Source organism: Idiotropiscis lumnitzeri, chromosome 7 (genome assembly GCF_059441095.1).
Source record: "Idiotropiscis lumnitzeri isolate Australia: NSW breed Sydney's pygmy pipehorse chromosome 7, RoL_Ilum_1.0, whole genome shotgun sequence".
Classification (NCBI taxonomy): domain Eukaryota; kingdom Metazoa; phylum Chordata; class Actinopteri; order Syngnathiformes; family Syngnathidae; genus Idiotropiscis; species Idiotropiscis lumnitzeri.
The window spans coordinates 8,662,977-8,879,336 of record NC_142397.1 but is presented as its reverse complement, the minus strand read 5'-3'; the positions used below and the strand labels follow the sequence as shown (position 1 = coordinate 8,879,336).

At 40.6% G+C, this 216,360-nt stretch overlaps 20 protein-coding genes and 1 non-coding gene across 38 annotated transcripts; 12 read left to right on the top strand and 9 right to left on the bottom strand.

Moving 5' to 3' along the window:
• Window positions 1-208: 208 nt before the first annotated feature.
• On the top strand, window positions 209-16,598 carry gdpd4a (glycerophosphodiester phosphodiesterase domain containing 4a). Its single transcript, XM_088301057.1, has 17 exons — window positions 209-302; window positions 5,612-5,675; window positions 5,749-5,854; window positions 6,695-6,798; window positions 6,914-7,007; window positions 7,912-7,971; window positions 8,230-8,328; window positions 8,422-8,515; window positions 8,814-8,959; window positions 9,058-9,140; window positions 10,515-10,665; window positions 10,904-11,122; window positions 11,356-11,513; window positions 11,601-11,748; window positions 12,761-12,843; window positions 13,417-13,496; window positions 14,511-16,598. Exons 1-17 carry the CDS (start codon window positions 209-211, stop codon window positions 14,615-14,617), a joined length of 1,890 nt encoding a protein of 629 aa, XP_088157183.1. The 3' UTR covers window positions 14,618-16,598.
• On the bottom strand, window positions 16,457-42,492 carry myo7aa (myosin VIIAa). Of its 5 annotated transcripts, none has more exons than XM_088299909.1 (51): window positions 42,464-42,492; window positions 37,548-37,661; window positions 37,228-37,380; window positions 37,046-37,063; window positions 36,120-36,304; window positions 35,931-36,052; window positions 35,591-35,733; window positions 35,398-35,511; window positions 35,238-35,306; window positions 34,736-34,820; window positions 34,537-34,613; window positions 34,196-34,315; window positions 33,979-34,121; window positions 33,697-33,907; window positions 33,494-33,629; window positions 33,011-33,117; window positions 32,813-32,866; window positions 31,836-31,973; window positions 30,654-30,812; window positions 30,269-30,361; window positions 29,552-29,646; window positions 29,315-29,399; window positions 29,014-29,232; window positions 28,665-28,772; window positions 28,195-28,404; window positions 27,676-27,882; window positions 27,420-27,596; window positions 26,869-26,958; window positions 26,666-26,793; window positions 26,240-26,366; window positions 26,032-26,151; window positions 25,424-25,597; window positions 25,108-25,335; window positions 24,674-24,841; window positions 24,485-24,602; window positions 24,282-24,408; window positions 23,658-23,827; window positions 23,393-23,583; window positions 23,171-23,295; window positions 22,894-23,051; window positions 22,205-22,358; window positions 21,836-21,991; window positions 21,034-21,139; window positions 20,767-20,880; window positions 20,590-20,677; window positions 20,284-20,390; window positions 20,026-20,211; window positions 19,817-19,933; window positions 19,643-19,726; window positions 19,342-19,461; window positions 16,457-18,809 (listed from the first exon to the last, which is right to left on the bottom strand). In XM_088299909.1, the coding sequence occupies exons 1-51, from the start codon at window positions 42,479-42,481 to the stop codon at window positions 18,717-18,719; spliced, it is 6,609 nt and encodes a 2,202-aa protein (XP_088156035.1). In that variant the 5' UTR covers window positions 42,482-42,492; the 3' UTR covers window positions 16,457-18,716. The 5 variants fall into 5 exon arrangements, with proteins under 5 accessions (XP_088156035.1, XP_088156033.1, XP_088156036.1 ...); XM_088299907.1 differs by lacking the exon at window positions 42,464-42,492 and adding an exon at window positions 41,570-41,776; XM_088299910.1 differs by lacking the exon at window positions 37,046-37,063.
• Window positions 42,493-45,830: 3,338 nt separating this feature from the next.
• On the bottom strand, window positions 45,831-49,502 carry LOC148333419 (uncharacterized). Its single transcript, XM_088300953.1, has 4 exons — window positions 49,454-49,502; window positions 48,601-48,780; window positions 47,572-47,932; window positions 45,831-47,304 (listed from the first exon to the last, which is right to left on the bottom strand). Exons 2-4 carry the CDS (start codon window positions 48,758-48,760, stop codon window positions 46,572-46,574), a joined length of 1,254 nt encoding a protein of 417 aa, XP_088157079.1. The 5' UTR covers window positions 48,761-48,780; window positions 49,454-49,502; the 3' UTR covers window positions 45,831-46,571.
• A 976-nt stretch (window positions 49,503-50,478) lies between these two features.
• On the top strand, window positions 50,479-63,298 carry capn5a (calpain 5a). The gene is made up of 14 exons (XM_088300933.1): window positions 50,479-50,714; window positions 52,573-52,735; window positions 53,293-53,424; window positions 57,487-57,695; window positions 57,852-58,044; window positions 58,421-58,614; window positions 58,707-58,784; window positions 58,874-59,069; window positions 59,349-59,471; window positions 59,898-59,971; window positions 60,757-60,879; window positions 61,417-61,520; window positions 61,915-62,051; window positions 62,125-63,298. The coding sequence occupies exons 2-14, from the start codon at window positions 52,580-52,582 to the stop codon at window positions 62,296-62,298; spliced, it is 1,893 nt and encodes a 630-aa protein (XP_088157059.1). The 5' UTR covers window positions 50,479-50,714; window positions 52,573-52,579; the 3' UTR covers window positions 62,299-63,298.
• On the bottom strand, window positions 54,266-56,363 carry ompa (olfactory marker protein a). The gene is made up of 2 exons (XM_088300935.1): window positions 56,191-56,363; window positions 54,266-54,794 (listed from the first exon to the last, which is right to left on the bottom strand). The coding sequence occupies exons 1-2, from the start codon at window positions 56,257-56,259 to the stop codon at window positions 54,363-54,365; spliced, it is 501 nt and encodes a 166-aa protein (XP_088157061.1). The 5' UTR covers window positions 56,260-56,363; the 3' UTR covers window positions 54,266-54,362.
• A 1,289-nt stretch (window positions 63,299-64,587) lies between the features above and the next one.
• LOC148333416 (queuine/queuosine transporter SLC35F2-like) lies at window positions 64,588-69,456 on the top strand. The gene is made up of 8 exons (XM_088300565.1): window positions 64,588-64,706; window positions 64,768-64,943; window positions 65,070-65,197; window positions 65,331-65,490; window positions 66,032-66,188; window positions 66,374-66,426; window positions 66,513-66,667; window positions 67,741-69,456. The coding sequence occupies exons 1-8, from the start codon at window positions 64,618-64,620 to the stop codon at window positions 67,939-67,941; spliced, it is 1,119 nt and encodes a 372-aa protein (XP_088156691.1). The 5' UTR covers window positions 64,588-64,617; the 3' UTR covers window positions 67,942-69,456.
• On the bottom strand, window positions 69,056-75,708 carry spint2 (serine peptidase inhibitor, Kunitz type, 2). The gene is made up of 11 exons (XM_088300564.1): window positions 75,137-75,708; window positions 73,566-73,736; window positions 73,052-73,135; window positions 72,151-72,213; window positions 71,999-72,022; window positions 71,720-71,881; window positions 71,384-71,434; window positions 71,100-71,282; window positions 70,713-70,757; window positions 70,320-70,428; window positions 69,056-69,808 (listed from the first exon to the last, which is right to left on the bottom strand). The coding sequence occupies exons 1-11, from the start codon at window positions 75,576-75,578 to the stop codon at window positions 69,724-69,726; spliced, it is 1,419 nt and encodes a 472-aa protein (XP_088156690.1). The 5' UTR covers window positions 75,579-75,708; the 3' UTR covers window positions 69,056-69,723.
• trnar-ucu (transfer RNA arginine (anticodon UCU)) lies at window positions 73,363-73,452 on the top strand. Its single transcript is given in 2 exon segments — window positions 73,363-73,399; window positions 73,417-73,452. It is a non-coding gene; the product is annotated as a tRNA-Arg (tRNA).
• Window positions 75,709-76,853: 1,145 nt separating the features above from the next.
• On the top strand, window positions 76,854-83,293 carry LOC148333413 (protein phosphatase 1 regulatory subunit 14A-like). Its single transcript, XM_088301566.1, has 4 exons — window positions 76,854-77,304; window positions 81,468-81,548; window positions 81,870-81,902; window positions 82,329-83,293. Exons 1-4 carry the CDS (start codon window positions 77,071-77,073, stop codon window positions 82,464-82,466), a joined length of 486 nt encoding a protein of 161 aa, XP_088157692.1. The 5' UTR covers window positions 76,854-77,070; the 3' UTR covers window positions 82,467-83,293.
• LOC148333412 (transmembrane 4 L6 family member 1) lies at window positions 83,258-85,895 on the bottom strand. Its single transcript, XM_088301565.1, has 5 exons — window positions 85,716-85,895; window positions 85,157-85,225; window positions 84,567-84,721; window positions 84,259-84,451; window positions 83,258-84,039 (listed from the first exon to the last, which is right to left on the bottom strand). Exons 1-5 carry the CDS (start codon window positions 85,890-85,892, stop codon window positions 84,019-84,021), a joined length of 615 nt encoding a protein of 204 aa, XP_088157691.1. The 5' UTR covers window positions 85,893-85,895; the 3' UTR covers window positions 83,258-84,018.
• A 3,241-nt stretch (window positions 85,896-89,136) lies between these two features.
• On the top strand, window positions 89,137-93,054 carry rhbdd1 (rhomboid domain containing 1). Of its 2 annotated transcripts, none has more exons than XM_088300893.1 (8): window positions 89,137-89,236; window positions 90,286-90,460; window positions 90,954-91,233; window positions 91,759-91,891; window positions 91,965-92,053; window positions 92,162-92,212; window positions 92,310-92,435; window positions 92,728-93,054. In XM_088300893.1, exons 2-8 carry the CDS (start codon window positions 90,308-90,310, stop codon window positions 92,838-92,840), a joined length of 945 nt encoding a protein of 314 aa, XP_088157019.1. In that variant the 5' UTR covers window positions 89,137-89,236; window positions 90,286-90,307; the 3' UTR covers window positions 92,841-93,054. The 2 variants fall into 2 exon arrangements, with proteins under 2 accessions (XP_088157019.1, XP_088157020.1); XM_088300894.1 differs by having other exon boundaries at window positions 89,151-89,236; window positions 90,289-90,460.
• A 3,430-nt stretch (window positions 93,055-96,484) lies between these two features.
• Window positions 96,485-107,322, top strand: LOC148333410 (polypeptide N-acetylgalactosaminyltransferase 17-like). Its single transcript, XM_088300469.1, has 11 exons — window positions 96,485-96,785; window positions 97,894-98,077; window positions 99,760-99,926; window positions 101,323-101,497; window positions 102,050-102,247; window positions 102,507-102,624; window positions 103,212-103,400; window positions 104,357-104,494; window positions 105,127-105,222; window positions 106,035-106,196; window positions 106,290-107,322. Exons 1-11 carry the CDS (start codon window positions 96,485-96,487, stop codon window positions 106,425-106,427), a joined length of 1,866 nt encoding a protein of 621 aa, XP_088156595.1. The 3' UTR covers window positions 106,428-107,322.
• A 1,584-nt stretch (window positions 107,323-108,906) lies between these two features.
• Window positions 108,907-119,538, top strand: galnt17 (polypeptide N-acetylgalactosaminyltransferase 17). Its single transcript, XM_088301271.1, has 11 exons — window positions 108,907-109,528; window positions 111,325-111,508; window positions 112,136-112,302; window positions 113,757-113,931; window positions 114,026-114,223; window positions 114,528-114,645; window positions 114,793-114,978; window positions 115,059-115,196; window positions 116,140-116,235; window positions 116,633-116,794; window positions 117,522-119,538. Exons 1-11 carry the CDS (start codon window positions 109,276-109,278, stop codon window positions 117,669-117,671), a joined length of 1,827 nt encoding a protein of 608 aa, XP_088157397.1. The 5' UTR covers window positions 108,907-109,275; the 3' UTR covers window positions 117,672-119,538.
• Window positions 119,539-119,854: 316 nt separating this feature from the next.
• Window positions 119,855-137,316, bottom strand: caln1 (calneuron 1). Of its 2 annotated transcripts, none has more exons than XM_088300937.1 (6): window positions 137,011-137,316; window positions 132,340-132,461; window positions 130,162-130,305; window positions 129,117-129,229; window positions 125,075-125,231; window positions 119,855-124,210 (listed from the first exon to the last, which is right to left on the bottom strand). In XM_088300937.1, exons 2-6 carry the CDS (start codon window positions 132,452-132,454, stop codon window positions 124,083-124,085), a joined length of 657 nt encoding a protein of 218 aa, XP_088157063.1. In that variant the 5' UTR covers window positions 132,455-132,461; window positions 137,011-137,316; the 3' UTR covers window positions 119,855-124,082. The 2 variants fall into 2 exon arrangements, with proteins under 2 accessions (XP_088157063.1, XP_088157062.1); XM_088300936.1 differs by lacking the exon at window positions 137,011-137,316 and adding an exon at window positions 134,360-134,613.
• Window positions 137,317-140,913: 3,597 nt separating this feature from the next.
• tyw1 (tRNA-yW synthesizing protein 1 homolog (S. cerevisiae)) lies at window positions 140,914-171,294 on the bottom strand. The gene is made up of 16 exons (XM_088301525.1): window positions 171,156-171,294; window positions 170,270-170,397; window positions 170,039-170,170; window positions 169,556-169,657; window positions 167,657-167,851; window positions 166,669-166,944; window positions 164,177-164,278; window positions 163,158-163,281; window positions 161,759-161,811; window positions 161,564-161,682; window positions 159,791-159,900; window positions 158,875-159,052; window positions 158,473-158,608; window positions 153,764-153,874; window positions 146,630-146,797; window positions 140,914-142,495 (listed from the first exon to the last, which is right to left on the bottom strand). Exons 1-16 carry the CDS (start codon window positions 171,256-171,258, stop codon window positions 142,274-142,276), a joined length of 2,259 nt encoding a protein of 752 aa, XP_088157651.1. The 5' UTR covers window positions 171,259-171,294; the 3' UTR covers window positions 140,914-142,273.
• A 483-nt stretch (window positions 171,295-171,777) lies between these two features.
• Window positions 171,778-176,667, top strand: ilkap (integrin-linked kinase-associated serine/threonine phosphatase). Of its 7 annotated transcripts, none has more exons than XM_088300678.1 (10): window positions 171,796-172,069; window positions 172,679-172,825; window positions 172,919-173,036; window positions 173,144-173,250; window positions 173,844-173,937; window positions 174,353-174,440; window positions 175,123-175,256; window positions 175,452-175,549; window positions 175,638-175,719; window positions 176,479-176,667. In XM_088300678.1, exons 1-10 carry the CDS (start codon window positions 172,030-172,032, stop codon window positions 176,489-176,491), a joined length of 921 nt encoding a protein of 306 aa, XP_088156804.1. In that variant the 5' UTR covers window positions 171,796-172,029; the 3' UTR covers window positions 176,492-176,667. The 7 variants fall into 7 exon arrangements, with proteins under 7 accessions (XP_088156806.1, XP_088156805.1, XP_088156804.1 ...); XM_088300676.1 differs by having other exon boundaries at window positions 175,452-175,571; XM_088300680.1 differs by having other exon boundaries at window positions 171,778-171,893; window positions 172,679-172,812; window positions 175,452-175,719.
• Window positions 176,668-178,266: 1,599 nt separating this feature from the next.
• Window positions 178,267-187,154, top strand: LOC148333405 (arf-GAP with coiled-coil, ANK repeat and PH domain-containing protein 2). Its single transcript, XM_088300101.1, has 22 exons — window positions 178,267-178,587; window positions 178,672-178,729; window positions 179,234-179,350; window positions 179,782-179,835; window positions 179,907-179,965; window positions 180,127-180,310; window positions 180,614-180,658; window positions 180,819-180,914; window positions 181,025-181,099; window positions 181,801-181,901; window positions 181,972-182,023; window positions 182,108-182,208; window positions 182,429-182,540; window positions 182,623-182,807; window positions 182,929-182,998; window positions 183,290-183,378; window positions 183,449-183,528; window positions 183,637-183,800; window positions 184,356-184,465; window positions 184,540-184,650; window positions 185,064-185,125; window positions 185,194-187,154. Exons 1-22 carry the CDS (start codon window positions 178,535-178,537, stop codon window positions 185,307-185,309), a joined length of 2,094 nt encoding a protein of 697 aa, XP_088156227.1. The 5' UTR covers window positions 178,267-178,534; the 3' UTR covers window positions 185,310-187,154.
• A 231-nt stretch (window positions 187,155-187,385) lies between these two features.
• Window positions 187,386-189,274, bottom strand: wdr74 (WD repeat domain 74). Its single transcript, XM_088300102.1, has 2 exons — window positions 188,494-189,274; window positions 187,386-188,249 (listed from the first exon to the last, which is right to left on the bottom strand). Exons 1-2 carry the CDS (start codon window positions 189,103-189,105, stop codon window positions 187,539-187,541), a joined length of 1,323 nt encoding a protein of 440 aa, XP_088156228.1. The 5' UTR covers window positions 189,106-189,274; the 3' UTR covers window positions 187,386-187,538.
• Window positions 189,275-190,368: 1,094 nt separating this feature from the next.
• Window positions 190,369-200,005, top strand: iws1 (interacts with SUPT6H, CTD assembly factor 1). The gene is made up of 16 exons (XM_088300100.1): window positions 190,369-190,462; window positions 190,564-190,622; window positions 191,485-191,567; window positions 192,305-193,235; window positions 193,582-193,641; window positions 194,022-194,232; window positions 194,591-194,648; window positions 194,939-195,042; window positions 195,788-195,938; window positions 196,024-196,106; window positions 196,439-196,568; window positions 196,665-196,782; window positions 196,863-196,974; window positions 198,403-198,459; window positions 199,226-199,337; window positions 199,454-200,005. The coding sequence occupies exons 1-16, from the start codon at window positions 190,407-190,409 to the stop codon at window positions 199,577-199,579; spliced, it is 2,451 nt and encodes an 816-aa protein (XP_088156226.1). The 5' UTR covers window positions 190,369-190,406; the 3' UTR covers window positions 199,580-200,005.
• A 338-nt stretch (window positions 200,006-200,343) lies between these two features.
• Window positions 200,344-212,965, top strand: gmnc (geminin coiled-coil domain containing). Of its 4 annotated transcripts, XM_088300758.1 has the most exons (10): window positions 200,344-200,454; window positions 201,667-201,763; window positions 202,138-202,327; window positions 206,919-207,083; window positions 207,229-207,276; window positions 207,547-209,944; window positions 210,554-210,696; window positions 210,766-210,848; window positions 210,978-211,094; window positions 211,792-212,965. In XM_088300758.1, exons 7-10 carry the CDS (start codon window positions 210,588-210,590, stop codon window positions 212,446-212,448), a joined length of 966 nt encoding a protein of 321 aa, XP_088156884.1. In that variant the 5' UTR covers window positions 200,344-200,454; window positions 201,667-201,763; window positions 202,138-202,327; window positions 206,919-207,083; window positions 207,229-207,276; window positions 207,547-209,944; window positions 210,554-210,587; the 3' UTR covers window positions 212,449-212,965. The 4 variants fall into 4 exon arrangements, with proteins under 4 accessions (XP_088156884.1, XP_088156886.1, XP_088156887.1 ...); XM_088300760.1 differs by lacking the exons at window positions 200,344-200,454; window positions 201,667-201,763; window positions 202,138-202,327; ... (1 more) ...; window positions 207,229-207,276; window positions 207,547-209,944 and having other exon boundaries at window positions 210,573-210,669; window positions 210,744-210,848; XM_088300761.1 differs by lacking the exons at window positions 200,344-200,454; window positions 201,667-201,763; window positions 202,138-202,327; ... (1 more) ...; window positions 207,229-207,276; window positions 207,547-209,944 and having other exon boundaries at window positions 210,578-210,696; window positions 210,785-210,848.
• ostn (osteocrin) lies at window positions 201,382-204,299 on the bottom strand. 3 transcript variants are annotated; one of them, XM_088300763.1, is made up of 5 exons: window positions 204,195-204,299; window positions 203,064-203,153; window positions 202,101-202,309; window positions 201,621-201,730; window positions 201,382-201,552 (listed from the first exon to the last, which is right to left on the bottom strand). In XM_088300763.1, exons 2-4 carry the CDS (start codon window positions 203,151-203,153, stop codon window positions 201,646-201,648), a joined length of 384 nt encoding a protein of 127 aa, XP_088156889.1. In that variant the 5' UTR covers window positions 204,195-204,299; the 3' UTR covers window positions 201,382-201,552; window positions 201,621-201,645. The 3 variants fall into 3 exon arrangements, with proteins under 3 accessions (XP_088156889.1, XP_088156890.1, XP_088156888.1); XM_088300764.1 differs by lacking the exon at window positions 204,195-204,299 and adding an exon at window positions 203,279-203,337; XM_088300762.1 differs by lacking the exon at window positions 204,195-204,299 and having other exon boundaries at window positions 203,064-203,193.
• Window positions 212,966-216,360: the final 3,395 nt, after the last annotated feature.

Sequence of the window (216,360 nt, the reverse complement as noted above, 5' to 3'; positions counted from 1 at the left end):
AATGAGCACATTCCGACTTAATGTCAACATTCTTGCATTGTATTTGATGCACAAGTGTCAAACCGCGGTCCTCAAGGGCCACACTATCCCAACTTCATGTTTTAGATGTTTCCCTGCTCTAACACACCAGATTCAAATGATGAACTCACCAGAAAGCTCTGCGGGAGCCTGATAACAATCCTGGTCATTTGAATGTAAAATCTAAAACATGCAGGCGAGCGGCCCTCGAACACCGGAATTTGACACCTATGATTTGATGGGAACGTTGCCCCTCCCAACATGGCCGCCAAGTAGACACGTCGGTAAACCGGGCGCCTATCATTCTCTAGATGTGGAATAGACGGGGGACTGTTTGTATCGTATTCACTGGATGACTTATTCATTTTAAATGCAATTTACAAAGAAGAGTGTGCGATATCATCTGGGCTGCTGCTTACTAATGAGCGCTATCGCGCTAGCTAGCACACACATTCAGTATGTAACTATTTTATTATCCCGTCAAGAAGCACTCACAGAGTATATTTAAACACCGTATTACCATTATCACCTGCTCACATTTGTCACCGAGAACATAAACATAAAAAACTATTTTCAGGGGCTGACGTCACGTCTAAGCGATTAAAAAAATGATTATCGTGTATACGCGTATGCGTGTCCTGTGAAAAGGTTATCAACTTTTTTTGTATTTCACTAGTTAAATTATAAAGAAACACTGGGCTTGTGAAAAGGTTTGAAAAGCTTTGTGAATGTAGCAAACCTAATTTCCTCCAAATGATGTTTTATTAGTTTATTTCCTTCATTCCTTATTTTCTCCATACCTGTGCTTACCATGGAAACGCTGCTTGCGCTCACGTGACGCACTCAGAACGTGGCTTCCAGTGCTTGTGACGCAATGACGCACAGCTTTGTCACGATCTTTTTTTTTTTTTTTTTTTTGTCACCGTTACCTGTGACGCCTGGCACTGATTATATTCGGGGCAATACCAGAAATCAAAGGCTTCTCGAAGGTTCCTCATCTCTGCTGCGTATGTCCAAAATGTAAGTGATAAAGCTGCAAATCATTATGTCCGGAATTCTTTTCAAAATTATATTTAATGTTTTCAAACCTGCAGCATTTTTTCCCATGTAGTACCTTTTGCTCCAATTTCCCTTTTCACGTAGACTGTGGTTGTATATGTTATATCGTGCACGTGTGTTGTGTTCAGTAGTTGAGTAAGAAAAAAAGTCATCCCCACCTCGCGGTGGTTGCAAACGCGCGCGCGCGCGCGCCCGCGACTCGTACAGGCTCCAGACCTCCACTGCGGCGGCGGCGCGCTTGCAGCTCCTCGAAATATAACAGCAGCGGTCAAACTACGGTGCTTCTAAGGTTGGACGATATCTCAAGGTTTCTTTTGTCAAAAAGCTGATTTGTGCTCGCGTATTGTCGTTTATTAAGACTTAAACGTCGAACATGCCGGTCAGTTTTGTGCAGGGAGAACTGTTTGTGTCTTTTAAACGTTTTTTAGGCGCAATTGTGATCATACTTTACTGCTTACCAAACTTTGAGAATAATATCCTGTATTTTAGCACTTTTTTTATTAGACATTTTTTTAATCACCTCTGTTATCGCTGTTGAAACTAAAACTTAACTGGTGCGTGTACACTTCTAGAGATGACGCAAATATTCACGCTTCTGAAGTAGAAGTACAGACACTTGTGCAGAACAAAACAATTGTCCTTCGATTTAAGTAAAAGTACTGCCTCAATTAACTAAAAGACACATTCAGAAATGTATTCGAGAATAAAAGTACATCAAGAATAGTGCACTATATACAATATACAATACAGCATTTGCATTTGCCACTTAACGTCCAAATTGCACCTGTAATGTCTCTTTGGTCGTTTATGCTTGAAACCTTTTTGTCGCTCTACTCATGATATAAATGTCTAGCAAATTTCATGTTGTTGTGAAGATGACTGGGAGTTGATTTTTTTTCTTTTAACCTGAATTGGCACAACTGAATCAATTTCACTGCGAAATTGCATTTTTAAAACAAAATGTCAGACTTCCTGTGTCTTTTCAGACATGGCTTCTTGAGATTTTTTGCAAGTCTGCTCATCATATATATGTTTCCCAAATTTCATGTTGCTAAGTGAATCTCTTTGGAGGGGAAATTTTTATTCTCATCCACCTGCGCACAGCTGATTAAGTTGTGTCTATTCGAGCATGGCTTCTTCTGAATTTTTTTGTGTGGGTCTGCTCAGCTCATGTTAGACTTTTCTACCAATTTTCGTGTTGCTGCGTAAAGCGGGCTTCAGGAGCTGCATTTTCAAAGCAAAACTCCCAGGCGGCACTTCAAAGAGCCATCAAACTTGAAAGGAATAATTGTGGGTCTAGACATGCATACCAAATTTTATGTTGCTCGGTGAAACATTTGGTCAGGTTCGGACCTTGTGTTGATTTGCTAGTTTTCTGTTTTAAGGTGAGTCACAACATTTTGCCACAATGCTTTGTTGACAAAAACTCAAATGGTTTTATCCCATCCATTCATTATCTAAGCCGCTAGGCCTAGGAAAGATCAATTGAGTTATTAATTGAGTTAGTTTGCAGCAGTTACTGTTTTTTCTCATCAAAGCCTGTCTGCCTGTGAAGATGTTGGACTGAAATATACCAGGCACTACAATACGGACGGAGTGAGTCATTCAGATAAATTATATTACAGATGATTTGCAATTGGTCAACTGGGGAAATAACAAGCTCAATGCAAGGTCCACTACAATTGATAAAATAGTAGTACATACAAGTACAAATAAATTAGGCTACAGGTGAGAATAGGACTCTGCATAATACGCGTGAGTAGGAATGGGTATCGTAAAAAATGTAACAATACTACTACAACTCTTAACGCACTTTTATGCTATTTTTATTGGTGTTTTTGTTCAGAATGGGCAAAATAAAAAAAAATAGAATTAAGTGTTTAAAAAAAAAAAAAAAAGCTTAGAGCATATTATCTCAGTATTGTAATCGTGATTTACAGAGGTTAAATTGACATTTCACATCAAATTTTGTTCTGATGGATTGCTTTCATTTACTTGTTCAAGGTTCTGACAACATGATGGATGACGAATCTTTGAGTAGCACGTTGAGATTTACCTTAAGTATCCACAATCTTATTCTCACCCCCTTTGCTCTCTTTGTGGCTGTCCATGAATGCTATACCTTGACAAACGCAACATGTTTTTGTGGTTCAATTGAAAAAAAAAATAAAAATAGCATCCGGCATTTTGCTTACAGATGCTCAAAACATGATAAATTGCAGCGCAGTCCCTTGCTGTCATGTGCAAAAAAGTTTCCAAATTGAATTTTTACACAGAGCCCCACTTGGAGCAGATTATTTCTTTCACACTTTCATCTCCTCAGTGGGTTTATTACTTTTAACATGAGTGTTAGTTTTGTGTGCCTCTGATCATTGGCACGCCTTTTGGAACAAATAAATCCGGCCTCCGCATGTTCATTATTTGTTGGGGGATTACCAAAATCCAACTTTAAGTCTGTTAAGGGATTATTTTTTAATTACAGTGACTTAATGTTCGTCTCACACAGTATAGCTGCATGAAGTAACAGCAATGTGTGGACGCATGCACGCACACACACTCAAACAGAGGACCATTGTATCGTGGGTCCTGTCTCCTCCGGCTGGTGTTCACACAATCGAACAGATTTAGGTTTTGACCTCCTCCTGTTGAACCATATTCATTGCAAATTGACCTTTAAAAAAAAAAAAGATTTTCCCAATTGTATACAAAATGTTATATTTAAATAAATATAGAATATTTGGTACAGAAGAAACATGTACCATGTGAAGTTTACATAAATAAAGAAATCAGTTTTAATTCTCTGTAAGTCACTGTGACCCACCGCTGGTGAGCTCTTTTTAGGACAGACCCATGGGCTTCTCATGTGGCACTTGGGGCTAACTAGTACCTGCTGGCACCATTCTTTCAGGGCAATGCATAGAGCAAAAAGGCATCCGTGTTAGCAGTGTCTCTCCTGCTTTTAGTCCTTTACTGCTCGCCGAGGAGGAGGGAAAAATGGTGACAATTAACATCAGCTAGGTGACTTGTTTCCAAAACTTTGCAAGCAGCCAATGATATTGTGCCCTGCTTCGAAATCTCTTCAAAAAAGAGAAGCTCTCATTCCCAGTCATAGCCAGCATTGGGGGTTAACTCATTCACTACCAGCCGAGTAAAAAAAAAAAAAAACATGGATCTTTGACGTATTTAGCCGTCAATGGTAGTAAATGAGTTAATGAAACCGTGACTGAAGACCACAGCAAATCGTCAAACCTGTAATTGGCCCATACCTAAATGACACATCAGTTCCATGTGACATCTTGGAAGCCGTCTTGCCGCAATAACGAAAAACAAACTTGCCAATTAGGAATTTGAAGTAAATGGATTGCAGGCTTCAAGGAAGGGTTCGGTCATTTTAAGTTACTTTCTCTTCCAATACTTTTGCTTACTTGAAAAGTAGGTGGCTTCAAATAAAAGTTTTGTTTTTAACCCTTCTAAACGTACATAGCATGAAATATAAGATGTAATTCACAAATGTTGTGTGTGATTAATATTTTCATTGGTCTTTCGTTTACTGTACAACAAAAACAAAAGAATTGACCGTGTCGTTCCAATACTTTCAGTGGGGACTGTTCGCGTTTAAGTACGGAACGTGAAATTTGCTTTAGTTTAGTGATCTCACTAAGATAAGTCAACTTCATCTTGCCTCCCTGTTCTTTTTACCTTTTCTGACCTAAGTCATTTTCTCATGTCTTTTCTGTCCTCTTCCTCCTGAGGGGATATTCTTTGCAGACCTCATTGAGTTTTATCACATGTTCGTCACCATTTTTTATTTCTTTTAACGACTCCTGCTGCTTGGTCTCCTCTCCTCCCTCTCTCCCAGTAGCACCAATAATTGTGACAGCGCATGTGATGTCACAGTTGCCACAGCAACAATGACGCAACTTTGATCAGGACGCATAAAAAGTCTCAAGGACCCATACTGGAAATTGAACAGGAAGTCTGACAATTTGGTGTGACGCAACCATTCTAGTGTCAATTTGGTCTCATATGCAAATCCAGAAAATAAGTCCATAATACTCGTTTCATAGATCATCATGAAATTGGGTGCACATGTTTTGACAGGATGCACCAAAAAATCTTTTGGACCCGTGCCCCAATTTGAACAGGAAGTCAGCCATTTTGGTTTGTTCTAGAGTCAATTTGGACATTTTTGCGAATTTGAAAAATGAGTCACTGAAAATCTAAAACACATTTTTTAAATTGATAATAAATTTGGAACACGAGATTGAGGCGAACTATAGTAAACATGTTTATCAGAACGGGGTGCACAAAAAGTGACAAGTCAGCTATTTTGTTTTGCAGTGTTAAAGCAACATTTTCAAGTCTTGCTATTTTAGTTAGAAGCAGCCATTCTTAAATTCTTGGGAAATTCTCGTCAGGATTCTCCGTTAAGAAAATGATGCTTATTTTTTCCAAGTAGAGATCGTGAGGAGGACAAGATTCCGTTCCGTCGCGTCCCCTCATTGTCATCCTGCGATGCTGGCCTGCGGTTGAGGGTGGCCTGCGACCTGTCTGAAGCTGGGGAAGCTAAAGGTGGTGCGGCGGCAGCTGCTGCAAAGGTAGCCCGTTGTCAAACTCGTCTGCTTCGGTCTACTCGTTACCGAGCCTTGTTGACGTCAATTCCTCTTGCAGGTATGAACACCAGCCGTTTGTCTCCTGCATCGCTGGCTTGTTCGGTTGCCAATGGAGACGATACCAAAGATCGCGAGTACAGTCGGGAGAGTGCTGCTGCAGCAAGGTACACACAGACACACACACCCCCACACATCTCACACACACACACTCACTTTCACTTAGACTCACACATTCTCTAAATCAATTCTGCTCATGTTGTCTGTTTATAGTGGGAATTAAACACACCAGTCTCTTTAAAAAAATCACTTTGATATGGAAATTAAGCATGATTTTTTTTTTTATCAATTTCATAACTTTGTATTCAACCACCAAAACTCAACCTTTAATAAAAAGTAAAATAACATTGAGAATAATAGCAATGAGGATAAGAATAAGAAAGAATAAGAAACTCAATAATTGCTGCAGTGCACATGTAGGCCTCTTAGGGGCGGTGTGGTGCCATTCATGTAGGGAGTAGAAGAGTAGAAGGGGAACATTGCGATCAAGCGTTTCAACTTGAATTCATTTTTCACGTATTCTTTGCGTATTGTTATATTACCTGTCAATGTGTTGCTACAGCGAAGGAATGTCCCGTAATTTGTACAAATTTTCTAATAGCCTGTCAATGGGAGTTTATCTCGACTGCTCTCATTAACAAGATACCTTGATTTATATATCACAATTCATACAGGCAATTCAATGTGCTTCACACACGCAAAGCATCTTAGAAACAACAGCTTATGACTTGCAACACTTCTTGTGATAGGTTTTTGAATACTACAGTTGAAGCATTACAAAAATTATAATTCCTTGATGTTTAGGGGTGCACATTTAAGCTATGTTCAATTAGCGGTAGCATTGGAGGAATGTATCTGAAAGTTTTAGAAAGAATTCCGTATTCAAAGCAGTGATTGAGCTACTCTTTGTATCAAAACTTAAGTTATGTGCATCGCATGTGTTACAGGTGGAGTGCGGCAGTTTTGTCCTCCTTATTATCACTTTCTTTACAAGTTTAGTATTCCTCTATTTTTGGATCCAAGCTCAAAATGACTATGATGACTTTGACTGGTGGGTCCTCAGATCACCACACACACATGCACACGCGCAAACACACACCATGCATACACACGCACACTTGTCCTTCAGGAGAGATTGATTTTTCTTTCCTACCATACATTGTTAGGTTCAGCTTTGGCATTTTGGGTTTCTGGTTCCCTTGGTCGCTGGTTTTGCTGGTGGTGGCTGCTGCTCTCTTCACGTACATTGCACTCCTATTGGTATGCATGATGCATTACAGTGAACGAACATGATTCATGGGGTATTTAATTCCGTAGATATATCACAAAATTCTAGCAAAGGACTTAAACCGGTGCGGATCTTACAGCATCAATCCGATGCATCTAACATGTACGCAGTCATGAACGCATGCTACAGAAATATCTTTTCAGGGGTTGAATTATTCACGTGAGGCTCGGCAATAGTCTTAGCTAGCATACAAAGATAAATACGGTAGCACAAGTTGACAATGACATCAGAAACCAAACATGCTTACAAGTAGGGCTGCAGCTGTCGAATATTTTGGTATTTGGATATCTTCGTGAAAATTCTATCAACTAATCGGGTATTCGGACCAAAGAATATAAATAAAAATACATATATTTATTTGGTGTCGTTCAAGATACATAGTACCAAAAAAAACCCCCACATTTTATTGACACACAATAATGAAAAATGTTACGTGGGCCGAAAAAACATGAAAAAAAAAAATGAAACCGCGTACATGAGGGGGTACAACTAACTTAGTGTCTTGAGGCGTTAGCATAAAAATATCTTAACCTTTGTCTCATTTTTTAAAATACTTTTATTTAGAAATAAATAGTAATTGACAATGATGTAATAAAAAATATTTATATAAGCTTCTTTATTTCAACATGATTCAGTCAATCTAATTTTAGTGGAATTATCGTTTATCAGTTATATTGATTTGAAAAAACGTTAACTGCAGATGCAAAAGTTTATTAATTTTTTTAGTTTAATTCAAAAGTATTCTAATTTTTAAATTATTTATAAATAATTTTGTTTAAATTTTTAAAAAATTCAAATTTTTAAAGTGTTTATTTATTACTAATTTTGTGAGAATGGTTTAACCCATGTCTAATAATATTGACAAATGTCACTTAGGTGTTGGCTGTGTGTCTTCTGTCTGAGAGCCAACGCTTGTACCTTCATTGGAGCCACAAGGTAGATGATCAGCACTTTGTCCACTTGTCCCAAAAAAAAAAAAACTTTTTCTTCGGTATTTTTTTTAATTACTCAGCCGATTAATTGGTTATCAGAATTTTATTCTCTTAAATATCTGACTCAACATCAGCCTAAAAAAAATTCAATAACATTCAAGCCCTAATTAATGGCATTTCAATTGATTTATGGTGGAAACTTCAGGTTATAAGTCAAGGTAGCACTGTACCTAAGTGTAGTTTTGTGGCTTGCTTGTGTCAGACTGGCATCATGATGACTTTGGCCTTCTACCTGCTTGCGGGGGCCGTCCTGTCCAACTTGTGGAGCAGTGAATGGACCACACTTGTGCTTTCACTTCAGGTTGGCAAGAATAATAAAAAAAAAAAAAAAAACATGACATGACTTTCTTGTCCCTCATCTGTGGCTAATTTTGCTATCCTGATGTTTTGTCAGGTGACGGGGCCCGTGCTCCATGTGGCAGCCGTCCTAATCATGTCCATCATATCCTGGCCCGTTGCCTTACACTTCTTTTGCATGAAAAAGAGAGGTAGGCCACCTGACTGGACTGTGATATGATATTATTTATCACTGTCAATATTATCTAATTAAATACTTTGAAATACAGACAAAAGTCAGTTTAATGCTAACATACTATGCAGTGACACAACGTGGCACTTCACTGACATCGTGCTATTCTAAATTTGGACTTGAGGTTTCTACTTTTTTTTTTTTTTACCGGCTTGGAAATGTTCATACAGTATGTTTGAAATGTTCTTGCGGGTAAAAGTCACACTGAAAATTCTTGTTTACATTGTAAAATTGAAACAAAAAGACTTCTCCAGCAGTGCGTCAGGTGGCCGTTCTGGTCCTTTACCTGTCCGTGCTGTTCGCTCTTTACCTGGTCCCGCTGGGAATGTACTCGCCATGCATTAGAGACGCGGGGACGTTGGGAGCTGCTCCGACGCTCATCGGACACAGAGGGGCACCCATGGTGAGACACTTGAATCAAATCGCGAGTGAGGGCCTCACTGAGGCGTGTCCGCGTACGAAGAGCCTGGAGGCTGATTCTTGTGGTTCTTTGGGTGTCAGCTAGCTCCGGAGAACACGCTCATGTCCTTTGAGAAGGCGGTGGAAGCTGGAGGAGACGGACTGGAAACCGATGTCACCATCAGGTACTACTGTGTGTGTGTGTGTGTGTGTGTGTGCGGGCGTGAGATTGCGTGAGAGAGAGAGCGACTGGTCCTGTATAACAGCGCGTGGCATTCTTTGTGTGTATTTTTGTGTACGTGAGTGTGTGTTTTTCAGCATGTGTAATTGTGTAAAGAGAGCATAAGAGTGTCTGCGTGTGTGAAAGTGAATGTGTGAGAAGTGAGACCGAAACAGCATGTGAGTTCTTTTAGCATGTGAGTTTTGGAGTGAGAGTGTGTGAGGGTTAGCGTTAGAGCGTGTGTGTGTGTGTGTGATGAGTGTTTTTGGAGCGAGATTAGAAGTGTGTGTGAGAGTGAGTGTGTGTTGATGAGTGGTTGTGTGTGTAACGCGTGTAGGATTCAGGTCAAAATTGGGCGGTTTCTGTGGGACTGAGAGAGAGAGAGACTGGGTGTGTGAGAGAAAGCGAGTTCATGTTGATTTTCGTGTGTGTGTTTTTCCTCTTTGATGCTGAACGCGGCATAATTTGGGTCAAGCTGTGTTCTCTCTCACTGCTAAAATCAACGTGGAAGTTAGGCGATCGAGCGGATGAGGTGTGCCCTGATGCTCGTGTGCACTAATCATCTTAGCACCACGGCTAATCCGGTTAGCCCTCTGCACTCCCACACACCAACAACTCCTGGCAGGTTAGCGCGCAGCATCACGGCCGGAAAACAGAAACTGGATTAGTGGCACACCAGGAGCCTCAGGGTTCATTTTTCAGTGGCGAGTGCCTCATCTTAATTTTGTGAGTTCGTTAACTCATTCACGACCAGCCCAGTAAAAAAATGGCTCTTTGACGTATTTAGCCGTCAATGGTATTGAATGAGTTAAAGGCACGGATCCAACACACACATAACAATAAGATGATTTCCTTCCGCGGGCATCGTGGGTGTCGGCCCCGCGGTGCGCCAGCTGGCCCCTTTGGTGACCCTAGACGACCTCGAGCCTTTCATCTGCACCCCGTGTTTCATTCGAATGTCTGCCCTATCAACATTTTTTTGCGGGAGTTGGTTTGGATTAACAGCGTTTGAATTAATTGCGGGGTTCTGCTCAGTTTAGCGAAAACTTGTTGCGAATTGATGCCATTAAAGGATCGCAAATGTCTAAATTCCTCAATTCACTGCAACATAGTTGGTACCAAGACAACACAAGATGGTGGCCAATCACTACTTTTGTCTAAATGACAATCCTCATTTCAGATCATAATAGTTCCTTGGCACCAAAATAACAAAGCACTACTTTTGTCTGATTGAAGCGCCCCAATTACTTGGTACCAAAAATGCAGTCAAGCACTACTTTTGACACTGTGAATGTGAGAATGATGATGAAAGCATTATTGTGGCATCTGCTCTCTCTAGCTATGACGGCGTTCCCTTCCTGATGCACGACTCCACCCTGAAGAGAACCACCAACGTCGCGGATGTTTTCCCAAACAGAACACACCTGGAAGCCTCCATGTTCACCTGGGCTGAGCTGCAGCAGCTGAACGCTGGCGAATGGTTCTTATCTGTAAGAGAAACACACTTGTATGGCCTTAAATAAAAAAAAAATAAATAAAAAAATTCGCACCAAAATCTTTTGAAGAATTTTTAGTCCACGACCTTCGCTTAGAGAAAAAGCAAATGACAAGGACAAGATTCAAAATAAGTTTTCCACTTATCCCAAACAATTGTGTATGTGCCATGGCTTAAAAAAAAGTTTGGCAACACATTTCCGAACAATCCCATCTCTTTGTTGTTTGCTCCAGAGAGACCCGTTTGGCAGCGTGTCTTCTTTGAGCGAGGCAGACCGTGAGCAGGTGAAGAACCAATCAGTTCCCTCGCTGGCCAACTTCCTGGATATGTCGTCGCGCAGCGGCCAACGTGTTCTCTTTGACCTGTGGAGGCCGCCTTCTGGTCATCCTTACGAAAACTCATACACCAACGTCACCCTGCAAGTGGTGTTGGACCATATCAACTCTTCTCAGGTCAGCGTCCAGTCGGAAATAGCGTTAGCTAGATAGCATTAGCGTTAGCTAGATAGCATAGTTGCTTAAGTCACGATTTGGTGTTTTGGGGAAAAAATTTAAAAAATCATTCCGATTTTCCGTATTTTATATTTTATTTTCCACTGCCTGCATATTTTTCATCTAGTATTCAAAGCAAATATTTTCCTTTTGTTATGTTTTCCATGAGTGTATTTTTCATGTTTTATTTGTAGGTGCTATGGCTGCCATCTGAGGACAGGGATCTGGTACAGGCTGCTGCCCCTGAGCTGCAGCAGACTTCAGGAGAACTTTACTCCATTGAGACGCTGAAGAAAGACCACATCACCACTCTCAATCTGCACTACGGCAGGATGTCGCAACAACAAATCAGGTACACACTGGCAAAGCTGCATTGGTGGGGAAGCTTGCCGGGATCTCTCTGAATACGAGGTTTGTGTGTCTCTTTACGTGTCCGCAGCAAGTACAGCTCGATGAATATCAGCACCAACTTGTTTGTGATAAGCCAGCCGTGGCTCTACACGCTGGCGTGGTGTGCTGGTGCACAGTCGGTCACCACCAACTCCATACACATCCTGGCCAATGTCCACAAGCCCCTTATTCTCATGGTGTGTTAACACTTCACTTGCATTCACTTCATTCAGTTTAATTCACAATATGAGAAGAAATTAAGACCAGGCCGAGGAAAAGGCATTTGATTTAATCTGACAATGTTATCTATTTTGAAATTTGCAAATAAGATAATTTTTTTTTTAAATAAATTATTTTTTTCTGTTGTAAAGTTATTCAAATACCGAGGAACAAAGTAATGTAAAATGTTCTGTCATTAAGAGAACAAAAAAGAAGTTATTACACTAATCGGCCGAATATTCAGTTATTGGAATTTTATCCTGCCAAATTGGGTCCGCATCTGCCGAAAAAAAATGCAAATCGGTCAAGCCTGATTTTGTATTTATTTATTTATTTTTTTGTCGAAACATGCCAAGAAACATCGTCGGTGTCCTGTAAAAACATACACGTTAATTAGATGTCTAATGCAGAAACTCCATTCACATAAGAATAAAAAATCTGGAAAAAAATGGACATTAGTGTTTTTCACCGGAGAGCGGCAATATACAAATTAGAGGAAATACCAAAAAATAGGGAAACAATTGAAAAATAGATACCAAAAAAAAAACAGAAAGAAATGTTCCTGCTAAATTATATTACACCATATAGAAAGTGCTTTGTTACAGCTCCAGCTGTTGTGAAATGCGTTATATAAATAAAGTTCCCTTGTATTGTATTGCAAATGCACAATTGTAAGACAAAAAGTATGCAAACAAAATTACTAAGATTATTAGGGGATAGTAATTTTAAAATACTAGATAAAAATATGGTATGAAAGTCCTTTTGTAAACAGGTCGCGCTATATGTAAAAAAATGTCAATTTAAAAAACAAAAAGGTACGAAAATTTCACTAATATTAAATGAATCCCAAAATATTTTTAAAAAATGCCAACATATAAAAAATCATTTCCTGCTCAATTTAATCGAGTTAAGATGCTCTTAGTGTCAGTGTAAAGGTAAGATTCACTTGGATGTTTTATATTTATTTTTATATTTGTTGTCTTTTTCCAGACTCCTGAGGAGTATAACATGATATGGATTCTGACTGATGCTGTTTCTGCAGTTTTCATCATCTCCATTTTCATTTTCCATTGGTGCGTACATACACATGCAAAACGTTGCTCATTCTTAGATGTTGCGGCTGCGTGAGGTTGAGTCATCCAAGACTGAGGAAAATGGATTGTCATTGCCTGTGTATATGTTGATATCATAAAGTATATGCACGGAGCACATTTCTAGTGTTTGTAGCTTGTCCAGTTTAAAGAGGGAACCATTTCATCTAACGTCTGCTAAATATCTTACTACATGTAGCATTTTCGTTAAGTCACAAATTATAATACAGTGGTGCCTTGATAAGTGTGGATATAAGTCACCTGACTTTGGACGTTTTTGAAATACCAGTCGTCGTTCCGATTTAAAAAAAAAAAAAAAAATTAATTTGACTTGTGAGCGTAAATTATGCATCGTGGCAGTAAACGCTTTAAGCTGTTAATTGCCACTCATGTTGTCAAGTTTGCTGTCAAACTAAATCAAATAAATTTCAGTGTCATTTACTCATAAAAAAAAACAAAAAACATTGCAAAATATCTTTTGTGTTTTGGAGGCGGCTCGAACTGATTAATATCATGTCCTGAAATGATTTGAGCTACACGCTTTTGATAATACAGGTGGCGAGAGAGAGGTCTGCACTTCCTGTCTGGCAGTCGTCAGCCTCATGAGAACGGACCATACAGCAAATTTAGGACGGGTATGACAACGTTGATCATTCTGTCTTTGCGGCGAGGCAATTTTCTTTTTTTCTTTTTTGTAGTTGCATGTTCACCCCCCCCCCCCCCCACCCCCATGTACAACGCTTAAACTAACAACATGGCTTTTTTTTTTCCATATGGCAAGCAAGGAGCCAAGTGGAAGGCAATCAAGCTAAATATTTTTGTTTAGCAGCAATTTAGCCACAATTTTGAACATTTTTTGCAAATGTTGGAGAAAGTATACAATAATGTAATGAGTTTTTTGTTGTCATTTTACAATATGAGCTGAGCGCGTCAGTACTGTAAATATTGTGTTTCTAAGCAAAGGGGGGGGGGAATCAATTCGAATTGGAACGCACATTTCCATGAAAAAAATGGGAGAATCCAACTTTTTTTGTGATCATACGCTCATGTGTCTCAATGTGTTTGTATTTTTTTTTTTTTGTATACGTTGTGTGTTAGACCCCTTCGAGGTCATCTGCATGTGCTGGAGTCTTTTTGTCTCCGACTCCCTCGCTGGATCCCTCATCTCCCTCCCTTTGGTTTTCGACCCGCCGCACCATTCATGAGCCCTCGCATGTCCAAATCCTGTATGAACCTTTGTAACTCAAATTCTGCTGTACAAAAGCAGTCGTGAACATTTCACGTTCACTGTCAAACCGCCAATCACTTTACCGATCATTTCATGAGAATTCACTAATCATTTAAATAAATGAAAAATGATTTTGATCATGTAAATGCCAGACCAAGGAACGGTACCATACTTTGCCCACCCTTGCTCTAGACATTCACATGACAGAAAAAGCGCTTTGACTGTCGATTTGTAATTTGGCCCAAATAATGATTTTATTTTATTTTTTTTGGGCGCATGTTCAAATTTTTTTTTTGCACTGTATATAACCTGAACGTCTACATGAATAACTTCAATTCTTGATATTTAAATTTTCCCGATGGAATATATCTATCATTGACTTGGCTGTACTTCTGATGACGCCCTATTTCAACTTTTTCAGAACTGAGCGACGTCTGGTCCATCTCCAGTGTCAACGTTGTACCGGAGCATCATTGTGGACCCACGTCGCCGGCATACCCCCATCTGCCCACCATCACTGAGGAGTAAAAACATGCGAGCGCTCGGTTGCCAGTGGATCCACAAAGTATTCACACCGCCTTTCAGTTTACAACAGCCTTATTCCAATACAGAATCAATTCTGGAACAAAAAAAAATCACAAACAGTGAACCTCCCCGTTTATTAAGTGGAAAACATTCCGCCTCAGCATTTAGAACCGTAGACTTGAGACCAGGCCGCACAGATGAAAACAAAAACAACTTGCTGTTGATGTACGTCAAGATGCTAATCGTCTCAGTCGCATTACGCTCATGTTCCAAACTATCTTGCTATCAAAGTCAAAGATAATGGAGAGGCTAACGGTAATGTGAATAAATGTTACTATTACTTTTTATTACGTTAGCTGCTACTTTTACACACAAGGCGCAGCAACACATAAAAACAGCAAACAACAAGAAAATTCAACACTGTCAATTAGTTGCAATTTGGATTAAGGCTGTAATCTAAAATGAAAGGGGAAGCGCTGTCAATACTTTGGAATTCAAACCACAAGCACACTCATTTTTTAGATGTTTTCCAGTGAAGACAAAGAGAAAAAAAAAAAAACAAGATGGCGGGAAGAAAAGCAGATTTATGGACATTTTGAGAGCGACTTGCACTCCTGAACTCATTGATTGCACATTTTTGTCCAACGTTTGTATTCCCCATCGGATGACGAATCTCCATTTTCCAGAGAGTGGACGGGATGGACTCTGATAGACAAGATGGCACTCTGGACCTATTTGTTAATTTTTTTTTACGTGCATATACCAACTGCTTTAGACCAAAACTTAAACTGCTGTCTTAAATGTGTTCTTTTAGTGTGATATAATGGGACACTGCGCGATGGACTGACAAAGTGAATGTACCACAGGAGTCTCCACAAGGTAGCTCTTAGTTCCTACTGACCTACGTGAATGTACTCAATGTAGGCCATGTTTGTTACAGAAATGCTTTATTTTGTGCCAAATTAGTTAAACCGCTGTCATTTTCTGGTTTGTGTTGGCCCAACTGAAATTAACAGACTTCCATGAGGCGTTTAGGAAGCTGCTGTGAAACAAACGCCTCCTGGAAGCCCACAACATGGAAATAAACACGATAGGCCAAAGTTCAATTTCTAATACTGTTTCATACCTTCAGTTGTTTTTTTTCCTTCAAAATGGTGGTGTGAGCTTTTACCCTCAATAGAATTTCCCCAATGTCGCCACTCCTTCAGTAAACAAGAGCTAGCGGCAATGTTCAACCTTCAGTCTCAACATGAGGAAAAACGTGTTGCTTCAAAATCGTGTTTTTAACGAAATCCCCCAAAACCGTATGAGCCCCTCCAATCCAAAACAAGGGAAAACATTCCAAGGCATTCCTCGGACTAATCCAGTCATGTAACTATTTGTCACCAACCAATCGATTTCCCACAAGCTGCCACCATGCTTTACATTTGACAGATGGGCGATTCATAGTTGCTTGGGTTCAAAAGACGGAGTCACACTCATGAGGCATTTTAGGGGCCTCAAATTTTTCTCGGGCTGCTATGGGATTCACTTCCACATGACCTTTATTGACCTTTCATAGAAGTCGGCGTAATGCCTCAATAGTGTCAGACCCCGAAACGCTTTTGGCAGTTACTCCTGTTCCATGAAGCGTTTAGGGAAAGAGTCCTTAACTCATTCAATACCATTGACGGCTAAATACGTCATTTTTTTGTTTACTCAGCTGGTAGTGAATGAGTTAACATGGCGTTTTAGGTGCCTTTCATCGGTGACAGATGAGTTTTGTGGTTCTCGGCTTCACGTGACAGTGAAACCAAGTGTGAATAGAATTTTAAATGAGAGACAGTGACAATCTAATTCTGTTCTATTTTATTGTATCGTATGCCATTAGGATTGTCACATTTTCTATTAGATGACAGGAAGTATAGCAACAGCTCAAAAAAAGGTACTCTCAATGTGTTTGTAATCTTATTTTGAGCAAGACATTAAACGTGCTGTGCTCATCTTTTGTGGTGGTGAGTGGAATAGCGCATGAATGGATTCTCGAAATATTCTTACCATGTCAACTGTCAAACAAAAATAGAAAACATTGGGGGGTGTTGGGAGGACATTTTCCAATTATTTGTGGCTCGTATTTGCAAAAGTACAAATGTAATGAGATCTGAAGACGACTGCAAAGAAAAACGGTAAACTCAAGGTCATAATGAATAATATTACTGTACATGGCAAGATAAAATACCCGGATAACATAATTATCAACATCAAGTACATGGTCTGAACTTACTTTTGTGAGTGCAAGTAATATTTTACACAGGTCAATTTCTATTAAAATCTTTTGCACAGAAAAACAATTTAGCAAAAGAAATTTGGCACAGTGAAAGTTTGTTATAATTAAGGTCACAAGATATTAACAAACATCTGCGAGCTGACGCTTGAGCTTGCATGCTAAAATGCAAAAATGAGAATGTTAATGCAGCAAAAAAAATTATTGTGTAAGCACTAAACAGCTCTTTGTTTAAATTGTGCTAAAATGAATTTAGCACATGAAAAAATGTGCCAGCTACTACTTAAGATAACAAAGATGCTACGACCCTAAAATGTAAGCATGTTAATAACACCCCAAAAAGCATACATTACTTATTTTAATTTACTCAACTAAATGAATTAGTATTGCTAGACCCACACTTTTATTTTTTACCTAAAAAGAACCATGCTAACTAGTAAACTCATTTATTCTATTGATAAAGTATTTTCTGATCACATTTGCTGCTACTTACTAGGCAGAATTCTTGCCTAGAAGTCAATTAGAAAATATTGAATATACTATATTGACAAAAGTAAGTTAGCTCCTCGTTGCTATGGAGAATTTCCTGCCTTTAAATTGTTTTTGTTTTTTTTTAAAGTACAACTTAAAGTATTGCCAGGTGACATGCCATGTTTTTGTCTTGTAATTCGTGCAGAATTTATGCAAACAGCAAATTACCAAATGTACTTCCTGCTCACATTTGCTACTATTTGCTATGGAAAATGAGTGCCTACAGGCTCAGTAGGCATTATTATTATAGTTTAGTCTGTATTCAAAAGTATTTATGGTCATGACATGCTTGCTCGATTGCATGAAATGCCTCTTGTTAGTAGGCAGAATTTGTGTCTGTAAAATAGCAAAATATAAATGGACAAAAATGTATTTACAAAGTATATCATTGTGACATGTTTCCTCTTTGTCGTTAAGAAGAATTCACGTTCATCAGCCAAAAAAATATTTATTTGACCAGTTAACACGTCTCACAAAGTGCGGTTTCATAATCCCCACACTTAAAGGAATTAGCCAGCCGAGATGGCCCATTTTTCACTAACAAGCTTAGTTTATTTATTTTTTTGATCAGGAAACTAAAATTTGTTATTTTTGTTTTTATCTATTCGTTTTGGAGAGATTGTGCAATATGTGACGACTTGAAAAATGCCTCCTTTTAATGAGGAATGTGGCCACGCCCCCCTCTGCTCTCACCATGTCTCATTGGGAGTCAACATTGTCATAAGTGAACTTGTGCAGAACGCTTTACTTTGACAGGTGGAGGTGGACAAGAGTGCATTTGCAGTTTGGTGGCAATCGGTCGCCGTTTTAGACAACAGAACTGACAATGCGAGCAATATTACAACCCTCGCCTCCCTGGTGTGACCGGAAAAAAAAAACACAGGGAGTGCCAATTTGTCGCAAATCTCATTACCAAAAAAAATAAAAACCTAAATCACTAAGGAGTCTTTAGGGGGGTGGAATTTAGTACCGATGTAGTTTTTACATGTAAACCTATGATACGAGTGCCAATGTTAAGCTCATCTGAGTGTCTCTTTAAGTATTTTCTTTTCAGAGGTAATCGTCCTCGCTGGATGGCTCATCCTCATCACTGTAACGCTTGTCGTAGTTGCTGGGACCTTCGCCGGGGTCATTGTCGCTTTCGCTTCCGACCGAACTCTCCCCGGGGAGCTTCCAGGGTTCCGAGTTAACAGAAGGTCGGTGACTCATCCACCACAACTGGTGGCCAAAGGTCCGCCCCCAGCTGCAGTGCTGGCCAATGGGGCGCAGCAGGCGAGCGAGCTCGGCCGCCTCCTGCCAATAAGACGTTCACTTGGTGTGAGTGCGCTCAGAACGCTGCTTGTTCATGGCGGTCAACATCTGGCTGATGTATGACGTCAGCAGGTCATCCATCTTGTAGCCCTGTGAGCAAAGCGGATGACAAATGATTAATTAGGGCTTTAATTTTCTTAGTGAGTTGTTTGCAGACACATAGTATGGACAGAGTGAAAATAAAGTTGTTTTTTTCGAGTCAAGAATTGTTGCTAGGCAGAAAAAAATGCAAATGGGAAGGTATTTATTGTTGCTAGGCAGAATTTGTGCGTATAAGCTCGTACATATGACAACATTTTAAAAGTATTTCCTGTGTTTAATCGTTGTTGATAGGCTGAATTTCTGTCCAGAACCACAGTCAGAAACGAAATTGAAAATTCTCAAAATTGCCCATTGATCACATGACACATTTGCTCTTGTTGCTAGGCAGAATTTGTGCCAATAGGCTGTGTAAAAAAAAAAAGAAATGCTAAAAAAGTCATTCCTGGTCATGTGATTTTTTGCACTTTGTTTCTAGGCAGAATTGGAGCCTTTAAGCCTGCTTAAAAAATATTTGACACTATGTAGACCCCCTTTCATTAATTGATTTAATTTTCTCCGTATGAAATACTTTGTGGCCCACCAGAGAGGTCTCGCAGAGGAGTTTGCTTCCCCTCACGAGATTTCCGATGGTGATGTGGAAGTATGTGTTCCCGCTGCTCCAGTTGGAGATCTTGGTGAAGGGATGAGTGACCAGAACATCCTACCGGGACAGAATAATGACATCATCAGTCACATGGTGGCGTTAAGCTCCCTATTAAGAGCCAACCTCCTATTCTGTAAATTCCTGCTTTACTCCCCTAAATTCCTGTTAATTCCCATGGAAAATTCCCCAAATTTTACAACCCTGTTAATTTCACGTTTATTTGATCAAACAAACCAACCTTGTTCTTTGGATCTATGAGACTGACTCCATGTTTGTTGATGGCAATCAGGAGGATCTCCGGGTAGTTGGGTTCTGTGGTTTGCTGAAGACAAAATCATGATCAGTCTGTCCATAAAGCAGCGTTGGGTTCAAAAGAGAGAACGTGACCCAAGCAGGTGCTTCCCATTTTTACCTTGACTTCAAAGAAGGCGGAGCCAAATGTTGGCCATTTGTAGATGATTTTAAGAAACATCAACTTGGCTTCTTCTCTGGATTTACCGGCTTGCTTGTTAAAGAAGGCCACCACAGACTGTCTCACACACACACATACAAACACACACACTGTTTTCCAATAACCATAACTTGAATTGAATTAAAAAAAAAAATTGTTTCCTGGTTTACCCTTTTCCAGTCATCCGGGGACATTTGGCGGATGATATCCTGAGGGACCAGCTCACGCAGCATCTTGGGAATGGTCGGAAAGTGGGACTTGTCGTCCTCGAACTTGACGCGGTAGATGAGCGCCGCCAGCTGGAAGACTTCGTCTCGCGAACATTTGTGGTAGCCGCGTAGGTATTTGGGCAGCTCCTAGTTCAAGGTGTTATCGTAATATGGAACACGTTCTGTTTCTTAAATCGTCTTCTGCCAAGCAGGACTCACCTGGTAGTAGTGGAAGATGGAGTCGGCAAAAGGGTCCTTCCCTGGAACGGTGCTGGTCCACAATTTCTTCATGAAGAACACTTGATAGGTCAGAGAGGGAACAGCTCCTACAGGGTAAAGAAAACATTTGATTTTGTTGTGTTGTGGCGAGTGCTTAGACTTTGATGTTTCTGGCCGCACAAAACGCCTAAAGGTCTACCGTCTAATTACAGTTTGTGTCTTTATAAATGTCTAATGTCACTTCATCGTTGTCCGTCTGTAAATCATAAGTTTCAAATGTGTTTGCGAATGCCAGTAGATTCATACCGTCTTTTACTGGTCGTGATTTCTTGATCCAATCCGTCAAATGTCGGACAAAGTCAAAGAAGAAGTCTCCCTCTGGAACACTTATCACCTGAAACACCAACATTCAGCGAAATTAGTCTCTCAGAGACACAAAATGAAGCTTTGAAGATTCTGTTTTGATGAGAAATGATAAAGCACCTTGTCTGAGATCTTGACAAAGAGGCTGAAGCCTTCTGAGGATTTGAGTAGCAGTCTGGTGGAAATGTTTTGACAGAAGTCCTTGGCTTTGGTGCTGGACTCCACCTCAAAGGCCTCCACAATTCATTTATGAAGTTAGCGTCTGTTAGCACGATTTCTATTCCTAACATTGTTTTCTCGACATTTGTGTGTGTGTGTGTGTGTGGGGGTGTGTCTGTGTGTGTGTGTGTGTGTGCGTCTGTGTGTGTGTGTGCGTGCATGTCACACCTCGTCCGTGTCATCAGGGAAGTAAACTTTGTGGAAAATCTGCGTGGTCTTGTGCTGGATAGCTTCCACTTCCACCAGATGAGGAGGGTACTTCCTTGACCCATTTCTGTTACCATGGCAACCGCCAGCACACAAACAAGTTTTGGTCCGCGTTGAAGATATTTTTAGACTTTAAAGTCTCATTATGTCTACACATGGGTTGAGGCAGGCAAGTAATGCTCACTCTGTTTTTTAATTTTGGCGTTTACATTATAAAGAGATAAAAATGTGTTTTATTTTTAGTTATTGCATTATATAATTTACTACCTTGAATAATTTGTAATTGTATTTATTGTACGTGAGAAAAGGTGTTTCCTTCTTCTGCAATAAATATTTTAAATGTATTTTTTTTGTTTTATTACTTAATTGTATTTACTGTAAATAATACATTTGTAATAATACATTTTTAAATATTTGTTCAATAGTTAAAATATAATATATATAATAATAACATATATAATATATGTAAATAATGAACAAAAAATTTAAAATAAATAACTTTACATATGCATTAAATGTTTTTGTTTTCTTTTGTAATTTTAAGTAGTAAAATAAAACTATTTGTAAAATAGACTTTTTTTTAAAATATATACGTTTCACATATTTGATATTTGATTGTATTTTTTTACATACACATTTAAACTTTTTTTTTAACTTTATTTACAACTGCGACGGTTCAGCTTTTAATTTTTTCATAGATCTATTATGGCACTTTAGCCCAAAAATTTGCTTGACCCATGTCTTGATTTCTAATTGCGCTTACCGTAAAGCTTTGTGCAGCCTGTGCATGCAGTCGGCCGAGAGCGGGTGTTGCCTCTTGGACTGCAGGAAGCGCTGGATGTGCGGCAACAGCACATTGCTGGGAGGAAAAAGGCCAGTGCACAGCCACAGAAGCTCCCAGCCTTTCTCCTCGCTGTACCTGCCCGCACAAACATACGCAAATCAGTACCATTTCGCATTCTTAATGTCCCAAAGGCGAACATGGGCGATTTAATTTTTGTTGTGTTGATTGACAATCTCTGTCATTTTAAAAGTTATCTGTTAACCGAGTCAAGATGCGGCCCTGAAGGAAAGCCGGTGTAGGAGGTCCACTTCAACCTACACTACGTTTATGTATAAGGCGAGTACGCACTTGACGTGGTTGTCTGTTAGTTGCTTGATGATCTGGCAGAAAATCTCGTCCTTCAGGGGTTCAGCCTTCAGTGCGCCCTCGAAGATCTGGTCCGTCAACTCGTTGACTGAGCGAGTGCGCTTAGACGGGTAGTCGCCCATGTACTTCATCACAGGTAGGACACACGCTAAGGAACATGCTGCTTTTGATTGATACAGTTAAAAACATAAAAACATAGCAACAAGCTGGCAATGATGTTGTAATAACATAGTAAAACATTCTCATAACAGTACCATGTTAATAACTTGATAATAGCAATTTAATATTATAATTTAACATAATAATGTATCTTAATGTGAAATAACATTGTAACAAGCTACTAATATGGCAATAACTTGGTAACAACACGATTCTTACATGGAATAACAACATGTAATATATGTAATAACAGTAAAGATATTGTAACATAACATTATAACATTGTGACAACATAGTAATCCTATAGTTACAACATGGCAACATGCAACGAGACAATAATGTAACATAATGGGAACAACATATTTATATTACTAACAGTAATTAAATAAAAAAAAAACTTGGAAGTAACAGTAGTGCCATTGTAATAAGAATAATTTACTCACATATTAAGAAGATAAAAGTAACATTGGAAGTAGATGGTAGAAACATTGGCACAAGATGGGCAAGGATATCAACAAAGGTCATGCATGCTTCCTGAGCAAGCTCCTCGTGGTGGACCACCTTCTTGAGCAGTGGCTGTTTGAGAGGCTCCCTGGTGCAGCTCCACAATTTGTCTTTGCCACGATTCTTGGTGACCATCACTCTGCTCAGAGTGTGTTTGGGGGGAGGCCTGTACCAAGAACATTGATTGAATTACTTTTCTTAAGCGTTTGCGCTGTTGGGTTTTAAGACAGGGTTAGGGTTTCAAATTAGTGTTCAAGCCTTAGTTTGGGTTTGCGTGCGGTGTACCTAAAGTAGTCATAGGAGAACTCCTCCAGTGTGTAAGGTTTGACAGTGTCTTCACTGTCAGGCAAAACAAGTTGTGAGACTCTTATTGACTGCTGTCTCTGATCCGGCGTCATGGTAACCAGCGCCTGATAAGTTAGATGGCATAGCCATCATCAATAGCAACAACAGCAAGTCATCTTCTGCCTGATTTGTAACTTCCAGTTTTTTTTTTTTTTATCTCACCACAATCTCCTGTTGCGGCCGCGTCATGGTGGGCAGGACGTAGACCGAGTCTGCCGGAAAGTCTCCTCTCTGATTAATCCTCTCATTGACGCCGTGCGCCCAGCCTGAATTGAGAACCTGCTCACCGGTGTCCTGGTCTAGCAGGATCAGGTCTCCCTTTTGGAAACTCAGGAATGTGGATGGTTCATCATCTGACAAAGAGAGGACAAATTGTGACTTCCTTCAGGAGTTCTAGAAAACATCCCCAAGTCTGGTGAGAGCCTACTCTGGTTGGGACTGTCCTGTAGTGCCACCACGAACTTGGACCTGTTCCTCAGACCTTCCAGAAAGGTCACTACCAGGTCACGTATGTCCTCGGCATTGTTGGAGGTGAAGGTATACTCTTCTCCTTTGATGGTCGCCAACGTGAAGCTCTGACTCTGCAACTTTCCGCCCCTCAAAGAACAATAAATTTATCGCTAGTTACTTATCCACATGAGATTTTATGACCCTTGATGCTCAGGACCTCAGGAAGCACCTGGCACCTGGCTTCCAACCTGTCTTGGTGTCTATATCGATGGTCTTTTGGCATTCAATCCTCTGATTCCAGGTAAAGTCCTTAAAGACTTAAGGGACCGTCACCCCAACAAAAAGTCAAAATATGTAACCAGCACTCAGACCTCAAAAGGTACTACAGTTCCCGGCATGCCTCATTTGCTACTAGACAACAGACTGATTTCTTGGAAGGAGAGTTATTGAATTACCTTCTCAGCATTCAACCTTTTCATTTCCAAACAAAGTTCTTACACCGTTGAGGGACTGTTGGCCCAAAGGTTCCCAGTTCAAATGTTGTAAATTAATGCCCAATACTGAAACTGGAAGAGGGACTACATTTCCCCGCATGTCTCACCTGCTGCTGGAAACAGCAGTGATTTCAGGGAAGGAGAGTTCTAGCAGGACCTGCTCCTGCTCGTCCACAAAGTAAACGCCGGTCCAATTGACGGCGACAATGAGGTCATTTTTGGGTAGACTTGGACCTGTAAGGAGAGAAAAAAACAAATCATTAGGTAATGTCCAGCTCAAAACTGGGTGAGACTGCTGATTGAGTCTCACCGGACAATTTGAAAGCTTCATAGAATCGAGAAAAGAGCAGAGGCCACTTGTGGCGAGCAAAATCCACCACTTCCTCTTTCACTTTCTGGGGATCAAACCTCTTCTGGGTGTAGATGCCCTGAACAACAAAGATCAGAGAATTGAGTTCCTTGGCTCATGAAAATAACCACGTGCACTTATGAGGCACACCTTTTTGTGTGCCGCCATGATGAAGTGAGCCCACTTCTCCACTGTCTTGGATGTGCTGATATCTCTGTCGGGGATGTAGGACGGGATGAGGCTTAGCAGACGCTCCAGCAGGACCTCTGAGCCATAGTCCACATAGTACTGCTGGGACGCCAGTTCTGCTAGGTCGTCCTTTGTCAAGGGAAGAGGAGAATTCTTGACTCAAGGTGAGAGTTAAGAAGAGAAGGAACATGTCTTAAGAAGAAAGAATCATGCCACAGAAGGAGCGTGTCTACAGAAGAAAAAATGTAGTATGCCAACAAACAATGAGTAGAAGCATTTGTAGAGGAAATGGAGCAGCATGTCTACTGAAGAGAAGGGGCAGTTCCAAGGAAGGGAATAAAGATCACATCCGTTGAAGAAGAGAAGGAGTATTTCTACAAAATAGAAGCGCTCACCCGGTCACAGCGGTACTCTCCAAATTTTACGCCCCTGACGGTTTGCTGGTAGATGAGGTTGGTGGCAACTGTGTCGTCCGAAGCGCAGTGCCACGGTGTGAAGATCTCCTTCCTGAAGAACAGCCTCCAGGGAGCATTCCTCTCCTGGGCTCCCTGCTCCTTGGCGTACTGCTCGCACTGCGACACAGCGTCCATTACATGGTCATTCCCACTGCCCAAAGAGGACACCTGCGCAACACCATCAAATCAGATCAGAGTGATGAAAAGCTCTTCTACCAAGGAGAGATAATAAGATAGTGTGTTCATATCATGGAACCTTATCAAAGAGGGCGATGTAGAGCGAGAAGCCGAATCGGTCGTTCAGGCTGATCTTGTCTGACAGTGTGTTGCAGAGCTCCTTGGCGGTGGTTGCTGAGTCTGTCAGCAGTGTTTTGGTGGTTCCATCCATGAACGTCACCGGCAGCATGATGGGTTTCTTGGACTTGGTTGCCTGGATATTAATTTAGTAACTGTTATTTAAATTAAAAATGTTTAAAATCACCAATATTGATGATTATTGTTACATTTCAAGATAAAGCTAAAATAACCTCTTCAGGTGAACTCAATTTGACTTTCTGTAAACTTTTGACCGAACTTGCCCCACTGCTCAGTGTTTTTTTTGCACAAATTGCTGTTCTTTAACGAGGAGTTAGAAGAAATCACAACAGGTGCTTCCATGAAACCACCGATCCATGAATGAACCAATAAATTTCCTGGTTCAGTTAGAATTGGTGTTTGAAACCAAATTTTTGTACACATGCATTCAAAGGTTTACAAAAGCTAAAGTTAAGTTTGCTTATTATGATGGATTATAATCTTATCCTGCATTGCAAACCAAAACCAAATATCCCCAAATTTTTTGGTGAGTGGTGTTGGTGTGTATACCTGTAGCTCCAGCCAGGATGGCGGCTGTGTTCTGGTGCCATTAACGAAAGTCCTTCGAAGTCGTTCCTCGCAGTATGGAGCATAACCCGGCGGCCCGCTGCTGATGTAGTTCCTCAGGTACTGCAGGTGAATGCGCAACAACACCATACTGTCATGTGACTGCGGACAAGTATTATCAGTACATGGATCAAACAGTCATTGGCTTGACCTTGAGGAACTTGTCTGATGGCGCGAAGCAGCCAACACACAAACTGACGAGAATCCAGCCTCGAGCGTGCGAACTCTTGGATGGGTTCTGACTCAGCTGTTTGCAGATCTGACAGTAGATCTCATCCCTAAAACAGACACAATGGATTGTTGCCACACCTCCTGTGAAAACTATGTCCATTCATCAACTTCTGTAGCAGTTTTCCTCTTTAGGTTGATGAGGTAAGCCGGAGCCTATCCCAGTTGACTTTGGGCAAGAGGCAGGTACAGAAGGAGTTAAGGAATGTTTTTAGGTGGGTAAAGCAGGAATGGTTTTCGGTTTTAAAATGTTCGTGGCCTAATCCATCATGACCCCAAGGTTTAACCCAGAGAACCTAAGCACAATTCCATATGAGCTCAAAACTTTGATTTAGGTTATTTTTTTTACCTCAGGGCTGGTCTCAGGATGCCATTACCGATGATGAAGTGAAGTTTCTCTAGGTTTGACGTCGGCCGGTCCTCCAACATACTGTTGCCATGGAGACCGTGCTCACCATCATTGAGGCGCTTAGTCACCTGAAAGTGACCTGTCTCTTTTGAACTCTACAGGAAGTCGCACAAGAAGATCAAAATGTTTTTTTTTTCTCTTACCTCCTCTGTGATCTTGGATTTCTTCTTCAAGGTGAGAGACACCAGCTTGTGTCGGATGCTATTCTTGCGAGGACTGTCCGATTGGGGAGTCTGGAAACGGGAAAACAGAATCGGGAGAGAACAGAAATGATCAAATAAATACATTCAGTTCCTTAAACAACCAGAACAGAGAGAGAAAACACATGATCAGTTCCCTGACGAACCAGAGTACAGAAAATAAAACATGGAGGCTTTCACGGTGATGATCAATAATGGCGGTCTTTTGTGAATGAGAGTGATTACTTCGTCTTCATGCTCTTCTAATGTCCATAGAGGAGATGTGAAACTGTTCTTGTAGTTCTTGAGAAATCAATTCAATTTTCACAGTTTTTCCGCATGACCACATGTAGCGACTTTCCGACGACTGACATCAGATTGTTGTGTTGAGGCCTTAGGAGTCGCAATGGACTTAGGTGGATCCCAGACCAGATACTTTAATTCAAGACTCTGTGTTTGTGGGTTAATATTCATCAGAGGCTAGTTGTCCCCATCCGGATCCTCCCCCGCCTCACCTCTGCCTCGCCCTGAAGAGCCTGCAGCTCCCTTTTGTACGTCTTCTTCCCGAGGGTTTCGTAGATCTTGGTCATGACCGGAATCTTCTCACTCCCGTCACTGATAGCCGTGTGGTATTTGGGCTCGGGCAGGTCCCCCATGAACCTCAGCACCGTGATCCACACAGCCAGAGCCGCCTATACAGGAATGAGGTATACATGTTCATCGTAATCTCAAGAACTTATCAATTGATTAGACATAACGTCCTCAGCCTACCAGCTGGTCTCCTTCATCCTCGTGAAAAAGCAGCGGCTGCTTGAGTGGTCTGCGGACATACGTATGTGTGGTGGTTCCCTGGAAGTAGGTGGCGGCAAACTTGGCAAACTTGTACTCCGATAAATCCTCCTCGTCGTCATCCTCTGGCAGAGGTAGAGCCTCGTCCAGATCCTCCTCCTCCAGCTCCCGGTGAGTCCGCTCCAAGTCCTGTGGATGACGGGGAAAGACCGACTCAGCAGGAATTAATCCTCTGGACTTTATGCTGGCCGTTTGTGTCCACCCCACTTCCTCTTTTAATAATTTTAGCTGTGGTTAAGCACATGGGATGAAATTTACATGGGTTGGGGATTATTTTGTGGATTTTATGGATAATATTTTACTTTTGACAATAAATGATGGTAGCTAAAAATTATGCAGTAAAAGAAGTGAAAACTGTTTTAAAACTGGCCATGAACAGGCTAAAAGAGTGATCAAATCCAACAAGGCCTGACTGAGGGTTAAATATTCAACAAAACCTACCTCAAAGCCAGCAGGAGCCTGTCCCTCCTGACCTGGAAAGGAGCTGGTGGTTCCCAGGAAGCCGAACATTTTGTCTACCATGTCCGAGTCATTGACGGGCTCCAAACGGGCTCGCTCCGTCTGCTCTACCAATTCCTTCTTCCTCCTCGCCTCCTCCTTTTCCTTCTTCTCGCGCTCTGCGTCCTCTTTGGCCAGCTGGACCAGACGCTCCTGCAGAGGACATGATGATTTCACGTGGGAAAAAGATGGACTAAATGTGTCCTGACCAGGAATTGACTTTTGTGGCATTGTATCTGTGACATAACAGTTGGGCTAATGGACATAATCCGCTGCCCACACTGAGTTTCTCTGACCGTGACTCAGAAACTAGGCCGGGCAAGTTCCAGAACCACTTTCAAGCAGTGGTTGGGAAGTTGAAAGTGGGGAGAACTGTTTTAGATTCTGATGCAAACGGCAATGGGAAGGCTTACTTGATGTTTGCGTTCCGCTTCGGCCTTGGCTCTCTTGGCAGACATCTGGTTCCTCAGCTTGGTCTCCTCGGCCAGACGCATTTTCTCAGCCTCCAGCCTTCTTCGGTACTGACGCAAGATGAAGAAGAAGAGTCCAAGTCAGTCCATTGAGTGTAGTCAGACTTAGCGTGATATGGCCTCAAAATCAAATCACATCAATCTGATTTGTGGATTTATAGTTGATATATATGACCCTTTGTTTTGAGAAAAAGCAAACGACAATGACTTGTTTATAAACATACGGAACACAATTAAGTTGGGGCACCAGGAACTCAAGGTACCACTTCCCCCATTCCGAAATGTGCCCTACCTCGCCCCTGAGCCTGCGGTAGAGCCTGCGTGCTATCATCCCTCGGGTATACGCCTGGATGGTGATGACGGCCCACAGTCGGTGTCTGAAGGCCCGACGCACCAGGAAGCCTCGGCATCGACCCTGGAACCCGCTGATACGCTGGCGAGCCACGTGGTACGACGCGCACAATTTCCGAGAACGCACCAAAGCCTGGAGGCGAGCGAAGCCCGCCCGCATCTGAAAGGACAAGGATCAGGATTTAGGGTCGACATTGGGATGACATTACACACTTTTTGGGTGTGATGAGAATGATCCTCACGGCGCCGTAGTTCTTTCTGCACTGATATCCTCGCCACGTCTTCTGGATCAGCATAGCCGACTTTCTCATCCGCAGGAAGTTTGATCTGACGATACATAGAGAGAAGAACCACTGGAATGATAAACGGATCCCTGTAGATGGTGCTGTTTCATCGCTTTCTTATAGAAAATGGATACAGAGATTTTTTTCCCTGCGGTCACAGAAATCATCGCTGTCGAAACTAATGAGGGAGCCCACCTGTCCTTGAAACCTCGCACCACCTTCTGGATGAGGATGACCTTGTCGGTGATGGCCTTGTCCCTCTCGATCTCCAGTAGCATGTCGTGATGATCCTGCAGAACCAACAACACATTAGCTGTCGCTATGGAGACCATTCCATGCTTGGTTGGCCTGATTTGGGGGGAAAAAAAAAAAAAAAAAGAATAAAGCCATATGCGGAACACGGGCCATTCAGCTATTTACTGAGACAAACTCTTAAATCAGTGACTGTCTTCCTTATTATTCGACCCTTTACACTGCGGTTTGTCTTTCAGCTTCCTGTCAGGAAAGAGCTGCTCCTTCCTGCACTTTCTACTTCCTGTCAGGCTTCCTGGAGGACAGACTCAAAGCAAACACCAGTCCTGAGACTTGTGTGGAAACACACAAAGTAAACTTCATTTAGTGTGTCACTCGGTGTCACAGAGAACGGAAATTGACCAAAGTGACACAAAATGTTTTTTATATATTTATTTCATGTAACAACTAGTTTTGACCTTAGAAAGCGTTCCAAAACGGTGGAAAAAGTCCGATTATCATTCATGTTTCACTTTCTTCACGTGTCCCGATCAGTTTCTCTTCTTACAAACCTTTCGTAAAATAAATTGATGGGTGAAATGAAAAGGTGATTGCAGTATTGGAAATGACGTTGCTTAGTTGAGTGAAATCTTGTCGGAATGTGTGATTATTACGAGTCACCTTGAGGAAGATCTTGGTTTTTCCCATCTGCCAGTCATCGTCTCGCCCGAGCACGGCCTCTGCGATCCTCTGGCAGGTTCCCCTCAGATCCTCCTGGAAGACACACACGCAAATAATATCACATTCTATCTTGCCCACATTCCAGTACAGCACTAATAATGATCATTCTGTGCAGAGAGCAAAGAATATGAAGGTGAGTACTGCTATATTGTCAGTCTACATGTGTTGCTGCACTGTTTGTGTTCACTATCTTCAGAGATGCCATTTAGCATTCGCATTAAGTTAGGTGACTGAAAGGGCACCTGTGTCTAAAGTCTGCACACGCAAGTCAAAGTAAAACAATCGGTGAAACGACAGCTTGTATCTTGACATCTGAAAACTCTACCTGCTTGTAGGCGGGTTTGACTCCAGGCATGAGCACACGATAGCGGTCCACAAACTCCACAAAGGTGTAGCGGATGGGATAGCCTGCTCGACGGATGCGAATGGTCTCCATCATTCCAGAGTACCTCAGCTGGCGTACGCACAAATCCCGATCAAACAACTGTAACAGGCACACGCAAGCTATTGTTACACGCATATACATTGTGTTAAGTTATTACATGTAACAGCTAGTTAGTGCATGTCTACCAGTTTGTTTACATAACACAGTCATTTATTTATTACATGTTAAAATGATATTTTTATTACTTGTAAGAATTAGCTTTTACATGACATTAGTCATCTTCAACGTCACTTATTCTGTACAGGGTCGAGGTGAGCTGCTATAGAGCCGCTACCAGCTGACACTGACTGAAAGGCGGACAGCCAGCTCGTTAAGGGCACACATAGACATCCTGCAGGAACCGATCCCACGCTGCCCATGCACAAGTCAGATGAATGTATTACGACACTATCATTTTGTACCATTACATATAAAAACTATTTTTTACACATTGGTAAGTAGCTGTTACATGCAGTAAAGGCTGTTGATATAACGCAAGTATCAGACAAACAAGCAATCATATAAAATCACTCGCTGTGACAACTGCTTTTTCATGCTGTGAATTAGGTACAGGTAACGACTGCTTATTACATGTAAATGTTCCAGTCAACAAATAGCCAAAAGTTACAGCTAACAAATAAGTAAATGTTAAATGCACTAACTAAATAAATACTTAGCAGTACATGTAACAACTAATTAGTACGTGTAACCCCTATTCATGCGTAATGACAATATAATTAAGACATGTAACAACTAACATGAAGATGCAATTGTCACTACTTATTTCATGATACAGCTTGTGAATGTAACAGCCAGTTAGTACATTTAACAGCCTCTTACTGTTACTTTTTATCTATAACAACTAATACTAAAGGCACTAAAGAAAAGTACGAAAGGTGTGTCTCTTGTAACAATTTGTTCTTCTAGAAGCTAGTTGGTGCAAGGAAAATAAGTCATGTAGACTAATTGTTTGCAGTTCCTGCTCGTAGTTCGACATTGCAGCTCGCTGGTAAATGAAACAGACAACATGGTACGTTTCCATTTGAACCTGCATAACTGAGACAATCACACACAGGGACTCACCATGGGCTTCTTGAACTCGTTCGGTTTGATGCAGCGGACGAAAAATGGCTGACAGACGCTTAACGTTCTCATCAGTAGCTCCAGAGATTTTTTGAACTGACTGCTGAGAGTGGGAGAACGCTTCCTGGTTTCTGCCCCCTACAAACACACATACATGCACACACACACAAAGTTGGTCGTTTTTTGTCCTTCCTGACCTTCTTCCTCTTTGTGTCTAAAGGTTAAAAAAAAATGTTGATGTGTCCAGTGAGTGTAGAACAGAGCTGGACAAAATATGGTCAATGTTCCATTCTATAGTCTGACCCAACAAGCATTCATTTACATTTTAGTGTATAACATAATATATTTTTTATTTATTTATTTATTTTTACATATGTTGAGGGGAGTAACAAGATAGTCCAGGATTTTGCAATACCCGAGGACTGTGAAATGCAACCATACCAGTGTAGATATATGTAGAGACTCCTCATTCCTCAGTTCTTTGCCGAGGATAAAGAACATAGTCCTGTGAACATTGCTATATCATCTTTATAGTTTTATTGCTTTACTGTTTCTGTTCAAATATTACATTACATCAACGCATCAGATCCTATTCAAGTTTTTTTTCCCCACACAATTCACGATTTTATTCATTTGTTGACAAATCAATACTATTGGTCGGTTCCGATGTCTTGTTATTGTTGATAAGCATTGTCATCTAATTTCGAGGGTTGAATATATCTTGAGAAAAAAATTATTCACACGTAAAACTCTGCCTTTTCCTCGTACTGCGGTAGCCGTGCGGAATTATGTCACCTCAAGATTGAAAGTCTGATTTGATGAAAATAGTTAGGTTGGATTAGTTTTGTTATAAATTAATTTCTGTAAGGCTTCTGTGCTGAAGGAAGCAGTCAGCCATGAAGGTATGCTTGTGAGAAGATTCATTTCAAAAATTGAATGAGAGAAGGAAGGAGCTCATGTTTTTGATTTTTTTTTACCTTTGGGAGAGGGCTGGATGGAAGATGCAGACAAGGAGCAAAACCACACAGAAACTGTGAGGAAAGCAGCAAATCATGCAGACAACACACAGAAGGAGATATTGGAGAACATGCAAGAGAGGAAAAAGTTACACATATCTGCCATTTTTGTGTGTGTTTTCTGAAGCGTCATCACTTGAAAGGAAATGTATGTGTTACCATAGCAACATCAGCTTGGAAAATTTGCTTGATGAACTTGTTTTTGGATGAGTGAACCAACTGGATGATGTCACCGTATAACGTGTCCCTGTTCTTCTCCAGGAAACCTGGACACACACAATTCACAGATTGTATGTACTCACACACATGCACACACACGCACCCCCACACGCACACACACATCCATCCCACAACAGCGCAGAAAGGTGCAAATGGCCTGTTATGCTCAATTCGACATGCGCAAAGTGTAGCAAAACACCAAAAAGATAATTCTGCGACACATGCGCACAGTAAGACTGCCCTTTGTGCTATATGAAAATAGGGCCCTTTGTCTAAAAAAAAAAAAAAAAAAACGGATCAAAGTTCATCCGCATTTTCATTGACTTCATCCAAAAGAAATTCCAATTTTGGCTCGCAACACAAGCAAGAAATGTACTCAGTGACAATTCCTTAACTCGCATCATGTGCGTAGTGAGTTGGTACCTCTGGTTTCGTAGTAAACCACCCCAGCAAAGTGCTGAATGCCAAACTGAGTCTCGTGGTTGTTCTTGGGTGGAATGTAGTTGCTGTTCACTTTGTGCTGGAAGTTGAGTTTGTTCAACATGGTGCTGTCTGTACCCTACAACACACACACACTTAATTTCAGCACTATCGCATCATCAGTCATCACGTGTATTGGCGTGTACTTTGGGGAATCGGCTCTCCTCATCGATGAGCGAGATGATGTTCATGGGCTTGATGGCGATCATGTCCAGTGCGTCCTGGTTGTCGGTGAACTCAATGTGCTGCCAGTTGATGTTCTCCAAATTGTACTCCTCCTGCTCCAGTTTGAACACGTGACGCACGAAGAACTGCTGCAGGTTCTCGTTGGCGAAGTTGATGCAAAGCTGCTCGAAACTGGCGCCACAAACACGCGCGCTTAACACCATGCATGTGTGTGTGCATTTGTTCGTTGTGTGCTCATGTACCTGTTGACAGTGAAGTTCTCAAACCCAAAGATGTCCAGCAATCCGATGGAGCGTCTGACAACTTTGGTGTGTAAGGACGAAGGCTTGTAGATGGCGGCATTGATCTTCTCCACGATCCACACGAACAGACGACCGTAAATACCCTACACACAAACACAAACACAAAGTATTAGTCGTCACAATGAAAAAAAAATGAAGTCTGTTTTGAGTGTTTTACCTTGACGAAGGCGTCCCGCACGTCCAGAGCTTGTTCCATGCTGAGTGGCGTGGACACGGTTTCTCCCCTGGTGATCAACGTCCTGCTCGTTAGACAGTTCATCAGGTCCTTGCCGTCCACCTGCACACACATACACGCACGCACACATGTATTATAATAACATGAAAAGTAACATTTAAGGTTGACCTTTCATCAGTTTTGTAATACTTTTACACAAGTATGTATAATTAGGACCATGATTGTTCGTAGCGTGGATAATTTTTTAGTTAGTGGATTTTTATTTTTTTAATAGGTGTACTTTATCTACCACTGACTATTATTAAGTGACAACGCAAGCTGACCTCTAGCAGTGTTGACGTGGTGGAAAGATGCGGGCTGCGTACGACCTCACAAGCGTCCAGGTTGTCGTATGTACGTGCTATAGATCCATTCGTTAATTGTCGGCATGAAAATCAAAACCAGTTAAAAGGAGTTTAAAATGAAACACAGAGATCTGATTTGACATTTAAAGCGAGAAATTATTGAAGCGTTTGGAAAGACCTTCATAGCGTAGGTTGCCCATGTGTAAAATGGATGCCAACAGTTTGGAGATCTCCCAGTTCTCTTTGTCTGTGAACATCAGAACCTGCAAAAGACATTGTCACACATAATAGGAATGTTGCAGGTTATTGCAATTGCATGGTAAGGAAGGTGTAATACAGGAAAAAAAAGTGGTATATCGTAAGTCAGGTTCATCATGGGCGGTCAAGTGTTATACATTAAGTCAGATGTAACACAAATCAAGTGCAATACAGGAAGTTGAGATTCATCCCATAAGTCAGGTTGACTATAGGAATTCAGTAGGAAGTTGTCATACGGGAAATCTGGTGCAACACAGGAAGTCAGGTTTTATACAGAAAGATAGGTGTAACAGGAAGTCTGGTGTTGTACAGGAAGTTGTGTGGCATGCAGGAAAGATGGGGCAACACAAGAAGTCAGGTGGAATACTGGAAGTTGGATGTAACACAGGAAATCATTCGGAGTCAGGTGTGCCCTGTGTCACCTTCATTGCCGAGCGTATGTTGGAATATTCCTTCATGTCGTCTCGGCCGTCACATACGGTACACTTTCCCTGCACACAAACGCACTATTCATTATAACATCCAACACCGGGATTTGTTTTTGTGTATAAATCGTCTTGGGACTTGGTGGTGTTGACTAACCATAGTGAGGTAGGTATAGTCTGTGGCCTTGCTGAGGCCGAGCTTCTTCTTGTCATCCGCCGCCATGCCCTTCAACATGCAGTAGAAGATGTGGTAGTTCCTTTCATCTTGAGCCTACATACACACACACAGATTTATTCTACTCCCATGTCAGTGTTTGATTGAGAGCAGTCAAGGCTGGAGCGAGTCATACCTGCCGACAGACTCGCGATTTCTCCAGCAGGTACTGTTCGATCTTGGCTCCCTCAATGGCTCCTCTCTTGTTAAAGTGGATGTCAATGTATTTGCCGAAGCGGGACGAATTGTCGTTGCGAATGGTCTTTGCGTTTCCAAAGGCTGTGGGACAAGCAAACGAGCAGTGAGGCTGAAATCATCAACCGTTTAGATTTGGCCAATACAGGGGTACCTTGACATACTTAGGTCATTCCGAGACCAGGCTCATGACATACTTTATTCAAATTTGATTTACATCATTTAAGGTTTCTTGACGGCTCTTAACTTGAAAAACTTTGTCAGAGTAACACCAGACTTACCCTCCAGGATGGGATTGGCCTCCAGGACCTGCTGCTCGATCCACGAGTGTTGACCGCTGATGGCTGCCAAGAACTGTAGGATCAGCTTGGTGCTTTCCGTCTTTCCCGCTCCAGACTCTCCACTATTGGTTTGCAAACCAGAGGAAACGTGTAGGAACCTGAGTAAAGCAATTAAGACTTCAAGCATACCTGATGATGCAGCACTGGTCACGGTTGTTCCTCTGCATGTTGAAGTAACAGTTGTCTGCGATGGCAAAGATGTGAGGAGGCATCTCGCCGATCTTCTTGTTGGTGTAGAGGCGAATCTGGTCTGCCGTGTAGATGGGAAGCAGCTGATATGGGTTGATAGCCACCAGGATAGACCCCGTGTATGTCTAGAAGGAAATGAGAAAGCTAAAATAAGTCAAGATCGGTGATTCAGTTATCTGTCTGAGAAGGAAAGTCCAGACCCGTCCTTGTATCTTGACGTCACCTTATCTCCCAGGGTGAGTGTACTTAGGATTGAAACCCCATGTCTCCATTTTGATTAATACTTACTCCTACATTTCTGAATTCTAATGGTGGTCATGATGCCGATAGCCTCATTTGAGACCCACAGATTATTTTTAGGCCGTACATAGTATAAAACATTTGAGAACTACTGATTTTTAGAGGAGCCGTGCAACAAGAAGACTTAGATTCTAAGGGCCAGCTGGAGAATTCTGAAACCACCTGTCGAATATTCATGCAGCAAAAAAAGGACCCTAGTTTTTTATGACAATCGTACCAAGCTATCTCTCTATCAGCATTCTCGACAATATCAAGATTTGCATATGTGGTAAGACGGGTACATCAGGGCTGACGGAGGGGGAATGATGTAACATGCATCTGGCATCTCAGGTGGACGGTGAGCGTGTTGCCGTCGGCCACGAGAGAAGAGGTGGCCATGTTGGTAACGGTCAACATGCACGCATGCCCATCTCGCTTACCACCAGGCACCAGGGTTCATCTGTCAAGCTCAGCTATTTCGATGCATGCAACAGCATTTCTGGTTCGTTCCCAGCCAACATTTAAAACATGCCACAAGCAGGATTTTTGGCCTCAGCCAATGGCATCTCGTTTATGCGCAGACTTACCCTGCCACCACAGTTTGTCTTTGGAGGAAAGAGGAAGAGGAATGGCAAGAAAAGCAAAAGATTGAAGAAGAAGAAGAAACAATAGGACATGAGAAAGCTGCATCCTGAGCTACAAGTCTGTCTAGTGTGACTAGCTTGGTTGAACAACCAGGACAGGGACCAGAACTTGGTCCGGCACTCACGTAGATGAGCTTCTCGCTGTATCTGATGAGCAGGTTGCGCAGGATTCCAGCCTCGTTGAGGTCTCCCAAGCGGATCATGTCCTCCACTCCATGGATGGAGGTGGGATGCATCGGTTTGATGTTGGTGGCATTCTGGGGGGAGATCCAGTGCTCCTAGACGAACGGTTGATAAGGATCAGCAAGGAACACGGCTTATTGATCTTCAAATCTTCAGAATCAACTAAAGGGCTTTTACACTACAGGAACTTTTCACTAGATTTATACAACAGCTTTTTGTGTGAAAACATTTTTGGGGGAAAGCAAGATGAATCAGAACTCACATTTCCTTCATCATCCACCACCTGGATCTGTCCCGAATCGCAGAGTTTGACCACTGCGCCAATGGGAACCTCAAACTCCCGACCACTCCTCAGGTCCAACCACACGTAGTCCCCCTGGCAAAGACAGTTTGATGATGTCACCGTTAGCCAGTCTTACATAGTCTTTAATAACATACTTTAAATGGGAAACACAAATCCTGTCAAAATGAATCATTTAGACATTGCCCCACCTGGAAGTATCCCCCTGAATACGGTTTACAAACATCATGAAATTGTATTTACAGGACACACACACACACACACACACGCACACACAGTGTTGAGGGTCATACCGGTAACAGCGTGCTTTGTTTCACAACAGTGTTGACATTTCGGAGCAGAGCCCATTTGGCCTGATCCTTCTCGTAAAAATCCACATAGTCCCGACGTTTGTACATGGTTTCAACACACACTCACCGACACATGCGCACTCAGTCATAAAAAAATAAAAAAACAAGTCTTGTCTCAATCCAGAGTCAACTTATTCCATCAAAAAGTCAAAAGCTGATGACCATCCTGGTTTTTTCCCCTGTCTTGATCAAGATTAGAGGAAACCGGTGCAAAAGTTGAGCCTCGTTTGCACTTCCATCAATATTTTCTTGTGTGTGTATGTGTGTTGAGACTCCGCACACTCCCCTCGGTCGTCAATGGCAACAAGAGGCCGCTTCCTTCTTTTAGGTGTGTCAAGCAGGTGTTGGATTTCGGATAGAAGACACGAAGAGCTCATCCTGACGGGAAGTTGTGACTCGTGACTACTCAACTAAAGATCATTATTATGAAAAGCAAAAGCAATTATGTATGTTTGTTATTATGGATCAAAATTACACCATTTTTTCCCAGAAAGCCACCCCCCCCAAAAAAAACATTCAAGTTTAACAAATAGATTTCCCCGTTGTTTCCATTCCAAAACAAATTGTTCAGCTCATTTAGAAAACCAAGAGAACCATTTTCCACTTTGCAAGAATTACAACAAAGCCAAAATTTCACACTTCTCACCAATTTATTTTATTATTATTATTATTTTTTACAGCCAAATTCCCAAATTTATGTGGTAATGTTACATATTTATTGTACCTCTTCAAACATTCCCATTTTTAAATATTCAGCTCATTTATGACGTTGCCATATTTTCCACAATAAAATTATCAAGTCAATATTTGACATATTTATGGCCTCCTTCCAAATTTTAAACCATTCCAACTTCAAGTCTAACATTCCACATTTCAACAATTCGCTTAGTTCCACCGCCTTTCAGTGCATTACAATAATCCAGTGAGATGGGATGAAGGCATATATTACTGTTTTATTACTGTGTTTAAAAAAAAAAAAGAATTTACTGCTGCCGTTTAATTAGGTAAATTCTCCATCTGGCAAGTAAGCGGAGCTCTGTGAACATTACACCTGACTGAGTGACCACCTGTTGCTCTTTGTGAACATCTTCCAGACCATTTGTCATCTCAACATTAAACTCAGCTCAAAACATTCAACTTTAAATCCACCTCCAAACGAAGACTTTAAAATCAACTCAAAAGGTCTTCAAACCAACTCCAAACTTAACTTTAAACTAGCTCTAAACGTGTAACCTTGTTACCTATTTCTAATCAAAAGTTTCTATCCAAATGTAACCTTCAAACTGAAATCCAACTTCAACCCGCTAAATCTTTAAATGTATCTTTACACCCAAATCTGAAGTTTAAAACCAGCTCTAAACTTATCTTGAAACATTACTAAACTTTGAAGTTCACTCTTCAAACCCAAATGTAAAATAAAGTTAAAATCCACTTTCAAACTTGAAACCACATTTAAACTTTACTTCTCACCCATCTCTAATTAAAATTTTTGGTTCAACTCTTCCTTAAAGCCATCTTGAACCTGAATTTCAAACCCTGCTCTCAATGGCTGCCAGGATGGCCGAGTGGTCTAAGGCGCCGCGTTCCGGACCCAGTCTCCCCAGGAGGCCTGGGTTCGAATCTCGTGGCTGCCAGGATGGCCGAGTGGTCTAAGGCGCCGCGTTCAGGACCCAGTCTCCCCAGGAGGCCTGGGTTTGAATCTCGAATTTCCCCATTGTGGGACTAATAAAGGCATTATTATTAAATTTAATGTTAATCTAGGGTCTAATGGAAAGTTGAAATTCAACTCTAACCTCAAATTCAAACCTGGCTCACCTGAGCTCTAATTTGGCATTGAGTCAAATGCTGAGTCTTGAACCTACCTGAACTTTAAAGCAGCTCGAAACTTAACTTGACCCTCCTCTCATCTAAAGTTACATCTCAAATTTAAAAATTCAAACCCAGCTCCAACTTTAACTTGAAAACCACCTGTAATATGATTTAGATCCACATCTAAAGTTAACTTTAAACCACTTTAAGATGAAATAGATTTAAAAATTAAACCAGCTCCAACTTAACGTCACAAAACTCTAAATTAGACCCAGCTCCAAACCTGGAGCCATCTTAAAACTTAAATACTTGAACGTGAACCCAACCTAAACTTAACGCTACGTATAATTTTAAAGCTAGCGCTAACCTTAAACATACTACATGCTAATATTACTGGATAAAATGGCTCTGTGTGTGTGTGTGTGTGTGTGTTGTTGTCAAAGTTCAACGCGTGTTTGCAATGGCGATCGGTTGCTCTGCATTCATTATTAAAGTGAGTCGCCCAATAGTGTCCTCTCATCCCCATGACAACACACTCACTCATTCAAATAATTAATCAACTATTTTTATGTTAATACATTGATTTATGCATTGAGTAACATTGACGCATGTAACATTTACATCCACTGATCCCAGGACAGTGTTTGCAACCCACGCCTATCTATTTCTTGAACTAAATTATTGAGGCGGGTGTTGGCTTACCAGTAATTCGTCAGTGTATCAAATGCAAAGTATATTAAAAAACTGTAAAGAAAAAGTCCTGTAATATTTTTGTATTATTTTTTCCCTTAAAAGGGTTCATTCAAATTTATGTATTATTTGATTGTTAATAATAATGTTATTTAATTACTTTAACTCATTGATTAATCAGTGAACCGGATTAGTGAATATAATGTTTAAAAAAATGAAGACGTTATCTATTCATAAATGTTTCATTACAAAATAATTGGTCAATGAATTATAATTAGATTAATTATACTAATTAAATTATACTATTAAAATATGCCAATTCATTATTTTTATTTACGGATTTAATTTTACATTAAACACAAAAGTATCAGTACAATATTTTTTAATTTGCTTTTGTTTCATCAAACACTTTAATTGTGAGTAAACCAATCATCATTAGAACAATACAAAAATTCAAGTGACTTATTCAAATAAACTATATTCCACGAATATGAAAATATTTAGAAAATACACCTTTTAATATTTTTATAAGTCTTTATAAGTGAATAAATTGTAAATAATACACTTAAAAAAAGAATCACTTATTATTGAAATAAACTATATTACATAGAATACAAAATGGTCTCAAAATTACAAATTTCTCAAGTGATTATAATTACATTAACTAAAAATAACACTATTAAAATTTTAATTAATTATTTCATTATTTGCATTCGCTATTTAATTCAAATAAATATTAGTAAAATATTAATAAAAAAAATAATTTATTCAGTTCATTCTAACAATGTAGTACATAATTTAATGTTTATATTTCACCTCATCAAAAAAGCTGAGAGTTCTGAAAATGGAGGGATGATTAAATACGAGTCACAGTTCGTTATGAAATTTACACGCTCTTTCCAGTCATGAGGCTAAAGACACGCCCAGCATGCAGACGGCATGCTGGCGCCCCCTGCCGGTGAAATACAACAGCGCAAACATGTGTCAATCCGCTGCAGTTAAATGAGGCATCAGCATCATTGTATAATTGAGTTGGTCGTGTGACTCATTTGCATATAGATAGCCATGTCAGACACAGGTCACAGCGTGACAGATCGTGCTAACGCTAAAGGCTGCGCGCTGCAAAGCGTTTACCTTGATGACGGCTACGTACTTGTAGCTTAGACGGCGGACGTTGGGGTCCCAGCCCTCCAGGCGCCAACTGGAGACCCTTCTCTTGGATTTGGTTGCCATGATTAAGACATGTGTGGCAGTGGAATGCAAACACCCTAGTTTCACGTACTTTAAAGTAACGAAAGACTTGCTGTCTCGCTCAATGTGATCACACAAGTCAAATGGCCACAATGCAGGATATCTAATGATCTCTGTGTGTGCGTGTGTGTGTGTATGTGCGTTGCCTAATTTTATTGGCTCGCCCTACTAAAGCACCCCTCCAATCAAAGGGGGCCGCTGTCCCAGCAAATTAGTCTGTCAGAAAGACTGACGAGTACATCAGCGCATTCACTGACACTTGAAGAGGCCGACAACACACAATTCATAAACAACACACATACACACAACCACACGTGAACACACACACACACAGAAATGAAGAAACAAATACAAAGAGGCTACAGTGCAGCCTAATGACTGTCTGGTCCTGAATGAGTGCAACGAACACACACACACGTACAAATACACTCATATGCATACACTACACCACAAACACACGCACACACCCACGCACGCACGCACACACACACACACCCTCACGCATTCATGGGGCGTAGCCAGAAATTTTTCAGTACCTTGAGACGTCATTGTTTATCATACCATCAACAGTCAGTTTTCATGAACAAAAATGCACACCTATACAGTAGCAACCTTTCCAAACACACTCGTAATAGAAGCCGAAACAAATTTCTGTAAAAACAGAAATTTTATTTAGCGTAATTTACGAGTGATTCACAATTACTTTGCAGTTTCTTTCTTTTTTGCACTTTCTAAATTTTCTTTTGCGTGTTTGTGCGATTGTGCGTGCATGCGAACCTGCTGCAGGATAACCATGGTTCCTGTTCTGGTTCAAGTTCTGGCTCTTGAGCTTCTTGCTCCAGAACATCAGCAGCAGTCAGCGTGTTGCTTCTGACAAACACATAGCGGACATGTTAGCACATCCAGTAGAGCGCACTTTATCTCATAATTACCAACATTTGAGTCATTCTCTGCCCTCCACCGGACATTTGGTTAAACTGTTGTTGATGCAAAGCTCATAAAAAGTTCCAAAGGGTCGGGATTTTTTTTATCTGATTCAGTCATTTCCATCTGCACTCCAAAGAAGCAAGAATTGCATTTAACAGCAACATATAACGTTTGTTTTGCTGAGTCATATTTTTTTATCTGGTAAGACTGTAAAATGATCTTACGCATAATGAAGCTAATTACTGTACATCTATTTGCTCTTTGTATAGTGGTGCGCATTCGCCATGTATTATTCAGCTGGGACACGGTTACGGTTACACTTGTGTGTGTGTGTGTTTGTGTGCGTGTGTGTATATAATTGATGCTGCCATTATGAGCTGTCACTTTGATCCTTTGACTTTTTTGGCAACCCAGCTATTACTTTTTGTTTGAAGCTCTCTTTGTACTAAAAGGCAGTCTGGGCAACCACACTGTGCTTGGGAATGCTTGTCTTATTTGTCACCTAGCATGTTAGCATCTCATAAAAAGTGCCATTGTCACATTATAGCATCATTTTAGCGTCACGTTGAAAAGTCACATTTTAGCATGTTAGCTTTATGTTAGCATGGCGGTGAAAGTCACATTTTAGCAGGTTAGCTTTGTGTTAGGATCACAATGAACGTCATGTTTGCGTAAAGACAAAAAAATGATGGCTTTTCCATGCAATGTGAAATTAATTTGGATGTATTCTTTTATGTTGTCTTTGTGTGTGGGCAGCAAAGAGACTGATTGGCTGCCGTCTGAAATTCCATCACACCACAAAATGGCCAACACAGAGCGGGAAGGAGCCAACCTCAATACAACAAACATTTCATGAAGACAGCTGGACGACAAGTGGAATATAAATGGACCTTAAGTGGATTGAAAATACAATTGGACTACAATTGGATCTTAAGTGACCTAGAAATTGTTTAACTTTTAATTAAGGGTGACGGAAGAGAAATATACCGACTATAACCAGACGAGCAGTTGACTACAAGTGGATCTTCAGTGGACTCAGACTTGACCGCAATGGATCATTGTTAACTTTTAGCTCAGATGACCAAATGTGGACGACTAATGTTTTCCAAGTGGATTAAAAGTAAATCACAAATGGAACATGAGAACACGAAAAGTGGGTCAGAAAGTTTCCACAAGTGGAATACAAGTGGACCAAAAGTAGATAGATAACGAGTAGACATTTAGTCTTTTATTTTTTCCGATTATATTTATCAGAGAAATGGAAGTCAAGTGAAATACAAACTGATCACAAGTGGACCAAAAGTGGACATCAGTTTTAGCTTTCCGCCTTTAGCATCAGCTAGCTTGCACGCACGCTTACCTGTAGCATGTCACATATTTTTTTATACGATAACCAGAACAACCTGACCCACTTTGTTGTCTTGGCAACACGCTGACTTGGCCCGCTCGTTTCCTGTTTATGCCCTAGATCCTGATCCAGTCACCACGCAGCCTGAGGGCATCTCCATCATCAACCCCTACCCATCCAGCGCCCCCCCACGGAGACAGACACTGGCCTAGTCTGAGCTGCTAATGTTCAGCAGCGATGCATCATGGGAACTTTCTGGGGCGACATGAATGTTAGGTGAAGGACTTTTTCAATGTCAACGTATTGACCATTCCAAATCACGTGAGCCCCCGTGGCATGACATGGGCCCAACAAATGCTCAATAGACACTTCATTAGGTACACCATCGAATGACAGCCAGCTTGCTAAATGTTAGCACAATAACTGTTGGCATCTTAACATTTGAGCTATTCTGTTTCACAGTAATACATAACGACATTACACAAAGTTAAACCCTTCACTGCCTTTTTTTTTCTGTATCAAGCAACGTTTGCATTCAATACAAAATGATTCAGTTAGCGGTCTTGATGAACGTAAGCACAATAAATTTGTTGGTTTTAATGCTAAATGTATTTGAGATAATCTGCTTCAAAATAGTTCCTGAAAACAAGTTAAATCTTTGTCGATTTGCCTTTGAGTTTCTTGTATTGAGGATTCTGTATGTTAGCATACCAACTGTTAGCATTTTAGCAACAGTCATTCAGACAGTTATTAGACCTTGGAAAAAACTGTTTTTTGTTGAGGCCAAAGTTTAAATTACTTAACCTGTGAACACTCTGAATTTCAGACTTGCAACATAGAAAGGCTATTTGAAATTCTCCAGTAATTCTTTTGAATAATTATTGTGCTGCATATTACTGAGGCATGTGTCTAATATTATAATACGTACTTTCTGTCTTCTTGTGGAAGCGCATTTAATTGTTCTGCCTGTCAGTATCCGTCACTGTCACAGATAGATGAATAGTAATACATTGTAGTTGTGATTTTGGGACCAATTAAGTAAAATCGGATAATTGATGAGCTCACACGATACGCAATTTAAGTGAGGATAAGCATATAGATGATATAAACAGAAAGTCACCAAATGATTAGGCACAGGTCTTACTTAGCATGATGCAGTGCAGTTGTACATTAAATGTGTCTGAGAAGCTTCTTTTGAGTACTTCTCACCGTTCATGAGGTGCCAATCAGAGGACGATGGAAAAAACACGGGTAATGAAAAATAAGCTTTTTAGTCCAACAGTGGAAGGAGAAAAAACATGTTTCTATCTTTCATCTTCAGATATTTGTTACCAGATGTATTGTCCATTCCGTTCCTGTCCTTCACTTCTTCTTGGTTGCGACCTAATCTCCAGCCGATCCATGTCCTCCTGCTGTCTCCAAAGATTTCATATCAATTGTCTGTGTGTGTGGGTGTTTATGTATGTGTGTGCGTGTGTTTAAAGAGCGTATCGCTTCTTCCTCTTCTTCCTCCCTCTTCCTCATTGCTATTAAGGCGTCATGTGAGCAACTCATTCACTGTCACTGACCCATGTTACTGGCACACTACAACACTACAGGGGAGTGTAATCAGACACACATGCGCACACACACGCACACACGCACAATCGTACACAAACACACGTGCGGATTTGGAAGTTATTTTTTTTATTAAATTGATAGCAAGATCCAGTTTTAAATTTATTCTAGCTCAATCTAATCTGGTTGTATCAGAACTTGAATATTAAATAAAATATTTAATTACATTTTTGTTTAATAATTCAAAAGTCATCCTTGTTTGTCTTTTAATTTGATTTACTAGAATAGTGAAAGAGGTGGACCACAAGTGGATCATAATTGGACCAACATTGTAATACCATTTGACAAAGTGCACTAAAAATGGACCGCAAGTGCAATACATGAGGACATCAAGCAAAAACACGTTGACTGCAAGTGGAGTAAAAGTGGAATAAAACTGTATCACAAATAGTGTTCAGGTGCCATTAAAAACTACATGTGGGTCACAACATGAATGAATGTACCTTATACTCAACTGAGTAGACTTAAAATTAATCACCACAAATGTAATACAAGTGAATCTACTTTTTGTCCACTTGTATTACAAAGTGGAATACAAGTGGACCAAAAGTGGATCACAAATGCAATTAAAAACAGATCACAATTGGACTACAAGTGGTCTAAAAGTCGACCACAAAAGGAAAACAACTTAATCATAAATGGACTGCAAGTGGAATACAAGTGGACTACAAATAGATCATAAGTGGCCCAAGAGTGGAATACACATAGATTTTAAGTGATGAGATTGATCCTAAGTGAATCATAAGAGAACAAATAGATCATAAGTGTACCAAAGGTGGACTTCAAAGTGGACTACTGTCAGATCAGAAGTGAATCACAACTAGACTACAAATGGATCATAAGTGGACCAAAAGTTGAATATGTGTGGATCAGAAGTGAATAACAAGAGGACCACAAATGGATTAAAACTGGAGTACAAGTGGACCCAAAGTGTACAAGTGAATTATAAGTGGCTCAAAAGCGGACTGCTGTCACCTGACCAGAAAACCCGATTCAAAACGGTACGTCCATTGGCCCTGATGAGGCGGCAGCCATGATGGCATTGAGGCGGGTGAGGGAGACTGAGCGCTGCTTAAGTCTGGGGGCAGGGACAGGCTCGGGGTCGGGGAGGTGGTCATAACGGCGGCCATCTTGGTCATACTGATAGATGCGGATGACCCGACTCGTACGGGTAGGAGAAGATGATGAATTTATTTCTTGGTTTTGATCTTCATCGTGTGATTGTGAAGACTGACTGATGACATTGTTATCTTCTCCTTCATCATCCTGTCTATTTTTTCTTTCATCATCATCATCATTTCTGTTCTTTCTGTCATCTTCATCATTCCTCTTCTCTCTTTTATCATCATCATCCGCTTCTCTCTGATCCTTCTCTATCATCCCATCATAATCTCCATCTTCCTGCATTTCTTCCACCTCTCCCCCCTTGCTCCTACTCACCCTCCCCTCCTTATCCTCACATCCTCCCCCTGATGCTGTTCTTCCAAGCCCGTCATCCACGTGGTCACAGGCTTCCAGGTAGACGGCGGCGGTAATGTCATCCTCCTTCTCATCTTGGCTACGTTTGTCCCGGAAACTTCTTTGAGGTTTAGCAGGTGGACATGAGGAAGGTGACGATGATGAGGGCAAGGATGTCAGTGAAGGCCACAAAGTGAGTGTCGCCATGGTGATATCAGGTTGACGTTGCTGTGGTGACGGTAGCCGCTGAGTGACCGCCCTCAAACATCTGAAGGAACAAAAATGTCAGAGTTTGAATAGTAAGACTGCAAGACACGTTTTCACTTGGAAGGTGTCCTAATACTTTTATCCTAACCTTGTATGACAGGTCAAGTAACACACTGCCACCTGCTGGCTGGTTTAGGCAATCTCAGGTACATGGTATTCATGACATTTTGATAATGCAGTATACAGTATGTGGTGGAAGTACAAATGGACTTGCGAACTACAAAGTGTGACTGTAAGTTAACTCATTCACTGTCACAAAACATCCCACCTTAGAATTTTGTTCCTGCTCATAGCTCCCATGCTGAATCCAAACACAAAGGTGAGCAGAACGGCTGTCGTCACGGCTACGGCAAAGAGCACGTCAGAAATCATTTCCTGTTTCCCCAAGCTCCTCCTGAATCTCTGACCACGTCCGCCATCTTGTGTGTGTATGTGTAGCTGGTAGGGGAACAGCGTAGACCCCTCGTCATCATTTTGCAGTAGGCAGTAGTACAAACCCTGGTGGAAGTCGCTCAGATCATGGACCACCAGGCTGCCGTCCTGGCGCATGTGGACTGGGTCCAGTTTGGTGTGGACGCCAGGTGTGCGGAGAGGTCCAAAGGGTGTGTGCCAGTACGCCACCTCACCTGCTGGCAAAAGAAGTCACAAATATTAACCAAGCATGGGACGATTATTGGTCTGACGGTTTACCGTGGTTTTAAAATTCAAGGTTTCAATACCCACTAAAACTCTGTCACCGGTGATTAGCTCCTTTTTTCGTTTTTTGAGACTTCTAAGCAAGGCACCCAATGATTGGCCGTTTACAGAGCTGCCTATACGAGGGGCCTCTTTGACGTTAATGAGGCAAGCCGCTTTTTTTCCTCTTTCTCAGCTGAGCAGAGAGAGGAGGGTTGCGCAAATATGCAAAGGAGGGAGTGCTACAAAAGAGAGTTAGACATTGTATAAACTCCAGCACACTTCCACTGATTCCTTTTTGTTCTGTTGATTAATGTGCATTATCCTAAACAAAAATCAAAAACATACAAGTGCCTGTGGGTACTTGTTTGCCCCAAGGACATGAGTGGGCCACGGGTCTGGAAAAAAAAATAAATAAATACACACACAAATAACTCAGGTAACATAAAAATGCTTGATGGGTCAAATGAACCTAACTTTTTAGGGTTAAAGGAATGACCCAAAAACTTGGGTCGAATAGATCCAAATGTCGTTTGTTACGTTTTTGACCCATCGTTGTGTGATTTTTTTTTACACAACTGTTTTTACAGTGTAGAAAATGAAAATAGATTACATCACTAACCCGACTTCCCGGCATCGCCGCATTTGATAGTCGCCTCTGTGTGTGGGTGACCGCCCACTACGATGGTGGGCGCCACAGTCAGGACGTTGCTCCGGACTTCTTTTCCGGAATAGGTCGACACAGCCAGGAATGTTAGGACCATGAAGCAGCAGGCCAACATTCCAACGCTGGAAGTCAGCGCTGTTTATGATCAAGAACAACAAAAAAGACACAGACAGAAAGGTATTTTTTCGTGTCTATTCTTCATTGAACATCAGCTGATAAAGAAGAGTCACACACAAACCATGTGACACTCTGAGGAAGGCAAAGACTGCTACCGAAACATGACAGGTATACCTGTCTGAGGTCAAAGAACGAACAAGTTTAATTGATCATTTTTCTTTTTCAAGCTGTCAGTCGTTGAAAAAAAGCGCCCACTTTAACTTTTAACTGCAGCTTCTCGCATTTCTAAAGCCACACTACACTTAATACAGAAACAGATAAGGGTATTGTTTTGAAAAATATCAGATTAAGAATTAGATAAAAAAAAAACACACAAAAAAGTATGCCATTCCAGAAGGAAGAATACCAGTCAAATGAATTACATCAATAAACAAAAAAGATAAAATAAAAATATGCAAAACACTTTAAAAAAAACTACAAAATTTAGAGTAATTAAGATTATGCATTTCACAGCAAAAAAACAAACAAACAACCCAAAAACGTTTGCGTTGATTCAATCATGTGAATAAAATAATGGTACCTAGAAATCACCTAAAAATAGATTGATGAAAATAAACTACATAAAGTAGTTGGTATTATAGTTATGAAAAATATAATATAAAGTTCAATAAAAGGGTTGTTCTTTATTTACCTGGTGTGTGAGTCCGTCTCGTGCTTGAAGTATGCGAGGGTGAAGTGCAACTTTCTCACATGACACTGTGTTAGTGATGAAGATTTGTTAAAGATTAATATCTGCGCAGATCTTCTGTCTTCCAGCGTCTGCTGTCATCTAGTGGTCAAAACGATGAAACACAACTAACAGGAACAAAAACCTCCAAGTTAGTTATTATCAATACAAACAGTCGTTCGGTCCCAATTTTTCATTGAATGCACCACTAACCACTATTACACTGACCTTGGCATAGTCGTATTTTATCAATTATTCTTGAATGCACCACCAGCCACTGTAAAATCAGAAGATCTGAAGGTGGCTGGGTTAGGCTCAGGCATTCCTTCATCCATATAGGCATTGGGTCCAGTGCAACTGTGTAAGATAGCACTTGAATGCACCACTGACTTCATTACGTCCATTGACACCAGTGCTTCTTAAGTAGTGGGGCTGGCCCCCCTGGGGGGGACACAGTGCGATGCTGGGGGGGGCGTTTGTGACACTGGGGAACATGCTTTTTTCCGTCGTACAACAATAAAGCGCAACTGCACACCCACTCCAGTCACTGGCTGTGGCGCTCTCATTGTCCATTATGCGCAGCGAGTATTAACTCTATGGTGTAGGCTTTTTTGCAACAAAAATGCTATTATTTATAATTGCGGTGGCTTGGGGCGCAAATTTTTTTCTTCTAGCTACGGGGTACGAAACTGAAAATATTTGAGAAGCGCTAATGCAAGATGGTCCTTGAATGCACCACTAACGTCTTTCCACAAGGTTCAAGCAGTTGTTCAATACCAATAAAAAATGCCCTTGTACGCATCACTAAACTAACTGCATACTGTAGAATTCTATTGGCGGGCCCACGAACGCATTTCAATACAGTACAATCAAATAGTTGTTCGGCTCCGGTTTAATACAGTATATGGCCCTTGAACGCAGGCCCAACGTCATCACATCCATTGAAACAGTTGTCAGGTCCCAGTTTGTCATATAGCCCCTGAACGCAGCGCCAGCTCTTGTCTTGCCTCCAGATGCGCGAGGAAGCGTGCTTTTCGATGATGTGGTCGTCAGTGGGCTTGTAACCGTGTCGTGTGTCTGCGAGCTCACTGACGTTCTCTCTTGGATGAGAGCAACGCTCAAACCTCATCGTCTTCTTCACCACACGAAGAAGAAGAAGACGAAAAGTAGATCTGGTAGCGAAGACGAGAAGGAACGCTGCTGACGTCACAGCCACATTTTTTAGGTAAGTGCCTGGTTTTAGCTAACTTTATCAACTATCTTTTAGATCTGGACGGTTGATTTAAATATCTTTTGCCGTGTGTGAGTTTACTTATACTTTTGTCGCATTGGCAAAGTTCATGTCACTGCAAAGTGAATTAAATGGTCAATAGTCGTTTGGACGTGTTGACATCGGGAAAATGTATTGAAAGAATGTTACACATTGTTTAAAAATGTTTATCCGTTCGTTCGCGTAAACAAGAACACTTCCCTTACGAGTTTTCAAATTAAAAGCGAAAACTAGGCGCTAATGTGTTTTATTGTGGTAATGGTGGTTTGGTCAAGATTTTTAGCTGTGGGATACAGCCTAGTTGGACGCCACTTTTATTTCACGTTTTTCCCCTTTTTTTTTTGGTCGGGGGTGGTGGTTGCTAGTACAACTTCCGGGTGGTCGCCAGTTTACTGGGTGTGACTGCACTGAAAAAAAGTCGTTTAGAATGTACATCGGTTGGAAATGGGTGATTAGATGATTATTTTCGTGGAAATGGGGGCACATGACATTAATTTACTACATTTTAATCTTGTGCAACGGAAAGCAGTACTTTTTTTTCCAAATGTAGAGAGAAGACAAATGTACCTTTCCAGTATGTAGACACATTCATTCAGTCACGCGAAGAGATAATCCTTGAACTCACTAACAGTTGCGCAATCACCAAAACCTTAACATTTTTTTCAGTCCTATTTGACTAGAAGCTTTTGCACGCATCACCACCTACATTCACTTGTCTTCAACTAAACACAGTTATTCAGTCATATCTAATCAGATGGTCCTTGAATCCACCACCAGTTATAGCACAAGGGACGCTTGGATGAGCAAAACATTGGCACTCATATAATAGGTTTGCATGTAAAAATTACAGCAGTAGTAAAACGATGCCCCCACTCCCAAAAAAAAAAGCTCTTGTCTTTTAATGCTGCTTTCAAGGAAGGTGGGAAGTTGAACCTATCCAACACAAATTCTCCCAATCCCGACCAGAACGTGTTTTAGGTGAACATAACATAAAAGGTTGATTCCGGTTGTTGTTCTGGTTCATCACAATACATTTTGACCTCCAGCAAACCTCCATAATTTCCTTAATTAATATAAGTAAAGGAATATCTTATCTTCAAAGCATTTTATTCATATCGCAAAATAACACATAGTAATGCTGGGGGATAACAGCATATCTTCACGCAGTCAGATCAAATCACGTTGTGCTCTGTGAAGTTATTTAAAAATACAAATGAATGTTATGATAAATAAAGAAAGATAAATATACATTTATAATTTTGTGAATTATGTTTTGCCATTCACGGTTTGTGTCTCCATGGAGGTCACCATTGTTGAGTAATATCAGAATGAAGCCAGTTGGTTACGTCGGAGAGTCCTTTTTTATTTTCTAACCAAGACCTCCCAGTTAAAAAAGGTTTCTCGTGCACTTTTCTGGTCGGAGATTGAAAAAGTCAGACTTCCAGCCTTCCTTGAATGCAGCATAAATCCTGGTTATTTTGGAGATGGATTTGTTTTCGCAACTTCATTTTGGCTGCCAGCTTCCTGCGTGTGACTTGACATGGCTCCAAACCACTTGAAGGGGAAAAAAGTTCCCTTTTCAGTGGTCACGAGACAAGTTAGAGGGCTTGTAAACCTATTTTGGTGTCATATGATCCCCGCCCTAAAAAAAAAGTCACATATGATGTTCATTGGGCGGCGGCCACATTAAGTCATGCCCTCTATCTTCTTGCCCTTTTTTTTTTTTCTTCAGAAATTGTTTAACTTTACACGTAAAAAAAAAAAAACTAAACAGAATATTTTTTCTTGCTGTATGTGTGTACGTATCTCATAGAAGCAGGATGGTGGTGGCTTACGAGGGCCAGTCGTTCACTGCCCTGCGGAAGCAGTGTCGCCAAAATGGCCTCCTGTTTGAGGACCCCCTGTTCCCCGCCACAAATACGTCGCTCTTCTACCAGCGCAACCCCATCGGCAACGTCATCTGGAAGAGGCCAAAGGTACCGCTGCTGGTCCGCTGTGGCCGCTCGCAATTTATACACCTTCGTTCCAATGGGACAAAATAACAAACTAGAAGCAGTGTGTGGGGGTGCGTGTGTGTATGTATGTGCGCGCATGCCCGTGTGTGTTTTTTTTTCAAGCTGTGTCATTTGGCTGACAGCTTTAAGGCTCCCTGTGGTTCACGGGTCATAATCAGAGGGTGTTTCCTTGTTCTGGTTCTTTGTTCCTTTCCTCACTGTGTTTTCTTTTCCTGTCTCCTTGTTGGATCCCTTAGCGTGTTTCCTTGTTCATGTTTTCTCTATGTCCCTGCTTGTGTCCTTGCTATGTTTCCTTGTGTTGGTTACTTATTCTTCTCCTTCCGCGACTTTGATTGACAGCTCATTAAGTGTGTATGTCAAGCTTGTGCGTTTGTGTTTATTTAGTGTTGGTTGAGTGACAGCGCCGCCCTGCTGCCACCCTCTAAGATGACATCCTTGTACAAGCTAACTAAAAAGTAGCAGCAGGTGTTCGTTACCTTCTATTTGACTTTTCCTTCCCACTTGTCAACTTTGAGCAGGACTTAAGTCAAGATCCACGCCTCTTTGTGGACGGCCTGAGTGCTCACGACCTCCACCAAGGCAAGCTAGGAAACTGTTGGTTCGTGGCAGCCTGCTCCACCCTGGCGTCACAAGTTGGCCTTTGGCAGAAGGTCAGCCTTCTTGCTTGTTTTACATGCTGAACGACGAAAATTTTTAAATACATACAGCATGATTAAATTAGACATTATTAAATCATTATTAGAAATGTGGTATAGCATGACTAATTTAGACTTTTTAAAAATTTGTCAGACAATTTTGGATTGCATGATTAAATGATAAATATAAGTATGATTAATAACTAAATTAAAAAAATGCATGATTAAAATAAGACATCAAATCATTACACCAGGATTACATCAGACAATTAAATAGGATTAATTTAGGCATTATTTGAAAATAAAATGTAGCCTGATTAAATATGGCATGAACAAATGTAATAATAATGCATGAGTAATAAAACTCATTAACAACTTTCTAAATATGGAATAAATAAAACACTAAATAATGTAGCGTGATTCATTCAGGCAATAGTAAAGTAATTACAAATAAGAGCTTGATTAAATAAGATAATAAATACCTATGGCAAAATTCTGTGAGACATCAAATCATTATAGCATGATTATGTAATACATTATTTAAAAAAGAAATCGCATGAATGATTATGACATATTTTAATTGAATAAGACTTAGACAATATTCAAATAGAACATTAAAAGTGATTATAGCATGAATCAATCAGACTTGATTAAATTATTATTACATGATTAAGACGTTAAACATAAAATTTTGTGTGAATATCTACATTTATTTGGAATGAATATTTATTACATATTTTATTTTAAAAAATTAAATATATAATAGGAATAAATAAGATATTATTAATCAGAATTTCATCAAACTCGATAATATAACTATAGCATGACTCAATAATTAATAAAAATAATAAACAAGTGTGCTTCCATAAGATTTATTTCTAGATTTCCATACACAAATCATCAATTTTACGACACAAGTGTTTGTTTCTATTTGACTGGCCGGAACGCAAGCTTCATTGGTGGGAGGAAAAGTCCAGCGAGCACCGCAGCTCCGCCGACTCAGCACCGTCTTTGAAGGCGAACAGGAAGTACATGACCTTGCGGACCTTGGCGAGCTCTGCGATTCTCTCGCCGAACTCTTGCATATCGGCCTCGAGCCACTTGAGGCCGCAGCCGTCGGGGTCATCGGCGTTGCGCCAGAAGGTCCCGACGGGCTCCAGCAGCTGGCGTGTCATCAGGTGGGTGAGGTCGGGCGTCCAGTGCTGCGAGATGCCCGTGATGGTGACGCGCCCACGCCCGCCCAGGGACACGTTCCAGCGGCGGAAGCTCAGGTCCTGCCGGGAGAAGTCCAGCCGGTAGACGGCCTCGTGGGGCAGCAGCAGCCGTTCGCCGTCCTGACGCTTTTGGCCCGAGCTCTGAAGAGACGACACGCGCAGACGCATCTTCTGTGGGATCACAGCAACGTCTTTAGCCACCAGATTTATTTTCAACATTACTTAGTCATGTTTGTGGACTTTGTTGCAAATTATTTCCTAGCCGCTTCATTCTGTGCTCAGTGGTGGATCAGCCATTTTGTAGTGCTGTGCTTATCCGCCGTCTTGTGGCATGCTGATGTCAAGGGAATATGTTGAAGTGAATGGAGAGGATTCGTTTGGATAGTACTAGTGCTTTGCCGCCATCTTGTTGCGTCTTTGTATCATGGGACTATGTTGGAGTTTCAGTTAGACAGAAGTAGTGCTTTGGCACAATGTTGTGGCTTGTTGGTGGCAAGGAAGTTTAAAGTTGAGGAGATTTGCTGAGACAAAATTAGTGATTTGCTACCTTCTTGTGGCATATTGGTGCCAAGGATCTACTTGTAGGTTAGAGTGAGTTGAGAACCTTTATTGAGACGAAAACCGCTTTGCCACGATTGTGTGGCCTACATTTTCCTAGGAACGATGTTGAAATGAGTTGAGGGGTTTTATTTTGACAAAAGTAGAGCTTTGCCACCATTTTGTGGCGTTTTGATTGAAGTGAGTTGAGGAGCTTCAGCACGACAAATGTAGCATTTTGTTATTTTGTGGCATCTCTTGTTGAAGTTAGTTGATGAGCTTCATTTAGACTAAAATAGTTGTTCTCTGCAATCTTGTGTCATATTTTTACAAAGCAGCTATATTGAAGTGAGTTGAGGAAAGTTATTAAGACAAAAGTAGTGCTTTGCCACTATCTTGCAGCATAATTTGTCAGGAAACTAGCGTCATTTAGACTAAAGCCGTGGTTTGCTGCCAACTTGCGGCTTTTGGTGCCAAGGAATTAATACTGGAGTGTGTGGAGGTACTTCATTAAGACAAAAGTAGTGCCTTGAAGCCATCGTGTGACATGCTGGTGTGAAGGAACAATGTTGAAGTGAGTTAAGAAGCTTCATTGGGATAAAAGTAGGGTTTTTGCACCATCTTGTGGCATGTCGGTGCCAAGAAACTAGAAAAAAAAATTGAATTGAGTGAGAATCTTCAAAACAAAAGTAGAGCTTTGCCACCATCTTGTGGCAGCTATAGGCAATAATAAATCTTTTTAGGGGGAGGGTCAAACGATCACTTGTGGATTTTTGGAAAGTAAAATAATTATGGCATGATTACAACAAGACACTTATTAGTATAATAAGAATGATTAAATAAAAGTATTGAATATTTTATAATATGACCATATGGAAAGTGCTTTGTGAAATGCCCAATATAAAATAAAGTCGTATTGAATTTTATTGCATTATTCCGTACAACAAAACTAAATTGTTGCTCAATTCTTTAAAATGTGTCCAATTACATATTATTTCAATTTGCGGGGGAAAAAAAGCGAGGCTCTCACCTCTGTCAGCACCACATCCTCTTTAAATTCCAGCACCATGATGCCAGACGGCGCTCCCGTTTCCTCCATGTCCCGCAACCGTCCTCTCTGGATGGATGACTCAATAGTTATGAACGGCTGAATAGAGGATGTTACGACGGATGGACAGATGGATGTTATGAGGCATCTCTATCGGACTTTCTGCTTTTTGTCTCTCTTGCATCATCGCGTTGGCACCTCCCACCTTCCATTTCCACAGCTATTTCCATCACACACAGACACGCACACACACACACACAGTTTAATATAAATAAAGAAACGAGTGATCCAATGAGCAGAGGCGCAACCAGGAGGCGCCGGGTGACTCCCAGAGTTCCCAACTGTACGTCATCAGCGACACCTGTCGCCGGGCAACAACACACCCACACACTCTTCCACCTTGCTGTGTCCCAAAAAAATTATCTTTTTGGGAAGAAACTATTGTGCCATTACAAAGTTAAATAACTTGACAAAAACATTGATGTCATGTCCTGTCTGTCCATTTGAGGGTCAATCAATGCAATATCGCCTGCAGACTTTTTGTGTGCGTGTTGTGTGGGTGTGTGTGTGTGTGTGTGTGTGTGCGCACACGCTCCAGTGAACATGTTGGTATGCCAGCATGGGACAGGATGTTTATAGTGTTCATGGATCGTCATTTGCTGTTTGTGCTCCGGCCAAAGCCATGTCTAATTTAAAAATATTGCTTTGACACCATCTTGTGGGATCTGGAATTGAATGATGGAGCTTGATTTGGACAAAAGTAGTATTTCTCTACCCCATCCTGTGCCATGTTGATACTGAGGATTTATGTTGAAGTGAGTTTAGAAGCTTCATTAAGACAGAAGTAGTGTTATGACACCATTGTGTGGCATCTTGGTGCCAAGGAACCGTTTTAAAGCGAGTTAACTTTAAAGATGACAGCAACGGAAAGTCAAAAGAATATTTTTTCAAAATTTCTCTGAATATCAGACAAACGAATAGATTGCACCGCAAGACGTCGCTCACGTCGGTTTTAAAAAAAACAAGTAATTTACCTACAAAAAATCCAAACTTTTCAACTTTTCAAATCAGACTAAAATTGAAAAAAAAAAAAAAAACTAAAATTAAAAAAATAAATAAATAAATAAACTTCAAAAAGCAATTGACACATTTTCTCCCGCTAATGTAATAGATTGCAGTTAAATAAATATGTGTAATGTGTGTAATTAGTCACTCCCTAAAACTGCTTAAAATCCTCCCCAGACATTTGTGACGTGATTGTGATTTTTTTTGTGACAGGTAATTCCTGACTGGGAAGACCAGGAGTGGGACAAGAGCCGCCCCGCCTTGTACGCTGGCATCTTCCACTTCCGCTTCTGGAGGTTCGGCGAGTGGGCGGACGTAGTGATTGACGACCGGCTGCCCACCCTCAATGGCAACCTGGTCTACTGCCACTCCAATGACCCGAACGAGTTCTGGAGCGCGCTGGTGGAGAAGGCCTACGCCAAGTACGTAAGACCGCGCCCATTTCCTGTTAGCATTCGCTGTCATGCCACCAAACATTCAATTGTAAAACACGCCTGCTTTTTCATCGCCTCTAGTGGTCATAAATAATTGGACCGACTATTGATGTGGCATGAAATGACGTCCAATTGTCGTTCCAGGACGTGCGGCTGCTACGAGGCGCTGAACGGCGGCAACACGGCAGACGCGCTGGTGGACTTCACGGGCGGCGTGTCGCAGACTATTTGCCTCAGTGAAAGCGGCGAAAAGGACAGCTTGGAGAAGCAAGCCGAGCTGTTCAATCGAGTCGTCAAAGTCCATGAGAGAGGAGGACTCATCAGTGCCTCCGTAGAGGTGAGCGTCTGATACCGTGGTTCATCATTTTCAACCCCTGCTATATCGTAGATTTTTCTTTTTTTTGATACAGTATCCAGGCAAAAGAGTCAGCAACTGAAATTGTTTGTCTCTTTTGGTGTGTGGCGGGAATTAAAGTCGCAGTGGTTTGAACGTTTGTAATAATCGTAACATCCATGCTACTTTCCGTTACCCCATCTATGGCGTTTTGCTTCATATTGGCATTAAGATTGCAAAATGATGTGGTTTGCTTAAACATTTTGGTGTTCAAATGCACAATTAAAAATGTAAGTCACAGTACCCCTGGACCTCTCCTTTCATAAATCCTCAACCGCCAGTAGGTGGCGCTAATTGCACTTATTGCGATGTCCTTTAGGCGACCAGCACGTCCGACATGGAGGCCCGCATGTCCAACGGCCTGGTCAAAGGTCATGCCTATGCCGTGACGGACGTGCATCGCGTGCGTCTCGGTCACGGCTTGCTGGCCTTTCTCAGGTCAAACAAACTCGAAATGATGCGCCTGAGGAACCCGTGGGGGCGCAGCGAGTGGACCGGACCCTGGAGCGACAGGTGACAAACCAAACGCAATGTAACCCAAACTCACACTTTGAAGGCCATTGAAGATGGATAAATGAATATAAGCTATTTTGCTGTGTTCACAGTTCAGAAGAGTGGAAAAAGGTTAGTAGCGGTGAACGTGAGAAGATCGGCATGGTTGTGCAGAACGACGGAGAGTTCTGGTAAGTTTCCGTGCGACGTCGCCCCCTAAATTGCGGACACGCTTATTTATGTCTAGGTCTCCTCTCTTGTCCTGCTGATACCCGTACAGGATGACTTTCAGCGACTTTGTCTCCAACTTCACGCATCTCATCCTGTGCCGCTTGATCAACACGTCGTACATGAGCGTGCACAAGACCTGGGAAGAGATGGTGTTGCGCGGCTCCTGGACTCACCATGACGATGCGCTGAAGAACCGGGCCGGTGGCTGCGTCAACAACAAGCAGACCTTCCTCCAAAACCCTCAGGTGCGCCCTACTTTAACATCCCACAATACAATCTTTCTCAACCACTATGGGTCCTTCACATGTCATCTACTATGCTAACACATAATTAATGCGGGTTGACCGATACTTAGTATTTTTTATTTATTTATTTTTTTAGGCTGCTTCTCATTTTCTCGCATTATGACATCACTTTGCGGAAGAGAAAAGAAGATTCACTGACTCGCACAGTTGTTCAAATTAATCTCCAAATTGTGCCTTTTGTAACTGTCGCGCGTGTGTCTGCGTGTGTGTGTTTTGTAGTACATCTTTGACGTGACAAAGTGTGAGGACGAAGTTCTCGTCTGTCTGCAGCAGAAGGACCGCAGGGCCTCGCTGAGGACCGGACGAGGAGAGAACCTGGCCATCGGTTTTGAAATCCACAAGGTCAGAGAGCCAGGGTCACCCCGGACTGGTCGCCAACCAATCGTGGGTCACGTAGACAAACTCGTACTAGCACACAGATGCCAACTAATGTGCCTCACTAGTAAAAAATATTGTGGATAAAACATTACTAGTAAGACACAGTCCTTTCACCAGTGTGATGAATTATCTTGCTCGTGAGGACAAAGATTGTACGAGCACATGACCTGAAACTGGATACCAAGGACATGGAATAAATGCTAAGTGAGTGCTGCTGTAACAGCATGTGACAGCATGACAATTTGACTTGGTCGCCACAAATGCTTACAAACACGCTTTAAAAAGATTGTCATCAAATCTTTAAGTCGTGTCTTATATTAAAAAAAAAAAAAAAATCACATTTACTGCAGTGAGCAGTTTTACAACATGCTCCTCACCGTGTGCACACAGGTGGAGTTGAACCGGAAGTACCGTATGCACGCCCCACAGCAGAAGGTGGCCGGCAGCACCTATATCAACTCCAGGTTTGTATGGAAAGCCCTTCCATATCCTTGATAACCAACCTAACGTGCATGTACATGACTAGTACGCTTTGTCATCACTAGGAACACAATTCAGCACAATAGTAGGACAAGTGAAGCAAAACTGTGCGCTAGTTGTCGACTGCATCTTACTAATGCGATAAATAACATCATATCCTAGTAGCGCATTGACGTCAACTAGTGCAGTTTTGCCTCACCAATAACATGTAATTGAGCTTTTGGTATGCCAACACTCTCAGGAAAAGGGTACTGGAGGTTCCATTTTTGTTCTACAGGGTGCAACCTTTTGTGATTCAAACAAGTGGAACACCTAGGAACAACTAAAAACTGTTTATGGTTGGAAAAGGTATATAAATGTTCCATACTGACAAAGGGACAATTTTTGGACCTTTTTACTTAACGTGTAAGTGTTCAAACAAGTGTGAGGGCAACTGAATGCACTTCATGCACTTTAAACGAACTGTCAACGGTTCTTGTGTTTGTGTACTTTTGGGTCACGCTTTCATAAAACACAAACCCCCTGCACCCCCAGGATGCGTTGTGGGCTGCAATGCTTTACTTTTTCTGTCATACGGTTGTTAATCTTTATCGTTGAAGTGAAGTTTGTCACCTGTACCTCATTGAACGTGTGATTTATTTGAACTGTTGTGTTAAATTTAAATGAAACTTTGTAAGTCATTGTGAATCTACTAGTGCCCTGAATCGTACTAGTACATGGATATGAAGGCTTTCATATCCTTCATAAATGTTCAAACGGCTTTCCAAAGGTCTGCGTTCATGCGCATGGACCTGAAGGAGGGCCGCTACGTCATCGTGCCAACCACCTTCGACCCCGACCTTGAGGGAGAGTTCCTGTTGCGCGTCTTCACCGACGTGCCGTCACGCTGCAGGTACAAAGACAATTTTATTTTATTTTTCGGGGGGGGGAATATGGGGAAAAAAAGCACAAACAATGTATAATTATACACTATAATATTCAACCAAGCCATATAATTTTATCTAATGGGGTCAGCAACAACCAACTCTGGATTTCAGAATCAAACTACTGTATGTTTGTCCTGCATGTCATTCAAAATCCCCAAAGTAATATAGCAACTTGCTCACCTGTATAACAATCAAGGTACAGTATGGTGCAAGTAACCCCTCAAGCACTTTAAACAAACTGTTAACGGTTCAATTACTGTTATTTTTGCATTTTTGAATTTCGTGTTGTAGTGGTGACTTAATTGAGCTAATTTGCATATCCTTGATTTCACCTATTACGGGGGTGGTCTGAAGCAGAAATCCCATGACGGAGAGATTACTGAATTATCAAAGTCCATAAAGAATGGTCGCTTAAAAATGTGCGCAATGGCAGGTTGGTCGGAAAGTCGTGATCCATTGGGCCTTCACTGTAATGATTTGTTTTATGTTGTTGTGTGCTGCAGGGAGCTGTGTCTGGATCAGCCCCCTCGCACCTGTTGGACGGGTTTGTGTGGATTCCCATCACTGGTCACGCAAGTACATGTAATCCAAGGCAACAGTCTGAGAGGTAAGATAAAATATGCGTGTATATAAATATATATATACGTAGAGAAAGGGAATATTTGTTTGTTTTTTTTAGATGTTTTTTTCATTTACATGTGATATATTTATTACGTTCATATTTGTATTCATATTGTGTAGCGTTTTTCCATTTTAGTGAATCATAATTTCAATTCATTTTAATTGAATTATATTTTTCATAATTTTTTTTATTTTTATTGCATTCAGTGTTTTATTTTATTCATTTAGGTTCAATTCATTCAGTGGTGTTTAATTGTCTGTATTTTTCCTTTGTTCATCCTTTACATGGCATTTTATTTCATGTGTTCCATTTTATTTATTTATTTTTTTGGTTGTTTTACAAGCTTACCAGTCAGTCCATGTGTTTTGTTCGTGCGTAGGTAACAACGCATATTTGACCATTCGCTGCGAAGGACGCACGATTCGCTCCGCCATCCACGGCGGGACTCGCAATCCCAACTTTGACACCAAGGCGATCTTCTACCGCAAGGAAGGCAGCGAGCCAATCTACATTCAAGTGCGTGTGCATGCCTGCGCTGCAAAACGTTTGCGTGCCATTTCAAGGTGTAAATGTTGTGGTGGTTGGTCAGGTGTACAACTGCAACAAGCTGATGGACTCGTTCCTGGGCGAGCTGACGCTCTCCACTGTGGCGGGTGACATCAAGCAGACTCTGCACCTGCGAGCCAGCAGCGGCCAGCGAGTGGAACTCCCCGGCACCCTCAGTGTCGCCGTGGTGACCAGCGCCGTGCTCACCCACTTCTGAGACATCGCACTTTACGCCACTACTATGCTCCACTTTATTTGAGTTGATTTCTTTGTTTAAAAAAAAAACAAATTTACATTTTACATTTTTATGGTTATTTTTATTTTATTTTTTTCATTTTGACTGTTTTATTACATTTAAAATTGAATTGTACTTTAATTTGCCTGAATTTAATTTGTGAAATCCATTCGCTCTTAGCTTAATTTTTTTAATTTAATTTATTTCATTTGATTCTAGTTTCATTTTTTTCACGTTATAAATTGTTTCATTTTATGTTTTTGTTTTGGAACAATTTTATTTCACATATTGTTTTTATTTTGTTTAGTTTTAGTTTTACTTGATCTTCATTTCATTTATATTTAATTTTTCAATTTTATATTCTATCACTTGTAATTTTTTCATTGTTTTTAATTTCAGTTTTTCTTTTCACCTGTGCTTTTTAACAAATAAAAATACTGTTCTGTTTTTATTTCAAAACACAATTTATATATTTTTTCATTTTTATATTTATCTCATTTTGTTTTTATTTCAATTATCTTTTTTTACTTTTGACATTCTATTTTCTTTAATTCTTAACATTTTTATTTCATGTATTTGATTTTTTTTTAATTTTGTTCCACCTTTTACCTGTATTTTATTCCAATACTTCATTCTATTTTTATATCAAATGTATTTTTTCAACGTTTTTTTAAAATTTTTTTTTTTTTACAGTTTTTAATTACATATTTTACTTTTCATATAAATGAAATTGCATCGCTGATGGTGTCGTGGTACTCTCCCCTGACTTGTGTGCGGGTATTGTGGGATCGGTTCCGGCTCAGTGATGGGGTGAATGGTTGGTCTTCAGTGTGCATGTGCGTGTGCGTGTGCATGTGCGTGTGTGCGCGCACAGGGTATGTAGTACACCTTTCACCTGTAGTCCAGTTCTAGGAGTCCCTGCGACCCTGTGTACAGGATAAGTGGTGTCGAAAATGACATTAAACCCATAACATAAATCTGATTGGTATATTTTATTAAATTTTTCATTTTATTATTTGTTTTCAGTTTTTAAATATGTTTTTATAATTGTGTTTTTTTTGGGATGTTGTAGTGACACATTACTATGAGGAAATATGAATGTTATTCAACTTTTCATTTTACAAAACGACTACACTAACATTTGAATAACTAGAAAATGCAATTCCTGAAGAAATTGCGTGTGAAGGCGGAAAGGCTGGAATTTTTTTTGTGGAATGATTTTGAATGAGACTGAATGTTTTTGAATAATATTGAATGACTCTGAAATATTGAATGAGGTTGAATGAATTTGAATCATAGTGAATGAAATTGAATGACAGTGAATAATAGTGAATTCTATTGAATCATGAATGAAAGGGAAAAAATATTGAATAATGTTGTAAAATATTGAATAATGTCGAAAAATATTGAATAATGTTGAATTATAGTGAATGACATTGAATGAAAATGGGGAAAGGCAGTGATTAATTAAATTGAATGATATTAAATCAAAGTGAATAAAGTTGAATGATATTAAATCAAAGTGAATAATATGAAAACTGAATGACTTTAAATTATTTTAAATGAAAGTAAATAACATTGAACAACTGAATGATACTGAATGACATTGAATGATTTTGAATGACACTGAATGTTTTTGAAAAATACACCTGCTCGGTTGCTGAGTGGGGATAAACAAAGCCAGAACAGATGGTGGCATCAGTGCTGCGCTTTTGTCTATTCAGTGTGCAACAGATGTTCATTTAAGGTGTTAAAGATTTTTTTTCAGTGTGCAACAGATGTTCATTTAAGGTGTTAAAGATTTTTTTTTCAACGGCCAGTTTAAATGGAAACTTTGCATTAGCATACACAACAATAGATTGTTGTGTATTTAAATGTGAAATGTTGAATGTCCCAATCGAAATGAATGGGGTGAATTTGGGGTGAAAAATGTGAAATTGTGAATAATCTGAATAAGTGAATGACGTGAAAAATGGAAGCCCCCATCACATGAATATGTGGAACACGTTAAAAGTGGAATGAAGTGAATCGGTTGAATTATGTGGAAGTATTTAAGCGTAAAAAAAACAGGCAGAATAAGTTTAATATTAATAATAAAGAATCAGAATAACATATGCCTCCGCCTTCACACAATTATGTAAACAGTAGCGAGCCTATGTCATGTCATTATGCACACGCACACGCGCGCGTAGATAAGGTAGCGTGGCGTGTGACTATTGCCCTCTCTTAGTTAATCATTCAGTGGGTGAAGACGCAAAAAGTTATTGAAGAGCATTCCTGACAGTGACGGACTCTTCCCAGATGTCTCTGGACGCGGATCCGGAGGTCCGTCTCGGGTCGGGTGGCTTCGGCGCATGCGCGCTAGCCAGGATCAAGGAGGCGTTGACTTGGTGAGTCCGCCGGGCAATTGAGCGCATGTGACTTTGATCTGTGAGCGGGTTCTGGCGGCAGGCGTCTGGCTCGCACCCTGGCGCTGGGTCAGGTCCTGGCGGCGCTGGTGTGCGGTACGGCCGTATCGTCTCAGTATTTAAGCTCCGCCTTCCGCGTGGACGCGCCCATGCTGCAAAGCTTCCTGCACTACGCGCTCCTCGGCGCCACCTACACGCCAGCGCTGCTCTGCAGGACAGGTGACATGTTGTTGGAAATCGGCGGTAACAGCTGTCGTACAGTCTGATTCCAAATGATGCATTCACGTGCAACAAGAAGGAACGGTCGCTGATGCTCAGGCCTGTCTACCTTTTTGAATGGTCGAGGTCCCAGGAGTGTGTTCCAGATGGGTCGCAAGCGCTGGCTGCAGTACTTCTTGCTGGGTCTGGTGGACGTGGAGGCAAACTACAGCGTGGTCAAAGCCTACCAGTACACCACACTCACCAGCATACAGGTGGGACAAACCCGCAGCGACTCGGCACATTACGCATCTTACTGGGCACGTGTGGTTAATAGACAGGCAGATATTAGCACTTTTAAAATCGACAAAATCTTTGTTAATCGTCCGATTAATCGTTTTGTTTTAGCTTTTGGACTGCTTTGTGATCCCGGTGGTGATGTTTCTTTCCTGGTGGTTCCTGAAGACGCGGTACCGACCCGTCCACTTTGTGTCCGTCTGCATCTGTTTGCTGGGTGTGGGCGCCATGGTGGGGGCTGACCTACTGGCGGGCCGAGGCCAGGGCTCCAGTAAGATTACTACTTTCCTCAAACGAGTCTGCATCAATTCAAACAGCATGGAAACAACATGTACTGATGTTGCTATAAGGGTCTCTCTCACTCGAACAAAAGCATCTTACACATGTCCATAAACTCTCATGCACGCCAGAAAAACTATCAAACACAAACCCAAAACTCTAATTTAACCTGAAAAATTCTCACTCACCAAAATCAATCTTAAACTGTGCAAAAGTCATCTCACACAATCGAAAGGCTCACATTCTCAGAAAATCTCTCATGTGAAATAAAACTCACACACAACAAAATAAACTCTTACATAAATCAAATAACCCTCACACTTAGCCCCAAAAAACTGTCAAACACTCACACACGCACAAATGTAGTAAAAAAACTCAGTCCCAAAAAAAACAAACAAAAAAAAAACGCTGACGCACAACCAAATAAAAACTCTCACATTCATGCTAAAAAATAAAACTCACACACTCACCAAAACCTTCTCAACCAACCCATGCCTGTGCAAAACTGCAGTTTTTTTTCTGGACTTGTGCAGCCTCCAACATCCTACTTGGTGACGGCCTGGTGCTGCTCAGCGCTGCCCTTTACGGCATTTCCAACGTATGGCAGGAGAGCGCCGTCAAGAACCGAAGCCGTCTCGAGTTCCTAGGCATGCTGGGACTTTTTGCTCCCATCATAAGCGGCGTACAAATGTAAGATTACACCTAAATGTACCCGCTCGCATCTGTAAGAGGACATGTGTCGGAAGGTGTGTGCGTGGAAGTAAATGGTTGTCATGTGGAGGTCATTTGGCTATGAGATTGGCCGTTCTGGAAAATTCATCAAAGTTTTCATATCTGTGTGTTCAAACTATATGACTTTGGTTTGTGCTGATTAGGTTGGTCCTGGAGCTTCGGCAGGTGTCAGCCATCCAGTGGAGTTGGCAAGTGGGTCAGTGTCACATGACAACATTGTCACATGGCCTGTTTTTTTTGTTTTGTTTTTAATTTTTGAATATCCATTTTTGTTGTGGTCAGCGCTGCTGTTTGGGGCCTTCGCATGTTGCCTGTACAGCTTGTACAGCCTGATGCCCATCGTGATGAAGGAAAGCAGCGCCGCCGCCGTCAACCTGTCCATGCTCACCGCTGACATCTTCAGCATCTTCTGCGGGATCTTCATCTTTCACTACAACGTGAGTAGCGGGGGAGGCCGTGATGTAGAGGACGATGAAGATGGTGACGATGACAATTCATTGACAATGAAGATGACGATGACGATGAATTTGGAGATGATGACTTTGAATTGATGATGATTACCTAGACAAGGATGAATCTAGCGATCGGGATGACAACCTTGACGATGATGACTGAGATAATGATGAGGTTCTCCGAAAGCCTAACCATGACAATGATTATGGCTGTGATGACGAAGATGTCTCAGGTGGTAATGAAGGCGATAATGACGATGATGATGGCAATGTTGATGAAAACAATGAAGCTGACAAAGATGATGATGAAGATGAAGATGGTGACGATGATGATATGAATGATGATGATAATGATGAAGACGACGACGATGATGATTTCTCAGACAATTTTAGAGCTGCGTATTTTGGTTAAACAAAGCACATGGGGAAAAAAAAATGATGATGGTGGTAAAGGTGATGAAGATGATGATGATGAAGATGCCCGCCAGCATGTCACCGTGACCGTTTAATAAGTAACTCAAGAATTCAACCGGTGTCAACTCCACTCCTTCCACACCTAAACATGACTCTCTCATGACACTCTCACTCTGTTCTAACTCTTACTGGTTTGGCAAACAGGCTGACTTGACGCCTTACTTTGAAACCTTAACCCTGATTTAAAACCCAATTTGAAAGCCCAACCCTGTCTTGAAGCCGTGCTTTCAATCATGAAACCTTAACACTGATTTGAGACCCTAACCCTTTTTTAAAATGCTACTTTGAAACACGAACTCTTGTTTGAAACCGTACTTTGAAACTTGAAGCCCTAATTTGAAAACCCAACCCGAGCTTGAAAAATTCTACTTTAGAACTTGAAACCATAACATTTGTTTGAAACGCCAATCCTGGCTTGGGACCCTATTTTGAAACCATAACGAATTTTTAAAACCTTGCTTTGAAACCTTAATTTGAAACCCTAAAATAAATTTAAACCCAATCCCATATTTGAAACCGCCTGTCTTGAAATTCTGCTTTAAAACATGAATCCTTGTTTGAAAGCCTTACCCTGTTTGCTTCAGTTCTCAGGTTTGTACGTGGTGTCTCTGGTGGTTATCTTTGTTGGCTTCATCACCTTCAACGCCGTACCTACCCCAACCTCCTCCTTCTCCAGCTGTGAAAACAGTCGCCATGACAACACTGCACAACCATCCAAACAGGAAGTGGCGACGCAAGAGGAGCAGCACAAGAGCATTTATGTCGTTGACTGCACTCAACTGTGAATCCTCAAACGACTTTTTTTCTAGTGCTGTTAAATGATTACATTTTTTAAACTAATTTTTCACAAAAATCTACATAATTGATCGCGATTAATCGTGTTTTTCAATTACAATTTTTTTACAAAGCTTGAGTAAAATCTTAGGATTGTGGAAAAATATAAAAGTATATTTTCAGACTGTTCTAATAGCTTTCTTTCATTTTTGCAAATTATTTTGGATTTCTTTAATGAGCCCTCGAGCAAATTTTTAAAGTAAAACAAAAAGTATCTATCTAAAAGTCCGTCTTTGCCACGGTACCTCTCCTCTAAGTTTGACTGCACAGTAAGCAGAGGTCAGCACACACCACAAATTTTGGAATGTTTGAAACCCTAACCCTTTGAAACTCAAAATTTTCCTTTAAACCCTAATTTCAAACCCTAACCCTACTTAAAACCCGAAACCTATTTTGAAACCCTTACCCTACCTTGAAATCCTAGATCTACTTTGAAGTCCTAACTGTCCTTTGAAAGGTTATCCCTGCATTGAACCTCTCCTTCAAAACCCTAACCCTACTTTGAAACCCAACCCAATTTGAAACCCCTAGTATGAGCCCTCAGCCTGCTTTGAAACCCTACTTTGAAATTCTTAAAACCCCAACTTTGTCTTGAGACACTATTTGCCTCCTTCTCCTCTTTTTAAACCTTAACGGTGGCTTGGCTTGAATCCTTAAATTGAATCTGTAACAATTGCTTGAAAACCTATTGGGACACCTTACCCTAACTTTTCCTTCCAACCCTAATTTTGTAAAGATAGCACTGACTTATAAACCCTAACAATAGTCTTTTCCTATCCAGAAAAGGGTGTGATGTTTCAAGGATATGTACATTTCTTGAAAAACAACTTTAATCATACAAGATATTTCAATTGCAAGGGCTGAAGTAATTCAAAACTGAAGTACTCTTAATTTTAAACGAGAAGTACTGCATTCAACTTTTGTCAATGAGAAACATCTCTAAATGTTGATTTTTGTACTTTTCTTTCCTTTATTTTGGCGATTTTTTTCCATGTACAGTGATATTTCCTTCAACAAAAAATGAATATTTTTTTTATTGGCAGGACAGATGGCAAACAATTGGTCAAAATCACACTTGAGTTTATTCATGATTTCATTGACAGCAAGTTGACTTTTTACACTCAATCCATCAGAAAATCTGACACGAAGGTCAAATTTGATCGTGAAAAAAGGTGCTTAATTTCAAACATGACAAATTATTTGTCACCCGTCACATACAAATGACAAATATTTGATAATCAAAGTTTTAATGTCATGTGCTGTAACTTGTAAATTAAAACGGGAGAAAAAAAAGTTACAAAAACGTTTCAATTAAATGTTGAGAAGAAAAACGATTAAATGTTTCGATAATGTGACTAAGGCTACTTCTTGTTCTTCAGCAATCAAATAAAAACATTAAAAACACGCAAGTGGTGCAAATCATTCACGCTTTGAAGCACTAACCGAGAAAAACAAAAGACAATAAATCCTACCGTTAATCTGTGTGGTTATTTCTTTCGATTGGCATAAAGACAGGAAGTAAACAATCAAAAGTAGAAATCGCTTCATTAGGTACACCACCTAAAACAATCCAATACAAAAAAATATATATTAAGTAACAATATTCATTATCCTCATTACATATTGTGTAACAGACGGCTGTTACTAATATTTTTAGCTTAATTCTTGACATTTAGTTTGCATTCGTTCGAAATGGACGGTATACCTAATGAAGTGAACACCCCCTGAACTTATCAGGCTTTGCCAGTGACCGGATAGGCTGGGATGGTCAGAGACTCCAAAGACGAGCGCATCTCTGGAAGAAGTCCCTCCTTGTCACTGAAGAGAGATAAAAGAATTTTTTTTAAAAATCCATCACAAATCACAATCAGGACGGTTGAAGACATGCGTCATAGCGGTCATAGCGCCACTGGCACTCTAGAACAGACCCTGATACCGACCCAGGTACCGGTGAACATGTACTAATCAAAGTCGGGGGAGTGGTTCTAATTCTTGTACCAGACCCAAGCACTAACAACTGCACATAGTACTGATCCAAGTACTGAGAGAGGTCCTACTTCTGGGACCAACCTGAGAAATTATAGTTCCAACCCTGGCACTAAGTACAGTACCGATGATTGTACTGGGAGTTGCACTAATTCTAATAGCAACCAAGCAACTTGTCCTTGTACTGAGCTTACTAATGATTGTTGAATTGACATTTGTAATAATTCTGGTGCTGACCCAGTTACAGGGCTTGGTTCTGATTGTAGAATAACCCAAGAGAGTGCTTTGAGTAGTTGCTTTGTTTGAGGCTTGTAATGTTGCCTGGCGCGATGGCGCCACCTACCTGACGATGGAGGCTCTGCGGGTGACGCTCAGACGTCTCAGCATTGTCACCACCAGGGTGGACACCAGCGCAGTGCAAATGGCCGCCAGGGTCAAGAGAACAAAGAAGGCTAAACAAAACCATGAGGAAGAACAAATGTATCATCAGTATTGTTGATACAATTATTACAGTGCAGGATTTTATCTGTAAAGACTTGGGCTTTGGAGCTGGACGGTTAACGATTCCATCATTATCTGAGTCGCATCTCCTCTTAAGGGTCGCAGATGGACTGGAGCCTATCCCAGCTATCTTTGGGCAGCAGGCGGCGGACACCCTGAACTGGTTGCCAGGTCTTGGGAGCGAAACTGATGTGTGTACGTGTGTGGGGGTGTGTGTGTGTGTGTGATGACCTACCTGCGGTCCAGCGACTGCGTGATTTGTCCCGACCCGCAAAGGAACCTGATAAAAACAACAACAATGGGAGAACATTAGACACCATAAGAGGCAAAGTACCATCCAAGTAACAACTCGGGTATTAAATATAGTACCAAACCAAGCACTGACCCGAATATCGACAAAGGAATCAAATATATCATGGACCTTCATATTAATAGTGTTAAATCTAGAGCTAACATTGGTACTTTTCCTAGTACTGATAATCGTACGGGTCCCAATACCGACCTAGTTCCAAAACGTATCCCAATACTAGTACTGACCAAGGGATTGATTCGAGTACCAATCCTGGCACCGATCCTCGTACAGAGGACCGTGGAGAAAGTGAAAATAAAAGTATGTGATTACCGTCTGCAGCGCCGCTGCATCGGGTCTGACACTCCTCAGCGCTGCTGTATCGGTTTTTGTTGCCACCGCAACCTCCGTAGATGAATGATTGACAGCTGTCTGTGGCCGGGTCGTAGTAGAACCTGGGGAAGGCGGCGCGGCAAAGCCCCGGGTCGGGAGATGAAAAACATTCTTCTTCTGTAACTGAAAAAATATGTATACAGTATGACAAGAGAATCAAAGAATACAATACAACTTTATTTACATAGAGATCAAAGTTGAAAGAGTCAGAGCGTACTCCATACCTGAGGGCGCGTCAGATGGTAAAAGCTTCTTGGGGGCGGGAATAACGCTCACTGTAGGACACCACACACACGCACACATGTAGTAATTATTCAAACAATACAACAACACTCGTTCTCGACAGATATGAATCTTGATATGATTGCTATTACAGAAGCTCACTGAGCTTTTTAGCAAACAATAAATCGGATTGAATTACTACATCCCAGGTACGACATCTCGTAGTGACGCTTGAACTAAATCCATCACTGACCATTACACTAAATCTGGTTGTGGTGCTGAAGGAGCTTTGAGAGTGGCGTAGTACTGTGGTAGCGATTTGATGGTAGTATTGTTACCGAGGCACGCATCCAAGCAGCTCTTTTTGCTCATGTAGTTGTTCTTGTTGCCGTTGCAGCCTCCGTAGATGAAGGCCTTGCATTCGCCCTGCTGGCTGTCATAGTACCAGTGACGAAACGCCGCCCGGCACGGACCCACCATCGGCTCTGCCTCACAACGCTCTGATTGGCCCACAGCGAGTCAAAGTCAATCAAGTGAATTGATACGCCAACAATGTAAAATAAATTTAATCACTGTCCAACTTGTTCTTTATCTGAGAGAAAAAAAAAATATCGTACCAGAATATTCCTCAGCCGAGATCACTATGAGAGAGAGAGAGAGATTTATATGCCATGTGCCACATTACACTAACCTTGTGCTTCATGAGTACATAAATCATGAAAATATATCAATCTCTCAGTATTGAGGCGACCAGTCACTCACGCTTTACCTTTAGCCTCAATTTCGTCATCGTCTTCATCCCCAATGTCGACATCGTACATCCTCAGTACACCTGCAAAGACAAAACACTGACAACTGATCCTGGTACGTGACAAAGTATTGATAGCTGCACGAAATCTAGTACCAATCCTGGTACTGATCCGAGTACTACATACTACCACGAGTATCAATAGATATAATAGGGTTTCACTATGGATTAGTAAGGTCCAAATTAGTGGTAAGCCAGTTCATCCGTGAAGTAAAACATAAACTTTGTGGGTAATTGAGTTTCATGGCTCACCCGTCGTGTTAGTGTTAGCAACAGAGTCCAATAAATGCATTTCACAACATTAATTAATACGATGTGAATCTCTACTTTCCTAACAGCTAATGCCCGATGGAATTTAAACAGAGACAAGAATGTCCGGGATGGAAAAAATAAATAATAATCATAATAAAATAAAAAAAATAAAAAAATCCACTCGAATTCGTGAACTGAAAATCAAATCAAATCGGGGCTTGAGTGTCAAGTCAAGTCCATTGTTTTTTGTGTAGCCCTTAATCACAGAAAAGTCTCAAAGGGCTTCACATACCCCCAATCGACATCCCCTGATCTTAATGCCCAGGAGGGCAAGGAAAAACTTAAAACCCCATTAGGGGAAAAGTGAGAAACCTTGAGAAGGGACCACAGATGGGGGAATCCCGCTTCCAGGATAATCAGACTGCAATGGATGCCAAGTGGGCAACATTTAACACATATAATAAGGTTATACAATGTGAGTTGAAATAATGTCAATCATTACATTCTTACTAAATACAATACCAGTCAACTCTTAACAAAATGCTATCCCGCTATTAGCATAGCCTCCCCGCAACACCACGTAGCATGTTGTATACTCGGAAATATTTACTTAGATCGGTGACGGACGCCCTTCGAAAAGATTTCGCTGAACCCTCATGTGCCGCTGCTGTCGACTCTTTTGGAAGAACTGAACCTGAGGACAAAACCAGAGACAACAATCTGAATTTTCTTGGACAACCAACGTCATGTGCTCCTTGAAGTTGATTTGAAGCTTAGCTTTTAGCCGTTTGTGCTGTGTACCTGCGCAATTGTTGACCTCAGAGCATGACGAGTGAAGTGCTACATGTTAATGTGTACCTTCAAAAAGGATATCAGCTGCTGAGATTGTTAACAAATGACTTCATACCAAGTGTCATTTAAGGCTCTGTGGCGTAATGGATAGCGCATTGGACTTCTAGTCATGCTGAAGCAGATATTCAAAGGTTGTGGGTTCGAGTCCCACCAGAGTCAACTTTTTTTTTTTCTTTTTTTTTTTTTTACACATCTAAACACGTGTTTTTCTTGTATTTCTTGCAGATGACAGAAACTCTAAATCCTGCTGGGTGCAACTTTTAAAAGGTCACCTGTGACTCCACTACAAGTGGCCTCGCAGTCCTCACGGCTGTCAAAGTTGTTGCCGTTGCCCTCGCATCCGCCGTACACGAAGCTGCGGCACGTCTGGTTGACAACGTCGTAGTAGAACTTGGGGAAGGCGGCGCGACAGGATCCGACCTGCATGGGCTGCAGACAGGGATCTGAAACAAGAATCCACAGTCAGTGATCAAGTCAAACATGCGACTCGTTTACTTGAGGATCACGTGAAGCGCATAACCTCTGACAGCCTAATTAACAAACACACAAAAATATCATTCCAAAGTGCTAACATCAGCCGAATAATCGGTCAGGCCCTGGTTTACATTGCTTCTTTCTGTGCTCACATGGTGCGGACGGACACCCGCACTGTCAGAAAACAGAAAAACAAGCACAGAAATAATTCCACGAAGGAGACATCTCACCTCAATTCTTTTATTTGCGCTCAGATCAGCTTTGTTTCTGTTTTCAGGTGCCGTTTTGCGAGCTAAAGAACCAGACTGACTGGTCTGGCAGGCTCACACATTGTCGAGAATGACAAATATGTTCCCGAACGATTGTGTGAGGACAAAAATAAATAAATCGACATGAGTAAGATGAAACATGCGATCATGATGACACACACGCACACACGTAAACACCCATGCACGCACAGACACACAGAAAACACGACAGTGTTCCAAAAAGGAAAGTTTTTAAAGTTTTACCTCTTTGGCGCCATTGAACTCATTAATTGATTGCCTTTGTTGTCCAGCTGCAAGCAGATATGTACTGGTGGAAGTACACAAAAACCTTTTCTTACCGCCACCAAGGAAGTTATTGCATGTTGTCGATCTTGTTTTTAGTGAGGGGAATTACAGTACAGTACATAGAATAACCACACTCGTTGTGACAACAATCTAGTATTGTTTCTTTAACATACGTTAGAAATGTTCTACCATTTTATTTAATTTGTCTGTGTATAAAAATCCAGAAATTACGGTCTGATACAAGAGGAGTAATCAAAATTAAGATTGTTGAGTGTTGAGGGAGGTAAATTAAATGTGATTCTGGTTAAGCAATAGCTTTTACATTCATTAAACCACTTAATTTAGCACACCAGTAATCAAGTGGGAGCTGAAATTGTTTATTTGTCTAATTACAAAATTACTAGATAGACTTAAACATTAAATAAATTGTTAAATGAACAAACATATTGACTATATGCCATTTATAAATGTAAAATATGGCTCAAAATGAAGGGTGTAAGTTGTTATAACTTAGTAAATGCGAAATGTGAATATTAGTGGATGTGGACGTACTGTACTTATACAAAATACAAGAACAAACGTCTTTACTTAAGTTAAAAAAACAACAGTCCGAAATTTACTCAAGTACAAAAGTAAAAACAAATGCCAATCTACGTTTTGATCAATTGGCGCAAAAAAAAAAAACTCTTTGCGAACGCTTTTCTATCTACTTAAACGAAGTAGCCGGACGTCGAAGTATTTGTACTTCGTTACTTCCGAGCACTGCTCTTTAAAGTAGAGAAATTAATGTCAACATTCTAATGGTTGAGCCTTACTTGTGTTGTTGATTTTGGAGGCTTGCGAAGCCTCCGCAAGTGGGACAGCGAGCAGGAGCTCACCTTCGCTCTTATTTCGCGAAAGTTCCGCGTTCCCAACAAGCGGCACAGCCAACAGCGGCTCTTTCCATCCGACCACCTGATACTGGGAACTGGGCTTCAGCTCACACGCGTCTTGACTGCGGCACTTCACCAGCAGGCACTGAACCGGGCCATCCGCCGGGTAGCCCAGCAGAGCCATCTGGCAACGGCGGTCAGAGCAGCATTCCTCCCGGCAACGGGCCGGGTCGGTGGTACCGAACTGGCGCAGGTGTTCAGCTCCGCCGCCGAAGGACGGGGCTTGCCAGTAATTGTCTGGTAACGACTTCCAGTCGCAGGAAACAACCAGGCCGACGCAGAGAAGCCACACAGCACACCCGAGGGGTGCACGCTTCATATTCATATTCTTATTTTATGCTAAGCTTAAAAATAAATCACCCGAAAGCAGACGAAAAGAAAGCTCGTGGCGAGCGGATTCACTTCCTCCTTCTTTATGTCGCAGTAGATCCAACCTGACTCACAGGTGAGGCGGTTGTGGCTGTTGGGCACGCCCACAGAAACTATGTGACGTGTTCCAAACAAAATCACTTTCATTGATTTTTAAAAAAATGCATTCTATGTAGCATGCATTTATTTACAACGTGAACGGGAACAAATAAACGTTGCGACGGCTGTTAAGTCGCCATTTTATTGTTAATATTCAAATTTCAATTGAAACTTAAAATGGACGGCCCCCAGCACGTACCACGTGATGTGTCTAACCCAATTAGTGAAGAGTATTTCCCATCATGAAAAAAGGCATTACATTACATAATACTGGTAAATTAGGAATAGAAACACTGTAAAACTAATATCATGACTGTATATGTTCAATTGTGAAAAAAATGATTATAGTAAGTATTCAGCAATGATTTTGTGGGTAAAATTAAATATGAGTATGTCTTTTTATTTCCTAAAATAATCAGATAATAAATGCTATTCAAGAATCATTAAGTACAACGTTTATCCAATCATGTTCAGTTTAATTCGATTCGAAAATAACTTACACGTCATTCAAATTTGCCAATACAGTCGAAAGGTTGAAAACAGACAAAAGAAATAGCAATCAGACGTTCCAGTTCAGTTACATCGTCATAAACAATTTTTACATGTTACCTAATAATAATATTTAAGTAAATTTTTACATGTTGATATGTTGAAAAACTTCAAATAAACACATTAAGGTATCTGCCAACATTCCTTTTACCTGCCTTTTTCTCTACATATTTCAGAGACATTCTAACTTTTATTGACTTATTGAGTTAATCAGTGAGTTAAAGGATGTGTGCATTTTTAGGATTGAGCCTACAGGTGCCGCTGTTGCTACTTTTTCTAGATGTTTTTAAAGCGAAAACACATAAATTGAAACAGGCACTAGGACCTAGCGAGCATGATTTTATGCTGCTTTAACGTATACTCGTCAATTAGAATATCTAGTGTGAAGTTAGTTATTCTGTATCGTTAGTTAGTTGGTTATTAGTTTGTATATGATTTATTTTAAAGGGAATTTGTGAAACAAGAAAATCCCGTCGTTGCCAGCATCGAAAGTCAAAGAGAGCACCAATAGTTTCCCAGATTCCTACAGCATTTGAAGGCACCGTCAGTCACCGCGTGGTCCTCCACCCCGCTGCCTGCTCATAGTCCTGGGTGTGTGCGCTCGCCTCAGTCACAGTCTGCATCATCGCTTATCTTTAGTTCACATTTATTTTTCAGTATATTTTTCATTTTCATTATTAGTCTTGTTAACACCTCAACTAAAATAACACCCACTGTGTTAATTTATGTTGTTATTATTTTTTGCATTAATTTTAGTTAACTAGTACTCAAGTCATTCTCCTCATTTTTGCGCCTTCCCGATGGCGGCGAACCGGGTGGGGCGGCGGGTCAACAAATTGTGCAACCACCAGTCACCCAACCGGGCTCGCGGCAGCAGTGGAGGCGGCGTTGGCGGCGGGCGTGAATCGGGAGCTCACAGTCTGCAGCGGCGCCAGGCTCGAGTCACCGTCAAGTACAACCGCAAGGAGCTCCAGAGGAGGCTGGACGTTGAAAAGTGGATTGACTGCGGCCTGGACGAGCTCTACAGGGGCCGGGTTAGTACTGGACTTATTACGAGCGATGCCGTAGTGGCCTCGCTCAACTGTCGTTGCTAACCAAAACAGCAGCACATAGAGAATTTGAAAAGTCAGTGTGTGAGTCTTACAGGAGTTCCCGATCGTTGTAGTAAAGATAATCTTAGGTTACTAGTACTGTACTACTCCAATTTGACTACAATTAGACCAATTAGTATCAGTACAACTACTATTATTCCAACTACTACTACTAATACTAGTACCAGTAGCTACTAGTTTTACTCCCACCACTGTTATATTAGACCCATTATCCCATTATACTATTACTACAATTACAACAAACACTTTTATTACAACTAGTACGACTTCTCTACTTCTACAATTATAACTACTACGGCACTACTGCATTTAATTAGGATTATTACACTTCTACTATTCAAATGATTTTTACTGCTATACTATTACTACAACTTTAATTATACTACTGCTGCTGCTTCAAGGGCTACTACCACTAGCACAATTACTCCAAATACTATTATTGCAGCTACTACTATTGGTACTTCTACTATTACTACAACAACACTCTAATTTTTCCAATTATTACTATTACACAGACACTACTACTATAATTACTGGAGATGGGCATAGGACATTTTTGGGATGTTGGCCAGAGGACAAGAAGGTTTTTATAAAGGACAGACTACACCCAGGCGAAAGTGGGATTTCGTCCCTTTCATCGTCCGGAAGGTCACGGTCGGCGGATGGACCGGCAAAATAGGGTGAAGTGCCCATCTATGATAAGTACTACTACTACTAATACTCCAGTTGTTACTACTACTACTGTATATCTACAATTACTGCTATTGCTAATACCGATTATTACTATTCTAATTAGTATTTCTACTACAGCACTTTTACGACTGCTTCAAATTTTATTACTACAGCTATTGTACTATTACAAACATATTACTGCTCCAATTATATTCCCAGTGGGCATCTGGTGTAATATAAATTGTAAATTTCAAATTGTGATGTAAATTCAACATTGGTATGACATCACATTGAAAGCAAATTGTCATCATAATTTGGTCAAAAACTTCAATCAACATGACATCAATTGTTTCCAGACATCAAATCAATGTCAATTTGATGTCAAGTTCTGTTCATCAACATTGTTTTGATGTCAAATAGATTGATTAACAATCTGTGATGCAGTAATTGCATGCGAGATTGACCTTTTTAACACACATAAGGAGGTCAAGCTGCTGTTGGCAGTAATTATCATCAAACTCTTGACCAATCCTCATCATCAACTTGATGTCACAGCGGGCAACTACTCTTTTTGTAATACTACTACACTTCTACAACTATCACTATTACCAATACTCCAATTCGTACGACTCCACTAATAATCTAATTAGTATTGTGGCTACAACAATTTAAATAGTTTTCTGTCCGTCACAATATGAAAATAAATAGATCTTCAGTAAATATAAAAAAGTGCAAGATGACGAGGAAGTATGAGCAGTAGAAACATTGGAAGCATTTTCACAGTGTTCAGAGTGGAGACAAAGTGGAGCTGACAGCGCAGACACAGCTGCGGGCTGTGTGTGTTTGTGTTTATGTGTGAGTGTGCGAGTGCGTGTGTTGTGCAGACATCCAAGAAGCACTTTTTGACATCACACGGAGGACATTTTTGTTCGTTGACGTTAGGTTGCTACTCATCATGGTCAGCTTGAGTGTTTTTATTGTTATCAAATAATATCAGATGTAGTAATACTAGTATTACTACGGATCACAACTATAACAACTACATTACTGCTCCTACTACGGCTACTACTAATGCACTACTGTCACCTCAAATTTTTGTCATACTATTATTCTCTCTACTATTACTTGCCAACTCACAGATACACAAAATATAAACAAACAGTACCGCTTTTGCAACAGAATATTACTACTGCACGTACTGCTACGTCATTACTAATAATACTAACAACACTTTGACTACTACAATATTAATATTTGTAATCCAACATTATTGCTGCAAGTACTACTGTAGTATTACACACATCTGCTACGATAGCTCTATTTCAACACATTTCTCCTTGTATCATACACCCTTGAGTGTATTTGTTTCACGAAAATGGACCTCAGAGAAGGGCGTGGTATTTAACGTGTTAGAAACAGGAAAAAGATAAATGAGGCTTTAGAAAGATAATGTGGTGAGTGTCCAAATGGTTGTCTTTGTTCATCTCACACACACACACGCACACACACAATAATGCATAATAGATGAAGGTATAGAGGAAGACAATTATTTGTCCCATGATGTTAGCCAGTTAGTGTGTATGAGTGTGTGTGTGTTTGTGTGTGTCAATGTGTAGCTGGTGATAAATAGATAATTACATCTGCCCGTTTGCTTCATTTCCTGTTAGATGTCCCATCTGGGTACATACACGCACACACACTCTGTTAGAATACACACAAATGTATACAAGCACAAGCAGACAAAAATACACACACATGTACACACGTAGGTCTCAGACATGTTAACACATACACGTATATGCATGCACACAGGTACACGCAGACACGCACACACATGGTCCCAGTCATCGAAAGGTCTTGAAGCATCTCCCTCGAAAACCACTGTTCTACCCTTTTTCCATCTCTTCATGTTGCCTACAAGACTCCTGCAGTAATCCTTCAGTGCGCACACTGCTGATGACACACTAACAGTTCCTGCTAGTTTGGTTGATGTCATAGTGATGATGAGATTTTTCTGTCCAATCAGTCATCAATCAATGAAACAATGGAACAGCCAATCGAGGAAGCCACTGACATGCAAATCAAGACCAACAGGAAGCGGACAAAGAAGAAGACAGATGTTAACAGCTATTAGTGCTATTGATTTATTAGCTTGACATCTGTCTGTGCTGCGTGCATGTGCGTGTGTGTGTGTGTGTTGTCAGTGGTGATATATGGACCCTCCTCCCCCATGTCTAAATTAATTTCCCCACATGCACACAATTATACAATACTTCTGCTAATACTAGAACTACTTTTAGTATCAATACTATTACAATTAATACTACTATTTGTGGTTCCACTAATACTTCTACTACCACTGCTACTGTTAGATCACTACTACTATTAACTACTATCGCTGCTGCTAGTACTACTACTACATGCACTTACTGTTACTCCTCCTAATCTTCTCACTGCTACTACTGTTAATACTACTTGTGCTGTTACACTATTACTAATATTATATATTACAAATATTATATTAATACTAGTACTATTAATACATGTGGGCGTGTGTTAAAGTCTTTGTTGCAGCTGGTCATATTTTTCCTAATTTGTACCTTCCCCCACACTATACACACACACGCACACAAGTACACCCACGTTTACAACTCACACAGACGCACACAAAGAAGCCAGCATTAACCTAACGAGGTCAAATGGAGCTTCTATTATGGACCAACACAGAGATTAGAGTGTGTGGGCGCGTGTGCATGCCTGTGTATAGCGACTCTTGCTGACAACACAAATCAGTCAGTGGACAATAATGTGAACATGCACACAGTTCATCAGTTTGGACATGATGACGTCACTCTGATGTCTGAAGCAGATAAACAACAGTGGGCGGAGCCAAGGAACTGCACACAACAGATACAAGCACACCTGCTACCCTTAGATGACTTTGGTGAGAAAGTTGTGTGGTCACAAATCAAAAGTCATATTTGTTATGATAATAATATTATAGTTGGTGAGTCTCATTCATTAGTAGTCGACAGAAACACAGTTTTGCCACACAGACAGACACTCATAATGTCACACATGTGGCCTTGGCTCATGACCATCGATGGACAGAACAGACTGTGAATGTAACAGGAATCAGTAATGCAGAAAAGGAATGGCAAATAAACCCACATTGTACGTGCGCGTGTGTGCGCGCGTGCGTGCGTGTGGGAAAGGTAAACACGCACACTTGCACGCATGTGCAATTGAGAGCATGAAGTACCTGCCGCTCTCGCTTTGCCCCTCCATTTCCCTTCTGTTGTATTTGTCTCCCTCTGTAGGCACACACAAGAAGTGCAATTAGCACATTTTGCATTTTTACATTTCGTTGTTGTGTGGTTTGTAGACTGACAGTAGTTGTTGTTGATTGTCAGGAGGAGGACATGCCCGAGGAGGTGAACATCGACCATCTTCTGGACCTGGAGACAGACGCGGAGAGGACACAGAGACTGCAGGTGGTGCTCTTCTTCTCGTTTCCTTGACTTAATTAAAGACACATTACAACAATGAAACACATGAAATATTCTTACACGAATCCAATACTCAAACGCCATAATTTTTAGCTTTTATCCTCAGGCGAAATCTGGAATGTGTCACATTGACTGGTATCTAATGAAATGTTTGCGATGTCACTACTCTACACCACAGTACTCGAATAAATACTATCACCACTACTATTACTGCACTACTACTGCAAGTACCACTATTATGACTCCCGCTATTATTCTTCCACTGCTAACATTTGCAATACGTATGTGTGTGTGTGTTCATTCCAGGAGATTCTTCACTCGTGCAACAACAACACAGAGGTACGCAATACATCCCAGTTTACAACATGTTGTAATAATTATCAAGTGCAGTATCACTATCAAAGTATTTCGATACCATTTTTGCTTTATGTTGCAAAAAAAAAGGACATGCATAAAGAAAAAGACTTAATGCTAACTCTTAATACAAAACATCATAAATGGACTAATGAAAATAGCATCAATATTTGGTTAGTTTTAAATCTTTAACCAAGTGATTTTTGAACGCAAGCAGTACAAAACAAATATGGATGGAGCATGTAACAGTACACACAGGCATATATTCTTTATCATCTGCAAAAAACAACTATGACTACTGCAGCTTAGTTACAACAGTCTTCTTTGAGATTCGTCCTCAAATCAATGTGTAGTAAATTTGTATGTATTACTCTATGTGTGTGTGTGTGTGTGCTTGTGTGGTCCCGGCAGGCATTCATCGGCGACTTGGTGGCCAAACTTCACGGCCTCCAGAAGCAGGAGGAGCTTCACAACGACGGCATCGACCTACCGCAGCTCCACATCTATCCTGCCCGCCCCGGCTCGTCCGACAGGGAGGTGCTGCACTGATGAAGCAAGCGTACCCCTTCCATTAACCCCACCGCGGCTTCCTGCCAGGAGGGAGCTGGACTACAATCATCACTACAACCATCCACCTCCAAGTGTTTTGAGTTAGTCCAAACACCTCAGCCGTGAGGCAAAACAAACGCACCCCACAAAAGACATCTCCCAGAACCAGCAAGAACCTCGAAGCACAACAAGAAGTGGACCATCAGAACTTTGATGATGATCTAAAAATATTCATTATGCTTGACAAGCAATCTGATCACTCCTTTTTTTTTATTTTTCATTTTTACAGGTTTCACTTCCTAGTTACACTCACACACACCCACACGCAATCTCTTTCACACACATACATTAACACGCACGCCTGTTTGAACTGTAAACCTGTGATGTCACCTCATGGACCTTCACAAGGCCGTTTACGTGTGCGTGTGTGTGGCCTCCTCATGTTTGGCACAAACATTTATCAAACACTTCAGCCTCGAGGCTAGTTTCCGGCCACACTCATACACGCACACTTAAAATACACACACTGCAAAATACACACATTATACATAACACACAAACATTACACACGCACACAACACAGATGCGTTTTACATAATACAAACATACACAATATGTACACCACATTTTACACACACACACTATACATAATACATTACATGCACTCATAATGTAACCATATTGTACATGACAAACACGTATACAAAATACACACATGCAAATAAACAAACCGATTATACATATTACACACACGTTTGTGTGGTCCAGGTTTTCCAACTGTGTTTGTACATGTTTTGAAATAATTTAAAAAAATTACTTTCAAAGGATTCCCGTTGCACGTAATTTATTTTGCAATTCAGCCATTTTTCATAACCGTGTCGATTGATCATCGCCGCCAACAGTGCAATGGAAACAACAGTTCAGAACAGTTGGCCATAATGAATCAATTGGTTGATCGAAAAAGTTTCCAAAATAAGAGGCAATAAGCACATTTGCTTCATGAGTTTAACAGATGTTGAAACCGCGTCACCCGCAAGCAAACTACTATGCTGACAGTCATTTAAGCGGAAATAGGAGGATGCTAATAATTGTTAAAAACTTGCATTTTATTGATATTAATACATTGTAAATAGGTATTAAACAACTTGAATTCAAAATTTAAAAAATATATACATAAAATAAAATAATTGACATTAAAAATAAATAGTTACATTTGTGAAAATGTATTACACCATTGAATAATACTTGATCGGTAAACATTATGCTGATGGAATAAACAGGTTTAATCAACATTACTAACAATAAATAAATAATTCTATGGGGGAATAAACGAACAAAATGAGCTGCAATCATGTCACTACTTACATTTTCTAAATAAATCAACGTAAATTAATGGGAGATGTACAAAAAGAACAGAAAAGTCTATTACACATCGTTAAGCTTATTTTCGTCAAGTTTCGTGCTCTTAATTTAGCTTCATTGGTTGTAAAGTGCATCAGTCAATAAAAATGCTTTTTTTAAAGTGGTGTTGACCTGTGATGTCATCGTGATGTCACACCGAAACATGTCCCACCTGAAACAAACGCACGCGTATAGTGAAGAATGCTGTATATAGGGTTGGTAAAATTTTCTGTTTAAAGGCCACATTTGATTAATGATTTGAGATGAAAATCAAAAATAAAAAACAAGTTAAATTACCGAAGTTCATTTCAACAAAATTCAAGAAGATTAATTTTCGTTTCATTGGGAAAACAAGTGTTACACTTCCATTTACACATACGTATATACGTACCTTAGTGTTGCCCGCACCACGTCCCAATGCGACGCCCAGCAGAGTGTTGATGACGTTGGTGGCGCAGAGGAGCGTCTGCAGACCACTGGCGCCCCCTAGTATGCTAAAGAGAACTACATTCCACTGGACCACACCTTTGGGTTCCAAACATACACCCGACCACTGACTTCTGTTGTATAGGTAACCGGCGTCCCTATATAGCAATATAATAGATAATAGTAGTAAGGAAGTAAGGACTGCATTGCACAGATTTTTGTTTTTGTGTGTGTGTGTGCGTGTGTACGCGTGTGTGCATGTGTGTTTGTTACCTGTCAGCGGTGGGTTTAAGCGGTACGCCCCAGGTTGGCCCACTCGTAGTGTTGTAGAGACAAAGAGGACCTTGGACGAGCCCTGTGATGCTAACCAGACAGCAGAAAGCAGAAGACAACAGACACGCACACGAGTACAACGCCTGACGCAACATCTACACACAACACATACAAACAGAACAACAATTACTACTATTAGTGGGTGCTCACTGCTATTAAATTCTTCTGCAAAATGACAAACATGGAGTTAGCCCACTCTATTTGTCAGTTTCTAATTAAAGTTATGCAAACACAAAGTGTGTATATGCGTGTACTATTAGAAATACATGATTACTTTTATTATCATAAAACTACATACTACAAACTACGAATATGTCTAATATGCTACAGCTACTACTACTACTATTAGTAAGACACTATTACTATGTCAGACTACTACTTCTAATATACGATTACCATTACACAATTTCATTTTACATACAAACGCTACTAGAAACACTGGTTATTACTTTTTTCAACTACTACTAATTCGGACATAGTTCAATTACTACTTTACAGTAATTGAATGTCTAATGAAAGTTCATTATTACCTGTGTCCTGAAGGCACAACATCCTGGTGTGTGTCTGCTCTGCAAAAATGCTCGAGCGCCAAGCACAACCTTAAAAAGACCAAAACACAACGCCACAGCATTTTTTTAAAGATGCAATAGGTGACTGAGAACACAAAAAATATCATCTGCATTCTAATAAAGCAAACTGAAAAATGACGGCTGCATTACACACAACGTAGAAATTAATGACATGACCTAAACATTTTAGTTGCATTTGACATGGGAACTAATGAACGCCACAGTATGTACCAGAAACTAAAGCTACGCTATAAAGAAAAAAAAATGTTTACAACATTTTACGCATTGAACCAAAACAACCAAATTTAGGAACATAGGAAATCAACCGTAACAATGCCACCACATGAAGGAATGAATGAACAAAATAAAAGCCAAAACATCTACCAGCTCTACCAAACCACCTAAGAAAATAAGGCCACAAGAATCACAGAGGAGCCAAAACATCACAAGACACAAGTAAGTCACGCGACACCAACATGACAAAGATGACGACGATGACGGTCCTGGTGTGTGGTCTCACCAGAAGTCCGGAGCTCCAGAGTCCCGTGGCCCAGGAGGCCTCTCTGGTCACGTGACCCTCCAACAGGAAGTGGACCTGCAGCTCTGGCAGCAGCAGCAGGAAGTTAGCCACAGCGCATACGGTTGCCAGGGTAACCAGAGACACGCCCACGCAGCGCAGACACCTGGGCACGCACATCCTGGGATCTGTGTCACGTCACAGCAAAGCAATCTGGTGTCAGACTAATTTAGTTCACACATGTGCACAGTAATAGATGAGTAAAGCAATAATCACATCATTATGTGAAATATGAAAAGTAAAATTCTAGTAGATTTCATTGAAAATTTCCATACAACTATTTGAAAAAGTTCCTCATTTTTCCCATTCCAGATTTTAAAGAGTTCAGTTAATTTCTGACCTTTTGGAAATAACATTCTAATAATCGCCACAGTCCTCAAATTCCACACTTTTCATAGTGACTTCCCAAACTAAGAGTGCCTCCTTCCACATTGCTTGACCAATCCAAACAATTCCAACTAATAATATTCTGCTCATAACCTTAACCCTAATGAGAATACGTTATCACTATCAAATCACAACCAAAATCCTACATTTTTACTGTAAAATTCCCCAAACAAGAGATATTTTACTAATCATGCCTAAACTATTCATCACATTCCCCTCATTTTTATAATAATAATAATAATAATAATAATAATAACAATTCTCCCATCCAGATTTCTTGACCAATTCAAACCATTTGAAATTTAATATATTCACCTCAATCTGGATCTCTTTAGACGTTTTTATCACATTCCCCAAATCCCCAATTCTTCAACAGTAAAATTCCAAAATCTAAGAGATATTTTCCCTGTTTAAATTCTACTTCAACATTTCTTGACCGATTCAAACAATTTCAACTTCACACCCAAATTCCAATATTTCAATAAAATCCCCAAGTTTAACAGCTGTTTTACACAGTTACCAACTCCTTCATCCATTTTTTTCACTGATTAAAAATATTCCCAATTTAAGTCTCTCATTCTGCATTATAACACTTCAATTAATTTCACAGTATTTCACACGCAATTTCTAGACTAATTGCAATTCTCTAGTTAATCATTTTAGTCTGACACCATTCCTGTTATTAAACAATACACATGCAGGTTCACTCACCATCTGATGGACATCCACCTCGGAGTGGACCAGAAGAGGAAGATGAGGTGTATATAATTGGACACGCACACACATGCACACTACCTTATAAGGACGCAGGAAATGTCCTGTTTCCTTATAAGGAAGCAGGAAGTGTCCTGTGGTCATAAATAACATAGGAGGAAACACTTCCATCACACTGCACTGACCCACATCCATAAACACATGAAAGCAATATGGAGCGATGCTTCCATCACACTGACATGCTAACAAATCAAAGTAACAAACGACACAATCTAAAAATATTGGCTGCACACAACACATGAAGAAATTAAAGCAACATATGTGATATTAGCAAAGCATGACGGCTGAATTTGACAAAATTAATCAAAAAGCAATGCCATGTAAAAAAAAGATTTGATGGAATGCTGCAAAACACACGTGGTGCATTTTCCTCAAAACACATCAAACTAAAAAAAATTCAAATGCAAAAAGTAAAAACATGAAACAATGTGACAGGGGGAAAAAAAAAACATTTGACGCACCCGATAAATAAAAGCAAAAACGTGTGAGAAAGCAACCTCAAATATTGCACTCTCAAATTTTGGTGGAGCAGCCCGGATGCCTCTTGTACTTTTCTCTTCAGCATCGGTGCCACTGCAGCTGATGCTTGTTCTAAAAATACAGATGAAGCTAAAAAATAGAAACTTCATGTTCTTCTATTTTCAGTTCTTCTTAAAACGTGTCGTCCGAGTTTGAGTCACGGCTGGGCAGCAAAGGCTCACGGGAAAACCAACATATTTGACACTTAACTTGCTGACGGCATCAGGCGATGTGGTTCTTCGCCGTGAAGGCCACATGAGCAACGCAGGAAGTGGCAGAAAGGTCTTTGAGATGATGGAACTTGCCCTACCCCCAGACAAAATTACACAAATACGACAGTTATGAGTCAGACATGTGTTGTCTGACCCCGACAAACATCTTTAAGAGGCCAGTTCGTGTCTTTCACGCTACAATGGTAAAAATGTGAGTATTTCTTTTTGTTTTAAAACGATGTAATAAATCTTTTTTTTTTTTTTATCAAATAAAGAAAATTTGACTTGAATCATGCACTGTGAGACAAAGCAAGAAAAATTATTGCAACTGACCAAGTCCTTGAGCGACCCCGTGGGATCAGTCTACCTCCTGGATTAACACTTCCCCTTTTTTTGAGGAAAAAAAATTACAAATATGCTGAAGTAAGTGAAGATTGTCACCTTTAAAATAAAAAACAAAAATGCAACTCAAATTGAAAAGGACGTCACAACCTTGCACCCAAATATAAAGTGATGACAGAAACAACAAATATACCCCAACTTCATTGAGTTAATTCAAAAGCTGACGTTGATGGGGACACAACGTGAATGGCAAAACCTAATTTACAAGACTACAAAAATATATCTATATTAAGTTTACATTAATTCAGTTACTCAACATAACTTGTGCTGACTGGGTGATGGTGTGCTATATCACCCTGCATGTTATCTGGTGAAACGTATTAAATTATATTAAGAAATTCTTTTATTTACAGTAAACAAAGCAAATTAGAAATGCAAGTTAGCTGGATGTCAAAATATGCTTTGAGGAACAAAACAAAAAACAATATATTGGGCTCAGTCACCTTTGTTGGCTACAATTGTTTAGAACGCTTCAAGATTGCAACTGTCGCAATTTGAGTGGGATAATTGTGATTTTCCACTTTTCTGTAATGTGACATAAAAGCTGAATATAATCAGGTGGGAATCTATTTATCTTTTTTTCCCTTACTTTTTTTAATCAAAATGATTGCCATAAAATTACAAAATAAAGAAAGACATTTCTCAGCATCACTCGCCTATCTTTAAAAAAAATCAAAAGTCGTGCCAAAATTCAACTATGAAGTGACGTCACAAGCAACGAAAGGATGCGCACGTGTGAACACAACCGTTTTTATCGTTTTAGTATTTTTAGCTTTTTAACAGACAACAGCTCACTCAATAATTCCCAAGTATTTTGAAATACTGTTTAAAAAAGACTTCCTGTATGAAAGGTTTCCCGAACGAACGTCATCACCGGCGCCAAATACCAACGGTTTTTTGTTTATTTTTAATTTTCATTAAATAGAATCCTGACAGAACATGAGCAGCATATTACATTACCCAAACAACGTTAAAAACATCGCGTTATGTGCAGTTTAATGTTTTTATTTAAAACCCGCCATTGTCCGTTTTGTCATTTGATACGTTCAATAAAGATTGTTTAAAAAAAACTTGCAACTTCCTGGATTCGTTCACGCGATTCGAACAGCGTCATTTGAACACGTCTTCGTTAGTTTATGCATTCGACGAAGAAACAGTACACAAGCGAAAGTAAGTCAAATGTTTATATACGACAACTATAGAACAAACAGGCACTTGTAGCTGCCTTAGAAACTAGTCGAAAGATTTGTTGTGTGTTCATTTTGTCGGTACATAAGTACTTTATAAATTTAAACCCAATGTTGTTGTGTGAAACGTAAATAGAATAAAATCCAAAGTCGTTTAACGACCCGTTAAACAAACTACTACATTGAATACGGAAGACGAGCGTTACTACGCATTTATTTGAGTCTTATTATACGGAAAGCTGATGCAACGCAGCGTTAATCATCACCCTCTCTGTGCTGTTTGGAACGTGTGGAGAAGGGCATGAAGGAATATAAACACATTTTAACCATCTGTCATGGGAATGGGACTAGTCGTGTACAATCTGAAAACGCAGAAATTATGCTATAAATGTTAGAAAAAAGAATAAGAGACAAATATTGGGAAAATACTTGTTACAAAAATAAATTACAAAATAATAAATAAAAAGATATATTACGTAAAATATATATCACCCATGCGTTAGACACAAATTTACAATATTTTACAAAAGTTAAAAGAAATTTTAGACAAAAAATGAAACCAGGAAAAACCTAAATCAATTTGACCAAAAAATATTTTGATAAGCAGAAACACCCCCCAAAATAAAATATTAGACAAAAATAATTAAATGAAGTAAAAATAAATTTATAACGATAAAAAGTTAAACATATTAGTAATAAATACATTTGACAAATAATTTATAAATATTTGGAAAAATATACACATTCATTACAAAAATGAACATTTAAAACAAAACTGCAAAGATTGCATAAAATATAAAAAATATTACAAGGAAAAATATCTAACAGAAATAATGGAAGAGAATGGACAAAAATGAAAAAAAAAGAATACCATCCCATTGCCTACTGAAAACCCCTGACCACGTTTACTTTAATAGGAATATAATTTTTTAACCCAATATACTGTATTTTGAATTGTGTCAGTCATTGAATGTGTAGCTTTTTCAGAAGATGATCCTGAATGGCAGCTAATATTTTGTTGATGCTCCGAAGCAGCTAGAGGCAACTTTTGAGGATGCGGCGCCGTCACAGAGACTCGTATCTCGGCCTGCTGCTGCTGGTCTCGCAGCTCTACCAAGTGGGCTTGGACAACATCCCCCCCGTCACCCTGGCCATGCTGGGCCTCAATGCCTACCTTTTCCTCTTCCCCGTAGCGCCACTGATGAAGGTACATAACAAAGCTTTATCTGATCCATATTTAAATTTATAGAACATATTTCCAAACAACCGGGTGGGAAAAGTGCTGTACACCTGCTTTAAACACACTGGATATTAACGTGAGTAATATACAAGGAAAGACAGCGTTTTTTACACAGCACATTTTATATATATATATATATATATATATATATATATATATATATATATATATATATATATATATATATATATATATATATATATATATATATATATATATATATATATATATATATATATAAATAAATCTGATGAAATTCAAACAAATAAATGAAGTATCAGACTAAAATTTGAGAAAATACATAGTTATTGAAAAAAAATAGAAATACTGTCAATGGATAAATACAAACATGTTCCTAAAAAAAATACTAGATGGGGAAAATATATATTTTTCAAAATAGACTCCAAATAAAAACAAGGATTGTGACAGGCTCACTTGTTGATCGCTGGTTCCCTCGCAGGTGTGTGTGAGCGTCCATCAGGCGTACTGGTCAGGCGAATGGCGCCGCCTCCTCCTGTCTCCTTTCCACCACGCCGACGACATGCACCTCTACTTCAACATGGTGTCATTCGTCATGAAGGGCATCCGTCTGGAACGCCGTCTGGGCACCGTTTGGTTTGCATACGTGCTGGCCGTCTTCTCGCTGCTCACCGGCGCGCTCTACCTAGTGCTGGAGGCAGGACTCACCCAGCTGACTGAGGACCAGTCCTACAGCACTGCCTGTGCCGTCGGATTCTCAGGTCTGACTTCTACACAGATGAGATATAACTAGGAGAACTACAAATTATGACTGCGTTAGACCCAATGAACACATTCAAGTAACAATACATAACAGATCAATTTAACAGACTGTATTTGACGCAGGAAGTAGGTAAAAGTAGCAAAATGTAACATGCAACTGACAGATTTTTGGCTTCATTTGGCAGAAGCAATGATATATAAAAACACAAGATAAAAATTGATATTGCGTTCGACATGATTGACAGCTTAAAGTAACAATATGTAACAACACAATTTAAGATTATTGGCTAAACTTAACAATGAAAAATGAAAGCTCAATGACACAATGAACAAATTAAAAAAACATTAAGTAGCAACACAACAAAACTTTTAAAAAAGAAATCACCAAATCATGCAAAAATGTGCAACAACGCAAGCTAATATTTTCTGCATTGGACACGCTTAACAAATTAAAGCAACAATGTGCACCCCCGCCAACCCTTATGAGAATAATGGAAGGATGGATTTGTTTTGATGTGTCCTAGGGGTGATTTTTGCCCTAAAAGTCCTAAACAACCACTACCACCCCGGCGGCGTGACATACGTGATGGGTTTCCCAGTGTCCAACCGCTTCGCCAGCTGGGTGGAGCTGATCCTCATCCACATCACAGCGCCTGGGTGAGTCCTCATTGCTATGGAGTAAAGAGGCCAGTAGGGGGCAGCATTAACCTTGCATCCTCCTCCTCTCCAGGACCTCTCTGATTGGTCACCTGGCTGGTATCCTGGTGGGCCTGCTCTACACTGCTGGACCACTGAAGAAGATGATGAAGACGTGTGCTGGTGAGCTTGAGCATTTCTTACATAGCCTTGATATCCAGCGATGATTACCCATATACGGGGGGGAGACTTTCTAAATAAATAAAGTATAAGATATGCTTTTCTCATCAGGGCTGATGTCATCCAGGACCTTTACATCCAGAACATACTCCAGATCCTCAGGTAACACTCTCACCACGTAATCCCCCCATTTTTTTTTTTAAATGACACTGTACCAATCAGTCCGTGTTTGCGTGCATGCGCGCGTTAATGTGTGCAGGCTACAGTGGCAGACACTCCCAAAGCAATCAGTACACGGCGGATGATGGGACATCAACGTACACGGGCGGAATGACGGAGGAGGAGCAGATAGCAGCGGCTATCAGGAACAGTCTCCATGAGACAGGTGAGTATGAGTGGTTGTTATTACGACTGACATTTCTCATGAAGAGTGAATAGCGCTAGTTTCTAATATGGACTTAAATACCAAACACCAATTAGCTAGTAGGTTACATTGTTTCTCAGTGCTCCTTATTGTCAAACTTCCTAAACAAGATTGACACATACGAAAGCCAAGTGACTAGCATGTGGCAGCTACCTTGCAAGTCGAGCTAAATAGCATATCGTGCAAAAAAAAAAAAAACCCACAAGTCTTTCTTGAAGCTAACAACGTAGCTCTGTGCAAACGTGTTTTTCAGGACGCGACAGAAACAGTGCAGGTCGCTTTGCGGCTCCGCCTCCATACGGCTTCCGCTTAACGGATGAGGAGCTCCGTGCCAGGAGGCTGACGCGGCTGGATGGATTCTCGTGAAAAAGAAAAGGAGAAGAAGCAAGTTGGCCTGCTTCTTTGACCACCCACAAGTATTGGCCATGAAAAATGATTAGCTTTGGACTTTTGGAAACTTTGTCAGTTTTGTAAAGCACTTTTTTCTATTCCATTATATTTTTGTCTTATTATTTATTTGCTAATGGCTCCTGTCTAATAAATTTACATTTGTAATAAAATCTTTTTGGTCCCACTCCAAGTATGTAAAAGCGCACTTTTGTAAACAGTACTATTACCGAGGAACCTTTTTTGGAGGACTATTGTGTATAAGAATGACTTCAACTAAATTCAGTTTTGTGGTCATTTACCGGGGCCAACAGAAGGGGTTGCACTTTTCAAAAGGCAAAAACCTTTTGGGATGAGGTCAACAGCACTGAACATACAGTGAGGAAAATAAGTATTCGAACATCCCGCAATTTTGCAAGTTCTCCCACTTAGAAATAATGGAGGGGTCTGAACCTTTTAGTTCCGGGAACCACAAGTTTGTAGAAATACAAATAAATTCGCCTTTAAGGCATACACTGGTTCACATGTTCAAAACACACAAGCAGCCTCCAAAAGATATGAGTTCCTTGGTAAAGTTCCATTTTTTGCTAGTTCTTGAGAGATTGTTTTTGGTACAAATTACTATCCTGGAACTAAAGGTGTATTTTTGACTATGAGGAATGACAAAATGTTCTTTGACTTCCATGATAACTTTACGCTGCATATACAACGCTCCTGGCCTCTTGACACTTCTCATTATGTAGACGTTCCATTTCCATTGTGCGTATTTACAATATTAAAGAATATAAATTGTTACAAGTCAGTACTCCTTTAAATAAGGCTAGCCCGTCAATTTGAAGGTGCTACTTATTCTTACTCGGCCGGCGCCGCCAGGTTTCCATAGCAACAAGCGACCCATCGAGGAACGCGGCTGGTCAAAATCATCTATGAAAGGTCTGTTAGAGTAAAGGATACATCGGCTTCAAAATATTGAAGATTCTGAGAATGAATTGCACGGCTGACACGCACAACAGTAATTAATTGTAGCTCCTGGATTTTGTTGTGTTCTACATATTGTACAGATCAGAAATAAATTTTTGGTCTCAGGCAGCTAAAGTCCAAAAATAATACGGCCCCAGACTAAAAGTTCATTGCCACCACTGAACTAGCAACATTTGGAGGTCTTTTGTAGGATTAAAAAGGTTAACCCTGGAGTTTAGCGGTTGCTCGTATAATTAGTTCCTTCTCTTCAGTGGAACTTCTTGTTCGGCGAGGTGCTACGTGTCAAGCGTCAGCAAGGTTTCGTAAGCATTTTTCATTGACTCCTGATTGTCATTTTGGACTGTTGAGACTGATGCAATGATCGTTCAAGATGGCCAACAAGTCTATTTATAGTGAACTGCACAACCGTCCTTCCTCGTCGTACAGTAAAAATTCACGTACCTGCAGATTGAGGAGGAGTCTATTGAGGGCAGGAGGGTGGCCACGGAAGGAGTAAAAAGAGTCGGCGAGCTTCAAACGGTTGCATTAGTTCTTTACTGACTGAAGCATGATTATGGGAACAATCACGCATCAGTTGCACAATGTGGCCTCAAGAACGAATCACCGTGAAAACTATAAAAAAAAAAAAAAAAGTCAAAAAGCAATTGTTCTAAAGCACAAACAAGTTACACTGGATAGTACATCAAGTCAAAACATATTGATTCACATGCAGCAATTAACAACCCGCGCGAGGCTGTATCAAACAAAACTGTCCAAAAGAAATTGTGAATCAAATGAACAATATAAATGATATAAAACACACCTCGCTCCGCTTTCCAAGGGCTGCAAGTTGTTTTTGCTCCATTCTCAAGCCAGTGTAGCTGTCGGATTAACTAACGTACATTTACAGAGGCCTTGATTGGTACAAAATAATTTTGGACTCATACGAAATAAGGATTTACACTGAGTTGCAAAACATTTTGAGCCAAAGATGAATTTTGGTTAGAGAATCAATTTTTTTAAAACATTAGTTGTACAATATTTTCACAGATGCGTTTCTGAATCAAATTCCAATGGTTGCTGAACATAACCTTTGATTCATAAATGCAGTATTATAATCCACATTATATTTGTAAGGTAGTGGCTTAAAGCTGCCACAAGGTGTCGCCCTTTCACCATGTTATTTAAGTTGTTAAGCAAGATCTGTACTTTTTGTCAGTGTTGGAATCTTATAGTGTAGTCTGTATTTGCGTAGTGTAGTACACTTTGAGGCGGTCGGTCTTTGATTAAAGTGTGATCGTCTCAGCCACAATCACGAATGTTTCTCTCCGCCCCACCACCAGGATGGCCGAGTGGTCTAAGGCGCCGCGTTCAGGACCCAGTCTCCCCAGGAGGCCTCGGTTCGAATCTCGAATTTCCCCATTGTGGGACTAATAAAGGGAATATTATTATTATTATTATTATTATTCTTACCCACGACGGTTGGGTTACAAATTATTGGTGTGATGTTCTTATCAGGAAAACCTGGTGTGCAAGAGAAAGAAATGAAGGGAAAATTCAGAGCCAGCGCAAAAAAAAATGCCATCTAGAAAGGTTTATTTGCCATTCTGAAAAAAAAAAATTAAACATTTGTTGACCTGTGTAATGTTTAAAAATCTAATAACGTGGGGACAAACCAATAGTATCGATTTGTGAAAAAAATTACCATATTCGGACAACAAGCAACAAAGGCAAATTATGTGCATCGACTTCAAATTTTCTTTGCTTGAGTACAATTGTAATTTGTCTTCATTTTTAAAAACGATGCATATTTTTTTGTTATCAATTGCCATTTTCAAATAATTGTAATCATATTTGAACAAACCGTTTTTACAGGCCTCTCATTTCAAAAAGTGATTTGTCCATTTGTTGCGTGTATCGTCACTGTCGGGTGGAATCATTGTATAGTTGTCAAAATCACAACTTTACAAAAGTAAAAAAAAAAACAAAAAAAAAAAAAGCCAGCTTGTTTGATTTCCCAAGCAATTTCGTTTTTTTTTTGTATTTGCGATATTCACTGCTTTAAATTGGCTAAAATTGTGTAAAAATTACAGATGAAGTGGGAACGGACTATGAGTATCAATTTGTGAAATAAAATTATTTTGACCATATTTGGACATACGAAGTTTCCATCAGATGATGCCTACGATATGCAAGATGAATTTTCGCGGGATTTTTGAGTCCACAAAACCCAGAGAATCCATCTTGTCCTAAGCCCACCGATTTCACTGGTCTTGTGGACCAATCACAAAGCAATCAAAGTGTTTAGGCGCGGGATATGCGGCTGTGACAATAACATTTTTTGGTTGACGATTGGCTTGATTCAAAAATCAAAGTCATATTGCTCATATTACCATAACCCTCGGCTCTATATCGTGGATTTTGTTTTATTGTTTATTATAAACGTTGCTGACTGTAATGATTTTAGCAGTCTTGGCTCATCCAACTTGACTTCAAGTATTGTTTAATGGGCGTGGCATCACCTCATTTTTGTCATTCTCCAGACAATGCTTCTCCGCTAATTAGACGTTAATAACATAGGCGTGTACGAGACAACCTGACCATATGACGCACACCTCATCCAGTTTGTTCGCTTTCACACACGTCGCTGCTGCCTTCTAGTCATGGGTTTCAAGTGGAGAAAATGGAAGCTCTTACTCTTGCTCAACATCCTGGGGCTTGCGGTAATATTTTTTCTCTCGCTCAACAACAAATGGAGACAAACACAGCAACAAGATTCGGCTTCGGAGGGCCGAGTTAAGGCCGCTCTTCGGGAGGTGGTGAATAGGCCGCAGTTGCGGCCAGTGGCTGAGCCAGAACTGGAGAACGAAATGTTTGAGTTGGAGAGGACCGGGGATGGCGTGCAGGACACTCGGGAGAACAGGCTCCGCTACCTGGAGGACATTGTGTTCAAACACTTGAGCGGTAGGACTCAAACAATCCTGACAGTACTTTCTGGTCACGTGAACTTCATTTTTTTGGCTACACTCTAAAAAAAAATGCTGGGTTGTTTTCCAAACCCACTTGCTGGGTATCCGTGGATTTGGAGCAGATTGGGTTACTTTTACCCAAGGTTTGGTTGATTATGTTGACCCAACAAATTGAGCTGAAGTTTGGACTTGGACTTGCTGATGAGCTGAAGCGAGTCGCCATTTTATGTACTACAAACGTTGAATTAACTTTAATCTAAAATTATTTAAAAATTTTATATTCTTGCAACGTTGGGACTTAGTGACAGCAGAAATTCCATTTTGGAATCACAGTCTGTCCAAAATATACAGAACATTATTAAAGCATTTACATGCTGGGTGGATTTCAACTTTAGCCCCTTAATAGTACCTATTTATTATGAGTAATAATCGCACAAAAATCATCATCATAGTTTTATGAATATATTAATTTATTCAAACCGCACTAAGTAGAATATTTACTTTATGTACACCTTGGGAAACGTGAAATGCGTCTTTGCAAACATTTGGGTAGGCTCGACTGACCTCTTTTGTAGAGGACTCACCAACGCCGCCATCTCGGCACCTGAAGATAGTCACCCTCTCTTCAGTGTTGCATGTATCAAGATTAGAGAGGATGCAACCTGCCTGGAATGTTACCAGCGCAGTGATCAAAGTATCACGATGTCAATGCAAATGATAATCAACATTTCAATACGTCCAAAATGACACGTTCAAGACAATGCAGTGAACAAAACAAAAGGCAAGGAATTTTACTGACTAAAATCTTGAACATCCAAGTTGTTTGAAACTAGGAGATGAACACCGCTGGAGATTTTCCGAAAGGATGACTTCCCGGCCAGATGACCGGACCTCTTAACACTTCTTCTAATCAAAATCATTGCGAGAACAATCGACGGGGTACATACACCCATGTAAATTAGTTTTTGAAAAAAAAACAACAACATTTGCATACCCTATTTTAAACGTCCTAAAGGCGATGTCGTGTTACAATATTGGGTCTTACAGGATTTAGAGTGAGCCCTGATTTTCAGATAACTGAACAATGGTTGTGTTATGTTCAGGTCTTTCCAAACCTCTGGGCTTGATTGAGGGATTTGATGCTCCGGGCTCGGATGGTGTTCCCTTCACGCTGTCCCCGAAAGACAGCAAAAATGCCCAAATCATGAAGGATAACTACGGCTATAATTCCATCATGAGCGACAAGATCTCTCTGGACCGAGACATTCCAGACTTCAGACCCAAAAAGTGAGTATGCCACCGCCACTGAAAGAAAATGATGAAATAATGCTGTTATTGTTCGCTAAAACTACTAACATCATCCTACTGATGTGAGGGCAAACGTTATGTGGTTGCCAATAAATAAATACATATAAAATATTAGTATAATAAAAGTGCTCCAATGTGCACAAAGGACTTTTATTGCCACTAATTCCTATTAAACGAATGCTTACTATTGTTAGCTAAAAATGCTAACGCTTTGCTACTAACATGAAGGTAGCAATTTTTTTGCTCTGAGGTAAAATGACCCTGTATGCTATGCTATCCAGGTGTTAGCACAATGCTAACATCATGCCATTAAAAAGCGATGGGGTCATCCACACAGAACCTATTTTTTCACGGCGAAGTTCTGATCTGTAAAAATTATGCAATGCTGTTGTTAGCTTAAAATGCCAATGTTATGTTATGAATATGCAGTCTCAATGCTGTGATAGGTCATCGACATAATTATTTTTTTTTGCATTTAAATCATGTAAAAAAAAAAAACAGCAACAGGCATGTACAACGTAATTGTCTGCTCCAAGTTAAACAAAATACGCTAAAATATGCTGTTGTTTGCTCCAAATGCTAATGTCACAATAATCATCATTGAAGGCTGATGTGAAGATCAGCCAAGGTCATCCGCACCAGACTGCCATGCATGTCTTTATAGAACAGGGGTGGGAAAAAATTTTGATTGATGGGCCACAATGGGTTCTAAAATTTGACAGAGGGGCCGGACCAGGAGCAGATGGATGGAGTGTTTTAGTAACCTCACCTCATCTGAGAAAAAAAAACATTTAATTTGAAATGAAAGTGAACAAAAACATTACAACAATATATATATGTCTTTGAAAAAAACACAGTATTTAACAAGGTTTATTCATTTAATTTTTTTCAAGTTCGATGGGCCGGATTAAAACGTTTAACGGGCCGCATGAGGCCCCCGGGCCGTAGTTTACCCACGCCTGTTATAGACCTTGCTTGTGTACTTATGCACTGTCACGTTGAAACACTACGGAACCGGCTTCAAACTATTCCCACACAGTTGGGAACGTGGAATTGTCCACAATCTCTTGGGATGCTGAAGCATTCAGAATCCATTTCACTGGAACGAATGGGCCAAACCCAGCACCGGAAAAACAATCCCACACCATCATCCCCGCCTTCACCAAACTTCACACTTGTTCCAAATCCAGTCAGACAAGTATCTTTCTCCCGGCAATCATCAAACCCTGACTCGTTCATCTAATGGACGATGTAGAAGTGTAATTCATCTCACCAGAGATCACGTCCCCCGTAATCTAAAGTCCAGTCGCGGCGTTCTTTACACCACAGCATCCTGCGTTTTAGCACTTGGAGATATATGTCTTGGATGCAGGTGCTCGCCCATGGAAACCCATTCTATGAAGCTATCCGGGCACTGTCCTTGAGCTAATGAGTCGGCAGAAAGTGTCTGATTTATAGCATCACACTTCCACGCTGGAATTAACTGAGCTCCTGAGAGCGACCAATTCCTTCACAAATGTTTGTAAAGTTTACACCGGCGGCCATGGAAGTCATTGGAACAACTGATTCAGATTATTTGGATAGGTGAGCCAATTATTCTGGCTACACACTGCATGTGGGCCATTAAATATGTGTTTACATATTTGTGTGTTTGTGTGCAGATGCAAAGAGTACACCTACCCGAAAGATCTCCCCCAGGTCAGCCTCATCTTCATCTTTGTCAACGAGGCTATGTCGGTCATCCTGCGCTCCATCCACTCAGCTGTCAATCACACGCCAGCCCACCTGCTCAAGGAAATCATCCTTGTCGACGACTTCAGCAGCAATGGTATGGACAAACAAATACTTCCCCTTACAGAGTACCAAAGTCAAATGGTGCAACAGATGAGAGAGAACCCTAAAATCTCAGCTCACCGGAACAATGTCTTTATTTTCTGATAAGATTTGATCCGGTTTGTAAAGAGAGTCGTGTCTCCATAGAAACCTTTCTAGACCAATTGAAGCCCGCAAATGTTTTTTATACCTGTGTCCCAATCCCTGTCTCTTTAAGGTCATAAAGGATACGAACAGGATATGGATACTTCAGTTGCCAATAACAAAATGTCCGCCCGCCATAACATGTGTCAGGCACAAGCTGATATACGCTGTCCAATTCAATACAGTTCCAAAGTCAATCGCGGAACGACTTTTAATCAAACTTTTATCCATATGTAGACCGGAAAGGCAAGTGTCAGAGAGCACAGGACATCGCTATTGAGTAATGCAGACGCTACAGCCTGTGGGGTAGGGACCAAACGAGTAGCAATTAGGACAGAATGGTATGGGACAGGCTGGGATGGGAAGGATGGGGCCAAAAAAGGACAGGACACTGATAAACAGTCAAGCAGTGCTACAACCTGTGAGGAAGGGACCCAACAAGAAGCAATAGGATTGGATGGTACAGGACAGGACAGGCGAGAACGGGTTTGTGAGTCAATCAGTGCTACATCCTGTGAGGAAGGCATGCAACCAGACGCAAGTAGAAGAGGACAGCATAGGGCCAGAAGGTACAGGACAGGACTAGTGAGATGGTGATCCAGGCAGTACTAGGGTACTAAGTAACAGATAGCAACTAGTACAAGACAGGATAGTATGGGAGAGTACAGGACAGATAAAGAGAGGATGGGAATGCCCGGAACAGGACAGGGGAAGTGAGCCTCATAGTACTACATTCAAAAACTACTACAAGGGAGGGCAGCCAGTGGCAAATAGGTCATGATAGGATGTAAAAGGTTGGGACAAGACAGAACAGGAAGTGTCCTGTCCAGAGTTTACGTGTAAAAACAGTGATCACGAACCGACACACAACATGCCAAGTCTCTGATGGCAGATGACAACATGCGGAGGTAAAGTGACATACACCTCATTACTTGAGGTATGCTTGACTTTGTGAACATGCTCTCAACTGCTTCAGCATGCTTCAATTTCCAACCGGAGAGACAAGTTTGTCTTCTTTTTCATGACCATCACGCCTTTGCTATAATTATACTTCATGAGCATTAAATGCTACTACTAGTGTTAGTAAAGTGAGAGTTAGACTATCTCATCCAAGCATGATAAATATTTCCATTTGATTTCCATGGAAATATAACATGTTCTTCTTGTAGCGGCATCTGGTGCCAGCAGGGGGGCGCTGAGATTGGCCAAGGAGATGATGATGCTCCTATTTTGGTGTTGTGTTGCAGAGCAACTGAAAGGACCGCTGGAGGACTATGTGAATAAGCGCTACCCTGGTCTGGTCAAGATCATCAGGAACAAAAAAAGGGAGGGTCTTATTCGGGCCAGGATCGAGGGTTGGAAGTTGGCTACCGGCGAGGTGACGGGAATCTTTGATGCCCACGTGGAGTTCACACCCTTCTGGTGAGGCCATCAAATGACTTTTGTGTACCATCACTCCCTGTATGTGCCTCCCTTGTTCCATCAAGGAAAAATCAGGTCGTAAACAGTAATATATAGTAAACCGAAACAATAATAGTTATCACAGACATGTCAAGAGGTTCCAAGACGGGTCCAAAGTGTGATCAAGGTTTTAAGTCACCCACTTGAGACCCCCCAAAAAATCTCCCATGTTCCATCAGAAAAACAAACCAGGTAATTTTAAAACAGTAAGACTAACCCATTGGAATTTGTTTGCTCACCAAAACAGCAGTCCCTAAAGAGGCACGGTAATGAAAAACGCCTACGTCTAATAAATGCCTCCTTTGTACGGGAAGGAACTGTAGCCCATCGGAACTGTGTTGCTAACCTAAAGAGCAGCACTTGACGAGGGACGCAAACGGTCTATCAGGTGTGATGTGTCTCATCCTATGAAGACAAATGAATACAGACGCCTCCCTTGTTCCCTTAGATTCTTCATTACAGTGAAGAGTTTGTTGAAATTCTAACCAAGCCGTGTGATTGCTCTCCACTCAGGGCTGAGCCAGTTCTGGCCCGGATCAAGGAGGACCGCACAAGGATCGTTTTGCCTGCCATTGACAACATCAAGAACGACAACTTTGGGTTTGAACCCTATGGACAGCCGGCCCACGGCTACAATTGGCAGCTGTGGTGTAAATACATCAACCCCATGCAATCATGGAAAGACCTGAAGGATGACACTGCACCCATGAGGTTGGCCCGGGTCACGATATGTAAACCACAATATGCCTTTTCATAATGTCAGCAAAAACAATAGGTGCTAGGGGTACTTCCAGATGGAAGAAAACTGATTGACCACAACCGACCTCAACTGAAACCATGACAAAAACTTGTTGTTTGTGGTTGCACCACCAGATATTACAAATGAAAGAATTTGAATATGTCTGACGTCATGGTGAAATGTCTTAGAGAACACATCATTCTAAACCTGTTTTTTGGGGTCATGTGACAGAACTCCCGCCATGATTGGATGCTCCTTTTTGGTGGACCGGGTCTTCTTTGGCGAGGTGGGTCTGTTCGATCCTGGTCTGGAAATCTACGGAGGAGAAAACGTAGAACTGGGCATCCGGGTTAGTATCTGATATAGTTTCACCACCCCGCCCCTCCCAAAATAACTTTAAGGACACTAATACAGCAGCGGCTAGCTGGTTAGCAGCTAGCGCTAGAAGCTAATGTAGTAGTCTAGATCTTCAGTCCAGGCAGCATCTTATCCAACATCACAAACAAGATGGGGCAAAAATGTGAAAAGCATATGCCAGCCAGCAAGCCAGTGGCTAATAAAAATAGCTAGCTAGTAGCGAGCACCAAAAGCTAACTGCACTCACCTCAACTCATCTTTATTTATATAGTGCTTTCACAACAGCTGAACGTAGTAATCGACGTTCACTCAGTGCTCGTTTTTGTCACCTTCACAAGCAAGATAGCATATGCCATATCAAGCCAGTCTAAGGAGCTAGAGGCTACTTCAAAAGCTAGCTACCCAGTGGCTAGCACAAAATTATACGTATTGTAGTCGACATTCACTCAATGCTCCTCCTTGTCAAACAGAACAGGTAAGATGAGGCATTAAAACCCAGCACACAGGAACGCAATACCCCAGTCGATCAACAAATGTTCACAAAAAGTCGTCGGCCATCTTTTTTGTAATAATTTGCAGGTGTGGATGTGCGGTGGCAGCATGGAGATGATACCATGCTCCCGCGTGGCTCATATCACGCGTTTCAAGAAACCTTACCTGGAAACCTCCCTGGCGGATCTCATGCGGCGTAATGGCATTCGCGTGGCCGAGGTTTGGTTTGACGAATACAAGCCCAACTTCTACATGGCCTGGAACCTTCCATTGCAGGTAACGCTCACACATGCAATATAATCCAAATACACTACTCTTGAGGTGGAATTTCAGTTGAAGTTCGCTAAAATGCACTAAAACCTTTTATCCCAACATTTCTCACTTTTTAGGAGTTTTTATTTGTTGCTGTAATGACTAAACAAATGCCTGCTCTAGCCACGAGGGGGCTTATTTTCTATTTTCTTTTTTTTGATGCCCCAATATGCACGTTTGACTGACACAAATCCACCGACAAATCTACCAAACTGTGTGATTTTATCACCAAGTGAACAATTGTGATTTTGAGAAGCAAGATGCTGCGCTATTCATAAACTAAACAAATGCATTTAAAGTCCCAGTAAAGCGAGCATAAATATGTCTCGTAAATCTCACACACCACATAGAAGAGGGTTGTGAATGACCCTGCCACATTTCCATTCCATTCTTGGCACCACTTATCCTCACAAGGGTTGCGGCCCGGGTATGCCAGCGTCCTTTCCAGGTGACTTTGGGCTGATTTAAAAAAAAAAAAAAAAGAAAAGAAAACGGTCAATAGCATTTAAGTTTATGCTCGTCAAAGACCGAAAAGAATAAATCATCAAACATTACCCACAAATCATCCATCCGGCTCGCATATGTGGTTCAAATTTGAGAGCAAAATCTGCGAGGTAAGTTTGTCTTTTAAGGACACCTAAAAATGTGCACTTCAAACCAAACTGACAGACTTCCTGCGTCTTTTCATGCGTGGCCTTTTGAGACTTCTTTGCAGGGTGTTGTGATCAGACCCAATTAATTAAGTTCAAGTCTGAAAAAGTCAATCATCTAAGGGAAATTATTTTGGATATTATTTTGGGACCAAAAAATAAAAGAAATCTGCTAATAAGGAGTTTAAAAAAAATGGCCAAAAATACTTCAAATTGTTCGAAGTGATGCTGTGTGTGTGAAATACCAACCTGACCCGATATCTGCTCCAGGGTCACGGTATCGATTATGGAAACATCACTGAGAGGGTGGAACTCAGGAAGAAACTGCAGTGCAAGAGCTTCAAGTGGTACTTGGAAAACATTTACCCTCAGATGAGGACTCACCAAAACACGATCTTGTATGGCATGGTGAGTCGACACATCTCTGTTCAGTGTCCAGCTGTCGAAAATATGTGCTTCCAATTTGGTACAAATTAAATCTCGAGAACTAGTCTGTCTTTTTGGAAATGGCCCAAATGGCCACATTGAACTAAAATGGCGGTGTGGCATTTCATTTGAGACTTTTTTGTGGGTCCACTCATGTTAGACATGTCAACCAAATTGTTGTTAATTAGTCAAACTGGCATAGGGGGTTGAAATTGAATTATTTTTTATTTTAACCTAAAATGGCCACTTCCAATAAAAATAGCGAATGGCCTGCATGGTTTTTTTTTTGTTTGTTTTTTTTAGGATGCCTTCCTGATTTTTTTTTGTCTGTCTACTAAGCAGAGATTTCTACAAAATTCTATGCTGTATAAAATGACTTTGGGAATTGAACTAAAAAAAAAAAAAAATCCAGTTGGGTGTGACGAAGCAGATTTGGCCTAAAATGGCCACTTCCAATAAAAATATCAAATGTCCTGTATTTTTTTTCTAGTGATGCCTTCCTGTAATTTATTTTGGGGGGTCACATCTCGGGGAATATTGTCATTGTAGATGTCTTGCTGTTGTTGTGTTGTTGATGGCTTGAAGATGAAGAATGAGTTTATTTGTCACTTCAGATGTACAACCTCAACGCCTCCAACCTGTGTTTGGACCAGGGCGAAAAGCAAAACCATGTCGCCATCCTCTACGAGTGCCATGGCTCAATTCCCCAGGTAGGGCACCTTCCTTAAGAAAACAACACAACACTCCCTTGATAGGAGTCATTTGTTTAAAAAAAAATTAAAGCAAGTGATCGTCTTTCTGCTTTGAATGAGACCACCACTGTCTTCGTCATACAAGCATAAATACAAGTAAGTGGATAAAAAACAGGCCCCAACACCAGTTTTACTAATTAAACCAAATTGGATGGACATGTCTATTTTGACAGGATGCACCAAAAAGTCTCAAGAAATCATGCGACAAATAGAAAAAGTCAGCCATTTTGTTTTGAAGCAGCTATTTTGGAGCAAATTCTTTGAGTATCACCCCCTGGAGAGTAAGAAAAAAATGCCCCCAATATCAGTTTCTCCATTCAAAATCAAATTGGATGGAAATGCCTATCCTCACGGGACGTATCAAAAAGTCGCAAGCACCAGTGCTCCAAATTGAAAAGGAAGTCAGCTGTTTTGGTTTGAAGTTGCTATTTTGGGCAAATTACTATTTTCTTGCCTTGGAACCCAACCGGATATCGACGTTCACCCTGACCTGGATATTTATATGGATTTATTTCAAGTTCAGTTCACTCCAAAATGGCGACCAGATTCAGCTCGTCAGCCCGCCCACATCCAATCTTCAACCCAGTCCACTGGGTCAAATGATTAGCTCCACCTTGGGTAAAAGTAACCGAATCTGCTCAAAATCCGCAGCGACACAGTCAGTCAGTTCGAAAAACAGCCCAGTATGTTTTAAGTGTGCATGTTTTTTTTTGTTTTTTTTTTTGTTTATCTTGGTCTTCACATGCCCTCGTTCCATGTTGTCGCTGCAGTTGGCGCGCTACACACAAGACAAACGGTTATTCCTGGGTCCGCTGGGCAACAGCTTCATAGACACCCGCTGCCTGGCAGACATTCCCCCCAATGTCAGACCGCAGCTTGTAGACTGCGCGAGGGCGAATGACATCACGCAGACCAAATGGGATTTCACTCAGGTGACACCTTGTTCTTGTGATGTCAGATTTGAGAAGGTCAGAAAGTTTGCCTCAAAACTGAGCTTCTCTCTGTCAACCTTGTTCCCTACGCAGGGCAAATCGGTCCGAAACTTGGGAACGGGGCGCTGCTTGGAGGTGGCAGTCGATCCAATGACTAATTTCTACAGGGTCTTGATGCGGCATTGCACGGGCCAGAGATGGAAGTTGACGATTCCTCCCGTTCGAGTCTGAGTTGTGGACATCTACTTTCTGGACACTCCGCAAAGCGTCCAGCGAATTCGCTGGATTGGGCTCGTCTTAAATGCCTGGAGGAGGGCATTGTCCTGGTCCTGGGTCTGGTCCAGGGATCTTTTGTATGTTGCACTTTTCTTTTTGGATTCATTTCGCGATCAAAATAGCACATTGTGGATTGTATTGATTGAGTGATTGAATATATAAACACATGACGAGATAAAAACTAAGACTACAAGAAAGAAAGGGGAAAAAAATGTTCAAATGGAGTAGGAAGAAGTAGAATTCTTATCTAGTCCTACCCCTTAGTTTCGATATCAAATGTTTGCACTAGTAGATTTATATACAAAGGATCTCAAAGTAGAACAAACACTTTTTTATACCTGATTCACATGTTAATTAAATGTGCGCCTCCATATTATTCCTATATATACTTGATTTATCCAATTTTGTGATGCTACATTTTTAAACTCGCAAGTGAGTCGCACATGAACAGTTTCTGAATACTGTGGTAAAGTTGGTTATTATGCTTTGTACATTATTTGTGCTGTTTTAAATTTGACGACGTCGTACAATTTGAGAGTGCTTAGTTTGATATATAAAGGATTGGTGGATTCTAGCTAACTTGAACTTTTGAGTTTGGAGATGGTCTCAGTATTTGTTTTATATGTATTTTCCCATATTGTTATGCGATTGGTCAGGTATGGCAGTAATAATGAACAGTATAATGTGTATAATTTTAGGAGGTTCTTGGTTTTATAAAGAATACCGATAGTTTTAGATATTTTTCTGAACATTTTCTATTTTATTTTTCCATCATACCGGTAATTATGCATTAATAACAATACCAAGGAATTTCATTTTATTTACCCTGTCTGTTTCAATAGAGTTGACGATGTTTAATTTGATACGTTCCAAAGATTAGAAACTTATTTAAATTCAACGACAATGTATTTGCATCAAACTTTTTTTTTTTTTTTAACAAATTGAATTCATTTTCCACAGTAGTCAGAAGCTGCTCGAGATTTTCTTCGGAACAATATAATGTGTGAACAGCAAACATAACTTTTTTAAGTAAGTACTTCAAAGAAACAGCAGATATCATTGCTATTTAGTGTAAATAATTTGGGACCAAGTACAGATTCTTGGGGAACCCCGTGATTTATATTCAACTTGTTCCGATTGTACATTGTTTAACTGCACATAAACTGATTTTTATCATCTGAGTCACATTTATATGCCAAACCTTTTACACTATATCACTTGAATTTTTCCATATTAAATTATGATCTATGGTGTCAAAAGCCTTTTTGAAATCTATAAAAATCCCAACAGTAATTTTTTTTTTTTATCCGTATGAGTAGCAATTTCTTCCACAAGTTCCATTCATGCCATGTATTACCGTTGAAGTTTGATCTGAGCCATGTTTTGGAAATGTACGGACATAATTTGTGATTTTGATTTTTTTTTTTGGAGCTTCTTTAACTAACATCTCAGTGCTTGTCGGTATAAACCAGGAATGGGCAATTTAAATGCCAGAGGGGGGGGGGGGGGTCACAATTCTTCATCAGTGCTACTGGGGGGCACATACTTTTTATCAAGATATATGACAACAATTTTACAATTTTAAATCTGGACAAAATACATGCATATGCTTGACAGCTCTAACATAATTTATGGTACTAACCATTGATTCCAAGGCATCGGCGGGTGCACTCATGCATTTATCATTACTGTCACCACGCTTCTCTTTTTGATAACAGAATCCAATTTAGCTAATTAGTTAACCGAAGCACATAAATGTCTAATTGTAATAAATAAACCAATTTTGAAATATACCAAAAGCATTATGGTTCGCTAGAATCCCTAATCATCAGAAATGGCTGTTGTAACCCTTGCGAGACTGATAGATATCATGTTCTTTATTTCTTGATCATTCTGGAATTTCATTGGATGGTGTGATTCTGTTGCAGCTATTTTAGATCTGTTGTCTGAGTTGATTTTGTCGGACCAATTTTGTTTCAGTGGCTTCTGGTTGAACGGGTTTGTGCCCTGAAGTGTCCTTGTTCATTTGGTTTTGTTTTGAGGAATTTTGTTTCATCACAGTTTCCTAATGTCCTTAAGTCTGTCTGCCTCATTAGGTTCTTGAATCCACCTGTGCTTCCTATCAGCTCCCTCAATCACTTCGCTGTCTTGGCAATTTGCTTTCCTTGTCAGTTATTTGTCCTAGTCATGTTTGCCTTTTTTGCCTTTTGTTTTTTTTTAAATTAAATAGTTTTTATGTGTACACAAGCCTCGCCTCTCTGTTTCCCAGCAATTGGGTTCTCAAACCATACCAAACGGTGAGATTATATATGTATATATATATATATATATATACGTACAATTTTCTTTTTTTACATTTCTCAGCACGTGCACTCATCACGTGCATCATCTGTGAATGCGCGCGCGTGTGTTGCGGTTTGCTCGACGAGCACGTAAATTGCTCGCGTGCACGCGCAGCGCATTCTCATTCTCATACCACCATCATCCTCACCGGCGACGACAGCCGCGAATTTGAACTTGAACACAAGCATGAACACGAACGTGATGCCGGTGGTGCCAGTCCGGGCGAGAGGACATCCGCTGTCAGCCTGAGAGCGCTCATCCGCGCGGGATGCCTCCTCGACGCCGCCCCCGGTCAAAGACGCCGAACCGTGGAGCCGAACCATGCACGGAGCTCCATCCATGAACCATGATGGAGCATCTTCGCTAAAATCAATGTTGATCATCTTGTTGTCCTGCTACCTCCCCCCGCTCAACGCACCGAGTTCTCCTCGTGTTCTGCTCGAACCCGCCCTGGCTGTCCATGGCTATATTGAGAAGATGGAGGGTCCTGTTGGTGCTCAACGTGCTCGCGGTGGCCGGCATCATGACGCTGTGGAGCCGCTGTAGCAGCGCGCGCAAGCCATTGGTCGGCGTGGCCGCTGCGGATGGTCCGGACGCTCCGGACGCCGAGCGCAGGAGGCTTAGCCGGGCCAACGGAACCACCGCCGTCAGCCACCAAGTGCTGCTCGAAAGGCTCAGCTCGTTGGAGGACGTCGTGTACCGACAGCTGAACGGTAGCAAACTGCAACTTTTGGCCATTTTATCAGCACCTTTTGGCATGAATTCGAAATGATATGACATCAAATCAAATCATATATATTTTATCCAAATCACTAAAGAATGGAATTTGTGTATAACTTGTGTGTAAAGAGTTGACTGAAATGCTGGGGAATTGCAAAAAAACAGTATTTGAGTAATACAGGGAAGGAGTTTGTAAATATGTGAAAAATGTCAATTTTTTGCTGCAAACATTTCAATGTGTGTGTTATTAATAGCTTTGTATATGTTGCATGGGGTGAACAGCATGAAGTTGAGATGTTGTGGAAGGAGGAAGGCAATGTCTGGTTTATTTAGGAATTTGGGAATTTTATTATGAAGATTTACCACGTTCACTTGAATGAGGTGACTAATTTGGATTTTTTTTTTGTGTGAAAAGTAGGCAATTTTACTGGGTTAGGGTTTCAATTCAATCAAACAAGGAGGTGATAATGTTTGTGAAATATCGCTTAGTTTATTTGTTTTTCGTGAAAATATTGGAATTTTAGGAATCTGAATATGTTGAGCAGTTTGAAGTTGGAATGGTTTGAATGGTCAAGAAATGAAAAGGGAGGAAATTGATTGTGTAAAATATCACAAAATGTTGGTATTTTATTGGCAAGACTTTGATATGTGGGAAATGTGTAATGTGTATGTGTAATTTCCCGAATGAATTGGATATTTTAAATCTGAAAGAAATGCAGAAGTGGTGTGGTAAATGTATATAATTCTTTTTAATTAGGGTTTTTTACTGTGAAAAGTCAGGAAATTTTGGTAATTGTCAAATTATTAATTAAAGGAGGAAGTAAATATCAGAAATGATTTCTGAATTTGGGGATTTTATAGCGACAATGTGGGCATTTGGAGAGTTTGATAATTGGTAATGGGAATAATTCCCAAGATGTCCTGAATTTGGTGAGTCTTTTAAAGTTGGAATGTTTTTTTAAGTTAGTCAAGAAATGCGAAAGGACGTCTACATTTAAATATCTTTTCATTTTGGAAATTGTATTGTGAAAAGCGTGGTTACATTCACTATAGAAATTGTGGGAAAGTTGGGAACGTGAGGAGTATTTCAAGGTGCATGTAAATCTATAATACAAACTATCTTACTCAAATTATTAAAAGTGTGTACAGTGCAAGAAGAAGATTTTTAAAAACATGTTTCAACACCCTTTCTCTTCCAGCGCACCAGCAGTGAATATGGGTGTTGTTGCACACACCCTCAGCAAAGAAATATTTCAACACCCGCATTTTTCATGTTTCATGTTTCAACATCAAGACTTTTCCCATTTAAAGAGTTCACTAACCACTCTTTTTGGTGCACCTCTGTGGAGATGTGGATCTTTTAACGCCCACATTTTTATGGTTGAAAGAGAAAACACCCACACTTTTCCCAGTGAAAGTTTTCAACACCAACATTTTTCAGCACCTAGACTATTTTGATGAACATTTTCAACACTTTTTTTTGACTGGCATATGGGTGTTTCAGCACCCAAACACTACAGTACTTTTACCATTTAAAGGTTTCAACACCCACACCATTCCAACTGAAAAGCAGGCAATGGCAACAAAACACACTTTTTGGTCGCACCCCCAGGCGATGCGGGTCTTTCAACACCCAGATGTTTCTGGGTGAAAGTGGTCAACAACACCCACACTATTCCAGTGAAAGCACCAACAATGCTTGCACCTGCAGGGAATTTGGGTGTTTTAACACCCAGACTTTTCCTAAGCATGATTCTAAGATAATAATGTCCTAATATGTTGTGTTGAGGTCTATCCAAATCTTTGGGCCTGATCGAGGGTTTCGGGGGCCCGGGAGCCGGCGGCCTGGCTGCTAGCCTTTCTCCGAGTGAGAATAGCGATGACAAGTACCTGAGGGAAAAATATGGCTACAACGCCTACCTGAGCAACACCATCTCTCTGGACCGAACCATCCCGGACTACAGACCTGACAGGTCAGTGGACATGCACACACAAAACCCACTCTTGAGTCAGTATTTATCTATGCAGTCACGATCCATATCATTCATTACCGGGATATAATTACGCCAGATCTGGATGTAGTAGCGTTAACTATCGATTCTTTCTCAACAGGTATGGATATAATTGAGTCATCTTTCGAAACACTAGCATCCAATATTACATTCACATCAGGTATCAATACATTACTATCAGATATCGTTGCAATCACATAAAAAAATTCTTACACCGGTACCTATAGACTAGTATCAGATGCCAATAAATTAGGTAGAAATGGGATCAATGAAAATAAATTCAGTATAACTGGTATTCAGTTATAACTGGAGATCGCAACCTCACCAAAGCAACAATGCAAATTTGAATCACAACTTTCACACATGCGCAGATATCATTGAAAGTTAATAATGTTCTTACTTTGATTTTGGTTTGTGGCATCAGTGCGAAGAAGACCCGTTGACCAATGAGCATTGGTGTCTGTTCAAAAGCAACTTCATTCATGCTCAAGCAAAACTGAAAATTGGAAACAGCTAGGAAGTACCTCGCAAGTCGACTATTTCCGAACATTCTGAAAAATCTTACATGTAAATTGTCTGTACGTAAAGATGCAGAAATGTCAGCCACCCGCGAGATCTCCCCCAGATGGCGCTGGTCTTCATCTTCGTCAATGAGGCCCTGTCCGTCATCCTACGCTCGGTCCACTCGGCTGTCAATCACACGCCGGCTCACCTGCTCAAGGAAATCATCCTGGTGGATGACCACAGCGACGACGGTACAGCGAACAAACACTTTCCAGGCCTTAGTTTCCAGTTGTCGTTGTAAAAAGCCGTAAAGGTTAAGCTGCAAATGTGACCCGAGAGTTCATTATTGAGTATTAACTTCAGGTGGAATTGTGGCTATAGTCAAATTCAGTTCAAAGATATTAACATTGGTCCAACAAGTAACAAGAAGTAAAAATAATGTAACAGCAACTATGAGGAAGAAGTGCAGCTACAATTCTTCACTGTATTAATTATTGTGCAACTTTGATGAGCAACTGTTTACTACCTGGGAACGCTTCCTCATCACGCGGCACGTTAAAAGTGGTGAATGATGCTGATGAAGAGGAGGAAGTGAGTGCGTGCGAGCGCTTTGGCCAAGCAGGAAGCATCTGCGAGTTGAGCCACAGATCAAAAGGCGCTGGATTGTTGTTTAGACTCTGAATGGGATTTCACTTTGAGTTTAGCTATGCTGTAGATTCCGAAAGACTGTGGTGGAGGTCTCATGAGGTTGGCAGAATAAATTACATTTCAGTCGTCATGCGACAGTTACATGAAAGCATTTTTAATATGAACCAGAACATGATGCTAGAACATTGATAACACGTTAGCATATCATTACATCAATTTGATGTTCGCAGATGCTTATCGTATGATAAAATGTTGATACCTGATACTATTGTATTGATACCGCATGCCAGTTGTCGCAGTCTAATACTTGTGAAATGATATCTAGTGTATCAATACTTGATGCTAGCATATCATTCATTACCTGTTGTTAACAAATGGACACTCAACGCGAGAGTATCATTATAAGATGTTTGCGGGGGGGAAATATGACGGTAGAATATTGATACCTGATGCTAGTGTATCACATCCTGAGGTTAACGTATCGATATATCTGATGCTAGCGTATCAATACCTGGTGTTACTGTATCCATGCCTGATGTTGCTCGCGTATTCATACCTGATGCTAGTGTATCACGATGTCATACTGTGGCATCTTAACAACCGTTGTTTCTCATTCCGGAAGAATGATACCATTTGTGGTTTGGGGCATGGAATATAAATAGTTGTGTTTACCACACTAACTTAGGCTAGTCCTGTCCTAAAAAGATCATGTCTAAAACATATTGCTCTCGCCTCTCCAGCAGGTTTGATTGTTGTAATTGTGTATCAATATTTACAGAAGGGTAACAAGATCTGGTTCTAGATACCTGTTCAGAGATAATCGATATCAGATGCTTGTGTATCGATACCCCTTACAAGTTTATTGATATATGGTGCCTTGAGTGTCTCAAGACCTGATTTGAGTGTAATGATACGTCATGTTAGTGTATCTTTATATTAGAATGTACCAGCGCCTATAATGAGAGCTGGTGCCAGTCATGGGTACCACGCTCATCTACATTTGTTGTTTTGAACGTGAAAAAGAAGGGAATGATGTTGTTTTGTTGCTGTCTTGCAGAGCAGCTGAAAGGACCTCTGGAGGACTACGTGAAGAAGCGCTACCCAGGTCTGGTCAAGATTGTCAGAAACCACAAAAGGGAGGGTTTGATCCGGGCCAGGATTGAAGGATGGAAAGTGGCCAGCGCTGAGGTGACGGGATTTTTCGACGCCCATGTGGAATTCACACCGTTCTGGTGAGACATAGAAATGATCATTGGGTATCTTCCCTTTAATAAGATGCATATTCTGCTTAGTCACTGGTGTGGTATCTTCACATTTATTCACCAGGGCGGAGCCGGTTCTGGCCCGAATCAAGGAGGACCGCAGAAGGATTATTCTGCCGTCCATCGACAACATCAAACACGACACCTTCGAGGTGGAGCGTTATGAAAACTCGGCGCACGGCTACAGCTGGGAGTTGTGGTGCATGTACATCAACCCACCAAAACTGTGGTGGGACGATGGGGACCTCACAGCGCCCATCAGGTAGAGACCATGTCACGAGTATATCATTTCATCCATTAATCATCCACGAGCTCTCATTTCGTCGGGTTTCTTCACGTCGATTCCTTTCTCATCTCCTTTTGTCTCGTCTTGGTGTTGGTGGTACAACACATTCCAAAAACATGGATGGTAGGTTGATTGAAGACTCTAGATTGTCCCCTCGGGGTGATAGTGACTGTGGTTGTTGTGTTGTCTGTGGCGAAAATATTAAAATGGATTTAATTGGTATTCAAAATCTGCAATCTAGTGAGCAAACACTTCATGATTGTGTGCTTTGTTGTGACAGAAGTCCCGCCATGATTGGCTGCTCCTTTGTGGCCAATCGTCTCTTCTTTGGCGAGCTCGGGCTTCTGGACCCTGGCATGGATGTCTACGGGGGAGAGAACATTGAACTGGGCATCCGGGTATGCGCGCAGCATGAAAATAGGGCCCTCAGTGTGTAAAATATTTTTGTTCCCTTGTGCTTCATCATTCACACTGATGGTTCCCAAGAGACAAAAAAATTACCTGGTCATTTCCCAATGAGTGTTGAGCACCTGCGCCCCCTGCAGGTGTGGATGTGCGGGGGCAGCATGGAGGTGTTGCCCTGCTCCCGCGTAGCGCACATCGCCCGCGTGAAGAAGCCCTACCACAACAACATCGCCTTCTACATGCGCCGCAACGCCCTGCGCGTGGCCGAGGTCTGGATGGACCACTTCAAGTCCAACGTCTACCTGGCATGGAACATCCCCATGGAGGTGACGCCCACATCATCTACCAGCTAGATACAAAATTCATGTGAAGACCTCACGTGATGTAATGTTGGCAACGGATGCAGAACCACGGCATCGACTTTGGTGACATCTCTGAGAGGGTGGCGCTCAGGAAGAGACTGCAGTGTAAGAATTTCCAGTGGTACCTGGACAACGTTTACCCGGAGATGAGGACGTATGGCAACACACTCTACTATGGTGAAGTGAGTCCACACAAAACACACTCACTACATTTTGGTATAGTGCCACAGGTAACACTGTATAGTCCATACCTCAGTTTTCGGGCTATGGTTTCGGGCCAAGTCGGTATGTAGATTACACTCTGGACCGGTCCCCACAAGGCTGTAACAGTACAGGTAACCCACGGTATGGACCGTACCTCAGTTTTTGCGCCACGGTTTGCTTCGCTTTTGTGTTTTGTGCATTGTGAATCCACACAAAAATTCCACCATGTATTCCGTTCTGTGATTGCCAAAGATAGCCCATGCTCTGTGGAGTTCAAGTGATGTCATGTTGAAATGTATCGTTAGCCGAAAATATTGGGTAAGACCAAGACCTAGGACATGCTGGACCGACTATTACTATGTCTTACAGCCAGCCTGGGAATGTCCTTTCCATTTGGCTGAGCAGAATCACTGAGAAAATTCGGCAAACGATTGAATGATTTCAGCCTTATTCAATGTGTGAAGTGTCAGGCAAAAAGATGTTCCGTCATGAATATGAAAGTGAGAGGGAACATCGGCCGTATTTCCGTTTCAAGTAGTACAGTAAGTTAAATTAAAATTCCGACAGAAATAAGACCATTGAAGGACTGGCTAAAGAATTGCCTGCTGTTGCTCCGATTATATATTTCACAGATTCATCCTTTTGACACAGAAATGGATAGCACGCCTATCGTGATACTGAGCTAGGTACTGACTCAAACCAAAGTCACGGTGATGATGAAACCATTGCAGTAAGCCTATGAAAGGAAACCGCTATTTGTTAGCCTGGACTTAGTCCTTAATTGTACATAATTGCTTTGCGCGGGGCAAATGCTAGCTAGCTAGCACTGCCAACGGTTGAGTCGTCGTTAACTAGCATGCCAGTCAGAATGTTTTTTTTTAGCACCTTGTAATTCAAATGCGTCATATTTGTCGTTTTCAGATGCGTAACTCTAAAGCGAGCCACTTATGTTTGGACCAAGGCATGAGGGAGAACCACACGGCCTCGCTGCACCCATGCCATGGGTGGGGTCCCCAGGTAGGTCCGATGACAACTAACTGAATTACGTGCTCGGCAACATAGTATCCTGAAGGGGTGTCAGAAGTACTCACACTCTGTACTTAAAAGGCCTAGTTTTTATTTTCAACATAAATCAAGGCCCAAGAGGGATCATTTGGCCCAGAAGGAAGGGGTGTGCCCAGGATAAGTTAAGCTTTTGTTATGTAAAAGCAATTAAGCCCCAGACGGAAGGTCCGAAAACGCATGTAAATGAGGCAATCGCTACCTCGCCCAAGATTTAAATAAAGTAAAAGTAAAAAGTCATCGGAATATGCATACTCAAGTAAACTACAGCAGGCTCAAACATATAGCAAAGCAGTTTTACAAATGTGTACACGTTACCTCCCACCACCGGTATCGTGTTCATGTCTCTCAGATAGGACGTTACACCAAAGAGGGTCATCTCTTCCTGGGCCCACTGGGCAGCACCGGGGAGGACACTCGTTGTGTGGTGGACGATCCCGCCACCAACTTACCGCAGCTCCTGGACTGCGACAAAGACCAGGAGGAACACCAAACTAAGTGGATTTTCACTCAGGTGACAGCTTCTTGTCATTGATGCGTACGGTTTGGTCGGTCTCTTTGGTCGGATAACCCTGCTTCTTCTAGTTCTTCTCCTACTACTACTTTTCATGAAGGTTGAGCCCAATGCTGGTGTGGGCTCCATTTTAGACTACTTCTTCTACGACTACTATAACCGCTAATGCTACTATCACAACACCTACTACTTATCCTGCTACTTCTACTATTGCGCATTCCATTTCTTCTTCTGGAGGTAGAGAGCTTGATTGGTCCACATCACTGCTAGCCAAGCTTCTTCGACTACTACAACTATTTTTTTTGCACAAACAGGGTGTATATAGTTACAGTGTGATGTCTTGTCGGGGATTACATTTTTACTACTTTTGGTATTCATTTATTGCAACCTGGTGGCACCATTAGTAACAAAGGTAGGCAGTCAGTGCGTCGTATAATATAAGGAATTGCCAGCCTTAAACAACAGCAATACATTTGTCCAATAACAAATATTTGGAATTAAGTGTTATGGATGCACTATATTTACTGATTTCTACACAGTGTATTTAGCAGTCTGGCCCAGCGGGAATTCACCCAAACGCCCAGATTACACTACTCTTACTATGAGTACTGCTATTAATACTACTACTAATCTCTACTACTACTATTATGACCACTCCCTATACGATCAGTACTGCAACTTGTAATGACGGTCCGTAAAACTGATCTTTCTGGTATTCTCCCTGTAGGGTAATTCCATGGTAAACTCTGCTTCGGGCAGGTGCCTGGAGGTGGTGCCCGCCAAAGTGTACTTGGGCCACCAGGTGGTGCTGCAGGCCTGCTCCGGACAGCGGTGGACCATAAAGAACATCATGAAGGATGTTGCTGTGTCTGGTTAGCAGGGCCACTGCAGCTTCACACATTCAGATGATGAGATGCATGGGGCGTCAAGGCCATGCTCTGGGACAACGATAATCACCTTGGATACCAAGTTGGGCAAATACGCCAGTTGAATTTTTGGGGGCGTCTGACTGGATTCAAGTAAAGACATACCGGCATAGAAAAAAATACGACAATTGAATAAAAATACAACTTCCCATTAGACTGAATCTTCAATGAGCCCGTCCCATCTTTGGGTATTTTGTTTTTCGATGCTGGGTACTTGGGCTCCATGCGCCAAAGCACTTTTATTGGCTTCAATGCCTCATTTGCAAGCCTCTTGTGATGTATTTTGCATAGCGGGTTTGGTGCGTGCCAATCAGATAGCAATAAACCCGTATGCACAGTATGACTGCAGATATCTTTTCATTGTTTGGCCTGTTCCCCTTTGAAGAAGCTCTCAAAACACGTGACTTTTTTTTCTCTCTCTCTTTTTTAGTAGCTTGGGGACTTACTTTGTTCCATGTCGCGTGACTGATATGAGCAGTTTTACAGACACACAGGCACCACCTGATTTTCAAAATAAAACTATTTTCAGATTCTGATGCTCAATAAAATACTTTTTGTTCCGTCTCTCTTTGTGTACCCGTATGGGTGGTACTTTGTCCCGGTCCACAGCCCACTTGTAGGGGACCCCTGTGGTAGACCATTTCATAATCGGCATGGGGCTAGGTACTTCCAGGTGGCACAAAACCAATGAGCTCAACTGAAAGCCATGACAAAAACTTGGTATTTTGGGGGTTGTGCTAAGAGACATATATCTATTTTAATTAATATTGTTCTGGGAGAATCTGTTGATTTTCCACCGATAACGCATTCCAATTACGGCGACAAAAGAAGACTAAAATCATCATTCGTGCCATTTTGCCTGCTTCCTAATGTCTCTGCTTTGGTCAAATTACATAACAGGGTTGTTTTACCAGAGGTGCCATTGGGATTTATGTCACCTGGAAGTACGTGTGACGCCGTGGTGAAAAAGTCTGTCATTCATGATGTCCATATGTACTTTTGAGACATGTACAAATGTATAAATGTGAACGATTGTATTGTTGTGATGTTACGATGATGTCACTTTCTCTGCCAACAAAGAAAGTCTTCCAGTAAACAAAGAACTTGATACGTTAAACCATCTTTTTGTGCCTAACTTCCTGGTTTAGCTTGTAGCATAAAAGAGAGGACTCCAGATTTGGGAAATAGACCTGTGCCGATTAGCGAAAATCTGCGAGTAAATGATGTCCAGCCACCAAAAAATGCTTATAGAGGACACAGGATGGTGGCAAAGAACTACATTTTTCAAAAATGAAGCTCCATCACTCACTTTATCATACTTAGCGTTCGTGGCAAAGCACTGCTTTTGTCTAAATTAAGCTCCTCCACTGACTCCATCAAAGATCCTTAGCACCAAAATGCCACAAGATGGCAGAAAAGCAATAATTAGTTCAAATGAACCTCCTCAACCTCAACATAGTTCCCAAAGTCATGCCAGCATATCGTGACTGAAAGCCTCGATATACACCTTATACACTAGTACTGTCCTTGTCCATCTAAGACAATTCAGTGCGCTAGTAAAAAGTCAAGGGGGCACTACGAATGTTTTTTTTTCTTCTAAAAGTGCCACTTTCGGCTTAATAATATGCCATTAAACATTTGTGAACTACTGTGCTGCACTAGTAACTCCTAGGTGCAACTATGTAGCAGGCAGGTATTATGCACTAGTAGCCTCCTGGACAGTTCCAGGATTTTTTTCTCTCCCAGGGCTAAAATTGGGCTTAACTGATAAATAGTAGATAGAAATATAGGAATATCATATAAAAGTGGCAGGGAGGCATTAGGAATTATTTGGATAGGAATAAAAATGTTGTGGGTGGGGAAAAGGTTTTTTGGGGTACATCAGGGGGGGAAGCAAATCCCACATGGAGGATTTTTCTGTTGTTTTAAATGTCATTGTCATTTTGTGTTTTGTATCAGGAAATGGGGAAAAGATTGATTAAATTTAGGTGAAAACAATTAAGAGGCAATGTCAGCCAGACTAATCAATACACATGGGGGATTGAAATTGTGGCCTTTGTTACATTCCGACCAACTGAATGACAGCAAGGCAAGAAAACAAAAACAAAAACAAAGTAGACCCAAATAGCCGATATTGAAAAAACAAAGATTTATTGCATCATCTTGTATACATTTTCAGTATTTACACACTGAGCCTTGTTAAATATTACAATTTATAGTCTATATGTGTTTGTTCAGTGTCGCACATGCAAAGTGTGTGAGTGTGTGTGTGTGCTTGGTTAATACATTGTGGCGAGTGTCCATGCTACTCCAGAGACATCCCGTCCCTTTCCCCGCCAAAATAAAAGCCCAGGAATGGAGGCATGCAAACATTCCTGCAAGAAAAGGGGTTCCCCTGAATGGAACAAGCACAAAAAAAAAAATCTAAAAAAGTGTGACTTCCTGTCATTTTCTGTACACTTTATAATGTTCTTTGTTTCAAAATAAATAAGATTCTTTGAAAACAAAACTGCAAAAGCTACTGTAAGAGCAGGCAGGGGTGGGCAAAGTGGACGGCCTGCTGTGTAGTTTGATCCATTCATTGTGAATAATAAAATGACACTACCAGAATGAATTACTGTAGTTTATTATTAAAATAAATAATTTTATTCATGCATTTACAATGTAATATTTGTTTTAATAAATAATTTGTTAATTCATTATAAAATGAGAATGAATTATTTTACTAAAATTGTACACATACATTTGACATTTAATTATTATTTTCAATACATAATTGGTTAATTATAAATATAGATGAAAAATAAATTTGGAAAAACGTGAATGAATAATTAGTTTAATATTGAAATAAACAATTTGACACATTTAACGATGGGATTTATTGACTGTTGATTAATAATAAACAACAAATGTAGCATAATTATTCCATGATTTTTACAAATCTATTTGACAAGTTTTACATATACGTTTTAACTTGAAACATTGACTTTATCTTATCTACAAATGACGTGGCCCATCAGTCCATTTTTACAATCTTGTTTGCCCACCCCCTGATCCTTTAAACTGGACACGACATTAGGTACACTATCCAATGACATTCAAAACGACAACGAAAAAAGCTCTCGTATTGATTCTCACGTCATTATCATTCATGTAACAAAATGTTTATTATTCTGCTAATTCAAGTGCACCGTATCATAACGACGATAATAAACAAATTGTTAAATCCAAATATCTTTTGTTTTGTTTGGACTCATGTCATTAGTGTGTCAACCAACACTGTTTGCGTGCTGCTAATGACGCGCTCGTCGTACAAATCTCGTTTGTTTCTGTTATGGCTTGGAACGCGCAATCCGCCTCAGAGTGATGTCATCACGCAAAAGCGTGTTGCTGTAGTTGTGCAGTCACAGTATTTTGTTACTTCATAGAACTCACATACAAGACGACATAATGTGTGGGCGGGGCCTAAGCGACCATGTGGCTTCTTCCTTAATAAGTGCAGTGAAGGTGTGGAAACTTTTAGGCTGATTTTCCGACTCAGTTCTACAGTGAACGCCCGCGATATGGCAGATATATAAGCCAATCCTTTATTAATGTTTTTGTTTTTTTGTTTTTTACAGTATGTTGATCCAATTTAGACTTTGCGTGCCTTCCGTTTGGTACCAAACATGGGTGGCAGCACTGAGCTCGACCGGAAGAGATGAAGTGTAATTAAAAGGAAGAACAAGACACAGAGCACATTTAAAGCTACCCAAGTAGTTGTTCCCACAGAGCAGAGAGAATATATGCCTGTCAGTATTGTTGTATGCTCAGTTTGTATGCGTTGCTGCTCCATGTGTTGAAGTAGCAGTTATTTGAGGGTTTAGGATTGCTGTAACATATTTGCTCATTTCCGTTATCGCATTGTGCAGTAGCATTAAGGAAGCAGACTTTTATTACACTGGTGTGTCAATGTGAGTGGGAATGATTTGTTGCTACGTGTGTCCTGTAATTGGCTGGTGACCAGTCAAGGGTCACACCTTATTCCTGAGGGCTCTAATGAAGAAATGCGTATGGGCGCGACTTCCTGTGTGATGTATCAAAGCAAAGCAGTTTATATGAATATTTTTTTTTTCCTTTTCTAATTGATCATAAGACCGAGTAGCATTTAAAAATTACCAACACGAACATGCGGCATTTACTGCCATTGACGGCTAAAGACGTCAAAGATCCATTATTTTTTTTTTACTCAGCTGGTAGTGAATGAGTTGAACACTACCAACTTTTATTACTTTGTGGGTACTTTTGAGATTGCTCATCACCTCACCGTCAGAAAAGATAGGGTAGCAAAGTAGCTTGTCATGTGACTGTATGTCGTCGCTGGCCACTTTTTATATCATCCTCTTACGCCTACGATGACAACGGGTGTTCCCACATTGGGAAATTACTATTCAAACAAAATGCCGGTTCCAGTTCATACCAGAAGTCGCGCCCATATTGCACGCAAAGGCTCGTTGGGTCGAGCAAGAAGGGAAAACTACCCCACTACCTCCAAAAGTAAACTGGGATAAGTTGATGCTCACTTGTCATCCTAAAGACGCGTCAAAAAAAATAGATGGATACTATGGCGGTAGCACGGTAACCTAGCGTTAGCTGCTAACCGCTAGGTTAGCATGCTAACCGTTAGCGCATGTGCTTCACTGTTGAGAGAGTTTGAATCCGAGCTCGAGTACTCCAGCTTCCTCGCACATTCCTAAATTACGCACGTTAGCTTCACTGGTGAGGCTAAATTGTCCATACGTGTGAATGTCCGTGTGAGTTGTTGTTTGTACCCCGGCGACCAGTCCAGGGGGCCCCTCCCTTTTCTTGCCAAACGTCAATTGGCCACATAAATGATGACAAGCTATACAAAATGTATGTATGGATATTGTATTGTGATCTCAGTATTGCTGCTATATGTGCTTGATCATGTGTGAAGCTTATTATGCAAAGTGACCTACAAGCATCACTTCAATCAATCATTAATCAGTCAATAATTCAATAATAACACTGAATTGATTAATTAAGTTAGAAGAAGGGACTGGACAGACATAGACACAGCACAGATGGGCGAGACGGGACGGCACCGCCTGTTCTCCTCAACACACTTGGTCGCCGTGTGAAACGGGAAGTCAGAAGACGACTGCGACAAACGGAAAGAATATTCATGCTCCAGGGATGAGGAAGAAGGAGGAGGAGAAGGGAGCAAGAGGGAAGGAGGGAGGAGGGGATTAAAGGAAGTCAAGGAAGGGAGGCACAAAGCAAGATGAGAAGAGGATTAGAAAGACTCAGAGAGGAGGTCAAGAGGAGGAGAACAAGGGGGTGGATGAGGAGGAGGAGGAGAAAAAGTAAAAGAAGGGGGATGAGAGAAAGGGAAGAGGACAAGAGGGGGATATGGGAGGAAGATGAAAAAGGAGGATGAAAATGAAAGGAGAAGGTGTAAGGAGGACAACAAGAGGAGAAAAAAGGACAAAGGGGGGAGGAGAAGGGAGCAGGATAAGTGGAGAATGAGAAAGGCAGATGCTGGAGGAAGTTGAAAAAGAGGTGGTCAGGAGGGGGACATGGAGGAGGGGAAAAGAGGACAATGAGAGGAGGGGAAAGGACGAAGCAGAATGAGGAGGAGGAGGAGAAGGATGAAAAAGAGGATGAGAGGAGAAGGAGAGAGGAGGAGGATGGATTATGAAAGGAGGAGGAGAAAGGAGGAGGAAGATGAGGAGGATGAAAAAAAAGGATGAGAGGAGGAGGAGAAACGAGGAGGAGGGAGGAGGACAAGAAAGACGGAGGACAAAGAGGGAGGAAGATGAGAAGGAAGGAGGTGAACCGATAACAAGGAGGAGGACAAGGGAGGAAGAATACAAAAGGAGGACGTTGGGTGTTTGGGGTCCTTGTCACAAAGCGATCCCTGTTCGATCCCCCACTCGGAGGACTTAAAGTCCAGACTGACAGATTGTATTTGGAGAAGGGGAAAAAAAAAAAACTAAAATTCCCAGCATTCCATACGGCAGCCAGAACGTGTGTTCACCATACTTGTGTGAGGTTGCCAGGTTGGCCGTGTCCTGTCCCTCCACATGCATCTCGATGCTGTCCACATGGACCTTCTGGTCACGTTCTCGCTCCGGAATCAAGCGCTCCTTCCTGTAGGTCTGTCTGCACAAGCAAAAATTCAAGCGCTCCTTCCGGCCACCAGCGCCGTGTTATTGCATCATCAGAAGTGGACAGAGGAGGATTGTGGGTAACGGCAGCCCTTGAGAGTCCCTGCTGTCGGAGTAAAGGGGTGGAGCGCGAGAAAAAAAAAAATCAATGAGTGTATGTGCGTGTGCGTGTATATGTCACAGTGGGCGTGGCTACTCCATGCCGTTCCTCAGCATCTGATTGGCTGCGATAAGCATGACACTGATGATGAACGCCATGGCAAAAGCGCAGATCAGGCTCTTCCTTACGCACGTCTGACGGTTCTTCTTGGACGGGTGCACTAAGGGACAAAGACACGACAACAACAGTCAAGCCATAGTTCCGGCGTTTACGGAGTGTCCATGAATGCAGCTTTCCAGTCACAACAACCTTGAACCTTTTCATGATTCATCAGTGTTCAAACGGTGCTCTCCATAATTATTGGCATCACTGATTAAGACGTAAAAAGCCTTAAAATGAATTCCATTTTTAATGCAGAAGCATACTGAGAAAATATGACACCGATTCAACCTCCTCCCACAGCCATCTAAATCCCCAGACCTCAACCCCATGAAAAATCTGTGGAGTGAGGCAAGCAGGAGAGGACCCAAGGTTACGGAATGTTGTTGAGACATTGTGCAAAGTGGAATGGTTTCAGAAGCTTCTTTCTGTATTCTCCCATCTTGTGGAACATTATAGAAGATTAGGCGACGTTTTGTTGACAAAGGGGAGGGGCAATAATTATAAAGGCCATTTCTCGATCAAGTTATCAATCAGTGGCGGCCGAGGACCAAGGTGGAGTTTAACATTCCAACTATCTATCTACCCATTCATGTAAATCATCTCGTCATCCTCCTCCCAACCTCGCCTTACTCATCTCCTCAGTCTAATTTTCTCATCCTCAACTCCTTCCATCCATCTGCTCATGATCCTCACGCCCTCATCCTCACCTCCTCATCCTCGCCTCCTCCCACAGAGTTGACAGCATCTTCAAATCAATAAATCAGCAGGTGACGGGGGATTTGAAGAGAAAATGTCAAATACTTTTTGACAGCACTACCCCATCCCACTGGCGCTCTTATAGGATACATACACACACACGCGCACGCACACGCACACACACACACGTTTACAGTGTGCGCACACACAGGTATTCATAAGGTACCTCCTTCAAATTCCGTCTGACAGTTTCCCGCGTTCTCCTTGAGGCTCTCTTCCTCGTTGATGATGATGTTCTCGATGTCCTTCATGGTCAGGTGGTCTCGGAAGGCATAGAAGAGGACGTGCTTCAGCTCCTCCAGCGTGATCCTCTGCATATCGAACTGCACGCGCACACACACGCACACAAAATTGTGGCGCAACACGGTACTACACTGAAGGCGCGCCACTCTAAATCCAGACTTTCCTGGGAATATCATAAAAAGCCATTAAAAAAGTATTGCTTCAAAAGTTGCGATTTAGAGTGGGTTTCACTGTATTTGACAGGTACAGACAATGACATCACATCGGGCTATGGTGCAGATTTAAGTGAATCCTCCTAATGGAGTCAATGAGTGTTGTCAGGAGGACAAAGAAAATATGCTGACTGGTCCTAAACAGAGTGACGCATGTCTGGCACCATCCAAGCCAAACCTGCATGTCACCTGTCCTTGGGGGAGGTCAGTGGCCTGATTGCTGCTGCCTGAAGCTGGTTGCCCTCGGCGATGGGGAGGAGCAGGTGGTGGCAGATAAGCAAAGTATGAAAAATTTATTTTCCTGCGCAAGCCAATGTCCTCCAGCGCCCAGCAACCTTTATGGGACAAAATGGCTGCGGTGATGACAGCGAGGCAGGTGGCTGGGTGGTGTGCGTGCGTGTGAGTGTGTGTTTGGTTAGAGTGAGTGGCTGATGTATAAATCAATCAAATTATGGACCACAATCAAAAGCATCCGATCACGAAATGACCAGAGTCTATTAAATAATTACATCCTGCGTCAAAATGCGTCAAGAAATGACTTTCAAAGACACCAAGGACCCAACAGCCACAAAATTTGAACCTCAAAATGTGACACAATTAGCATGATTTAAAGAAACATGACACACAGTTGTGCAACACAGACTTGTAGCACACATGCCAAAAATGTGTGACACAGCAATTTGTAACACAATGAGTCACAGATGTGTGTAACACGAAAAAAGTGTAAAACGCTATGAAACAGACATGTAACACTAAGAAGGGTAACACAGACGTGTAGAACACAAGGAAGTAAAACAGAAGAGTAACATGTCAAAAATGTGCAGCACAAAAATATTTGAAACAAATAACTATAACACAGACTTGTGTAACACATAATGTAACTAACCATATTCTTATTTTTGGCACAGCAGTCGTGATTTTATTTATTGTATTTAATTTTCATTTGAAATTTGCATTGAAAGGTGCTACTTCCGGTTTAAGATATGCGCTTTTATTTTGAATGCAAACTTCCTGTTGAGTACAGTTCACACGTAAGGTAACTTAAGAAAGCGTACGGCCAAGAGTTTTATAGAGCGTCAGAAAAACGAACATTTCTTTTACAAGCACCCCCTCCGAAGAGGCAAAAGGAGTGTAAATGATGTATATTTGTATTTTGTGTTTGTAAATATTGAGTGTTGAATGTAAAACATGTCAGCTAATTGTTTGCGTGGGTTTTGAAATGTGTTTCAGCTCTTACTGTGATTCGGTTTGAAGGTTACACAGTTATGGATAAATGTTGCTCAAAAAATAAACCGCAAAATCATCAGTAAAATCTCCTCCTTTTTCGGAGGGCATGCTACACCTAACATATTCATTGATTCATTTTTTATATGTGCTTATCCTCCAAAGTGTGAGGCAGGCATGCTAATCACTCAAACACAGTACGAGTGCTAACGCAACACAAGCACATTTAACGTGTAACACAAACCCAAGAATGTAAACAAAACACTTGTAACAGAAAGACAAAAATGCACTGCGACGTACCACAAAATCATGGGTAGTATGTTTTAATTCGCTTTGAGATCACAAATGGTTTTTTTCCATTTGTTATGTATTATGTATTTCCCACGACGACCGAGCGTGAGAGTGAAAAAAAAAAAAAAAACGAGACCATGAGATTGAGAGTACTCCGTGTCTCTCAACGTCGTTTAGCAGCTCAAAGGTGAAGAGCAAAGTCATCAATAGCCAATTAGTGTCAGCGTGATTCATTATTAGCACTATTAAGCCCAGGGGCCTCATCGCTCGTTAGCCGACCGCGCCGCAGATTCATCCACGCTCGATAAACGCTGCTGCAAACAAACAAATCAGCCTTGGCGGCGGTTACACAATACATTTAGATTTTGTGACAAAAAAAAAAAAAGGACTGCAGTTGCAAGGGAAAAAATTACAATGAATTGGACCATTGCAACACTTTCCCACGTCTCAAATTAAAATCATTTCCTCGAAAATATAAAAAAAATAAATACAACTTTTCAGTAAGCTCTTCGGTATTCACTCCCAACACAATGTGCATTCTCCAGTTAATCGATAATAAGACATTGCCAATGATAGCTCACCAAACATTTTTATGTATTAAAAATAGAGAATTGTGTGCGAACAGGAAGTAATACATCACATGATTTTTTTTTTTTCAATCCCCGCTAAAAGGGTTATCGTCATGTAGCGCGTGTTTAGCATGTGACGTGACGGATGTAAAAGTGTTGAAAAACGAATTAGTCAAATCTCACTTTCATAATAATGACTTGTTTTAAATGCATGAATGTGAGTGGCTAATTAGATATTTGCGGTTTGAAATTTGTACTTAATGAAGTGAAAAAAAACAACAAAAAAAAACATGTTAGACAAGAAAGTAATGCAAACATGGCACACAAGTGCAGCAAACGCATAACACGGACGGTCTCCAATTGGCCAAGTCACATACACGGCTGACTCCACCACCGAAAGGAGATGTTGCAGCCTACCTGCCAAAGTCATGCAAGGACTCCAGCGAGTCTAATTTCTGTTTCTGCAATTTCAAGCACGGCGTACTCGTGCGTACTGCGCCCCTGACCGCCCTCATATTGATGCGAATGAGAGATTCTGCGAAGATTGTCTGGCAAAAACTTATTTCTATCCCCCAAGGGCGCACAACGACAAAAACGCCCCGTTACCAATTCTACTGCAAATTTGAAAATACCAAAAGGAAGAAAACTTCACCTATGCACACAGTTAGATTGCACTCTGGGCTGGCATCGGAATGAAAATAGGACCAAAGGAGCGTGAGACAAAAAAATGGAACACAGACATAACATCGAACACAAGAAGTGGAACACAAACACATGACACGTGTGACACACTGCAAGTTTTACATGAGGAAGTGTAACAAATGTGTAACGCAGCGGGCTCTATTTTGGTAGACTGGTTCAGTACGTTTGTGAATTTAAGTGTAAACAGACGTGCGACTTAAACAAGTGTATCACTAAAGCTTTAACACAAGAATTGCAATTAAAACCCAATCAACCCAAGCAGTCAAACAAACATGTAAAACACAATTATCTTCACTAAACTGTTCCGAATGAAGTGTCTCGTGACTATAGATTCTTGAAAAAAAGTCTGGAACAATGCAGCTACCGTCTATTTTTGATGGAAGCTAAGCCAACATGTCATCAATATGAAACACTAAAAAAAAAAAAAAACAATATAAATGACTAAAATAGTCCCAATGTCACTGTGAACGTACGCGATTGATTTGCATATGTTCATTGTGCTGTGTTGCGTGTGACACCTCATTTGCATACGGTTGAATAAGATCATCAGAGTACGCCACACTGAGCTCTAATTAAAAAGAAGTCTTCACATGAGAGCTGGCAGTTAAACTGTTTCTGTTTCGACGATGATTAACGCAATGAATGCTTCCATAGGGGGGTCACTTAACGCTCGCCAAATGAGAAACAGAAAGCAAGATGGGCACACGGTGCTCTCTTCAACAATCGGGTAACACAAATGCTGAGCACAAGTGTATTAGAAAAATAGTTAACACAAATGTGGAGCATGACGTTTAACATAAGTGTGACACAAAAATGTGTAATAACAAGAAGTGTAACACAGATATGGTGAAACAGAGACTTATGTCACACTCACACTTAACACAAACAGATGTAACGCAAACGTGCAACAGGAAATTGTTTAACAGATGTGTCCAACTCAAGTGTGGTGTTGGTGCAGTTACAATACCTGCCAGAAGATGGTGTCTATGGTGCTTCCCAGGAAACCCTCTCTGGTTTCGGAAGAGAGAAGTTTTGGTCCCAGGATGGTCATGAACTCCTCAAAGTCCACCTGGCCGTCACCTTCATAAGAAAACACAAATTAACAACTGGAAATAAACTTGGTCAAGTGGCAAATTGTACTTCATCCTTTCATGTCACAAGGTCATGTGGCTTATAGGGCTTCCCCTTTCAAAATAAAGTTGCAGCAGCACATGGAGCTGGTACCTCATGCTTTCAAAATAAAAGCTATAATGCTACAAGGTCACATGATGGTGGATTCTTCATCCTTTCAAAATAATAGCCACACCACTGTGGCCCGGCCAAAACAGTCCAGGCCGAAAACAAGGTCACATCATTGCAAATTCTTCATCCTTTCAAAATAAAAGCAGCTACACCACAAGGACACATGGCAGGTTCTTCATCCTTTCAAATTAATTGCCACCTGCCATGTGGAGGCTGTTCCTTCTTCCTAGCAAAATAAAAGACACCACACGACAAGTGTTTCATCTGGTTCATTTAGCCTTCCAAAAGAAAAACTGCCACATTACAAGTTCACTTATCAGCTGATTCTTCATCCTTTCAAAATAAAAATTCCAACACCACTATGTCGTGGAGTGATTGTTTAATCATCATTTTCAGACGAATGGTTAGCAGTCCATAAGGACAGTGGTGCATAGCTGTTCTTCCATCAAAAGTCACTGATCAACAAAGGCATGGAGCAGCTGGTTCATCATTTTTCAAAATAAAAGTCTCATGGAGAGAAAAAAAAAATCTCCCACAACACAAGAGTTTTATCACATCTGCTGGTTCTTGGTACGTTCAAAATAAACGTTGCCACACAAGAAGGTCACAAGGCAGATGATTCTTCATCCTTTCAAACTAAAAACTGACACAACGCTGGTTGCCTTGCTCTGTTGCATCACCAAGCGAATGCTAGTTTCCATCTGGGATGACAACTATTGATGAATTATTAAGCAGACATGCAAATGTGTGTGAGTGTGAGTCTCCCTCACCATCCATGTCGAGCCGCTGCATGATGATGGCGAGCTCCACCTCGCTGGGCATGTATCCCAACGAACGCATGGCCATTCCCAGCTCCTGCTTGGAGATGAAACCGTTCCCATCGCGATCCAGAACCTTGAAGGCCTCCCGGATCTCTGCCACACATACAAGAAGAGCACGGGGACCATTTTGGTGTCGCAAAAGAAGCAATTGTTTGAATGATAAAACATCAATGGTAATATCTGTTAGCCCATCTATGGCGTTTTTCATTATATGTCATCATCAAGCAACTGAACTTTTACTTTGGATGGAACTTTTTTTTTTTGATTAAATATACAATGTTCCATTTTCTTTTGTCTTACGTGTCATTTTTACAGCAAACTTCAACTGACAAATAAACAGATTGAAGCAAACAAACTTTGCATCTTATTTGGTGAACTGTGCAAGCATTCTTTTCATTTCCACAAATTGATATTATACGATAGTCTCCCATTTCTTGACAATAAAAATAAAAAACAAACTAAATTGGGACTAAATTAAAAAAAAAAAAGCATCTGCAATATATCAACAGTGCAAAGGAGGAGCAACGATATAACAGGGGAACACCATTTTATAAATAAAATGTGAATTTATTAATACGTTGCAGATTTTGTCTATGCTTATGAATATAAATGGAACGCGGACTTATTAATGCGGTGCTTATGCTTTCCAGCATATTAACACTCTTGACACAGCCTCTCACTCTCACTGCACAAGCAATTTTCCAGGTGACACCATTGGATTCCCATTATGTGCGCGCATGTGCGTGCGCGTGCGCGTGGCGCAGTATAATCCATCAGGTGCTCGATCCTCTTAGCAGTCACAGTACTAAACAAAACACACATCATCAGCCTGCATAATAAAGGTTAACGGCATGCATGTGCGTAAAGCGCTGTTGAGCAATTAGCGGCTAACGCGTGTATTAACTATGCAAATAAAAAGTCAATGACTTAAAAAGTGAGGATAAACCGATTGCCAAAATGGCCACGGGAGCACAGAGAGGCTGATGGCCTTTAAACGACCTTCACATCAAGATAATCGTTACAACTTGCAAAAGCAAAGCAATACAATCAGATATCATCGTTAAGTATGTTTTGTACATATGTGAACAGTATACACACACACACACACACACACGCACACACCCACACACATACATATACATATATATATATATACATACATACACTCAACTGCAGATGTTATCACTATGTATACAAAAAAAAATGCGTATGTATATATTAAAAAAAAACAAAAACAAAAACAAAAAAAAATTAAAAACAAAAAAAAAAGGGCATTGTGCCCCCGCGTAGATTCACAAACATACAGCATGGACTTCCACGACGGCCGGTACACACGCTAGGAGCTTCACAACTCAGAGGTTGACAGGACTGGCTTGCCAAGTTTGCAAACATGCGCGAGATGTCATTGTTTATCATACCAGCCACAGTCAGGGTTTCATGAACTGAAATGCACAAGTTTCCCAAAACACTCATAATACATGCAGGAACAGATCTAGATTATCTCAGAGAAGTAGCGGTGATCACTGTTGAAGATTTTGACAAATTTGGGAACAATATTGGTGATGAATAGGACTTTTGGTCAAACTAAATTGGTGAGTTCAGATTATGAAAGATGGGAGCGTTGCCTTTACATGTTCTTTTGTTACAGTAAATATGTAACAGATGTTCATTGTGGTATGTTATATACACCCTTGCATGGTGTGCATGGAGTACAGCGCTGCAGCAGTCAGTGTGTGTGTGTGTGTGTGCGTGTGTGCGTGTGTCGATTAGTATGCAGCCCATATTTTTCTGCTCTGACTTTGATGTGTTTAGTTGCACTGCTCGCTGGCTTCTTGAAAAAGTGGAAGAGCTGTGCCACATACGCGCGCGCACGCACGCACGAACAGAGACTGCACTTTTGGATTATTATAACAAGCTTGATAGAAAATAACACAAAACATCTTGAGGCCAACTTGAAACTCCTGACAGAAAAGATGAACGATGCGCTTTTTAGGAGAGATTGTGCTTTGGGTTCATAATGAGATCAAATAGAAAATATTTCTCGTTGCTCTCGTGTAGCACCGCTTCGAATGGTGGTAGCTCACATCAAAAGAGAAATATGAAATGGAAATATGATATGTGACTCACCATGGAGTTCCTCCACAGAGATGCTGGCCAGCACGTCGCTGTCGGTGTCCGAGAGCGAGCGACTCAGGTAGTTGCCTTTGTACAGTAGGCCTGCCGTCACATGGTGGAACGGCATCTTCTCCCTTGTAACACACAACAGCGTTATAAGATTAAGTCTTTTGGTGAAGCAGCATGTGACACATTGCAAAAGTGTCTGGTTCCAATCAAAATGGCGTGTTTTTGCAGGTATGGCTTTGGCATATTTTGTGGGTCTGTTCATAATAAACAGGACTACCAAATATCAGGCTGCTAAATCAGATTGATTTTGGCTCCTGAATTTTCAAAACATTCATGATTTAGTTTCATGTTTCATGGCAAGTCATCAAAATGCTTTGTCATACTCTGGCCACATGCATTGACCAAAACTAATAAAAACTTCCCAATTTCTCATGGTAGACATGTCAACCAAATTTCATTTTGCTAAGTCCATTTGGCTTTGCAAGTAGAATTTTCAAAGAAATTCTTCACATTGAATTAAAACGCGACATAAGTGTATATGAACGTGTTCGAAAGGTGCAGGTTTTGATATAAAAAGTGTCGAAGTTTTACCCTCATTAGCTTGAACTTGACTTTTTAGTGTCTTGAAATTTGCTCCCTGAAGTGAAATGTTCATGGAGGGGATGAACAGCCTCCTGGGGCCGCCTCCTGGGGATTGTGTGCCAGTTAAAACAAACGGTTCCATAAAGAGGGCCGTAAAAAAAAACAATAAAATTCTTTTTTTTTTTTTTCATAACCTTTACGATTACCAAAAAATTTCTATAGAAAAATCCTCACAAAATGATGACTTCTTTTTTATTATATTATAAGATTACATTTTATTTCTTTTAAAGTGTGTATATACCTGCAGGATTAAGACTTTTGTTTTTTAAAGGACTATAAAACTCATCTTGCAGAATCCCAACATTAAAAAAAAAAAAAAAAAAAAAAAAGAAGTTCTCACAAGCCTTGTTCTAAAAAAAAAAGACAATTATTATAAAATGTTTCCTCTTGAAAAACACATCCGTATACTTAGACTTTCAAGAAACAGGACTTGTTAGATTTCCGATCCTGAGTGTGAGGGGTCTCATTGCCATGGAAACGGATGACAATATAAGAAAATATACATTCTAAAATATACATACAGATACAAGTATCCCCTGAAAGAGCGCTTGCGCGCTCTCATATTTACATATCACACATTTGATGTACTGTTTGTGTGTTAACGATATATTCACTCGTGTGTGCACTAAAACAGCGAGAAAGTTTAATGTGCGGCATCAACGCCCTTGAATATGACGCCGTTTAACACCTCCTGAGCCTCAGCGCCGCTTCCATAATAGTAAATCACCAACAATTGCTGTGACACACACTCACACACACACACACACACACACGCACTGGCAAACGCAAAATAACACATCAGGGTATCAGCAACAGGATGGGGCGCCACTTCGATATTGGCGACCAGTCCATTGTTTTTGTATTGGTGCCCTGATGTTGACTGGCGACCAATCCATTGTTTGCCTTCATGTGATCTGGCCTTGACTGATGACCAGTCCATTGTTTGTCTTTATTTACTCTGAAATTGACTGGCAACATCCACTTAGTCTATATATATATTTTGAAATGGGATGGCGACCAGTCTATTATTAGTCTACATGTGCTCTGACATGAATTGGTGACCAGTTCACCGTTGCTCAATTTGGTCCTTGCCATTGGCTGTTAACGAGTCCATTTTCTGCCCATGTGTGACGTGACCAGTCCATTTTTTTGTCAGGACCCACCCTAACCAGTCCAGGATGCATCCTGCCTCCCGGGCAAAGTCAGCCGGGATAGACTCCAGCGAACCCATGACTAATGAGGACAAACCCCACAGAAAATAAATGGATGATATTCAACAGCCGACTACAACACTGAAGCAAACGCGGTTTCGCTTTCAATGTTTCAGCGCCACCTGCGCCCCGGTTCAAGTGGACCGTGACAAGCCAGCGGGGGTTCTTACCCACAAAACCCGCTGTGTAAATCGGCGGGTTGCCGCGCAAGAACGTGTCTCGAAAGCCCGCTGTCCCTCAGGTACCCTGATAGGTTGCCGTTCGCCTCGACCGCTGCCCCTCCTTCCTCCACCATCACAAGTCCGTCTGGCAGCCCCGCAGCCTCATAACCCACGACGACACATGCATGACAACCATGGTCGCCGTATGCCTCCTGGCCGCCGCACAGCTTTGAATATTTGAGCGTGGAAGCAGCAGGTACCGAATGCCGACTCCTCATCCCGCTCTCTACCCTCTCCCGCCACCGCCTCCTTTTCATCAGTCCTCCCTCCCACCCACTTCATCCTCAAAGCGAATCCCTCCCACCCTGCTGACATTCCTCCAGCTGCAAGAAGAACTCCCCGAGTCCCACTTATACACTGAGAAACAGACACACTCGGCAAAGAGATGCAAACATTTACGACAAAAAGAAGGTAAATCGACGGAAGAGCCCCGTGAGACAAGGCAGAGAGACTCACTTAAATCAGAGACAATGAAGGTAAGGAGACACATGAAAAACAGAGACAAGGTCAAGAGAAAGTTGAAGCAGAAATGTGACAAGAAAAGGTAGAGTGGGAGATGCTACACGGTGATACCTTAAAGAAGGCACTGAGACATATTAAAAACAGAGAAAAAGTAGAGAAGCTTGAAAAAAAAAAAAAAAGGTCAAGAGTCACAAAGATGCAGAGAAGATAGAGAGGTGCATTCGAGCATGGGAAATGGAAACAGGTGGGGACGGACAGAGAAAAATATTCCAGATGAGGAGGAGAGCAGGAAAAAAGGAATAGAGAGAGAGACACATTCAAAAGAGAGAGAAAAAGAAAAGACACGAGAAGGTCGAGAGACGCACGAGATAAAAATCAAGACACATGGGAAGTGGAAAACAGGCATAGACAGAAACAAGAGAAAGAACCAAAGACCAAAAGAACAGACGTTAGAGACAGAGAAAGTAGAGACATCAAAAGAGAGGAGGTGAAGAAGATGAGAGAAGGTAGAGAGATGCACAAGAAAAAGAAGAGACACATGGGAAATGAAAACATAGCGATGGACAAGGCATATTCCAGACAAGGATGAGAGAAGGCAGAAAGACACAACAATCAGGTGAAGCGACATGAGAAGTATAGAGCGTGACATTCAGAAGAGAGAGGCGAAGAGACAAGGGAAAGAAGCGACATGTACGAGAGAACATAGCGACACGTCGGAATAGGAAAATCGGCACAGACAGACGCAGTAGTGAGACCAAAAGAAAAGACATTAGAGACACAGAAAAAAAATAGAGACACATTTGAAGGTAGCGAGACATAACAGATGACGGAGGGGAGAATCTTGTGAGACAGATTAGAAAGGAAGTGAAAAGTCATTAAAGATCGGGAGATGGGAGAGAAATGTCAACACAAGGAGTTAAGAAAAGGAAGAAAGACTCGCTGGAGACAGTAGAGAGACTTTAGAAAGTGAGGGAAGGTAGATGAGACATCAAGTTCCATGTGTGTTGAGATTGAGCCGTGACAGTCGGACGCAAAGTCAACCGGCGCTGGGTGCTGGAATGTTGCGTCCCATCTCGCAGTGAAACGGAGAAACTGCATGTCACACTTTTAAAGGGGAATTAATAAAAAGCAAGAATGCTTTATATGTACCAGTAAAAACATGGTACTTTGATTAATATTGCATTCGTGGAAAATGATTAAACGGGAATCATTTATGAACGCACGGGGGCCGTCATATCAAGCAAAATCGTCTTCAAATGAAAACCGGAAGTAATGTTACCTTGCCTGGCGCTACTTAATATTCATCGACGGACTGATTTTGAGAACGATAGATTTAATCATTCAATTCTGGGTACACCATTGCTGAGACAGAAAATTTATTACGGCCATCAGAGGAAGCATATTAAGCGTAAAAGCGTCACATCACACCTTGATGTGAAAGAGATGTGACCCCAAAAAAAAAAAAAAAATCCAGAACAACTCCAACTCTAAAGATTAGTCGACACCAGTCTTTCTGAAAATGAGATCTTACTTCTCGGGGACTGATAAATGATGAAATGACAAATGTGTCCAAATGACCTCAATCTGTAAAGGCATTGATCATATTAGTGAATTCTCACAACAATTTTGAAATGATAAAAAAATAATAGTTGTCCTATAAGATAAACAAATTTAGAGGAAAAAAATGAATTTTTGAGGAATATTTTTTGGTTTGTTTTCAATGAAATTAATATGGTGACCAGTGTCAGTGGTGGAGCCATTGATTGACGAGCCACCACTGGCAGACGGTTGCAGCAAACGGTAGAGCCGGAGAGAATATAGGAAGGAAAAGACAGAGAAAAGGTAGTGGAGAGATAAAGATAGCGCAACACAACAGAAAAAAAAAAAAGTATCATGTCAAAATGTCAAAGAATGTCAAGCGTGCCTCTGTGGAGACCACACAGACAGACAGTTTGAGGTGACATCCTATGGTGCAACCCTCTTTTCAAAGGGAGTAAGTACACAGACAGTGAACACCCCCGACCGACCAACCACTCACGCACACACACACGCACACGCACACGCACACACACACACGCATGTGTCAGTCATCCAACAGGTGCAATGAGATGACCCATCCATGGACGGTGCCAACTTACCAGTGTGTGTGTGGCGATGTCCTCTGTTCTTTCGGTAACGCTCCCTTCCAGTTTCTTGTCTTCTTCTTCTTGCCCTATTTTCTAAAATTCACAGCCGTCTGTTGCCTCCATGTCGCCAACGTGTCTCATAAAAACAAAAATATGAATATTATATTTCCTTGACGACGTGTTGCGGGCTGCTCTCCCTCCATCCTCCTTCTCTTTCTCCTCCTCCTGCGGCGGGAAAAAGATGATGATGAAGATGATGGTGAGGATGATGAGGAAGACGGATGAGAGAGAGCGAGCGCACTTGCGCGCACAAGCACACAGGTTGGCTGCTTGCGGTGACGTCATCGACCAGTCGGTTTTCTGTCTGTCAATGACACACTTTTAGGGTTGGTATGCCGCGCACGTGTCCGGTATGGATTTACCGCCAACCGCGGTTGTTTTTTCTAAGAGCGCGAAAATGGGGACTTACAACGCACGTGGGTTTTGCATGTAAATCAAACTGAGGGAAAGTTGTGTCCCAAATGCTGCAGAGCGCAAATTAAATGTAGCCAAATGACTGAGTTAGTCCAAGGTGGAATTAAAACAGCACTAAAAACATCATTTGGAACACTTCGGAGAGCTAGAGCGAGAGAGAGAGCCAGAGAGAGAGAGAGAGAGAGAGCGAGAGATAGAGACAAACAGACAGACAGACAGAGAGAGAGAGAGAGAGAGAGAGAGCGACTGAGAGAGAGAGCTAGAAAGCCAGAGAGAGAAAGAGAGAGAGACAGAGACAGACAGAGAGAGAGACAGAGAGAAAGAGCTAGAAAGCCAGAGATAGACAGAGAGAGAGAGAGAGAGAGAGAGAGAGAGAGAGAGAGAGCGAGCGAGCCAGAGAGAGAGAGAGCGAGAGAGACATTGGATACAAATTAAAGACAGTGAGAAGGCGGTGACGCTGAGGTGGATAGAAGGTAGTGAGACAAAAACAAAAAAGAAGGAGTTGTATAACAAACAGATAATTTAGAGAGTCATGAGACACAAAACAAAGCCAGTGGCACCAGTCTGGTAAATCGACAGAGATGAGAGAAAGACTTATACAAAAGGTAGCTAGACAAATTCAGAAAGAAGGTCGCTAAGCTTACGAACAGGTAGGGAAAAACATTTGTAACAGGTGAGGGAGTGTCAGACCCGCTCAGAAAAAAAAATAAAGCGAGAGAAGGTAGAAAGAGAGAAACTAGTAAGGCGCACTTTAGAAAAGGAAGACAGTAGAGAGCAGAGATACAAGGTACAGGGAGAAGAGATAGTAGCGAGAGACATTCAAGATGGAGACAAGGTAGCAAGACAGAATGTATCAAAACGAAGACCAGGAGAAGGTAGTGAAACGGATTGGAGATAGCGAGAAATATTAAAGACCAAGAGAAGGTCGAGGGTCAAAGACACAGAAGCTAGTGTGACGCAAGAAAAATTAGAAACAGAAGGTAAAGCTAAGACAGCGAAAAGCAAGCGAGCTACATGAGAAATGCTAGACTCTGGCAAGAAAAAACAAGAGAGAACGTAGCAAAACAAAGAGAGAAAGCAAAGCAAGACTTTTTCGAGATGGAGAGAATGTAACAAAACAAATTAAGGAGAGAGAGACGGTAGTAAGACAAAGAAGCTAGCGAGAAACACAGAAGGTAGCGAAAGATGAAAATAAGATGAGACGCGTTTGAGATGGAGAGCAGGTAGCGAGAAAAATGAAAGAGCGATGATAGCAAAACTAAACTGGAAAGAAGCTAGCGAGACGCATTCAAGATAGAGAGGGTGATGAAAAAATTAATAAGATAGAAGATTGCGGGACGCAAACACAGAGAAGGTAGCGAGACAAATTAATGGAGTAGAGATTCACATTTGCGATGGACAGTAGATCATGAGAAAAATTAAAGATGGCGTGAGGCTCGCGAGACTCTTTAGCGACATAGCGGGTAGCGAGACACATGAGAGAGATGATTTAGCAAGAAAAGGTCAAGACAGAATAAGTATGGAGAAGAATAAAATGTGACTTCCTGCATAAAAAGTCTTCTCTGCTCATCTGGTCACCAAAAAAACGAAGAAAAAGCAACGGACGCCGACAGACGGATGTGTATGACATATAAGGAAGCAGCAATTACTATTTCACATCATGCAAATGCTGCTCTAGTCCTTTAGTCAACATTTATCCAGGAGCTAATTTAGCATAGCGTTGGCTAAAAGGTGCGAAGGGAATATTTTTGGCAGAGCATATGACAGCTGACAATCATCCCACACTCACTTCTGAGTCATCGCACTACTGCTACTTTAGCGATATGCTAAGCTAATGCACTGCCATCAAGATAAAAGACTCTTTTAAATGACTTACCTAATAATAATAATTATGACTAGAAACGTGATTGACATGTTAGTCTTAGAGGCGTAGAATAAGCTAACTCAAAATATAAATTCGACAAAATGCACAATTTTTCAATGGCACACTGTGGTAAGTTCGAAAAAAAAATGAGCTGATGACAACCAGTTTCACCCATCAGCACAACATTGGTTTGACAGGTGAATTCTAACTGGAAGAACCCAAAATTCTTAAGGACTTTGAACTTCCTAATTAAACAGGAAGTCAGCCATTTTGTTTTAAGCAGCCATTTTGGTCAATTTGCTTTGGTTGTGTCCCCTGCGTAGAAAGTTGGACGAAATTAGCCCCAGGAAACAGTTGACACGAAATTGGTTGATGGCAAGACGTAACAAAGGAGGTCTCAGATGGGTTGGACATAGTGATTTGAAGCAACTAATTTGGGTGAATTCCATATGAGCGTTTCACGAAAAGTTAGTAAAAATGACCCCATTTGACCAATGGGCATGTATACATATGAAGATAGTCACAAAATGTAGTCACAACAATACAGGCCAACTAGGTTAGGGATGCGCACACACAGGGTAGTATGTCTATTGTATTGTATGCATTAGTGCATGTTCACATATAACCTTTTTTTCAGCCATTGATTAGGTACACAATGTACTGCAGTGGCTTGAATTTTAATTCAGACATTTTTTTTTTTGTGTCATGTTCGGGATTTTGCCGCAAGTTTCATTTAACCCTCCATTTGTTTGTTTCAGTGCTGGCAGAGTGTCTTGTTGGATGATGAAGCGTCCCCTGATTAGTTTGGATGCATTTTGGTGTAAATTGGCTGACAAAATGATTTTGGAGACTCCATAATTCATTCTGTTTCTCCCATTATGAGCGACATTACCAAATAAGCCTGTTCCAGAAGTTGCAGTGCAAGCTGACATGGCATGATCTCCACCATGCTTCACAGATGAGCTTGTGTCTTTTGGATGTGTTAAGATGATCCCTTTCTTTCGTCAGACTTGGGCCTTTCCATCTCTTTGGTAGGGGTTAATCTTGGTCTCATCAGTCTATAAAACTTTCAATCTAAATGGTAACACCAAAGAGTCACGTTTCAATACTTTTACTCACGTGTGTGCTTTAGCATATTTCTTGCAGCGTAACATTCAGAGAATACTCACCTGTTCAACTTGCATTTGAAGGAGGAATGCGTTATAAAAAACAATGACATATACCCATTTGTTTCCATTTGTAGCCATCCATCAATTATCTGAGCCTCATCTCCTCACAACGGTAGCGGAGGTGCTGGAGCCTATCCCAGCTATCTTCGAGCAGTAGGCGGGGTACATCCTGGACTGGTTGCCAGCCAATCGCAGGGCACACAAAGACAAACAACCATCCGCGCTCACACTCGTACCTGGGGCCAATTTAGAGCTTTCAATTAACTTACCATGCTACCATGTTTTCGGAATGTGGGAGGAAACCGGAGTCCCTGTAGCCAAACAAACGCAAAACACATGTTCATTTCAAGAAAATTGAGAATTGGTCATTGAAAAAATGATTATGTAGCATAACATGACATAAAAAAATGACTGTATTTTCTGCATTTTATTTTATTTTTTTCCTAGATAACATTAACTAAATGCAGACTCGAACGACAGACAAAAGAAAATCTCTGCGGTCGACGGATGACATACGTGGATATTATATAAATAGAAAAACAACATGCTCATTTCTCATACATCACCAAGCTTTAAAACGAATGTAATTCATCAGTAACCAAGTCTAATGACTTCAGCTAAAATACCCCAACTGTTAAGATCATAAACATCAGATGATTACATTCAATTAAATGATATAAATTGTTATTGAATTTCTAAACAAAACATTAAATTCGAAATCAGTGCCGCCAAAAAGATGTCAGAAAGCTTAAAGATGTCACAAATGGCAGAAAAGCACGACATGAATATCCTCAACTCATTTTTACAGTAGTTACTTACAATACCTTTACTCGATAGTGCTTTGGCCTAAGCGCAAAAACGGCAAAAAGGTCAAATTTTCAGCAAATAATAGATGACAGTGCCCTCCCCCACCCCAGAAAAAACATAAATAGGTTTCGTCTGCATTTGTGAGTGGCAAATAGGGTTCCCCTGCTATAGGCACAGGGTAGGCACTGTGTCCTGTCGTGATAACGAAAACCCGCTACAAACAACAAACCAATAATTGCCTATGGATGCCAAAAGATGGTGGCAAAGAACGACTTTTTTTAAATTAACTTCAACTGACTTCAACATAGTTCCTTGGCACCAAGATGGAAGCAAAGAGCAAATCACTACTTTTGTCTAAATGAAGTTCCTCGACGCACTTCAACATCGCTCCATGACACCAACATACTTCAAAGATGGAGGCAAAAAACTGCTTTTGACAAAATGGAAATCCTCAACTCAGTTCTACATCGCTTTTGTTTCCCACCAAATAACGGCGGTTAAGTTCCAAAAAAGGTACATTTGCAAAATGTCGAATCCCAAAAGTGCAGTTAATCTGGATGTGGGATTAAAAAAAACTGATTTGTTCAATTTATGTTAAGAAGGGATTGGGTGGTGAAACAGCTTCTATCTGTATCTGCAAAATGTGAGTAAAAATGGCCATTCTGCCAAATTGAAAAGAACAAATCCATTTAGCAAGATGTAGTGAGTGGGATGTGACCTGCGGACCTTGATCTTGACAACAGTGATCTATAATGAGCCCGCTAATGAAGCTGCAGAGAGGATCAATTTAATTAAACAGCATCAGAAACTCAACAGATTTAATTCTGTCGTTCATTAGGAGAACTTATATGCATAAAAAACGAGAGCGAGAGAGAGAGAGAGAGAGCAGAAAACGCAATAATGAGGAAGAGAATGTCTGGAATATAAAAGCCAATTAAAAGTCCTCATCCAAATGTTGCAATCAGCACCCAGAGACATCTTTGCCTTTGTTGCGTCTCTGGAAGCGGGTTTCGGCTGGGTCGAAGCCCTGTTGACTAGCCCCAAAGAGCGCCCAGTCGGGGGTCCGCGCCATGTAATCCGACGCCGAGAAAACCTTTAGGCCGCCGCTCTCCTGGTGGGCCCTGGCCAGGTCCTGAAAACGATCATAGTCGATCCACGTAAGCCACTCGCCAGCCACCTTGAACTGAAAACAGAGGAATACAAATGATGAGCATGTGGCAGTTAAACAGTTGGCTGCTAACGTAATTATACTCATCTTGTAAATAAACCTTACCCGAACAAATAATTTATAGACTTCAATGCCTTGTGATGCTTTTATTTTGAAGTTGTTCCCAGCAGCGTGTCGTGCATACCGGCCTACTTAACTCGTCTCCCATCAATGTTAACAACACATCGTTCTGAAATAAGTTCAATTGCTAATTAAGGGCAATAAAAAAAAAAAATAAAAATAGTAATTACGCTGACACTATATTTTGCAGTGCCGACTGCCAGCGCCAGCTGGCAAGACAGCGAGAGCCGTTGGATCAAAGCCAGTCCAATGATTAGACACTCTAAATTGTTCCAAGGTGTGATTGTTTCGCTTGCAATTAGTTGGCAACCAGTTCAGGGTGTGCCCCGCCGACCGCCTGAAGACTGCTGGGAAAATGCACCGATGAAATGTTGATTATCTAGAAATGAAAACAAGTTGGTTGTTCGTTATTGTGATTAATTTTTTATTTATTTCTTTTTTTTTTTGTACTTTTATCCAAATACCCGATTACGCAATAGAATTTTCAGGAAGATATCTGAATACCAAAATATTCAATAGCTGCCGCCCTTAAGACCAATGCCAGACCAACTTAAACCCTGTGGTCTTTTCCACGCCGACTTACTGTCGTTATTTCTCTTCTGTCATCCTTTCAGAATAAATGTCGCACAACTTTCAAGGTTGTGCTGTATTTTGTTACGACTTCCTCCTTATCAATCACGACTCTCACAGCCAAGCCACCATTCCATCTTGTTAAAGGGCCCACAGGAGGCTGATACACGGACCTGTGTGCGTGTGTGTCCGTGTGCGTGTGTGTCAATCCAAGCAAACCAGGTAAGTAAGTGACCTCTTGTCTTTCCCACAATGCATCGGCAGCAAGATTCAATAAGCCAGATTCAATAAACGGCCACAGAGGCACTAAAGGTGCTAAAAGCCAACAGGACAAACATGCCATACGTCCTATAATGGGATTTGCATTCATGTTTTAATATAAAAAATGGTCAACGGAGAAAGAGTCAAATCTCTTACGCCTGGTGAAAGGTAAAGAATAAATAAATAAATATAGCTCGACAGAAGTCGCACGAAACATGAGACACAAAAATCAATTGACTGATTGATGGTGAAGGATTCAGGGATAGTGTGGAGGAGACTACTAATTGAGTCTGGAATGCTAACAGGAAGCAAAAGGAAGGGGCAAAATTTTCTTTTTAAAGGGCAAGTCAACACAAATATTTTCGCTACAAATTTCTTTGTGGCTGCACACAGAATTCTGAGTCATATTGCGTTTGTGGAATATAAATTAAAAAGCAAAACCCGGCCGTTTATATCCATCAGGTGTCGGTCATTTTGGCAAACACACACTGCTCTCAGGGTTGACCTCTCACACACACACTGCTACTGTCAGAGACAGTTTCTCACATATGCGTTCTCACACCGGTCTCTCCTCTCACACAAACACACAAACCTATGTACTCACACACGCCATCGCACACTCAGTATGTTTGCATGTGCATGCGACTAACGCACACGTACACACCGCAAAATGTAGCATTAACAAAAATAACAATCCATACTCCTGAGAGCTTTCCAACAACAAGGGCCACCTTTGTATGGTTCAGGTGTACCTAATGAAGTGTCCAGCGCCTTTATGCTTTGTGCCCCACATGTCACATGTAGTGAACACGTAGCGAGCATGTAAAGAACACGCCGTGGACTATCCAGCGGTGGTAGTGCCGTCTCATTGGGCCTCATTCATTCATTGGAAGTGAACTGAAGGGTTGTATGTGCTTGTAGGGCAGCACATCGACAAGCAAATGATGCGAGAGCGCACAAGTCAAGGCATCACTTCCGCTCTCAACATACATGTTTATGTGTTTAACGGACCAACATTCTTACTGTGAAACCAGAGAAAACGGTAATGCCGGCAATGTCTCTTTGGAAAGAAACAGGGCACATGCTTGTGTTTGTCGTCTCCTTATTTTATTTATGAAATTTATGAAATAAGTAACTAAAATTGAAAAAAACATTTTGTTAACGGAATAAAATTTAACTGAAAATGATTCATCAAATAATGACAACTAACTGAAAAAACATTTCACGTTTATAAAAGTAATCATAATTAAAGTGAGCTACCGCCAATTATAAGAGCCCCCATATGACGTCACAACGAGGAGACGAGTTTGCGTGTGGCTTTGGCTCGAGTGGCTCACCTGCTCTTGACATTGAACTCAGACGAAAGTAAAAAGTGCTTTTGCATTTTTGTTCAGCTATAGGAAGAAAATTTATACAGTATATAAAAATGTATGTAGTATATAACAATGCCTTAACTTTAGAAGCGTTATGCACTGCACTTCGTAATTCAACGAAACTGTACATTGTATTATCGAAATGTCAAAAATAATACTTCAATATTTTTGTTGATTTTTTTTACTACAATACTTATGATAGTCTTTTTTAAATATTGCACATAAGTAAATGATCAAAAAGAAAAACTAAAACTAATACTAAAACTTGATTTTGAAAAAAAGTAAAACTAATAAAAACTAACAAAGCTGCCAGAAAAACTAATTAAAACGAATTAATTTTTCAAAAACAAAAGTCAAAATGAAATAAAATAAATATAATAAAAACATTAAAATTAATTGTTTTATGTTATCAACAAATTACCAGGCAGCTCTTTTTCTTTTAAAAATCATATTTGAGCACCAAGGTTTTCCAGGCCCTCTCCAAAAAAATGAGCGTCCATTTTGAAAGACGAGGACGAGACCGACAGCTCTAACTTAGCATTGCTGTCTGGTGGAGAAAGCGTCACGCTGCAACACAACAATTTGGGCCACAAGTGCAAAGACTGAGAGTGTGTTCGTGCGTGCTCACAAGTATATTAGGAAACGCTGACAGGCGTGGGCGAGAAGGACGTGCAAATGAAGCAAAGTCTGAGGCTGTCGCACAAATGGCCACCGCAGCGCAGGACAGGAATGATGAGGGGGTGTGAATATTCGTTGTGTGTGAGCGTGAGTGAGAGAGTGCATGTGTGAGTCTGTGGGTAGAGGAGGAAGAAAGAGTCACAGAAACAGTTTGAGAGTGCATGTAGCGTAGAAAGTCTACATGTGAGAGTATGTTTAACAGTATGTGAGAGTGACTGAGTGTGAGAGACAAGTGAGTAAGAGAATTAGTGTCTCATTGAGTGTGTGATGTGTTTGTGTGTGTGTTAAAGAGAGAGCGCGTGTGCATAAAAGATAGTGTGAGTGAGTGAGTGAGTGTGTGAGTGGATGAATGAGTGAGTAGGAGAGCAAGTGTGAGCAAAGGGTGAAAGAAAGGGAGTGAGTTGTGTAAACTTCTATGATTGTGTGCGTGTGCGTGTGCGTGTGTTGGGGGGGGCAAGACAATGACTCACCATTCAATATTCAAACATCTGCCCACGCCTCAACTGGACTGTTTCCCCATCAAAGAAATAATGAAGCGGTTTAAGAAAACGAGCCGCAGCAACAATAACTCAACTGGCACACAATAAAGGCAGTGGCCCATGTGAAATGTGTAAAACTCAATTTAAAAACTGCAAAAACGGATTTATTGGTGGACGAGATGGACAACAAGCAATCTCGGCGCAGGGCAGGTGAAGCTCAAATAGGATGGGGCTGGACAGCAGAGAGCAAAACAAGACTGCAGTGAGATAAAATGGAATAGGGCAATGCAAGATAGGACAAGGCAAAACAGTGTAGGACTGGACTGGACAGGACAGGACAGGGCAGGCTAAGGCATAGTGGGACAGGAAACAGCAAGTCAGGGTAGGATAGGAGAGGACAGGACAGGACTGGGCTGGTTGCGGCAGGATAAAATTAGGCAAAACAGTGGGATAGGACAGGACAGAGCAATGCAGGTTTGGGCAAGACAGGACAGGACCTGACAAGTTGACAAAAGACAACAAGTCAAGACAGGAAAGGACATGAAAAGTCAGGATTGAAAAAGATATCTCAAGACAGGACAAAAAAAAAGAGGCTAAGACAAGAAAGGCCACAAAAGGACAGGACAGGGCATGACAAGCCAGGACACTGTCAAGGTGTGAGGCGTTACCTTTTTGTGGGCAATGAGCAGACAGTTGGAGTGTTCGTGTTCACAGGCGATTTCGTAGTCAGTCAGCATGTCGACCAGCTGCTGCACAAAGGTGACCACTTCCTGGTGCCACGGGACGTTGGCCATGGTCAGACTGCTGGCTGAACTCTCACCGCAGTACGTCACACCCTGAAAACACACAAAAGAATATATGGCAGGAACACCGAAACTTTTGTCAATCTGGTAGACTTTGTGTTTTTCTTTTTCTTTTATTTTATACATATATATTTATTGTTTAATCTTTAATTAATTTAATTGATATATTTAATTTAATTATTTATTAAATTTGCACTGGAGAGGGGAGCGCTCCAATCTCATTGTACAATGACAATAAAGGGCATTCTGATTCTGATTCTTAAATTTTACCCCAATATCCACAACGTTTTGTGAGTAGCGTATAATGAGGAAAATTCCCAGCAGACAGCACCTTGCTGCAGTAAACGATTGGAAATCAGTGCTTAGAGGTGACTGGATACATTATTTTTTTTTTTTTTTATAGTGGCTGACACTTCTTCCCTTTGCAGATTGTTTGTGCATTCGGGACACAATGGATGACGGTGGCTGCACCTGGAGGCTCACTGAGTAACAGCCCAGCACAACAGAGTCGCCATAAATCACTTGGTAGAGGCCCAGACGACGGCCGGCGGGGTTGGTGGCGTGTTTTTGGCAGAAGAGCCGATGATAGCCTTGATATATGAAAAGCCGTGTATCCTTCAGGTCATGTGACTGATGGCTTTGCACCAATCATTGATGTTGTTTGCGTGTTAAAAAGTAAAAACCCCAGACACGACATTTTCATTTGTGTGACAATATAGAATAAGACATTTGAATTTATTAAAAGACACTTTTTAAAGTATTCATTGGCACTGGTTCTCATTTTCTCGCTGTCAAGAAATGATGGTATAACAACATGTGTGTGTTTGCTCAAAACTAAGTGAAACAACAAGGTCATTAAATATTGTACAGTTAACCAAAATTGTCAGGCAAACCATATCATTTTGTTAAACAAAACAGCATATATTTACGCATATTTTTTAAAATGTATTTTGTACTATTTAGCATTGTTTCTAACGCTGCAGCAACCTTTATTATAACTTGTGTATTTTTTTTAATCTAATACGTATTAACATTTTTATGTATTTTATATCTTATTTAATAATTTTAGAAATATACAAATATTTTTGTCCCATGATTTTTGTATATTATAGTTTAGCAGTTTATTTTAGTATAGTTTTGTATTATATTTAAATTTTTACTAATTTTTTGCCTAACTTTATTTTACAGCATTTTAATAAATTTTAATGTTTTATTTTTGTGTGAATATTTTTTTCATTTGTTTCGTAGCAAAATGTTTTTGGTTCGTTGAAAATATTAGTAAAACACAACACTTAATAGTTTATCATTTTTTAAATATATTGACAGTAAATACCAAAATGCTCAACCAAACCCACAGTGGGTTTACATAGACCCTTGTAATACAGTTCAATCGGAACAGCGAGACTGTGTGCCCTAACTTATGAGGTACTCGGCCAAGTAGATATGTCGCAAGTCAAATGATGGGATACACACACGGATACACAAAAACATTGTATCGGTCTTTCGGGGGTACTAAGACATTTCATGGCCGCAAATTAACGCTTTGGGAAAACGCTATAAATATACTGCGGCCACTATTGATTTTAATTTTCCACCCACATTTATGTCTGAGAATCCGTAAGGAAAATAAAAAGTGGAGTGGGTTGTGTTGAAAGCAAGTTTATTGGTGTGTCTGTTTAATCAATAACACTTATTGATGCAGCAGAGAGACAATCAATCAGGCCTCCAACGAGTACAAGACACCAAAGAAGAAAATGATTAACTAGGGATGTTCGGACAAAAGGCAGAAAATGTGACACTGAATTCAATTATTGCCTGCTTTCTGCACCACAAGCACACACATCCTGATAAATTAAAGAACACATTATTTACACTCACTGGACGCTTCATTAGGCACACCAGGAATGCACTGCACGAGTTCAGCGGTGAATTGCTCTGGTTTTGCAAAGAACATAATTTTTGTGATTTATATGTTGACAAGATCCCAGTTTGTGCTTATACTCTTGGAAATAAATTGTAACCCAAAAAAAATGCAGTGGAGACTGAAAACAATCCTTTTCATATGAGGGAGTATTAGGGACAATTTGAAAGATTTAGAATGTAATTACGTTACAAAAAGTGTTTCCATTACAAGAATGGAGTCTTTGTTTCAAGTTAAATAGTCCCATTTTCAAGGTCACAATCTTTTACAACTGGGCTGTGGCATTGTTAGGAAATAACCAATCACATTCAAACTGACGTGAAATGAGAGCCACACGTAGCGCTCACTATCTGCAGTGCCTCTGATTAACCCAAAATTAAGTTCGGGTGTTCTAGTAGGTTTTTCCTGCCTGGTTTTATCGGATGTTCTATACTTTGCTACAATGACGTGTTTTGAGTTGTGTGGTTGAAACGCTCTCTGTCGAGCTGGCTAGCGGACCAAAACAACAATGTTAGAAGCTAGCTAGTGCAGTAATGTTGCTTCTGAATGTCGTGACAAATTGATTTTCAACCCAATAATACTCAAGATTTCATTAGATAGTTGTAGGTTCTTGTAATTTGCCGTGTTTTAAAAGATGTTGCTTAACGCTCGCTGGCACGCGGTCGGCGCTAATAGCGTCGAGGCTAGGCTGCTTCTGAATTGTTTGGCAGTCATTTTTCATTGTTTCATTCAATAATGTCATGTAATCATTATCAGGAAGTAATGTTGCGGCTCGAAGTGAGTACGTAGCGGATTTAGTGCATTCCCATTCCCTAGGGAGATTGTTTTTCCACCCTTCGTCATCGTCTACCCAAACAAGTCAAAAGCGGGAGGGTAAAGACAAAGATAAAGACTCAAGGGGAAGTAATGGGATTGGGCCTTAGCCCAGTCTAGTTCTCAGTGAGGTCAAAAGTCCCCAATGAGTGCATCAGGTAGCATTATTGATATAAACATTAGTCAGCACTTGTTGTCAAGTGACAAATGAGAAGGTCGCGGTACTAATCGATAGTGGATATAATTTAGCCGAAGCACAGCAATGTTCTCTACAGGCAACACCGAGGCAGTGGATATGTAAACACAGCATGGTTAAATCAATATTACGAGAGGAAAAAAATATATATTAGGGAGCGCTTTGAAAATCTATCACTGTCTACAAGCAGCACACACTGACTCATGACTCCCAAACGCTTCAGAGTGCACAGCGCTGCAATTCAAGAACACATTTTGAATCCGCAGCGATCCCAAGACAAAGCTTGCAGGACTGTGCAAAAGTCTTGGGACATCATGAGAGAGCTAATATACAGTACTGCCTATCTTTGGCATTTGCAAATGAGTTAACTGTGTCAATTTAAAGTCTGTTGCTAACCAAAACAGCAACAACCCGGTGAGGCGCATAAACAAGTCTCTCAGATGACTGGATGCGACTTTAGCACAGGACGTCCTTTGAGGGGCATTAAAAAATGAAGAGGCTGCTAATTGCGGTTGGTTATTGCTACTAAACGGCAGCACCGCGGGGAAAACATCAATCAGCTGGCGAGTGATAACAAGCGCCGGCGACACTGGTGGCTCGTGCTTTCTCCCTCGCACCCTCGTTCCCCGACAGCAATAATACAGAAAATGTGATTAAAAAATATTTTAAACATCAACAACAAACAGACAAAATAAAGCAAATATTGTAAACAGGAAAATTTAAATAAATAAAATACAGATATAAATCAGTTAAATTGATATTCAATTAAATGTTGACTCATCTTTTTTTAAGAACTTTAAAGAACAGATTTAAAGATTAAACGTCCTTTTTAAGCATAACAATGGTCAGTGCCCTTGTTTTGTGTTGCGCACAGCTTTTTATGACAAAGATATTTACATTAAATATATTTACTAATATTTCCGAATTGAGGGTTAGTGTTCAGCATCGAGGAAATTTGAAAATCTCTTTGAAACCCGCTGTGCTCGGAAAAAGTTGCCATTTTTTTAACTCGGCATCGAAATAGATTTAGAGGCACAATCATGCCAACGTTGATTAAAAAAATTGCTGCTGAAAGGAATATTCAACTCTTCATCTAATTCTAAATTATGCGTAAACCGACTTTTACAACTTCAGTGTGTGTTGTGTGAACAGGTGTTTCTAATGAAGTGACTGCTGAGTGTATGACCCGCAATAGATGACATCATCATAATCAGAATCATCATTCAGGTCTACTTGTTCACACCGGATAAGCAAAAAAAACACAATGGGCCAAATGGAGGAAAAGATATGAGACGAGCAAACAAAACACAGATTGTCTCCGTCAACAGACGAGGCGGTTGGAGGAGGATGAAAGAGCTAATGCGGGTTTAGCTTGTTCGTTTTAATGTGGTCGCAAAGTGCATAGCAAGCAAGTCTCCAAAACCACAATTCATTACAAGAAAGACGCGCGCACAAGCATGCGCACTGACACACTTGTCATCAACCTAGAAAGATTTGTTTCTCATTAAAGTGATACGGCACTGAACTCACAACTGTACTTTATATGCGCAACAACGGTCTACCTATGGTAAAAAACGGAAACACCTTGTATATTTGCATGCAGCAGCATCCTCATTGTTCATCACCAATTAAGAATTGACAGTCCAAACACAAAAGTATGTTACAGTGAACCCCTTGTGTATCAGTCATCTTTCACAAGGGCGAATTAAGAGTTGCGACTCCTGTGTAGTACCGTGTTGTGCTACAAAATGCCGGGCAGCACCGAGCTCTACTGGGAGAGATGCAGTGTAATTAAGAGCAAGAAGAGGCGTAGCGCAAAATTACAAAACATAAGATTTGAAAATATATTAATTTATATATATTCTTAGAATAATAAATTATATATATATATATATATATGTATATATATATATATATATATATATATAAACACGCTAAAATATTACAAATGATCTGAAATTGCAAAAAGGTACAAAAATACCTATTTTAAAACATTACTCAATAAAGTTCTTCTTATTATCATTATTATTATTATTATATAATTATTCAATAAAGTACAATAAATTACAAAATATTTGAAAGCACTTATTAGGCAAGAGATTCACAAGTTAGAAAACAAAAGGGTGGGGAAAAAAGCTTCATTAAAAAACAAAACAAAAATAAACTATTATGACAAATATACACCACAAAAATATGTCAAATTACGAAAATGACAAATTCTAAATATTAGCCCCAAAATACAAAAAGGCTTGGATTATTTGGCTTTGCTGCGAATCGCTGGACTAATATTTAGTTGGATAAACACAGTTGCTGACAAATGCTTCACAACTGTGTTACATTACCCATCCACATCAAAAGTCCTCTGTTCCTATTTTGAAAACCACAGCGCAAACACCTGCGAGAAGCTTTTTTTTTCCCCCTCTCTTTCCTGCGGCACCTGCACAAAAACAAAAAGCCTCACGCCGTAGCGTACCGACTTGTTCAATTATTTACTCGAGTTTGTCACACGTGCGAGGCGCCCGTTCGCTCGCGCCCTCCATCATCATTTGGGGGCCCTTCTGTCACTATGGACGGACTCCGGACTCACTCTGGGGGAAATAATGGGCTGGGGGAACGTGGCATGCTCTTGATTATGAATGAGAGGGAAAAAAAAAAAGAGGACGCATTCCCACGAGAGGCTGCCTGCTGAATGCTAACAAAGAGCCTCACATGCTCTTTTGCTTCTGGAATGACAAGAAAAATCATTTGGGTGCACCATCAATTGCCAGTTTAAAGATTTATTTAACCCTCAGCAGGACTTGCCGGATTTTACGAGTCTTTCTCGGCTTGTTTGTGCACAGAACTTATCAGGGTTTCCACACGACAGTCGGAAATGACAAAATCGGATGAGATCCTCTTTTTTCATTCATCTACATTTCGAAGTGACCTGATTCAGATTTACATCCGATTTTTTCTGTTTACGCATATCTCAATTGAGACAGTTTAGAAATCCAGCCTGAACTGCTGACGAGAGGACAAACGCTGTCTGATGAGGACACGTGTCACAGTCGCTCACTTTGTCAATTATTCATCTCCGTGCTCAAAAATAAATAGACTTGCATGCAAAAGGACCCGCACGTTGTTAAATAATAAACCTCTCATGTCTTTTTGACTGTGCTAAAAAGGAATCCTAATACCTGACAAGATACAGTTTTAGTGGGCTTTTATACTTTGAATACAAGTTGTGATTTGCGTTTTGACTTGCGTTTTTGTTTCTAATGATTTCAGTTGGGTTATTCTTATACTTTTACATTGACACAAACAATGCAAGTCAAATCATTAGGTTCATTTGTGCTGTCAAAATTCAACCAAAGCAATAAGGATCAACTTGTTACAAAAAAATATTAACATTAAATTTGGGGAAATGTTCAGGTATGTCTAACATTTGAAATCAATTTGAAAAAATTTTTTTAATAAAATCTAAAATAAAAAAATTTTGGCGAAAATGACCATTTTTAAAAATACACAGAAAATGAAAACTGGCAGAACACAATATCACAAAAAACTGAGTAATAAAAAAAATGAAATGATTAGAAATAAAATCGAAAATGGAAAAATATTGGGGCAGAAAATCAAAGTCAAACAACAATCGTAACAAAAACAAAAATTGTAAAGAAAATGTAAAAATGTGAAAGAAAAATTAGATTCTAAATTTTGAAAACTATTAAGACAACAAAAAAAATCTCAGTTTTCCTAAAATATCTAAAAATCCCAAAATATTGAGATTTGTACCAAAAAAAAAATAATAATAATTTAAGCACCAAACAAAACAAACAATATCTTCACTGGCTTCCTGTTCTTTAGTTGTAAAACTTTGAAGTGAGCACAGACGGCGCATTGCGTGTCAGCCAGCCAGCCGCTGGCGCTCTTGGCATTCACGCGCATTATCAAAAGAAAAAAAGAATGAGGCTTTGCTGTCTGATGTCTCCCAAGACGCCCGCCATGTGGATGCATTCCAATAACACACACACACACATACGCACACACGCACAGACACACACAAGAATAATGACACGGAACCGTATCCTACCTTGACCTCGATAAAGTCGGGCTGGCCTAAGGCGACAAGCTCAGAGTAGGCCGTCATCTCCTCCACGTTCCATGCCTTCACTAGCGTCAGTCGGTACACCGTCCTTTGCCTCTGAATCAGAGAAAACACACACATCCATTAGAAAAATGCAAAAAAAAAAAAAAAAATTACTATAATAGAAAAATGCTTTGCAAAAACAAGAAAAATACAGCCCAAAAATTCCTGATCGTTTTAAAAAGAAAATAAGAACAATAAAGTATATCAGGACTAAAATAAAAAAATCCACAAAACAACAATAGAACTTGAAAGATTAGCCAAACTTTGGAAAAATGTATAAACTAATATTTTAAAATGGAAACAAAAAATATACCAGACTATAATATCAAATCTCTTTAAAAGAAAAATACTAGTACAAAATACGATGATAAAAAAAGTACATCCATCCAAACTACTACAAAATAGCAGGAACAAACAACCCAATTATTGACCAATTTGACATTATCCAAATGATTGAGAAAAGCAAAAATATTACAAATTATATTAAAAACAAAATAAGAAAATATTAAAACCAAAATGTAAAAAGAAAAATATTGCACAACAAATCTAGAATTTCCATATTACATCAAAAAATAAATACTACAAAACAGCTCTTAAAATATGAATAAATTGCTTCCAAATGTAAAACTATTACAACCAAATAGCTACTGTGTAGGTGTGTTCGAAGTGATGTACAAAGTGGCAAACAGTATGGAGCAAAAGAGCAGGGCTTGCGCGTTTATGTATGCGTGTGTGTGTGTGCGTGCGCGTGTAATTTGCAATAAAATAAAACACCTTCCCCTTGGTGCCTGGCCAGGACTTGATTGTTGATTCTAGGAACACAACTTGCGGTGTTCCGCGTGAAAGACGCCGCAGCGCTGCAGTGAGCGCCGAGAGAGCGAATGGAAATAGAATGGAAAAGGAGGGGTCGCCCAGCATTTTAAATGCTACAACAAAGGCAATTGGATGAGGGAATATGTTGTACACTGTGAACTTTCCCTGGGCGGATTACAAAAACGAAGCGAAAACATTGGACTAGTGCTGTTCAAATGCTGCAGGATGACGTCGGCCGGGGTGTCAAACTCATTTTCACTCTGGGCCACGTGGTACTTGTGGTTTCCCCTCAGAGGATCGTGAGGACTGTGAAAATTATGCAAATGTAGAATCCCCTCATCATATAATATATACACAATAACCGCTTTTCATCGTTATATACAATCGTCCATCAATGTTTCACTGTATCGCGTGTTTTTAATCGAGCGTATCGAATTTTGCAGCATGAATTTTTGCTATATTGTGCTATTTTACGGTCATCATTTTTCCAAACAAAATGACCATGTAACAAGCACATTCATAAACTATGTGGACACCCACAACTGATGCCAAAAGGCACTCAATCTTTCAAATTGAGCCAGCCGCTGTCCTGAGCCAACAACAGCCAACTCTACACTCTCAGTCAGTGACATTCAACAAGCCACACACGTTCAAAGTCGCAGAATGTGAGGGTGGCGATCAAAGTGGACAGTAGTACCTGTATTTGTTTTCTTGTTTAGAAATTCCAAATACATCATGAAGGGATTACTTGATAGTCGAGATGATCTGTGATCAATTCTAAAACAAACACAAAAAAAAACTCGATAGCCCCAGCCCTACAAGCTAGACCAGCCGCCAATAGAGGGGAAAAAAAAATAAAAAATCAAATGGTAATTGATAAACACCCCAAAAGCTTCATAAATACCTATAGATGCCACAAGATGGCGGCAATGCACTTTTCTTCAATTAGACAAGGCTATGGCCTGACTAAATTTACCTCCTCCTTTCATTTCAACATAATTCCTTGGTCACAAGATGGCAGAAAAGCAATGCTTTTATGTAAGACATGGCTTGAGCCTGAGCTCATTATAAAAGTAAATGGGCGAATTTTTCAGCAAATGCGAGATATGTGCCCTTGAAAAATCTGCAAACAGTCAAATGTGCAGGGTTTCACTGTAATCCGTGTTAGCCCTCAATAACACCCCCAAAAAACTCATGTAAAAAAAAATAACACTCGACAGTATTGTACTGTAAGAGAATCATGAATAGCCTCATAAAATAGAAAGTAAAGAATGGAATTGAACATTTCCTTTTTACTTTCATTTTTGTGTGTCTTTTTAGCAATGGTTTCATGCCATGGTTTATTTTATGCTTTGATCCAATTGACGTTATTTTCTTCTCAGGTCTCACTTTCATAGGACCCAAGGTTAGAATTTTTTTTTAGCAAAATACGTGTATGAAAACACATTCACATTTGACAGTGATGTATTTTTCAGTACCATGCAACCCCTCTATGAATAAGACCACAGTTTTAAAAACCTGTTGACAACCTGGGATACTGGAAAAAAAAAACGCACTAGCAGCTTGAGAGCCACATTCATTCTGGAGAGGGAACAACTGCAGGCAGGAGAGAGAACAGGTGGTGGAGGAGAGAGAACAGGTGGAGGAAGAGAGTAGCAAGAGAAAACGGATGGAAAGAGAGTGAGCGAGAGAGAACATGAGAGAGAGACAAAGAAACAAAGACAGAGAGAGAGAAACAGAGGGAGAAAAAAAGAGAAATAGAGAGAGAGAGAGAGCGAGAGAGAAAAAGAGAGAGAAACAGAGGGAGAAAGAAAGAGAAAGAGAGAATGACCAACAGAGAGCGCGAGAGAGAGAGAGAGAAGGAGGGAGAGAGTGAGAGAGAGAGCGAGAGACAGACAGACGGAGAATAAAAGAGAAAGACAGACGGACAGAGAGAGAGAGAGAGAGAGAGACAGAGAGACAAACAGACAGAGAGAGAGGGGGGGGGTGAGAGAGAGAGAGAGAGACAGACAGACAGACGGAGAATAAAAGAGAAAGACAGACGGACAGAGAGAGAGAGAGAAACAGAGGGAGAAAGAAAGAGAAAGAGAGAACGACCGACAGAGGGAGAGAGAGAAAGAGAGAGAGAAACAGAGAGGACTAAAGGGAGAAAGAAAGAAAGAAAGGGAAAGAGAAAGAAAGAGAGAGGGTTGAAAGACAGAAACAGAGAGAGGTCCACTAGATGATTCTGCCGGGCACCAATGGTATGCTCTTCAAAAGTAAAATTGACGACACAATATTGGATTTATTATACATACAATCCATGTTTTGGTCTTAGGTTAGGCTTCCGCTAGGTAAATGAACAAGGAGAGAGTCTACGAATCGACTTCAAATATAGTTGTCAACTTACTAAACACTTTATGTGCAATCTTTTAGGTGCTCACAAAATTGCCAACAAGTGTGCTGTAAATTTGAATCATTAAGTCATAAATCAGATCAAATCTGCGGCTTTGTCCCGTCAACTTTTCATCTATTATAAAGCAATGATATGGAAACATGCGGATCAAAAAAATCAATAAAAAATTGGTGGGACAAGTAAAAGTGCAAGATTGACAAAAAAAATGCTAAACCACCATTTTGAATTGACTTTTAAATTGTACACATCTCTAAAAATAATAATGAAGCCCAAATTGCAGTATTGCAATATAAAAATTGCATTATATGACATTGTGATGCTAATTTGAATTCAATTAATCGTCCAGCCCAATTATATAGTGCAGATTTATACCGACTGGGGATGAGCCAGGAACATATTCCGAATGTTAAACGGGTTAAATGTAAACAACTCTGTCTTGAGAGTACGTATCGACAGACGGATGAGGCGGCTGCAGGACACCGGCTGCGCTAATGGACTTTTCTTTTCTTGAAAAGAAAAAGGCAAGCTAGACCTTTTATCCGGGCGCTCCCGCGAGACACGGATACGTTTTAAACAGAAATGGACGCATGCTGGCACGCCTCACATCCAGCGGGAACAGACACAAAGGTTTGACGTTTTAAAGCCACCGATGAAGAGTGGATCGAAGCGGGTAAAGTGTTTTGGCATTTACAGTCTGATGCAGTCTAACACAAACACTTACTTTGTAGGTAGGGACTTCAATGAATATGTCAGTTCTAAGGTCAGGTATCAAAAACATCACTAATTCTCTTTTAAATTAGAGAGAAAATAACATCAATGTGAACAAGGCAAACAGAAGCACAATGACAAAAAGCTATATATTTTTTCTTTAAAAAAAATACAATAAAAGAAATGTATTCTCTAAACTAAAAAAAGAGTATTATTAAAATAACTTTCTTTAAAAACAAGAAAATTAAGAAAAGCCTCTTTTCCTGACCTAAAATGCATTTTTGAAAAAATACTTTTTTCAAATGTTAAACATACTAATTTCTTCACCCCAAAAAAACTGAATTTTGTCAAAAAACAGCTCATTGGAAAAAAGAAAAATAAAAAAATACAAAAAATGATTTGTTTCCCCTCCACCAGAAATGTTCAACTTTTACGTTTTCATTTTTATACAACAATTTTTTTTAATGGTCGTAGAAATAAACAACTTTTAGCCCAAACACTTTTTAAAAGGACTGGCAAAGTAATACTATTTTACGGGACAAAAGGCGAGTTAATTCTTGTAAAATGACATCATTTATGGAAATAAACAATTTAATGACTTTTCCAAAAGATTCCTTAATCTTGGGGAAAAAAAACAAAGTGTGTATTTTTTTTAAGGAGTGCATCTTTTTCCAAGTAAAAAACAACCACAATGGTGACAGGATTCAAGTTTTATCAACTGGTAAAGTGTTCTAACCTTCTCAGCCAGCGCCTTGAGGCTGTCCAAGAACCGTGTCCAGAAGTCCTTAAAAAGCGGCCTGTCAATCTTCTTCAGGCTCTCCTGGGTGCTGGCATCCACGCTAACGTACAGCTGAGTGACTGGCTCCAAGCTCCTAAAAGCACCACATATTACTGAGCGGTCACCAATTAACTCCCAGAGACGATGTGGAGGAGGAGGATGGAGAAGTCAAGTCGGGTAGAACAGATTAATGGCATTTTAATTCATTTCAATGGGGAAAGCTGATTTGATATACTGTATAGTGGATTTCACGATTAATCCTGACGAGTTTGGTACAGACGGTTTAAAAAACCGAAAAAAATAAAACTAATCTGACAGCAGCTGGCTGCAAAGCATTGAGATTGAGAACGGCAACGCTACCTGATTTCCTCGGGGAACTGAGCGTTGGTGACCAGGAAGCTGGAAATGCGTTGGGAGTGGAGGAGGCGCACAAAGCGGTTGATTTCGGGGTACATGATGGGCTCGCCCACCAGGGACAGAGCGCAGTGCTGCACATTCAGGCCCTCCTCATAACGATCCAACTTCACGCCGGGGACGCCTGGCGGGATAAAACCCAGCGCTGTAATTTCAATTTCCGCTCAACACAACAACATGTGGAGGTACAGAAAACCTCTTCTTACTGCGATAGATCACTGCTATACAGAAATGATTCAAAAATAATAGCTGTAAATAACACATTTAAACTCGAGAAAACAAAATTCACAATCATTTGCTCTCTTACTGCCAAGAAACAGAAGATTGATCACCTTGCGGAAAAGAAAATGACTCTCTGGCTTGCACAGTTCTCCAAATTAGAGAAAAAAGCTTGCTTAAAGCTGTTCTTTATTTATTTACTTAAGCTTATTTTTATTTCTACTTAATTGATGCAGGTAAGGCAATTGAGGGCAGATTCTCATTTGCAATGCCATAAAGAAAACAAAAATCAAACCAAATACATAGACAAAGAAACTATATAATGTGATATCAATCGTCACTCCCAGTCGAGGTTTACTGTAAAACTGTCATACAATCGAAATAGAATTAAATTCCGTACATTTAAATGTCCACCCAAACCTTTACTTTCGTCTTAACAAAAGTCATCATAAGATGTAGCATGGAGCATCAACGCATATAAAAAGCATAAAATAATGCTCACAATGGGAAACAACTAATGTTAAAACATCAAACGTGGTTCTAAATTACACTAAAGGAGAAAAATGGCATTCTTAGGAGAATGAAGTTGCAATGAAAGTTTCCAAAAAAAATAAATAAATAAATCTCCCGGGGCACCACTGACCTCGAAATTGTCGGATCATGTTCTGATGCTTCTCCAGTGCATCCTGGAGGATCTTCTCAGCGGGATCCATCTTCCAACGCCACTCGGTGCCCACCGGGTTAGTGTGGTGCCTTGTGGTCAAGCGCGCACATAAATAAAACAATGTCAAAATGGGATTCATCTGAGCTTTCGTGAGAGTTCCTCACCTGGAAGATATTTACTCTCAAAGGGCATAACATTCGGTGCAATTGCAAAATTTAATGACACCCAGTGCAAGGGTTTTATTAAAAATTGATTGTTGTGCTTGTATTTGTACGCTGATGTAAATGATATATAATATGAAATATGAATAGCAATCTTTCTGTTAACATTCAGACCTTGTTGGGTTTTGGTTGGTTGAGTTTTTAGGCAAATTTCTTTTGAAAGAACAAATGTAATGAGCTAATGAGAGCAGAGTTGAATTTGCTTCAAGATAAAAAGCTAATTTTGCTCAACAAGGGGTTTTATAAATGGAATGAAAAAAATCTTTCACGAATTAAGTTGCATTTTGGAAGAAAAATTGCATTTAGATGATTAAAATGAATATTTTTTTTCAATAAAAACTTTTATTTTATGAGAACTTTATGAGATTAAGTTATATTAACAAATAAAAAGTTTTCTAAAAAATGAAAAAAATAGATTTTCTTTTAATAAATAAGTTATTTCTACCTATTTCTATTAATAGTATATATCTACCTATTTTTCTGTGATAATGTCATATTATGGGCCTAACATTTCTTTTTTTAAAAAAGAGAGAAAAAAGTTAGAAATTAGAAGAATATTGTTTCTTATATTATAAACCTTTTTTTAAGAACTGTTATTTTACAAGAATACAGAAGTCTTTATTAGCCCCCACCACTGAGATGAAAGCTCACATATTTTTTGCAATTTCCAAACATAACAATGGAAAAGTAAAAAAATAAATAAAAATAGAAAGTTCTAACCTAAAGAGAATAAAATTCCTGAAAATAAATTACAATAAAAATCTTATAATACACATAATGTTTTTCAGGGTACAAAGTAATAATTTCATTTCTTAGGCACTCTATTAGATTGGATTCCCCTGGCATCGTTACACTATTACAAAATACAAATACACACACAGTCGTGTCGATTTTATTTAATTTTAACACTTGTTTGAAAGTGAGCAAACTGACCCTACGATGACCCAAGACATTTTCTGCAGGTTGTCAGTGGGGAGGGGGTGCACGGTGGGTGCACACGTGGGTGAGTGGCGGGCTGCTGATTTCCTGCCGCCCTCCATTGTCGCTTCTGGACAAAATGTCGTACATGGGGCGACAGGGGGAGCGGCACAGACAGCGACCTTTCAGCTGTGTTTTTGTGAGCCGTTGTCTGCCTCCTGAGAGCAAACTTTTTGATTGGCTGGCCACAATGGGTTCTAAAATTTTAAAGAGGGGCCCGACCAGGAGCAGATGGATGAAGCGTTTTAGTAACCTCACCTCATCGGAGAAAAAAACCCATTTAATTTTAAATGAAAGTGAACAAAAGCATTACAACAATATATATGTCTATGAAAAAACACAGTATTTAGAAAATAAAACATGAACAAGGTTCATTCATTTAATTTTTTTCAAGTTCGGCGGGCCGAATTAAATTTAACGGGCTGCATGTGGCCCCCGGGCCATAGTTTGCCCACGCCTGCTTTATGAATTATCATTGACTCAAGCAGAGGTTTTCCAAATACCACCAAGGACAAATGTGAAGAGTGTGACGTGAAGTAGATGGCAGTCTTACCTCCAGCAGAAGACGCACTTGTTGGCGCAGGCCAGGCTAGGCGTGGTCTCCATGCAGCGGTGGGACTGGATGCCGTAGAAGGTGTGCTTGTAGCAGCCGCCTCGGCCTCGCAGCATGGACTACAAATATATAAACACACACCTTAGATCTCAATCATGCTGCTCAAAAGGGTTTTTAAAAATTCAAGTCGAGCACCTTGGTCCAACGGCACAGTTTCACACCTGAGTGACTTCCAATCAGCTTGTACCCTGAGTAGAGAAAACAAACGGGGCGATTAGGAATAGCTACTCCGAATGCTTCATGGGCAAAACTTGCTTCGGCCCTGAGAAGCATTACAAAGGTGCTGCAATGGACGAGACATTATCTGGATAAGACACTAGAGAACTGTTTCATGACGGCGAACAGAGTTTTGTTCTCCCGGCATGTTGCGCAATAACAGCAAATAATCTCCCACATCCCTAACAAAATGCAGCAGGTCAACATTTGGGGTGGACGGGAGTAACATGTTGCTATTTATAGCGTGGTTGTTGTGTAAGGCTAGCAGCAGGAGCAGAAGCTGAATTGTTGCCAGAGGCTGCTCAATGACTTCTGCAGGTAAGTGAGCCAAAGCGGTGGCTCGGGTGCGAAATAAAAATGTTCCGGACAAAGACACCTTCATTAAAAACATTAGGGGGGGAAAAAAAACAAAAAACAAACATGGATTAAGTGCTTAACTCATTCACTGCCAGCCAAGTAAAAAAAAAAAAGATTTTTGACGTCTATAGCCGTCATTGGCAGTGAATGAGTTAATAATTCAAGCGACAGGGTGGTAGCAGACTCAAAAACATTGCGGCAATGTGACACTTGTCTACCATTATGCCTCTGACAGCTTTCATTCTTGGGGTCTATGACAATTTCGCAACATCGTGCGAAAAAAAGTTTTTGTTAAGTGTTTTGTGATTTTGTCTGAAATGTAATTCACTTTGGCCATTATATTCTAATATATGCTCAGTGCGTCTTTTGCTGTGACATCCTCCACCTGATCGACTCCAACCCACGATCACAAGTGCAAATATTTGAGTTGCTGTTTGTTATGTCTGTTTGCCTGTCGAGTCAAGATGCGGCATTCAAGTTGAACCTCTCGTGGTACGGCTTTTGTGTTTTAGCTCTCGCATTAGGCATCTTGCGTTATGCCTCAGGTATTACAATTCTGTCAGTACGGCTGATGCGGCTGTCGAGTCACCTCTGTCGAGTCAATGTCGAGAGGTACGGATGTCACATTACAGCCCTTAATAAAGAAGCAAAAAACACGCAGGCTCTGGCAGTGTTGACCATATTAGGATTGATTTATGGTTGAAATGAAATAAAGTTTGTCGACTTGGAAGTCAAACTTTGTTGTGCTTGTGGAGACAAGGTGAGGCAAGTGGCGGCAAACATCTGGCCGCCCTCCCTCGGGAATGGCCTATTATTTTTATTACTACCAAGCAATGATGCTCTGGCTCCATCATCATCATCATTATCGCGTTGCACAAACACCTGGCAGATGCTCCTGTGGAGAAAAAAAGCTATTCGCCGCTACATTAAGGACCCAGTGGAGCGCAGTGGTGCGCGCTACCTTGTTTGCTCAGAGCTTCTCTCAGGGCGGGCGTGATCATCTCTCGTCGCTCTTCTTTGCCTTCTTGGTTCCTCCGTGCAACCTTCCCGGAGCGCTTGGCTACCTGCCCGCCGTCTGAGGGAATCTGGGAACGCATACAAACCGTAAAAGATTTATGATAATGGACAAGAGTATTGTTGGAGTAGTTATTTTTGGTTTACACTTCATTTTGCTAAAAATAAATGTAATCCATGCAAGCATGAAAAGTACAATCACTGATTAATTGAAACATACAAGTCAGAGACAATCACGGGTTGTGCTGATTAATGAACATTCTATTGTTATTACAAAATGTAAATACAATTTGGGGGCTGGAACAGATAAATTGAATTTCCATTGATTTCAAAGGGAAAAGTTACCCCGATTTACAAAGAGGTTTCCGGAACTAATTGAGGCCATAACTTGAGGTACTAGTGTCTTAGTTCATAAATTGTGGATGGTGAATCAAAAATGTGACCAAACGCCAGAATGAAGTATTTGACTACATGGACACACGTCGGCTCTTCTGATTAAGAGAATTGGATATCTCCATTTTTAGTCCACAACAGAATCCAGACGCTCGTCCCAATCAATGCATTAATCAATCAAGGGGTGTTGGATTAGATGATTTAATAGTTCAGGCTGGCACTCTTCCCAGTTGACAACACAAGCTCAGTACAAAATTGGTGTGGGAGAACCCAAAGATGGTGACCATCCATCAATATAATTTCTCTGAAATAAACAACCTTTCCATAAAAACTATGCAACTTGTGTTTTTTTTTTTTTGCCCCCAAAAAAAAATTTAAATCCAAAATAGTGTCTTCAATTTCTACAATAAATGTCCATTGAGTCATTTATCATGGCGGTGGGCGTCTGCGCTCTTACGCAAGCCTCATCTTGACGCCAGGGCCTGGTGTGTGGAGTCTACCGGGCCATCTGCCGTTTCTGCGCAAGGCGAAGCTGCTTTCGAGGCACGCAAATAAGACCGGCCGCATACTGACCTCTTTGATGCTGCTCATCAGGCTTCCCAGATCCTCCACGTCCAACACGGAGGGGGAGGTTGACGAGACGTCTTCGTCACTGCTCGACTCCACCGGCTCGTCCTGAAGGAAGCAGCCACAAAAACACAAAGACGTCCAAAAACATGCATGATAGGTTCACCCAGGATGCTAAATTGCTGAAGTGTGAATCTGAGTGTGAATGTTTTTTTTTTTTGTCCATATGTGCCATGTGTGTCTCCCTCTTGCAGCACACCAGATTCAAATGATCAGGATTGTTATCAGGCTTTATGCAAAACCTGCTGACATCTGAAACAGGCTCGACAGGGGCTCTCGAGGACCAGACTTGGCCACCCCTGGTGTGGACTCTCACTATCGTCCAAAGTCAGCCAATCACACCTGCGACCTTAACTCATTCACTATCAGCCAATTTAAAAAAAAAAAAAAAAAAAAAAAAGGATCTTTGACGTCTTTAGCCGTCAATGACAGTAAATGAGTTAATTGTGAGACGCCCTATAAAAACGAAGAAATTGTTTGTAAGCAATTAAATTATAAAGCATCAGTACATAAATACATTAAAAACTCTTAGTTTATTAGATAATTGGCCATTTCTAAACCAATTGAGTACATGTCATAAATTAAAAAATATAATTGTAATTTTATTAGTCAAATAAACTATTTGACATGTTTTTCATACACCTTCATGGTATGAAATGAAATTGCCTCATCTTGATTAAATTCATGATAAACGATCCATTATAATGAGAATAGAAAACAAATTCAAGCTACAGTATTAGCTCTTGATAATGCAGAGAGCTGTGAACTCAAAGTTATTCCAGCTCATGAAGCATCATCCATATCATAAAGCTGACTTGAGAAAAATACTATGATGAGCAAAGCTGTTATCTTGCCAAAAAGTGCCTACTTTGAAGAATCTAAATCAGGGGGTCGCCATCGTGGTGCCCATGAGCACTCGTAGCCCCCAAGGACCACATGAGTAGCCCACGGGCATGTAAAATTAGCATCATCATCGTGATCTGTGTCTTTTCAAATACATGAATATCATTAATTATTAATAATACCATATGATACTATTCGCGGCAATGAGAGCAAATATGTTATTTCAGAAGTGTGAATCAAACTGGTCTTCATGGTAATCTCAAATCCAAAGTGATGCAACATCGCCATTTACAGGGATTTATTCAACATTAAAATGGTTTTCAAAACTGAATTTCACAGACAAGCTGGGTGAGATCCTTTTCAGAGCCTACCGGTTGAATACATACTGGTACGTATGTATACACACACGTTGGTGTCAGTAAACAGTTAGATTCCAGTTGACGACTATAAACATCCACAGAAGGGAAGGAGTTAAAAATCAAATGTGGCCCTTGAGTGCAAAGGTTTGCCTTAAAATAATAACACCATGTCTCCTTTCAGCTTTTAATCAGTGAGAAAACTAGAAGCCTTTGTGTAGGTGTGACATTGGCTTGTAAACGCGACATCCTGACAGACATGAAACGCGTCATTAGCAACTCGAATCTCCCTTAAAAACCGTGTCTGTGTTGAAGCTGCCTCTCGCCATTATTAGACCGTCAAATAGTGGATGAATGAAAAACGGAAATTAGTGTAAAAGTCAAAACCGCTTTAAATGATGAAAAATGATGAGGCCACACTTGTCAGCTAATGCCAGGAACAAGTCTCTGCGACACAGTCGTCTTCCGAGGTGTCCGCTGCCATGACAACGGGTCATCTGTCACACGGTGTGTGTGTGTGTGCGTGTGTGTGTGTGTGCGTGCGTGCGTGCGAAAATGCAGTGATTGGTGAGCAGAGCAAAGTGTCTGGAGGACGGACAGAGGGCTGACATAAATGTCACATGTGAGGCGTATAGCACATTTTGTAACCAAAGCGACGCGCGGCAATATCTATGCGTAGATTTGCAGGGATGAAAACGTGAGATAAATACTTAATTTTCAGGTATTAATGGAATTTACGGACCCTTTCAGCTCATTTTTGTTGTGTAAAGTTTTTGACTAACATCAAATGTCACTAATGGCAAAAAAAAAAAAAAAAAAAAATGCATTAAATGTGTTTTCCCCAAATTATCAAATCAATGTTTACGCAATGTGCATGCTGACAAAAAACCTCAAAAATATGTTTTATATAAATGGCGGGGAAAAAAATAACGCTACTTTTGTTTTATTGAAGCTCCCGAACTTATTTCTGATTTCTTCTGCAACAATGTGCCACAAGATGGCGCCACATCTACAACATGTTGACTCAAGTTGGGGAACTTCACTTCGACAAAAGCAGTGCTTTGCCGCCATCTTGTATCATCTTCAGGCAATTTTAAACGTTTCATGGGGTGCACTGTACTTGAAAAGTGTTTTTAGATTAAACAGTTTTCAAAATGTTTTTACATGATCTCTCTATGATGAGGATTTTCACCTTCTGTGGCTTGGTCTTGAATTTATCCACTGCGGTGAACACCTTACCTCAGAGTAGTTATTATCCAGACCAGCGTTCTTCTCCACTTCTACTTCCTGTGCATCCGTCTTGATGCAGGAAGTGCCCTCCTGGCGTTTCCCACAACAGTTTTCGTCGTCCCGGCAAAGAACCCGCAGACGTTTGAGGAACTTGAGTTTCCAGGCCAGGAAGTCGGCCTGGATGCTGCCGTGAACACTCTTGGCCACATTGCAGTCACCTTCGCCGCGGGTTAGAATGCGAGAGGCACTCAGCATCCACAGCCACTTGTCCACATTCTTGCCCACCTGTAGAGAATGTTTTGCGTAATATAAGTCCACATATTCACAAAAAATATTTTCAAGAAAAAACAACATTTTATAGAAACTGTTGCATATTTCTGAGAAATAATTTCCATACCTGAGAAAATATCATTTTGAGTGAAATAAATTTACATGGTCAAGAAAAATACACCAAGAATAAAAAAAAAGTTGGATACATATTTCAAGCAACAGATATACTGGGGAAAAAATTGTAAATTGGAGACCAATTTTACAGATTTTTGAGAAATATTTGTATTTTGAAAAGGCGGTATGTGTTTAAGGAAAAGAAGTTGTATATTTTCCACAAAATAACTGCAAATTTGGGGAGGAAATTCACAAGTTCCAGATAAAAGTTGTAAATTTGAAAGAATTGTCAGTGTTGAGGAAAGAAGAAAACAATTTGTATTTTAAAAAAAAAAAGGTTGTACAAGAGAGAAAAACGTTTTCAAAGTAAAAAGTCACTTATTTGAGAAAATATTTAACATTATCAAGATTTTTTTAAAATATTTTGAAAAAGGCCTATTTAAGGATTTGAGCTGTTTATTTTAAAGCTCGGAAATTTTCAAGAGAAAAGTCTCTTTTTTTTTTTTCAAGAAAAACGATACAGATATGAAATCAAACGTGAATTTAAGATTTTCTTTTGTGTGCGTGTGCAAAACTATAAATTATATTTTGCGTCCTTTTGGGCCAGCCTTACCGTGTTGTAGTGGGCGGCGTAAAGGGAGTTGCCCAGGCCGAACACAGCGTAGCGGAGGCCCTTCAGGTAAGTCTTCCCATAGCGGAAGTCGGTGGAGGCCTCCTCTAGCCACTTGCAGAACCACTCGGCGTTGTCGGTGGGCTGCCCGTCCGTGTAGGTGGACACCAGGAACACGCACACACATTTGCTGTTGCACTGGGTGACAAAAAATGAGACAACACAATCAAAGAGATTCCAACCATTCCGAAGATGAATGACTCGCAAAATGCTGGTGATGTGGAGATTGGGCTTTGGGGTGAAATTCTAGGATGGGCCTAAAATGGAGTACAACCTCTACAAGTGAACTTAGTTTGACATTGCATAAACTTGTGAAAGCACATTATTTTCCCAATTTAATTTTTAACATTTGTTGAATGCTTGAGGAGCTTTTTGCACAGCTTGGTATTCAACCATGAAGAGCTGAACATTCTTAATGTCCCAAATAGTCTATATTTTGTTGAAAGATTAGATGGATTGTTTTCACTTGAAAACAAGTCCTGTTTTTATTGAAGCAAATATTTCTAAAAAAGGACTTTTTAGAACTGTAATTTTAATACCGTCCTACCGAAATATTTTTTCACAGTTATACCGTCATCAGAATATTATATAGGCCCATGCATAGGCCACATGCATTCAAAGTCACAAATACTACAGTGTTGAATGTGAGTATGGTGACCCCAAGTGGACCAAATAAAAAATAAAATTAAAAAAATATTATATATATATATATATATATATATATATATATATATATATATATATATATATATATATATATATATATATATATATATATATATATATATATATATATATTGTTATGGACTTTTTTTATGCAATTGCTCAAAAAATGAAGGGTGTGATCATTAGAATAATCAATTCAAAAAATGTTTGCTGACCCCAATACAAACACAAAATGTGTGAAAGCATGAAAAAGGTTCATAAGACTATGGAACGGGTGCATAAAGCCTCAAAAATGTATTTTAAAAAAAATTAAATTAAATAAATATATGGTTGCCACTTGGAACATTAACCCACCAGAGATCAACTCAACTACAGTATAGAGTACATTAAAAACACCCAAGAGCAGTTGGTCCACCTTCACTGGGTGCATTTTACTGGAATTGCCATAAAAAACAAATAATTACAAGTGTTATTGTTGGACTGTAACTACAGAGCGTGTTTTTCTGGATTAGAGCCACTTTTCAATGCAGTTTATTGGGAGAAAGACTGGATCCGCCCGCTATAACTACGGTAACTCAGTGTCAGTGTTTATATTTGTGCTTGACCTTTACTGGGAAGAAAATAATATCTCCCTTGGAAGTAGCTCCAATAAACAAAGAACATGACTCTTTAGTGTCTATTTCTGTATTTCATTTTTAAGGCACTTTAAGCCACCTTATTAGACGCAAATTGCATATTTATAACGTTATTTTAAGTTCAATGTTCATAGCAGAAATATAACAGCATTGTATACAAATAATAAAAACCACTGACCTAAATTAACCATTGTGTCAAACCATATTCTGATTTCTTGAGATATCTGTACAAAATGATGCACCACATCCTAAGATGCAGCTCTTTAAATTTCAATTGATCCAGATCAAGACACCAATGAATACACATTAATATATTAAAATGTGGTCTAAGTGCATCCTTGTGGGTACTGCCGTTGTTCAAATACTGCATTTATTTTTAAAGATTTCTGAGGAAGGTGTCCTAGTTTTCCTGAAGGAAGCCTTTTGACAATATGAATTAGCCTGCCACTGAGGTTGTCATGATGAGTACAGGTGGCCAGGTTGGTGCAGCTCTGACGCTCTGCGTCTCCTTATCGGGCCTCCAAAGTAGCCTCTGTCTTACCTCGTCAGCCAGCCGATCGTCAGGATCATACTCCTTCATGTCGATAACTTCTGTCGTGAGATCCAGACTCCTCACGTCTGCTGATAGCTCCTTTGCGAAACCCTATGGAGTTGTGGGGTGGAAGCCAAGTGTCACCATTAGTGTTTCAAAGGGGTGGAATATCACCGGAAAATGTCAGCTTTTTAAATGTCAGGAAAATTTACAGTCAATTTTCACTGAAGATTAAAATGGGGAAATTTGGAAATACTACTAATTAGAAACTGTGTAAAGGGCCAACCTGAGTAGGAGTCAGAGCTCCCGATGTCACACACAAGGCCACACCTCTTAGAGGCACACATCAACACAAATACTACAGTGCGCATGATTGATTGATTAATCATGTCAATGAGTATATTTTAAAGTTCCCACTTTGAAATTTCTCAGTACTGTCATATGGAAATGTCAGCTTTGTGGACGAGTGATAAGTGTAAACAATATTCATACCTGTGCTGTTCCTGTCTGAGAGCCAAAGAAGATTTTCACTCCTGACACGTGAACCTCAGCACGTTTATCACAGCACTTGTCTTTCTTCATAGCTTCGTGGACCCGGGAGCTGACGTCCTTTGAGAAGCTTTTCTAAAAGACAAAACAAAAAGGTGTTATTTTATTATTATGAAAACAATGATTGGTGGCGCATACACAAATTGAGTCCTCCTAAGTGACGAGCCAACGTACCTTCTTGAGGATCATCTTGAGCGAAAGCCAGAGCGCAATGGCAAGCGCGGCAACCGTGTATAAGTAGAGCCGGTTGTGCCATATGTATGCGGCGTAATTTTCGTAGGCACTGTGGGAGGAGGGCGAAACTGGAAAAAAAAAGAATATCATAATCAACACTTTTGCACAATGAGCATATGTGTGACAAAATGACAAAGCAAATGTAAAGATAATACTGGTGAAATGTGATGAGTTGTTTTTTTATTAGATTTGGAGGATACTTTTTTTGTTTGTTTTCTAAACAATTTTAAAGTGTTCCTAGCGTGCTTGCAAAATGTTTTGTCAGTACACCCCAAGAACCAAAAATTACGACTACCAAGTCATTGGGGATTAAAGCTTTATTATATATATACAAATATGGAGACTAGTCTAGTTTTGACGTCACCCTGGCGGAGCTCGCTCACGTACAGGTTTTCAGAAATAATCACAAGACTTTTACTCGGTTGTTAGTAGGGCTGGCAGGCACTCTACGGACAAAATATGTGCATAGAAAATTGATACAACAATTTCCAATTAAATGCCGCTTTTAAAAATAGTTAGCAATTGAGTTCAGTGAGCGCTGATGATGACAAGAAAAGTAGGGGGCGCTATTTCGTTAATTTAATGATACGATGAAGAAGAGAGGAAACATTTACGAGCATTAAAAGAGCTTCCTCACAAAAGATACGTTTATTTCGACCATTTAAATCAGAAATCGGGTGAAATCTATCTAAAACACAATAGGAGGGCACCTGCGATTGCTTTGTGAAGTGTTTGTAATGACCGTGTATGCTAGCTAAAAGCGTTCCCTTCGTTTCATACACATAACTTTACTGAATGGATTAATTAAAAGTTTGAATAAGATCACCTTTTGTGTCCGATGCAGTCGCACAAGTTTCGAAAAGGATTGCGAGGACGAAAAATCCATGCAAGGCTCCAAACGCTTCGGTTGAACACATATTTGAAGTCATCAGTTGCAGTGGGTCATGTGCGGAACCATTACTGTTTGGCCGAAAAGCATCATGGGGGATGTAGTACTTAGTGACTGAAGTTACGCATACCGTAACACCCATTTCTTTTGTTGTTTAGATAAACACAAAAATAACAATACATTATATTTCTTGTGCAAACGCACATGCCAAAATACATGGCAATAAACATTCTCACACTCAAAGAGCATCTTGTGAAATGACTTTAGGACCACTGGCGTCTACGCGGAAGTATACCGCCACCTGTCGCGAGGAGATTATACGAAACAGAAAACGCGAGAAGGTATCAAAACGAACACATTGGCATATGTATAACCTGTGTTAATGTTTTGTTCATTTTATTGTATTAGATCAAGACTAAATTAAAAACTTTATTTTTATGCTTTATAGACAGTTTTGGTGCCACTTTAAAATATTTACAAACGGAAACGCTAATTGCATGCAGTAAAGAAACAAAGCGTTAGGAGGCGCTAATTATCTCAAGTGTAGCCGTCTCAACATTTTGACAATAAGATGATGAAGACGCTGCCTGTCGTTTGCGAGGCAGTGTGGCTGTCTTTCAAGCATTGCATGATGAGAAATTAACCATAATTACAAATATAAACATCTAAAAAATGGTAATCGAGTGAGCACATTTGATCGTATTCTCAACTGTTTGTAAACCTTACTTGCAATCGCGAGTAGGACGTTCGCCGATTCAGACGACAGGGGGCTAAACTAAAATAAGCTAGGCTAGTCTTGCTCCGAAGAATAATGGATCTATTTGACGACCTACCGGAGCCCGCTCAGACTGGTGAGGGACGGTCTTTTCTCGGGCTAACGCAGACGATTACACTGGCTGTCGCCCCTGTCTATTGACAAGGTGGTCGTCACCTCATAAAAAGATCGTTATGAGTCACTTAAATTGTTATATCACGATGGGGAGAGAGAAATGGGTAATTCCGTTGCTGATAATAACTTTTGTTTTTATAGCACCTTACAAGGGCCCTAAGGATGCTTACGGACTTAATGTAAACAAGGTACTGCTGTTGGTTCAAAGTGAGCTGTTTCACAGTAGAATTATTTATGGTTTTTGTGTAATAGATTGAGTCATAAATACATACAAAGTTTACTGGAAGACGGTTTGTGTTTGGCAAGTAATGGTTTTCTTGACCTCAATGAAGACACAAGGTACACTTTTAAGGATGTTTTATGAGATGGTTGATATGGCCTAAAAATAGAATACTTTTTTTACAAAAATCTGAGATAAATGTATTTCTTTTTTAACATTTTAACTTAGGTTGCTACTGTAACATTAAAAAAAATCGTATTTAAACACATTTAAAAAATGAAATTACTATTGTTGTGACTTCAGATTATTTGACCACTTATTATGATAACCGCTCTATTTGTGTATTGTCAGGTCCTGGCTTGGCCGCCGTTACAGTTTTGCCGCGATCCACCAAAGACATCAACGAAGAGCAGAAGAGTGTCAAACGGAAACGAGAGGATGAAGGATGCGACACGCCTCTAAAAGATGAAGAGGAGATCAAGAAAGTTTGTAGAGAAGGTTTTCACTTTTGCCACCATGTCTGAAAATGCACGCCGTCCATGACGCAGCTCGGCTTACTGTTGGTGCATGTGCGTGTGCACGTATGTTCAGGCATCCCACTGCTACAAGGCTACGTGGCTGCCAGACGTGGCGAGCGTGAAGAAATGCAGGATGCTCATGTTCTACTTCCCGACATGAGTGGCTGTCTACCAACGCTGCCTGCTCAAATGTAACACGCACATCCATTTACACACATACTGACACTCAGGTGTGATATTTAACTCTTTTTTTTCTGCCATTGCCAATGTTTGTGAATATTTTCTGATTTTTCTAAAGATCTGGGGCATCGTATTTCGCTGTGTTTGACGGCCATGGCGGCCGTCGAGCATCTCACTTTGCAGCCGAGCATCTTCACCACATTCTGGCAAAGAAGTTTCCCAGAGGTGAGCAGTAAGGACACAGTCTGTGTAAAGTAACATAGAGTTAAGGCTCTGTCTACGCATGCAAGGATAGTTTAAACAGGTAAAAGGCTCAATTGTCCTAGATGCAGGAAATAAAACATCGATGGACACACCAAAACCTGTGCACATATCAAGTTCATGAGCTATGTTTTAATGAATTCCTCCTTTGTTTACTTTATGTTAATGTATAAAATGTCATCATCCATTTAGATTTACAGCAAATTATGTTTAAAATTGCTTTTTTTTTTTACATTATCCCTTTAAATTCAAATTTTACGTCGTTTAAAAGCATCACCTTAGTTGTTAATTGTTTAAAATCAAACATAGGTGTAAGTTTTCCATTCCCCAAATCACAGTAGGACAACGTACAATTAACCACTAAAATCAAGCTTATATTATCTTAATTAAAAACACATGAGATTAATATAAAAAGCAAGACTTGACTAGAAAAAAACTAATTTGTGTCTGGGGAAAGGGGACAAAATACCCCCAAAAAATATAAGTGAATAAAAATGTGACTTAAAAAGCTTTCTCTACATATATATATTATATATATGTGTGTGTGTGTTTTTAAGGTGAAAGTGAGAACCTGGATAAGCTGATTAAAAAATGTCTGGTGGACACTTTCCGCCAGACGGACGAGGACTTTCTGAAGAAAGCAACCAGCCAGTAAGACTCCTAATTATCTGTTGTTCAGTAGCATTCGAGTGTTTTCCACAATTACTTTTTTGAAGTTCATAAAAATAAAATAAAAAAATCCTTGTATGTGTTTGATTTGCATGAAAATGTTTTAATTTTAATCGACAAAGCCTGAGAAATATGTAACCCTCAATTATGGAGATAACTGTTTTTGACTGTGTCTTCGGATAGTCTGCTAGCTTGTCCGCTTTCGAGCACCTCATTGTCAGCCGTGAGTTTGCACATGTCACGGTGAGAAAAAGGCGCAACCACAAGGATAGAGAGATTTTTTATTTTGTGGAATAGGGCTTCATGTTGGTGTGACTGCTGGAAAGTGCAACACTTCCTTTTTATTTTTGCATGTGTTCAGGAATTAATCGTCCTCCACGTTCTCTTTGTGAAACAGGAAGCCGGCATGGAAAGATGGTTCCACGGCAACCTGCATGCTGGTGCTGGACGACGTGGTCTACGTGGCCAACCTGGGTGATAGCAAGGTATAGTTTGCCAGTGCAGCACTTGTAAGCCAACTCGGCCAAAACAGTAGGCACACACAAACTAGTCGCCCCCCCCCAAGCAAGAGTATCAAACATGCTCGAACGGCTTTTGATAAAGCACGAATGCCACAATGGCATGATTGACTAACAAATTACAGAATAATGCGGAGTTGAATGCCTTCAAATAGGCCCTCGTGTAGTGCAGTGGAAAGTGAATGACAGAAATTTCAACAAGTGGCAGAATAATCTGAAAATATTCTGATAGGCCCTCTCTACAACGCTGCGCTCAATCGCCTGTGGGTTTGTGAACTCATGGCAAGAATGTGAAGTGATTGACAGGAAAAAAAAATCAGGTTACTGGTATCTCGAGGCATATGTGCTTTTTGTCTTCACTCATAAGTTCAGCGTACTAGTGTAATGACTGTCTTATTATTGATGTTTTACCTCTACTGAATAACATTTCTGCATAGTAGTAGGACACATTGGCAAATGAGCAGAACAAGTGAGGTAAATCTACTAGCAGGCGTTTTGGTGCTACAAGTAGTGTCCAGGATTGCTTGACTCATGCCCACCAGTCGGGCCTATTAAGCATCACAGGAGTAAGAACAAAGAGTGTGTCAGTACATGGACCTTAAACGAATGCTCAAATAGCTGACGAGTTCTTAATGTTGCACCTTGGTAGGCTGTGTTGTGTCGCATGGAGGAGGAGGGAGAATCCCTGGAGAGGCGTCCAACCACGCTGGCACTCAGTCGAGAACACAACCCCACGATCTACGAAGAGAGAATGAGGATCCAGAGAGCAGGAGGAACCGTCAGGTACCACCATCAACATCCATCTTGGCTCTTGAGGGTGGAGGATGTTTTGTTTTAGTATGTACATTCTGTAGGACTCTTTAAAAGGCACAATCTGCAATGCCAAGTTGGAATGAATGACATTTTTATTTACTTCTGTTTTTATGGTGGTGGATATTTTATGGTATGGATGATGGATATGTCTTGGTGTTGTTGCAGGGAGGGCCGGGTGCTGGGCGTCCTGGAGGTGTCGCGCTCCATCGGTGATGGCCAGTACAAGCGATGCGGCGTCATTTCAACACCGGACCTCAGGAGATGTCAGCTCACAGCCAATGACAGGCAGGGACACACACAGGCGCGCACACAAGAAGCTGAAAAAGAACATGTCTCCTTTTGCATATTCAGGTTCATCATCCTGGCGTGTGATGGTTTGTTCAAAGTGTTTTCCGCAGATGAAGCCGTCAGATTCGTCTTGGATGTCATTCAGGTACCGAACGGAAGTCACTTTTAGTAATGCTTTGTTCTATTCTGTGTCTTGTTTTGTATTTGTACTACTTGTGTTAGTCCAGTATGTGCATCAACTGTGATGGAAATTGGACAAACTGTTGAACTAGTTTGTCTTTAAACGGGAAGTCAAGCCATGAGAGGTACAAAATATGGTTGGATTTTACTGCTTAACTCATATTCCACAAACAAAATATTAATCAGAATGCCGTGTTTGAACTAGTGGGGCTGCATCAAATATATTCTTAATACAGTTTTGGGGTTGACTTCCTCTTTAAGGAACCTCTGGAATTCGGCAAATACTCTAAGATGACTGCTTCAAACCAAAACGTATTTCCCATTTCTTTTCAGGCATGGCTTTTTGAGACTTTGTTTTGTGGGTCTTTTCTAAATTTAATTTGCTCTGTCGAACTGTCTTTGAAATCTTAATTTTCAAGTCAAAATGACCATTGGACATTACCAAATGACCCTAAAATGGTAGAGTTCCTGTGTTTTCAGGAATGGCTTCTTGACACTTTTTGCGGGTCTACTCATGATCGTCACAAGCACCAAGTTTCATGTTACTAAGTCAAACTGTCTTCAGAGGTTGAATTATTTATTAATAATTCAGTTTGGTGCAACTGAGTCAAGTGAGCCTAAAATGGCCACTTGAAAGAAAATTGGCAGGCGTTTGTGGTTCTATACATGATAGACAAAACCAATGTGTATTTCTCATGAAACATTTTGCCTTGTGTGGTTGTAGGACAGTAAGTTGACGGACAATGAGGAACAGTTTGAAGCGGCCTGTCAACAGTTGGCCAGCGAGGCGGTGCGACGGGGGTGTGCGGACAATGTCACCGTCATCCTGGTTTCTATTGACTTCTGAACACACACACACACACTAATGCATTGACTTTTTTTTCCAATAAAATACTTGACTTCCTCTGTCAAAGTCTATTGTTGTGTGTGTTACTCGCAAAAATACAAATGACCTATAAAAAGGTTGTGCATCAAAAATGCATCCATCAATCTGGACTGTTAAGGCCACCGTAATAACCTGTCTTATTGTGCTGCCTTATAGCAAAAGTACTACCGCAACATTTTGGAAAAAAATACTACTGTTTGATAGCACTGAATAAAACAGTTAAGGGCTCCGGAATGCCTGGTTGTTCTTCGCGATCGCTTTCCTTGGTTTCCGTGTCTGTGTGACTGCCCACGAAGCTTGTGAAAACTGCAGCATTTGGGGCAATAACCTTCAGTTGCAGTATGTCAGCATCAGTCAGCTCTAATGACGGGACAAACACCAAGAATATATTCTGTGGGATGACAGTATTTATAATAAAAAAGCCTACTGTTGGTATATTATAAAACTCTTAATTGCTCATCTTTAAGTCATTGTAGTAGTCGAGTGTTAGAAGATGCCCGAAAACAGTTTTCAGATTAATCATATTCAGTGACAAAACGAAAACGTATCTAGCTTTGAGCACCTTTGAGTTTGACATGGTCCCTCACACGTTCTGAGGATTTTCAAAGACTGTCTAGCCTTTTGGAATTCTGGAAGCAGATGTCCCTAAGACGAGTTGGCTGTACTTCACTTCGTTTTGAGCATGTTTTCTCTGTAACTGCTGTCTTTTTTGTTCTCTTCCTGACACAGAGCTCAACTTTAAATAAAATTGCTGCTGCGTGGCTGCAACATGAATCAAGTCTAAAATGTAAAGAAGATGAATAAGATGTATTCATTGCTATTATTTCATTTATCAGACACACCTGTCGCCCTACCATGCGGTCCCAACGAGATCGTCGTCACAATTTGAACTAATTAACTAGTTAGCTACGTTTCTCACCCAGTTATGCAAGTACAGTTCGTTGCGAGGATGGAGTTCTCATTTCTGTTGATGGTGACCCAAACATCATACGTTTCTGTTTTATTTCCTTGGCTTGGCATAACTTTCGATAGTAAAACTCAGAATCAAAATTGTGATGTTGTATGGTCTGTATATGGCCACCCAGTACACATTTGTAAGCATCCAAAGACGTGTAGCCTCGCAATTCCTCTTGAGTGTAAACGTCATCCACTAAATAAGATGAATATCTGGCCATCGGACATTGGGCCACTTTGCAGGATCTTCCTCCCACTCCGTAATCATATATGGGTCAGAAATTGCTTTCCATCTGACAACGTTAGTTTTTACTGTTATTTTCGCGCTCTTTTACAGTTAGTCGACTTGCGTACATGTTTACAAAGCCCGCCATTCCTTTTGCTCTAACAATCACCGCGCATGGTGTTTACGTCATTGTCCGTAGCAATATGGCGGCGCTCGCACGTGCGACAACTGTTAGCGTTCTCGGTCAGTGTTTGTCGCGACCCAAACCGCAGACGGAGCTAGATCAGCTTAATATGTGCAATTTACACCAATCGACTTTATTATTCGCAAACGTGTAAAAACAATTACATTTAAATGACTATTTAAAATCCCCAGTCCTGAGAATTAACGGACGCGGTACCGCTCCCGTTCGCCAGGTGTCTCAGTAGGCTGAAGACAACCCGGATGTGACCGGGAGGTGTGGTACAGTCAGCGTTAGCATCATTTTTGGATGTGTGGGATGCAGACAGCTGTTCTGTCCCCAACACAAGTCTAGCTACATGCAATACAACAAGTAGGAAACTCACTAGGTTTCGTCTTTATAATTAGCGTGCATTATGGACGGACTTTTTTTCCTACTATGAGCAGTCTTGGAAAGTGTTAGGTATCCGGCTAACGGGTTATTGTGCAGGCAACTCGCTCAGTGACTCAAGTTTCCAAGTGATCTCTTTCAACATGGACGCGCTGCTGGACTTCTCGGAGTGCGTCGCGGATTCTCCTCTTTTCAGGTGAGCATCTTCAACTCGATTCGTTGGCATCGTCAACACGCACGCGCTCATGCCTCAAGTTTTGTGTGTTGTGTTGTTGTTCAGGCTGAAACTGAATCAGTTTGAGGAGGATGTTTCTCTGCTTCAGACACAGCTGGACAAGGTGCGACACGAACTGTACAGTCAATAGGGATGGAAATGCACAACTGCGGTCAAGAATTGTCTTTGGGTGTACAAACGTGGCAGAAAAACAATACTTTTGCCCCCCTAAATGAACCTCACCTCAACTCACAAACACACAATCACAAAACATAAAACACCAAACACCTTTGCCTAAATTAAGCTCCTCAACTCAGTTGGACATGGAGTAGTTCCTTGGCATCAAGATGCCACATGATGATGTCAAAGGACGACTTGCACTACTATGCCACAAGATGGCAGTAAACATACTTTTGTCTCAATGAAGTGCCTCAACTCTCCACAATGTAGTTCCATAGCACTAAGATGCCATCAAACAAATATTTGTCTAAATGATACGATTAACGTTAACAACAGATTGTGGGCGGGTTTTTAATGTATGGATCACTGTATATAATATTTTCAAAGTAGTTGTTTGAAGGGTCAAAAAGCAATTGGTCTAAACATTGTTTGTCATGCCACCAATCAGGTGATGAGGTTGTGCGGCAAGATGGTGGAGGCGGGACAAGTGTACAACGCAGCCAATCAGAAATTCCTTGCCGGCTTGGCTGAGCTTTTCACACACAAGGAGGACGGCATCATGGCGGTAAGGACTCATCTGATAGGTGTTGTTGAACCTTTGAGAACAATTTCTCGCTGACCTGATGTGATAAATGATAAAATACTTGATTCTTAAAGTGATACTATTTGGCAACACAAATAACAAGTGCCCAATCATGGAAAACACCATTTGTATGTCTTGGTTAATGTACCTAATGCAGCTGCTGAATGTAACAAAATAACTTTAACTTTATTACGTCCGTGCTTTTCCTATCATTTTCACATTATATTGCCATCAAAAGATTTTTTCATTCATATTTATGTTTGATTGCATTACATCTTTTAAATGTCTTTTAATTATGTATGTAATGGAGTTATTCATACACATACCACTAGAGGGTGCCCATGTACCACTACTAGTATGCGTACCTTTCCTGTGGAGTGATTGCTCTACAACATTTTGCCATGTCTTCTTAGAACTGCCTGAACCAGTTCAAGCAAGGCCTGCAGGAGCTGCTCACTTTCCACACTGTGAGAACGCACATATACAGACACAAACACACACGAACACAGAAGTAATGCTTTGATGTGTGTGCACTCAGATGCTGCTGGATCAGAGCCAGCGAGCCATCAGCCATCAGCTCAGCAGCCTATGCAAACAGTAAATACATACCTACACGCTTGCACCTAATCCTGACATCCTAATCCAGGTCTGACACTCCAATCTTTGCTTAACGAGTCCCACGTTTCTTTTATGACATCTCAAAGAAAAAGCAAGATGATTGCTTTTTTGATTGATTTTTTTTATTTTTATTTTTTAAGATTCCTGCCTCAGCTGGTGGAAACGCATGACGAGTTTGTGCGTATTGGTGAGGATCTGGACACGGCGGCTGTGAAGAACGCTCAGGTGTCTCGACACAAGACCGCAGAGGCCGAAAGAGCGAGTCACTTGCTCATTGCCACGAGGAAATGCTACCAGCACTTTGCTCTGGATTACTGTCTGCAGGTATCGACAGCGGAATCGTAGATGTCGATGACACTGAATTAGTAGTCTCGTGATCACAATGTGCAAGATGTCACTCGCATTTGCTATAAGATGAATTGGAAAATAAACAAGTGACTGTAGCTTTCTAATATCTGATAGTTTACGTAACACATCAGGTAACAAACAAGCACACAAACACATGTGGACGCACACACTCACAGACCCACGCATTTAACACTATTGCTGACCACAAGTGTAATTTTAAGAATATCGTTTTATTATTTTGTTTTTAATGTTTATTTTTCTTCTTTTTCTGTTGTTTAGCTCAACACATTCAAGACTCAGCAGAAAGTGGACATCTTGAACTCGGTGAGACTACGACTGCACTCATAATTGACCTCAGCTTTGCTTAGCAATATTTTTATTACGCAGCACTTACTCAATCAGGATTTAAATAAGTTAAGTTATTATTATTGTTGTTGTCATCATCAGTGTCAAAGTGTGAATAAGCTTGTGTTGTTGTGTTGAGGTGTTTTCTTTGGTCAACGCTCAGCTGACGTTCTTCCATCAAGGCTTCGACCTGCTCAGAGACCTTGAGCCCACCATGAAGGTCATGGCTGTGCAGGTAGATGCAAACACACACTTGCTTACCAACAAAACAAATGACACACAAAGTTCAGTTGCTACTGTTTCCACTGACTTTACTGACGATGATTCTTTTGACTCTCTCCTCAGTTGTGTCAGCGATCGGCCGAGTGTGCAAGCAAAAGGAAAGAGCTGGAGAACAATCACTTGCTGGTTCAGCAACGAGTAAGTCACCTGCAGTACCTCACCAGCACACCTTTTTTGCGTTTACGCGTTGGGCACTTTGAGCTTTCTGCCACTAGATGGTAGCAAAGAACTTCACAGCATCTTGCATCGATGGGCTGCAAAACCTACCAATGAATAAAAATACCAAACTTTCCTAAACAATGCTAACTTATGCAGTACACATACAATTGTGTACATTCGGTTTTATTGTATATAGAATGCTTGGATAGATGGATGGATGGCTTTTTTATACAGTACAAAACTGTACAGTGTGACACTTATTATTAAGTAACATGTTATGAAGAATTGTTTTGTGGGCTGGAATGGATAAATGACATTTCACTTAATTTCAATGGAAAATAATGTACATTTACGTATATATTTTTATTATAATTATTATAATAATTGGATAAATAAATATACATATATATTAATATTTTTAGATGTTTGTTTTTAAATTAAGAAATTATTTGAATTATTGTATTAGTGTTCAATTTATGCAAGTTACAATGACAGTTCTCAATAATAACTGCTAATCAAGTATTAGTGTGTATGTAGGATTTATTTTATTTTTTTAGAACAGTCATATTTTTTCACATTTTTATTATTTTTTTGATGGCCATGAGGGGTAAAACATGCAAAACCTCTCTTTTTGTGAAAAAGATCTAATTGTGTGTGCGTGTGCGTGCGTGTGCGCGCAGGATGCCTCGGGAGAAACGCTGTTCCGGTTGCGTTGCGGGACTGATGACATCCAAGGTTACCTCTTCAAACGCTCCCGAAGGAAGGCAAAAATGTGGAAGAGGTAACCTGTTTTGTTGTTAATGGATGGAAACTTTACTAAATGAAAAACATAACATATTTTTTATGTACAGATGCTGGTTCTCCATCAGAGACAACCAACTCATCTACAGGAAGTCACACAAAGTAAAAAGAAAAATATCAACTTATTCATCATGAAGACAAAATATTTAGAAGTTGTGAAGGTTAATTTTCCGCTTGGCTCCTCAGGAAGCGACCATGCTTCTCTTTGAGGACCTGCGATTGTGTGCTGTCAAGTCTTTGGAGGACCTGGACCGACGATTCTGCTTCCAATTGATGTCTGTGCACAAGTGGGTCAAAAATACACAAAAATATCCCACAAAATTAACACAATTGTACCTGAAGAATGATTGACGACTGAGTAAATTAGTAAACTACAAAGACAAGACAGACGGGATCAAAATTTAAGATGACCGTCTGTTTAATGGGTTGTTTCCAGATTGTGTCTCATCATGTCCTATTTTGTCTCATTGTGTCCCTCCCTTAATAATCCCTCTTATGTCCGATCAGGTGTTGTGCCCTTCAGGCTGACTCTGAGCAGGTGAGGCTGGCGTGGATGGAAACGTTACAGGGCAGCATCGATATGGCGTATCGAGAACGAAGCCAAGCTACCCCAACACAGGCATGCTCCTCATTCATTTTGCAACCTCATCACACCAATAACACTAACTAATAAGAAGATTATTAATGAAAGTCTTCTGTAGCCCGAGGAGCCCGTCCCGCCAAGTGGCGGCAACAACGCTGCGGCCAATCAGAGGACGGCAGTACTGGGCGTGGCTCTGCAGGGCGCCGGAAACAGTCGCTGTTGCGACTGCGGTGAGGAGGAACCGCGATGGGCGGCTGTCAATTTGGGCATCACCGTATGCATTCAGTGCTCAGGGATTCACAGGTACACGCACACACCCACCCCCACACACCATGGGTGTAAGAGTGTATTAAAATGTATTCTGTGTTATTTTAATATCATAAATATGTAATTTTTTTTCTTCTTACTGTGATCATGCATATAGGAGTCTGGGTGTCCACGTGTCCAAGGTGCGTTCGCTTACTCTGGATTCATGGGAAGCGGAGCAACTCAAGGTGAAACTGACACACATAATTTAGTCCTTCTTAAACTCCTTTCACACAGCCACTTATACTAAAGTGTTACCCCGCAATATTGCCGTTCATAGTTTTATCACAAATTTTTACATGTTTTTTTACGGGGTTTTGCTGTGCAAGAAAGTTGCAGTTTAAAGTTGCGCGGTTTCTGCATATTACTACTTTGTGCCACAACATGGTGAGCAAGACTGAGCTCAGGCTGTGTGAAAGGGGCTCACCATTCTAAAGAAGTTTGGTATGATAACAAGACTTCTTGTGTTTGTGACATAGCTGCTGTGTGTCCTGGGAAATGATGCCATTAACGCCATTTACGAGGCACAGTGTTTGCACAGAGTCAAACCTACCATGGAGAGCCCACAGTAAACGCCATACACATGAAAGTCAATCTATAATCAATACTGGATGATTGACAGCTGATCTCTTTGTCAGTGCTGAGAAGGAGGCTTGGATACGAGACAAGTACGTGGAGAAGATGTTTGTGAGGCGGAATGGCGACGATGATGGCACAGGTATAGTTCATCATCAAAATGCCGGCAGTGGTTGTTTCTGTACAGTGGATATAAAATGCTGACACACCACTGTTCAATTGTTAATGTGTAATTGTGTATTTGTTGAAGCCCATCATGACAACGCTGAGGCCTCGCTACTGTTGCATCTCTACCGAGCAGCGGTGGCTGGAGACCTGCTCGCTTTGGTGACGGCGCTGGCACAAGGGGCGCCAGTGAACGGGAGCGTGGTTCAGGAAGAAGGACGCACTGCTCTCATCGGGGCCGCTCAAGGGGTGAGGGCGTCAGGCTTAATATGAAAATTCAATCTTAATGCATAAAAAGAACATGATTTGGGGGAACATTTGTAATACTACAAGAACAAAGTCCGAGTTTTACAATAGTAAAGTCATTTTTTTTCAAGAATCCAGTTTGTAATTTTACAAAAAATTTATTTTTAATAATTCATTAAAGAGTGGAGTCGTAAGATTACAATTATTATATTACATGTTCTTAAAGTCGGAATAAATTCTGAATATTTTTAAATAAAGCATTTTTCTTTTTGACAAATAAAGTATCATTTTAATCATTTCAGAATATTACAATAGTCATTAATTATAATCAATCAGTAGCATTACTAGAAAACTTACATTTAATCAAGAATAGAGGTGTATTATTGCTTTGTTTTTTTAAACTATGAATTTGGAACTTATGAGAGCAAAGTATTTTTTTTTTTTTCCGGGAAAAACAATTCAAATTATTACCGGAATAAATCAAACAATAGATTTCCGATTAATACTATATTTGTCTTTTATATGCATACAAATTTGAAACACACCATTTCTCTGCAGGGTTCGCTGTTAGCGTCCGAGTTCCTGTTGCAGAACGGCGCCAACATTAACCACAGAGACCAAAGAGGACAAGGAGCTCTACATGCAGCAGCCACCGCCGGACACACTGGGTCACTACATGCACAGACACACACACACACACGCGCACACACACAAAACGTGACCTTCCTTTTGGCCTCCACAGGCAGGTGTGTCTGCTGCTGAAGCGAGGAGCCAATCAGTATGCGGTGGACGAGAGCGGACGCGACCCGCTGGCCATCGCCGTGGAGACAGCACACGCAGACATCGTCACGCTGTGAGCTGATGAGTACGCTACACAAAAGCCAATAAGTTAGTTTATAAAATAAACGTCAATGTTCGCTGAAGTTTGCTAATGCTAACACTGCAGCTCTGCTTGCTTACTTATTGACTTTGACAGTGCTTCCTTGCTCTCTGGCAACTGAACACTGACTGTTGCTTGAAAGTGGCTCTGGATGTTCGGCCAACCTAGCCACCGAGTCATGGACAGCGAAACAATGCAGGGGCCATGATCATGTAAATTAGCCCAGTTGTGATGTCACAGTGGGGCAGAAGGTCAGATAGCAAAAGATTGACTCGCTTAATTTCACATTCGATAGGTGGACATTAAGAAGTACATTTCCCATTATATGTCCCATTTAATGGGTAGATTCTAAACTAAAAAGTTTTTTTCTTTGTTGGCTGCTCCAGGCTACGCATGGCCAGAATGAACGAGGAGATGAGAGATTCTGAAGGAGCGTTTGGAGCTGCGGGTGAGTCTGTGAAACTCTACATTTTAGCTTTTGATATTTTCTCAACAGCGTCTATGCGGTCTATCCAGGAGACGACCAAACCTTTCAGGACATTTTCCGAGACTTCAGCGACATGGCGTCACACGACCCGGAGAAGCTGGCCAGACGAACGTTCAGCCGCAGTGGAGATGACGGCAACGCTTGAATGTGTTACCCGCTTGGATAATTTTCGTGCTCAGTCGTAATTGCATCTTAACTCAAGTACACTTTACAGAATATTGTCACTGTCGGGCAGATCCTTGCAAATGACTGACTACTTTTCAGGGATTCCAAAAAGAAGAAAAAAAAAAAAAAAAAGAACAACCTCCGTATTGCTTAAGTTAACAACACTGCATTGTTTTAAGTTGGTCATACATACCTATTACAATATTTTCCGGACTATTAGGCGCACCAGTATATAAGCCACAGCAAATCTTTTTGGGAAAGAAAAAAAATATATATACAAACTGCAGCGGATTATAAACCACAGTTTTCCTATGTTGAAAAAAATTAGTTGTTTACTGCATGTACAGAACGATTTTGTACTGTGAATGCACATAAAGAGATTGTTAAAACAGTGCCTTGTAACACGGCAAACACTTTGCTAATTAAAACAAAACAAGAGAAAAAAAAAATCAATATTTATTTAGCGTATTTTCTGAACTATAGAGTTCCCCTACCGGTAAAAGAAAAATCCACAGAAAAGCTGCACCGTTATATTAGCCGCATGGTTCAAAATCTAGGAGAAAAGTAGCGGCTTATAGTCTGGAAAATACAGTAATAGACTGGGGGGGAGATCACTAAATTATGGCATTGCACCGACCAGACAAAAAGCTTTTAAACTTCACACATGCCAACTGTTACATTATACTTCCAAAACTCTTTTTCAAAGGTCTTAGAACCATGAGTCTGCAATAAATAAAACGATGAGCTACTAGGTGTCTGCCAGACTGTGACGAAATGTAATCAATTACAGCGTAAGGTTGTATAGCACTGTCACAGGACTGTCTTACTTAAAGCCTTTTTTAATCCTGTCGCGCCGCCATCAAGTGATGACTGCAATTCCATTGATAACTGGCCAAGATGCCAATACCCTAGAGAGCGGACTTGCAAAACTGGAGCTGGGAAAACACAATTGAATTTTAGAACAAATAGATGACTCAGCTCATTTGTAGATGGGGGAAAAAAATTGTATTTAAAAAAAAAAAAAACTTAAAATGTTTTAAACATTTATTTTAATTACGAAGAATAGTTATTTTGTTAATTGTATTAATTTGAATTATAAATAACCATTTATTAAATGGATATTTAAAATTGTTAGAATAAATCATAATTAAATTGATTCTGTCCATTATATTGGTTTGTTATGTTAATAATTAGCCAATTATTTTATAAAAATGTTTAATGTATGGCTAAAAAAAATACATTTACCAATATTTTTCCAATAAATCAATTAACCAAAATTAACTATTACCACTATTATTACATTAACTACATGTTTATATTTTTCACAAACATGTTTGTATTTATCGCTCCGTCCTTTGGTAACACAAATATTGTTTGTAATTGTGAAGTAGTTGACGTTAGCATAAGCCGTCCTTGTTACACAGCATGCTCCTGAATGTTACACTCAAACAGTAAAAAGTGACAACTTGTTTGGGAACACATACTTGTTAGCATCACCGCTATGCTAACGTATCACGTGGCATTCTTTTTTTTTTTTACGTTTACTAGATCGCAAAGAGAAACATTGCCTCATTTTAACCATTTCATCACTTTGAAAGTCACAAATGTTTACATACTTTGCCTTTTGTAACATTGTTTTTTTTTTATGTTTAAGTGAACTTACAAAGCTGCTCATACGTTTGTTTTTATCTCACTAAGGAATTGCAAGTTAGTTAAGTGTAAAAAAAATCATTTCAATGTCCAGGATATTTTATTTTTGACTGTTACTAATGCAATGCCATTTGTGTATTAAACATAATTTAAAACCACAAGAAAGTCTTATTTCCTCACCTATGCTTGACATAATTGTGTACTAAAATACATGACTCCCAAATATTTTGTAATTTTTGGGCTTGGAACAGAATTCCAGGATGAACTTAAAATACACAATGTTTAAAACTGGTCAAATTAATATAACCACTTGACAGATCCCAACTTTTTTTCCTGAACTGATGCATTCGTGGGCCATTGTATTTCCCTGTGAATGTTCAAGATGAAGCAGCTGAAGGCATTTGAATACAATGACAAAAAATGTCATTTTAATACATGTGATAAAATGACAAAAAGTGCAAATCCTCCAAGGAACATTCGCACAGCATAATCTTTTTTTTTCAGTCTGAGGAGCCAGGACTTCAAAGGTCCCACACTCTGAGTGCACCACAAATGCATCTCAGGCTTGAGCTTTCCCTCTCCTCCTCCTCTTGTTGTTTTTCTGCGGCTGTTCTTCTTCCTCTGGTGTTTTCTTCTCGAGATTCTCTCTTTCCTCCTGTGAAGTTTCGCTCTTAGAATTGTCTTCTTGCGCTTTCCTCTTAGAATTATCTCCCTCTTTGGATGTTTTCATCTTACAATTTTCTTCTACCTTCTCTGATGTTTTCCTCTTCAGATTCTGCTCATCCTCCTCTGATGATTTTCTCTTGAGATTCTCTTCTTGATCTTCCACCTGCTCCATGGCATCCCACACTTCATCCACATCGTCATCCTCCTCCTTCACCTCCTGTGCGACGTCCCCCAGGTCGTCACCCGCATCCTCCAGCTTTCGGCTGGCGAGCAGAAGGCAGTTAAGGCGGGACTTCAGGTAAACCTTGTGCTGCACCCGCCGGTCCTCCAGGCTGTGGATCCGCAAGAAGCGGTCCAGGCCGCAGGACGCCACCAGGGGTTCCGAGGCGTGGCACTGCAGAGCCCGCACTCCCCCGGACAGACCCTTGAAGCACCCCCGCACCAGGCCTTTTCGTAAGTCCATGACAGCAATCTGACCATGTGTGTTGCCAACCACCACTGAGTCCCCCGCAGAGGGAAGAGAGAGCGCTGTAAGCGGGTACTCCCCATAGGCGGCCTCCAGGACGGGGCGTCGTCGGGGTGTGGAGGGGTCATACACATGGACCTGGTGGGACAAAACAAATATAAATGAATAATGAGCAGTGTGAAACAATCAAATTCAAATCAACAATGAAATGTACCTGAATGTAATTTTCAAATCGCAAAAAAAAATAAAATAATGCCATAATGATGAGTATCGATAATGAATAGCGGTGCACGTCATTTATTTGATTTTTCTTTTTTGCCAACCATTAGGTAAAGGTTAAACTGTTTGTCTTTCAAAGGAGTGCGACGACTTGCGAACTCACCTGGTGGTGTCCGGTGCAGGTGACCACCTTGTCGGATCCCGGTATAAAGGCCATGTCTTTGACCCAGTGCGGCTGCCGTAGATTTAACCAGTCGTTGCGCAGGTTCTTAGCGGTGAATACGGGCTGATCGGGCTTTTCTAGGTCCCACAATTTGAGGCAATTTTCCTTCCCGCCGGTTGCCACCTTGTGACGGTGCTCCGGGTTCTGCCTCATCCGAGCCACGTTGCTACCAACGCGGATCTCCGTGGCGGGCTTGTCGCTCTCGCCCCTCCACACTCGGAGCACGCCGCTCTCCACGCAAGTCACCAGCGCCGCGCCGCCGTCTAACACCGCCAGCCCTACGAAGCAACCGTCGGCGGGGTCGCCGCAGCTGCGCGTGTCGATGAAGACTCCCTTCTCCACGCTGAATGTCTTGATGGTTCCGTCCACGGCGGCAACCAGAATCTCGCTCTCGGCCGCGTCGGCCCAGCACAGGGACCGGACCTCGTGCTGCCGGCTCAACTGCGAGCTGTTGCAGAAGTTGAAGGCTTGTCTGCGAGACACGCTGACGCCCTTCAGGATGCCAGTCTCCGAGCCCAACCACACGGCGCACAGCCGGCTGCTTTCGCCCATTTTGCGAGTTTGAGGACGGCGTCTACGCAGTAAAGTTGCGAGATTTAACTCGAGACGCTAATGTTGATTTCCTCTAGACACAAACACACGTTTCCTCGCTGTTTGCCGAGTCGCAGCTCAATGAAGTATTGTTTTTCTTCTTTTGTGGTGCGTATTGGTGGTTGGTAGTTTAGCGCTACCTACTGGAACGGATGAATGCAGAAATCATGGAGTGTCACTTAAATGCAATTTTACTTGGGATTTATTTCATTAGGAACACCATTTATAGATTATTTTTAAATTCGCCTTCTTTGCGTAAATCAACATGCAGTTTTTAATGTGATGGGAATCTCAGCATTACCTTTGTTCTGTCGATATCATGTATCAAATGATGAATTATGTCACATTAAGGTATTTACAAACTATATGCAAATGATTATTTTTTTTTTTTTCTTTGCCTGTCTCTCCACACTTCTGGACTGATATGAAACATTGGTTGTTGTTTTAGAATGTTCCACAATTTGAATTATATCTCATTATTTTCTTTATGGATGACTAAGAATTTTCTGTTTCTGATTTCATCCACTCATCCATTATCTGTGCTGCTTCTCCTCATGAGGGTCTCAGCCGTGCAGGAGCCTGTCCCAGCTATTTTCAGGCAAGGCAGGGTACACCCTGGACTGGTTGCCAGCCAATCGCAGGGCACACAAAGACAAGCCACCATCCGCGCTCACAAACGCAACAAGGGACAATTAAGAGCATTCGACCAACCTACCATGTATGTTTTTGGAATGTGGGAGGACACCGGAGTACCCGCAGGAAACCCACCCAGGTACGGGGAGAAAATACAAACTCCACACAGGAAGGCCGTAGCCTGAATCGAACACGGCACCTCTGAACCGTGAGGCCATCGTGCTAACCAGTTGTGCTGCTGTTTTGGATTTGATTAACATTATTTTGTTGATGCGAATATACCAATGTACATTGTGCCAAATGTAGAACTTGTAAGCTCTCCTATTTTATGACTTACTTTAAAATGTTTATAATATGCCTAAAAAATAGAAACAATCAATGATGCAAGGAAAATATGTACGGACAATTGTTTTGATTTTTCATCCTTATTAATGCTCCTTTGTGTTTGACTTTAAATGCCAATTTTTTAATTCAAGAATCCCTTTTTTATTTATTTAATATATCTATTCAAGTTTACTGTAGTATACTCTGTGAGCGTGTGTGCGTGTAATGTTTTATGTTCAATAAAGTTAAAAAATTGCTGTTTATTGCGTCACTACAAGGCGCCGGTGACCTTTGCGCATGCGTATATGACCAGGCTGCTCCATTTTGGTTCGTCTTCCTACTTCAAGCAGGCAACGAATTGGTATTGTACCGTCTTTTTGTTTTCATTTTATTGACCGTCTCGATACAAAAAAGTGTGGATAAGGAAGGAATTGTCGTGCTTTCTTTCGTCTAAACTTGAAGCCGTCTTCGTCTGGAAATGGACGGAGAAGAGGACGAATTCATGTCTGGGAGCCACTCTGGTAAACACTTTTGTCTTTGCCACATAACAAGCTTACGCAGTTCTTTCTTTATACAAAATCTCATTTAGACTTTTATACACACGGTGTTATTTTATTTATCAGCAGTGAGCTCCTTAAATAAAAACGTTTACTGAACATATAGAAAGAGAAATGTCTCGGTAACGCTTTTTGGTCATCTACCAGGAAACAGAGCTACATCTACCGGGAAACGAAAGAAGCCAATATTGAACTCGGCAACATTTCTAACGATTGTTAACGAAAATCGGGGGTCCGCCTCTGTTGGCAGCGACTTTTACTTTTGTTTAGAGACCATTAGCAGCTTTCGCGCCAATGTTGCGTTAGCGACAGGTGGCGACTATTTGGGACAGTATTGCCGTTACAAGCAGCTATTTGCCACTTGTTTGCCACTGTTTCCGAACCTTTGGGACCCTTTGCAAACTCCTGGTGTTGCAGCGAATATATGGAACCAGCCCATGGTGCGCATACCTTTTCCAGCATTAATTTTTCTCTTGTCCACCGTTGAAGATGGATTTTGCGAATATCTAAATTAATTACTGCCAGGAAGTGGCCCAACGTGCCTCTGCAATGCCTCTGTTGCTGCAGTTATTGTTGTGCGAAGAAAGAGAACGAAGGAAGATGAAGAAAGAAAAATTGCTTGGGTCAGTGTGATTGGTACAGAGGACAGACTTTGCTCAATATGGGAAAACTCTTGTAACATGATGATCAATATGGATAATGAATTTTGTTAAGTAGCTTATCAAGTGTGTCTGTTAACATAATAGTCTACATCCAACCAACGTGTCACTTGATTTGTGATGAGATTTAAGTGTTGCGTTTTGTTTTGTTTTGTTTTATTCCACAGACGACGGAGGTGGAACTCCAGTTCAGGATGAACATCAGGCATCGGATGGTGAGAACATGAGCAGCAACAAACATCACTCTGAGGTCAGACTTATTCATTGAGTTGCTTGTTGTTGTAAGATATCACTGCAGCTTTTTTAAATTTTTTAACATAATCTAGAATATTTGCTACAGAAAAAAAAATATGCAGCATGTTACCTTTAAATAATTAAAAAAAAATCTTCTGTTTTAATTCTTCTTTATTAGTCACACTATTTTTTTAACAGACCCATAGGCTAGTACCCGCAGGCACTTTAGGCATTTTTAAAAAATGCTATTTCATTTTTTTTTTTGACAATGCTGATTAATCTGAGCAAACAGACAACTGAGTTTGCACAAAGCCTCTTTCGTTTTGATCTCTCGCTCCTCCGCACATTACTGTCACCCCTCCCCTCTGCTTAGAGTGGAGAAAAAAGTTGGCAACTGTTTACTGAACTTTGCAAATAATCCGTCATATCGTGCCTTGTTTAGAAGTGCCGTCCCCCCTCAAAAAGGAAAAGAAGCGCTCATTACCGGTGACGGCCAGTATTAGCAATTATTGAAATCTTGACTTTTTAAAACAACCGTAAATCGTCTAACCGGTAATCGGCCCATCCATCATTGTCATGTTATCCAATGTGCAATGTTGTTGGCATTCATTCAATCGCAATGTATATTGATAGTGATTTACTAACTTGGAAAGTTTTTAAAATGAGTTGTTTATAATCCGACATTGTATTTGAATTGTTAATGTTTATGTGGTCTATGAAGATGTGACTTGATTTCATCATTTGCAACATCAGGACGAGGGCAGCAACGATGAGCGGGCGTCCTACAACAAACGGCGGTATGACAGCGACTCCGACAACGATGTCCGGCGAGGTGGCGACAGCGACTCAGAGATGGAAACCTCCGGCCGCCATGGCGAGAATGATCAGGGAAGCGATTCTGAGGCGGATGCTCCCGTGCCCCACAATGATCAGGGGAGCGATTCTGAGGCGGATGCTCCCGTTAGCCGCAATGTCGAGGGGAGCGACTCTGAGGCGGAAGCTCCCGTTCCCCGTAATGATCAGGGGAGCGATTCTGAGGCTGATGGTCCCGTTCGCCGCAATGTCGAGGGGAGCGACTCAGAAGCGGAGGCTCCCGTTCGCCGCAATGTCCAGGGCAGCGACTCGGAGCCGGATGCTCCCGTTCGTCGCAATAGCCGGGGGAGCGATTCAGAGGCGGAACCTCCAAGGCCCGCCAACAGCGACGATGATGATGATGACTCTGTGGGGAAACGCAGGATGAGCATGTCAGAGGATGAGGCGCCAATCAAAAACGGTGGGTCAGACAACGAGGAAAAAAAGGCGTCGTCCCCCGCAAAACGCAGGGGGAGCAGCTCGGACATGGAGGAGGACAGAGGCAAAGCAGCGGCTATGGAGAGTGACTCTGACCATGAGGACACCAAAGCAAAATCCCCTGCCGACAGTGACTCTGACACAGAGACGCCGGCCAGACACAAGGCGTCGCCGGTGGCGGCGCAGGACTCTGACGATGAGTCAGATACGCGACAGGGGGACTCTGAGAAAAGGGGGCGAGGCAAGTGGAAGGCTGTCATGCGGTCGGACAGTGAAGATGAGGAGGACGACGGCGGTGAGGGGAGGAAGAATACCACCAACGTCGTGGGAAGTGACAGAGAAGCCCAAGCTGCGCAGAAAACCTCAGACAACAGCGATGACGATGAACAGCCAGGTGGTAATAATCTCAATACACTGACGACCTCCCTCAAGGCTTTAATGTGTTATCTGTAGAAACATCAAATTAACAGTTGTAGGCATTTGAGGGAGGTGGCCGCACAGTGAATTTATGGTAAACACATCGGCTGGAGGTCCCTGGCTTAAATCTGGGCTCTGGCCCTCCAATATAAAAAAAACATGTGATTTTATTATGCGTAAAAGATGAAGGGGAAATGTTGTCTTTTTATGCGCTGACATTGAGGAGGAAGTTGTACTGATGCAAACATTGCATTGTCAATCGAGGTTTTGATACGTGCCTGTAATTAATCAGTGAATCAATAATGAATTTTATTATGTTACAGTGAAAAGGAAGAAGGCTATTCTCTCAGACAGTGAGGAAGATGAAGAGGTAGAAAAACCAGGTGAGACAAGGATGCCCGATATGGTTGTGTGTTGTATTTTTTTTTTTTGCTTGTTGTAAGCACTTTTAGAAAAAAGTTGCTTTTCTCTCATCGGCCTTTTCAGCCACGAGCATGCCTGCAGTCGACGTGGGAAATTTAATAAATTATTATTATCAGTTATTGGAATTAAATTTATCTTCAATAATAGTATTTACATTTTTAACTAATATTTTATTATTAGAAGAAACATTTTTAAATAGTTTTCATCCACATCGTAAGTGATTAATTTATTTATTATAAATGACTATATCTACAAATGACCTGGCCCAGCTGTTGTTTTTAAAATAAAATGTGGCCCTTGGTGACCAAAGTTTTCCAATCTGGTCTCCTTGTATGCTCAGCTATTAAGAGGAGTCGTGCGGTTTCCGATGACGACGATTCCGACAGCGACGCTGACTCGGGTGGAATCGATAAGAGCATGGCAGCTAAGCTCCGGGAGCTGGGATCCGACAGCGGCAGCGACGACGATGACCGTGCCAAGGGCGCTGCTGAGAACAAGGACGAGAAGGCGCTGTTTGGGAGCGACAGCGATGATGACGACAACCAGGAAGAGTGAGTGCCGTACATTATACAAATCGCTCACATCACTAAGTTGTGATTGTTTCTTAAAGAAAAAAACCCCCACAAAATCCCCATTCAACAGTAAAAGTCTGCTGAAAGTGTTGTGCAACAAACAGTTTCTCTAAATCTGTGTGAGTGAGCACTACAGATGTTTTCAAGACATTTATTCCTAGTTTTTCATGACATTTATTTTTCAAATTAATACTTGCACAATAAAAAAGTGGACAATATTCAACCCAGCAGACAGGATTTTTGTTTGGTCAAGGCATTTTCACATTTTTTTATAGACCAGAGTGGACTCAAGTGTTTGTTTGTTTTTTATATCTGTGATCTGTCCCTTGTTTTTAAGGAAAATGATCGCAGACATCTTTGGAGAGTCTGGCGATGAGGAAGAGGAAGAGTTTACGGTGAGTACAACTGTTCATGTGCAACACATAAGAGTGCCTCATCGACACCTGACATTCCAAGAAACTATGTTTTATTGTAAACACTGTAATTTATTGTTTAGTTAGTTGTTTAGTAGTTAAATTTTGATGTGTATCTTAATTAAGGTACAGATACAAAATTGTATTTTGAGTCTATCATAAGATTAAATTTATTTCTACTTTTACTACTTCACAGGTATCTGTCTTATTTATATGTGCATGTGGCCTGTAGAGAGCTAATGCTAATGCTCCATCTGTGTTTGTGTGCACAGGGCTTCAACCAGGAGGACCTGGAGGACAAGAAGGAGGCCAAGGAGAAGCAGCAGCAGATGGAGGACTCTGACTCTGACGAGGGTGTCCGCCGCGGAGGCCAAGAGTAGGTGTACTGCGTGCACACTCACACTCTCATGGTTTCTGTTCTTCAATTATGTTTCACATCTTAGTAGGGCTGCCAAGAGTAATTGATGATCAAAATTGTTGACAACTACATCCCAGTGAAAACAAAAACAAAACGTTTGATAAAGGTTGAATGAAAACAAACTTAAAAGCCAATGCAAGTGTTTTAGATTTTTTTTTTTTTTAAGCACAGAGCATTTTCCTAATTTACTCCTCTGATTTCACTACCTTTTACATTTATAAGAATAATAAAAAGAAAAAGGCTTGGTGCCCAAGAAGCGTGACATTTTTTTAACAAGTAATTATTTTTGTATTTATCAATACTTTCATCGTATTAGTCCAACTCTGCATAATGTATTGTTATGGTTCCATTTTAAAATGCAATAAACAAATACGACTAAATTTTTAAGGCCTTCAATTGAATCTGCACCATCATTTGTCAACATCATCTTGCTGGTGCAATGTGCCGCAATTTACATATAATCCGATTAGTCGACTAATCGTGACTGCTGTTGGTAATCGTTTGTGGCAGCCCTATTGCTTAGTAAATTTGCACCATATTGAAAGATTAACATGATTTATAAACACAAGGTGAAGTGAGGCCCCCCTCCTTCCTTCCATTTTTCTGTATTTGGCCATTAAGTAGTCAGTGGAAACTGTGCTTCACTGTAAGCCAAAGAGAAATGCTGTTGTTAACTTTCAACTTTTACTATGTGTGTAATCAGTACCAGCTTCATGTCCGACTTTGACATCATGCTGGCTCGCAAGAAGGCCATGAGTGGCAAGCGGCGGCGCCACCGAGACGGCGGAACGTTTATCAGCGACGCCGACGACGTGGTCAGCGCCATGATCATCAAGATGAACGAAGCCGCCGAGGTCTGACTGGTAAACTCGGACAAAAACAACTCTAAGCATCTTTCGCTTACTTAGTCCCAAGTTTGTTTTGTTCTTCTTGTTTTAGGAAGACAGAACATTGAACAGTGCCAAGAAACCAGCACTGAAGAAGCTCACGTTGCTGCCTCAAGTGGTCATGCACCTAAAAAAGTACATATATATATATTTATTTATGAAATTTCAGTGAATTGATAGACTATATATAACAATATATGCTTCATGATGGCGGCAAAGCACCATTTTCTCCAACTCAAACTCCTCAACTCACTTCAACATAGTTTCTTTGCACCACAATGCCCAGGTTAAAAAAAAAGTTAGTTATGCTTTTCGTGCATTGGCCTGAGAACACAAATGGTGTCGTATTGTATTCGCCAAAGTAATTTCTGAATGTCTTCGGCAAACAAGAAAAAATACAAAACAAATTCAACAACCAAGAACAGGCAAGTTGCTTCGATTCAGTTTTCTGTTGTGTGCTTGCTCAGGCAGGACCTGAAGGAGACGTTCATCGAGAGCGGCGTCATGTCGGCAATCAAAGAGTGGATCAGCCCGCTGCCTGACAAGTCGCTGCCAGCACTCCGGATTCGAGAGGAGCTGCTCAGGGTCCTGCAGGAAGTGAGTACAAACATTAAATCTGACAATTAAGACCTGCAGTGGGAGCTCGTTACCTTGCAATCCCAACAGTTTTTCTCCTGATGCATTTGCCTCCAGCTGCCTAGCGTCAGTCAGGAGACGCTGAAGCACAGCGGGATTGGTCGCGCCGTCATGTTCCTGTACAAGCACCCCAAAGAGTCGAGATCCAACAAAGACCTGGCCCTCAAGCTTATTAGTAAGCGCTCCTCATCACACAGCCGGCTTCTTCTTTGTTCTTCATCTTCTCCAACCTCACTTCCTGTTGTTGCGTTACAGATGAGTGGTCGCGGCCCATCTTTGGCTTGACGTCCAATTACAAAGGAATGACGCGAGAGGAGCGGCAGCAGCGTGACCTGGACCAGCAGATGCCTCAGCGCAGACGACTCAGGTAGCCACAGTGATTACTTCCTGTTTCTCGGCAGCACTTCCTACCTTAATGTTCCTTCTTTCACCTGAATTACGCTGACTTGCTAGAGTCGTCACATCATCATCATCATCCTCATCACGTTCAACACTTCAGTAGGGCTGGGCATTAGAATATAACGTCAGATTTTTTTTTCTTGCACAAACATCAAATTTAAAAACCACTAAAAGAAAAAGCATATGCCCCCCCACCCCCAGGATATTGCATTTGCAGCATATAAATGGGCATCATGTCTTTGGTAACGTTTAGCGCCACTGATTCCGTGACCAGGGCTCCTTTCTTGTCTTCAGAATCAGAATCAGAAATCCCTTTATTGTCATTGTACTCAAGTGTGCAACGAGATTAGAGGTCTTGATGCAATCCAAGGTGAAAATGGTTCTGCTCATTACTGACTTAAAATCTCTACTTTAAGAAGAAGAAAAAAAAGTCAGTAAAGGAATTTGAAAACAAGCTAAATATTGCATTCGGCAAAGTTGATGACACCGATTTGGGCTTTTGTGAAGCATCTTCTTTATTTGCAGTCTCATTGTTAGTGTAAGCAGTGCACATTGAAATGGTGCTGTAAGGAAATTGCTTTAAAACAAAAATGTTCTCACAAATGAACATGAATTAATCCATCAACTGGATAATTGGCCCAGCCCTACTTTCCATTGCCTGCTGTCCTCTCTTCTTTGCTCTATCCATCTCCTTTCCCCTTTTCCTATTCTTCCTCTTCTTCCTCCTCCTCAGTCACCCTCAGGAGGTGGAGAGGGCGCAGGAACCGGATGTCTTCTCTCCACCTAGCAGGTTCTCTCATCGCCATCATCTCGCATGTTACATGTGAAGAACATGTGACCCACTCAGGGGACTTGCTTGTTCTTATTCTTATTTGGAGCTCAGGGTGTGGCTACTTGCCAATTTACGGTCCCCAAATAGAGAGACATGGAAGATTTTGGTTGAAGTCCAAATTGGATGAGTTTTGAGGTGTTAGATCAGAGGTAGCCGAGTACTAACTCTTTGGTAGCTGTTACGACTTGCGTGTTTTGTCGCTTGTTCTGCAACATGCGTGTCTGTCGAAGTAAATAAATAAAAACAAAACTGAAAAAACATTTCCGCTGGCAGAATAAAATAAAAACGAAATGCTTTTTAAGTCAATTAAAACTGAAACTTCACCATGCGTCCATAAGACGAGCTATAGTTATAGTGTAAATGTCATTTATAGTCCAAACACTTGAGCACAGCCTTGACGATTTTAGCATCGGTGGTGGTTCCTGAAAGTTTCTTTTATCTTTGCGTGTGATGTCACACCAGCTGACGTGCAGTGGCAAATAACCGCATGAGAGTTTGTCTAAGCAGTTCCGATCGTGTCTACATCCACCCTGACCGCGTTGTCTTTCTTCATTGTCCCCGCAGTTCTGGCGGACAGACTCCCCGTCGAGACCTGGAAAAACAGCTGACGGGAGAAGAGAAGTAAGTAAGACGTCTTGTTTCAGTGTGATCTGGTGCTGTGGTAACAACCTCGTGTGCACTGACTGTGTATCTGCCCTCATTTTTTGTTTAGCATGTCAGGTTTTCATTATAATTATATAATAACTAATATGTAATGCAATATTTCTGAATTAAGGGTTAAGTTAAGTAACAGGTGGATTTATTTGTGGGGGAAAAAAAACCCTCTAAATTAAAATAATAGTGTTGTGCAAGTTTTTATTGGTGAATCAGAAAAACAAAAAAAATTAAAGTATCTCAAAAACCTGATTGGGGAGAAAAAAAATGGGCAGGCAATTTGTTTTTATTTAACTATCCGAATATGCATCATCCTGAACAAATCAATTTTGGTCAGGGCCTAATTACGTTTAAGTTATTTTATTCATTACCGGTATATATTTATTAAATTAATTGGTGATCAGAATTTTATTTTGTCAAATATCTGACTCGGCATCAGTCTAAATAAATCCATATCGGTTGGACCCCAGTTACAACTGTGATCCTATAGTTCGCTTGTGAATTAACTAAAGCATCCCCAAACAAATATTAATTCCCCTAGTAATGTGTCTTGATGATTCAGTTGTCATGGTAACGGCTTTCTACAAGTATTATTTGAATTGCACTGATAATGTTCAGTTACTTTAGTAGTTGCCTCCTTCAGATGAGAAGACAAAAAGCATTGACAAATAAGACATTGAGATGATTCATTCTTTGAAAATGTTTTAATGTGTGTTTGTGCCCATGTCCACAGAGCGCTACGACCAGGCGACCCGGGCTTTTGCGCTCGGGCTCGAGTACCGATGCCCTCCAACAAAGACTATGTCGTCCGACCCAAATGGAACGTCGAGATGGAGTCCAGCAGAGTGAGTGACCGTGTTTTGTAACCTTTCGCAGATAAAATCTTTGCACTTCGTTGGAAATTTGCAAACTGTATAATGAATTGGCCATAAATGAGATAACATCCCTGATTTCTCCCCAGGGGCCTATGAAAAAGGGGATGTCCCGGGTGGACAAGCAGATGCGTCGCTTCGCAGACATCCGCCGCCTCACCAAGACGGGACACGCCGTTAAAATCAGTGTGGAGGGAAATCGCATGCCACTCTGATTTTAAACTCCATAGGAATTATTTTCTTTTCTTTACTTCCCTCACTTTGTTATTATTATTTGTTAAACATTTGTTTCATCTCTACACAAAAGAGTGTTGTTACTCTTTCGCCATTTTTAATCCCCATCCATTAGGACCATCCGCTCGGTCACACAGTCTGTTGTTTCCCTCCTAAGTTAAAATATGTCCTCTATTCTAACGGATGAAAGTGTCAAATAATGGTCACTAGGTCATGGCATAAATCAAATGGGAAGTTACCAGTGATGTCACATTTTGGAGGCTGCTGCCCCAATCAGGCATCCTCAAGTAATTATGATGTCCCGCTTGTCCAGGGTCAGTTTGTAGAGCCTTTATGTGCACTGTTCTGTTGTGGGTCCAGGATCATTTTCTAAATAAATAAAAACTGGCCTCTTGTCCTCACTCATACTCAAAAGACAATTTTCATTATAATATGATGTGTTTGTGTGGAGACTGAAGGTTAACAGCTTGTTAACGGAGACGCGCGCTGGACAAACCTGCGTGATACTAGAAATTCCATATTGTTTGTGTGGATTTATCCATCCATCCATTATCTGTTCCGCTTGTCCTCACAAGGGTCGCAGAGTGTGTTGAATTATAAACAACTAAAAAACGGTGCTGAACAGATACAATATGAAGGACCCATAAAATAAAATTAGTATTTTATTTTTCACTGAACATTACATGGAAAAAGAAATGGAGATCCCGATGTGACGTCATCACAATGCTGCGCTTTGCCGTTACGGCGGGAAGAAGCGCGGCGCTAGCTGGTGAAACAAACGACGACGATTCTGCTGTTTGATTCCTTCATAATCATTCCCCACTACCGACAAGTGCTATATATCAGAAGAACCAAGGTAACTCGGCACGGGAACCAATGTTCTAAGTGGTTACAAAATAGAACGCAGGGCACGAAGTATGGACCGCCAACATGGAGATTCCACAACGGTGTCTATATTGGGGTCTGATTTAATACCGCTACAACTTGCTAGCTGCAAAACAAAATATTCGGAAACCTTAAGATAGACATGGCGTAAACTCGTGTAATATATCGCCACATTTTGAATGTTTATTTCCATTCGTGTTTAGATGGCTGGGTAATAAAAAAAACAATTAAAATATCACATCTGAACGATTTCAGGGGATGTATTAAAGGTACGCTTCATTGACTTCAACATTGGCACTTATAAAATAAGTTTGCATGTAAAAATGACACCAGAACTAAAATGCTCCTAAAAGAATTTAGAGATTTAGTTTTTTTTTTTTAATTGGCACGCCCCCTTTTGGAGCTTGGCTTTTTATTTTTTCCAGTGTCAGCGTTTATGTCACAGCAGGGAGGCAAGCAAGGTCATATTGCTCGAATTGTGTGGCCGCATTGGAACGCTCCATTGAGTGGTGTACACGTAGCCTGGAGCTGTTGAGTTCCAAAGAGTAAAATGGCACGTTTTAGTTACGTCGCCTACAGTCGAAAAAGTGGATCCAATCCTCGTTAAAATAAACGTGCATGTCAGTCACTGTAAATATCCCGACTAGTGCTTTTATGCCGTGCATCCTCAACATGATCAGCAAAGAAGCAGTGTGCAGCGTCCTAACAGCATAATCTATGTACCTCTGCTCACTTCCACATTTCCTCCTCCTGATGTCATTCACTAGGCCACGCCTATTTAAGCCACACATACTGCAGTACCTACAGTAATTACACAGAACAAAAACAGTTTTTCTTTACATTCTTTAATGTTCTTATACAATACATTAGTATTTTTCATCACAAGAAAAGGGGGCGTTTTGAGGAGCATGAACAAATTTCGACTCATTTCAAAACTTTTTTTGTATAGTATTTGTATTAAGTGTTTTTTTTGTATTTTAAGTATATAAAAAAAAGTTGCGTTACTGCTTGCCTTCCAGGTGCATGGATTGACGGGTGGTGAGCATTGTAGCTGCTGATTGGCTGTAACCTGTGAAAAGGGGCGGAGCATACTTAGTAACAATTGTGAAAGGATGGTGTGACAGTGACATGCAGTACCTTAACTGTCCAGATGTGGGGTCGCTTAGCCTCTTCTATTTGGCAGGCGTCCCATCCCAATCCTGTCCATGGGAGGAAGGCTGAGGCGTCGCCGTGGCAACTCAATCACTCTGATAGCCACACAAATGACAACTACACTTCAGGTACTACACAACATCTTTTTATACTCAGTTTCTTTTTTACACAGTACAGGAGTAACACATCCCAAGAAGTATTAGAGCCTCTGCATGGAAAAAATACCTAGTAAGATTAAAGTCATAATCTTGCAAGTATAAATGCTTTTCTAATTAAAAAATTGTCAGAATAAAGTCAAATTATAACTAGGAAAACTCAAGGTATTATCAGATGATTACTACTTTTTCTCAAAATACAAATATTTGTTACTCTTGAAACATTACTTTTTCTCTTTTGAAAAATACAACTTTTTTTATTGCTAATGAAAATATCCTAATGAGACCCCTCCCCCTCCAGTTTTCTAACCTCTGCCTATTTGCCGCATGTTTGGCGTTGATGGCAGCGATGGACAGCCGATCCAGCAGCGATGCGTTCCCAGGGAAACTCGTCTTCCTCTTGGGCTCCATGACGTCATTCTCCAGCTCGGCTCGGTGATCTGGCCGGAGCGTTTTGGTCCCGCTCGGGTGGGCTAATGCAGCTGGCCCGGACCTCGTTGAAGCGTCGCTGTCTATGTTCTGGAACCGTCAGCACAGGTGGGTGAGTTCAGGCTCGTTCGGGGTTCACCACATGGACAAAGGTATTGGGACACCAAGAGTTGCTTCTTCCCTTATGCCCTTCTCTTCACCACGGAAATAATAATGATAACAAATTTGCTAAAATTGCCTTTAATTTTTAATATTATCAATGATATGCATCTATCTAAAAAGCTGATCGTTTTTTTATTTATGTTTTATTTCTAACAATAATTTTCGAAGAAGACAGAAAGATTGGAAAGAATTAAATATGCAACACTTTATTTCTGGAAATCTGAAGTGTTGACATTTTCAAATTATACACAAAATCACTATTTTAATTAGATATGAAATAAATATTTCATTTGTATTTGTAAAAAACACATTTTTACTCTCATAATAATACACCTATTCCCCAAAATAAATGCAACTTTATTCTCACACGATTGCAACTGTTTCACTCCGAAAATTCAGCTTTTTCTTAAAAGATTAGAGCATATCACTTTTCATCATAGAAAAATATGGCCATGGTTATTTAATTTATTTTAATTTTTTTTTTTTTACATTTTTGCTTAATTATTTTTTTTTATCTTAAATAGAAAATAAACATTTGTTGATTGTCTATCAGTGTACTCGTGAATGCGCAGCAAATGATTGACAGCTCTTCAGTCCCATATTCTGTCTATGGTAGGTTGTTCTTCCTCTGGCACGGTGGTTCACTTTTAATCCTCTTTATAGTGCGCGTAGATGTTCTGACCTGTTGTCGTTCTGTCAGCTCACGGGAATTGTATTCAGGCACGTTGATGGACAGCAGACAGATGAAGAGCAAAGAGCCGCACAAGTGCATCTGCAACACACAGCACCCGAAACGCATCACTCTTGACACCTACAACTAGGGCGTTAGCATATTAGCCTACAAACACATTTGTACTGCGCGCTAACACCTGGAGTGGAATCCACACACGCACTCACGCAGGCCACTTTTAGCTCTGCTGACGGGGATGCGTATTGTCCAGCAACATCAGGCTAATTTTAGCATTTTCCATCCCTGCAAATAAACGCCTTTTGACCGTCCAAAAACGAGCTCCCCCGAGACATGCTTGAATACGCTAGTGTGCGCACACACACAGGCCGCCGACGTCAAACACATTCTTGATGATGCACAATGTAGGTTCACGTGCACACTCACACACAAGCCGTCTGCTGATGCATGTCCCATTCATGACACACACGCACACACAGGAAATTCTTCCATTCACAAAAATACCCTGGACTTCCCTGACCTTCATCTTATAATAATAATAATAATAATAATAATCCATCATATTTATAAGACACTTCTGTAACACAAACAAACATTGTTAAATGTATTTAAGTATTTTCTATGCTGTTAATTTTATTTAAATTATATTAAAAAACAGACATAAATTGTTGAATAAATTATTTCTTGTATTCAAAAATTTTTTGGTGGAGTAAATTGATGATTTGATGACACTTAAACATGTTGATTGAAACACTTTCTTCCTTATTTTGCCCTTTGTTGTTTTGTAATTCTCTGATGCACATTGTGTTACCGTGTATATGAAATACTGTTCATAATTCATATTATATTCAAAAATATTCTTATTAAAGTTACACCCGTATGCAAACATGAACTCATGCCAAAAAGCTCAAATTCTTTTCATATATAAATAAGTGTTGAATCTCAGATTACAAAATATCAGCAAGAAATACGCAGCAAGCATTTATTAAACATTTTAAATTATTGCTAAACAGTAATATAGCAATTCTTGCAGCAACATGTGAGCGAATTAAATTGAAAAGACAAAATAAAGAACATTTTTAGAGTGGAACAACATGCATACACCTGCGTACACACACGCATTACCTTCAACGTGTCCTCTTGTCTGTTGCCGTGTGCAGACTTGATGTCAGGTTTTATAGCAGCTGTCTGTCTATCTTTCCAATGTGCAGCCTCTCATGTGACATCACTTCCTGTAACCCTTTTCCACTGTGGAATATGTAAATGTGTGCGCGATGGCATCATCTGATGAATTAGCTCTCGATAGAACTTCATCTTTCCTCCTTCTCTTTCCCTCGTGTACTTGTCTCCTCAACAATTCCAAGTTTCCTTAAAAATAAAAAAATAAAATGTGGGCCTGAATGGCTCTCACAGCTCAAAAACATCATATTGGTGCACTCTAGCATTAACAGATTTGAGCTGAAGCAGTTGTGATGTTTTTTTTAGGAGGAGCCATGTTGTATATTTTAAGACCAAAACCTTCAATGACTTGAATTTTGTGCATAAGACCTAAATATTTTTTTTAATTTAAGTGTTAAAAAATAACCATGACGTCATAAGACAGAGCGTCATTAAAGCTGCCAAGGAAATTGTTTAAAAAAGAAAAAAAGGCACTAATCCATGTGGGTGGAGTCAACCGTTTTGGTCCACCACATGTTGAGCCACGCCTGGAACTGCGCTCTACAGCCTGGGCTTACTCAAATCAAATAGCATCAGTGTGTTGCGAAATTTGCTATGTGAATAGAGTTGTATTGTATTGCAGTGTTATAACTCTTTAAGGAACATTAGCAGTTGAGCAACACATTTAAACAGATAAAACATTATTCACAAGCTTGTTTTCTTTATCCTCTGCAAAGAATGTCTACTAATATTACTGCGGCGAGTTTTGACCAACTCCATGTCTCTGTATATCTGAATTATACTGCCCAAAGGTTATTGTAAAAGTTGAATTGAAATATTTTTCAGTTTTAACAGTGGACATGATTTTGGTTTGTGTTTCCGTCGCCACCGGCAACAGCTCCCTCCTCATGTCAGCCGTTCGCCCCCCGAGGGGCCTGGCGACCTCCATCTCGCTCACCCTCATTGAGAAAACACACGTGCGCTATTAATAGCAACTATAAGGCGCTAATAATGACGGAAATAGCCGGACCACTAATTGGCGACGTCCTTCTCGGATCGCTCTGATGTCTTTCCATGCTGCTCCCACCCGCCACACCCCACTTTTCCCCCGTGCTGCATTCCTGAACACACTCATATCAAGCGCCGTTTTTCATGTGTGGACATTTATGGTCACGTATATGAAAAATCACTTGGTTGGGAAGGTGCCTACACTCTCACACACACACGCACGCACACTAAAGAACCATTCACACAATTGAGGAGCACACATTCTTGCTCACATATGCACACACGTAAAACTAACAAACACATTTAAGGAACTTAGTACTTTCCTTTCAAATGATCAGCTCATCAGCAAGCCGATAAGTATCCTGTTCATTTGAATCAGGTGTGTTGCAGCCAGGAGAGATGGAAAAACTTGCAGGTAAGTGGCCCTCCGGGACCGGAGTTTGAAACTAGCTGTGCTTCTGACGTAAATCACTTAAAATTTCAAGTTTCTTTCATTCTGATGTATATCGCCTAAAACCTCGAATGTCTGATTGAGTGATTCTGAACTAGCTCCCCATAGAAGCTCATTTTTTCTGGTTCTATTCCATTCATTTTACTTCTCATCTGACTTCTCCAAACTCTTTCGTCTGCTCCTGAGGTTTCGTTATAATTGTAATGTTTTCCTCCTAACATAGAGATAAGTTTACAGTACAACCAGCTAGCATCTGAGCTTCAAGATACAAGCAGCAAGGCCACAGTTAAGGTTGATCCTCAGTTGTTCAACCTATGGCCACTACAGGGCAGCAGAGAACAGGACAAATCCCCTTTCAGCGTGCACTTCTTGCTCTTACGACATAAAATGAAGTGTCCCAGCATGATGATGATGAAACTCAAAGTCACGTTACATTATTTCTAACTGATTTTGAGGAAGGTCCTCATGTTTTCTGGTTTCATGTCCCAGAACATGAGTAAGACCTTGGTAACTCAGAAAAGCGTTGTCTTCTGTCCCTACCATTAGTTGCCCACATGGTTTGGCCCAGAACTGTCCAAGGATGTCAAAACCTGAAATAATCCAGATAACAGAAGACGATGTTTTCTTGACTTCTAACGCAAAACCAAACCCACACATAAAAACGACAGCGTAGTCTGCTGTCTGAGCCATGAATTTGCATAGGAACTCACCATATGGACTGCGGTGTGCGCATTCAACACAAGAGATGCACGTCCTTTCCAGCAGGTGGCAGCACTGAAACAAGGAGATACCTGCGATTTCGGATTTCAAGCAAAAGAAAAAAAGGGAAAATTATTCCACTCCCTTTGTTTCTTTTGGTGAATTAAAATTACCGTCAGGTGGTTGAAAAAAAGCGTTGTCAAAACTGAATTCACTAGCTCTCCTCTGTCAAAGCCATGTTAGTTAAAGCTGTGCACTTCAACTCTTTGAATTTAAAAAGCCTAAAATAAATAGGTAAGAAATCTTTACAGTTACTCGGTATTTATCATTGGACCTGATTAATTAACCAGCTTTAACACACATACACAAACACACATTCAAAATGTGATACGGGTAATGTGAGTCAGTCACACATAAAATGCTTTGCTTATCGACTGGACTTTGGGGATATTAACTTAAATCACAGGACCTCGTGTTCGTTACGTTTCATTCATTGCGGACTTAATTGTAATACAATACACACACGTTTGCAGGCTGGAATTACCAATCTCTTACCTCAAGCCTTTCCAGCCGCGAAACTTCTTGTTCTATCAACAAAAAGACGTCCACAATGCTCACGTCTGGCACGCGCCGGCTGGGACCTCTACCAAACAGCCAATCAGAAGACCCACAGACTGGTGATGTCACCCAGCTCGCAGGTAGGCATGCCGCCAGGCGACATCCGAGCCTTCTCGGCTTTTGGGGGGTGTTCGTAACGTGTCATTACGGCGCCGCTCACGATGGAAGTAATCCTCATGATATAATGTTTGTGGGTGAATGTAACAAGACCACAATTCTTTGCAGGAATGAAGGTGGAGGCACGAGAAAAGAACGTCGAAACTCTGATTTGAAGTGGGTTGCATTCATAGGGACTCATGGAGTCAGCATTTAGTCGAGTTTATTTGTGGCGAAGCTGAAGCAAAATTAAAAGGGGCATATATTATTTATCCTCTGAGTAGAATGACTGATATTTGTGCATTTTATTGAAGAATAAGGACTCTGTAATCTGGTGTTTTTGGTGAAACCACACCTTGTTCTCCTTCTGATTAGTAAAGAGCAGATTAAACTTGAAGCAAATGTATTTTCTGATGAAAGAAGACATTCTATTCTTTCTTTTTGTAGGTTTGGTATTCATATTGGTGCAGAACACAGTATTCAGAGAACGATCGAACGAGTGTCTCAGCCTATGACTTTGCTGCTCCACAAGTTTCACGTGCAAAATAACCACTTTGCCCAAAACACTCTGTCAAAGCCAAAGCGTAAGTACAGCTGCGGTGAAAGACCAGCAGATTGCGAGCGTAGGTCTCAAGATGGAGCATATGTTTGGCTTGGTGGTTTAATTTGACACTCAATAGGTGGGCTATCACTCCAGACACAAACTTATTTGTATACAACACACCAGAAGTGATTTTTTCCTCTCGAAAGCAGCTGCTTGGACCCCCCCAGCCTACTCATTCTGTGCTGGGGCGAGCGAGGTTGGAGTTGTGTAGGGGATGTCTCGCTCGCTTTTTCTCATGGTGCTTTTAATTAGCCTGCAACTCTCTGCAGGTTACCATTATTGGGGTTGGAAAAGGGGTCTTATCTTGGCTGAGATTAGAGGCAACAAGCTCACGGCTAATTACTACTTTCTTATAGAAGCGCATACACACATAAAACAAAGTTGGTGCCTTTGTGCAGGATTATGATATTTTTAGCACGTTTTTAGGATGATTGAATGTGTGCATGCGTGCACGTCTGTATTTCGGCAGCGACCACCTGTGCAGAAGTCAAATGCTCCAGCTTGTTGTCCTAAATCGATTTCCACAGGTTCCCAGCGGGGACACAAAACGGGAGGTCGGTCGGGCGGGATTTAGCATCTGCGCTCACAAGTACGATTAGACCGCCTGAAGACCAACAAGTCATTTATTGGATATTTGGGATACTCGTGTTTTAGTCTGGAGCAGATGAAATCACGGTACTCGAAAATTCTCAAAAAGAGCCAATTTATTCAACTCGGGGGGGGAAAAGTCATCGAATTGACTGTCCGACTCAACTCTCTCATCAGACTCCAGCTGTCGAACTCGATTGGGTGGAAAAATTAAAACTTTTAAAGAGGGGAAATAACTAAGGTAATGTGATTGCACAAGTGTACACACCCTCACTGTGGGATTGTGACTGCGTTCAGAGTTAACCAATCACATTTTATCTCATGTTAATGGGAGTCAACACACACCTGGTAGCACTTAAATTGCCTCTGATTAACCCAAGGTGATGTTTTAATAGCGTTTGCTTCACTTTCGGTATAGTGTCCTTTTGATGAGAGTGTTGTGTTAGCGCCAAACCTGCGTTTTGAAATTATACCCAAAAAATTCAATCTGGATTACTACATTTTACAAAAAACATTTGAAATCTCTTAAATTAATGTTGGAAAATGTGTAATTGTCAAAATGAAATCCAGGTTGAACTTGATGTCTGTCAATGAGTGGATGAGGGCCTGTCCGACTGCCTCGTTCTGGGTCCGCTGAAGGCTAGCAGCTGGTCACCGACCTATCCACTGGGTAATCCTGCATCCCGCTGCTGGCCGCTAGCATTTGTCCGACTATGGCAACCCGGGGGCTAATTGGAAAACGAGTGGCCCGGCGTGTCGCCGAGGCAACAAGTCGGCCATCAATGTGGCTCACCTGCTGAGTAACGGCCTACTGAGACACATCTACACCCACCCACAATGACCGTTGAATTTGATTGGCCCATATGGTCAACACGAGGTTATTGTGCTATCCTATCATAATATGTATGAAACACCTGATCTCCACATGACAAAGATTAACGCAACAACAGCAAAGCATGATGGGAAAAGTCACGTTTACTACACGGTGTGTTGAGTAATGGCATTCATTCATCCATCAATTCTGAGGACTCTTTGACCCTGCATTGTTGTCCTCATCTGATTTCCTTGTGTCGTAAAAATGCCTCCTTTTCTCCTTGTTTCTTTCCTTTGTCACATGTGTTCTAAATTTCCCACCTCGTGTTGTTCTTTGGCTTCATGTGGTGTCAGTGAATTACTAATGAGGTTAGTTTGTTATGTTTAATTTGCTTCTAATGACTTTGCACATGCGCGTGCGCGCGTGTGTGTGTGTCAGTCATATGTGTGCATCTAATTGTCTTAAAATGATTTCAGACAGTAAATTTATTGACATCAGATCATCTGCTGCTCAGGTTTTTTTTTCTGCAGCTCAGGTGGTTTCATACCTGCCTGGGGGGAGTGACGTCACAGCAGTCCATGAATGTGAGAATGTGATTGGGCGAGCTGTGATTAGTTGTGCTGTGTGTGCGTGCGCGTGTGTTTTAAGTAGGGCGCGTGTATCTGTGCGTGACTTTTATTGCGAGGAGAGGATATTAAGTGGCAGCAGCATGGGTTCTCTTCATATTTTCCTCTGCTAATATTTCCCAATTTCATTTTATTTTTTTTAACTTGCTGTGACTTTGGACGATTGGCGGCGCGTGTGCACGAGACCGACGTTCTCGAGTGCGTGTGTCTACGGTGAGTTCACGTGCATGTCGGTGCCTGTCATTCGCCAGGCTGTGGCGGGATATGATGAAAGATTTTATTGTTTCTTTTAAAATTTGGAGAATTTACTTTCAACACTCAATACTAAATTAATGATGAATCATTTTCTCGAATTTGTTATTTTACTTTGGATCTGTGCGTTAAGTGAGTTTTAATCATCCATTTATTTTTTAAATTGCTTCAACATGTGATATCATATTACCAATACACGAGTGGCTATATTCAAACACGAGTCGTTAATACATGTTTTATTACAATATTTGGGTAGCACAATATATGTGTATTTATTGAGGCAACAAAAAAGTAATCCGAGTAGTATATTTGAAGAATACAGTTGCGTAAAATTTAATTGTAAATATTTGAACATTTGAAAGTAAAATAGGTAAAAATGTATTATTATGTTGGTATTGTGTGTGTTCCATGTGATGGTTTGTTCTAAAATTTAAGATGTGTAAATTGTATCTTAATAATTTTGTATTTCATTCCTATTAAATACAACAATAAAGTTTTATATTATTGTTTTTCTAGCATGTATTTCAGTTTTTAATAATTTCTGCATAATATTTTTGATTTCCCTTTCAGAGGGATCGTTGGCTCCGAGTCTGTTTCCGTTTCCATGGAAACCCTTACCTCCACGTGGTCCCCGGTCGATCAATGTGACGTCACCGATGTGGGAGCGAAGCGTCGTAATTCCTCGTGTGCGTGGCCTCAGTCGAAAATTAAAGGTGTATTTTTTTAAATGATAATTATCAATAATAATCAATAATAAAAGTTAATGTGCATGGGTGTGTCAGACGCGTGTGTGTTTTGCAGGTCTCTCCCTGCTGGTGGGCTGTGGTCAGAGCAGCTCTCTCCTCACCTTCAGAGGAACAAACAGGTAGTGTGCTAAATCCTGCAACATGTCTTCTTTGATAAATCAAATTGAAATGTGCTTGTTTGAATGCAAAAATGCTAATTGTGTGTGCGGGTGTGTGTGTGTGTGTGTGTATGCAATGATCGGTGTCAGCTTGAGGACATGCTGCTGCAGCGGGAGGAGGAACTAAATCACCTCCAGGAGGAGAACGACGCACTGCGACAATTTCTCAACTCGTTTTTCATCAATAATTTGGAAGACAAAACTAAAGTGAGACTAACTTTGACAACTTTGCGCTGTTTTGATGATGTAGACAAAGAACAGACTGGTCGCCAGTCAATGTCATGACACAGATAATCAATAAACTGGTCATGTATCAATTTTAGGGCAAATAGACAATAAACTGGCCAATTTCAGGCCACACGTGAACAACAAAGCATTCACTCCCTCAGTATCTCACAAAAATCATTTGACCCCTGACTGGAAACAAGAACACCAAATTTAACACACCTGCTCCCCATTCACACCTGAGACCTGAAAATGCTAACGAGTCACATGGCACTGGGGAGAGAAATGAGCTATATGGGCCCATTTTGAACATTTTCATATCGAGGTGCAGTCACATTTGTTGCCAGTGGTTTGATTTTTTTTTGTGTGTGATTTTGAGATGACAGCAAATGGTTGTAGTCTGTAGTTTTCTAGTTTTAGGTAAAACAGTTGAATCCATACTTCTACTTCAACCAGAGTAGAAGTATTACACAAGTACAGAATGCGAGTAGTTTTGCTATTTTTGAATCTGGGTCTTCATTGACGCTAAGCAGACTTTTAGTAAATATGGGATACACCCTGGGCTGGTTGCCTATTAGTCGAATTAAAGAAAAATGCTACACATGATTTTTTTCAATATACTTTTTTGACACTGTGAGGAACTGAAGTACTCAGAAACCAAATAAATGTTGTTGTGCAGAAGTTGAGAGCCAACAGGACCAGCAATCTGAACAGGAGGCGGCCGCACCACGTTGACTCTTTCCAAAACTCTAGTCGGCGCCACCTTCAGATCAGCAAGCGCATTTGTCGGAACCTCAACACTGAGTTCAGTATCGCTGAGTCCAGTTCTGGTGAATCCAGTTCAACCTCTTCTGAGCCCACGCTGGACCTTTGGGTTCTGAGGACACTTGGTTTGAAGGACCCGGAGACCATTGACACATCCTTGCCTTCTGCATACCAGCAAAACTTAGAAGTCTCACCGGTCGCCCAACAAATCGAGAGCGACCAGTCAGACTGCAGCCACGGGAGTCCTGAAGGTTTGCAAATTCATCCTGCCCTCATGGTGTCCACTCCAAACCATAGCGGTCCACCACCAGCATGTCAGTTCTCCGAGGAGACTCAATTAAGCCAGACTCCTATCAGCAGCCCGGTCCTGAACTGGTCTTGGACCCCACAGAGTCCGTCACAAGTTAGACGGTCTGAAGGTGAACATCCAGACTTGGCCTTCGCAATGTCTCTGAGCCCTGCCAGTAACGTAAAGACCCTCAGCTACCCCCAGGGGCAGGCTTTTGTTAGAAGGGACCCCCAAGGACGCTGCAACTTCACTTGGTTGCCCACACACACCTCCAGAAACTAGGACCCAGAAGGTGGACTTAATGGGGCGTAGAACTCCAATACCAAACCTTGAAGGCTACTTCTTGACTCAAAGATTCCCATGGCTAACTCATTTATCAATAACTCAGACAAGTTTGACTTGTGCCTTTTGTCCTTGCACAAGTCAAACTTGTCTGAGGTATTCAGCTCAGCAAATAGCTGAGGTCAGCTAACCTGACTTACTCCTGACGGAAAAAGGATTACATTTAAATACATTGAAATTGTAGAAGGCTTCACTAAATGTATTTTGTCTCTTTCAGGCCACCGTAGTTGGGTGTCTCGGTTGCTAAGCTAATGGCTTCAGTATCACATTGGTTCCTTTGTCATTAGACAGCGAACAAGGCAAAACCATCTTCAATGACAACTTTGAAGGGGGCTACTCACGCATTACAAGTTTGACTCTGTTGCTGAGCTAATAGCTCACTAACTAACCTAGCGAACTAAACTGACACTATTATGACAAGTAGATGTGCTGAGTTCATTTTGTAATTTGTATGCCATGATGGCCAACTCCCTTTTTCCCTTGAAGGACACTGTAGTTGCGCATCTCATTTGCAAAAGTACAATTCAATACAACTTAATTTAAAGAGCGCATTTCACAACAGCCTGTAACAAAGCGCTTTCTATATGTTTTTTTTTTTTTTTGGCCACTGTAGTTGAGTGTCTTGATTGCTAAGCTAACATTTCACCTGTAAAACAAGTGAAATTTTCCACGATTTAATAAAGTGTTGTTGTTTAATAAACGTCTGACCTCCACATTCTCACATTTGGTACGAAACCAATTGAATTTTTGCGGTGATAAAACCAAGTCAATTGAATGATATCAAAAACCTGTGATAAGAGTGAAACATTGTCATTTGAATGCAGAGAAAGTATAATTACAGTAATTGCTATCCAAAGACCATAAGTAAGAATTATCTCATATGTTTTAAATGCCCAGAGCAGAAAAATAATTGTGAAATATGATTTTTCTAATGAAAAATAAATGAAATAAAAAATCATTAAAATTCAGACACTACTATAGTAATATTTTACATTTTTACCATGTTTAAACAACAACAAAACAATTTTAAAAAATTTACACTACAGTTTACAGGCATTAATATCAGTCATGTAGTAATTATAATTGTAGTAATCCATCCATTTTCTGTACTGCTTGCAGGGCCGACTACAGGATTTTTCCTCTCCCGGGGCTAAATGGGGGCCGTAACCCTTGTGTGGCGCCACCCTTGACTGCGTTTTAGTAGTTTTTCATATTTCATTTTCATTGCTAAAAACAACAAAAGACAATGATTTCTTTTATTTTTTGCAATAACATTTAGAAATATTAATATAGTAATTTCATATTATTAAAAAGGCTAAAAATGAAAAAACTATGAAAGTTCATCATTACAATTTAGAAACCGTAAAGAAATATGTTCATATTTCAATTTGTCAATGACCATTCATTTATAACATTTGGCGTTATAATGTAAGCGGTATATCAGAGCGTGATTCAAAGCATTTGCACCGAAGCACGTTAGCATGTTAGCTGCTCCTTAGCTCACTTACAAGCTCGGGCAGAGTGCCGCCTCCTGGTGTTTCAGAACAGTTGGTGGTCCGTGGCTCCCCGGAGACCGCTGCCTCTCTGGTCCTCCCCCTGCATGTAACAATGGAGGGGGTTCATCTCCCTGGGGGGTCCCCGAAAGAGCGAGCCCGCTCCCCCGAGATCCGTCAGCGAGGCCGCATGGAAGCGGGGTGTCCGAGCGGTCTAACGCTAATAACATGGTGAGGCCAGGGGTGGGCCGCAGATGTCAGCCAGATTGGTCGCAACGCGGGAATGTGAAGGAGGGTGTCGTTGGGATCACACAGATATCACGCAACGACCCTCTCCGCTGACGGGTCATTAAGGAGGGCGGACATGAAACCCAATCTGTCCTCGACGAGCGTTCATGAGAAAGTTGACAGCTTGAACACTCAACAGGTCCTACAGTACGACGCCCACTACCCACCTTACCAAAAGAAAAGAAAAAAATATAGATTGACCCTTCTCACAACTCACTTCTTCTCAGTGGTGTGCAAAAGACAGTGGATTCCGTCTGAAAAAAAATTGGGGTTGAATGTTTTTGTGCTTGCGTCTGGTGTCTTAGTCACAAACTCCTTTTTGAGATGTTGAAGGACCCAGGTGCAAGGAAGTAGGTGCAATCGCTACAAGTATTTAGTCAGAACAAAAAGGTGAGCATGAAATACTCCAAATACAAAAAGTACAACACAATGAGATTTAACGTAACAAATCCAAACTGTGAATAAACGAACAACAAAAAGGAAACAAGACAACTCAGGTAACCTGACTGACGATATATACATGTCTGGCACCAGCAAACATCAACAAATGACTTTTTGGAATTCCTTTCTGGACAAATTAGTCCTGCTATTCATCTTTCCCATGTAAATAATAAATAATAATAAATAATAAATAAATATGAAATAAAATAAAATTTATTTGGTATATTGGACAAAATATTCTGCTGGTACTGAGAACACGTTATAGTGGGTTGGTTTCCTGCGTTGTTTAAATATACACATTTGCTGTTCAACTCTCTACTTACCACCTGATATACTCTAAAATGAGCGAGGAGAACAGTGAGTGTTTGAGTAGTTCGGATCCGATGTCAGCAGGCGTGTGTTCCAAGCCCGCAACTCAATGGCGGAAAAGGTTGAGACACACGTGCACACACTGAACATAATACAATACCGCCATTAGCTTAGCATTAGCGGTAGCGGCTGAGCTGACAAGTACAGTATAATTAATAACCAGTTGAGCAGAAGTGTTGAATTCCATCCCAGAGCTGGAATACATTCCACTCAACCTTCATCACAGATAAAATGTCACGCAAATTGAAAAAGAACATTTGAAATTTTGTTAGGGTGAAATTTTCCAAGTTAAAACTTATTTTACGCTACTAGTATTAAACCTGACAAATAAAAGAAAAATATTTTTTTTAAATAAATTAAAAAATTGATGTTATTTTGTTTATTTTTGAACATACAAATTAAAGCGTTTGCTGTTGGAGCAGCGTTTGAGATTTCGATAAAAAGACAAGAAGTGTTCTTTTGTTTTTGTCAATGTGGTCGTACAGTAGTGCAGTTAAGCTGACCGCTCAGGAGTGCGTCGCCCTTTTAGTTCCTCTTGTACAGCTCTGAAACCGAAGCTATCCACTCGAAAGGAAGTGAGCGAGCTGCTTGGGGTTGCGGTTTCTGTTGGCTCTGCTTAACTGCTTCATTCATACCACACAATGCAAAACTAAATCTTAATCACTTTGCCTGCGGGAATAACGTTACAGTCTTGAGTCATTGTACAAGAATAGTTCTAGTTTTCCCTGAAGAATGCCTAATTTTTGAGGATTCTTTGTAAAAAAAAAGCCTTTTTTTGGGAGAAGTATTTTCAACAAATAAATAGCATTTATTTACTTTATAAACATCGACACTATTTTAAACAAAAAAGTTTTGTATTTTTAGCAATGAACCTTTGATTTTTCTTCAAAAAGTTGTAATTTCGTCAATATTTCTTTAATTTCACACGAGTCTAAAGTGTTTACAACAATACAGTTGTACTTTTCTTTAAAAAAAAATTCAATTGTTTTTTTTTCCTTTTTCATTTCCCAATTTTTTTTTCTAATCTGAAAAAAAGTCCTAACAAAAATTCCCCCTCATGAATTTTTAATGATAAAAAAAAACCATGTTTTTTTTTAAACCTCACCTCGCCCTATTTGGTGTGGAATTTTTTTATTGGCCTCTGACTTTTTATCTGTGTTTTAAAGATGAATAAAATACCACCCCTCCCAAAAAATGCAGTTCAATTGGTGCCAATAATATTTTGAAACTTGGTTGAGTAAACAGTCCGTCTGCATTTGTG

Excerpts from the sequence above, each read along its gene's own strand:
- myo7aa (XM_088299907.1), bottom strand. The coding sequence starts at position 41,668 with ATGGCAACCAAATCCAAGAGAAGGGTCTCCAGTTGGCGCCTGGAGGGC. Across the intron at positions 29,400-29,551 it reads GTGCGAGGTTTCAAGGACAG|ATCAAACTTCCTGCGGATGA; the intron begins GTGGGCTCCCTC and ends ATGTATCGTCAG. Across the intron at positions 18,810-19,341 it reads TCCTCTGCGAGACCTCTCTG|GGCTACAAGATGGATGACCT; the intron begins GTGGGCCACAAA and ends CTTTGCTCACAG.
- rhbdd1 (XM_088300893.1), top strand. The coding sequence starts at position 90,308 with ATGCGGCGCCGTCACAGAGACTCGTATCTCGGCCTGCTGCTGCTGGTC. Across the intron at positions 91,892-91,964 it reads ATCCACATCACAGCGCCTGG|GACCTCTCTGATTGGTCACC; the intron begins GTGAGTCCTCAT and ends CCTCCTCTCCAG. Across the intron at positions 92,213-92,309 it reads AACATACTCCAGATCCTCAG|GCTACAGTGGCAGACACTCC; the intron begins GTAACACTCTCA and ends TAATGTGTGCAG.
- LOC148333416 (XM_088300565.1), top strand. The coding sequence starts at position 64,618 with ATGTCTCTGGACGCGGATCCGGAGGTCCGTCTCGGGTCGGGTGGCTTC. Across the intron at positions 64,707-64,767 it reads ATCAAGGAGGCGTTGACTTG|GCGTCTGGCTCGCACCCTGG; the intron begins GTGAGTCCGCCG and ends TTCTGGCGGCAG. Across the intron at positions 64,944-65,069 it reads AGCGCTGCTCTGCAGGACAG|GTCCCAGGAGTGTGTTCCAG; the intron begins GTGACATGTTGT and ends TGAATGGTCGAG.
- LOC148333405 (XM_088300101.1), top strand. The coding sequence starts at position 178,535 with ATGGACGCGCTGCTGGACTTCTCGGAGTGCGTCGCGGATTCTCCTCTT. Across the intron at positions 182,999-183,289 it reads GGGAAGCGGAGCAACTCAAG|CTGCTGTGTGTCCTGGGAAA; the intron begins GTGAAACTGACA and ends TTTGTGACATAG. Across the intron at positions 183,379-183,448 it reads CCTACCATGGAGAGCCCACA|TGCTGAGAAGGAGGCTTGGA; the intron begins GTAAACGCCATA and ends TCTCTTTGTCAG.
- gdpd4a (XM_088301057.1), top strand. The coding sequence starts at position 209 with ATGCAGGCGAGCGGCCCTCGAACACCGGAATTTGACACCTATGATTTG. Across the intron at positions 7,972-8,229 it reads ACCTTCATTGGAGCCACAAG|ACTGGCATCATGATGACTTT; the intron begins GTAGATGATCAG and ends TGCTTGTGTCAG. Across the intron at positions 11,123-11,355 it reads ACCATATCAACTCTTCTCAG|GTGCTATGGCTGCCATCTGA; the intron begins GTCAGCGTCCAG and ends TTTTATTTGTAG.
- ostn (XM_088300762.1), bottom strand. The coding sequence starts at position 203,180 with ATGCGTTTCGGGTGCTGTGTGTTGCAGATGCACTTGTGCGGCTCTTTG. Across the intron at positions 202,310-203,063 it reads AGCTGACAGAACGACAACAG|AACATAGACAGCGACGCTTC; the intron begins GTCAGAACATCT and ends TGACGGTTCCAG. Across the intron at positions 201,731-202,100 it reads CATGCGGCAAATAGGCAGAG|AGTGATTGAGTTGCCACGGC; the intron begins GTTAGAAAACTG and ends TGTGGCTATCAG.
- caln1 (XM_088300936.1), bottom strand. The coding sequence starts at position 134,484 with ATGGTGGAGGAAGGAGGGGCAGCGGTCGAGGCGAACGGCAACCTATCA. Across the intron at positions 130,306-132,339 it reads CTCTGTGGAGGAACTCCATG|AGATCCGGGAGGCCTTCAAG; the intron begins GTGAGTCACATA and ends TATGTGTGGCAG. Across the intron at positions 129,230-130,161 it reads GCAGCGGCTCGACATGGATG|GTGACGGCCAGGTGGACTTT; the intron begins GTGAGGGAGACT and ends TTTCTTATGAAG.
- ompa (XM_088300935.1), bottom strand. The coding sequence starts at position 56,259 with ATGGAGGAAACGGGAGCGCCGTCTGGCATCATGGTGCTGGAATTTAAA. Across the intron at positions 54,795-56,190 it reads AGGATGTGGTGCTGACAGAG|AAGATGCGTCTGCGCGTGTC; the intron begins GTGAGAGCCTCG and ends GTGATCCCACAG.
- LOC148333413 (XM_088301566.1), top strand. The coding sequence starts at position 77,071 with ATGGCGGCGAACCGGGTGGGGCGGCGGGTCAACAAATTGTGCAACCAC. Across the intron at positions 81,549-81,869 it reads AGAGGACACAGAGACTGCAG|GAGATTCTTCACTCGTGCAA; the intron begins GTGGTGCTCTTC and ends TGTTCATTCCAG. Across the intron at positions 81,903-82,328 it reads CGTGCAACAACAACACAGAG|GCATTCATCGGCGACTTGGT; the intron begins GTACGCAATACA and ends TGGTCCCGGCAG.
- wdr74 (XM_088300102.1), bottom strand. The coding sequence starts at position 189,105 with ATGGGCGAAAGCAGCCGGCTGTGCGCCGTGTGGTTGGGCTCGGAGACT. Across the intron at positions 188,250-188,493 it reads CCTGCACCGGACACCACCAG|GTCCATGTGTATGACCCCTC; the intron begins GTGAGTTCGCAA and ends TTGTCCCACCAG.
- ilkap (XM_088300675.1), top strand. The coding sequence starts at position 172,030 with ATGGATCTATTTGACGACCTACCGGAGCCCGCTCAGACTG. Across the intron at positions 173,251-173,843 it reads GGCAAAGAAGTTTCCCAGAG|GTGAAAGTGAGAACCTGGAT; the intron begins GTGAGCAGTAAG and ends TGTGTTTTTAAG. Across the intron at positions 174,441-175,122 it reads CCAACCTGGGTGATAGCAAG|GCTGTGTTGTGTCGCATGGA; the intron begins GTATAGTTTGCC and ends GCACCTTGGTAG.
- tyw1 (XM_088301525.1), bottom strand. The coding sequence starts at position 171,258 with ATGACTTCAAATATGTGTTCAACCGAAGCGTTTGGAGCCTTGCATGGA. Across the intron at positions 170,398-171,155 it reads GACTGCATCGGACACAAAAG|TTTCGCCCTCCTCCCACAGT; the intron begins GTGATCTTATTC and ends TTTTTTTTCCAG. Across the intron at positions 163,282-164,176 it reads TGATGAGCAGCATCAAAGAG|ATTCCCTCAGACGGCGGGCA; the intron begins GTCAGTATGCGG and ends ATGCGTTCCCAG.
- LOC148333410 (XM_088300469.1), top strand. The coding sequence starts at position 96,485 with ATGGGTTTCAAGTGGAGAAAATGGAAGCTCTTACTCTTGCTCAACATC. Across the intron at positions 98,078-99,759 it reads CCAGACTTCAGACCCAAAAA|ATGCAAAGAGTACACCTACC; the intron begins GTGAGTATGCCA and ends GTTTGTGTGCAG. Across the intron at positions 105,223-106,034 it reads GCCATGGCTCAATTCCCCAG|TTGGCGCGCTACACACAAGA; the intron begins GTAGGGCACCTT and ends TTGTCGCTGCAG.
- galnt17 (XM_088301271.1), top strand. The coding sequence starts at position 109,276 with ATGGCTATATTGAGAAGATGGAGGGTCCTGTTGGTGCTCAACGTGCTC. Across the intron at positions 112,303-113,756 it reads GGATGACCACAGCGACGACG|AGCAGCTGAAAGGACCTCTG; the intron begins GTACAGCGAACA and ends GCTGTCTTGCAG. Across the intron at positions 114,979-115,058 it reads CATGGAACATCCCCATGGAG|AACCACGGCATCGACTTTGG; the intron begins GTGACGCCCACA and ends CAACGGATGCAG.
- iws1 (XM_088300100.1), top strand. The coding sequence starts at position 190,407 with ATGACCAGGCTGCTCCATTTTGGTTCGTCTTCCTACTTCAAGCAGGCA. Across the intron at positions 194,233-194,590 it reads GATGACGACAACCAGGAAGA|GAAAATGATCGCAGACATCT; the intron begins GTGAGTGCCGTA and ends CTTGTTTTTAAG. Across the intron at positions 196,783-196,862 it reads CCTGGCCCTCAAGCTTATTA|ATGAGTGGTCGCGGCCCATC; the intron begins GTAAGCGCTCCT and ends GTTGCGTTACAG.
- LOC148333412 (XM_088301565.1), bottom strand. The coding sequence starts at position 85,892 with ATGTGCGTGCCCAGGTGTCTGCGCTGCGTGGGCGTGTCTCTGGTTACC. Across the intron at positions 85,226-85,715 it reads TCTGGAGCTCCGGACTTCTG|GTTGTGCTTGGCGCTCGAGC; the intron begins GTGAGACCACAC and ends GGTCTTTTTAAG. Across the intron at positions 84,040-84,258 it reads GTGGTGCGGGCAACACTAAG|GTGGGACATGTTTCGGTGTG; the intron begins GTACGTATATAC and ends CGTTTGTTTCAG.
- gmnc (XM_088300758.1), top strand. The coding sequence starts at position 210,588 with ATGGAAACCCTTACCTCCACGTGGTCCCCGGTCGATCAATGTGACGTC. Across the intron at positions 210,697-210,765 it reads GCCTCAGTCGAAAATTAAAG|ACGCGTGTGTGTTTTGCAGG; the intron begins GTGTATTTTTTT and ends TGGGTGTGTCAG. Across the intron at positions 210,849-210,977 it reads ACCTTCAGAGGAACAAACAG|CTTGAGGACATGCTGCTGCA; the intron begins GTAGTGTGCTAA and ends GATCGGTGTCAG.
- capn5a (XM_088300933.1), top strand. The coding sequence starts at position 52,580 with ATGGTGGTGGCTTACGAGGGCCAGTCGTTCACTGCCCTGCGGAAGCAG. Across the intron at positions 58,785-58,873 it reads CAGAACGACGGAGAGTTCTG|GATGACTTTCAGCGACTTTG; the intron begins GTAAGTTTCCGT and ends ATACCCGTACAG. Across the intron at positions 59,972-60,756 it reads AGCACCTATATCAACTCCAG|GTCTGCGTTCATGCGCATGG; the intron begins GTTTGTATGGAA and ends GGCTTTCCAAAG.
- spint2 (XM_088300564.1), bottom strand. The coding sequence starts at position 75,578 with ATGAATATGAAGCGTGCACCCCTCGGGTGTGCTGTGTGGCTTCTCTGC. Across the intron at positions 73,136-73,565 it reads CACTTGTAGTGGAGTCACAG|GTTCAGTTCTTCCAAAAGAG; the intron begins GTGACCTTTTAA and ends TTTTGTCCTCAG. Across the intron at positions 72,214-73,051 it reads GGCGTCCGTCACCGATCTAA|GTGTACTGAGGATGTACGAT; the intron begins GTAAATATTTCC and ends TTGTCTTTGCAG.
- LOC148333419 (XM_088300953.1), bottom strand. The coding sequence starts at position 48,760 with ATGTTGGCCTGCTGCTTCATGGTCCTAACATTCCTGGCTGTGTCGACC. Across the intron at positions 47,933-48,600 it reads CGGCGATGCCGGGAAGTCGG|CAGGTGAGGTGGCGTACTGG; the intron begins GTTAGTGATGTA and ends TTCTTTTGCCAG. Across the intron at positions 47,305-47,571 it reads AGCAGGAACAAAATTCTAAG|ATGTTTGAGGGCGGTCACTC; the intron begins GTGGGATGTTTT and ends TTGTTCCTTCAG.